This window comes from Dendropsophus ebraccatus, chromosome 4 (assembly GCF_027789765.1).
Source record: "Dendropsophus ebraccatus isolate aDenEbr1 chromosome 4, aDenEbr1.pat, whole genome shotgun sequence".
Taxonomy (NCBI): Eukaryota; Metazoa; Chordata; class Amphibia; order Anura; family Hylidae; genus Dendropsophus; species Dendropsophus ebraccatus.
The window spans coordinates 74,960,708-75,249,065 of NC_091457.1; positions in this window are offsets into that span (position 1 = coordinate 74,960,708).

Below are 288,358 nucleotides of genomic sequence, written 5' to 3' on the forward strand. Positions count from 1 at the left end.
GAAACTTTGTAATTAGGTTTATTAGCCGAAAAATGCATTTCAAGAACCCTGGGGGACACACCATCTGGACCCATTGCCTTATTCAACTTTAGGCTATGTTCACACTACGGATGAGACCGGCCGTTTCGTGACTCCATCATCTCTCCTCCGTGGAGCTCTGATGCGGGCGGGTCAGCGCGCGCCCGCATCAGAGCTTCCCATAGCCCACAGTGAAGCAAGCGGCCGGAGCCGCTCGCTTCACAGTGTCAACTGCCAGGTCCTTCTGCGTACGGAATTCATTGAATTCCGTCCGCAAATAATGGACCTGCCAGTTGTTTGCGGCGCCGCATGGGAACCAGCCGGAGCGTATATGATGTGTGTACGCTCCGGCCAGGATCTCATAGCAAACAATGCTATGTTCCACCCCGCAAATCTACGGCTGTAGTTCTGCGGCGAGAACTAAGGCCGTAGATTTACATAGTGTGAACATAGCCTTAGCATGAAAGAGCAGTTTGAAGCTCTCTGCCCTCTCTTCATGGTTGTCTATGGAGAGGGGAGAGATGAGGCAGCAAAACAGGACAACAAAGAGTTAATTAACAGCTACATCACTGGGCTATTTTCTCTGACATCAGCACTGACCTCTGAATAGGAGGAGGGGAGACAGGAGAGGAGGGAAGACCTGTAAAAAGGCTTTTCAAATGCAGATAATGGCATATTTGCCTAATAAACCCATTTGCAAAGTTTCTTAAAATCGCCAGGACTATTGATTTCTGCAAAAAAAAATTTTAATGACAGTGACACTTTAAAAAGCCATTATATTGCAAAACTCAACCCCTGTTGATATAATAAAAAGAAAGGAAATTCATGACAGTGCCTCCTTAAAACTAAACAGATGAAATAAAAAAAAAAAATGTTATTATAACAGACAAATGATCTAGGGGGCGTTCCTTAAAGCGTAACTCTAATTTAAACAGCCAAAAAATGAAATTGCTCAAATAAAAAGCCCACATGTCACTCTTTAAAAAGAGCCATAAACAGTATTCCTATCTTGTACGCTCGCTGAGATATCACCAGTTGTTTGGCTCAGAGTAATAAATGAATTTTTCTTCTGGCTGAGACAAAGTGGGCGTGGCCTCCCTATCTCTCTCATCTGGCTAGGTCCCTCCATCCTCTGGCTGCTGACCAGCACATTAGCTGATGGTATCACACATACTGGACTGTGGAATTAGATACAGAACCACCTGCAGATGGTATTGCACACAGTGGGATTAGATACAGCACCACCTGCAGGTGGTATCCCACACAGTGGGATTAGATACAACACCCACTGCAGATGGTATTGTACACAGAGAGATTAGATACTGCATCCCCTGCAGGTGGTATCCCACACAGTGGGATTAGATACAGGGCTGTATAGCAGTAAGGTGTGGGGCACTATGAAGGGGAGTGGGGGCTGGGGTACCACAGCACTCTTCCCTCTATGTACTCTGATGCCTGAATAAACTTTAGGCACTGGAGCACATAGAGGGAAGACAGCATTGTGCTCCTGCTTACTACAGGAGTGAGGAGAGCACCAGCACTGAAAGGGTGTCAGACTGACCGGAGGAGGAGGAGGGAGGGGACCGGAGCGCTTCTTTTACTGTGTGCTCCGGTGTACAGATAACAGAGCACATGGAAGCAAAGTGCAGGAATCGGGGGAGGGGGCATAACAACTGAGAGGAGAGGTACCTGAGCTGTGGAGGTGAGAGGAAGCAAGGGAGGGGTGGGAGGGGGACCGGAGCTCTCCTCCTGCTATACTTCTGTGTGTTTCAGTGTTTGGCAGCAGCAGTGATCAGCAGGTCCGGTCCATTGTGAGGGATGGGAAGGAAGGATCCTGCAGCATTTTACCAGCACTAGACCCCCCCTAATTCTAGTCATAGCCAGGGGTCCGGCTTCCAGAAGTGTGGAAACATAACTGTTTATTACAGAATGACTTCCTGCTGTGTGCCCCAGCGTCTGAGCACATAGCAGGCAGAGCGGCCACACACCTCCTCACTGCCTGTCATGTGAATTGCTGACAATCCGTCCCTAACTGCTGCTGAGGCAATGTACGGATTTTGAGGAATGTAGGACAGTTTTGCACAAGTAGCAGAGAGGAAAACACAGCTCTGAGGGGAGGTTCAGCTACAGATATTTAAAAAACGGTTCAATTTTGTTAATTAATCTAAATTGCTAAAATTCTTATAATTGCCTAAGCTAACTAAAACTAAATTGTAAAAATATTTTATAGTTGCGCTTTAATATTTCTTTAACTCCAATAGAGAAGTCTACCTAACCATAGTACATTATTCACAATGTAAATTTTACCGGAGATTTATTAATGCACTGGGATACTTTCCTCTTTGTCTGACACTACTACTAGAGCTTTATTGTTGCAGATTTGCAAATATGAATTTTCTGATCATACATTTGGAATACCCCATGCAGAAATCTTGCAATTGCAGGAAGATTACCCTCCTGTGCCCCATCATTTACCAGCCTCGGCAGGTGGTCCTGACAGCTGTTCCTTGTTTTTCCTTCATGTAAACAGCAGAAAACTGACCTAATATATTCAGAGAACTCCATCTAAACAACGTAAAGCAGCCAATTAGGGTCTGACTCTGATATATCATAAAACGCTGCCAGAATGCTGCCTTTGTACCGATGACACCATTCTGGAAAACTGCATGCACCACATATGGCAGGAGGGACGTCTGAACCTGCTGTAATTGAGCTGCTTTGATTGTTCATCTGCAGTTTATCTAAGGATATGGAGTTTGATCTGTCAGCTCTCCTCTCATACATATTTTAGATTAAAAATTGTATACACTTTTAAATAACAATTCTGCAGAATAAGGAAGCATACAAAATTGCCTTCTTCCCAAGTGCATTATTTTACATTTGGAACCATTCAACTGCAGTTTGTATGACATTGTTATATCCGTTGTTTGGATCGTATATCTAACAAAGCGAAATCCTTTTCCATATTACTGACACCTCCAGGAATATCAACTCTATTGCACAATTTGTATCACCAGCAAACAGACAAACTTTACCTACCAAACCTTCTCCTATGTCACTTATAAGAACAGAGCCTTGTAACACACCACTCATAACCAGTCTCTGCTAAGAAGATGCACTAATAACCACAACCCTCAGATATCTATCCTTCAGCCAACCATAAATCCATTGAACTATCCAGGGATTAAGCAAGGTTCACTAACTTCTCTATCAGCTCTTTATGGGGAAACATATCAAATATTTTGCTAAAGTTCAGCTAGGCAATATCCACAGTACCACCCTAATCCACCAAATTTTGTGACAGTTAAAGAAATCAATGAGATAAGTCTGACATGATCTGCCCTCAGTAAAGCCATGCTGGTTTGTATGCATTAAATTGTTGATACCAAGGTGATTTGTCATCTTCTTTTTTAGAAGAGTTTCCATATTTTTTTTACCACTACAGATGTTACTGGGCTCTTCTCTACTCCCCTTCTTGTGGATGGGTATAACATGGGCTGTTCTCCAATCATCAGGGACATCTGTTAGGAGGGACTGGTTAAACAGCAATCACAGATCCAAATTCTTCAAGGGGGGGACACTGGGGGACACACCATCTGGACCCATTGCCTTATTCAACTATGTTCACATTATGTATGAGACCGGCCGTTCCGTGACCCCGGCCAGAGACGCTCGCTTCGCTGTGTGAACTGACAGGTCTTTCTGCGGCCGGAATTCACTGAATTCCGGCCGCAGAAAACTGACCTGTCAGTTTTTTCCAGCGCTGTATGGTATCCCGGCCGGAGCGTTATACGTTGTGTGAACATAGCCTTAATTGGACAAGTTCCTCTGCAACTTCATCCTCTGAAGAAAAAAAAAAAAACACTGGGGATGAACCCATATAACTGGAGCCAATGCTGTGCCCAACCATCCTGTGATTGTGAAGGCCTCCTTTTGAAAACACTAAGCAGAAGTAGCTATTCAAATGGCCAGCGACTGTCAATGAATGCTTTTGTTTCCCTTACTTATCTTAGTAATGCTGCAGTTTTTCTTCTTTTCTTTGTCACTTATATATATGAAGAAGGTTTTATTCCCAGACTTTTCCATTTCTTCTTTTTTTGAGGTTTTAGTAGCATTTATATTCTTCTTTACCTCCTTCTGTATAATTTTATACACCTCTGTCAGCTACACTTCCAGTCCTTCTTTATGCCTCCTATAGGATGACTTTTTTTCCCTTTACTACAGCCTAAAAGGGGTTGTCCAGGGTAAAATGATATTTAACTATACCAGCCTGTAGAAAATGAAATTGCAGCACTTTCTTCAAGCTTTATTGTAGTTAACTGAACATAAAAGTCACTAGGACGCAGGACAGTTGAGGGAGGGCGATCAAAGGTGCATACAGCGACGGTGGTTTCGGGTGCAGGCGCACTTCATCACGGCTAACACACATCAGACGATCCAAGATCTGGTCTGTTTGGTTCGTTGCCAACAACTGTGATAACAGATGCAACATAATTACATAGATAAAAACAAGCTAAAAACATTAAAGGAAGGCATGAAACTCATTTTTCTCATTTAGTCCAAGAGGGCTGTAGCTTTAAAATGGGAAATGAGGCTTCTCTATTCAAGAGATGTTTATGTCTATCCCCTCCATTCTCATTAGTATTGACCCTTTCCAGCCCACAGAACTTCAAGCTGCTGACATCGCTATTGTGAACTAACCTCATATGCTTGATGAACCTGGGCGCGCCTTTTCCAGTCCTTACTGATGTGACGTGCTCACGGAACCTAATCTGTAACTGTCTGATGGGCTTTTTCTCTCAGCAGGGGTCACTTTCTAATACATACCAGTATTTATGGATAGCATTTTTCAGGGCATCATTCATGGGGGAGTTATCAAACGTAAAAGTAAATCTGTCACTGTTCACATTATGCTTTTTGTGGCTGCGTTTTTTTGCTTCTAAAGTGGCGTGTCTAGAAATAGTGTCGGCTCTGGTAACTGCCTTCTCAAGCACTTCGGAAGGGTACCCACGGTGGAGAAGTGATATTTAACTATGCTGCTGGGGCTGTGGGGGATATGTTAGTGATGTATACTTACCTGTCCCTCTCCACCCCAGCTGCCTGGTTCCAGGCCTCCCATTCTCCACTGCTCTCAGTGTTTCCTGTGGCATACCATTCAATCTGGACAGCATAGAGTCTATGCCGAGCTTCCATTTCCGGATGTCTTGAAAGCGATGAGAGCAGCACAGAGCGGGTAGCAGGGACCCGGCAGCTGTGGCGTAGAGGGACAGGTAAGTTTATATTACTGACATGTCCCGCACAGTCCTGGCAGCATAGTTTAATATTTCATTCTGGACAACCCCTTTAACATGTTTTCTAAACCGTAATGGTTTCTTCTTCCTTTTACTTTTGATAATTTCTTTTACATATAGCCTATATTGCCTTGGAATTTTTAAATACTGTCCATTGAGCGCTCACTCCTCAGTTCTTTTCTCCACACTTTTAAATTGTTCTTTAGACATTCCCCTATTTTTTTTTTTATTCATAGACCACTGCATTATGTTATTCCTCTATTATTCTCCTGGAAATATATGAATAAATTTACAACTTGGTGTTAGTATTCACGTTTGTCAATCTCTTCACCAGCTCAACAGTTTACCTCCTAGCAGCTGCTGTCAGGCATTTCTGGGCAGCATCAGTGCCAACCCAAGTTGATTCTCTTGTGCAGAAAGGATGACCATCTCCATATTTTGCCTAGAACAAAATTGTCTACAAACACAGGAAGATGTGGTTTAGGTGTCCTTATAATTTTGAATAACATTTTATTTTCTTATGGTCATTATACTACTATGAGAGTTATATAATGTGCCATCTAGTGGTTAATCATTTTACTACACTTGGGGAATTCAGAAATTCATCTTCATTCATAATCTATTTTTAAAGGATATTAGAAGTTACTTAACACATCAAAAGTTACCTCAATTTAAATTTGTACTGTATGCAAACTGCTTTGATAGCTCATCATCTCCACAATGTATTGTTATGACTTAAACATTAATTAAATCCATAAAACACACAGACATACGGAAATAACTGGAGTTAAACATTAACAAAGCTATTGAAGAAGGAACTCAGTGAATCCCAGAATACTTCAGCTATTTTCATCTCATCTTATAGACCGTGGATTAAATACTGATTAATTTGTAAGAGGAGCCGGTGAGTAATCAGCTCTGTGCCATCACATATTTTAAATGACGTTCAAATTATAAAGTATAGCCAGGATTATCCCTTCTCCTGCAAATTACCTCTTTAGAAAAGTCAAAGTAAACATGATTTGCACACGAGAGGTATCATTATCTTGGTGTAAAACCACTGTGTGGTTTTTTTGGATTACAGCTTGTCTGCTTGTCATGTGTCACAAAATGCTGGAAAGTTCCAAAAAAACACAACAACATTGTAATATATTATGATCAGCCAAAACATTAAAACAATGCACAGGTTCACTAATTAATATTAATGACCTGAAGACAATAGTAACTGCTAGGGGAGGGGGGGATTTTAACCCCTTAACGACTGCGAGCATATATTTACGCCCTGCGGCCGCCTCAGGGAGTTCATAGCAGGGCTGCGCGGCGACCCTGCTCTGAACATTCGCGTTCCTGGGTGCGGCATGTAGCCCGGGGTCGTGGCTATTAGCGGGCATCATGTCAAAGTTAACAACTGCATCTGATTAATTACTTCCGCCCATCCGTGGTGGTCTAGTGGCGGAGATCGCCCCCCCCCCCCGGGCGACGTTGTCCCGGAGGAGCGATCCCCGTGTCTTCACCCAGTCGGGGTCTGCGACGTAATGGCACTGATCCCGGCTCGGCACTCGAGTGCCTATCTCATAGATCTATGCTGTATATCAATGCAACATAGATCTCAATGAGAGATCAGTGTGCTTATACTAGAAGTCCCCCAGGGGAGCTTCCAGTATAAGTGTAAAAAAAAAAAAAGTGTCATTATTAATAAAAAGCCCCCTCCCCTAATAAAAGTTTTCCCATGTTATAAATAAAAATAAACAAATAAATAAATAAACATGTTTGATATTGCCACATGTGTAATCGCTCAAAATATTAGTTTATCACATTCCTGATCTTGCACGGTAAACAGCGTAAGCGCCAAAAAATCCCAAAGTGCAAAATTGCGCATTTTTGAGTCGCATGAAACCCAGAAAATTTTTAATAAAAAAAAAGTTGCGTATGCGCAATCAAGGTACCGATAGAAAGAACACATCATGACGCAAAAAATGACACCTCACACAGCCCCATAGACCAAAGGAGAAAAGCGCTATAAGCCTGGGAATGGAGCGATTTTAAGGAACCTATTTTTAACAATGGTTTGAATTTTTTACAAGCCATCATATAATATAAAACTTATACATGTTACGACTTGCCGGACATATATAAGTCAGTTTTACCCCAGGGTGAACAGCGTAAAAACAAATACCCCCCAAATAAATAAAATGCTTTTTTGTTTTTCAATTTCACCACACATTTATTTTTTTTTTCTGGTTTTGCAGTGTACTGTATGAAAAAATTCAGTTTGTCATTGCGAAGTACAATTAGTGGCGCAAAAAATAAGGGCTCATGTGGGTTTCTAGGAGAAAAAATGCAAGTGCTATGGCCTTTTAAGCACAAGGGGGAAAAAAATGGAAGTGCAAAAATTGGCCCGGTCTTTAAGGGTTAAGCTGAACATAAAAAATGAGCAAACATAAGATGTGAGACATTTTGACATGGGTCAAATACTTACAATCACTAAGTTTAGTATCACAAAAGCATAGGGAGCTCTATGATGGGGGGAAACACACCCTGTTACACAAAATAAGGCCTTTGATAGGCTAGGAGTTACAGGAGGTACCTACATGAAGTACCCTTTCTCATATAATCTCTGACAAAACCAAAACATAGCAATCACTGAGCTTAGGGAGATCAGTGAAAAAAATCCAATGAAGTACTCACTCAAGAGTCTCCATTAATACATTTCCCCCTATCAATTTAAATATCCAAAAGAGGGTCCGTAGAGCCTCAGTTGCGAGTCTCAAAACACGAAAATAGCCAGATATGCCTCCAGGGTAGGAACATCTGTTGCCAAGTGGTGCCTCACAATGGGGAGATCACCAAAGCACCCTGATACATAGCCCCTTAAGTCCCACTTGGTTGCAAGTAGTAAAATTTTTATTGTCCCTGTTAACCAGAATCCTGCTCCACACTGATGAGGGGCAAATACCCCAAAACAGCTGTCTGTAAATGGATGCCTGGCTTTGTTAAACCCTTGTCATGTCGCAATTTTTGCAACTGAGTTAGGCCACGCTGGTATTTTGCCATTTATGTTCCAATACTCACAACCAAGTGCGACTTAAGGGGCTACATATCAAGGTGGTTTGGTGATCTCTCCACTGGGAGGCACCACTTGGCAATAGGTTTTTCTCCCCTGGCGGGATATCTGGCTATTCCTGTGTTTTGAGACTCGCAACTAAGTCTTCAAGGGGGTTCTAATTGGACAAGGGGTACAGGATAAACCTTGGTAATAGGCTTATAACCTCCTAGCTAGATGGCTCAGGGATTAGTCAAGATGATAAATCAGCAGACAGTGGCATGAGTCATATAATCAGTAGAGCAATCAGTTAACCCTTCAGACAGTTTTGACCCACAGGCGTGTAAACAGTACAGTGAAATCAAGTGGTATCTGGTGATGGGAGCAGCACTCTACAGGTCGATCCGAACCCGAACTTTCGGCATTTTATTAGCGGTGGCTGCTGAATTTGGATAAAGCCCTAAGGCTATGTGGAAATCATGGATATAGTCATTGGCTGTATCCATGTTTTCCAGACAATCTTAGTGCTTTATCCAAGTTCAGCAGCCTCAGCTAATCAAATACCGAACGTTCGGGTTCGGATCGACTCGAACCTGAACTCAAACCCGGTTCGCTCAGCTCTACTTATAACACATAGTATTGACCTATACATGCTGATACAACAGCAGTGGACACCTGCTCTAGAACACTGCACTTGCATCCAGGGGCGTTGCTAGGGTTTTAAAATTTCCAGTACACAGAACCTTTGAGTTGCATCTTGTTCAATAAGATATTTCCACCACATAATAACTAAATTTTATACCTTTATATTCTTACTAATAAAACCTATTACAGCAAGGATAATACCATGACCATGTGTTACCACCACATAATGTCTAATATTATCACATAAAACACTATATGCACACCATTAATACCTCCATACAGTGAGCATATTACAGCACAGTTACAGTACACTCAATGACTCACAAGTGACATCTTCTATGATTGGCATTTTCCTCTTTTGTCATCTTCCCCATTTGGCCCGGCCACCATGAGAACTTCTTCTGATCACAACTTGTCTCCACAAAATCTGCCAGACATTTTAGGATCTTGAATCTGGCACCATCCTTGCCTCTGCACAAAATCCCCAGTGTACTATTTAGGCCCAATATGGGCCCCCAAACTTCTACTTACTACCCCCGCTATGTCCTTACATAGTAGAAAGCCCACCATCTTTTCCCCCTTATAGTAGATAAGCCCCCTTGTTTCTCCATATAATAGTTAGGTGCATTCATATAGAAGCTTTGCCTCACTGTGCAGGTAGGCCCCTCTAGTAGTATTTCCCATGCAGCTAATATGCCTTACCACAGGTCCCCTAATCCTCCTGTAGGTAGTCTCTCTGGTAAACTGGCATTTCCTATAGGTTACTGTCCAGCATGTAGTATTTACCATGTAGATAATCCCCCCCTAGTAGTTATCAAACCCTTCCCCAGCAGGCACCCCCTAGCAAATAGCCCCCTAGTATGTAGCATCCTCCAATGTAGTAGAACACCACTGTAGGTAGTCCCTGTTAGCGACCCACCTCTTCCTCATGTAAAACACAAAAAACACATACTCACATTGCTTGCTGTTTCCTCTGGCGACTTCTTCACTTGTGTTCCGTAAGAACACTGGGGAAGGGAACAACACTCTGTGGCCGGAGTCAGAAAGCTGCCTGAGGTCACAAGAGGGTTTGGCACAAGGTTTGGCAATACCTCCTTTCAATTACAGCACTGTTTTTAGAATGCTGGACACTGTGGAGAATGTGTATATTGAGAGGGGGGGCAATCTGTATGTTGCAGAACTACAAACCCCATCATGGTGTGCTGCCAGTTCATGATTGAGGTTGTAGTTTTGCAACACATGGCTCTTTAGCTGGCAGAACTACAACCCCATCATGTCATTGCAGCCCGCTGGCTCAGCAAGCCAGGGTTGAGGTGTTACGTGTGCAATGGGATAGCTGTAGAAGCCCCTCCAAAGCACTTGTCACAGTATTCAGTAAGAGTGGAATCAGCTTTCTACCCCTGGATGCATTGGCCTAGCTCTGACAAGGGGTACTAGGAGTTATAGTTGCAGATGTAGTGAGTTGTGTAGAGTTGCACACTATAGAAGATACACACTCTGGAATTTAAACTTTTACTGAAGAATGTAATATGAGACAGCAATATGGGGTTATATACAAATATACATGTGCAGGTGCTCAAGTAGAGTGATAATACAGTCACTCTCACAGTATAGGAGTCTTTGGTCAGACAATATACTTTTGTTCTCTTCCTCAGAGACAGTAGACACAGTTAAAATAGCAGGAGATAGAAGTGATCACTTTGACACTTTGCATAGCGTTGTAGCTGGAGATATATTGGGAGTACTGGTACAATCTCTGCAGACAATAAGTTTTACAAAGCTTAGACCTTGGTGTGAATAACTTGATTCACCTTTTGTAGTGTGAATTGAACTGAAGTGACCTGAGAGTTTGTGTAGCTGTACTTGTAGCTTGGAAGTTGTACAGTTGTAGTGAAGTGGTTCAAAAAACTGTGGATTATGAACGGGATTCTATCCAGGCATACTTTGGCACTTAGCTGGGGATCCTGAAAAAAGAGATACCTATACCCATGGGTTTGAAGCTTTCCCGCCTACTGCTGTCTATGGGCACAGAATGACACAGATCCAGTGATGTAGATAATTTTGAGAAATAGGCCATGTTCACACAATGTAAGTTCCGCAGTAATTACGGCCATTGTTGCACGGAACTTGTGTTGTGCTGAAGGCTCAGGGAATCCCGGCCTGGTGCCGCAAGAAACTTGACATGTCAATGCTGAAAATCCTGTCAGTTTACACAATGCCGAGTTCACACAGTGCCGGAGCCGCACTCTCCATACTGTGCAGTGAAGACATCTGATGCGGGCATGCTTGGATGCGCCCGCATCAAAACTCAGCAGTGCTAAAGATGATCTTTTCTGGGAACGGCCAGTCTTATACAAAATGTGAACATAGCCTTATAATGAAAATGACTCTTTGAGGGGAACTTAGTTTTTAATATTGTACTTTTTATCCCCTTCTAAGATATCTTGAATAGGTTTTGGAGCAGGTTTTGAAGGTCTTCTTAAAGGGAACCAATCAGCAAAACTGTGCAAATATTGGTCCCAGCTGCACAGTATAGAAATACTGTGCAGCTCCCCGAGGCTTCTAGGCATGTCTACGGTGGTAGCTTTAGAGCAGGGAAAAAGTAGTCCCATTCTGCGCGCGAGGCTGGGAGGAGGGCAGCAACTACTCATCTGGCTGGGGAGCCGCCAGCGACTAGTCACGGCTCTCTGCCTGTCAGCACACAGTGCGGGGATGATTGACAGGCAGAGAGACCCATAAGTGGTCTCTGATTGGTGCTTAATGGTCCCCTTTAACACTATGAGGGTGCCTTCACCTCATGCATATATTTTAATGTTTGACAGAAAGCACAGGGATTCAAAATCGGCAACACATTGCTTGTAGTGAGGCCAGATCATTACTCCAAACCCATTCATTACATATGCACACACTGTACAGCAATTAGCAGCAGAGTCAATAAGAGAAAGAAAATAAATTGCAAACATCACCGAGAAGAAAAACAGAAAACTTGCAAAGAATCAACAATTAATTAGATGTTTACAGAAGACGTTGAAAAGACAAGTTGGAAATCTATTAAAGCCTCATTTTTCTCAAAATATGGATTTTAGAATAATATTGTAACATACCAATGTGCGATTCCTACAGCTGGGCTTATGATGGCACCTATCCACAAGTGATTTATTCTATGTTTTATAAGGTAACATGTTCTTATGTGATATTATGCTATGTATTCTCTGTACCAGTGTAACTGGCAGGCAGAGAATGGGTTACATGCCTCAACACACACTACACAAACTTTTAGGCAACAGTGACACCTGCAGTCTTTAGTGGGTACTACTTTAGGTAGTGTAGACTTTCCAGCTCTTTCACAGAACCTGCTAGAAGGTAGGTGAGGCACCCTCTCCACAAAACCCTAGCTGTGACAAGAAGTGGGGTTCAGTCTGTTCAGTTCAGTGTTCAGTGCAGCTAGTGGCTGTTCTGTGAGCAGGCCAGTCAAGGCCTAGTCAGTCAGACAAGCCTGTCTGGTGCTTATAAAGGGGAAAGAGATAAAGGGCAAGGAGGAGAAACTGAACCAAAGGAGGAGTAAAGCTATAAGTGAGAGTTTTTCAAGAGTATCTACTACAGAAACAAAAGGTATTTCTCTACTGTTAGGGTCAGTTCACACTACGGAATTTGCGCCTCGCGCGCACTCTGCCATCTGCCCAAATATTTGACGTGTCAAAAGGGGCAGATTTTCTCTTTTTCCATAGCGTACACCAGCTGATGGGCAGGCAGGGCAGCATAGCAAGGTGAGGAGGAAGCATGGCCTCGTCCCATGCCTGATAGTACACCTCTTAGTAAATTTGGCTGGGAAAAAGGGGATGGGGCTTTATCAAGCACAGTCTTGATAAATGTCACCCCTGCTGTGCACTTGCTCAAGGAGAGGTAAGTTGACTATTCTATATATGAGAGACTATACAGCCCACTTAAGCTTTAGGGTTAACCCTGCTTTAGAATTAGAAGGCTTTAGGCTTTAGGGCTACAATTAAAGGGAACCAATCAGCCCGTTTGGGCTGTTATGGTTCCCTTGAACATTTTATAAAGCACCTGGAGCAGGTGCTTTATGACGGAGAAAACGGGCTGATTGGTTCCCTTTAATGTCAGGTTTGACTCAGACTTTCATCACATACATATTCCTAGTAATAACTCATTATAACTTATTTTCTCCACAACAGGAAAACTCTGTTGTATTAAGGTTGTAGTTGTAACTTAGACCTAAATACTATGCATGAATCTAACCCACTGCATCAATTTATCTATATAAATAAGATCACCTCTGACAACTCCTTATCACGCTTCTCATATATTTATGGAAAGGAAGATGTTGACAGATGACTGTATATTTTCTTTGGAATTTATTCATAATTTTCTTCTTTCATTGTAATAAACCACTCACAGGTGCAAATTTACGAGAAACAAAACAAACATTTAATCAGTTGGTGCACGTCGTCTGTCATCGGTCTGCGTTCCTACAGACGATATCTAATATCTTATAATATGTTTCTCTTTTTTCACTAGGAAAATGTAAATTACATTTAAAAATGCTGTCATGGTCTTTAAGTACATTTTACTGAGGGAAACATATTTATGCCAGTAGCATGAAAACATGTTCACAAGCACAAGATGGATGATGGGAAGAGGAAGGCAAGATGTTTGTAATTATATCTGTCTAGTTACAAAGTTCTACATTATGCGTCATGCATTGAAGTATATTGTCATGTTTCTTAGAAAGCATTAATCAAAAATTAGGGAAACCAATAGGGGAAGAGTATTGCGAAGGAAAAGTACCTTTATTCACTAGTATGTATTCGTGTAATCACCTTATGTTACAATGCACTGGAGAAAATGTGTTACTGTGTTACTGTGCCTTTAACAGTAATAATACTGGAATGTTTAAGGCTATGTTCACACTACGTAAGTCTCCGGACGTAGCGTGTTCCGTAAATAAGGGGCCGGAGATTTACGTAGTTTGCGTACAATGGAAAGTATACGATCTACGGCTGCACAGTTCACACTACGTACGAACTTACGCCCGGATCGTACGCGGCGCCGTAAAAAATGAACCAGACCATTGTTTGAGGACGAAAATGCCGTAACTTACGCCCGTAGCGTAACATGCGGTCCCGTACGTAGTGCCGATTTCTTCATTTTTCCACTTTTATTTGCCGATCCAAAAGGTTCTGTGGGGTGTCCGGGGCTAGGCGAAGATTTCCAAGTAAAAGACCGCTGTCAGATCACTACGTAGGGCGCTCGGGAAGCATAAGTAGACTACGGGCGTAAGTTCGCGGTCCGTACGTAGACAGCCGCAACTTGCGTAAAACCCCGGCCGGAGTTTAACTTGTATATGTCCGGGCGCGAAAATATGCGGCCGGACATATACGTATTGTGAACCTAGCCTCAGACTGTATTGTAGTGCTGATGTCATTGTACCCAAAAAGACCAGACACCTCCTGCCAAATAAAGAAAGTAGCTGGAGAACCATTGATTCAGAGGTGTCACCATTTCTGTTTGAGATGAGGGAAGCAGATTTGCTTTGTATGAAGCAAAACTGATCTGGGCTCATATCCCTCAGGCTGCCGGCTACGTGCAGAAGTAGGATACTGCCCGAAGACCAATTGAAAAATGCCTGGAAAACATGGATACAGATATAACCATGTTTTCTAGGCATTTTCTAGGTGGTCCCCGAGCGGTATCCTCCCTCTGTACGGAGCTGGCAGCTGTTTCTGGGACATTTTCCATTTGAGGACTGACAGATGAGCCCTCAAATAATGTAGAGGACTACAGAAGCAGAAGAGGAAGCCTCAGATGTTTGCTGACTTTTCTGGTGTCCACTGCAGTTCATGCTTGGCATTTAGTTGATTAACGGCTGAGAGCCTGGTGGCACCAGAGGTATAGCTAGCCTTTCTTGCACTTGGGGCAAACATTCAGTTTTGCGCTAGTTCCCATTTAACCCTAACACAGCATGAACCCCTGAATAGTGGCACAGCTCCCACCCAGTAGTGGATTATAATAGGGGCATTTTGGGCGGCAGCCCGGGGCCCTGAGCTCCTGGGGGGCCCATGACCACCCAAAAAGACTTATACTTTTAATGGTGTACTGTCTCCTGGCTACACTTCTGCCATGATTTGCAAAAAATCACTGTTTTTTTTTATGGCAACTTTGCACAAATCAGGACATCATGACATTATCTGTCCTGTACTATGAACACCAGGCTAGTGCTGCCATAGTTACAGTGGGGTGGGGGGGGGGGGGGCCAGGCTAGGTGAACAGCCCCGGGCCTATGGTAAAGTTAATCCGCCCCTGCTCCCACCTGCTTCTTAGCCTCCTGGCTCCCTGCTCAGCCAATCAGTGCACTGGCCCCACCCACGGATTGGCTGAGCGAGACGTCAGAGAGTTGGGAGCCGGAGAAGCAGACGGGAGTAGGTAAGTAGGTAAGTAGTGGGCAGGTAAGGTATTAGCCCAGCAAAGAAGGGTTAAATGGGAAGGGGCTTTAAAGGGGACCTGTCACCCCAGCTTCCAGAGTGAAGCCCACCCATCCACCCAGTGAAGCCTCTTATACTTACCCCTTCCTCAAAGTCCCAGACCCCATCCCGCAGCCGAGAAATCTCTATGGGCGTCGGACTCATCTCTGGTGAGCGCGTGCACGGCTTACGACGTGGACTTCTTGGCTGCGGGAAGGGTCCCAGACCGCGACTTTGAGAGGAGGATTAGTATAAGGGGCTCCACCGGGCGGTTTGGCGGGCTTCACCACGGCAGCCGGGGTGACAGGTCCCCTTTAAATACTCACAGTGGAATGCGAAATCCTCTGCGAGTATGTCAAGCTATAGACAGGACACAAGATTGCTGCAGATTTCACTGCAGAACTTGCAGCATAGCAATCTGCTGCGAATCCTGTATATGTAAAACTGGCTTAAAGGGACTTTCTGGGCAGGACAATTTTTTGTATATATATGCCAGGGAATTCATATAAACACACAAACACACGCATACATAGCACACATACGGACAATACACACAGAGCTCATATATATGCATATAGTACATAGTACATACATATGGGCAATACACACAGAGCACATACATAAATGCATACAGTACATAGTACACACACATATGCTCAATACACATAGTTCACATACATACATACATATATACATACAGTGCATAGTACACACAAGCACGAAACACACAGATCACATACATATACTGTATGCATACAGCACACAATACACACAAGGACAAAACACACGGAGCACATACATATCAGGTGCTTAAATCAAGGCTCAGCACTCACCGTGTGTGCTTGCTCACTGTGCTTGCTGACAAGTGGTTGAAAATAAGTGGAGTTTAAAAAAGGAGTTAAAAGAAGGAGTTTCAAGTTCTGGTAAGTGCTGAATCTTTCTTTTTCACTGTTTTTGTTGCACTGAGGATGATGGCTAGCGAGATGGAAGGATTCATTCAGTGCGCAGTCTGCCGCATGTACGCACAACTGGAGCAGGAGTTCCAGGGTGAGTACCGCTGTGACAGATGTGAGCATGTTGCCCATCTAGAAGCTCGAGTTAGAGATCTGGAGAAGCATATTGCAACACTGAGGGAACTTGGCCACCTTGAGAGGGAACTTCGGCTCACTGAGCAGGAAGTTAGTGGGGTAGTGATGGAGGGTGGTGATATAGATCAGGAGGCCCAAGTAAGTAGCTGGGTTAATGTAGTTAGAGGGACTAGTAAGGGATCCAAGAAAAGGAAGGCCACTTCTCCTACTATATGCCCAAGCAAAATTGCCAAGTTAGGTGATGATGCAAGGGCATCCGTGTCAGAAATGGCAGCTCTAGTGGAACCTGTTCTCCCTAACAGCCGGGGGAACAGTCCAACTAGTAGTGGGCGGGATGGTATTGTAGGTAGGCCTAGACAGCTAGTGGTTGTAGGGGATTCTATAATCAGGAAGACGGATAGAATAATTTGTCGCCAAGACCGCCTCAACCGAATGGTTTGCTGTCTCCCTGGTGCCAGGGTTCAGCATGTGGTGGAAAGGGTGGATAAATTACTTAGGGGGGCTGGGGATGACCCAGCTGTCATGGTCCATGTGGGAACCAATGACAGGATACAAGGTAGGTGGAGGTCTATTAAAAATAATTTTAGAGAACTAGGTGCTAAGTTGAAGGGAAGGACCTCCAAGGTGGTATTCTCTGGAATACTGCCTGTGCCATGCGCATCTCAGGAAAGACAGCGGGAGCTTAGGGAGTTAAATGCATGGCTCAAGTCATGGTGTAGAGGAGAAGGGTTTGGGTTTTTAGAGCACTGGGCTGACTTTTCATTGGGGTACAATCTGTTTTCCGCAGATAATTTGCACCTTAATGGAAGGGGGTCCGCTGTGCTGGGGGAGAGAATCCTAGAAGGGGTGGAGGGGTTTTTAAACTAGGGATGTGGAGGGAGGACAATGTAGTATGTAATGTAGTGGCAGATAGGTTAGAGAGGGGACAGAACAATGAGGAGGGAGGAGAAGGGTCCTGTGGGGGGAGGATAAGAGCAGTGCATAGGGAGATCCATATGTTGCGGATGAACAGTGAGGATGATTGTAGCCACAGCACAGTAATAAATCCCATTTCTTATAATGAAGCGGTTAAACTCGATGGTAATATAAACTGTATGGTTACTAATGCCAGAAGTCTAGCCAGCAAGATGGGGGAGCTAGAGGCCTTGGTTCTGGAGGAGTCCATTGATGTGGTTGGTGTGACTGAGACATGGCTGGACTCCTCACATGACTGGGCTGTCAATATTCAGGGATTTACGTTGTTCAGAAGGGACCGGGTGGGCAGAAGGGGAGGAGGAGTATGTCTGTATGTCAGAAATTATATTAAAAGTGAGTGTAAAAGATGCAATAGTGGGAGATGACTGTGATGATGTGGAAGCATTATGGGTAGAACTACAGAAGGAGGTAAAGAGTGAAAAAATTATTCTTGGTGTAATCTATAGACCCCCCAACATTACTGAGGGGATAGATGGTCAGTTGAATAGACAAATAGAGCGGGCTGCCCGGGAGGAAACAGTAGTGATAATGGGGGACCTCAACTACCCAGATATAGATTGGGGTCACGGTTCAGCTAAAACCACAAAGGGGAGGGAATTTCTTAACCTCCTGCAGGATCATTTTCTGGGCCAGTTTGTGGAGGAGCCAACTAGAAGTGATGCCTTGTTGGATCTGGTTATTTCTAACAACGCTGAGCTGGTTGGGGATGTCACTGTCCATGAACACCTGGGTAATAGTGACCACAATATAGTGACTTTTAGCTTAAAGTGTAGAAAAGAAAAACATGTTGGGAGGGCAAAAACTCTTAATTTTAAAAGGGCCAATTTTCCTGGGTTAAGGGCAGAACTTCAGGGCATAGACTGGGAGCGGCTGCTGTCGCATACTGATACAGCTAATAAATGGGAAATCTTCAAATCCACATTAAATAACTGTACTGCCAAATATATTCCTATGGGTAACAAATATAAACGGTTAAAATCCAATCCCACATGGCTTACAACCGAGGTTAGAAGGGCTATAAATGAGAAAAAAGGGGCATTCAAAAAATATAAATCAGAGGGGTCAGCTGTAGCATTTAAACATTACAAAGAAGTCAACAAAACCTGTAAAAATGTAATAAAAGCAGCAAAAATTCACAATGAAAGGCAGGTAGCTATAGATAGCAAAAGAACCCCCCAAAAATTCTTCAAATATATTAATGCAAAAAAAACAAGGTCAGAGCATGTAGGACCCCTAAATAATGGTGAAGGGGAATTAATAACTGGGGATCAGGAGAAAGCTGAGTTACTTAATGTGTTCTTCAGTTCTATATATACAAAAGAGGATGGAGCTGTGGTGGGTGGGGCCAGTACTGAGGTGGGTGGGGCCAGTGCTGCTAACACATGTAATGTACTGAACTAGTTTACTATAGATATGGTCCAAGATAAATTAAACAAACTCAATGTAACCAAAGCTCCAGGGCCTGGTGAATTGCACCCCAGAGTTCTTAGGGAACTCAGTTCTGTAATTTTTCTACCCTTGTATGAAATATTCCGTGATTCTTTGCTTACTGGTATTGTGCCGAGGGACTGGCGTAAGGCAAATGTAATGCCGATCTTCAAAAAGGGCTCTCGAACTTCCCCAGGTAACTATAGACCCCTAAGCTTAACGTCCATTGTGGGGAAACTATTTGAGGGGCTTATAAGGGACTACATCCAGGAATATGTAGTGGCTAATAGTATTATAAGTGATAACCAGCATGGTTTTACTAAGGACAGAAGCTGTCAAACCAACCTGATATGTTTCTATGAAGAGGTAAGTAGAAGCCTGGATGGGGGCGCAGCTGTGGATATCGTGTACCTGGATTTTGCAAAAGCGTTTGACACAGTTCCTCATGGACGTCTGATGGGTAAGTTAAAGTCTATCGGTTTGGAAAATTTAATGTGTAACTGGATTGAAAACTGGCTTAATAATCGTACCCAGAGAGTGGTGGTCAATGATTCCTACTCCGAATGGTCCCCGGTAATAAGTGGTGTACCCCAAGGGTCAGTACTGGGCCCTCTTCTGTTTAACTTGTTTATTAATGATATTGAGAATGGAATTAACAGCAATGTTTCTATCTTTGCAGATGACACCAAGCTTTGTAGTACAGTACAGTCTATGGAGGATGTGCAGATGTTACAGGATGACTTAGACACACTGAGTGTTTGGGCGTCCACTTGGCAAATGAGGTTCAATGTGGATAAATGTAAAGTTATGCACCTGGGTACTAATAACCCACATGCATCATATGTCCTGGGGGGGGGGGGGGGTTACTCTGGGAGAGTCACTGATAGAGAAGGATCTGGGTATACTTGTAGATAATAAACTACAGAACAGCACACAATGTCAGTCAGCGGCTTCTAAGGCCAGCAGGATATTGTCATGCATTAAAACAGGCATGGACTCACGGGACAGGGATATAATATTACCGCTTTATAAAGCTTTGGTGTGGCCTCATCTGGAGTATGCTGTCCAGTTTTGGAACCCGATTCATAAAAAGGATGTTCTAGAGCTGGAGAGGGTACAAAGACGGGCAACTAAACTAATAAGGGGAATGGAGCATCTTAGTTATGAGGAGAGATTAAAAAAAATTACATTTGTTTAGTCTGGAGAAGAGACGTTTAAGGGGAGATATGATTAACTTATTTAAATATATAAATGGCCCCTACAAGAGATATGGGGAAAAGATGTTCCAGGTAAAACCCCCTCAAAGGACAAGAGGGCACTGCCTCCGCCTGCAGAAAAAAAGGTTCAATCTCTGGAGGCGACAAGCCTTCTTTACCATGAGAACTGTGAATCTGTGGAACAGTCTACCCCAGGATCTGGTCACAGCACAAACAGTAGAGGGCTTCAAAACCGGCCTAGACAAGTTCTTAGAGCAAAATAATATAAATGCATATGTATAGAACCTATCACCCCTCCCCCTTCCCTGTATCCATCCCCTCCTTGGTTGAACTTGATAGACATGTGTCTTTTTTCAACCGTATTAACTATGTAACTATGTAACTATATACATACAGTACATAGTACCGACATGCATACATACATACATACATACTGCAATGCAATACATACATACTTTTTGTACACTTATAGACTTACCCTTTCTGAATGGAGGGTCCACATAATTAAATAAATCTTCAGCTCGACCACCAGCTGCAGACATTCTTCCCTCCCTCTGTGTCCCGACACAAGGCAGAAGCATACACTGCAGGAGGTTCAGGCTGTGTGTGAGGACACTTAGGGGTGGAGAAAGCGGCACTTCTTCTCTGCATCTTACTGTCTTCTGCCTGTCTGTATGTTATGTGTGACAGGGACTGCAGTCAGGGGCCATGACTCTATACCAACCCCCTCCCCCAAGGGCCCAGGCCCGGCTCCTGCCTTGCCACCTGTAACACCAGCACTAGCTGATGAAGAAAAGGCACAGCAAAGGAGGCAGGTGTGAGCAAGGACGCTGGTTCCCCCTTTTTCCTTGCGCCCAGGGAAGCTTCTCCCCCCTTGCTATGCTCCTGGGTGGTACAGGGTGCGAACCACAAATGTGTTGTTCTCACCCATTTTTTACAGGAAAAATGCCATGTAACAGAGTTCCTATGAACTGATTTGGGTGCGCTTAATCCCTTGGTGCATTTGCCCCCACTGGCTGAGGTAATGGCCACAACTTCAATCTAACCCCTAAGGTCATCTTCAATCCACTCCACACAGATGAAAGTGTCACCAGTTGGCAGTTGTGTTTCATCATCATCAGACATGTCGAGTGCCAGTCCCCTGCCCATTTGCACTACGCTTACCACGTCCTTATCCTCCGTACGTGGTTGGGCATCAGTGAATTGCAGGTGTATAACTGGGTCAGGTGGATGAACCACTAAATCCATGGGAGCACAATCCTCAACACCATGGCTTTGTGGCTTTTTTCATGTTTTGGTCCAAACAGTTGCCTAACTCTGGCAGTTCACTCACTCTTAATCAGTGCAGTTGTGGTTCAATTTAAAGAAGAACCCGTACTTTGGTTTACAGAGAACCCAACAAGGTTTGTAGGTTTGTCGCCAAAACTGTGGTAAATTTAAGGAAGAACCCTTGTTTTGCTTAACAGAGAACCCAACTAGGTTTGTCGCCTCCGACTCCTAACAATGGCTACAGCTGTGGTTCAATTTATGATGAACCTTTATTTTCCTTAACAGAGAACCCAACTAGGTTTGTGTCCTCTGACTCTTAACCCATACCATGCATAAAAACGAACCAAGAGAAGAATGAGCTAAGATTGGTCCTCTGCCAACTATATGTTACATGAGGAGTTGGGCTCCTAATATAAGTCCATTAAGCCCGATCCTTTCACTGGCACACAGCGGGGAGTGGATTGCACTGCAGCGTAGTCCTCTTCCTGCTCGTTCTCACAATCGGTATGGGTCTGAACACTCAGACCGAGACTGATCAAAACTTTTGACATGTCTCTATGGTGCTAAGAAGCTTTTCTTTCAACAAGCTGTATAGCAAAGCAGCAAACAGATACACAAATGGACACATTGCTGTTAACATATGTGCCATGTGGGTTTGTGCACAAACTCAAACTTGGTGATCCGAGTTTGCTTATCCCTACTCATAAGCCATGTCATCATGTCTTCAGCAGACCACCAACTTCAGAATTGTAGAATATGACTAATGAATTATCATAAAGCATTGTGCATTTTATTGTCTCCAAAATCAATATGTATTGTTTTTTCTCGCCTCAGCACACGCTGCATGCAATTCCCCCTTCAGGCTGCTGGGTAAAACTGAAAAATGTAAAAGCTTTTTGTGTGACCGTATTAATTACCCCTTATGTATCTTTAACTAAATGCATGCATGCAGGGCCCTGTCATTAGGCTGTAGCCTTAGGAAAGCCCCATTAAAGCCAATATAACAATGCTTTCAATTATTCTTCTTGCTTTGGGTTGTAAGGAAAAAACTCAATCGCAGCGTGATATTCAGCAAGCAAGTGTAGTCATATTAAAACAATAAACTATGACAGAGTATATTCCACATAACAAGTATGCAGTCCCCACGCTATAACCAATTAAATGTGACAACTGTAGGTTTTTCATGAGACACCGAATCCTAATGATTGGATCCCATATTGGCTTTTGATGTAAATGACATTGTACAGTAAATGAAAAAAAAACTATTTGGACTTGTACTTATCAACGTTGCTGCTTTATATACCGAGATAGAAGTTTGTGTGTCAAAATGCAAGAATAAGCAGGAAAAGCAGCAAAATCAGTTACATCATGTCTTGAACTGCTATGGTGTCTTGCAAGTTAAAAGGAAAATGCATTTATTTCTGTAAAAGCTGATGATACAGACAAATGACAGCTCTCACAAGGGATATCACAGAGCTTTTCCAGACTTCTCAATGGAAACTATGGCAAATTATGCAGTCATGAATTTTAAGGGGAACTCCAGTTAAAAACACCTAACACTGTTTAATCTCTCTAACTATAATCTGAGCTTGTTTGTAATAGGTTCTATTACATAAATTGGGCCATTTGTCTGCAGCAAATCCTGACTCACACCTTAAAGCTGCTGAAAATCCTCACTTCCTGGTCTACTCTGTCTCTATTCCTCTGTCCTCCCCCTCCCTTCTGAGACAGAGGTTACATGATCTCTTTCTCTTCTGTTGCCAGGCAAACTGTAACACTTCATCTGTAACCCACACCACCACCACTGACATTACACAGTTGTCACCTGGTCAAGGGTGGGAAAACAACAGCCTCTCCTGAGTAGTATCGGGGAAAGGAGACACTGTTGTTTCATCTCTCTCTTTCTCTAATCTATCGATGAGTATGTAGATGAATAGATGAATGAATAAATAAATAGATAGATAGATAGATAGATAGATACTTTGTTTACTGTGCAAAGCAGAAGTAGATCAAGCCAGTGGTGGGCAGATACTACAAGACAGGGGCAGTACCTGGCAGTTGATTATGAGATGTAATGCATGCTGGGAGATGTACTCTCCTGGCAGGGTGCCATGATATAAAACCTGGATCATTTGTAAAAGTTTGAATCTGGGACTACAAGCAGCATAGACAAGTGGGAAATGTGTAAAAAAAAAAAATTGCTGGTGGAACGGTGATATGCTTTTTGTTCCTTTTTTATTTTTTTAATTTAGGAGCAAAATTCTTACATGAATATGACCAAGATCACCACATAACAAGTGTATTCTTGGTATCCTTTTCTTTATTTTCCATGTGCAGCAATATGACCATCACAATGCTAAAGCTAGATCTTGATTGTGATGGTTTCGTCCTGGGGCCATGAGTAAGGTGGCAGACCCCCTCGGATTGCTGGGACATACCATTCAGGATCTGGCTTCAGTGTTGTGATGTTCATATTGCTTCTCGGTACAATGTGATCACCTATGGAAATATTAACCTACAATAGAAAATGCTTATCGAGTGCTCTTACAGAACAAGCAGAGGTGCAGTAAAAAACATGGACAAATAAACACAGCAGCCAGAGCCTATGAGGAATGAAGTGGCTACTTCAGACCTCCATTACACAGTGTAACCTGTGACTAATAGATAAAGACCCAAGCAAACTGTCCATCTATTTTTATCAAGATTTTTTTTAGATAAGTTTTACTGAAAATTTTACTTTGTAATTTCAGATCAGCAACACATACAGAACAAACCAAATAAATAATTACATCGGTCCATATCCTGTTGGGAAAAAACTAAATTCCAAATACACCTTCATTAGTATGGGGGCTTTTTTTAAGAATAGGAGGAAACTCATGCTAACAGGGAAGACGTACAAACACCTTGCAGATATTGTACTTGTAAGGTTAGTAGCATATAGTCTATTGCCATAACAGTTAAGTTCTAACAGGTTTTACTGCAGGAGCTATAAAAACGATACATACTATAGGTCACATCCACATGACCTGTTCATGACTGAAGGAGATGCAAATTATACTGTATTATCACTACTGAAACTGCTTACTCTTTTTTTGACAAGTAAGGATGTTGCCTGGTGCTGTAGACATCTGATCTGGCTCAAGCACATCATTACTTTCCATTCCCAAGGCGACCTGCTTCCATATGGCAATTTTGGGAATTAATAGGCGATAATTGAATTAACATTATGAAGCGTTTGAATATTTAGTATTTTGATTAAGGGTTTTGATAAACACATTCAGCAAATAAGGAAAGTCTATTAGGAAACTTAAAAAGAAAATCAGCAGTTGTTGAACACAAGGGGGAGAAATGTTACTCCGAGTAACGCTAAACCTCTTAATAAAGATCTTATCAAGCAGATACATAAATATTCATATCACCCCCTCTGAGCGGAAAACAACATGTTCAGCAAAGGCGTGCCGGCTCATTTTCAGCTTGGATCCAACTAACACTACTGCAAGAGGCACATGATTATCATTTATAAATATCACTATTCTTTGACTTTATATGCTTGAAAGCCAGATGGGCTGCTCATCACTACACACCACACAGTGAAGGTGTAAATGTACAAAGTTTTAGGATGTGTTGCAATTATTTTATTTTTCTTTGTTAGAAGCTAATATATGTAGAAAATACTGTAATTTTTATTGTATATAGTATGTTATCCTGGGATACTGCATTGTATCATTAGGGTACATTTGGTTCTTAAATGGATTATCCACTTTGGACCATGCCATTTTTCTAGTAGTGATCACAAGGTTTCCTGCTGCTGAGTGCTATAGTGATTTGCAGGAGAAACCAGTAATAACTGCAGTGTCCCTGCAGCAACACCACAGGGGAAAATGAAGTTCATAAAAATGAATGGGCTGTCCATGAAATGTAGGGTTGCTTTGGGTTCTCCAAACTGAAAGACACTCTTAGTAGCTTCTTTCTGGTAGGATCCTTAAAATTAGGGTATGCATGATATGCATTGTCCAAGTAAAAAGGAATGGCACTCCAAGATAAAGTGAAAGAAAAAAATAAAGAAAGTTTTATTCACCCATATGCAAAAGCTATGCTTCTATTTAACAATAATGTCTTACTGCACATACTGTACATAATATAGTGAAGGCGGTAAAAAAGAAAAAAACTAATTTCTACTATTTAGAGTTTATTCACACAATCTTTTTAGGTGAAAAAATTTACCTTGATAATTTGGCACCAAACCCCACACGAGGTTCAGCATCCCCGGACCTGCAGTACACATACGCAAGCTACCTGAAAGATAAAGCAAAGCACTCTGTGGCTGAAGCTGTTAGATTGCTTGGAGCTGCCATCTAGAGACCACAACAACACTATCTATACGGCTGCAAACACACACAGCGTATTGTGGGAAAATTGCCACTGCAGTTTTTGGCCAAAATCAGAAGTGGATTCGAAAGGGATGCACAATATAAAGGGAGGACTTGTACTTCTTTTTTAAATTGGATCCTCTTCTGGCACAACCAAAAACTTTTCCCAAGATAAGCTGTGTGTGTTTGCAGCCCCAATCCCGGTGAGCAGCATATCAGCAACAAACTCACAGCACCGACCGCCAGACAGCTAAAAACCAATGTGGGCTGGCAGATCACTGAAGGTCTGCATCCCCATATCCACTGAGGTCTGATGAGTGGTGTACTTACACTAAATTGTCTTCCAAAGAGATAAGAGATAATTGTGTTTATTGAAGTATCTATACTTGTTTGCTGTCCACACTTTGATACATCCTTATATGTTTTCTAAACTTATCTGCTTGTCAATATTTTTTTTTTAATATACTTACCTGTTCTGAATTCACTACATATCTACTCACCTAGAGGACCTTGACCTACATTTCTCTTCCTCTATATTCACAGAATGTATTAAGGTTAAAAATATAATGTTAATATAAAAATATAAATTATATATATATATTTTTATATAAAAATATTTAAAATATAAATTTTGATAATTACAGATGTAAATAAAGAGCATGATCATGATTTACAGCTGTAGTGATCAAAATACAGCTGTATTTTTGCTTTAAAAAGGTTGTCTGAATCTCTAACCATACCTAATACTTCATTTACATATGCAGTCAAATGTCTAGGACCAAAATATACCAAAGTAAGAAAGAGGACATCTTATGACAATAATGATATGCTACTGGCACTTAGTTGCCAGCTTGTCTGTCTTAACTTCTAACTAAAGAGCCTGCACTGTGTCTTATATCTTTTATTGGCTGAATCCTATTTGGCATGGTTCATCTGTCAGGACAGTTTGGTTAAGTATTGACTGATCATATCTCTTCATCTCATGGGTCATAACTTCATGTAACATCCTTATTATCTGCATTACCCTAAATTATCTATAATAATCACTCAATAACGGTGGTTATAAAACTTCCAGTATGATCAATATTATAGATCAAAATAGCTATGTAACAGGGTTGTCTGAAGGTTAAGCTGAAAACATGCCTGCTCCTTGCCAGAATGGTCAATTGATGGACTGACCCACCTTGTTGGCCAATGGAACATTAGGGCCTATATGTAACAATCCTTTTTATGGCACAAAGTATAGTTCGATAAATTATTGAAGTATGTAGGGCTGTAGAGAAATATGCTAACTAGGCAAGGCAGAAATTGGTGAGGGAGTCCTCACCAACGCCCTAATGGTGGGATCAGACCAGTATGCCATCAAATGTCTGAACAATGACTGTGACATGATAATCCACTGTGGTTGATGTCATGTTAGGCTTCACTGTAAAAAGAAACCAATATAATTTATGTATAAGGCTGCAGAAAGCAAGAATCTTACAGTATAGAAAGTAGGCAACAAAAGTCCTTGTCACTTTAAAGGGAAAATGTTCAAATATTTACATTCATACACTTGACAAGCTGCAGCTGTTCATAGAAAAGTGTTTGACTTGTCATTACCAAACAGCTGCAATGTACAGTATGTGTCACATATAATTACTGTCTAATTGTCATATGTATTTATTGTAATGTTTGTATATCAAAGTCAACCAAATCCAGTCTACCTGTAGTCCTATGGAGTGCCCAATTTTTTATATATATATATATATATATATATATATATATATATATATATATATATATATATATACAGTATATATATATATATATATATATATATATATATATATATATATATATATTTGTATATATAATGTTCTTGCTGTCTCCTCTCAGAATACCTGTTATTGATACAGTTCTATCTGATTTGACTGTTATGTGGCAGGATGTATTACTTACTGTTTACAAAGAGGAAGCTAAATAGTTCATTCAATACCATATAAAACAAAACACTTACAAATACTTGGAGTCATGCAGTGAATTTAAATGTATTTCCCTTCCCTGACGTTGGAGATGCAGGATCAATGATTTTGTACCTTTGTAGAAATTGATCATAAAGTGCTCCTGGGGGCTTTTTTCTTCTTAATTCTTCTACTTAGTTTGACACTAACAAATGCCACCATCATATTACCTTAATTTGTTGTGTAAGACAACTGTAAACCAAATGTCCTTCAGTCTTCAAATAACTTTTGGAAAGATAAATTTTTCCTGCACCACGTATGCAGCTTGATATTTCGCCTGTCATATTTTATCAATGGGATTTCTCGCGTGTCTCCACTCTCCACCCAAAGAATTGACACACAAGTAGGGATGGTTCGAACCGAGTTTGGTTCGGGTTCGTACGAACCCAAACTCTCGGCAATGATTCCCGCTGTCTACCCGCTGTCTGGGAGGACCGCCTGGAAAACTGGGATACAGCCATAGCCATAGGCTGTATTCCAGTTTTCCAGGCGGTCCACCCGCTGTATCCACCCACTGTACGGAGCGGGCAGATAGCGGGAATCTGATGCAGAGCGTTCGGCGAAATTTCAAGTGGCGGGGCGGGCTCAAATTGAAATTCTGCCACTTTTGTTCAGTGTGAACGGGCCGTTATTACTGGTACAGAATGCCTTGAGGAATCCATATGCACATAAAAAAATGCCAAAGTATTTATGCATGTAAATTTTTAGGGTTACTACATTAACAAACAGAGTAATTGGTCCATCTAAACAGTAATTTAACTGTCTATCATGGAATATAGGGGTCAAAGTCATGTGCAATGGCTAATAAACTAAGCTAAGGCTATTGGGTGTGCTGAGTGCTTTAACCTGGTCAAACAGGCAAAAATTAAAGTTCCTTAAGTTTTCTCATTAGATAGAAAGGCCATTAGGTCTCCTTAAGCAATATGGCGTGCCCCACTGAAGTTCCAGGTGTACACAAGGTTGCACATATCTTGTTGGTGCCATTTTGAAGACTGAATGATGCTGTCATCTAGTCCACAGATGAAACCTCTATGAGCCCTGACAACGTGAAAGCCCTACAGAATAAGTCACTGAGTACAATGAAGACACCTATATGCTTTAAGGCTGTTTAATGTAATTTTGCTTTTACTTGCTCAGACTTCTAGCATAGTACAATGGAACCTGTGCTAGTAATGAATATGGATGACTAATCAATGCTCAACCAATGAAAGTTTTTTCTCCATACTTAAAGATTATAAGGCATCTATACACCAGGGCCATAGAAAATCTGGTGTGGGGGGCAGAGGGAGGAGGGTGCAGGTTGTCCCGATTAAAAAACCCTTTGTAGAGGCTCTGTGTGCTGGGAGTCAGTAGTGTAAAAAGCCTCCCTCTCTCTACACCACCGATCAGCACTCCCAGTGTAAAATGGTAACAGTGTGACTACCTATTACACCGCCCACATCCATTCAAAGCGACTCTGTACCCACAATTTGTCCCTCCCAAACCGCTTGTACCTTCGGATAGCTACTTTTAATCCAAGATCTGTCCTGTGGTTCGTTCGGCAGGTGATACAGTTACTGCCCTAAAAAGAAATTTTTAAACTGGAAGCCCTGTGCCAAACAGCCATGGCCTAGATTGTGTATGCATTAGGCTGGCACACCCTCTCTGTCCCTCCTCCCCACCCTCTTCATCATTAGGAATGCCCCTAGAACATTTTCTCCTGTCTGAACATTGCCCCGGTGCCTTAACAAACCAGCCCATGTGGCATGCTGACACAGCTGATGAATAGGAGACAATCTGCCTGGAGCATTCCTAATGATGAGGAGGGCGGGAGGAGGAACAGAGAGGGTGTGCCAGCCTAATGCATACACAGTCTAAGTCGCAACCTTTCGGCACGGGGCTGCCAGTTTAAATTTTTTTTTAGGAAAATAACTGCATCACCTGCCAAACGAACCCCAGGACAAATCTTGAGTAAAAGCAGCTATCTGAAGGTACAAGTCGTTTAGGGGGGACAGATTGTGGGTACAGAGTCGCTTTAAGGAATCAGATCTAACTAGCAGATACCACACACACATCTTCTACCATGTCTCTTGCTGAAATTGTATAGTTTAAAAAACAAAACAGGGAGCACTGTTGCAAGCAGAGCAGTACAGCTGTTTATGTGGGAGAGGGTTTGGTGCCAAACTGAATCTTTGCCCCAGGTGAAGTATAACCTAGCCAAGTCTCTGAATATATAGAACATTAAGGAAGCAGGAAAGGAAGGGCAAAGGTAAAAGGGGGAATTTTTCAAGGATGGCATTTTTTATGCTGCTGTGAAGTCCTGCTAATGAGCTATTAAAAAGGGTTTATCCAGAGATTTAAAAAATAAAATAAAATAAACTGTATATATGTCTGGGGCAAAAATAAAAATGAAGCTATATTAACCCCCCCCCCCCTCCCTTCCTTAGTGTCCCAGTGCAGGGGTTTCTGAGTTTTCATTGTCTGTCAGAATGTAACTCAGGTATCACACCAAGTGCTGTCAGCTGTGATTTCCACTCCAGCCACTAGGTGTCTCACTCTCCCCTGGGCACAGCTGCAGTGTAGAGGTTTAGCTATGCTGTTCAACCAATCACAGGTGCCTTCACTCTAACCTCTCTTATATTTACTTCTTGTTACTTAGTTAGTTAGTGGTGGAGTTGTGAACTAACCAGAGAAAAGAGAGGAGTGTTCCACGTAGGCTAGACTAACAGCTAGTACGCATTGCTAAACACTAGAGTTGGGGTAATCGGAAGTTAGGACCAACCCTTGTCTACAACATGGATTTTCCCTAGTCAGGACAGTCACTCCCTAAGGAGAGGAAGAGGGACTAATCCACAGTAAAGCAAAGATGCACAAAGCTGAAGTACTTTACTGACACTACGCTTGACTAGTTAGGGAAATCTTCACTAGTTAGCTCAACCCAGAGACAGAGGCCTGGGACTCGTACTACCTCACTTGGCGGTCTCCAAACTAGTGTAGGCAGAAGGCAGTCAGATACCTACAGATATATCTAAATGTGAGTACAAGGATTCTCCTTTCAAGTATCCTATTTAGCACACATCCTGGCAGAGTACCGTTACTACTTAAAGAAGGGCTCCTATCTGGCCCCTATACTACCCTCGCACACAAGCTTCTTTTCGTCCTTTTATCAAGTCTACCTCAAGTTTCTATTGTATTATTGACTTTTTGCACTAAGCACCTTTGAGCAGTATTGTCTATACCTTGTATTGCACTGAAGCTTTCAAGTAAAGTTAAACTACTGTTTAAGTTTGGACTCACTTGCACCGCACCTTGCACCTGCACCCCACACCATTTCTACCAAGGTCCATTGCCCGTGAATAACCATTTTAGGGAAGCATTCTCACAATTTACATTTATGCAAAAGAAACTTATTTACAACACTAGCATCTCCTTTAAATGGGCTATTGTAAAGCTGAGAACAAAGACAACGCAATACCAAAGCAGAATCCCAGGGAGGTTAATTTATTTCATCATTGGATACATTCCACAGATACCAGCAAGAATTACTGAGCAATCTTCTTCTAATGTATGATGTAGCCTAGAATAAATGGTTGCTATTAGTGCACACGTTTTCCCAGAATCCTTGGCTGCAGTCAAAATGTGGTATGTTATGTGATTATGGGTAAAGGCAAGTTTATGGCCTTCAATAGATATATGGATGTTCTCCTAAGTACTTTACACAGATCACACACATCCTAATTCTCTCCTGCCATGAGCCAAGGGGATTTTTGGAACTCATTTAAAGAAGAAGTCCAATGTTTAAGACCCTCTTGAGACTTGCTGGAGGATTGACAGTGGCTTAATAAACAAAACAAACTCATTGGAATCCATCCTTATAGTCTGGCTTCCAAACAGCTATGCTATTCTTCTTCTTCTTGGGTGGTGGGATGGGACAGAGGGAAAAGCACACACTCATTTGGAAAGGTTACTTGCAGGTGTCAAAACAATGTCTTCCAGAAAACAGAAGGGAAAAAGACGATCCAGGAACTGTTACTGCAGGTGTGTTCGACCAAATATCTCTGCTCTTTTACTTTATAGTCCTATTAAATGCAAGAGAACGGAGCCAGCTGTAGCATGGAAGGCAACAGAGAACTCATAAACCTTCATAGGAAACTGAAATTTACATTTGTAGGTCAACAAATAGTGTTAAAAATCGTTAATCAACATGAAGCTAAAGGCTTCCTAAGCTGCTAAATTGAATGCAGAAAGCACTCTAGAAACAAGTTGTTTTTTATTATCAGTTCATTACTGGTGTCCAGACATACTCACATAAATTCAGATGCCCCTGAAGAGTTTCCCTTGGCATAGGGCTCCCTGCCAATTGTGCAATTCTTCAATTTATATCACAACAGGCCTATAAAATAAGCCAAAGAATAAGCATTTTTTAAGCTTCGTATTACATCCCATCTGCTCAGATCAGAATCTAATAAAGGTTGCACATCACTGTCTATATTGGTGCCCATTATCTGTGGGAGAGGATATGTTCTATCCAGTGTACCTACAAAGTAGACACATTTTATTGTATACAATAACCAGGAATATTTTCCATTTATGCACACAGTATAATAAAATGTGAACAGGAGTCAAAGTGCCGCAGAGAGACAGATATATTCATAGGTTTAGTAGGTGTCTGCCCACAGGTGACACTGGAAGGAGGGTATCAGCCAAATGAAAAGTTCACATATTAATACATAAAAGATATAGTCATATGTACATTACCAATAACACCACATACTGGCTAATGCCACCACTCTGCTACTGAATAATACATTACCACATAGAGGTGAATTCAGCTGCTAAACTTTATATAAGTTATTACAGTGCAACTACATCCAGTGACTCACAGGGGGCATCTTTTCTGTGTGAATAATAGGGGACATCTTCTCACAGATGTCTTCATTGAGTGAATTACAGGGATGCCTTCTCTATTCAGAGTCGCTCATTTTTCTTTTTTCCTCCTCACTCTTGCACCACATAGAGTTGCTGTGGAGAACGATCTGCTTGAAATAGTAAATGGCGGGTGGCTGCGCAGTCACAATGGCCTGTCATTAACAGTAAGGACTAGGGATGAGCAAACCAAACCGTAACAAAGCAGATTAGTTACAAACTTTGCAAAAAGTTTGACTCGTCACCGAACCAAACATTGAGAAAGTTCGTAACGAATCTGGTTAAAATAATAATAACAAATAAATTCACAGAATAGACCAGGATACAAGGATTATTACTCCTATAATCCCTTGTATCCTAGCTTTCCGTGAATATCAAGATTTGTGACATCACCCCTGTTAGGATGAGACCTTAAGTTAGTCTCCTCAGATATACCTGGGTGCTGCCTAATCAAAAATGTAATGTGACAGCTGTCTGTGAGTATCAACCAAGACACATGAAAGCAACTACAGTATTCAAGCTGATCTGCTTTATTAAAACTTCAAAAAATAAAATAGAACCCATTTAGCCGCAACAAAAAAAAAAGAAAAAAAAAACTGTAAAAAAAAAAAGTCCCATCACTGTCCCAGCCAAAAAAAAAAAGTCCAATCAGCTGTCCCATCACTGCACAGTTGTGTAGAAAAATGTTGGCGACTCATTGGGATTTTTTGTGTCCAAGAACGTGCACCCAAGTGCTGATGTCTGGTCCTTTAATTATGGGCAAGGGCAGTACATGTCTGTTACTGCCCATTGGGTAAACATCCTCCCAGAAGACCATCAGGAAGTTGGTCAATTCTTGCCAGTGTCACCTCTCCGGTGCTTTAGGGGGACAGTTTTGCCTCCACCAGCTTGCAACCATCCGCCACTTTGACTGCAGTCCAACCTGCCCCGATGTCTTACCAATAATGTCAGGCCCGACGCTCTCAGGCTGTCCTCCATTTGGTGTGCCTTGGTGAACGGAACCACAGTGGGCAGGAGCTCCTCCGGACCATCAGGGAGGAGATATATGAATGGCTGACCTCACGTCAACTAACGGTGGGAAGTGTTGTAGCCGACAATGGGAGGAACATTGTCTCTGCAGTGCAGCAGGGAGGGCTGAGTCATACACCTTGTATGTCACATGTGATAAACCTCATAGTGCACAGGTTTCTTCGAACATTTCCTTCCAATTGTTGATCCCTTTTGAGGATGCAACTTTGTTTGTGAGCAGGCATGACTATGGGATCAACAACATCATCCCACTGTGTTCTAGAAAGTGCTCTGAACAACATCATCAGCGAGGATTCCCAGGCCACCACTCCAAGGCTGAACATCCTCCTCCTCCGTCAATTGTCTGTTCTCAACCATACTGGCCTGGGTGCAATCAGGTACTGCCTCCTCCTCCTCCTCAAATAGTCAGTTTTCAACCATTCTAGCCTGGGTGCAATCAAGTGGTGCCGCCTCCTCCAATAGTCTCTTCTCAATCATACTGGCCTGGGTGCAATCAAGTGCTGCTGCCTCCTCCTCCTTCGTCAAATGTCTGTTTTCCACCCTACTGGGTCCAAGGAACTTTGTGTCCTATGTCCCGTGTAATCACTTACACCTTGGGAAATTTTTTTCACTATTTTTGCCCTTTCCACCCAACCCCCCCCCCCCCCACACACACACACACTTTTTTCATTGTAATAGCAACTGCAACTAAACAAAACTATACTCTATCAGACTCAGACTATTGTAGCTGCAATTATTCAGCTGTTATGGCAAGGTTCATTTTAGGTTCGATTTGTACGAATCCGAACTTCACAAAAGTTTGCCGGATCAGCCGAACCAACCTTTTCAAAAGTTTGCTTATCCCTAGTAAGGACCCTGCTGCTGATAGCAGCCTGTTCTCACTATCTATGAGGCAAGATCAGCTCTTGAGCTCATTTCATAGAGCCTCTGGACCTTACAGTGTACCAGTACATCATGGGTCCTTAATTGACAGGCTCCCATGGCGTAACAATATTTCATGGGTCTTTAAGGGGTGAATTGTGAGACCACACACAATGTATTTGGTTATATGCACACAGTGTGATTTGCAATATTTAGGCTGCACTATACTGTATGCAAATTTAAGTAATATTTCGCTGAACATATTGCCGATATAGCTGCAGCATTGCGACTTATGTTTTATAGGTCATTGTCTGTTTTTTCTAGGCATTTTTTGGAATGACATTACAGTGATGTGCCATAGCCGGGGTGCTTAGGTGGTATACAGCATATGGGCTTTGGTGTTTTCATTGGGGCACTTGTCACAGTGACCAGGAGTGGCTTTACCCAGCCCCGGACACACGGGCACTAGGCTAGACACAATGTGTGGGTGAAGGTGCAGCAGAGAAAAATTGAGCAAGCACAGCATCCAGCATCTAGTCTTCTCCATTATGTGCATGAGCCCAGTAGTCATCAATGTTCAAATGAAGCAGAAACCTCCCCATCAGCTGCTGATTGGCAGTTATCTATCCATGTAGTGTATAGACAGTCAACTGTCAATCAGCAGCTGGAGGGCAGGGGGAGAGGTGTGGCAAGAATCCTATTCTCCTACATTTTGGAGGAATGGCTAAACAAAATTATATATGTAATACACAGATCTGTTCAGCATTTCTATCACTTGTTTATGCTGCCCTCATTTAGGGTGGAATAAACCAAGTGACAGATTCCCTTTAAGATCTTCAGTGCAATACTAGTTGATAAGTGTAAGTTGTGCTTGAAGTAGTGACGGGTAGAAGGAAATAGGAGAAGTGTGCTTGAATTGGAAGAAGCTGCTGGGGGCTGTCTTGGGGACCTTGCCTAATTAGTACTGTACTTTGCCGGGATAGTGTGAATAGTGACTTAGTGTTGCAGAAGAAGAAAACTTTGTACTGATGGTTAGGATAAGTAAAGTGAATGACAGTCTTTTGACAAACAAGTCCACTGAGTGTCAGGTTCAGAAGTACAAGTCCGCAGGCTGGAACTACTGGGTGATGCTAACCCCTCAAGATTACCCGAGGAGATACTGTAGGTTCCAGTGGGATACTTCGGCTTAGACTCTTTGAGTGACGTTACACTCAGATGTCTATTACCGTCTGATTGTGTATGTGTATATATACATGTTTGGCTCATTTGTAAACCATGCCATGATTATAGCTCCGAAATGGGTCAGCGTTTTTGGATATCGATGTCCATGTTTTTTAATGTGACTTCAATACTGACTTCTGATTTTATCACTACTGTACCTTTGAGCTAAAGGCTATTTTCTATTTTCACTGCTACCCAAGATTGCCCTTTATATAAAAGTGGCTCCCTCTCCAGCAGATCCTATTTCACAACATCAAACATACTGTATCAATGAATTGCAGCATGAAGTACAAAAATGTCCCTGCAGCAGATGCAATAACCTCTCTCCAGAAATAATGCCGCTGTTAAGGGATCCAAAATGGAATTTAATTTCAATAACCCTATGATGGGATTATCAATAACCAGACCATGGACACATGAATCTCTAATCAACTGATGAGCATGCCCCTCTCCCTCACAATCAATAACCTATTTTATACCTATGCATCAGTATTATATCTGAATCTATATTATGTATAGTTACTCTTTCATTATGCATTGATAACATGTGCCACATTTAATTTATTTACATTTTTGTAATATCTTTACTGCTCTTAAATCAATGTATTTAAAACAAAAAATGATTTTCACCAAGATTGATCTTTCACATCCTGATCAATACTATACAGTCACATATAGATCACCAAACTCTGACAGTGACAAGCTGAGCGGATCCACCAAGATGGTATTAAGTCTATATTTATCAATTTAAATACTATCTACAGTAATAGGCCATTGGATGTTCTGGATTTGTAGACCGTGAAATGTTTATTACATGAGATATACTATACTTTATATGCAGGTCATAAAATCACATAACAGAAGTGTGTATTAAGTAAGGCCACGTTCACACGTCATATGACACCGGCCGTTCTGTGACCCGACCTTGTCACAGAATGGCCAGTGTCAGTTAAGATCATCCCGGCTGGTACTACAGTACCGGCTTGATAATCTTAATTTCTGTTGAATTGGAATGTGGGCGCACCCCAATTCATTGTTGCATACAATGTAGCGTGCGGTCGGAGCCGCACTCTCCATTGTGTGAACTGACATGTCTGTGCGACCGCTATTCAGTGAATAGCGGCCGCACAAAACTGACATGTCAGTTTTTCGTGCGGCCAGTTAAAATCCCAGCCAGAGCATATACTATGTGTATACGCTGCAGCCAGGATTCCATTCATTTACATACAACGCATCTTCTGCATTATGCAAAAGATACGTTGTGTGAACATGGCCTAACTGTGAGAGGCACTGTACTCAGGGTATCCAAAGCTATTTAAAGGGGAAATATCAGCAGGTCAGTTGAATCTAACCTACCTATCTCTCGCTCCCTATTATACACAGGGCGCTGAGGATGTGTCTCTTACCTTCATCCTCTGAGCTGTTCCAGTGCAGTTTTAATGTAATCTTACTGGTAAGGCCATTAAAAGCATTGCCTAATCACCAGAGGGTTGATCCAGCCAGCCATCTGCTGGACCACTCCACTAATAATCATTAGAAGCATCCACCATGGACTACCTCAAGCTCACTCCTGTTTTAAATCCACATTCAAATCTCAAATTTTTTTAAATGAGGCTAGAAATGCTTCCTCACATACATCTTTGAACCCTCCTTCACTACCTTCTCTTCAGTGATTGTCTTCTCTACCTTCAACCACTGATTAGACATTAATTACTGTCACAGTTATTAATACTTGTCTATCCATGTTGGATACAAAAAGCGTAACTATAAAATATTTTGACCATTTAGTTTTAGTTAGCTTAGGTCATGATAAGAATTTTTGCAATATACATTAATAAGCTTAAATTAACAGTTTTTTAAATACATGAAGCTAAATGTGCTCTGAGCCCTGTGTGACACAAACCTCCCTGAAAATCTGTCCTGTGTAGCAGCTTTGTATGGACTCTGACAGCAGCATCAGATAACAGCCCAGACACAGACAGAAACAAAAGCTCCTCCCCCAACTCCTTCACTCTCCCCCCTCCCCTTACAGAGGTCACTTAGCAGAGCTGATGTCCCAGGTGTTGTGTGAGGAGATGCGCAGGGGAGGAGCTGGATGGGTAGGGACAAGTACTTCAACAAGGAAGGACATGCCAGCCATGACTCCAATGTACTGCATGAGGGAGAGTGGGTGAATCACTGAGGGGAGGACTACAAGTCACAGAACAACACAGCTGTAGTCCTTCCATAGTACATATAACACTCACTATCAGATGTCTGCAGAAGGTGCCCCCACCTCCATGGCTAACATTATCCTACAGTGTTATGAGAGCAAATGACTGAATCTAATCTCACTGAGTGTGATACCATCTGCTGGGGCTCTGTATCTAATTTTACTGTGTCATACTGTATGCTGGGGCTTTATATGATCCCACTGTGTGTGATACCATCTGCTGGGGCTCTGTATCTAATCTTACTGTGTGATACAGTATGCTGGAGCTCTATCTGATCCCAGTGTGTGTGATACCATCTGCTAAAGGTGCTGGTCAGTGAATGGGGGGGACCCAGCCAGGGAGATGGGTGATAGGCCATGCCCACTTTCAGTCAGCCAGGAGGAAAATCCATTTACTCTGCTGAGCCAAACAACTGGGGATATCTCAGCGAGCACATACACTATCAACACATTTTTTTTTTTTTTTGGGGGGGGGGGGAGGGGGTGGTTAAAGGGTAACACGTGGACTTTTTATTTGAGGAATTTCATTTTTCGGCTACTTAAATTATAGTTACGCTTTAAGCAAGACCTACACAAATATCACAGAACATCCTAAGCTTAACAGTGAACATTTGAGATAAAGGGAATACAAGGTCTTCTTTCTACACAAATTGCTGATCCCCAATGCCAACATGTCAATATCTGTTGATAGTGTTGATGATCTTGAAAACCGCCTGAGGCATAGTAATTCCAGATCTGTTGGCCTCCCTGAAAAGTCTAAGGGGGCAGATGTTCTGATATTTATTGAAACCTACAGAAAATGTATTTCCCTTCTTTTCCAACACATCCAATTTACAGAAGTCTATAGCAAGCTATTGATTCTGCTTTCTCTACCTTAGAGCTCTCTAAGGACAAGACAGATTTCTGGAGATGAAAGGCCCCTCAGGTTGAGAGTACACATTATGGTGTGTGTTTCTCTTGACAAGTGGGCAACAGGGACCACTGCCCTCATTCAGCGACCTTAGCAGTCCTGTGCCATATTGCTCGCATCATCCTACCACTGAGCAGCGCGTGAATGCTGAGGCCACTGATTCACTGCAGAAGTCTTGTGTTGTCAGTCTGTAAAGAAAGGCCTGGGAGTCTGCACAGCGTATAACTGCAAGATCAGACTGGTGAGTAACCATCTTTTTGTTGCATTTTGGATGCATTTGGATGCATTTAATAAAAATGTAAACACTAGTTTAAAAAATTAACCCTTTCTAGACCGGGCTAATTTTCATTTTTGTTTTTTTCCTCCTAGTGCTTAAAAGGCCATAGAACTTGCATTTTTACACCTACCGACCCACATGAGCCCTTATTTTTTGCTTCATTAATTGTACTTTGCAATGACAGACTGAATTTTTGCATAAAATATGCTGCGAAACTAGAAAAAAAATTATATGCACAGTGAAATTGAAAAAAAAAAAACTGCAATTCTTTTTCTTTGTCCTATGGAAAAACTGACATGTTATATATGTTCCAACAATACGTAACATGTATAACTTTTATATCATTTGATGGCTTGTAAAAAATTCAAACCATTGTTAACAAATATATGTTCCTTAAAATTGCTCTATTCCCATGCTTATAGCGCTTTTATCCTTTGGTCTATGGGGCTGGTTGAGGTGTCATTTTTTTGCGCCATGATGTGTTCTTTCTATTGATACCGTGAATGCACATATGCGACTTTTTGATTGCTTTTTATTACAATTTTTCTGCATTTGATGCAACCAAAAATGCGCAATTTTGCACTTTGAGTTTTTTTGCGCTTATGCCATTTACCATGCGAGATCAGTAATGTGATAAAATAATAGTTCGGGCGATTACGCACGCGGCAATACCAAACATGTTTATTTATTTATTTTTTGTTATTTATAATATGGGAAAAGGGGGGTGATTCAAACTTTTATTAGGGGAGGGGGCTTTATCTTAATAACAACACTTTTTTTTTTTTTTAAATATATATACTAGAAGCCCCCCTGGGGGACTTCTGGTATATGCACACTGATCTCTCATTGAGATCTGTGCTGTATAGCATATACAGCATACATCGATGAGATCAGTGCTCTATTGCTTTTGGCTGCTGCAGCCAAAAGCAATAGAATGCTGAGTCGGGATCAGCACCATGCTACATGCCGCACCCGGGACCGCGGCGGTTCAGAGTTTAATGTTGCATAAGAGACAAAACAAAAACAATAGAAGAATCCGTCACTCACCATTTCTGCTTCGTGAATTTATTTAACCTCGCCGCGGCCGGCTAATTAACTATTAAAATGCTGCTGTCAAAGCTGACAGCTGCATTTGAATAGCAGCTGTGCCCCCTCTCCCTGGTGTCTAGTGGGGGATCTCCCCCCGCGATGCGATCGCGGAGGGGAGATCCGTTCTAATGAGCCGGCCGGGGCTCAGCGTCGGAATGACGCTGATCCCGGCTCAGCAATCTATTCAGATGGTCTGCTGCAGACCATTATAATAGAGCACCGATCTGATGGATCATTGCTCTATTATATACACAGGATTGATCTCAATGGGAGATCAGTACTGTGTATATAGAAGTCCCCCAGAAGGCTTCATATTACTGTAAGGGAAAGTTAAAAAAGTGCTTTTATTAATAAAAAATCCCCTCCCCTAATAAAAGTCTGAATCACCCCCCTTTTCCCATTTTACAAATAAAAATAAATAAATAAATAAATAAACATGTTTTTTTATCACCGCGTGCGTAATCGCCCGAACTATTAATTTATCACATTCCTGATCGCACACGGTAAACGGCGTAAGCGCAAAAAAATCCCAAAGTGCAAAATTGCGCATTTTTGGTCGCATCAAATCCAGAAAAATTGTAATAAAAAGCGATCAAAAAGTCGCATATGCGCAATCAAGGTACCGATAGAAAGATCACATCATGGCGCAAAAAATGACACCTCATGCAGCCCCATAGACCAAAGGATAAAAGCGCTATAAGCCTGGGATTAGAGCGATTTATTTGTTAACAATGGTTTTAATTTTTTACAGGCCATCAGATACAATATAAGTTATACATGTTACACATCGTTTTAATCGTAATGACTTGAGGAACATATATAACAACGGCGTAAAAATGAAGCCCCCCCAAAGAAAAATAATTGCGTTTTTTTTTTTTCAATTTCACTGCGCATATTTTTCTGGTTTCACAGCATATTTTGTGGAAAAATTCAGCCTGTCATTGCGAAGTACAATTAGTGACGCAAAAAATAAGGGCTCATGTGGGTCTGTAGGTGTAAAAATGCAAGTGCTATGGGCTTTTAAGCACATGGAGGAAAAAACTAAAACGCAAAAACTAAAGTTAGCACGGTCCTTAAGGGGTTAATGGAATTGCATATCCATTTACAAATCATGCAGTATTCTGTTCAGTACTAGCTTTTTTCCACTGCCAGTTGAAAAGGACTAGTGCCGAAACATGTCCTGCATGACTTGTAGGCAATATCTGAAAATAAATTCCTGAAGCAGAATTGGTGAGTGCTGGATTCTTCTATTTACTTTATGATAGGAGGGAACTCCCATCACAGACTATTAGCATAGTCAGACTATTGGCATCTTAAATGGATGTGTTCATGTACCAAGTCTGACTGCTAACTCTTCTATATCTTTTTGTTAATTCCTTGGGGGTTGTGCAAAGAACTTACATCAGCCTAATATAATCTCTGCGTCACAGCAAGTTTTCCCTGTACGGTTGAAAAGATGGAGTAAGACCACTAGCTGCCACCGCAGGATCCATCCAGGATGGTTTTTTTCGTGACTGTGGGGTTGCCACCGACTGTGGGTCACAACTTAACCCCATTCACTTGTACTAGTGAGGGAGTCACATGACTCCGCAATGCATAGCTTAAAGTATTACTGTCTTGCTGTTTGACTGTTAAAACAAATGGGGAGGAATGCTAAGTAGAGCACTGTTTCTCCCTGCTGTATCTTTGCAGAAGACAACCCTTCAGAAAGTCCATTAGCCCATTTCCTGCAATGAGGAGGATCTCAGCACCCAGACCCCCATTGATCCAAACTTTTTGTAAATGACAGTAACACTTTAAGCCATGCTTTTTGAAAGAAGCTTATTAAAATAAATACTGAAAAACAGTTGATCTCAGCAGCTGAAGTAGATTTACAATATGTCTTGATTTTCCCACTAAGCCAGATCATTTTAAAAAACTAATAAACTGTAGTAGTAAGTTGTGGTCGTTACATGGTAGACCTTAAAAATGATGCAAATGGATTGATTAAAGGCAATTTAACTATGATAAATGTGGGATGAAAAATAAAAGAGAATGTGAATCTTAATACCGTCTCTGCAGGTGTGAATCGCTGCTCCGTTACATCTCAGTAAACAGAGTGGTTGTCTACCCGAGTGTGACCAACTCCTAATTAGAAACCCATTCTACTGTAGCAAGCATTGGGTCATCTTTCATACACCCTTCTCCTGCAAAACAACAAAAGCCAAGATTAAAAGTGGTTTTGGCAGGAAAAAGAAAGGAACGATCCACAAATTAAATTATCGAAACCATGTCTTGTGAAGGTGAAACGTCTTTCAAGTTTAGAAAGAATTTAACACTTATTTTATTCATCAGGAAACCCTTATTCATGCAAATGGCACACATACTAGTTCCCAAAGGGCAAATATATAGTGTTTTGTGGTGTAACTAAAGTGGCTGCAAATGCGAAAGGAAAGACCCAAAGGGCTTTTCGGCCCCCCAACTGTATCGAAACCCAGGGGCACAGCTAGAGGAGGTTGATAGTGGTGATACTGGGTGCTGTGGAGGTACCAAAGAAGCCACTTTGCCTGGGGGGAACAAACTATGTTTTGCCCCTGGTAAAGGAAAGCTGAACTACATTTAACTCCACTATCTACCTACAGATGATTTGCACATCATGCAATTGTCAAAAACTCCACATAAGAAACAGAGGTTATAATGATTTAATCTTAACATTGTAAATGGATATACATTGTGGTGTCATTGATGGTTATGTTTTGGCCCTGTTATGGCTTCTTTATCAAGGCCAAAAAGACACAACTATGTCTTCAGTGAAAAAGTATTTCAGAATGTACAGTATTTGATACATTTAATAGGCCATCAAAGCACAATTAAAGTTTACCTCTAATGTTGGGGGTCAGTCTTGCGAAAAATTGTGCAGCATTATTGACTCCCAGAGCCCCTTACATTAGGCTCAGTCTTGTATTGGGGTTGGGAGTTATGGAGATGCAGCGAGAAGCTCTTTTTATAAGATAAAGCTGTACAGGGTATGGGGAATAGGTACTCAGAAACTGACTGCAAAGCCTGCACATCATGTCATTTTTTTCCAAAAATGAGTAGATGTACATTTTAATATTTATTGGGAACAGGGACATAGCTGAGTTAGGCACTGATTTGGACTAGAATTTAGATGCAGGCTAGGGCAATACATTGAATATTTATCCTAGGTAAAGGAAAGCCTAGCTAATGTACTGATCTGCAGTCTGGCATCCCATTTGCCTTTGGCAGGCTTCTTAATTTGACTGGTGCCTCATTGTACTAATACATTCCAAATTACACCATACTATGATGAACATGGTGGAGTGGTCTACAACAAGTATGTACCTTCCTCTCAATAGAGAAGTGACCAATTATTTCCCACAGCAGAACACCAAGGCCAAGTTTTCTGTAAAACAATGGGTGACTACACGGTCTCTACAGAAAAAAATAGATAAAACAAATGTTCCTGCTGAATGTGGTTAGTTGCTGGGCAACAAAATCCGTTGTGATAATTCAGCTTTAAGAGATGACACCACATAATGTATGGTGACATCACACAGCTCAGGATCTCAAGGCAATCCTAGTCTCTTAGCTGGAATAGGAAATCTCATTATAGAATGTACAAGTGTTATTCACATACAGAGTTCTCTGCACCTGACAATTGAGGCCGACCTATAAAAACAGTGTTAATTAATAGATAAATATGCAACCGTCTGTTCTTGAGTCTATTTCCTTTCCATTACTGTAGGTCACTGGCAAAATCAATTTGTGGAGGAACGCTGGGAAGAAAGAAATTCCAAACGGAATTGTCAGTTTTCAGAAGATCTGTCCTCAGTGGTAACAAAGGGATAAGTGTTTGCATAAATTGTTATATAATTACATTACTGAAATGTATTATGTGAATAAACAAACATGAGGACAAAGCAAATGATTGAACAACCACTACACTATCTGCAGTCTACTTCACCAACAAACAGTACTCCATATCATATGGACAGTGCCAATCAAAATTACATACCTGAGCAGTCACCTTCTTACAACGTAACTTAATATATAACACAATCTTACAACATAATAATTACACTGTTCGCTATTAGGTAAAGGAGACACACAGCATTTTCATATGTGTTCTGTGCTTCCACTTCATATAAAAATTCTTTCATTTTGTGCTTTGTTCCTGCTTGGTGCTTGACTTCCAACTGACTGTGGTACAAGTGGTATTTGCAAGTGGTATATGTCTTTATGGTGTTTTTAATAATAAAATTATTTTTCCATTTTTCTGTGAGTAGTGGTGTGAGCATCATTCAAGCAGCAATGGCAATGAGAGGAGGACTGAGGAGTTGTTATAGCCTTCAGCACTTCAGGGACTTGGGAATGTCTTTGTGAAACTTTGCACCCGAGAATAAAAAAGATTTCCACATTATACAAGCACAGAGTGATATATGAAAGGTACCATTTGTTTACTTGCAATAACATTATCTATCAGTGTCAGTAGTTTGGAACCTCAACTGCAGTTGAGTCCATTTTAAAGCAGGTTCATATCTTCAAACTTTATTTAAGACCCTTTGGGGGAGATTTATCAAAGGATGTAAAATTTAGACTGGTGCAAACTGGGCCCAGCAACCAATGACAGCTCCTGTTTCCTTTCACCAGAGCTGGAAGCTGAGCTGTGATTTGTTGCTTTGGGCAGGTTGCACCAGTCTAAATTTTACACCCTTTGATAAATCTCCCCATTAATTCCTTAATCATGACAGCCCCCAGTAGTAACTGAAATAATCAAAGGAAATACACTAATAGGTTCAACTTTCCTATTTTCGTCTCCCTTTTACTTAGAAAAGAAAGGGAGACCTTACAAAGATGGACAGTGTTTATATGGGTAATGCATACATTGCTTACCTGTAGGATGTCACCTCTAAGAAAATTAGGGTGTAACAGATAGCGGGAGTGGACCCACTTTGCTACTTAACCAGTTTGGCTTTGGGCCGCTGCAGGGATCAGAGTCTAAGTGTTCTCTAGGGCAGAGCTTCTCAATTCCAGTCCTCAGGCCTCACCAACAGGCCATGATTTGAGAATTTCCCATACAATGGACACCTGTGATAATACCTGATGCGTATAATTATATCACCTGTGAAATACTAAGGAAATCCTCAAAACATGACCTGTTGGTGAGGCCTGAGGACTGGAATTGAGAAGCACTGCTCTAGGTCTTCACCCTTTATCCCATTCCAGGATGCTGAAGCTGGACTTCTGCAGCTAGAGAATACCAGGACACTCCACATGTGTGGTGCCGTGTGAGCAGCAGTTGGTCCCAAGGTCCAGACAGAGTCAACAGGGATAATAAAAGAAAAAGTGTCCGCTCACCCAAACACGCTGTAGTGGTAAACTCAGTAAGCAGTGGTATCCTGAAGCACGTGGAAAGGCATTATAGCGGGCTGCAACCCGTAAGGCATCCAAAAAAGGTGAGTGTCCACAGCTTCTTAAGTATAAATATTTCTTTATTTACGCATCAAAACATAAAAAACAAAACAAAAAGTGAGCAGTGAGCTAAAAAACGCCGACGCGTTGCGAGGTCCTCCCTCTTAATCATGGCAAAGTCAAAACATAAGTAACAGGTTTTATGTTGCCGCATGTGATGCAAATGGAGAAAGGAACGCCCCTCAAAGAGGAGGGGAGATCTCACGTCAGATAAATCACATGATCGACTTACAAAGAGTATATATATACATAAAATAACTGACGAGAGATACAAGATAAATAAGAATAACAATGACATTACATTAATGCGTAAGTAACGCTGATAAATATCAGATCCGAAAATTAATAAATATACAGGAGGTCTGTTTTGTAATTCAGACCTTTTGGAAACCTTGTGTCCAGCAGGAGAGTCCACAGGGCTTCTCGTTTGCGCAGTAGGGAGGTCCAATTACCGCCTCTCCTAGGTTGATTAACCCTTTCAATCGCGCTGATACGGAGACTACTAGTATTGCCAGAATGGCACTCTACAAAATGTTTAGATAAACCTGATAGGGATCTAGTTGATCTGCCAAATGTATGTGACCTAATATCTGTCAGGTGCTCCCCCACTCGGATTTTGAGTTTCCTTGAGCTAGAGCCCACGTATTGTATGTTGCAAGAAACACATCGTGCAACATACACTACATGAGTGGTGTTACAATTGATAAAGGACTTAATAGTGTAGATGCGACCTGTACTACATGAAGTTATGGTGTGGCATTTTTCTGTAAAATGGCAGAGGCCGCACCGCGGTACCGCACACTTAAAAAATCCCTGTACCGTAAGCCAATTTTGTGCGCTCCTGCCCAAATAACTTGAGGAAATATCACTGGGTGCAAGTAAATTACCCAAAGTTATACCCCGTCGTGCCACGCACCTAATACCCACATCAAGGGCCGATTCACATTTTTTTTATCATGATATAGTAAGGGTACATATTTGTTCACTATTTTACAAATGTCCCGAAATTGGGGACTATATCTGGTAGAAAAAACTATGGGGTTTCGTAAAGGCTGATTGGATGAGAGGCTATTCACATTGTGGTTCTGTGTAACGTGTCCACTCAATGGGTCACTATTTCAATTAGAAACTGGTGTGTCATGTCTGTCTTGTAAATGAAACAAGCGATCCTTTTTTTCGGCTATAGCTCTATCAATTACATGATGTCTATATCCTCTGAGTAAGAGGCGGTGAGTAAGTTGTTCTGCCTGATATAGATAGACATCCCTGTCTGAACAGTTTCGTATAAGGCGAATAAACTCTCCTATTGGCAGGTTTCTAGTTACGTGTGATGGGTGACTGCTTGTGGCATGGAGCACCCCATTACCTGCACTCGGTTTTCTGTATATCTCAGAATGTATTTTCCCCTCTACAAACCTCAGGGTGACATCCAGAAAAGAAATAGACACAGGTTCAAACTGAAAAGTAAAACTTAGACCCAGTGTGTTGTTATTGATAAAACGCACAAAATCAACAGCCTCCTCATGTGAACCACGCCAGACTAGGAGGAGATCGTCTATGTAGCGTCCATACCAGGCCACCAGGCCAACAAAGGGGTTATGGACACTACACAGACAGATCTCCTCCCAATAGGCCATGAACAAATTTGCTAATGAAGGGGAAAAAGACGCCCCCATAGGGCAACCGAGGGTTTGCAAAAAGAAATCGTCCTCAAACTGAAAAAAATTATTGGCCAACAAAAATTCAGTAACTTTTAGTATAAATTCACACAGATCATTGCTGTAGTTACTATATTTTCGCAAATGAAAGGCCAAGGCAGTAACAGCGGCATCATGGGGTATGTTCGAGTATAGAGCAACTACGTCACACGAAAGCCATGATGCATTATCAAAAGATGGAAGAGTTTCAATATTAGCCAACAAGCTCTTACTGTCTCGAACATACCCCATGGTCCGGACTGCCAATGGCTGCAGCAAATTGTCCAACCAAACACAAAGCCTTTCCAACAAAGAATTAATGCCAGAAACAATGGGATGTAGCGGTGGGGGAAAAACATTTTTATGAGTTTTGGGTAACGCGTGAAAAATGGGGGTCACAGGAAAGGGGGGAAACAAATAGGTGCGCTGTTTGTCACTCAGAAAACAACGTTTGGCTTTGACAAAACTTAGGAATAATCCCTATTTAGTATTTAGAAAATCAGACAAAGGAGGTTCCGTAGTCATTCTTGATAAAGATCTGTATATTCGGGAGGTCCGCAGGATCTTGGATGACACGGTGACTTATAAAAAGCTACCGTGTGACTCAACTAGAATTATCAGTAAAAAATTGCAAGATTTGCTGGATACAGGAGTGGAGTTTAACATTCTGAGTGACAAACAGCGCACCTATTTGTTTCCCCCCTTTCCTGTGATCCCCATTTTTCACGCGTTACCCAAAACTCATAAAAATGTTTTTCCCCCACCGCTACGTCCCATTGTTTCTGGCATTAATTCTTTGTTGGAAAGGCTTTGTGTTTGGTTGGACAATTTGCTGCAGCCATTGGCAGTCCGGACCATGGGGTATGTTCGAGACAGTAAGAGCTTGTTGGCTAATATTGAAACTCTTCCATCTTTTGATAATGCATCATGGCTTTCGTGTGACGTAGTTGCTCTATACTCGAACATACCCCATGATGCCGCTGTCGCTGTCACCTTTCATTTGCGAAAATATAGTAACTACAGCAATGATCTGTGTGAATTTATACTAAAAGTTACTGAATTTTTGTTGGCCAAAACTCATAAAAATGTTTTTCCCCCACCGCTACGTCCCATTGTTTCTGGCATTAATTCTTTGTTGGAAAGGCTTTGTGTTTGGTTGGACAATTTGCTGCAGCCATTGGCAGTCCGGACCATGGGGTATGTTCGAGACAGTAAGAGCTTGTTGGCTAATATTGAAACTCTTCCATCTTTTGATAATGCATCATGGCTTTCGTGTGACGTAGTTGCTCTATACTCGAACATACCCCATGATGCCGCTGTCGCTGTCACCTTTCATTTGCGAAAATATAGTAACTACAGCAATGATCTGTGTGAATTTATACTAAAAGTTACTGAATTTTTGTTGGCCAATAATTTTTTTCAGTTTGAGGACGATTTCTTTTTGCAAACCCTCGGTTGCCCTATGGGGGCGTCTTTTTCCCCTTCATTAGCAAATTTGTTCATGGCCTATTGGGAGGAGATCTGTCTGTGTAGTGTCTATAACCCCTTTGTTGGCCTGGTGGCCTGGTATGGACGTTACATAGACGATCTCCACCTAGTCTGGCGTGGTTCACATGAGGAGGCTGTTGATTTTGTGCGTTTTATCAATAACAACACACTGGGTCTAAGTTTTACTTTTCAGTTTGAACCTGTGTCTATTTCTTTTCTGGATGTCACCCTGAGGTTTGTAGAGGGGAAAATACATTCTGAGATATACAGAAAACCGAGTGCAGGTAATGGGGTGCTCCATGCCACAAGCAGTCACCCATCACACGTAACTAGAAACCTGCCAATAGGAGAGTTTATTCGCCTTATACGAAACTGTTCAGACAGGGATGTCTATCTATATCAGGCAGAACAACTTACTCACCGCCTCTTACTCAGAGGATATAGACATCATGTAATTGATAGAGCTATAGCCGAAAAAAAGGATCGCTTGTTTCATTTACAAGACAGACATGACACACCAGTTTCTAATGGAAATAGTGACCCATTGAGTGGACACGTTACACAGAACCACAATGTGAATAGCCTCTCATCCAATCAGCCTTTACGAAACCCCATAGTTTTTTCTACCAGATATAGTCCCCAATTTCGGGACATTTGTAAAATAGTGAACAAATATGTACCCTTACTATATCATGATAAAAAAATGTGAATCGGCCCTTGATGTGGGTATTAGGTGCGTGGCACGACGGGGTATAACTTTGGGTAATTTACTTGCACCCAGTGATATTTCCTCAGGTGATTTGGGCAGGAGCGCACAAAATTGGCTTACGGTACAGGGATTTTTTAAGTGTGCGGTACCGCGGTGCGGCCTCTACACTATTAAGTCCTTTATCAATTGTAACACCACTCATGTAGTGTATGTTGCACGATGTGTTTCTTGCAACATACAATACGTGGGCTCTAGCTCAAGGAAACTCAAAATCCGAGTGGGGGAGCACCTGACAGATATTAGGTCACATACATTTGGCAGATCAACTAGATCCCTATCAGGTTTATCTAAACATTTTGTAGAGTGCCATTCTGGCAATACTAGTAGTCTCCGTATCAGCGCGATTGAAAGGGTTAATCAACCTAGGAGAGATGGTAATTGGACCTCCCTACTGCGCAAACGAGAAGCCCTGTGGATTCTCCTGCTGGACACAAGGTTTCCAAAAGGTCTGAATTACAAAACAGACCTCCTGTATATTTATTAATTTTCGGATCTGATATTTATCAGCGTTACTTACGCATTAATGTAATGTCATTGTTATTCTTATTTATCTTGTATCTCTCGTCAGTTATTTTATGTATATATATATATACTCTTTGTAAGTCGATCATGTGATTTATCTGACGTGAGATCTCCTCTCCTCTTTGAGGGGCGTTCCTTTCTCCATTTGCATCACATGTGGCAACATAAAAACCTGTTACTTATGTTTTGACTTTGCCATGATTAAGAGGGAGGACCTCGCAACGCGTCGGCGTTTTTTAGCTCACTGCTCACTTTTTGTTTTGTTTTTTATGTTTTGATGCGTAAATAAAGAAATATTTATACTTAAGAAGCTGTGGACACTCACCTTTTTTGGATCAACAGGGATAAGACAGGTATCGTAGTCATACAGTGAAGGGTAGGCGTCTATAGAGGCATGTCCGAAAATGAAGCAAGAGGCACATGGTACAAACAGAGGTCAGGCAGAAAATTTTATCTGAAGAATAAGCTGAGGTCAGGATATACAAGATATCATTAGAATTGCAGAAACACACCTTTGCTTGTAGTATAAGAATTCAACAATTCCCAGGCAAGGGGGTGTAGGTGACTTTAAATAGGTACAGGTGGAATTTGATAGGTAGAAGGCAGAAGCAGGTGAAGACAAGCTTCCTCTATAAATCCAAAGCAGATGGCCACATGCACACGCTAGTGGCCAGAGTTGTCATTGCAGCAGAAGGAGGAACAAGACCCCAGAAGACACAAGCAGCCTCAGGATAAGCCTAGAGTATAGCAGAGGAGCAGACAGGATGGTGTGCAGGTGTGGGACCTGGACAGCGCTGCTTCTGGTAAGTATAATCCGGTATCATTACAGAGGCCTCCCCAATGGCTATTCAAATATACCTGTTCAGCCTAGAAGAGATGGAGAGGAGGCATTCTCTCTTCTGAAGCACCTTCTCTATAACTCTCAATCGCTTTAGCGTAGAGGGCCATTTGTGCTTTTAATAGAGAGTCAAGTGCAGTCTAGGACCCAGTGGTGGGATAAAAACCCCCAGGGTTTTTCACCACCCTAATAAGGCAAGATAAAGGCTAGATAGATTCCGTCATATTGGACTACTGACTATAAGAATACAGGGAATGTATTTGGTAGGAACAGACACAAATCATTAATACTATATTACAGGCCAACTGCCAAGAACTCTCATCATTGTTATGTTTACTAGGCTTCACTTCAGCCATATTGTTTTACTGAAGCATGCAGACATAATCGGTAACACCTCATCTCATATCCTATTGCTGCACAAAACAGAAATAACGCAACAAATTTCTGCTCAAGCGTTTTTAAACGGCCTTCAGAGGAGCGATGTGCCAGGAAAGGCTATATGAGCGGCATATACGGTAATTAGTTTTATGTAAGGAAAATAAACACGGCTGACAGATGTGGTTTTGTCATTTTATGAATCCTCCACTCGCGTTATCAGCCTGGTAACAACCATGTTATTTTTGTATAATTTAATGACTGTTAAGTGACAGGGATATGAATACGAGACATGGCAGAAGTAGTCAAGGTCTGTCACAGAACCGGAAAACTGAAAATTCATTAACTAAAGCTCAGACATTAGTTTTTTTTACTCTTGAAATGCTGAAGAATCAAATAATGGAGACATCTAGAAGATACACTGAAAATTTACTCTAAGAGGATCAGTTGAGTGGGTATAGGTGTGATGGTAGATGTATTTGCTGGTATGTATATTTTCTGGTAAATGTATATGTAAGAGGGGGCAAAAGCCTGAGTAGTAGCGGCTTTATAGTTAGCCCTCCATGTAATGAGAATATTTGTAATTTGTGTTGGTAATGTGTTACAGGGTCCAGCAGTAATGCCCTCACTAGAGTAATTAAACAGCAATTAAACAAACTGCTGCTATTTTGTTCTGTGGATTGTAAAGGTATTCTTCACTCCCACCACTAGATGTCTCACTATATGGTATGTACTGTATGGCACAGCTAAAGGATATTCTTTACAAAGGGTTAACTGTTTCTTTGATTGACTTTATGTGTTATCCAATCAGATGTCGGGATTTGTAAGCTGAATGAAACCAATCTCCCAACCTATGAGAGGCCTTATTTTGTGTCACAGGATGTGTTGCCTCCAATTAGAGAGCCCTCTTAGTGGTGAGGTAACACCAGTTTATTTGAGTCTAGCCTGAGAAGAAGGAGAAGAGAGTAGGCTAGTAAGGTACCAGTCAGTGAGGTAGTTGGTTTTCTATATGTAAAGAGTTTTAGATCTAGCCATGTCTGGCTAGAAAACACTTTGTGAGGCTACAAAGAGATAGGGGGAAACCTATTCCACACTGAGGGGCTATCAGCTTGTTCCCTATAAAATCCTGTCAGGAATCTGAAGGAGGTACTACAAGAGTCAACACTCAGATATTTGCAGTTATAGCCAAGAACTCTGATGCCAGTGCTAGGTTTCCTAAGGGGTGACCCTGATTGCTAACTTACCCAGTAGTGGGGCCTGCGTTCCTGAGCTCAGGTCACTAGGTTCCTCCAGACAGCAAAAGGCGGAAGGTCATACCCGTGCACACAGCTACTGTTATCATCGCCACACACACAAGGTAATCAGAGCCCCTTCAGCTGAGAACTCAAGGGTCTGGATAGGTCCCTTTTTCTCTCAAGTTGAAGAGCGCAATCTGGATAGATCGCCGGACCAAGGAAGCCCCATAAAAAGGATCAGCGTAGGAGTACTGACTGTTCGACATATATATGCTCCCAAAGATCGTCAGAACATAAAGGTGTAGTATAATGGTAATTCTCTTAATTGCAACACATTTAGGCCCGGTATATCCAATCCAGGCCTTTTTCAAGCGTAAAAACTAAACGATGCACACACTCTTATAAGGATTCACTAATGACAAAATCATAAGGAGCTTCTGGGTCAGTGGCCCTGGGCTCCTGAACGTCCAAATGTAAACAATAAAGCAAGTATACAGTATATATCCAGCAGAGAGACATAAACATCACATGCACAAGTTAAATAAATAAATAAATATACATCCACACTACAAATCTAAAACCTCTTAAGTTGCGCCCAGGTAAATGATAACATATCCGTATGTTGCAATCGACCCATTGTAAGTCACTAGTGGGCTAATAGTAACAATATTTGGTGAACAGCTTGTCTGCAATATATGCCATTGTATGTTACACTCACTGCACAACCGGACTACAGACACATTAGATAATGGCTCCATTAGGTTTTTTGTCCTGTTATGCAGTCAATGTAGCATACAATGGTGTGTGCTGCAGATCCATTATTTGCCAAATAATATGTGTTACTGTTAGACCACTTAAATTAGGTCCTTGAGACCATTGGCATCCCAGAATCCCTGTAAATATATGAAGGTGGCATTAGACAATGTGTGGCCTCACCTGTTATTTACCATTTCATGGTTAAGTAACGTAAGAGTAACTTTTGCCTTTTCTAGCAAGTCGTCTTTCTTTTTTTTCCAGCAGTAAGAAAAGACATATTTTTGCCATTCCTCAGATGTCCGGTGCTCCTGGTACTGTGCCAGATCTAGTCCTTGACTGTTTTAAAATGGATGAACCTAACAAGAAAACACATGTGAGGCCACAAGATGGAGTAGAGTGATGCCACATTATTCCTGCAGGCAAGCATTACATTCTAACAGGCTACCTGTTGGGAAAGATAATATCCAGCTTGCTATGTGACCCATGTCACTTTATATTAACCTTGATCTTTATAAGTACGCTGTCAGCAGAAGCTGCAAGAAAATGGATCTTCCCCAGATTTTACTGTTTAGAAATTGTTGTTCTAATAGCTTGTTTTTCTCTCTCAGCTCTGAAAGCCTCCACAGCAATATCAGCAGACTATAGTCAGTATCAGCTTCAGTTTATAACCCTTCATTTACCCCTTCCCACTATTTTCTGCAGTCTCTAGTAGTTCTGATTGACTAGCAACAACTTGGTTCTTTGTCTTAGTTTAGCCGGATTCAGTCAATTCATGTGGCCACATAGGCTTACAGAGGCTTTTCAGGACTAAAACTCTGATGGACCATCATTAGGTCATCAAGGTTTAATCACTAAGCGTGTAAACCAAATAACAGAGCTGCAATGTGTGGTACAGGCACAAACAGCTGGGGAAGCAGTGATTCTTCTATGCGTAATGTCTCCCTGGATTCAATACAAGACAGGTTATCAATGCCAAGTGCGGTATATATGCCTTAAATGTTGTATTTTGCTCTTATATGCTGCAAAGTGTTTAGCACTGTAAATTGCTAATTGCTCTAATTACAAAACGGTTAAAATTTTAACTTATGTGCACAAAAATCGGAAAAAAATGCAGGAATATGTGTATTTGAAATTGGCACTAGCCTGTAGAAACCCATTCCTACTTTGTATGGCTGATCTAAACTTTCAAAAGTTCACCTGTCCTGTATGTGGTGACAATTACAGCCACTAGAAAAGTCTTGGGCACATGTAAGACAAAGCACAGTCTGACATAATTCCCAGGTGGCATAACCCAACTCAATAGGAGCTGAGCTGCAGTACAGACATGGCCATTACGCAGTGAATGGAGCCAACTGCTTCTGACCCCATTCACAATAGAGATCCAGTTGCAGTAGCCATGTATCAGTGAGATTGCTGATTGTTGACACCCTGTCAATTAGCTATTGATTATTTATCCTGAGGATAGGCCATCAAGTCTATCTGGTAACCCCTTTAAGAACATGATGCCCATTTCCTTGTAGACATGGCCTTTACACAATAGCCAAGAAGCATGTTTATGTCACCACAGCAAGCTCTGTATCTGTATATCATCTCCAGTCACATACATTAATTCTTCCTCATTTTTGTGTTTTGTAAGGTAATCCCTGAAAATCTTTTCATTTATCCACCAGTCATAACAGAACCTGATATTATAATGGAAGGTGTAATTTTTTTTTTTTTTGGCGGTGTTACTCGATAGTTACACTCTTCACCACCATCCGACCCATGTTAACGTCACAATAATGTAAGCATATCTTGTATCAGCCATAATTGCCTCTCCGCTGTTTACCCTATTGCTAACAGCAGCAATAATTAAACGCAAATTGATCAGCACAAGTGCCAACATGTCTTGGTGGGATTTCTACAGATAGGTCACAATTTTATCTATTTTTAATTTTGAGAATGTAATTACTTTGGAAGCAGCGTGCAAGGATCTTTAAATCAATGTAGTTGGCAAAATGAATTATAGAGCAGAACTGCTTTCCTTGGGGAGAGACATAAACTTCACTGTCAGAGAGACATTTTTATCTAATGCCTTGGCTGTCACTCCTAAGGGTATGGGTTTAAAGAAACCGATCAGGGACATGCACTTTCCGGTTTACAGCAATGAGTTGGTGGCAGCAGCCTGACCCTATCTACTTGTACGAGTGAAGAGGTCACGTGACCTGGCAGTGTGACATAGCTTTTCCCGCTTAAGGGACTGTAAATCGCCATTTAGCCCCAGGCTTTCTGCTGGTTAATGGAGCTTGATGATGACCTGGACCCCATCTTTAGTTTAAATGTCTTAGCAGGCAGTGGCGGGCCCAGAAGGCTTCTCACTGCTCTGTGCCTTGTCCCAGATTGCAGGCAGCACAGTGATGACGTAATAGCATTACTTATGTTTTTCATGCATTACTCTCATGGAAGAAATCGACAAGTTAGAAGGTCAAATATGTCAAGTTACAAGAACTAATACTAAGGTAGGGAGCGATAACATGACACGAAAATCTATATTTATTCAATCTCACTTATTTAGGCAGAAAAGGATTCTAACAAAGAGCTTGTTCATTATTTCCCCTTGATCTTATCATCTTCACTGTAGCGTCATCTAATGTCTCTCCCACAGTTCTCTTTTCCTCTCTGTGGTACTGTTATTTTTTGTGTTGTGCACCATTTATGGTAGTATCATACCACGAGGCACTTAAGTGGCACAGTGTGTGGTGCTATTATATTTAGGAGTACAGTGTGAACAATTACTATATTCAGAGAGAAAATAAGGCGAAGATACAATGGGACACATTTATTTTATGTTCTTTGCATCTCATTTCTATATTACTTTGTGATCTGGGTCATAGTACCATGCATAGTATGTAATTAGCTTGGTTCTGGTACTGTTTTTATCCTCTAAGCGTGATTAAGGCGCTGTATATGTTAACCTTGGAGTTATGCAAGAATGAGCAGTGCAAAACTTTAAGTGTGCACGTGAAGAAAGCGAATCACCACCAAATAGTCTCTGCAACTATAATTACAGTATAATAGGGCCGCTGGCACTGTTTGCAAACATATAAGTACTCTCTATCCACATTACACAAACCCCCAAAAATTAATTTTGTAAATTTCCTGCGCTATGTGTAAATTATGCTAACTAGGCATGTGGGTGGTCTTCAGTGGCAAAGTTGTCACCAGTGGATGGAAAAATCCCACTAGGTGTGATTCTAACTGCAGGAGCCAACAGCGTCACAGTGGGTCCGTCCTTGAGCGACAACGCTCCCAGACAGGGAGTTTCCACACACTTGTTCCACTACTTTTTCCACTACTACTGAGCGCTGCTTAGGACTGCCCACATGCCTAGTTTAATTTACATATGTTGCAGGAGATGTACAAAGTTCATTTTCACTTAATTTGTGTACTCGCTATGTTTGCAAAGATTGTGGTGATTGGTTCGCTTTAAGTCTTTATGGAAGTAATGGAGTTTAGTGTAGTGTGTAGTGGTTCTGGCCAGTGATTGGCTGAGAGGCCTGCCAGTTCAGAGACCACTCTGAAACTGCAGCAGTGGCTCTGGGAAGCGAGCAGAGGACAGGAAAACACTGAGCGTGGAGCGGTAATGTATACAGCTTAGGGCAAGGGCTGCACAGACATCGCTAACAATGTCCATGCAGCCTTTGCTAAACAACAATTAAGCTATGTAATAGGCTCAGTAAATGAATGCCAACCTAGCAGATCAACGCTCCTTTAAATTATTCATCGGGCCGTCATTGACCCTTCAAATAGGACCCATAGGGTTGCATCCAACTTCTTCAGTCACTGGTATTCAAATGCCAAACGATCAGACTTGAGCATGCTCGAGTTATGCTCATCTCTAAAGTCCAAGAAAACTGGATTTGTTCATGTTCTTTTCCACATCTGGATTACTTTTAGGAATGGTGGGAAGGCTGAGGTAAGTTCATTACTGAGGCACAGAAAGACTGCAGTAAGGTTGTGTTCACACATGACATTTAGTTTGCTTTAATGGTGCATTTTTGCCACATGTTCGATGCTATTTTGCCACCAATTGTGTAATCACTGCACAATTGTGCGTCCAAAAATGAATCATTAATGCAAAATAAGTGTTTAACCATTTGCAATTTGTACATGTTGAGTTTACGCAAAGCAAACCTTCATATATTTAGATAGAGCCCAGACTTACAGGTAGATATCTTCTGTATTGTTGCAAGTGGTACCTGCATAATTTCGGTGCCATTGTTAATTTTACACTGCAGTAAATAATATTTGGGCTTTTAGTGAAGCTGATAAAGTCATTGCCAACCCTGCCCTACACGTACAGATGCCAACAATATGTTAATGTAATTATATTCACAGTGTGACAAAAGGGATTTCAAATTCAAAGCTGGAGGGGCACAATTTCCTGGAAGTGTAGAGAACATTTATTTAGATAGATGTATATAGTATCAATTCAATATTGTGTAGTGTACAGGTAAATTACTGTTTTGTGTTTGACTGAGGAGGGAACAGTCTATCATAGCTACGGTGAGGCTTCCTTCATCTCTTTTGGGCTAAAAAAAAAGGTGTCGTTTTAATGTAAATTGGTATTGGCATTATTTTCGTCATGCATTTCCATTTGCATTTCTTTAACCCCTTAATGACCCCTTAAAACAAATTAAATTTTTGCACTTTAGTTTTTTCTTCCTATTTAAAAGGCCATACCACTTTCATTTTTTAGTTTTCAGACCCATATGAAGGAAGGGGGGAGCTGGTTGTCTTTACGTCGTTCACCATGTAGCAAAACTGAGATGTTAATTCACCACCAAGAAATTAAAACTTAAAAAAAATGTGTGTACTTAAAATTGCTCTATTCTGACCCTTATAATGAGTGTATTTTTTTTGTCTATGGGGCTATTTGAGGGCTCAAGTCAGTACGATTACAACGATATGTAACTTGTATAACTTTTATTTTATTTGATGGCTTTTAAAAAATTAAAACCTTTCAAAAAAATAAAAGTTCTTTAAGTTGCTCTATTTCCAATGGAAAACCACGGCTCATTTTTGCACCATGTTCTGTAGTTTTTATCAGTACCACACTTGTGCATATGTGCCTTTTTATCACCTTTTTTTTTTCTATTTTTAACCCCTTAGTGACCGCCGATACGGCTTTTTACGGCGGTCACTAAGGGTCCTTATTCTGCTGCCATCAGCTTTTTACGGCGATGGCAGAGAATAAGGCTGCGGGGCCGGGACGGCCCCCACCCCATCCCCCCGGCTACCGGAGGTAGCTGGGGGGTTGGGGCAGTGTGTGAGGTCCGTCCCGCCCCCCCCCCCCAACCGACGATCGCCGCTATTAACGTTATAGCGGCGGCCGTCGGTAAAGGGGATTACCGGTGCTGCCGCCGCCTTTCATCTCCCCCCGCCGTGAATCTACGGCGGGGGGAGATGAAATAAGTGTCCCCCAGACCTCAGATCAGCCCCCCCTAGTAGGGCGATCACTAACCCCCCTCCCCCGGCGGCCATCATTTCCAAGATGGCCGCCGCCATCGCTGTGAACCGACTAATGTCTGTTCACAGCGATGGAAAAGTTAAAATGAATGAAAGCCCCATGCTCTCCGCCACCGGAGGTAGCGGAGAGCATGGGGCAGTCATCGGGGACCCCCCTGTTGGGTCCCGGTACAAGCGATCAGCGGTATATACTATATACCGCTGATCGCTTGTACCATGTGCTCCTGGCACTTTTTATCCCCTGTCACCATGAATGATTGGTGACAGGGGATAAAAAGTGATGTCCCCCCCACCCCCCAAGTCGCCCTCCACCCCCCCTGTCACCCCCGTCCCCCAGTCACCCCCCCCCCCCTTCCCCATATACTCACCTGATCCTGGAGCTCCGTCCTCCTCGACGTCCTGGCTGGTTATGAAGTGCGCATGCGCTTCACAACCAGCCAATTCTGAAAATTTAAAGTGACAGAGACCAATTTGGTCTCTGTCACTGAACTATGATTACTGAGATAGAAAATATTACAGTAATCATAGTAATATAGTGAAAATGAATATGTAAAGTACAAAAAGTGACAAACATACAAAAAAATAAAACACACACTTTTTATTATAGTAATAATTGCAGTTTACTCCCAAATTACCCCTAACCCCTCCCCAGATTACCCGTAACCACCGCACGTTGCCCGTAACCACTGCACGTTGCCCGTAACCACCGCACGTTGCCCGTAACCACCGCACGTTGCCCGTAACTACCGGAAATTGCCAGTGACCCCCTCCCGATTGCCCGTAACCACCCCAAATTACATGTACCCACCCCAGATTACCTATAAGCACTTCAGTTTATCAGTAACAATCCCAGATTGTCTGTAACCCTTCCAGGTTGCACATAACCCCCCCAGGTTCCCCGTAATCATGCCAGATAACATGTAACCCCCCCAGATTGCACGTAACCACCGCGCGTTGCCTCTGACCACGCCACGATGCCTCTGACCACGCCACGATGCCTCTGACCACTCCACGATGCCTCTGACCACCGCACGTTGCCTCTGACCACCGCATGTCGCCTCTGACCACCACACGTCGCCTATGACCACCACACGTCGCCTATGACCACCACACGTCGCCAATGACCCCCTCCAGATTGCGGTGCCCATGTCAGATTACAGGTACCAACCCCAGATTGCCTATAAGAACTTCAGTTTATCCGTAACCACCCCACATTGCCCGTAACCACCCCACGTTGCCCGTAACCACCCCAGATTGTCAGTAAGCACTGCAGGTTGCCCGTAACCACCCCACGTTGCCCGTAACCACCCCAGATTGTCTGTAAGCACTGCAGGTTGCCTGTAACCACCCCACGTTGCCCGTATCCACCCCAGATTGTCTGTAAGCACTGCAGGTTGCCCGTAACCACCCCACGTTTCCCGTAACCATCCCAGATTGTCTGTAAGCACAGCAGGTTGCCCGTAACCAGCCCACGTTGCCTGTAACCAGCCCACGTTGCCTGTAACCACCCCACGTTGCCGTAACCACAGCAGGTTGCCCGTGACCACCACACGTTGCCCATAACCACCCCACGTTGCCCGTAACCACCCCACGTTGCCTGTAACCACCCCAGGTTGCCGTAACCACAGCAGGTTGCCCGTGACCACCCCATGTTGTCCGTAACCACCCCAGATTACCTGTAACCACCTCAGGTTGCCCATAACCACCCCTGGTCGCCCGTAACCACCCCACATTACCTGTAATCTAATTTTTTTTATTTTATTTTAGTAACTGCGCTATTCTAATAACCATTACTAGCTGCGGTTTTGCTCCTGTAAATTGGCGCTCCTTCCCTTCTGACCCCTGCTGTGTGCCCATACAGTGGTTTATGCCCACATATGGGGTACCGTTTTACTCAGGAGAACCTGTGTTACAGATTTTGGGGTACCTTTTCTCTCCTGTTCCTCGTCAAATTGAGAAATTTCAAACTAAACCAACATAGTATTGGAAAAATTCGAGTTTTTCATTTTTACTGGCCAATTTTGAATACTTTCCTCTAATACCTGTGGGGTAAAAATGGTCAGCACACCCCAAGATGAATTCTTTGAGGGGTGCACTTTCCAAAATGGGGTGACTTTTGGGAGGAATCTATTCCGCTGACACTACAGGGGCTCTGCAAACGCACCTGGCGCTCAGAAACTTCTTCAGAAAAATCTGCACTGAAAATGCTAATTGGCGCTCCTTCCCTTCTGAGCCCGGCTGTGTGCCCATGCAGTGGTTTATGCCCACATATAGGGTACCGTTCTACTCAGGAGAACCTGCTTTACATATATTGGGGTGACATTTCTCTCCTGTTCCTCGTGAAATTGAGAAATTTCAAACTAAAGGAACATATTATTGGAAAAAATCGAGTTTTTCCATTTTTACTGTCTACTTTTGAATACTTTCCTCAAATACCTGTAGGGTCAAAATGCTCACCACACCCCAAAATAAATTCTTTGAGGGGTGCACTTTCCAAAATGGGGTGACTTATTGGGAGATTTTACTCTGCGGACACTATAGGGGCTCTGCAAACGCACCTGGCGCTCGGAAACTTCTTCAGCAAAATCTGCATTGAAAAAGCTAATTGGCGCTCCTTTCCTTCTGAGCCCTCCTGTGTGCCCATGCAGTGGTTTATGCCTACATATGAGGTACCTTTTCACTTAGGAGAACCTGCGTTACAAATTTTGGGGTACTTTTTTCCTCTTGTTCCTCATAAAATTGAGAAATTTCAAACTAAAAGAACATAATATTGGAAAAATTTGAGTTTTTCATTTTTACTGTCTACTTTTGAATACTTTCCTCTAATACCTGTGGGGTGAAAATGGTCACCACACACCAAGATGAATACTTTGAGGGGTGCACTTTCCAAAATGGAGTGACTTATGGTGAGATTTTACTCCGCTGGCACTACAGGGGCACTGCAAACGCACCTGTCGCTCGGAAACTTCTGCAGCAAAATCTGCATTGAAAAAGCTAATTGGCGCTCCTTCCCTTCTGAGCCCTCCTGTGTGCCCATACAGTGGTTTACGCCCACATATTGGGTACCTTTTCACTTAGGAGAATCTGCGTTACAAATTTTGGGGTACTTTTTTCCTCTTGTTCCTCGTGAAATTGAGAAATTTCAAACTAAACGAACATATTATTGGAAGAATTCGAGTTTTTCATTTTTACTGTCTTCTTTTGAATACTTTCCTGTAATACCTGTGGGGTCAAAATGGTCACCACACACCAAGATGAATTCTTTGAGGGGTGCACTTTCCAAAATGGGGTGACTTATGGGGTTTTTTCTCTCTGCTGACACTACAGGGGCACTGCAAACGCACCTGGCGCTCAGAAACTTCTTCAGCAAAATTTGCATTGGAAAAGCTAATTGGCGCTCCCTTCCTTCTGAGCCCTGCTGTGTGCCCATACAGTGGTTTACGCCCACATATGGGGTACCGTTGAACCTGCATTACAAATTTTGGGGTGCTTTTTGTCTCATATTCCTTTTGAAAATTAGAAACTTTAATCTAAACGTATATATTATTGGAAAATTAAAATTTTTGATTTTTTTTACTGCCTAATTGTGAATACTTTCCTCCAGCCCCTGTAGGGTTAAAATGCTCGTTATACCCCTAGATTAATTCTTTAAGGTGTGTAGTTTCCAAAATGGGATCACTTATGGGGGTTTTCTGGATACCAGACTTCTAAATCCATTTAAAAAAGAACTGGTCCCTAAAAAAATCAGTTTCACGAAAATGTGATAATTTGCTGATAAATTTCTAAGCCCCATAACACCCTAAAAAAGTAAAATATGTTTACCAAATTATGCCAGAATAAAGAAGACATATTGGTAATGTGACTTAGTAACTAATTTATGTGCTACGACTTTCTTTTTTTAGAAGCAGAGAATTTCAAAGTTCATAAAATGCAAATTTTTTACATTTTTCATGATATTTTGATGTTTTTCACAAAAAACACACAAAGTAGTGACCAAATTTTGCCACTAACATAAAGTGCCATATGTGACGAAAAAACAATCTCAGAATCGCTAGCATGCGTTAAAGCATCACTGAGCTATAAGAGCATAAAGTGAGACAGGTCAGATTTTGAAAAATTAGCCTGGTCATTAAGGCCCAAACTAGCTGCAGCACGAAGGGGTTAATGGGACATGATATGAGCAAACATTTGCAATTTTGCACTTCTGCATGTTTACAATGCTGTTTTTGTTGCACATTTCTTGTTTTAAGGGGTTATCCAGAGCTACAAAAACATGGCCACTTCCCCCCTCTCTTGTCTCCAGTTCAGGTGCGGTTTGCAATTAAGCTCCATTTACTTCAATGGAACTGAGTTTAAAACCCCACCCAATCTGGAAACAAGAGAAGGAGAAAGGTGGCCATGTTTTTGTAGCGCAGGATAACCCCTTTAAGCCCTTCTGTCCTGGGCCAGTTTTCATATTGGCGCTTTCATTTTTGCCTCCTTCTGTTTAAAAGGCCACAGCACTTGCATATTTCAGCTACAGATTCACATGAGCCCTTGCTTTTTGCAACACCAATAACACTTTGCAAAGACAGGCTTAATTTTTCCATAAAATATTCTGCGAGACCAGAAAAAAAATATTTGTGTAGTGAAATTGAAAAAAAAAGGTCCAATTCTTTAGATTTTGGGGGGCTTTTGTGTTTACGCTGTTTTCCTTATGGTAAAACTGACATGTTATCTATGTTCCTCAAGTCAGTACGATTACAACGATATGTAACTTGTATAACTTTTATTTTATTTAATGGCTTTTAAAAAATTTAAACCTTTCAAAAAAATAAAAGTTCTTCAAGTTGCTCTATTTCCAATGGGAAAACATGGCTTGGTTCTCAAACTGCCCTTCTGAACCAATTAAGTTCAAGAACAGAGGTACCGCTGTATATGTATACCAGTCATAATTTCTGTCATATAACTGTGTAATATTTTTTTATTGCAGAAATCAGCAGCATAAGCGATTTTAAGAAACTCTATAATAGGTTTTATTAGGCAAAAAAGCCTCTTTCTGTACTCAAAAAGCAATTTCCTAGCCTCCCCTTTCTCACTTCTTATCTGTTCATTATCAGGCAAATCCGGCTTCATTACAGAGAAGCAAGTGGACACTAATGTGTCCATTATATCCTATGGAGGGGGAAGGGGCCAAGGGCGATGAGTGAGCAAGAAGAAGAGACATGAAGGTCAGCTGTTTGTAGACTGTCTGGGCACCTAAAACTCTGGATTAAGGGGTCAAAAAGGTCAGTGCTTATATAGGAACTTGCTGAGAGAAGATTTCAGGATGTTGTGCTGTGCAGAACTCCTCCGTGCTCACTCACTCCTCTCAGCCCCTCCCCTCTCCAAAGAGCATAATGGACACAAAAAATTTGCTTCTTCTGAAGTGAGGGGGGAGCTAGGAAAACAGCTTTTTCAGTACAGAAGGAAACTCTTTTCCTAAATAAAACCTATTACAGAGTTTCTTAAAATCGCTTGCATTGTTGATATTTATTGTTTTCAGAAAAATGACAATCTCCGGCCCGCAGCCGCATCCAGCCCCTGAGACCTCCTGATGCGGCCCGCGGCTCTCCTGTGACGTGCGCCCCTCTGGTGGGGCTGGAGCCAGCATACACAGCATCTTCCTGTGTCTGTGATGGCTGCCAGACACAGGAGGATGCTGTGAGTGTCGTCCCCTTCCCCACCAGAGTGGCGCATGTCTTCCTTCAATTACGTCATTTTTTTATTTGAGACAGACACTGGGGGTTAACTAGAACCACCAGGGGCATGACTGGGGGGTTTAACTAGAGCCACCAGGGGCATCAATAAGGAGTTAACTATGACTGGGGGGGGTAACTAGAGCTACCAGGGGCACGACTGGGGAGGTTAACTAGAGCTACTAGGGACTTGACTGGGGGGTTAACTAGAGCTACCAGGGGCATCAATAAAGGGTAAACTAGAGCCACCAGGGGCATCAATAAAGGGTTAACTAGAGCTACCAGGGGCATCACTTGGGGTTTAACATCAGCCACCAGTGGCATCACTGGGGGTTAACATCAGCTACCAGGGGTTTCACTGGGGGTTAACATCAGCAACCAGGGGCATCACTGCGGCCCTCGAATGATTTTATTAATGCCCGACTGGCCCTCGACAGGGAAAAGGTTCCCCACCCCTGCTTTAAATAGTAAAAAACAAGAACCAAGAGAACTTTAGTTATATACACTAAAAAAGAACCAAGAGAAAGTTAGTTAGTCAAAGTTAGCCTATTTGTCGGTTCTTTTTTTTTTTTTTTACATTTTTAAAAAACATTTTTTGGGTCCTTTTGATCCCCATCTGATTGCTTATTGAATTCAGTGCATTTTCATTGTCATAGCAATGCATTAAGATCTGCTGGTACAGTCTGCCTCAGACAGACTATATGAGCAGATCAATCATAGCAGCTATGAGGACTTTAGAAATGATGGGGCTGCCAGGTCAATGGATCATCTCCCCACGGTCATGTCACAGGGAGCTGATACTGATACTGAACTACATATGACACACTACTGTACTGTTTAAATGCCTCTGACAATTTTGACAGCATCAGACTGAATAGTTATAATAGTCTGCAACAGACATTTGTGCTGGGTATTAGTGGCAGCAGGCCCGAGCCCACTTCCCACACAGTTCATGTTATCAGGACAAGTATACTTATCTTGTGTAATCAACTAGTTAAGGTCTGTAGACAAATCTTTTTCTTTGCTGATTCCTGCTTAACTTAACTTATTATTCACACAGACGAGTTTCTTTACCCTGAGGAAAAGCTGATGACACAATCAACCCTCTCCATCCCCTTCTTTCTCCATGAAGAAAGAAACTATTTTTATCCATTGAGAAGAAGGCAGCTGATATTGCAAGAGGTCAGATATGAAGAAATGAAGATCATATCAAGGAGCAGAACCCAAGAGATACATCTGGTGATATCCACTAGCACAGCATTATTGAACATCAATGTCTCTAACCAAAGTGAAAATTCAATTAAGGTGGACACGTTCTGTATTACACTGGAGGCAGCAGAGACAACATGGATAATACTAGATAAATAATTAAAAGAACAAGAAAGGAAGCTCGTAGTTTGGATTTGCTCTTTTGGTATTAAAGCTATATAATAAAAAATGCGTACAAAGCAAAAGTTTTATGTTACTGAACACTCATCCATGTCTGCAACTGGGAAAGCTAGGTGATCACCATTTAATAGTCTTTGTAATAGACTGTTAGCTTCTCACTTTATTCCTACTAAATATAAAATATTTTCTAATTTATCCTACTGAGCAAACACTACAAGCAATGCCCGTATCCTGGCAATTTTGGACACCACACCTTAATTTAACCCTTTCTGGACCAGGCTAATTTTCGTTTTTGCGTTTTTGTTTTTTCCTCCTTTTTTGCGTCACTAATTGTACTTTGCAATGACAGGCTGGGTTTTTGCATAAAATATGCTGCAAACCTAGAAAAAAATGACATCCGCGGTGAAATTGAAAAAAAAAACCACAATTCTTTTTCTTTGGGGGGAATTCGTTTTCACGCCGTGTGTCCTATGGAAAAACTGACATGTTATATATGTTCCTCAAGTCAGTATGGTTAAAACGATATGTAACATGTATAACTTTTATTGTATCTGATGGCCTGTAAAAAATTCAAACCATTGTTAACAAATATATGTTTCTTTAAATTGCTCCATTCCCAGGCTTATAACACTTTTATCCTTTGGTCTATGGGGCTGTGTGAGGTGTCATTTTTTGCGTCATGATGTGTTCTTTCAAATGATACCTTGATTGTGCTTATGAGATTGCTTTTTATTACAATTTTTCTGGATTTCATGTGACCAAAAATGTGCAATATTGCACTTAGGGATTTTTTTGCGCTTATGCCGTTTACCGTGCGAGATCAGGAATGTGATTAATCAATAGTTTGGGCGATTACAGATGTGGCAAAACCAAAGATATTTGTTTATTTATTTATTTTTATTTATAACATAAGAAAAGGGGGGTGATTCAAACTTTTATTAGGGGAGGGGGCTTTTTCTTAATAACACTTTTTTTTTTTTTTTTTTTAATACATATACTAGAAGCCCCCCTGGAGGACTTCTAGTATATGCACACTAATCTCTAATAGAGATCTATGCTGTATAGGATATACAGCATAGATCAATGAGATCAGTGTTCTATTGCTTTTGGCTGCTGCAGCCAAAGGCAATAGAATGCCGAGCCGGGATCAGCGCCATTACGGCGCAGACCCCGGCCGGCACCAGACACAGAGATCGCTCCTCCGTGACAACGTCAAGGGGGGGGGGCGATCTCCCCACTAGACCACCAGGAAACAGCTGCAGTAAGTCTTCAGATGCAGCTGTCAACTTTGACAGCTGCATCTGAAGACTTAATTAGCGAGCACGGCAATCGGACCGTGCCCGCTAATAGCCGCAGTCCCGGGCTACATGCAAAAATGTGCCCCACAGGTGCATGCTTTCTTACAGTTAACCAGAGCTCTTTGCTCTAAGGATATATTTATATGTAGCAAATTTATTGTTAAAAAAAAAATCTCTCTTCTGTAAATTTGAATGGGGGTTATGGGACAGTCACAAGCACTAGATGTGATTAATAAATATTTTCATTCATAGATGATTTTTAAAATGCTACATATAAGATATATTAAAAAAAAAAAAAAAAGTAGAAAACCCCTTTATCCTATTGATATATTTTCCTGTAATTCTAAAACTGTTGAGGTTTGACCTCTAAAACCAAACCTATAATCAATCCCACTATTAAAGTCAGCCATTAATCAGCCTGAAAACAGACACAGTCAACTTCTTGAAACCTTTTAGACTTCACCAAAAAACCCTTCTAAACAGACAGGAACATGTTTGGCGTCTTAAGTGTGATAGAGCTCCCACTCCTGCATTAATAAATGTGACTATGGAGAACGCTCAGAAATTCCAGGTAATTTATGCTTGTGCACAACTTTTCAATTGTAAATTTAAATTGACTTGGAAAGTTTCCCTGTAAGTTTAGGAAGAGCTTCCCCAGAGATTGTCTTTTTGATATTCTGCATTCATCGTGAACACTCTTACTGCAGACACAGAGGGATCCTGAAAATTATTGCTAATATTTTTAACATCATGTAACGTAATAACAAGTGTACTCTCTTCCCATAGTAACCAATTATGGCTGGTTGGTTGATATGGGCAATACAGACATTTCTTGGAGTTCAGGATTCACTTCAGTCCAAGCATTGTCTGTTGTTATGTTCCCATATTGAGAATAAAGCCCACAGAAGTTATGTAGTTGTAGGAGGGCAGACAGGAGGGAGAAAACAGTTGGGGTTCCTAAAAGCATTTCTATTACACAGGAAGATACCAGTATCATAAGGGACACATGTTAGATAGGGAGTTGGTAGCTGGTAGTTGGAGCTGTAGGTATATGCGTAGCCATAAAAAAAAAAGTCAAATCCTCTATTTTGAAAAAAATAAAGCCGCAATTAGTAGTTACTAGCCAGACCAGTATTTATGTGGCCTATAAAACAGGTGAAAAATCAGCATATTCTATGTGTTAACAGTTCCTAATAATTGTCCCCGTTTCCCCAGAACCGACATGGTCCCTTTAACTGATGTAGGAGCCAATAGGTTCTATGTAAAAAATAATAGACAATTTAGCGAACTGAGAAACCAGACACATTTCCCTTTAATTATAAATGTCTGACATGTTCTTCAGTACTTGACTTTTTACACAATTTATCCTAACCCCAGGAAAACATTACATTTTCCAATAATGGATCCCATTATATTCCATGCACGAAGGACACAAAATAACAAGTTAGTTATATGACCCCTGTGGGATGCTTATGTCTCTTGTAGAAGCATTGAAGTGTTATTTTTAGTATGTTATCAGCATGAGCAGCCATTGTTTTTCTTTACAATAAAATAAGAGAAATGTGTTGATGTTTTTACCTTGTAGCATCGGCTTAATGTACAGACAACCATTTTGCCTTTTTGCTTTGGTTTTCTTCTTTTCAAAACAACTATTGACAATAAAAGATTTTACAGGATTGTAAGTCATCTCTATGTTCCTGAGCAATGTTTCCCAAAGTGTGAAGCGTGGTTCACTGGCTGGAGAGGAGTTTGTCCCCACAGCAAACAGCTGGAACTCTAAAGCAGAAACAGTGCAGATAATGGAAGCCCTGCAATACTGCTGCCAGGGGCAGAGGGGTAAGAATGGGGAGAATACTGCTGCCAGTGGGGGGAGGGGTGGGAATGGGGAACATACTTCTGCCAATGGGAGAGGGGCAGGAATGGGGCTAATACTGCTGCCAGTGAGAGAGGATTGTGAATGGGGACAATAGTGCTCTCAGTGGGAGAGGGGTGGAAATTGGACATTACTGCTGCCAGTGGATAAGGATTGGAAATAGGGACAATAGTACTGCCAGTGGGGAGAGGGTTGGAAATGGGGACCATACTTCTGCCAGTGGAAGAGGGGCAGGAATGGGGCTAATACTGCTGCCGGTGGGAGAGGATTGGGAATGGGGACAATAGTGCTCTCAGTGGGAGGGGTGGAAATTGGACATTACTGCTGCCAGTGGAAGAGGGGTGGGAATGTGGGCAATACTTCTCTTAGTGGGAATGAGGCAAATACTGCTGCCAGTGGGGGAGAATTAGGAATAAGATGCAAAAATAGAAAAACACTTGGCATTACTCCAAACACACACAATCCGTGTGCAGACAATGAGATTGTTCACTTTGGGTCTTTTAAGCACAATGGCGCGCTGCATGCAATAGCATAAAGTCTGTGTATAGCAGAAACCGTAGAAAAGATTATCATGTGGCACTCACCATATATTTATGAATATTTCTTTTTATTTAGTTCATAGTAAAAAAAACAAAAACAAACAAGTGCTGTACAGGTCTGTTGATGCGCATGTCCACGAAACGGCCGTAGCTCTAGCGGAGCACACCTGCACCTGCCATGTAACCTGTGCAGCACTTGGGGTAATTTTGGTACTATGAACTAAATAAAAGAAATATTCATAAAAATATGGTGTCAGGACAGGGGAGGCAGGGACCAGACACAACAGTGAGCCCTGATGCTGAACCCACCAACTGTCCCTACCTGCTTGCCTCAATCGGCCCTAGGCGGCCGTGGACAACCACAAAGACGTTCCCTATACTGAGTACGTGCAACACAGAACAAGACAGACATACAAACACAATATAGAATAGTCGAACAGGTAAAGTCAAAAACCAAGCAGGCAGCGCAGTACAAAACAAGTAGCAGTCGGATAGTCAAAAGTCAAAGCCAGAGGTCAGGTAACACAGACGAGCAAGCAGAGGGAGTTAGGATGGGGAGCGCAGGAATAGACAAGGGTAGCTGGGATCCGGATGTAACTCAAAATAGCCAGCGCTGGGACTGAGTCCCAGCTTAGATTTTATGCTGACCAAGAGCCCGGTCTGGATCCCTATTGGACCAGCGCTCTGATCTTCCAGGTTACAGACAGGCAGAGAGACCCAGCAATCACAGAGACCAGACAGGTGCAAAATCAAGTCCAGAAGCTTCTCAGCTAAACTCCTGCATTGCTGGAAGCTGAGAAGCAATTGGGTGTGGCACACAAAAGCAAAACAACAGGCCCAGTTCAGACCAGGCTACTGCATATTCCTGACATATGGTGAGTGCCGCATGATCATTTTTTCTACGGTTTCTGGAATGAGTATAAAGTTGCCAGTGCCAGTGGTGTTGCACTGTGGTATTCGACACCTCTTGAGAGTTATTTTGCTCTGCACTCTAATATGTGTTTGTGGCTTATAGAAAAGTATTTTGAAATTTACTGTGATATTTGGTGCAGTTGAAGAGGTATATGCTGCACTGGGATATTTGCTAGTGAAGACAAACATATAAAACATTGCTATATAATGTTTTATATGTTTGTTGCTTCTGATAAGGGTATTTGTGCTGCACTGTGTAACGCCTGGAGTCGTGGATCCACTGAACCGTCACTAGTGATGGCACTAACCTCACCAGGGAGTGGAGTCTAAGGGGCCGCTGGCTTTCACCAGAGCCCGCCGCAAGGCGGGATGGACTTGCTGCGGCAAGCGACCCCCAGGTCGCTACCCCTGGCTTGGTTGCTAGTGACGGCAGGCAAGGCGTGGCAGGAGCAGTAGGCAGGAGATAGTGCAAGCAGAGGTCTGTAGGCGTAATTGCAGGTGGCAGACAGTACTCAGGAACAATAGGAAGGCAGCGGACAGGGACTAGGGACCGGGTAAGCGGACAGGAACAAGGACTGAGGTCAGGAACAACAGGGAGCTGGGCCAAACGCTATGGGAAGCATGTAGAGGCTCCACCTGTGGTGGGGCAGGGCTGGGATTTATAGGAGAGTGTGTGTGTGCATCAACCAATTAGGGGCGGACTGCCCCTTTAACTCTGAGACAGCCGGCGCGCGCGCACCCTAGGAGGTGGGGACGCGCGCGCCGGCCGGCACAGCGACGGACAGGACCGGGGCGAGGCGCCCCCAGGGGCCGAAGTGGCAGCAGCGCCGGGTCCCTGCATGTGGACCCCGGCGGCTGCAGGACAGGGTGAGGGGGTGCGGCGGTGGTCCGGGGCGCGGGGCGCCGCCGCAGCCCTGACACACTGTGATATGTGTTCTTTGCATTTGGGGAGATATTTTGAGCTACATTGTGGTATTTGCTTGGGGTATACATAGTTTACAGGGATATATGAGGTAAATAGTGTCTGTACCTATTTCATTTAGAGAGAAGGAGCGCAGAATTATCTTTACCCATATCATTTACAAGGAGGAGGGCATATAACACATCTATATGTACAGTTTATACAGGGACAAGTTTCCTCATCTCTGTAGACAACACACTGATAGTCAATGTAAAAAGAGGAATTGGAAGGGGATGGGAAAAGTACAAGACTCTACTGTTCTGGGGTAAGTAAGGTGAGGCTAATATCTGGTCTGACATTGCATCATTAAATTCCAAGAGGAAAAGGGAAAATTAACTTTTTTGACAAGGGACCCTCAGTATTGTCAGTTCAAGCCTATAAAAATCTATAGGGCCTGAAAGGGGTATGCTGGAATGCAAAGTTGCATATACTTGTATGATAAATATATGCTGTGACTGACCTATATCTCAAATGAAGAAAGCAATAATGTGTTAAAGATTTAGCTATTTGTGAAAATCAGTGTTATACTTTGCTAATGTTTTATTTTGTGAGCTCAGCCATGTGCTATAGCTGTGCCAGATTCTTAATTTAGGAAATTTTCACTTTCTATATAAGCAGAAATGTAACTAGCTTCTCCTGGACCCGGGGCAAAGACTTATTTTGGCGCCCCCACCAAACCTCCCCCCCTCCCCACCAAAGAAAGAGAAAAAAAAACTCACACAGGACCCCCACACATACACTCCATGCCGTTGACAGCTGTAGCCGCATACTGGACTGAAGGCCACTCTTTAACACCCTCACAGATCTAGTATAAGTGAGATTCTTACACAATATTTTTTTTTTCTTAACATGATTAGAGGACTGCATTGACAGTGTCCCAAACACAGTTTTAGGCTAAGTTCACACTACATGAACACCCGGCCGTTCTGTGACCCCGGCCAGTACTTAAGTACTGGGGGGGTGATCTTTCTGGCCGCGGAGCTCTGATGTGGGCGCATCAGAGCTTCCCATAGCCCACAGTAGCCGGAGCCGCTTGCTTCACTGTGTGAACTGACAGGGCTTTCTGCGTCCGGAATTCACTGAACTGTCAGTTTTTAACCGGCGCCGCATGGGATCCCAGCCGGAGCGTATACGATGTGTGTAGGCTCCGGCCGGGATGCCATTGAAAATAAGGCTATGTTAAACACCACAAAACTACGGCCGTAGTTCTGCGGCAAGAACTGCGGCCGTAGTTTTATGTAGTGTGAACATAACCTTAGGCTGGGTTCACACTGCACATTTCATAATAACGGCCTTATTTGTGCAAATATGGCCGTTGTTATGAAATACAGACGTGTTTTTTACGTAGTGTGAACATAGCCTTAGGCTGTATTCACAAAACGTATTTTTCTGGCCATGTTTTGCCCGTCTTTTTGCTTCACAATAAGGGTTGTCCAAAAAGATGGAAAAAATATGTCCAAGAAAAGTGAATGCGGCCATATAGTGGATTCAGACCCCACTCTTTAGCTATATTCACACATGGTATTATGATCAGTAATTGTAGCCAAAACCAGGAGTGGAACTGACAGGACACAATTATAATAGTAAGATCTGCACAGTTTCGGTGTTTCCTGGTTTTGGTTTAAAAATACAAACCAAAAGACTGATGGCAATACTATGTGTGAACACAGCCTAGTTCTTTTAGGCTGCATTCACACGTTCTTTGTTTGCTACATGAATCACAGATGACACGGATAATGAATGCCTGCCATCGCAGAGGCACTGTAAAAGCAGAACCGTAATTACAGAACCACGCGGCTCTGGGCTCCCAGGCTTGTTTATTGCAGCTGCTGGCATACATTGGGTGCACTGGACTGTACACAGGGGCAATCTGTGTATATACTGTAGATACTGGAGGAGGTATGTTTCAGCAATTAAATTGATTAGGGCTGTTGCCATTGCACATAGGGTGCCTTCCCCACACTCTCCCCTCTCTGGCTGCTCAGGCATGCTATGTCAGTGACATATATTTAGAAAATAAAGTCACTAGATTTAACCCTTACACTGCCCCCTGCAGAGATTACTGCTCCATTAACTGCAGCAGGGCAGTGAAAGGGTTAAATCTTCAGATTTTTTTTGTACAGTAACTAAACACGGGGGAAGCACTTCGAGTTCTCGCTTGCTCCTCTTTCCCCGCTCACTGCAGACGCTATTACACGCATCGGCATCGAGCAGGTGGGGAATGGGGGACACGGGGAGCTGCGGTGGGCTGCCCGGGTAATCGCTTGATCGTCCAGGCAGCCCATAGAGGATAGCGGTGGTCTGCTGCTGCCGCTACTATTCCACGGCACTATGGCAGCAGTTTGCTGCTATATTTGTCATTTGTCTTTCTAAATGTTGAAAGACAAACGACAGCAACAATAAACGATGTCGGCTGATCGTTGCCTTCTATTACACTGGATTATTATCGGCCATATTTACGTGTAATAGGGCCTTAAAGCGTAACTGTCATGTTTTTTTTTTATTGCAGAAATCAGTAGTCTAAGCGATTTTAAGAAATTCTGTAATAGGTTTTATCAGCCAAAAAAGCCTCCTTCTGTACTCAAGAAGCAATCTCCCAGCCTCCCCCCCTGACTTCTTATCTGTGCATTATCAGGCAAACACGTCTTCATTACAGAGAAGCCAGTGAAGACGGGTTCTGCTCTCTCCATTGTAAGCCTATGAAGGGGGGAGGGGCTGAGGGAGATGAGGGAGCAGGAAGAGGTGATATGAAGGTCAGCTGTTTGTAGACTCTCTGGGCACCTAAACCGCAGGATTCTGGGGTCAGAAAGGTCAGTGCTTATCTATGAACTTACTGAGAGAAGATTGCAGGGTGTTGTGCTGTGCAGGACTGCTCCGTGCTCAGTCACTCCTAACAGCCCCTCCCCTCTCCATAGCCACATAATGGAGACAGAAATCCTGCTTCATTTGATGTGAGGGGGGAGGCTGGGAGATTGCTTTTTCAGTACAGAAGGAAACTTTTTTAGTACATAAAACCTATTACACAGTTTCTTAAAATCGCTTGTACTGTTGATATTTAATGTTTTCAGAAAAATTACCCTGAAATGACAGTTACGCTTTAAATGTCCCTGAACAGTAAACCTGGGCAGCCAGGGACCATCTGACTCACCCTCATCCTAGACCCTGCACTGACCACAAATGAAAGTACAAAGACCCCTTCTCCTTCCCTTCATTAACAGTAAGATTACCTTTGCCATTACTCTGCAGGCCGGGTCGGGGGAGGTGGGGGTCCTATAGGGGAGCTCTGAGCATTGAGGAGAGATTTCCTGCTAGTGCAGAGGTCAGAGCTCTTCTCTGCCATGTGGTAAGTCCCCCCTCCCCCTACTTCTGAGGAGAGAGCTTGGGTTATTGGCAGAGCAACCTCTCTCATAGGACATAGAGCTAAACAGTGGTAGGAATCACTGCCATATAACTTCAGGGGCTTGCTGCGCCCCCCCCCCCCCCCCCCCCATCTCTGCACCCTTGGCATTTCCCCCCCCCCCTCCCCCTCTTCCCTATGCCCCTGTGTATAAGGCTGCTAGCAGATAAAATCTCCGCTTTGCAGCCAGTAAGGGTGGGTTCACGCTGAGGAATCCGCACAAAGTTTTTCAATTAATGAAGGCAATTGTTGCAGATTGCAACACCGGCCGTCATTAATTGAATAAATACATTACACTGACTTGTATGGAACCCCAGCCAGACTGTATACACATAGTATACACTCTGACCGGGATTCCTTGCGACCACACAGAAAACAGATATGTCAGTTTTGTGTGGCCGCTATTCATTGAATAGTGGCAGCACAAGACTGACAGAGCAGACAGTGTGAATTGGCTTCGGTCGCACTCTACATTGTCGGCTATGGTTATTTGGAATGGGGGCACTCTGTAATACCGGCCGGGATTAACTTCACTGACACCGATCATTCTGTGACACAACCGTGGCACAGAGCGGCCGGTGTCATACACTGTGTGAACTAAGCCTAAAAATGTACACTGATGTTTTCTCAGAAAGCTAGCAGTTTCCCTTTTGCTCACAAATCTGAAGCTGAAATTATATTTGCCTTGTGCAGTTTACATTACAGAAGAATAAATGATCATAGGGCTGCATAGGGCTGCAACAAAGCAGAACATTGTGTCATCAGTTATAGGGGAGCAGTAATATCAAGCAGCAGTAATATTACACATGTTGTATATTTAAAAGAACTGTATATTTGAAAAAATTTCAAATGCAAATATAACAATCCCCCAAAGTAAACGGTATATGACAAGTAGAGATAAGTGGACCCAAACTGTAAAGCTCAGATCCTTAGCCAAATTTACATGTTCTGGTCCCTGGATCTGAACACAGATTTCAGCACAGAAATCCATGTTAAGGTCCGGCGTTCGGTTTAAAAAAAAAAAAAAAAAAAAGCTTATTGAAAGACCAATCAATAATCTTTGACAACATCAGCAAGACTAACGAAACAAGCAAAGTGTGGCTCTTTTTAATAGTTACATCCAGCTCGGAAGCAACTGTATCTTTAACCTATGCTGAATAGGCGCTGGTGAAAAGCCGAGGGGGACAAGTGGGCAGATAGAGAGCGTATACCGAAATCCCTCACATTCAGGCAGCAAGATTACATCTCCTTTGCCATTCAGCCCTCTAGATATTCAGTTGCAACAGACAAAGCTTCGGTCTTTTAACGGGTATACAGTACTATAACCTATACCTACACAGCGACTGGTGAGTACTCCCAAAAGCCGGGTGACTCCAAAACTTTGAGGTTACTTTAATTGATTGCTACTAAACATTTACTAGTCTGAAAGACCGCAGCAGTGTCATAGATATTGGGCATCCCACAATACCATGTGTTGTGCTGAGCACACTGTGCCCACCCTGGCAAGTAAGAGGTTAAATGGGTTTCACTCCCCCATGGCTATAGATGTATCCAGGACTCCCTTGGGTTGTGTCCATCTTCTCCAGCCACAATGAGTGAAATGCTTAGCGTTCAAGTTTTGTTTTGTTTATATTTTTATTTGACAAATGTAAAAAAGGTGTGATTTAAATGTTTCATACAAGAGGTATTGGTTTTTATATATCCTGGGTCCCATTGAGAGCCACCAGCTGTCATCTGCTGGAAACCGGGTACGTCACGTACCTGGCTCTTCCAGCTGCAACATTAGTGATTTGGCCCGATCAGCCAGTCAGTGACTGGGGTGGTGTCCTGCTCCAGTCTCTGTTTGGCTGAGTGTGCAATCCCTCAGCCAGGTATGTGATATTACAGCTAGGAGAGTCTATGGCTGTCAGCTGGACCCAGGAGCGATGCTACAAGGCATGAGCATAGGTAAGTTTACTTTGTTTTTTCTTTTACCACCCCCACCCCCCCTGCCTATCTGCATTTTTTCTGCTTCATAAGACTTTTTTAACTAAGGATTTGCAGCCACTGTACTGTTTCACCTGCTGTTTAGTGCCCGCCTACAACTATGTAGTTAAACAATGGCCCGATCAGCCCTTGGCTAGAGAAGAAAAAGTCCCCATAACTGCTGTTATTCCGCTGCAACATAGTCTAATGACAATAGCTGCCCCTCAGCCCTTGACCACGGTCAAAAGGAGAATGAGATGCCTGGAGCCATTGTTATCCTTTATCAGCTGTACAATTAGATGCTCAAAGCCTTTTTACTGTCCATTTTTTTGTTTTAGTGTATTTATATGCCTGCCTTGTCCCAGCAGTAAAAGGTTTAGTTGTAGAATCTGGTCTCTGCTTTAGTTTAGTAAGTTACTCATAGCTGCTGTTATGCTCCCTATCATTGTAATTAATTTCTTCACCATTGGTTATATTTATGTCAATGTGAAGCATTGGTGCTTATCTATCAGGTTTCTCATTTATGTTGCTGGTTCTCCTGCCTTCTAGAAGTAGTTGATTCTTGTCTCTGTTTTTAAAGACAGACATTTAAAAGTTATTTTGATAACTTGATCTTGTAGATATGAAAAATTACTCTTCTTCCTGGTGTGGACCTTAGAAGAACAACTTACTTTGACATACTCTGCTACTCCTCTCATTCAATTTGCCTATGGCTTTACATAAGGGTCTGCATAAGGCAAATCATCGCTCAACGTAATAAAAACAATGGTCATCAGCTTATTGTGTCTTTTGGTCCTGACCTAAATCATCGGCCGTCGCCCATGCACCACTATGTATAATAGTGATTTGCAGCCATTGGCTGATGAATCTGTGGATAAAATAATAAAGTACATACATTACCTCTCCATGCTCCTCATTGTTCTCTTAGCGTCTCCACACTCCCCGCAACCACCAGTGCAACTTCAGAGCTGGTCTCTGAAGTGACAGGCTGCTCAGCCAATCACTGCCCAGGACACAAACACCGCGGTCAGTGATTGCCTAAGTGGCCTGTCATTTCAAAGACCAGTGTAGAAGCTTCAGCAGCGGCTGCAGGGAGTGTGGAGAAGCGACGGGAACACCGGGTGCGTGGAGAGGTAACGTATGTACTTTTATTTTACACTTTTAAAGCAAGGGCGGCATGGACATCGCTAACTATATCCGTGCAGCCCTTGCTGCACCATAATTGAGCCATGTAATAGGTTAGTAAACCAGCGTCGGTCTAGCAGAAAAGATTTTTTAGCCTTCCCTATTCTGACTGAATGGGAAGAATCTGGCATTTCTGTGGAGCCTATCTTTGAAAAGCAAATATATTTTTAGACAACCCAACATATCTATATGCTACAAGATTTTTCTATTTATTACAAATGGACATATGTCATTCCCAATTTACACATCATTTTTGGTCCCATATCTGATTCGGCATCTGAGGCATAGGGGTGGAGCTTGTAGAAGAGAGTGACTTTACTACAGATATACATTACAGATGTGAGTATAACTTAGCAGATGTTAAGTGGCAACGACTAAGGCTGCCTTCACACATTCTGTGAAGTTGTCTGTGCACACAGACTCATGCGCACGGACATATTTATAGCCCATTGCTTTATATTGGTCTATTCACATGTTCAGTGTTTTCACGCATCTCCAATCTGTTCCGTTTAAAAAAAGGACATATCATAAATCGGAATGGAAGCATGTGATGTAATCAATGTAATTTCAAATGTTTTAAACAGATCTGTGAAAAACACGGACACAGATGCAAAACGGAAGCAAAATGGATGACAACACGGATCACGGAGGTGGCTTGTAGACCACAATCACAGACCAGGAAAAACACTGAACATGTGAATGCAGCCTTAGGTCACATTTTTACATCCATAGTGCCGTGGACAGCACTACCGATGTGACTCTGTAGCCGTCTGCATTTGCACAGTCCTATTCATAAGACATGTGTAAAATAGTCAATAAAAACCATTGGGTACAATATTTTCTGCAATTACGGATATGATAATACTGATACATAATGCATTGCTACACGTTTAAGTGACACTGAATTACATAACATGACCTCCTCCCACCCTGTGACTAACCTTTGTTTGTAAGTGTAAGTTCTCATTTATTTTGGAATTCTATTCATGCATCAGGAAGACCAGAATGAACAATTATACCATGTTACATCAGTGATTGGAATCAGTCTTTAAATTAGCTGTGGCAAACAGACTTATTAATTTTAGAGTTTGCAATCCTAGCGAATGACAAATTAAATGTAAATGCCTCTGCCTTTTCATAAGGAAAATTGAAGATTTACCCAACAAATGCTCTATATACATACAAATAATGTGCTCACTTTCTAGAAAATAGATTGCGTTTAATTTGTGGTATGCGAAGCCTGAGGGGTGTATGCGCCTCCTCGGTTTATTGTCTGTTGGTAAGACTTTCCTCTTGATTGTCTATAGTCACTAGGCTGAAGATAGAAATGAACTGAAGGCACACATTGTTATTTCTTTGCAGTGAGCAGTAATCTTGGGAAATGAGAACTCCCCGAAATATTTGTGAAGAGTATTGGTTACATCAACACTAGACGCACAGCAGGGGCCCAGGATATTTAAGACCAATCTTGTTTCTTGCAAATTGACCTACAAACAGAAAATTGGTATTTTCTTTCTTGTCAGAGATAACCTTCTGAAGGGAAATAAAAAAGATACACAGACAACATCAGAATTGATTCTCTTTGGTGATTATCATTACTAAAGTTGCTTTTTATTCATCTTCGTAATAAGGAATAGTTAAATATTTATGCTGAAACTGTTGTTAAAAGATTTGGCCCTTTGACTTAGTTTCTAATTTCATACAAAGGCTTTAAAGCGACTCTGTACCCACAATCTGACCCCCCACAATCTGACCCCCCAAAACCACTTGTACTATCAAATAGCTGCTTGTAATCCAAGATCTGTCCTGCGGTCCATTCGGCAAGTGATGCAGTTATTGTCCTAAAAACAACTTTTAAACTTGCAGCTACGTGCCCAACTGGAGTATCTGTCCCCTAACTTTGCACCACCCCTCCGTCCCTCCTTCCCACCCTCTTCATCATTAGGAATGCCACTGAAACATTTTGTCCTGTCTGAACATTGCACAGGTGCCTTAACAATCCAGCCCATGTTCAGTATTCACACAGCTGACGAATAGGAGACAATCTGCCCGGAGCATTCCTAATGATGAGGGTGGGGAGGAGGGATGGAGAGGTTGTGCCAGCCTAATGCATACACAATCTAAGCCCTGGCCGTAGGGCACGGGCTGCCAGTTTAAACGTTGTTTTTTAAAACAATAGCTGCATCACCTGCCGAACGGACCCCAGGACAGATCTTGGATTATAAGACGCTATCGAAGGTACAAGCGGTTTAGGGGGGGTCAGATTGTGGGTACAGAGTCGCTTTAAGAAGCTTGGTTACATTACATATAATCTTTGTCCAGTATTGCAGTAATAATCCATGGGGACATCATAAAGGGGTTCCCTCCTTGGGACATGCTTTGTAGGCTAGAGTAGATTATCAATAGAGGGCTTAAAGTACTTTAACTGTGGTACTTTATGTATTTATTTGAATTAATGCAAAGAAATACAAAATTTTCCTTGTAGTGGCTACTGCAGAAAACACTGCCTGATAAGGCTAGGTTCACAATGCATTTAACCCCTAGATGACCAAGGACATACCAGAACGTCCTGAGCTATGAAGCGCCTCTGTGCGGTCCGATCGGCACTCTGGTCACTGAGCCTGCACAGGCAGGCTCAATGAGCAGATCGCCGATAACACTGATCAATGCTATGCCAATGGCATAGCGATGATCAGTGTAAAAATCAAAGTAATGAATGTACAAGTCCCCCAAAGGGACTTCAAATGTGTAAAAAAAAGTTAAAACACCAATACAGTACCCCAAAGCCCCTCCCCCAATAAAAGTTGAAATTACCCCCCTTTCCCATTATATAAATAAAACATATAAAAATAAATAAACATATAATATACCGTAGCATGCGTAATTGTCCGATCTATTAAAATATAACAAGCGTCATTGCGAACGGATTACCGATTTTATGTTACATTATATATAAAAAAATCAATAAAAAGTGATCAAAATGTTCGATCTTCACAAATATGTTATCAATAAAAACTAGAGATCATGGCGAAAAAAATTACACCCCATACAGCCCCATAGGTGTAAAAATAAAAGCGCTATAAGCCTCACAATAGGCCCATTTTATTAATAATTAATTGCCAAAAAAAAGGATTTCAGTAAAAAATATATATACAACATTAGAGAATCTGTGTAAACCTGCATATGGTTGTCTTCGGACTGACCTGTAGAATAATGGTATTGTGTCACTTTTACAATATAGTGCATTACATAGACACCGGAACCCCCAAAAGTTACCATATTGTATTCTTTTTTAAGATTTCACCAATTTATATCCGGCGGGGGGGGGGGGGGGGGGGGGGGGAGGGGTTGGGTCCAGCATGCAACTCCATTTGTTATTACCATCCTTTTTGCATATTTTTTTTCCATAAAACGGATATGTTAAATGGAGAACAAAAACACATTGTGAACGTAGCCTAAAAATTTTAGAGGCACAATCCCCAAAGCAGGCAGCACTGGCCCGTGAGTAGCAAATAATCATTAGTGTATGTTCACATGTAATTTATACAATTTGAGTTGCGATATTCATTTAAATTGATGATTCAGACAAATCCGCAATGGAATAAGTATGTGTGAATGTGTCCTTAGAGAGAATATATGAGGTCGCTACCAAAAATGGAGTTGTAGATCCTGGCAGACAGGTACTGGGATGATAAAAGTGACTGATAACAGCTTGTAATCTTTGGCCAATGGCTCCTCGCTCTGTCAATCAGTGAACTGCATCATTTAACTGTAAGCAAAGTTTAACTGTACCTCAAAGCTGCCATAGGCTGTATCCATGTTTTCCAGAGCTCCTTAGGGCTGCATCCAACTTCTTCAGCCACCAGTTTTTAAATGGCAAGGGTTTACTCATCTCTGTAACTTATATCCACAGTGTGTATTATCAGAAAAGGACCTGCTGTTTAAAGTTTTTATGTTATATATATTTTTTAATTTTATTTTTTTTTCTAATTGTCCATTTTACTTATAAAGTCCTGAAGTATTGCTGTTTTCATTGTCTTAAACTAAAAGCCCTATTACATGGGCCTATCAGGAGGAGCAAGCGAGCGACGACCTGTCAGATCAGGAGATAACGGCCGTCTGCTATTCCATGGAGTGATGGCCAGCAGACCGTCATTATCATTGAAGTTTATTCAATATGTTGAAAGAAAAGGGTCAACTCACATTGTGCACGTCAGCTGATCGTTGCCTTTTAACATTAAAGGACAAGTGCCATGAAAAATTTTCCCCAGTAATTGAAGCGCATTACAAAGTTATATAACTCTGTAATATGCTTCAATCACCTATCTGCCTCCCTTCCCTGTCTTTTCCCCCCTCCACCCCCCACCAGGAAGTGTCCTAACTCACACAGACCTAATGACTGTCGTCACCTTCACCGAGCTCTTCTCTCAGGTCCTTCTCCTGTTACACTAGCCTCCCCCTCCCCTGCCTTGTCAGGTGACTCAGCTTGCTCAGCTCCCATTGGCTGAACAACTGCAAGCCATCACTTGCCACATGTCACTTGCTTATCTTCACTCCGACTGACAGGCAGCTCTCCCCTCCCCTCTTACTCTCTCCTGCTGCCGTGGACTCAGTGAGTGAATGAGTCATGTCACTAAAGAAGATAAGCAAGTGACAATCGGAGCTGAGCAAGCAGAGTCACCTGACAAGGAGGGGGAGGCTGGTGTAACAGGACCTAGAGCAGCCCTCCTGCTGATGACTCCTCCTCACAAGAAGGAGCTGCCTGGTGACCGTGACGACAGTAATCAGGTCTGTGTGAGTCAGGACACTTCCTGGTGGGGGGTGGAGGGGGGAAAAGACAGGGAAGGGAGGCAGATAGGTGATTGAAGCATATTACAGAGTTATATAACTTTGTAATGTGCTTCAATTACTGGGAAAAAGTTTTTCATGGCACTTGTCCTTTAAGTATTACAGTGGTGATAAGGGAGGCTACTGTTAAGTGATCTGTCGTACATTGTGTGAACTTAGCCTTGTATTGTATAATACTTTTATTACTATAAATCTGAATCAACCTACAGGGCTAAAGTATCTGGCCTAATTAAATTCAGTATATGATCACTAGCAGTAATATAGTGTCTGAGGGCTTGTGGTTCATCAGTGGTCTAGTGTCAATACAGTGTTTAATTATGTGACCCTGTAGTAGTACAGTATCCATGGTTGCTCCTTTTTATCCAGTAGTGATATAGCCTTCATGTCATGTGGCCTAGTTGTGATACAGTGGTCTGATTTAAAAAAAAAAAAGTTAAATAACCTTACTCTGTTTGTTGTAGCAGTTATGTAGTCCTGACTGCTTATAATCTGTTGCTAAAGTTTCCAAATGCTCCAGTGGTTCTTATTTTTATGACTATAAGCCTAGAGACTTATAACTGCTCCTGTCATTAGGCGATAATTAAACTCTGATTAATCATAACAAATAAATCAGTCATTTTGATGCATAAAATAGAAAATGGAGCAACAGCTGTTTTTTAGGTGTGGATATAATGGAAACTGGTGAGGAGGGGATGGAGGGGATAACATTTGCCTAAAAAATCCTCATCCACCTGGGGCCAAAGTGCTCCACCACCTGTTCATTTTGGGAACTTGCCCTATCCGAATAAGCCCTTGCTATAATTGCGGAATATTCAGCAACAAACAAACCCTATCCTCTTGCCGGTAAGCGCTGTGTGGCTCAGCTGCTGGACTGCCAGATTTAAATATAAACAGGGATTTTGTACTCGACGTTTTCATTTAAAGCCACATTTGCATAATGACCGTAATTTTCACCTGGATGTTGAATTGTTGATGCTCGTATGTGGCCAAGAGGAATTTGTGTGTCAATTTCAAATCAAAAGAAAATAAAATGGGGATAATAAAAAGGTGGAAGCACGCTTCTCTATCCGCGGGAAATAGAAGCATTAATATTTCCAGGACAAGGTGATCTGACAGATGCACAATGTAATATACAGAATGATATGCTCTTTTATTCTTAAATATCCAGAGACAACCAATGTATCCATTTACATACCCTCTGAATTGAAAGATAAAAGTTAATCAACAGCGAGGAGGCTTGCAACCTTTAAGCACTTCTCCTTCATTTTACTGCAAAAATCTTATACATTATAGACACAATATATATTTATGGAGAAATGCTTATTTTTAACAAATGTTATATTATAGGGCCCCAATGACCAGGAAAAAAATCTCCAGTGAAAAGCCTAAGAAAGAGCATGTAATAATAGAGTTCTTAATGGAAGACGTTTCAGATCCATGGTCTTCGGCTATGTAAATTTTATTGGGCCAAAATATGTATTTGAAAAAATTCAGGGTGACAATATAGAACCATTGAAGGAGAATATGTCACCACAAGATGCCAGGACCTTAACACGTTTCTATAGACTGCTACCTTAGCAGTAAAAAGAACTAACAAATCTGATACTGGCTGATGAGGATTACGACCATGTTCACACAACGTATATTTTCGTAAAAATACAGCCGTTGTTGCCTATTGCAACAACAGCTGTGATTAATACGAAAATATACGTTTCCTTTCCGTCTATGGAATCCCGGCCAGAGCGTATACACATAGTATACACTCCGTCAGGAATCTCTAGCGGCACCATAGAAAACTGACATGTGTATACTATGGAGGGAGGGCTCCGGCTGCACGCTCCATAGTGTGCAGTGGGGAGTTCTGATGCGCCAAAACTCTGTGTCGCTAAAGATCATCCAGACGGTACTGCAGTGCAGTGCAGAGATGATCTTTTCTGAGATCGGTCATTCTGTGACCCGGCCGGGTCAAGGAATGACCGGTCTCATACTACTTCTGAACATAGCCTAAAGCAGTATATCAAAACCTGCTTCTGCCGTAGCACAATGCCATGTTGCATATGAAACCCCAACTTATAGCTTGATTTTTGACCCAAGCCAAATTTGTAACTTTGTAACTCAGTTCCATTGAAGTGAATGGAGCTCAATTGAAACCACGCCTGAAGTGGAGGCAAGAGTGGTGCTGTCTCTGGTAGAAAGTGGTCATGTTTTTGAAGCATTGGATGAACCCTTTAATAGTGACCCTTTGTGAGTTGTTGATCTGCTTTACACATGAAGAAATAAATAAAAGTTCAAGCTCCAAGCTTGTCAGAAGGGTTGTTCATGTCTGAATTTCACACCTTGTGCATATACTGTATCACAAGAGTCTTAGCATATTAGTAGTAAAAGCATTTCAGGTTGCAGAATTATGTTTAGGCTATGTTCACACTACGTATATGTCCGGCCGCATGTTTTCGCGGCCAGACATATACGTGTTAAACTCCGGCCGGGAATTTCCACAAGTTGCGGCCGGCTACGTACGGACCGCGAACTTACGCCCGTAGTCTACTTACGCTCCCCGAGCGCCCTACGTAGCGATCTGACAGCGGTCTTTTACTTAGAAATCTTCGCCTAGCCCCGGACACCCCATAGAACCTTTTGGATCGGCACAAAAAGCTTGCAAAATGAAGAAATCACCACTACATACGGGACCGCATGTTACGCTACGGGCGTAAGTTACGGCATTTTCTTCCTCAAACAATGGTCTGGTTAATTTTTTACGGCGCCGCGTACGATCCGGGCGTAAGTTTGTACGTAGTGTGAACTGTGCAGCCGTACATCGTATACTTTCCATTGTACGCAAACTACGTAAGTCTCCGGCCGCTTATTCACGGAACGTGCTACGTCCGGAGACTTAATAGTGTGAACATAGCCGGGTCAAAGTGTATATGTCAGTTAGATCAGCGGGGAATTCCTCTCTTAATTCAGAAGTTCAGGCCTTCATGGATATGAAAATGCAATGAGACCATAATGCGCATGATCCCCATTGGATCAGAATTCCGAATTAAGAGAGTAATTAGCCACTGATCCAGCATCAGCCATGCTGACAGGTACATTTTAAGGGGATATTCCCATGTAAACTACTATAGTTATGGGGATCATCATGTTAAATATTTTTGCAAATGCTTTCATATAGCAAACTTGCCTTCTTCTGATATGCTGCTCTTTTCCTTCCCTCCTACTGCAGCTGTAGCTCCACAGTTAAAATCAATAAAGCAGTGCCACAAAAAGTTGCCCAAGCCATCTCTACATAGTAGAGATATATTCTTGACTCAAGGAAATATTTGTAATACTATAATTCTTCATTTTTTCCATTCAATATAAATTATAACCTATTAAATATAATTGAACTTTGATGAGGACATTACTAACCTTCTTATATCACACCAAGTTCTATACTTGGTGTTCTAAAATATGATTAATAAGGGCTTCACTAACGACCTCTTTACCATGCCAAAAATACCACCATCTTGTGCCAAATAATTGCAAATAAATTACCTACAGCAATGGCTGGATGTCCCATGTATTCTCCTATTGTATTTTCATGTCTGTAATGAAATTCCATAATAAATTCTGTTGTTTTAATTACCTTACCTTATAACAGTGAGTAGATAACAATAAACAAGAGGATGCATTTATGATGGTGACATTCCATCTTCGGTCACGGCGAGGACCTTCCCTCTCTTTGTTCCTAGATAAACAGTTATCATCTCATTAAGGCTTTCAGCAATGTCCTTGTGCCTGAAGGAGACAGTGGAAGGAAGGAAAAAATACGGATTTGTCAAGGATGATGTCATACAGATAGTTTCACGCCACCTAAATTATGGTTCTTGTAGAACTGCTGATGGAAGCAGAACAGACAAAGCCATATTTCAGGTCAATTTATACATGGGTTTAATCTTCCAGGATGTGCAGTAAGGTGACTCATGACTAGAGTTTGAACTGGTTCCAAGATGGATACTTGCTATTTGTCTCATTTTCCATTAGAGAAGATTATGTAGAAAGCAACCTAGTAAAGCAGTGGATTGCAGCCTAGAAGACACATCACTACACCAGCATAAAAGAATTCTGTACAGATTTTTTTTCTTATAAGATAAAAATCAGTAAGGTATGTCCCTTAAAATTAGTAGTAGTCAATGTAGCTGAAAGGTACTATATAAAAACCTATAGATTGAAGGAACCCTTATTTGAGAAAACCACCCCTTATGTGGACCTCTCCACAGTATAGGTAATTCCCCCAGGTGGGAGCATCTACCTAATGGTGGTGGGAATTATCTACCAGGCAGGAGCATCTATCCAATAAGGGGAAGGCCCATGCCCATTAGGTTGAAGCTCCAGTCAGTAAATTATCTCCTCCATTAAGTAGGTTAATAATCTCTTCATCGTCAATTAAATATATGTCCCCCCAATTCCCCCCAGTGGGCAGATGCCTCCAGTATATACGTAAACCGCCCCTCCCCCCTCTTATTCTCAGTAGATAAACTGTGGTGCCAATCCAGTTCCACAAACAAAAGGTACTGGAGGTCACAATGAATTCAGAATTCTGGTCAACGTTCAGCCATTTCTTTATTTACAGCCTCTCACAGGGAAGGAGAAGAAAAGGAAAAGTGAATAACTCTGATCACTTAAACATCCCCCGTGAGCGACTGGATGTAACTGCACTATAATCAAATACAGTTTACAGAGTCTGTGTAAAGCTGGTATTTACACAGGGAGATAATATTTATCAAAATGATGTCCCCTGTAGAGAGGAAATCATATAAGTTCTTATCTCACCTGATGGGATGTTGCATTGTAGTCCATATAATAGTGCAGCATAGCATTTTTCTAGGCTTCTCTTTAGTGCAGTTTGTAAAGATTAAAGTTTTATGATGCAGCAGGACACTCAAGAGATAACTAAAGACCTACAGTATGGTGCAAACGTGACTCTCTTATTTGCTTCTGTCGTACTTTCTAAAACTGCTGCATTACTAGTCAGTGCACTGCATATTTAATAGCTTTTGTTAAGGTTTTTTCTTACTTGCCAATAACTTTACATTTCTGACAGGCCTGTGGCACTGCATTACTTTCAATTAAGCTGGATTCACAGGCAGCATACTAGAACAGTACAGCTTTTAAGAACCAATGAGTCTACAGTAACTGAGCTTATGTAATCAATAAGAAGAAATATGCCCTGTAGACACTGTAAACAAGCAAAGAGATCCCAAGCTTGTTAACCACCGAGCATTGTATGGTGTAGAACTTTAAAGAAGCACAGACAATCTTGCAGAGTTTTTAAGGATAGCACCCATTTAGGACTCTGTCGTCTCTTGGTGTTCCTCTCTGACCATTCCTTTGGTGTATCATTTGTCTGCTCCACCTCTTCTCTTCCCCCTCTTCTCTTCCCCCTCTTCTCTTCCCCTTACATTTGGGGTTCCTCAGGGATCAGTCCATGTTCTCCTCCTTTTCTCACACTACACTTCCCCTATTGGACAAACTATCAGCAAATTTGGCTAATTATTTAAGACTGGTATGTGAGATGCAGTTCTTATTAAGTTTCCCTCTAAATATATTAAACGGCTGAATAATGATTAAAGCGCCTCTGTACCCACAATCTGCCCCCGACCCCCCAAAAAAAAAAACAAACACTTGTACTTTTAGATAGTTGCTTTTAATCCAAGATCTGTCCTGGGGTCCATCAGGTGATGCAGTGATTGTCCTAAAAAAAAACTACTTTTAAACTTGCAGCCCTGTGTCAGATTGGCGTGGCCTAGAGTACCCATGCCCCAGGATTTCACAGCTTCTTCGTCTCTCCTCCTCACCCTCTTTATCATTAGGAATGCCCCTAGAACAATTTCTGCTATTCATCACCTGTTGGAACAATGCACATGTGCTGGATTGTTAAGGTACCTGTGCAGTGTTCAGACAAGTAATGAAGTGAAAAATCCTACCAAGGGGCGTTTCTAACGATGAGGAGGGCGGGGAGGAGGGTAGGAGGGGTGGTGCAGGCCTAGGGCACACACACTATAGGCCACGCCAATTTGACACAGGGCTGCAAGTTTAAAGTTATTTTTTAGGACAATAACTGCATCACCTGAATGTACCCCAAAACAGATCTTAGAGTAAAAGCAGCTATCCAACGGTACAAGCAGTTTGGGGGGTGAGATTGTGGGTACAGAGTATCTTTAAGCTAAAATTTCAGTTATGGCATATTTATTGTATTCATTTACTGTATATAGTGCCAAAATAATGCCACAGCACTGTGCTGAGATTGCCCACACCTACATTCAGGGCTTAGGTAAATGGATAGATATATGGACAGCTCTTCTTTACGCTTGTATTGTGCACTTGGGGGCGGGGGGTGCCACCATTATGTCTTTGATTATCTGATTATGCCTGCAAAGGTTATTTTAATCAGTTCCTAAAGGGAGACAGTATATATTGTTTCATAGTGATGGCGAGGATCCAGGAGGTAGAACTGCCAGATGACTTTTATGGGGGATTATAACAAGACAGAGAGGGGGGTAGTTTTCCCGGTAGAACAGTCACTAAAGATAGCTGTGAATTTTTATTGAGCCATCAGCATGATATAATGTGTATCTTCAAGGAGGATTCATGTTGATTTAACAACAACATTACCTGGTTTTCATACATGCTGCTTAATTAAAGCACCCTGATCAACAAATCAAATGGGTGATTTGGATGGCACAACACACTGCGGGCTTAAATGCCAGGAATGGGAAATTAGACATAATTACGCTTAAAGGACTCACTCAAAAAAAAAAAACTTTCTTTCTCCTTCTCACTCTATCTTGCATTTAATTCTCCATGATCTGCAATATATGACACCATACAACATTAAAGGATAGACAGATAGATAGATAGATAGATAGATAGATAGATAGATAGATAGATAGATAGATAGATAGATAGATAGATAGATACATAGACAAACAATGTGGTAGTCACAGGAATAATGAATGAATGAATCAATTGAATTGTACGAATAAGTGAAATTATGTTCTCACGTTCTTGTTCATCTATTTCAGAAAGAATAGGACACGGCTGGATAATCCTCACATTGCAAGACGGACTTGATCAACATATCCTATTTACAGACCCCTGAATACATTGGTACTTGACTCCTGTTCAAACAACGTGGCAAAGGTAATGTTGCGGTAACGCCCGGAGGGGCTAAAGAGCTTGGGTTTGAGGGCTAATTCTGTGCACACTGTAGGTGGTTTCCTCCGTGCGGTTTGAGCGAGCATATCCCCCACCAAAGGACTGACTTCTGAGCTGGAGCCGATCCACTGGTGCCCTACTAGGGACAACGTAACATAGCCACAGGTCCATATACACATGTTGCAATTTGTACCATCAGCGGTTTTTGTCACTACCTTTTGTATAACTGCAAACCTGCTCAGTAAATGAGATCAGTAGGTGGTCCTGTCTTGCATCTAATGAGGAGTCTTCCAAGTCGCGATCCTTCTGAAATGTTATTTCATACTTGTACATGCTTATGAATGGACTTCATCGTTTAAAAGCCCCTTTATTTATGATTGATTCACAGTGGGGGATATGGGTAGACAATTTCATGAATTATTTTGTCTGCTCCTTATTATGGAACGAATGTTACACGATGGAGTTAATGACCACAATCATTTGGACACTTGATGGACACTTTTGTAAACCAATAGGAATGTCTAATTCTTTAATGCACCTGTATTTCAAGCTTGCTCACATGTTCACTTACCGTGCTTAAAAGTGGCGAAGACTGTTCGATGAAACGTTGCTCCGGTATCCTTTGTATGCTGCACCGTGTTATTTGTATGGATTGATACACTTTTTTGACCACATGGAATAAATTCACATTTTTTACTGACATCTTCGAGTGCTGTGGGTTAGCCTTTGCATATCTAACTATCTAAACTTCAAAAATGTTCCACGGCACTAGTAAAATGAAGACTGGGTGCCAGCTCTTAACGCCCGATTTAGGGCGAAAGGAATATAGAGTCCAAAATGTAGTGGCACGTCCAATAAAGTGAATAAAGTGTTGTTTATTTGCTTAAGGAAAAAAATGCAGCAAAGTTTCAACCCATACCATATGGACCTTTTTCAAGCCATAGTGGACATTTTTGGACTATCTATCTATCTATCTATCTATCTATCTATCTATCTATCTATCTATCTATCTATCTATCTATCTATCTATCCAACACAACAAACGATGGGAGATCCTAGTACTGCAAGTCACAAAATATAGAAAGGAGAATGCTTCTATTGTGTGACTGACAATTATTCACTGTATTGCAGGCTTTGTGATGCAGTTCAGCTGACTGGCTTTTCATGTCTGCTCTCTATGAGGAGTTCACAGCGGAAAGGAGTTTAAGATGACTGACAATTCAAAGAGCATTTGTCATGTTTTCAGTCATGCACGACCGGATTTTATTTCATTTTAAATATCTGACTATTCACAATGACAGATCCTAAAATATAAAACATATATTTAGTTATATGCTGTACGAGATTGCCATAATTCATTCTTATGGTGTCCAGGAAGCTAAGATCTTACTATTACCATATATTCCACTACTAGGGTCGCACTCCCTGCATATAATAAAAGCTACATATAGCTGCTAATTATAAGTAGCCGCTTTGCTTCTGTTAGACACAGTCATTCTTCTTATTAAGACGAGCAGACTAAGGCTCAGGTAACATCTTGGGGGGGGGGCAAGCACTAGCAGCAGTTTTACAGGGAAAGGGGATGTCAGGTCCTGGTTCTTTATCACTGAGTTTGGTGTAGTGAAGTAAGTCAACAGATTTAACCTTTACACTACTTCCCTGCTGGTAGTCTAACTGCAGTTTTTTTTTTAACCCCTTAATGACCAGGCCATTTTTTTATTTTTTATTTTATTTTTTATTTTTTTTCCGTTTTTTCCTTCTCACCTTCTAAGATTCACAGCACTTTTATTTTTCCATCTACAGGGCTGGTTGGGCATAATTTTTTGATCCACAATCTCTAGTTTTTATTGGTATCATAATTGTAAATATTTTTTATGATTTTTTTTTCCTGATAGATAATGTGACAAAAATCTACAATGCTAGCGCTTTTCATCTCTTTCCTTTCACCTATTTTCCTCTTTTTATTTACCATATCTTAAGAGATCATACAATTGTGCACACTACAATATATAATATGTTTATTTGTTGTTACATGTTTTATTAAATACTATGTAATTTTAATAAATTGGGAATAGGGGATGATATAATGTTTTATTGGGAGAGGGGCTATGTCATTTTTTAAAAAATATACAGTTTTTAATGACACTTTTTATGTCCCGCTAGGGGACTATTACGTGTAATAATTTGATTGCAAACACTAATCAATGCTATGCCATTGCATACCATTGATCAGTGTTATCAGTGATCTTCTTATAGAGCCTGTGAGAAGATCACCAAGCTGACTGCTCAGAGGTAAGTATGACACCTCACTGAGACACGGAAAATGATTGTGACTGCAATTGGACAGTGACTACAGAGCAGCTAATTGGACAGTGACTACAGAGCAGCTTCTGTCACTGACACTTAAACGCCACAATAATTAACTATGAGGACCCGGATGTTAATAGCTCTTGAGTTCGCTTCATAGAGCCCCTGCGCAATATGGTGTAGCTGTACATTGTGATGTGGGAACTCACTCCTTTTCATGACATGCCAATGGTGATTTTGTATCAGAGGGTTCGTTGGCACTTAGCTCACTGAATATGCCAACAATTCAATTTTACTTAATTTGTCACGCACATTTTTCCCCAACCATGCCATAAAAACGTATATACACCAGACATTTAAAAACGAAGGTTGAGGGGCATAATAGCATTCATATATAATCCATCTGTAAAGTACACACAAGTACACACCACTCCTTTAAAGGTTTACAGAGCATGTTAGAGCATGAGGTGGAGGGGATGTTTTTGTACCAGTTAGGGGCCATTCACAGGTCCACAAAGTATTGTCTGTGCACAGTCAGTATTGTGCGGGTCGGAGTTCGAAACTCTCAGCATCAGCATTCAATATGATGATGGGAGCTCCGAATGTTTAAATATCCACGCTTCTGTACTGACACACTGTACTGTTTAAATACTTGTGCTACTGTACTGACACACACAAAAATTTAAACAGTTAACCATGCCACATAACCAGACCCTGAGCTCCTGTCATCAGCTTTCATTATAATGCCCAGAGCTCTGAGGTCCGGTTATATAGCAGTTTGTGAGACTTGGTGTACTGTTTTTTCCGAGTAATAACTCAGCAATGTTAGATTTAAAACACATGCAGCTTTTGCTCTACCTGTTAGGTTGAACCTTTCCTATTAGGATGGCACTGCTCCTTTAAAGCTAACAGAATCAGCGCATGCGCTCCAGGGGATGGAGGCTCAAGTATCGGCGGTGGAGGAGAGAACAGGAGTGTGGAGCAGGTGAGCTGCCCTGCAGGGCTGAAGAAGTGGCGGTGCTTGGCCCATGCACGTGGGGTCCAGCATCCGCCCGAGGAAAGCAGCGGGGAGAGCGAATGCGGCAGCAGCCTGTGACATCACTTTAAAAGTAAGTATACTTATATAAGCCTATTTACTTTAGAGATGTATTATTTACTAACCCCTTCATGACCCCTTCATGTCATTGATACCCGGATGTCCGGGTCAAATTAATGCAATGTTCCTCCCTGCCTTCTAAGAGCCATAACGCTATATATTTTTCCACCTACAGGGCTAGTTTTCACACGCTACAATATATAATTCGACTTTTTTTTGTTACATATTTTTATTTTTATAATGGGCAAATAGGTATTTTATTGGGGGGAGTTAAACTTAAAGTTACACCTGTATCAGGACTATTTTATTGCAGACATAAAATCATTTGTACACACCAGACACCATACCACAGACATACCCGGATATAGCCTGAGGGACTATACCCTTAAAGGGATACTCTGGTGAAAAAAGAAATTCTTTAAAATCAACTGGTGTCGGAAAGTTACATAAATTTGTACTTCTATTAAACAATATCAAACCTTCCAGTTCTTACCAGCTACCGTATGTCCTGCAGGAAGTGGTGTATCCCTTTCTAGTGTGACACAGTGTTTTCTTCTGCCACCTCTGTCCTTGATTGAAACTAACTGTCCAAAGCAGGAAAGGTTCTCTATGTGGACTTGCTACTGCTCCTGACAGTTTCTGACATGGACAGAGGAGGCAGCAGAGAGCACTGTATCAGACTGGAAAGAGTACATCACAAGAGTACACATACAGCAGCTGATAAATACTGGAGGACTTGAGATTTTTAAATAGAAGTAAATTACAAATCTATATAACTTTCTGACACCAGTTGATTTGAAGAAATAAAAAAAAAAAAAACATTTTCGCCAGAGTACCCCTTTAACTGCCCTTAGCACTCCACCAATCCTTCTAATGGGTACCTTTTTATGGACTTGGTGTCCTTTTTCAACCGTATTAACTATGTAAGAACCGGCTGAGTGCTCATGATTCCTGCACATGTGTAGAGATGCAACTACTCCTGCACATGCACATGTTCTAAGAACACCAACACTGTGATATCTGTTTCCAGAACACAAGAAGTCTGAAACGGGAATATACCTTTAAAGAGAAACGTTCTGCAAAATAGACCATGGCATTGCCGCTCCAGTATAGCATAAAGTAATAGGTATATAAATATCCCCTGAATGGAACTTTTGCTCCTTAAACACTTCAACTTCACATTACAAGGTTTATATCTAATAATTTATGTCGCCAATGCTTTCTCACAGTTAAAGATATGTGTAGGTGATCAATAGTTATGATCTGCTGGGCGCTCATTGGTATGCAGAACAAAATTTCACACATGAACTCGAGATCAAATTCCTTTTCTGCTGTGTTTCAAGGATATTATGACATTAAGAAGAATTTATATTTGCAGAGACCATAGTGCATAATGGTCTAGGTTTTATTATTCAAAGCTCCCAGACCTACAGGGAATGTAATTTCAGCAGTTTTAGAAACCATTTTTTAAAAGAAATACAGTTTTCCTGGTACTAAAACATAGCACTATCGCAGACACTATTAGAGAAAGTGTACATATAATTCTGTTTATCAGATATATGGCCCAATAAACTTACAGATCGTTTGACCTAAAAAAAAAACACTTGGATACGACCGTTTTACATCTCTGGGGGAAATATACATAGCATTAAGTACTAGTGGTGTTTTTATCAATTATTTATATGAAACACCTGAAAAGGAAGAGCTAAAAAGAGAAGTTAGCTATATTCAGCAGGTGCACTGAATGGTGGTATTAACAGAACATTATGGCACTTTTATTTATTAATTGTTGGCAACATATAGCGAGTGTATGATTTTAAAGGGGCATTCCATTGAGCAACAATATAATTAAAATAAATGTATATATATATATATATATATATATATATATATATATATATATATATATATATATAGATCCAACCCACTTGGAAACAGCGGTATCTCCTGGTGGGCGCACAGTCCTTCGCCGGGTTGGCTAATACCCAGCTCTTTATCCAAGCAAAAAAGTTTGAAGACAGCGTCCTTGCAATATCCAAAAGTTTATTTAGCCAAATGCATACACAGAATACACGACGTTTCGGCTCTACGACATACTGAACCTTTCTCAAGTATGGCTCAGTATGTCGTAGAGCTGAAACGTCGTGTATTCTGTGTATGCATTTGGCTAAATAAACTTTTGGATATTGCAAGGACGCTGTCTTCAAACTTTTTTGCTTGTATGTATATATATATATATATATATATATATATATATACATGTGTGTGTGTGTGTGTGTTTGTGTGTGTGTGTATATGTATATACACTACCGTTCAAAAGTTTGGGGTCACCCAAACAATTTTGTGTTTTCCATGAAAAGTCACACTTATTCACCACCATACATTGTGAAATGAATACAAAATAGAGTCAAGACATTGACAAGGTTAGAAATAATGATTTGTATTTGAAATAACATTGTTATCATCAAACTTTGCTTTCGTCAAAGAATCCCCCTTTTGCAGCAATTACAGCATTGCACACCTTTGGCATTCTAGCTATTAATCTGTTGAGGTAAGCTGGAGAAATTGCACCCCACGCTTCTAGAAGCAGCTCCCACAAGTTGGATTGGTTGGATGGGCACTTCTGGCGTACCATACGGTCAAGCTGCTCCCACAACAGCTCAATGGGGTTCAGATCTGGTGACTGCGCTGGCCACTCCATTACCGATAGAATACCAGCTGCCTGCTTCTGCTGTAAATAGTTCTTGCACAATTTGAAGGTGTGTTTATGGTCAATGTCCTGTTGTAGGATGAAATTGGCTCCAATCAAGCGCTGTCCACTGGGTATGGCATGGCGGTGCAAAATTGTGTGATAGCCTTCCTTATTCAGAATCCATTTTACCCTGTACAAATCTCCCACCTTACCAGCACCAAAGCAACCCCAGACCATCACATTACCTCCACCATGCTTAACAGATGGCGTCAGGCATTCTTCCAGCATCTTTTCATTTGTTCTGTGTCTCACAAACGTTCCTCTTTGTGATCCAAACACCTCAAACTTGGATTCATCCGTCCACAACACTTTTTTCCATTCTTCCTCTGTCCAATGTCTGTGTTCTTTTGCCCATCTTACTCTTTTTCTTTTATTGGCCAGTCTCAGATATGGCTTTTTCTTTGCCACTCTGCCCTGAAGCCCAAAATCCTGCAACTGCCTTTTTCACTGTAGATGTTGACACTGGTGTTTTGCGGGTACTATTTAATGAAGATGCCAGTTGGGAACCTGTGAGGCGTCTGTTTCTCAAACTAGAGACTCTAATGTGCTTATCTTCTAGCTTAGTTGTGCAACGCGGCCTCCCACTTCTTTTTCTACTCTGTTTAGAGCCTGTTTGTGCTGTCCTCTGAAGGGAGTAGTACACACCGTTGTAGGAAATCTTCAATTTCTTAGCAATTTCCCACATGGAATAGCCTTCATTTCTAAGAACAAGAATAGACTGTCGAGTTTCAGATGAAAGTTCTCTTTTTCTGGCCATTTTGAGCGTTTAATTGACCCCACAAATGTGATGCTCCAGAAACACAATCTGCTCAAAGGAAGGTCAGTTTTGTAGCTCCTGTAACGAGCTAGACTGTTTTCAGATGTGTGAACATGATTGCACAATAGTTTTCTAATCATCAATTAGCCTTCTGAGCCAATGAGCAAACACATTGTACCATTAGAACACTGGAGTGATAGTTGCTGGAAATATAGTGTGTATTTCTTTAAAGTTAGGACTAGTTTAAAGTTATCTTCATTGAAAAGTACAGTGCTTTTCCTTCAAAAATAAGGACATTTCAATGTGACCCCAGATTTTGAACGGTAGTGTATATATATATATTTTTTTTTTTTTATTACCTGTTTTTACACCTTGAGTGGCAGCAGTGAGGGGCAACACAGACCTCTCTGCTACCACTAACATTTGTGAGAGGAACTGTCACTAGTCACTAGATAGCAATCGCTGCTTGTTGTTTTTCCATTAAATGGACAGCAAAAACACAGTGTGAACCCAGCCTAAAATCTTTGCTCTTTCTATGCTTAGGAGTCCAATAGGCAGTCACTTACTGTATTAGGGTATGTGCACACTATGGAAATCACACAGATAATTTGCCGCAGATTCCCACTTGAATTTTCGTCGGTCCCATAGGCTCCATTCTGTTACCAGGCGGATTCCGCCCTCTGCCCGAAGAACGGGCCTGTTTATTCTTTGGGCAGTTGGCGGGATTTGCCTGACCATAGAATGGAGTCTATAGGACAGGCGGAGAGTGAAGCGGGAGCATGCTGGGACCAGCAGCAGAATCTGCAGCAAGTTATCCGTGTGATTTCCGTAACGTGCACATACCCTAAGGGTCCATTTACACAGAAAGATTATCTGACAGGTTATCTGTCAAAGATTTGAAGCCAAAGCCAGGAATGGACTATAAACAGATATCAGGTCATAAAGGAAAGCCTGAGATTTCTCCTTTTTTCTAATCCATTCCTGGCTTTGGCTTTAAATCTTTGGCAGATAATCTGTCAGATCTTTCCGTGTAAATGGACCCTTAGGCTTGCCAGCTGAACTTCTAAGCCCAGAAAGTCCAGATATTTAAACTGTTAAAATTAAAGTCATTCTGAACATTTACCCACGATTTGGACATAAAACTGCTCTTTAGCTCTATTCAGGGCCGGATTAAAGGGAGGGCACCCAGGGCACGTGCCCCGGGGCCTCCACCACTCTGGGGCCCCCACCAGCCTGAACCCGGAAGCAGGGTTCAGAGTTCAGGCTGGTGGATCCGTAGTGATTTACAGCAACCCCCAGCGGAGCCCAACCGGTGGGGGGTGCGTGGGGGCCATGGGGCTGGTAGGGGTCGAGTGGAACGATTAGTGCCCCGCATCCATGTCCCTGGCGGAGCGTGCAAATCTTCTCCTGCAGGCATCACGCAATGAAGATGTGTGCTGCTCTGCCACCCAGGAAGCCCCGGAGATCAGAGCTCCTTCACCTGCTTCTCCTGGATGTGGCTGAACCCGTCCCTCTCCAGAAGAAACCTGCTCTAATGCTTCTACTTTGTGGGTGCTCTTTACTAGCTACAGCTAATGTATGTGATTGGGAACTGCAGATAGGACCTATATTTCCAAGTCGTGATTCTGCCCGTGATTCATAACTGCATATGCTAGCTGTAGTGGATAAGAGCAGATTCTCACATTGCGTTATTAACACAATAACAATATGAGAACCACCTTGATACTCACCCCTCCCCACTCCTGTCTCTAGGCCTGGCATCTTCCTCAAGTGGCCATCACATGCCCAACAGAGGAGGATGCTGAGCCATACAGCCAGGAGCGAGGAGGGGGTACATGCTAAGTCCCCAACAGTAAGCAACCATCTGTATAGATCACCAATTTTTTTTTTTTTTGGGGGGGGGGGGATGAGGGGCCCCCAACAAGATTGTCGCCCAGGGCCTCCACCAACCTTAATCTGGCCCTGGCTCTATTACATTGTGCTGGCTTATCAAATTGAATGTTCAGTGTGGCAGGTTCCTTTTCTATATTCAAGGCAAAGGTGGGCATATCTGTAAATCCAGCCCTGATCATCATCACACGTTGCAGTGAACTCCCATGGCTTTATCATGCGTTTTCTATAATGAATTATGTGTAATTGGTTGTCATTGACTAAGAGAATCTTTAATTCATTTCTAAAATAGATAATTTGCTTTTATCATACATTTCTATAATCATCTGCTTTCTTTTGATACAACTTGCATTGTTCATTCGCATCAAACTGATTATATTTTAATTAGATCACAAACAGCAATTATGTCCCTGTTACACAGAGAAATTATAAATGAGTTTGGAAATGTAGAAAGCGGACGATAGCCCTGGTATTCATTTTAAATAAAAAAGATACATGGGAGGGAGAATAGAAGGAAGGAAGCAAGGATGGAAGGAGGCAGAGAAGGAGGAAAGGAAATAAATTGGGGGGGGGGGGGGGGGGGGGTTATAGAAGCACAGCAGAGGTACAGCAGTAGCAACTATAAAAAAAATACACCACATAAACTTTAGTACAATACAATACAGTACAATACAAGTACAATTAAGTGGCCGACCTCTTTAAAATCTAGCCTAGTATTAAATCTTTTCTTCATGAAGTTCTCCTAACATGTCATAAATTTCAAATCATATGTGTGGTAACCCAGGGGCTGCAGGTAATATATGCAGGAGCTTCCGGTGTTGCTGGACCTGAGTGGTATGTAGCGCTCCATACGTCCCACTCCCAACACTCACTCTGAAAGGTATTCCTACTACCCCCTCCTTTGGTGGGATAGTGGGAGACTCAAACACAGAGGGGGAGATTTATCAAAGGGTGTAAAATTTAGACTGGTGCAAACTACCCACAGCAACCAATCACAGCTCAGCTTTAGGCAGTGCTGAAAGGAAATCTGAGCTGTGATTGGTTGCTGTGGGCAGTTTGCACCGGTCTAAATTTTACACCCTTTGATAAACCTCCTCCTGAGTGTTCACAGGTAGTTGCAGAACAATGAACTTTACTTAAAAAATACAGGCAAAGTCCTTGTTCACAAGGTGTGGTTAGCTTGAGATTTGGTTTGTTAGTGTTCCTTTTAAGAACAAGTAAATCACTACAATAAATTGTGAACTGGGTTTTGGAATAGACTAATGGTGCCTTTACACAGAGAAATTTATCTGACAGATCTTTGAAGCCAAAACAGACTATAAACAGAAAACAGATCATAAAGGAAAGACTGAGATTTCTCCTCTTTTTAAATCCATTCCAGGCTTGTGCCTTAATTAGTCTCTAAGCTGGGTAGGCGGGGTTAAGGAGTGGTTGCAGGGTAGACTACCTAGAGGTAGGGCCAGGAGCGTAGCTAATGTCTCTTGGGCCCTGGTGCAAGAGGTCAACTTGGGCCCCCCTTTCTCGATGCTATTGGTGCGTGTGTGTGGTTATATATCTCAAGGAATTCCCCACAGCACGTCTTGTAGATCAAACAAAGTGATTTATTCCATTTTCAAAGTTAGCAAAATAACAGTGCAACACAGCAAAAGTGAGTCTAATGCAACGTTTCTGCGGTCTCCACCGCCTTTCCCAAGCATGTTACTGACTAATACCACCACGTACTGACTAAGACCACAGCTGCTACTGAATGAAATCCTCTGTACACAGACCTATATCACCTCATACAGTCATATAGAGGTGGATACACTCTACACAGGCTCTATACACCATATACATTACAGTGCAGTTATACCAAGTGACTCACAGGGGACGTCTTCTCTGATCGGAGTTCATCCCTTTTCATCTTCTTCTTCATCTGTCCTGGGCCATTATGAGAACTTATCCGAGCCACAAATCCACAGAATCTGTCAGACAGACATATTAGGCTCCTCACTCTGGCACCATCCACATCTCTACAAACTGCACATCTGTATTGGCCCCTTTACACCCTTGTTTAGTAGGTAGCCCTGACACTATGTGATCCACCTTATAGTACATGCCCCCCTCTGTGCATGCCCTATTGTATACACCCCCTGTGTAGTCCCTCTTATAGATATCCCCCTTACAGATGCCCCCCATGTTTTCCCCTCCTCCTGCCCCTCCATCATCATACTACTACCCCTTTCATCCTCCTGCCCCTCCATCATCCTACTACAACCACCTCCATCATAATACTAATACCCCTTCATCCTCCTGCCCATCCATCATCATCATACTACTACCTCCTTTCATTGTCCCGCTCCTCAATCTTTATATTACTACCCCCTTCATCCTCCTCCATCATCATCATACTAATACCCCTTAATCATCCTCCTGCCCTTTAATCATCATACCACTACACCCTTCATCATCCTCTTGTTACTTCATCATCACACCACTACACCCTTCATCATCCTCTTATTCCTTCATCATACCACTACACCTTTCATCATCCTCTTACTCTTTCATCATCATACCACTACACCACCCTTCATCATCCTTTTTCCTTCATCATCATACCACTACACCACCCTTCATCATCTTCTTGCTCCTTCATCATCATACCACTACACCACCCTTCATCATCCTCTTGTTCCTTCATCATCATACCACTACACCACCCTTCATCATCCTCTTGTTCCTTCATCATCATACCACTACACTCTTCTTCATTCTCTTATTCCTTCATCATACCACTACATCCTTCATCATCCTCTTGTTATAATCTAATGCGATGTTGGGCCAGGTGTAATTAAAACTCTGAATTAGCTGGCGGGCCAAAAATAATGGCACGGTGGGCCAGATTTGGCCCGCGGGCCAGAGTTTGACATGACTGTTCTAGATAAATGCCCAATAGGAGCATTGATCTAGTGGATTATTCTGAGGGCAAGGCTTCAAAGAGAGATTATGAGATTATCCTGAGCTTACTTCATAGAGAGTGAGGACCATCTGCTATTAATGATGGGCCACCGCATTTGCACGGCCGCCGACCACTAACCATTGCAATGTAATGGCATTTAAATGTCAGTGACAGGAGCTGTGCAGTGTGATTGCAAGGGTTCTGATTATTTTAGAAGACTGCTGGATGTCTCTTACCTTCCCTCGTGCAGTCAACTTTGCGATCACTGCATAGAGTCTGCCACAGGCAGTCTATATGCAGTGGTCAAAGATAACACAGATAGCATTGAACAGTGTATCAGTGATGGACTTACATATTTGTTACTTACACATCCCCTGTTTAAAAAAGGAAATGTGCAGAGAACTAACAATAGTTTTTAGGGCCTCAACAATCCCAGTGATCAACTGATGAACAAGCGTTTGCCTATTTGTCAGTTTATCCCTGGGTCTTTGACAAAGGGTAATATTCAGCGGGTTCATTTCACTTCATGTAAAAGGCCCTTAAATAGTGCCATCTCAGCTTGTTATCCCCTATACTATGGGATCTCTCAGGGTAAGGCAGTTGGGATTCTCATGAAACCCAAGATCGAGGATAGAATTGTGATTGCTGGGGATAGTGGCAGTCAGAGCCCCTGTTATCGCTTTCTTATATAACAAACTGAGATGGGAATACCCCTTTTAAAGTCACAGATGCTTAGTTACAGTATGTATTTCTGAAACTGTAGTCATGAACCAAGAAGCACATGGGATGAAAAGATTGTTATGGTTTCTCACTATATTGCGGTAGAACACAGAAATTTGTAAATCTTAAATGTTCTTTTTTTTCTTCATTGGATTTATATTAATGTCAGCTGTTCCATAATTTTGTATACATAATGTACAAAATGTACATGTACAGATAAGAAATATCTTATTGTATCTTATTACTGAACAATTTTTCCTTCTTCACTTATCAGACCCCTCTCATCACCATCACCACCTTTCCTGTCTCCTGCGCTGAGAATAAACTCTAAATTCAATGATAAAATCTGTCCCCTTTATGGATGGGGGAGATTTTCAGCTTTATGTTACAATTCCAGAGAAATCCCAAGGAAAGTGGAGATGGAGAAAAAAGAAGAGAGATGTAAAAACAGGATCTCCTCTTCTATCTGTGCTCTGTATATGGAGACATCATAGCTGCTAGTCTTCTCCCACTCTGGAGCCAAGTTCAGGGAAAACTAGAAAAGAGAACTTTGAAAAGGGGAAAACTGGTGAACCCTACAATAGTCATAAATACTTTCATGTGAACATATATTACATTGTGTTCTAAAAATGCACTCAGAAGCATAAGTTTTTGGCTTTTTGTGTGTTTTTCTGCATAGCTATATTATCTGGCACTGATAAAAAAAAATCTAAAGCTTTTACACATCCCTCCTTGGTGAGCAGAACTCAGGTTATGATCATGTATTGCAATTTATCCTAGGGGACTCTATAAAGTACGTAGCTGTCTGAAAACACCTGATGTAACATTTCTTAAGCAATAAAATGCTGTAGAAATCAGTCCCAGGAACTTCAAAATCAAGCAAGCTGCAAATTTGAAAATCGTAAAATCACTATGGAAACCACATGTTTAGTCTGGATATATTGGCAAAGCAAAGTACTGTAAACCCAATGGTTTTAGAAACAACACAGCAGGTCTTGTAGTGAATCAGATTGGAGATCACTGGCTGGGACAGCATGCTGGAAGTTGTAGTCTAATTTTTCATGGAAAACTGCAGGGGGCCTATGTTTGTAGTAAACCTTTGAACAATAACATGGGCAATCAGATTCCTTACCAATGAAGACATTTTAAGAAACATCAACCGAATGTTCTACTGAGAATGTCCTGTAAACTATTCACACATCAGGATTATATTTGAGGAAGTGTAGGCTACGGGATATTGTAACAACTACATAAGCTATATACAGTATAAGCTATACATCAATCAATTGAACGTGGAAGGAGAAGTCCATATGGAACAAGGGGCCAACAAAAAAAAATAATATTTTTTATATATATAATACAGAAAAATTGGCTGTCACATGAGTGTATGAAAAAAAATATATACAGGTAAAATGTCTGGTGTAGATCACTGTCTAAATATAATAAAGTGTCAAATGCTGCACTAACTACATGGAATAATATTACCAATAACGTATGCCGAGAAGCATGATAAATAAAGTGCAAAGTTTAATAAAGAAAATAAACAAGCCGCTAAACAATGCAATCCACACACAGCCTAGGGCTTTATCTATGTTTTCCAGGACTACCTAGGGGCTGCATCCAACTTCTTCAGTTAACGGTATTCAAATTCCAAATGATCAGACTCTAGCGTGCTTAAGGTGTGTTCATCTCTAATGGTTAACCCCTTCATAACCAGTTGTGTCCCCTTCCCTTTTTTAAAGAATGTTATGTATAGGTTATCATTTTAACCCTAAAGAAGCACTCCAGATTTTTTTTGCTTATATTATGCCACCTCACCATAACTAGTCCTATAGCGCCATCTGTTTTATTCCAGTGCAGCTGGATCCATTGGTTCACACAGACTGCTAATAAATGTTATCAGCAGTCTGATCCATAGAAAATCACAGTGCTTAAAGGGATTGTCTGAAAGTGAAACTTATTTTCAACTGTCTAATAAATGAACATATAAATAGGGTAAATAGGGTCTTTCATGCTTTCTTCTGCCCTTGATGCAAACTGTCTGTCTGCTCATTTGTCTTCAGCCCAACATCCTGCCTGGTGTTCATACTGTAACAGACTTCCTGCTCCTGTTTAAAGGCTAGTCTAGCCAGGAATTCAGCCAACTCTATATTCCTCTTACTATGTGAGATGGATTATAGTGAAGAAAGTGTAGTTAAAAATAGGTGTTATCTTTTATCATCGGACAACCCCTTTAAAAGGAAATGTTATCATATTAAGTTAAGCCTTCTGTAAATACATGTTTTAAGAATTGTTGCTAATATTTACTATTTACTATTTTTTTTTTTTTTAATAATTTCACAATAGGTTTACATTCTGTCCACTAGGCTAAAAACTAAGCAGAAGCTTTCTGTTCTGTACAAATCATTTCCCAGCAGTGCAGAACTACAGGAGTACACTGACAGGTAACATCAGTATATAGATAATGGAGGTACACACAATAGCTACTGCTCACAACTCTGTACTCCCCTCCTGTAGAATGACCTCTATAAAAGTCACTGAGCACAAATATTTGTCCATCTGAATAGGACAGATCCTTGCGTCTGTTGTCCATGGGGTTTGCTGTAAAGCATATCTCTAAATGCTGCTAAAATAGCTTAGGCAAGATTTCTCTTGACCATAAGCAGTTCCCTCCCCGCCCAACTTCTGCTATTTTTAAGGGATCAGGATATACAGTCATTATACACCTTCTCTCTGGCTTTGTTCACATGTTGTGCTTTTGTTGTATTTTTTTCTTATTTTGCCATGATTCTTCCAAAATGTAAACCGGATACCTTGTGATCAGCTTGGCTATAGGGGCCCTATCTAACTAAAAGGCATTTTCCAAATGGACAACATTTTTAATTAAAATGTAGGTATTTTCAGAATATTCCTTTTTTTTCATTAATCATAAGGACTTGAAGGTCGACATTACCATACTCATCTTATAAGCATTAATGACAGAGTATGGGGACAATCAATTATTGTCATTTTAGGTTCAATCAGCCTCCAGAACTTGATAGGAAATACGTGTACTTTCTATTCTTAATAAATTGATAGACTAAGTGAAAGACAATTGAAAGTGACAAATTTGAATTCCCCTATATAAAAATTCCAGGGAAAGATGAATATAACTCTCATTCAGTTGTCTGCTCATTTAGAATTTCTGGGGAACTTTGACAAATTGCTAGATATTAGTCACCAATGTAATTCGTGAAAACAGGGACTTTTCTTATTGCAGGGCTGCTCCTAATTTGTGCTACTCAATATTCTACTAAGAATGTTTTATCCAAATGTCAATGTAACCAGTATCATTTTCCGAGCAATTGCTGAGACAATTAGAAGCTATTTAGTCTAGCAGAGGGTAAATGAGTGCTTTCCTTAATACACAGCATAATAAATGAACACACGTTTTCTTAGCCATGTCTCGAATTCCACTCTCTTGAGACGCTGCACTGGACTCACAAGGAGCTGCAGCCTAGTGTATGTTTGAATGTGTAGCAGATGAAGCGCAAAATTTGGCTACAGTTTACATACATTAGCATATACTTAATTAATTGATATTAATTGATTAGCATATAATTAATTGTTGCCACGTAGGCAACTTTGGGTATGGGGTTCAAGTTTTTACTATGTACTCTTTCTTGATTCTGCTTCCCAATTCCATTTGCGGGGTCTATAAGGGTTACTACAGTGAGGGAGGGCACCTCCTATTTTGTATATCAATAACATTTTACTTACTGCCTATCTGGCAATGTGCTTAAAATGAACTGCTTCTATGGAATGAAGTTATAGGCTTCTGTAAAGTGCAGCGACCCTGGGGAAACCATCATTATGTAGTGTCCCGGTAGAGGTGGGCCACTAAGCTTCTATTCTACTGTCACTCTGTCAGGTGTCCCACTCTGGGATGATGAGTGCCTTTCTGCACCACTTGGTGTCTTATTTTCCCTTATTTCTGTGCACAGCCGAAGGTATGAAGGGTTAACTTGTGTGTCTTACTGTGTAATGCTGTTTTTCAATCAATGGCTTGGGTGCCTAACACTTTCTTCACCTATCACATATGTATAAAATATAACAGATTAACTAGCGGTTAGAGCTGTATACAGTACAGCGCTCCTGGTTCTCTGCAACTCTGAGAGTCAGGAGAGAACACAGAGATATTTGGCCTGCCTCACCATCCTTTTTTCTGACCTAGAGACTAGTGTTGAGCAGAGAGGAATACTGTGAATACTGTTCGGGTGCAGCAGAAGTTTGATGCAACCCTAGTGAGTCCTAGAGAAGGTTGCTAAATTATGCTGCAATAGGTTTGATTGCAGCCGATGTATGTGACCCATTCTCTGGTGGTGCCTGCTTAAACAAATAGTTACAGTGTGGTGCATGTTACTTTTAAGCTTAAAGGGGTACTCCAGCGAGGGGGGGGCACTTTTTTGCTGGGATCGGGGAGGAGGTGGCCGAGGGAAAAGACGTCCACTCACCTACCCGGTTCCAGTGGCGGGTCCCGCATCGCGGGGCTCCGGTGGCTGGTTCCAGGCCGCTTCTGGGTGTCTGACGTCTCAGGTCTGCTCAGCTACTCAGTGAAGGAGGCGGGATCTGTTTCAAGTCCACTCAGATCCCGCCTCTGTCGCTGAGTGGCTGAGCGGACCCGAGACGTATCGTCTCGGGCCCGCGTCAGACACCTGGAAGCGGCCAGGAGCCGGGCAGCGGAGCGCCGCGATGCGGGACCCGCCGCTGGAACCGAGGAGGTTAGTGTACGTCTTTTCCCTCGGCCACCTCCTCCCCGGTCCCAGCAAAAAAGTGCCCCCCCCCTGCTGGAGTACCCCTTTAATTTTCAGCATTTGTATCAATTAGCTGCTAGTAACATAAGTAACATGACCTCACATGGCCCTGTAGATGGAAAGATAAAAGAGTTATGGCTCTTAGAAGGCGAGGAGGAAAAAACGAAAATGCAAAAATGAAAATTGGCGCGGTCTTTAAGGCCATTTTGGGCTCTGTCCTTACGGGGTTAAAGATATATTCCCCCCAAGAGCTGAAAAAAATTAAACGCTTCCAAACTGATCTTACTCACCAAGTCCTCCTGAGTCCAGGATTTTCTAAAAGCCAGCTGGGAAATCTAATTTCCCAGCATGCATCGCACCTAGGAGCAAACTACCAAGTATCTGCCTCATCTTGTAGTATCTGCCTATTGCGGACTCAATATGCTTCTGCTTTACACTGTAAACAAAATATATATCAATCATCTATCTATGCATCTACATATAATAAATTTGAAAAATTTGAAAAAAAAAAAAAAAAGATAAATGAAACAAACGTGTTTTTTGTTTTTTTGCCTATACTGCTCAGGAGGCTGTAATTGTTTTGTTGTTTCCCCTCTCCCTGGCCAGGTGCTCACTGATTGGTGGGATGTCAGTGGTGGGCGGGGTTACAGATGAGGTGTTACAGCTTGCCTGGCAACAGAAGAAATAGACCATGTGACTTTGGTCTAAGGAGGGAGGGAGATGAGTGGACATCAGGAAGTGGGGATTTTAAGCAGCTTCAGGGTGTAAGTCAGGATGTGCAGCAGACAAACGGCCCAAATAATGTAATAGAAACCTACTACAAATAAGCTTAGATTATGGGTAGGCATAAATTTTATTAAGTGGAGTACCCCTTTAAGTAACAGTACCACCAACGGTCTTCTTAGTGTATTACATAAGCTAGGAGAACCATCTAGAACTTGGGTTGAGCTATGCTAACAAACTCCCTATAAAAAGGCAGTTGTGATAAGTATTCCCTGAGGATTGCTGTGGTAGGGCCAGTTCACACTAAGTAAAATCATCAGAATTCCACAGCAGCCCTCTCTTATGTCAATTCTTTAAGCGGAGGCGCGTGAGCCCTCCCATAGAGATGCCGTTTGACACTGAGGCAGGCGGGATTCTGCGGCGGACAGTCGGCCGCAGAATTCAGCTGAACTGGCCCGTAATGTGACCTGCCCCGTAATGTTAACATCATTAACATAAGGGACCACAAGCCTATGAGGAGATTAACAGGAGTCAGCTCACCAAGGACTACAGTAAGTTAATGCGACAAATGGAAGCTGTATAGCCAAGGAGCCTATTTATTTTTATTGTTGTTTATCTTTAGGCCTTATGCACACGTTCCGTAATTTACGGATCCGTATTTACGGATCCGAGTTTAGTGCACATTGATGTCTATTGGGCTATTCATCAGTAGCAGAAATGAATGAAAATCAATCCTGAAAAAAAAAAAGGACATGTCCTAGTACGGACCCGGTGCGGACCCTGATTTTTTTACGGATCCTCTCATTGAAATCAATTGTTTACGGATTGTAACATGTTGGCATGCGTATTTCCGTAAAAAAATATGGATGAAGTGCATTGTAAAGCAGTGGAGTAGTAAAATATGGATTTACGGAAATACGGATGCAATACGGATGCAATACGGATGTCCAATCCGTAAATTTTAGCGGGTTGTTTCAGGACCAGAAAAATTTACTGAACGTGTGCATATGGCCTTACTTTTTATCATCTTTACTCTTTAAGGTATTGGACACTGAGGGGCTATTCGTTGACATACCCTTAATACCTTTTTTTTTTGGGGGGGGGCGAAACATTGTGGCTTACAACACAGACAACGCTAGATAACCATAAAAAGACTTCTATTGCATTGGTCTGTGGTTCACTACTGATATGTCTTACCTCGACTACCTGTTGTCTGTATTAGGCTACGTCTGTATTAGGCTAGGTCACGGAACGGCCGGTCCCAGAAAAGATCATCCTGGCCTGTACTGCAGTACCGGCCGGATGATCTTTGCGCCACAGAGTTCTGATGCGGGTGCATTCGTGCGCGCCCATATCAGAACTCCCCACTGCCCACTCCATAGTGTGCACTGACAGGGTTTTCTGCGGCTGCTATTCAATGAATAGCGGCCACAGAAAACTGACGTCAGTTTTCTGCGACCTGATGTAATCCCGGCCGGAGCGTATACTATGTGTATACGCTCCGGCTGGGATTCCATAGGCGGCAACGGCACGTATGTTTTCGCATAAATCACGGCCGTGATTTAAGTAGTGTGAACATATCCTTACTCTGCACCTCACCAACATGAAGGGCGTCTTCACCAACACCTCAGACAGCAGTGACATAGAAGCCCCATGGAGAACTACAAGGATCATCACTAGATATGAGCGAATACTATTCGATCAAACAGCTATTCGATCGATTTGTAGATCACACACTGTAGAAGCATGACTTAAGGTATTGCTGAGTTCCTTAATATAGCTGTTATCTCGCCTGTAGAGATTTGCGCAGTGTGCGTCCAAGGAAGGTGCCGACCAGCCCTTTATTTCTATTGTTGTAAAAACAATTCTATATCCGGTATACGGCTGTATACAGTGTGTGAGATATATAGCTGTTATCTCGCCTCTAGAGATTTGCACAGTCTGCGTCCAGGGAAGGCACTGATCAGCCCTTTATTTCTATTGTTGTAAAAACAATTCTATATCCTGTATACGGCTGTATATAAAATAAGTTGTCTGAGTATTTTTTCCATTATACAAAGCGGTTATATTGTGTTTGGAGTCTATAGTTGATAGTCTGTGATAGTGGTGTAATACTGAAAGTGGATATATATATATGCAATATATACATGTGTGCAATTCTCTCACCAGCTGGGCAATATATAACTCTGCAAACAGTTGCACTTCACAAGTGTACTGAATAAACAAGAAACAAACATACGCTAATATTACGCACCACCTAATACGTACGAAAGTACCGCTAGACCAAAAGGTACACTTGTACTTTACATTCATGTACCCAGGCATGCTTCCCCTGCTGTCCCATATGCATTCCAGAGGTGTTGGCATCCTGAGGTTTCATTGTGCACTTGGTGACCTCCTAGTGGTCAAATCTTGATTTCCAAGTCCCAAGGATTCTTCTTCCATCCAATCGAATATTTCACTATTCGCTCATCTCTAATCATCACCATTAACACCTCGGTGCAGTGCCTCTCCTTAACCCCTGTGGCAGTTTTACCTCAGGAAGAGGGAGAGTCACTTCTACTCGGCCTGTGACAAGGATTTTATTTATTTATTCAGCCGTTCCCTCTCATTCCTGATATCCTCGCACTCTAGTCTGCTTTATATGTACAGTATATTAGGCAATATTAGTTTGAATGTTATAGCTGATTTGTGTATACAGTACTGTGCTTATGAAAATCAGCCCTGAGAAACCAGTAAAATGAATCTGAGACTGAGGGGACTATGCGGATTTGTAAATCTCTGTGTAGCATTGTAAATAAGGAGCTTTGGCTGTCTATTCCTTATTATGTCTCCTCTGTATAAAACACAGTAGAAAAGTAAATAAATTGTTGCGACAGACTTGCCGGCCTGAGCCTCCCCTCCTGCTGTTTTACTTTTCTCAGATAAATTAGTTGAAGGAAAAATAAAGTGATGTTGCTCAATTGGCATACACTACCTCTTTGTGATCACAATATAACTTAAAATGACTATGCTTAATAAAAAAGGAAAACACACTGTTTAGATGGGCTGCTCGCTGGAGTCAATCAAGGCACAGCATATCCCAATTTATTATAAATTATATGCTGCTGTTTACAGGTTGGCACACACTAATCCTCTATAAATGAACTGTTCTCTCTAATCGCTATCGGCCCTCTTCCCATACTCATCTGTCTGTTTAAGTCTAAACAGTTATAGCAGTTCTGAGTTATATGCATGGTGGCTTATTGGTTAGCACTGTTGTCTTGCAGCACTGGGGTCCTAGGTTCATCTGCAAGTAGTTTGTATGTTCTCCCTGTACTCTGGTTTTCTTTCACACTCCAAAAATATACTCATAGGTACATTTGAACCTCAGATTGTTGTCACAGCCGCAGCAGCATCTCGTGCTCTTGTCCGTCGCCACATGACTCCCCTTACCCTATACTCAGCAGAAGTCGGAGCCCACGTGCTGTCCTGACCTTCCCTGTTGGATCCCTTGCATGCTTCCCTTAGCATGTGGTCCCAGCTCTTCGCATTCCTGGCTGTTGTTCCTGCCCGTTGTTCTTGCCCGTTTTTCCAGCTGTCTGTGGTTCCAGCCATGAGTCCTGCTGCATTCCTGCTGCCTGCCTGCGTATCTTCAGCTGCATCTCACCTGCCACCATTAGCAAGCCTAGCCTGGGGTAGCGAATTGGGGGGTCGCCTGCCGCAGCAAGTCAGTCCCGGCTTGTGGCGGGCACTGGTGAAGTGTCGGACTGGGGTATCTGGGGTCCACCAGAGGAAATAATCCTAGGGCCCACCAATGAAGAAACAGTGAGAAAAGACATGAGAATCAGTGTTTGTGCATGTTGTAAAACTGGGGGCCCACTGGAGGATCCTCTGGTCCTCTGGTCAGGGCCGCCGATAGGGCAGTACAACCGGTACTGCCGTATGGGGCCCGGACCCTAAGAGACCAGGGGGGGGGGGCCCGGCCGCTAGGGGGGGGCTACGCTAGGGGGGCCCGCACGGCCCCCCCTTGCCACCTGGGGGGGGGTTGTGCTGCTTCGGTCCGGTGAGCTTCCGGCACACGCTGCCTCTATCACTGGCCGGAAGCTCACAGCTGCAGCCCTGCGGTCCTTCTCTCCTGCTCGGCAGCGGCGCACGTGACGTCATCGCGCCGAGCAGGAGAGAAGTTCCTGGACCGCGGGGCTGCAGCTGTGAGCTTCCGGCCAGTGATAGAGGCAGCGTGTGCCGGAAGCTCACCGGACCAAAGCTGCATGGGAAGGGGGGACCTGCCAAGCCTGCCTCACCTGCCTCTGCTCCCCCGGCCGCTCCCTCTTCCCCCAGCCTCTCCTCCTGTACCCCCCCCTCCAGCCTCTCCTCCTGCACCCCCCTTCCAGCCTCTCCTCCTGTACCCCCCCTCCAGCCTCTCCTCCTGTACCCCCCCTCCAGCCTCTCCTCCTGTACCCCCCTCCAGCCTCTCCTCCTGCACCCCCCTTCCAGCCTCTCCTCCTGTACCCCCTTCCAGCCTCTCCTCCTGTACCCCCCTCCAGCCTCTCCTCCTGTACCCCCCCCCCCAGCCTCTCCTCCTGTACCCCTCCTCCTGTACCCCCTCCAGCCTCTCCTCCTGTACCCCACCCTTCAGCCTCTCCTCCTGTACCCCCCCTCCAGCCTCTCCTCTTGTACCCCCCCTCCAGCCTCTCCTCCTGTACCCCCCCTCCAGCCTCTCCTCCTGTACCCCCCTCCAGCCTCTCCTCCTGTACCCCCCCTCCTGTACCCCCTCCAGCCTCTCCTCTTGTACCCCCCTGCCTCTCCTCCTGCACCCCCAGCCTCTCCTCCTGCACCCCACAGCCTCTCCTCCTGCACACCACAGCCTCTCCTCCTGTACCCCTCAGCCTAACCCCCTGCACCCCACAGCCTCTCCCCCAGCCTCTCCTCCTCTACCCCCCCTCCAGCCTCTCCTCCTGCACCCCCCTTCCAGCCTCTCCTCCTGTACCCCCTTCCAGCCTCTCCTCCTGTACCCCCCCTCCTGTACCCCCTCCAGCCTCTCCTCTTGTACCCCCCCCCGCCTCTCCTCCTGCACCCCACAGCCTCTCCTCCTGCACCCCCCAGCCTCTCCTCCTGCACCCCACAGCCTCTCCTCCTGCAACCCCCAGCCTCTCCTCCTGCACCCCCCAGCCTCTCCTCCTACACCCCCCAGCCTCTCCTCCTGCACCCCCAGCCTCTCCTCCTGCACCCCACAGCCTCTCCCCCAGCCTCTTCTCCTGCACCCCTCAGCCTCTCCTCCTGCACCCCTCAGCCTCTCCTCCTGCACCCCCCAGCCTCTCCCCCAGCCTCTTCTCCTGCACCCCCCAGCCTCTCCCCCAGCCTCTTCTCCTGCACCCCCAGCCTCTCCTCCAGCCTCTCCTCCTGCACCCCACAGCCTCTCCTCCTGCACCCCACAGCCTCTCCTCCTGCACCCCACAGCCTCTCCTCATGCACCCCAAAGCATCTCCTCCTGCACCCCACAACCTCTCCCCCTAGCCTACCCTCCTGCAACCCCCAGCCTCTCCTCCTGCACCCCCAGCCTCTCCTCCTGCACCCCCCAGCCTCTCCCCCAGCCTCTTCTCCTGCACCCCTCAGCCTCTCCTCCTGCACCCCACAGCCTCTCCCACAGCCTCTTCTCCTGCACCCCCCAGCCTCTCCCCCAGCCTCTTCTCCTGCACCCCCAGCCTCTCCTCCAGCCTCTCCTCCTGAACCCCACAGCCTCTCCTCCTGCACCCCACAGCCTCTCCTCCTGCACCCCACAGCCTCTCCTCATGCACCCCAAAGCCTCTCCTCCTGCACCCCACAACCTCTCCCCCTAGCCTACCCTCCTGCACCCCCAGCCTCTCCCCCAGCCTTTCCGTCAGCACCCCCCCAGCCTCTCTGTCAGCACCCCCCAGCCTCTCTGTCAGCACCCCCCAGCCTCTCCTCCTGCACCCCCTAGCCTCTCCACCAGCACCCCCAGCTGCTCTCCCTGCCCCCCAGCTGCTCCTCCTGCCCCCCATCTTCTCCCCCTGCCCCATCTGCTCCTCCGCCTGTCCCCCATCTTCTCCCCCTGCCACCCCAGCTGCCCAATCTTCTCCCTGCCCCCCAGCTGCTCCTCCTGCCCCCCATCTTCTCCCCCTGCCCCATCTGCTCCTCCGCCTGTCCCCCATATTCTCCCCCTGCCACCCCAACTGCCCAATCTTCTCCCTGCCACCCTAGCTGCCCCCTATCTGCTCCCCCTGCCTGCAACCCCAGCTGCTCCTCCTGCCCCCTATCTACTCCCCCTGCCACCCCAGCTGCTGCCCCCGAGCTGATCCCTCTGCCCCACATTGCTCCCTCTGCCCCCCCAGCTGCTCCCCCTGCCCCTCTCACTCCAGCTGCTCCCCCTGCCCCCATCTACTACCCCTGCCCCCATCTACTACCCCTGCCCCTCTCACCCCAGCTGCTCCCCCGCCCCCCATCTGCTCCTCCTCCTGCCCCCATCTACTCCCCCTGCCCCCAGCTGCTCCCTCTGCCTCCCCAGATTCTCCCCCTGCCACCCCTAGCTGCTCCCCCTCCCCGTCACCCCAGCTGCTCTCCTTCCCTCTGTCCCCCCAGCTTCTCCCCTTCACCCCAGCGGCTTCCCCTGCCACCCCCAGCTGCCTCCCTTCCCCAGTCACCCCCAGCTGCCTGCTTGCAGACTAGTTGTGGTCGGAGAAGTCTTCTTGATTGCTGCGCCAGATGGAGAAGAAAGCAAGAAGCGACGGCAATCGGAGAAGACGTCACCTGTGAGTCATTAGTAACTGCACTGTAATCACTTCTATAGTGTGCAGAGCCTGTGTACCATTGGGGTCTAAATGGGTCAGTGTATTGTTTGCGGTAGTGTACTGACACAGCCCCGCGGTCACTACAGTACACTAGCGCAAACTTTTAAACTAGGACCCAACTACAACAGCCGCAGGCACTACAACTCCCAGCATATGCTGAGGGCTGCAGACTGTCAGTAAATGCTGGGAGTTGTAGTGCCTGCAGCTGTTGTAGTTGGGTCCTAGGTGCATTATACACTGGATGCTTTGTAGCATATAAGAATACATAGATCTGTGGGGGCTCAGTGCAGGGACGTGACCCCAGAACATCACTAATAGGGGATAGTGGTAGATGTTTTGTTCTATCCCCTATTAGTGATGTTCTGGGGTCACTTCCCTGCACTGAGCCCCCACAGATCTTTGTATTCTTATATGCCACAAAGCATCCAGTGTATAGGACCCAACTACAACAGCTGCAGGCACTACAACTCCCAGCATGTACTGACAGTCTGCAGCCCTCAGAGTATGCTGGGAGTTGTAGTACAGTGTAGACAGATGTATTGCTGGACCTTCAGGGCTGATGGTTGTCACCCACAGATTGCAGCCACCAGGAGCCTCTGCATACAGTGATTTATTACAGGGTTGTCCTCTCAGAGACTACAACTCCCAGCATACCCTGAGAGCTGTATAAATGTAGGGATTTGTCACAAATACAGATGAATTCAGGAAAGGAGCGGGTCAGCATGTCGTGTCTCACTGGTTCTATATTGGTGGGCCCCAGGTCCCCCAGTCCGACACTGGACAGAAGCGGCCCCCAAACTAAGACGTCCCCGGCCTCCTTCCTTCCTCCATCACATTTGTTTGATGAGAACAGCGGGCATCAAGCAGAGCGAAACCCAAGTGCCAGGGTATATACCATGCATGTACAGTAATGGGGGGGGGGGGCGCCTCAGCGTGCAAAGTGCCTAGGGCAGCATAAACTCTAAATACAGGCCTGGCTGCCGGCACTTCATACCAGCAGCCTATGGGAGGCCGGGCCATGACCTCTCCGGCAGGCGTGATCATGTGCCATCATCACGCCTGCCGGAAGTCCCGTCCCTGCGGCTCGCAAGATGGAGCCCGAAGAGGAGGAAGAGCTGCTGCCTGCACAGCGCGGATTAGGTGAGTAGGATGTTTGTTTTTTTAGGGGCACCTCTGGGGGCATTATTAGTGTATGGGGGCACCTCTGGGGGCATTATTAGCATATGGGGGCACCTCTGGGGGCATTATTAATGTATGGGGGCACCTCTGGGGGCATTATTATTGGTGAACATATACAAATCAAACAGCCCCCCAGACCCTCGAAATTCAATAACCCCAAACGGGGCATTGCCTAGTACTCAACAGCATTCTGAATACAGGGGAACCCCTACCCCACTCTTGTATGAGTTTTAGTCTCCATCATAATGAGCCCCGCTGGGCTTTTAGACACGCTATAAATTGTACGTTGCAAGGGTGAATATAATGCACTGCATACAGAGCACAAGAGGCAGCTATACAAGTAAGTGTCTGTATGGTGACATTTAAATTGCACCTTGTTCACATTTAGTTTCTACAATTTTATAACTGTATAACAGAGGTTACATTTTAAGCCACTGGGGAAAATGGGGTATATGAGCCAGTTCTCTAGAATTGATCGGAACCAAATTATACCTCCCAGCAAGGTGTGGGGCGAACACACTATTTTTTTTTTTATTAATGTGAAGGGCCCAGACACTTTGGTTGTATGGGGCCCCGAAATTCCTGATGGCGGCCCTGCCTCTGGTGGGCCAGTCCGACACTGGCTTACAACATCGCTTGCGGTGGTACAGCAGATCCACGACTCCAGTTGTTACAAGTCTGAACCCTCATAGGGCAAATGACCAGTGTGAGTGGTGACAAATCTCTGTACACTGCTGGAGAATACATTGGCACTAAATAAATAAATAAAAATAATCAGGATAAACATTGCTATTAATCCAGCCCAGCTAAAATTTAGGATGTAATGTGATAAGCAATATTACTGTTATAACTGCATTTATTGGGGGGGGGGGGGGTTGCTTGACATGGAGCAATTTAAGATCTAGTAAATGCGTTAGGTATGCCCTATTCTGTGGATACTGTGGATAGGGCATAACTATTTCACATGGGACTACCTCTTTAATGGAGTTCATGAGGTTTTTTTGTTCCTCAGAATGATAAAGAAAATACATTAGTTAGTATTGAATATACCGTCAATAATGATATTTTAACTATCCCTTTACGTCTGCTTGTATGATCTTGTAAATTAATCCAAATCCATGAAATCCTGGCTCAATTGATTCGCTCTGCCCTTTATATACCTGAATAATTCTGACACAAACAAGAGCGCAACAACTAACAGGATTTGCACAAGGCCTTTTAAACATATTGATGGAGAACATCTCTCTATGCCATGTAAGAGGCCGACCTGCCCAAGATGCCTGGCACATGTTTGACATTGCATTCAGTCTTGTCATAATAATTAATTTATGGCTGCAAGAAATAAATTAATAAATGTTAGTTTAACCAGGATCCCTAGAGCTAGCGGGGGAGGGGAACAATTAAAAGTTCAACAGAGCAAAAGCTGGAATTAACGGAAGCAAGATTTACAAAGATGATTAATGCCAAAGAATCTGCTTATGCGAAGAAGGAAAGAATATGAAATATGGAAAACAGGGCATTGACTTAATATAGTTAAATGTACTGTGAAAACAAGTAATAATGTGGTATCTCCTTTTGGGCCCATCGATGTGGTGTAGTGTCAGACAAAGTACTTATAACAAGGCCTTGACTTACAATCTGCCAAGTCGGGGAGATACCCAGAGGGCTGTCCAGACTGTCAGTCAGTGGGCCGCCAAGTAACCAGGCTATATGAAGAGAGACAAGAAGAGGGAATTTTTTTACCAGAACAAGTTCCCAAAGAAGCCATCTGTACAATGGCTTAATAAAGTGTAGCAGAAAAGAAATGCTGCGGTACTTACGAGCTGGATGCATAAGAGGATTTATTCTATCACATGTTAGTTCATCTGTCTTAGGGCCCTATTCCACCGGACGATTATCGGCAGATTATTGTTAAATCGTTTGAATGTAAACGATAATCGTTCAGGTTGAAATGCAGTTAACGATTAACGATCGAATGAGAAATCGGACCTGGACCTATTTTTATCGTTGCTCGTTCGCAAAACGTTCTCAAATCTTTCGCATTGAATAAGACATCGTTCGGTCGTTCTCAATAGATATGAACGCAATAGCTAATAAATAGCGAAGAAAAACAATCGCAATTACGATCATAAGTAACGATTATCGTTCCATGGAATGAATGAACGTTTTCAGGTCTTTCGCAATAGCGGTCGTTTGAGATCGTTAATCGTTAACGATTATGCAAACGATAATCGTCCGGTGGAATAGGGCCCATAGTCACATAGCACAGAGCTGAGAGAAAATGTTCTTCGAGCATACTTCTCCTGCCAGCATTACACATAGTCCAATACACTTGTAGTGGAAACATTTGAAGTGAGGAGGAGCTGGCTCTGAGCCCTACCTCTCCCTCTGCAGAAAAAAATGGAGACTGTGGACAGTAGATGTATATGTGCCATGGCTACTGCTGTGTGGTGAGCCAGGGTTGCTAGGAGGTACTTGCAAGGGCTGATGGTATTGTACGGCTTTGGCACTTGTCATGGGGCTCAGAATGGTAAAAGCCCTGAGTCCAAAAACAAACCCGTTAAAGGAGTAGTCCCTGTGGTGTAGTTTGCAAGATAAGGACTCCAGAGTACTTAATGCACTCTTACATGTGGCTCTCTTAAAGGTGCAGTACAACAATTGCAAAGTCCTTATATGCAAGAAACCCTTTAAGAGCTTAAGTAATTGGCTTATCAGGATCCCTGTTAACACTGAAGTCACTGCTTTCAGCAGGTATGCCAAGAATAAAAATCTAGGTTTAGGCAAAGTCTTTTTACAGGAGGTTACTTTAGCTGTCCAAACATGATGGGAATTGTGGTTTAGAAACAGCTGGAGGACCGCAGTTTGAAGACCCATGGCCTAAAGGGATATTCTGCTATTCTGTCAGGTAATCTTTCCGTGTAAATGGACCCTAAGGAGTAACATTTGTTTCTATTCTTTGTTGACATCTTAAGTATTACTCAAGTATTACCCAGTTCCCCCATTTAGCACTTTTTTATGTGCTAAACTGTTAAAAACTGGTTTCCAAGCACTGTCTTGGGATCTTGGCTGCATTTAAAGAAAATCATTTGAAGACTGTTCTTGAATTTGGGTTATGAGCGTGGATATCTACTTGAAGGGGTTGTCCAGTGAAAATCTTTTTCTTTCAAATTAACTAGTGTCAGAAAGTTACATAGATTTGTAATTTACTTCAATTAAAATCTCAAGTCCTCCCATACTTATTAGCTGCTGTATGTCATGCAGGAAGTGTTGTTTTATTTTTAGTCTGACACAGTGCTCTCTGCTGACATCTCTGGCCAAGACAGGAACTGTCTGGAGCAAGAGGGGTTTCCTATGGGGATTCCCGTAGAAAGACTCTCCTACTCTGGAAAGCGCCTCTCCTGTCATCAGTTTGGGTTTAGTCTTACAGTTCAGTTCCAAAATGAATGGAGCTTAATTATAATATCACACCTGAGGACAGGTGTACTATTTTTGCAAGAAAGTAGCTGTGCTTTTTCTAATCCTGGATAGCCCCTTTAACTTGTTGATATTACCAGTTCATTACCTGTCTATATTCCATTTAAACATGTAACGCTATTGTACTTTTGGATAAAAAGAGTTTATAAAGAAAAGAAAGCAAGGGGCTCCTATATCGTTCTTTCATAGAAGTCCTCTTCTGTTCTTGTTAACCTCTGCTCTGTTGAATCCAAGGAGCCCCAGTCTAACACTGCCTTTGCTCTTCTGCCGATGCCTTTGCCTATGACTTCCCACATAGGGGATTTCTCAGACACCTGTACATTTAAAAAGCCACGAGTTGCTGTACACTGTATTTAGCAATGTCTACAACAACTATATGTTCCAAAAAAAACTTTACGTATTCTGTAAAAAAAAAAAAAGCAAACTGTGTGGTATGGTATTTTACAATGAAACCTTTGTGGTCATGGGTGTCATGCATCGGTCAGAGCCATCTATTACATACAGTGTACAGTTACTGTACACTGTATTTAGCAATGTCGATGAGTATAATGCACCACACTTCCGGGTCTATTGTGGGTGGGGGGGAACACGGAGAAGGGGGACATTCACATACATAACATACATTACAAAGTTGTATAACTTTGTAATGTGTGTTTTTTTGTGAATAATTGTTTAGCGCCGCACTACCCCTTTAAGCATTGTATGGCATGGTTATTAGGACACCATACACCATATGGAGTTGGTGCCAAGAAAAGAAGCACACAAAGCATAATTTAACACAAGACCATTTTTGACTAGACCATGGCGAGGTAATACATATCTTGACAAGCCATCTACAATTAAGAAATGGTAAAAAAAAATATGTTTAACTATTATACTTTAGTAATAAACCAAAACAAATGACATAATCACAGTGCACCAGCGTGGCGGCATCTCTCCCTGGCAGAACATAAACTTGGTTCTTTTACTGCCAGCAACAAATTAGTAAACTGACTGTAGAAGCCTGCACTGTGCACATTATTTTAATGTGTATAAAACATTACACAAATACAGCAAACATTACTGTGGGCACTGGTGTGTGAAATAGATTGTAATACCCTCGCCCACTTTTCCTGGGCATCATGCGCTTGCCTCAATACATTGCAAGTTAAACATATTATGTGTACGCACCAGAGGCTGCAAGTCACTTCATCAGTAAATAAGAAATGTTATTATATTCACAAATCACCTTTTCCATAACATTGTGCTGTGTACCCATTTTCCAAGGTATGAGCAATTCTTCCAAATATCTATGCACTGGCAGATCCTAATATTGAGTAATTCTGTTGTTAGACAGGATTCACGCAACACTACAGCAACTTTCCATCATAATTAAGCCTTATCACACTTGAAGGGCAAAAGGGCATGCACCACCTTGGGCAGATGAACTACAGCTCAAAAAATATAGCATCGTCTGTTTGCTAATGCAAACTCAGAAGGTAAAAATGTGCAAAATATCTACTATATATAGTTTGTTTCTTTATTATAAGGTTTGACTATCAATTTGGAGGTGTCACAGTGGAGAGTTGCACATGTTTTAGAATGCTTTAATATTTTAGGACAAGCTGAATTCAAGTGAAAGTTCAACGGCAACAAATAAAAAATGTTTAGATACCATGGGGAATCTCATACAGTCTCTCAGCAAATTGAGGTTTAATTGAGCACTGGCCTGAATAGTTGATATCTGATTGATAACTACGGTTATAAACACTGCCTATGTATACTCTTTATCCAGTTATAGTGTACTTAAAGGGTTTATCCAGTGAAGTGAAATTTATGTTGAATCATCCCCCCTCCTGGAGACTGTAACAATTATTTCCATACATGTCATTACCTTTTCTGCCTCCTTCCTTCAGGTTTGAGCTGATGCTTTCTGCTGAAGACACAAAAATCCTCTCTGCTCTCAACCCCCTCCTCCCCCCTCCCTTCTGAGAAAGATGATGTAAACAACATCACTGCCTGGCTGTTTATACATTGTGTAAAGCCAGGAGGGTAGTCTGAGGTCAAGTTACTTGTGACTTACTGTGATTGACACTTCCTGCTGTACAGAGAGAATGAACCGAAGGGAAGGAGAAAGAAGGGGTTTAGAGCAGACAGGATGTTTTGTGTCTTTAGCAGAAAGCAGTAGACTCATGACTGAGGGAAAGAGACAGAAAAGGTAATGACGTGTAATGAATGAATTGTTAGGGCCCTATTACACCAACAGATTATCCGACAGAATTTTTAAACCCAAGCAAGGAATGGATTTGAAAAGAGGAGAAATCTCAGTCTTTCCTTCATTACCTGTTCCCTGTTTATAGTACATTCCTAGCTTTGGCTCAAAAAATCTGTCAAATAATCTGTTGGTGTAATAGGGCCCTTAGTCTCCAGGAGGGGCATGATTCAATATCTATTTAACCTAACCCTTTAAATAAACCAAAATGGCACATGTTTGATTTAGGAAGCTGGGTTAACACTGTACCATCCAAGCATAATCACTGAGATATGCTCAAAAGAGAGCAAAAGAGATATAAGTGACTCACTAGACTGACAGCATAGCCTTCACTTAACCAAAAAGACAAAAGGTTTACTGACATATTGCACTGTAGACCCATCAAAATGGGAGTTGCAACCCAGCCACATTTGATGTTCGGACCTTATAGTATGCTGTGTGTTTATTTAGAGTAATATATTTTGAAGATTCAAATGCTCTTTTCCTTCACTTGAAAGAAAGAATATTATCCTGCCTGCTTGATGGGGTCACCATGACCCAACCTCTGGACACCCTGGGACTTTACATCTAAAGTGGAATATTTTTATCTTAACAACTTTGAAGTCTTTACTTTTATATTCTGGCACAGTGCCTGGCAGACTACAGACTAGGGTTTCTAATTATGACTCTTATATGTCACACTGCTCTCCTACATTTCTCAGACTCCATCAAATAGCAACAAACTATGAGTAATGAAGAGCTTAATATATCACTTCAGCATTCTCATCTTGTAAGCAAAAAAACTCCACACAGACCTTTTCACAGTGTGATCTCCAACATCCATTTAGCAATCACGCATACATACTACATTAGAGAATGTCACCTCTATTTAGTACGCAGCTGCCCCAGGACTTAGTGCATCCAGCAGGTCATTGATCCCCTGAATAACGTATAATGGGAGTGGAGCCATAAACAATGAGAGGAATTGGAGGTACACTTTTTATGAACAACAACAACAGGTAAAATCACTAGAGACTTCCCAGTGAGAGTGAGATGGTTTTACTAGTATTCTACAACAGAAAAAAAGCATGCTGGTTGGTAACAAGTTAGGCAAGTTCAAGTACAGTATATAGTATTGAAGAATGGAAATCAAAATAGCTGAGGGCCAGGTAACAATGGTCAAATTAATTAAAATGAAATATATCTCACTGCTTTATCACCTGCTCAGTCAGCATACAAGAACACATGGTCAACTATGGCAAACAGAGGGCTGCTAATAGACAGCACGTAGTGATCCCCCTGACCACTTTTTAACACTTTAAAAAGGTAACAGAACTGAGGGTCTCTGGTAGAATATCACAATTCACATACAGTATTTTATTTTATTTTTTTTAAGTGATATTTCCAAATAATCAATAGGAATCTGCCACTGGAAGGACCAAGGGTTGTCGAATAAAGTTGTCAACAGAACCAGAGTCCAGGAAGGCTTGAACCACAAAACATAATAGAAGGGGAAGATAACCTTGTGATTGGAGAGCATTTTACATGGGTAATCTATCCTACATTGCACAGGCACTGGGGTTTCCTGGTATTACAGTAAATTCTAAAAACATTCCTATGCAGTATGAATAAAGGTTTTTAGTTTGTCTGTAGTGGCCTTCCATATTGGTGATATACCTACATATACCTGTATATACAGGTATATACCTACATATACCTGTATTCTCATCAGTTGAATTCAGAAGCAAACTAAATGGCATACTGACCCTTTAAAAATGGTCAAGAACAGTTATATGTTAGACATCACCAGGTTATTGGGTTTCCACAAAGAAGAAGGCCAAGACAGAACTTTAAAATGGGTGCTATATTGTTTGATAGTGTGGAGATGTAGGCAGATGAAGTCCTGGACTGCTTTAAACATATTTTAGAGGCTTGGGCTATACAGGTGGAAGTGCCAAATTATAGCATAAGGAGCAAGACTTCCAGACATAGGGTGGGTTCACATTGAGGAATTCTCGCGGATAAACTCCGCTAAATTCCACCAGCTGTACGTGCGCCTTTCCGCCGGCTCCATAGACACCATTCTATGGGCCGGCTGATTCCGCATTTCGGCGAAAGAACTGACATGTCAATTCTTTCGGCGGAATGTGGAATTAGCCAGCCCATAGAATAATGTCTATGGAGCCGGCGGAAAGGTGCGCGTCCATGAGCGCGTACAGCCGGCGGAATTCCGCTGAGTTTATCCGCAAGAATTCCTCAATGTGAACCCACCCTAAGTGTGATGTTTTGGTTGGGTTCGAAAATCTCATACTGTACAAGTTCAGTAGTTAACTCATTGACATTTGAAAGGGGGGCATTACAGAGATCTATGACTTGGACAAACTGAAGCATAAAGCCAACTACATAAATTGAAATTGAATTGTCCTCATTTGCCCTTGAAAAGATGTTTTACAAAGATTCTATTAAAAAATAATATCAATAGACATTCACAGTTTGTCCAGAGTCCCAGTTAAATGAGACTGTGATGGTAGCCACTGGCGAGCTCCATCTCATATGGGCTCACTGGCTTCCAATCCTTCATTGAGTCTGGCGTAGAATCCCAGAGAATGACATCACCATTTTACAGCTCTCTAATTCTCTTTTGTACCTTGTCGCAGCACCTGTCCCACCCAATTATTAGATGCATCACTTTCCTTATAAATCTAACAAAGGAAAACAGAAAAGCAGTGGGAGATTTATTAATACTGTCTCATATTCAGACAGCTTAAACCTAGAAAAGTCAGCCAGAGGACTACACTAAATTTATCACAGTGGTGCACACTGTACGATAGATGTGACGCATCTTTTTAGATATGTTAGACACTTTTCTCTTCCACTACGCCACTATTACTGGGGAATGGTTATAATCTCATTGGACTAGATATACTGTATTTTGCAAGGTTTTATATTGTGAAATGCTATAAAGTTGTAGAGTGTTCTTTATTACCAGTTCATGGGCAAGCAATGGCTAGGAAACTTTCCCACATAATAGAAAAGTTTGAACCTTCCAGAAGAGGGTAGGGAGCTAAGCTAGCCTAGGTCTCCTTGGGAGAAAATGAATCAATGTAGAGTGTAGAGTGCAGAGATGAGTAAGGAGAGTGTCTGTCTATGGAGTGTGGAGATGTAGTCAATGACCTCACAACTGTGGACTAAGCCAAAGTCTCCAGTCCTGGCTTAGCACCCTAAGAGCTAAACTGCTGCATTAGTTTAAAGATCTGGACGTTGTAGCTGAGAATTGCAGAGTGTACAGCATGGAGGGGAATCACTTTTTAAAGTGTTATTGTCACTTAAAAAAAAAAAAAACTTTGGTCACACAAACATATCAAAAGTTTTGATAAGTCTGTGTCCCACTATTGAGACCCCCACTGACCTATAGGGATACCCTGCAAAAGTGCATAGCTGGGCATTTTGATTTCCATTTTGCTGCTAAATCTGACTCATTGCAGGAGATAGGCTTCGTAGACAGCATAATGACTAATATCACCATACATAATAATGTATGGAGTTGGCCCTAAATATTTATTTTCTCCTTTTCTTTTGGCCTAGTAATTTGGCCAATAATATACGGAGTGGGCCCTTAATATTTATTTTCCTGTTTACTTCATTGTGCTCCACATGCGCTGATCTGGATCCTGTGAAGGCAGTCACATGTATAGGAGTCCGTTGTTGAGCTCACATGGCTCCCTGTGCCTGGTTTTGTATAAGTATACTGTTTAATTCCTTTCCCTTTGTCTTGTATTTGTCTTGTATTTTTCATGTTAAGTTTGTCTCATATTTTTCTCGTGTCCTGTCCCACCTATATAGTCTATATAGTGTAGGGAATGGCTCCAAGTTGTCTCACGTTGCCTAGGACACATTGAGAAAGGTAGGCAGGGACAGTGTCAGGACTGTACTTGTCTCTGCTTCTTCTGTGTGTATCCTGACCTGTCCTGACATACATAATCTGGCATAATCTAGTAAACCATTCCAACCATAATCCTAAGGGACATAAATGAAATCCACGTAGCCCCCCACCCCCAAAAGGACCGCCCCTCCTCTAGGAGCCCTAAAATGTAATTTTAAAATAATTTCAGAGTTACTTTTTTGACCACCAACTCCAAGGACCTCCACCTGCCAAGTTGCTACGACCCATGAAATACCTTAACACCATAATCAAATATACCCTATAGCCCCCTGGCATAGCCAATCCAGATCCAATACTGAACCACCAAAAAGACTCATGAAAACCTTCACTTTTCTTCCCCTTATTATAACCCTACCCCATATTACTAACTCCACCCCCACCCAAACAACGCTAGCTACCACCACCCCTAGTCCCTCCCTATATCTCGTATCATGTGGGCCTCCGCCTAACCTCCAGCCCACTTAGATAGATAGATAGATAGATAGATAGACTGATTTTGCATTTGTCTGTGGCAAAAATTCTAAGAAAAATACATTTTACAAGATCCTAGGAATATAATAAAAACACAGCTTAATTAGATTTTACCATGAGCTAATTATCCTCAGATTCTGTCATCCATTTACAAGCTGATTCACAAGAAGTACACCATCTTAATTACATTTGGTAAATTTGCATCTTCCTTTTAATCAAAAACATAATTAATTACAATGAAATTCTGTTTGTCCTGAATGTAACATCAGCCACTATAACTGATCATTCATTTACTGTAACGGCAACAGCAATTGTAGATCAAGATGCGTTATGCTGATCAAAGTATGGGATTTCCATATAATATTCAGCTCCAAAGATATTGTGTCCACTGAAGGATCCCCATTTGCATGAAGTGAATTTCTGCAGAGCTATGATCCATCTGTTTACTAAGTATTGGCCTTTGGTAATATTTGGGAAGCCCAGATATAAGAGTTTTGGCCTTAATCCTAGAAACAGCATTGTTTCAGCCCATGGCTGTGTTTGGTAATGCATCTCAGTCTCCTTTAATTATGAGAATATCATATGATCATGTAGCATTTATCTATTTACAGTTATAGTCATACATTCGGGTCCATTTACACAGAAAGATTATCTGACAGATTTTCTGCTAAAGATTTGAAGCCAAAGCCAGGAATGGATTTGAAAAGAGGAAAAATCTCAGGCTTTCCTTTATGACCTGATTTCTGTTTATAGTCTGTTTCTGGCTTTGGCTTAAAGCGACTCTGTACCCACAATCTGACCTCCCCAAACCACTTGTACCTTCGGATAGCTGCTTTTAATCCAAGATCCTCCTCCCCACCCTCCTCCCCACCCTCTTCATCATTAGGAATGACACTGAAACATTTTCTCCATGCTGAACATTGCACAGGTCCTTAACGATCCAGCCCATGTGCCGGGCTGCGACAGGTGGAGAATAGGAAGTAATCTGCCTGGAGCATTCCTAATGATGAACAGGGTGGGGAGGAGGGACAGAGAGGTTGTGCAAAGTTAGGGCACAGGTACTCCAGTTTGGCACGCGGCTGCAAGTTTAAAAGTATTTTTTAGGACAATAACTGCATCACCTGCCGAACGGACCCCAGGGCAGATCTTGGATTAAAAGCAGCTATCCGAAGGTACAAGCGGTTTGGGGTTGGAGGGCAGATTGTGGGTACAGAGTCGCTTTAAAATCTTTTGCAGATAATCTGTCAGATAATCTTTTATACATTAAGGACCAGTTCACACAGAATAAAATTGTTGGAATTCCATGGCGGAGCTCTCCGCCATGGAATCCCGCCTGCCGTCTGTTTCAATGGGTTGGCTCGAGCGCTTCTGCTTCTGTCACTCTCCACTCAGAGACTTGACATGTCAATTCTTTGAGCAGAGAGCCGCGGAAGCAGAGGCGTGCGAGCCAACCCATTGAAACAGACGTCAGGCGGAATTCCGCCAATTTTACTCTGTGTGAACTTGCCCTTAATGCCACTGTAGCACACATTCCCTCTCTTGGGTCAATTGGCATCATGTCTATATTTTATGAATGAGAAATATCTAGCTTTTTTGTCCAAAACAAAACACTCTCAGTGGGGCTCGGTTTACAAACAATATTTAGTAGCATTACCTTTAAATGGTCTGACATGAAACAGACATTTTAGGTACCCTTCTATAAGCTTCCCACAATGCAGTGGTCTGGCTGGTGTATTTGTATAGCCATTTGTATACATATATAGATGCTTTTAGAACACCGAGGTGGTTAAGAACCTAGACAACGAATCAACAAAGTGAGAAAAAGAGCAATCATATCAGGAGGCAAGTTTGCTTACTTAACGTTGCAAAAATATTTTAAGTGTCATTTTAAGTGTCATTTTATTTATTTTTTTCACGTCCTCCTCCTCACTTCTTATCTGTTCATTATCAGGTAAAGCTGTCTTCATTACAGAGGAGCAAAGTGAAGACGGGTCTGCTGAATCCATTATAACCCATGGAGGGGGAAGAGCCAAGGGGGATGAGTGAGCAGGAAGAAGAGAGAAGAGACTGTTTGGGCACATAAAATGACAGATTCCCAGGTCAGAAAGGTCGGTGAAAGGTCTAGTTTTTCTACTACATGCTCACTGCTTCTTTTGAAGTAAGGGGGGGGAGATTGCAAAACAGCTTTTTGAATACAGAAATAAATTCTTTTGCTCAATAAAACCTATTATGGTGCGTTCACACCTACAGGATCTGCAGCTGATTTTCTGCAGCAGATTTCATTCAAATAATTGAACACAGCATCAAATCTGCTGCAGATCTGCTGCAGATCCTGTAGGTGTGAACGCACCCTTACAGAGTTTCTTAAAATCGCTCGTAATATTCATACTTTTTAATTTCTGAAAAGTTCCATTTAAATGAAAGTTACGCTTTAACCCCTTAAGGACTGGGCCTGAAATGGCCTTAACCCCTTAGTGACCGCCGATACGGCTTTTTACGGCGATCACTAAGGGTCCTTATTCTGCTGCCATCAGCTTTTTACGGCGATGGCAGAGAATAAGGCTGTGGGGCCGGGACGGCCCCCACCCCATCCCCCCAGCTACCGGAGGTAGCTGAGGGGTTGGGGCACTGTGTGGGGTCCGTCCCGCCCCCCCTTACCGACGATCGCCGCTATTAACGTTATAGTGGCGGCCGTCGGTAAAGGGGATTACCGGTGCCGCCGCTGCTTTTCATCTCCCCCCGCCGTGAATCCACGGCGGGGGGAGATGAAATTAGTGTCCCCCAGACCTCAGATCAGCCCCCCCTAGTAGGGCGATCACTAACCCCCCTCCCCCGGCGGCCATCATTTCCAAGATGGCCGCCGCCATCCCTGCAAACAAACAACCAATTTGGTCTCTGTCACTGAACTATGATTACTGTGATAGAAAATATCACAGTAATCATAGTAATACAGTGAAAATGAATGTGTAAAGTACAAAAAGTGACAAACATACAAAAAATAAAACACACACTTTTTATTATAGTAATAATTGCAGTTTACTCCCAAATTACCCCTAACCCTACCCCAGATTACCCATAACCACCGCACGTTGCCCATAACCACCGCACGTTGCCCGTAACCACCGCACGTTGCCCGTAACCACCGCACGTTGCCCGTAACCACTGCACGTTGCCCGTAACCACCCCAAATTGTCAGTGACCCCCTCCAGATTGCCCGTAACCACCCCAAATTACATTTACCAACCCCAGATTACCTATAGGCACTTCAGTTTAGCAGTAACAATCCCAGATTGTCTGTAACCCTTCCAGGTTGCACATAACCCCCCCAGGTTTCCCGTAATCACGCCAGAATACATGTAACCCCCCAGATTGCACGTAACCACTGCACGTTGCCTCTGACCACGCCACGATGCCTCTGACCACCGCACGATGCCTCTGACCACCGCACGTTGCCTCTGACCACCGCACGTTGCCTCTGACCACCGCACGTTGCCTCTGACCACGCCACGTTGCCTCTGACCACCGCACATTGCCTCTGACCACGCCACAATGCCTCTGACCACTGCACCTTGCCTCTGACCACGCCACGTTGCCTCTGACCACCCCAAATTGCCAATGACCCCCTTCAGATTGCGGTGCCCATGCCAGATTACAGGTATCCACCCCAGATTGCCTATAAGAACTTCAGTTTATCCGTAACCACCCCACGTTGCCCGTATCCACCCCAGATTGTCTGTAAACACTGGAGGTTGCCCGTAACCACCCCACGTTGCCCGTAACCACCCCAGATTGTCTGTAAGCACAGCAGGTTGCCCGTAACCAGCCCACGTTGCCTGTAACCACCCCACGTTGCCTCTGACCACCTCACGTTGCCTCTGACCACCGCAGGTTGCCTCTGACCACCGCAGGTTTCCTCCGACCACCGCAGGTTGCCTCTGACCACTGCATGTTGCCTCTGACCACCCCAAATTGCCAATGACCCTCTCCAGATTGCGGTAACCATGCCAGATTACAGGTACCCACCCGAGATTATCTATAAACACTTCAGTTTATCCGTAACCATCCCACATTGCCCGTAACCACCCCACATTGCCTGTAACCACCCCACATTGCCCATAACCACCCCACGTTGCCCATAACCACCCCAGATTGTCTGTAAGCACTGCAGGTTGCCCGTAACCACCCCAGGTTGCCGTAACCACAGCAGGTTGCCCGTGACCACCCCATGTTGTCCGTAACCACCCCAGATTACCTGTAACCACCTCAGGTTGCCCATAACCACCCCAGACTGTCCGTAACCACCCCACATTACCTGTAATCTCATTTTTTTTATTTTATTTTAGTAACTGCGCTATTCTAATAACCATTACTAGCTGCGGTTTTGCTCCAGCAAATTGGCGCTCCTTCCCTTCTGAGCCCTGCTGTGTGCCCATACAGTGGTTTATGCCCACATATGGGGTACCGTTTTACTCAGGAGAACCTGAGTTACAGATTTTGGGGTACGTTTTCTATCCTGTTCCTCGTCAAATTGAGAAATTTCAAACTAAACCAACATATTATTGGAAAAATTCGAGTTTTTCATTTTTACTGGCCAATTTTGAATACTTTCCTCTAATATCTGTGGGGTAAAAATGGTCACCACACCCCAAAATGAATTCTCTAAGGGGTGTACTTTCCAAAATGGAGTGACTTATTGGGAGATTTTACTCTGCTGGCACTACAGGGGCACTGCAAACGGAACTGGCGCTCAGAAACTTCTTCAGCAAAATCTGCATTGAAAAAGCTAATTGGCGCTCCTTTCCTTCTGAGCCCTCCTGTGTGCCCATGCAGTGGTTTACGCCCACATATGAGGTACCTTTTCACTCAGGAGAACCTGCGTTACAAATTTTGGGGTACTTTTTTTCTCTTGTTCCTCATAAAATTGAGAAATTTCAAACTAAAAGAACATAATATTGGAAAAAATAGATTTTTTCATTTTTACTGTCTAATTTTTAATACTTTCCTCTAATATCTATGGGGTCAAAATGCTTACCACACCCCAAAATGAATTCTTTGAGGGGTGCACTTTCCAAAATGGAGTGACTTATGGCGAGATTTTACTTTGATGGCACTACAGGGGCACTGCAAACGCACCTGGCGCTCGGAAACTTCTGCAGCAAAATCTGCATTGAAAAAGCTAATTGGCGCTCCTTCCCTTCTGAGCCCTCCTGTGTGCCCATACAGTGGTTTACGCCCACATATGGGGTACCGTTGTACTCAAGAGAACCTGCGTTACAAATTTTGGGGTACTTTTTTTCTCTTGTTCCTCATGAAATTGAGAAATTTCAAACAAAACGAACATATTATTGGAAGAATTCGAGTTTTTCATTTTTACTGTCTAATTTTGAATACTTTCCTGTAATACCTGTGGGGTCAAAATGCTCACCTCACACCAAGATGAATTCTTTGAGGGGTGCACTTTCCAAAATGGGGTGACTTATGGGGGTTTTCTCTCTGCTGACACTACAGGGGCACTGCAAACGCACCTGGCGCTCAGAAACTTCTTCAGCAAAATCTGCATTGGAAAAGCTAATTGGCGCTCCCTTCCTACTGAGCCCTGCTGTGTGCCCATACAGTGGTTTACGCCCACATACGGGGTACCGTTGTACTCAAGAGAACCTGCGTTACAAATTTTGGGGTGCTTTTTCTCTCATTTTCCTTTTGAAAATGAGAAACTTTAATCTAAACGTATATATTATTGGAAAATTTTAATTTTCCATTTTTTTACTGCCTAATTGTGAATACTTTCCTCCAGCCCCTGTAGGGTTAAAATGCTCATTATACCACTATATTAATTCTTTAAGGTGTGTAGTTTCCAAAATGGGGTCACTTATGGGGGTTTTCAGGATACCAGACTTCTAAATCCATTTAAAAAAAGAACTGGTCCCTAAAAAAATCAGTTTTGGAAACTTTCACGAAAATGTGATAATTTGCTGATGAATTTCTAAGCCCCGTAACACCCTAAAAAAGTAAAATATGTTTACCAAATTATGCCAGAATAAAGAAGACATATTGGTAATGTGACTTAGTAACTAATTTATGTGCTACGACTTTCTTTTTTTAGAAGCAGAGAATTTCAAAGTTCATAAAATGCAAATTTTTTTAATTTTCCATGATATTTTGATGTTTTTCACAAAAAACACACAAAGTAGTGACCAAATTTTGCCACTAACATAAAGTGCCATATGTGACGAAAAAACTATCTCAGAATCGCTAGCATACGTTAAAGCATCACTGAGCTATAAGAGCATAAAGTGAGACAGGTCAGATTTTGAAAAATTAGCCTGGTCATTAAGGCCCAAACTAGCTGCAGCACAAAGGGGTTAAAGCGTAACTGTCATTTTTTTTTTTTATTGCAGAAATCAGTAGTATAAGCGATTTTAAGAAACTCTGTAATAGGTTTTATCAGCCAAAAAAGCCTCCTTCTGTACTCAAGAAGCAATCTCCCAGCCTCCCCCCCTTTCTTCTAGGTATATTTAAAATGGCCCTATTGTGACTCTTATAGCGCTTTTATTTTTTCACCTACGGGGTTGTATGGGGCATATATTTTTGCGCCATGATCTCTAGTTTTTATTAGTAACATTTTGTTCTTAATCAGACTTATTGATTGCTTTTTATTAATTTTTTTATACATAAAATGTAATTTTAAAAAAGCAATATCTGTGTTTTTTTAACGCTTTTTGTTCACGCTGTTCACAGTGCGGGAACAATATTTTTTTTATTTTAATAAATTTGATGATTACACACGCTGCGGTATATTATATGGTAATTAGCTTTATTATTTTTTATCTGTTTTATGTATAAAATGGGAAGGGGGGTGCTTTACACTTTTATTGGGGGAGATGCATTTTTTAAAACTTTTATTGATTTTTTTTTTTACACTTTTTAAGTCCCCTTAGGGGACTTTTACATTATTACATTGGATTTCATGCACTGATCACTGCTATGCCATAGCATACCAGGGATCAGTGTTATCTGTGATCTTCTGATAGAGCCTGCCTGTGGCCTGTGGCAGACTTTATCAGAAGATCAGACTGCACAAAGGTAAGGAGTATACCTCCGTCAGTTAGGTCACAGGTCTTTACTGCCACTAAATTCGGATGCAGGCGAATCCGTGCGTGCCCGCATTCAAATTCCTCACTGCACACAATGGAAAGTGCAGCTGGAGCCGCACGCTTCATTCTGTGCACTGACAGGTTTTCTGCGGCCGCTATTCAATGAATAGCAGCCACAGAAAACTGACATGTCAGTTTCTTGCGGCGCCGCTAGGGAATCCTGGCCCAAGTGTATACTATGTGTATACACTACGGCCGGTGTTCCATAAAGGGTAGCACAATGTAAGGTTCATATTAATCACAGACGTTTTAAATCGGCAACAACGGCCGTGATTAATATGAACCTTACGTTATGTCAACATAGCCTATAAGTGTGTCTGGACTTTAAAATTTCACACATAAAATCACAGGTACTCAACCAGACATCTTACACAAGTGTACCCTATGCTGAAAGATTTCCCATCTTGTGCAGACCCCCATAGACCAAAGCTACAAAGTTCCAAAGGATGAGTCTACTCAACAGGGTCAGCCAACCACAAAGCCATCCGTGACATCCTAATAGACTTTGCCTGAGGGGCTACTACTCCTGATTGTTCCATCTCTGCTCCCCTGTGGGTTCCTCAGTTCTACTAAACCTAAACAGACTCAGCTCTGATACATCTGTAACTAGAAAAATGCCTATTAAAAGGTTTAAGTTTCCTTTCAGAAGGAAAAGCTTTGTTAAATTACTTGGTAGAGAACCAAACTTGAGTTCACTGTACAGAAACAGATAACCCATTAATTACTATAGACATTGGACCTCCCATTGTTTATAGATTTCAAAGGCGTTCTTCCAGCTGAGAGACCAGGATTAATTTGCTTTCTCAAACCCTTCCAGATGGCCTCAATTCAAAGTACTTCAGAGACCAAGGCTCATATGTATGACCTCTTTCATGTGTGTTGTTTTTGGGGCAGTCTAATCCTTCAAAAATATTTTCACTTTCATACTTTTCCAAATAAGAAAAAATGAGAAGCAGCCTTGTACAACCTCAGACACGTTAATTAAACCTCTGATGATGGGATTTGATTTCTGGAGCTATATGTGTTATGTATGAGGGGGAGTGTGACAGAGTTACAGTCAGCAAAATGTGCATGTTGTAAGTAATTGATGTGGTGTGAGGGAGAACAGCCTACAGAACTTGCCAGGTTGGGTTCTGGAAAAGATTGTGGAGACTCTGCTCTTAACCCTTTCCCGCGAAATGTAACTTTACAGAAATCTTATAAGTTACTCTGAAACAATACCCAGGCCACAGTGGGAAGCAGCTGTAATATACAGGGAATATCAAGGTCCCAAACCCGTGTAAACATGCCAGGTTTTTATTTCAGATTTATTACTGCCTTCAACGTGACCATAATCTGTGCAATCCTATTGAAAAACAAACTGAAATCATTTAGAGGGTGGAAAAAGATGGTTCGGTGCAGAGGGGGTAGTACTAAAGCCGGCAGAACTTGGATCAGTCCCACTGAAAATAAATATTAAGGTGGTGCTCTATAGTGACGTCAGTCCGGTGCTCATGACTGCAGAGTGAATATTCATGGGGAGGCAGTAGTGCGGGGTGTATCAGTGCATTGAGGGCTTTACTAAAGCCCCCAGTGCACAAACTGTCTAATTTACATAAAACTGAATATTGAAACAAAAAAAATTATCTTCATTCTCAGCGTCCCCAGTGCTATAAGAATATTACAGTAGTTTAGAATCTTCTAACCTGCTGTTAGTTTCCCTAGCGTGCACTGAAATGTCTTTACCGCACCCTGTGGTTACATCTATGAAATTATGATGCTTTGGTCACATGGTGCCTCTCTTAATGAGAACCTAACCAAGTCAAGCTACTTTTAACCTGGTCTGAGCGTGACTTTTGGCCAGAAGATGCCAGTCTGCTAACTCAGTTCCTGCTTCTCAGTCAGCTATTAAAGGGGTGGTATCATGAAGAAAACTAGTTCTATACGGATGCATTATGTTAAATGAAACATATTTGATATTTACAAGCATTTCTTGTATCATTTGAGAGATTATAGTTCAAATGTATTATTTGATAAATAAATTATTACTAATCCCCCATATGCTTCTTTTTTTTCATAATTTGTTGCCCTTGGTAAAGGCCCACCAGTTGGGTCACTCATGCTCAGTTCAGTTGCAGTCACATGATCTGTCCCATTAGTACTGGCAGTTGGTTTTCATTTCACATACAAGCAAGGGGCATTGTTACCATTGTTACTGCAGCTAACCCTTTACCATTAACTAACTAACCACTATTTCTGTGCTGCTAATCTGCTATAGTTGTGTCAGCTATGGGCTGGCCTTTGGGTTAACGGGGCCATGTGCGAAACCTCTTTTTTTTTGCACCCCCCCCCCCCCCATCCTTTAGGTTACAAACCCACTTGGCGGGTCTGCAGCAAGCCTCCATGCTGCGTTTTTGCAGCGAGACTCGCTGCAGATCCCGGCCCTATGCTTTTAATGGCAGACAAACACGCAGCAGGGATGTACATCCCTGCTGCGAGTTTGTCTGCAGCCCACCCCATTAACCCCACGGCCGCCGATGTCTTCAGCAAGACGGAGCGGGGACCAGGTGAAGTATATGTTCCAGCCAGCCGCCCGCAGCCCCGGCCGCCCGATCGCCCCCCGCAGCCCCGGCCGCCCGATCGCACCCCCGCAGCCCCGGCCGCCCCCCCGCAGCCCCGGCCGCCCGATCGCACCCCCGGCCGCCCCCCCCCCCGCAGCCCGATCGCCCCCCCCGCAGCCCCGGCCGCCCGATCGCCCCCCCGCAGCACCGATCGCACGCCCCACCGCAGCAACGATCGCACGCCCTTCCGCAGCACCGATCGCACGCCCCCCCGCAGCACCGATCGCTTACACGCCCCCCTGCAGCCCCGGCCGCTCGATCGGGGGGGCGTGCGATCGGTGCTGGGGGGGGCGATCGGGCAGCCGGGGCTGCGGGGGGGGGCGATCGGGCGGCCGGAGCTGCGGGGGGGCGATCAGGCGGCCGGGGCCGGGATCAGGTGAAGTATCAGCTCCGGCGGCCGGGGGGTTAATGGGTGGGCTGCAGACAAACTCGCAGCAGGGATGTACATCCCTGCTGCGTGTTTGTCTGCCATTAAAAGCATAGGGCCGGGATCTGCAGCGAGTCTCGCTGCAAAAACGCAGCATGGAAACTCGCTGCAGACCCGCCAAGTGGGTTTGTACCCTTAAGGTAACATAAAGCTCCTTCAGCCTCCCACCCCGCCAGACAACACCCATCACCCGACCACCCCCCAAGCCATTTACACAACTACCACTCCGCCATGCACAAAACAACCCCCAGTCATACACAGAACTACCCCTCCAGCCCCTCCATGTAACTGAGACAATGATCAGCCAATGAAACGATCTTTGGCTGATTGTTTCTTTAGGTCCAGACCTAAAATGATCGGGCTTCGGACAAGCTTTGCTACATGTAATAGCGATGCATGGCCGAGGGCTGGTGACTGTGTAAAATAATAAACAAACTCCTACATACCTTTCCATGTTCCCTGACATCCTGCTAGCTTCGTCTCACTCATGGCACTTCGGCCAAAGTTAGCAGGATATGTGAGCATGAAGAGGTATGTAGGAGTTCATTTTTTTACAAGGGCTGCACGGACATCACTAACAATGTATGTGCGGCTCTTGCTTTCCGATTATCGAGCAGTGTATGGGATCAGTAATAGGCTCATAGAGAATGGTGTGTGATGGGTCGCACTCAGTGGCGTAGCTACAATGAAGGCAGGGAAGGCGACTGCTATGGGGCCCCTGCAGAAAGGGGGCCTGAGGAAGCCTGCCCTGCCTTCATGGTAGGTACCCCGCTCCCCCAGGGGTCCAGAGAGGAAGAGGGACCCCCACTGCACTGTTCAGCCCCCTCACTGTAGTGCCGGGTGAGCGGGCTGAACAGAGGAGCAGGACCTGCCAGACGGCACAGGAGAGGGATTAAGGACCTTTGGGTCACATGACCCAAAGGTCCTCAATACCTATGTGAAGATCAGCCCGGACTACAGGAGGAGGAGGGGGGAGCCTGGGAGCTGTAAGTGCTGTGTATGTGTGTCAGTGAGTGTATATATGTATCTGTGGGTATATATGTATATGTCAGTGTGTGTATATATGTATCTGTGTATATATTTATATGTCAGTATGTGTATGTATCTGTGGCTATATATATATGTGTGTGTGTATGTCAGCAATGTCTGTAGCACTGGTGTATATGTGTGTGTTTGTGTATGTCAGTAGTGTCTCAAGTGATTGACATGTTTGCTCCCAAAGATGTTCTGCAGCAGCTTCTATTAATGTTGGGCTCTAATAAAAGAACCCACCACTAATATCTGCTGCATTTTCTTTTATTTCTGGTTGAGTATTTCTTATTACACTAAAATGATAATCCTGGTGTACAGTCTACTCATGGTGTATACATCAGCACTAGTGTAATCACATTACAGCGTATATATGTGTGTATGTCAGTGGCATATCTGTATATATGTTAATGGTGCCTCTGTGTGTTTATATGTGCGTCATTGTCTGTGTTTGGCGGGGGGGGGGGGGGGGGGCGTACAGGATTTATGGGGCCCCATACAGTTTTTTTGCTATGGGGCCCCATGAATCCTAGCTACGCCCCTGGTCGCACTCTTCAGATTAGTAGCTGGGTGGGAATGATCACTCTATAAGTAATTGATGCCACCCAATTGCTATTCAATAGTGAGTAGAATGTCCACAAATTTTGCAGATGCTTAAAGTGTATTTTATTGTGCAAAAAGGAATCCGCAGACCAAAGAATATGACAACGTTTCGGTGTGTCACACACCTTTGTCAAGGAGTCTGTGTATTGGTAGTATGAGCAGTCCTTAAGTGTCTCTGCTGTGTGGTGGAGAAGACTGCTGAGAGTAGACTATGCTGCATGTGGCTGGCAATATCCATCACCAGCCATATCGCCAGCCACGTGCAGCACAGTCTGCTCTCAGCAGTCTTCTCCACCACACAGCAGAGACACTTCAGGACTGCTCATACTACCAAGTAATAGGCTCAATTACAGAAAGTCATTGGGCCATGCAATAGGGCCCTAAGACTGGCAAATAGGAAAATTAGGGGCAGAGGTGATGATCAGCAACAAGATGGATACAATTGCAGTACCCATTAGTACATCAATACAATACTTGAATAATAACCAGAACAATAAGAATTATTCACAGACCATGTATATCACATTGGCCCGTATGACATAAGCCACATGAGGTTAATTGGGTACCTACTGTATGTGGTCCTTGCTCTAAGTCCACTTTCGGGAGACCCTATACATGTCATAAGTGTATCCTGTATTCCCGAAATTCCATAGGTAATAACTGTCCCACACAAGAAGGAATCATCAGGAAATAGACTATGTATAAAATTTGTAAACCCCTTGTCCGCTATTTTTGGCCTTTGGCAACTGCCAAGTAATTTAGCCTATAATACAAATCCACAGTACAATACAACTCTTAATACCAGGCAGAGCTTCTAATTGCCGAACAAAATAGATTCTTAATAAGGGCCCCTGGGAGTCTGAAGAGCTGAAAAGCAAAACATGGAGCTCAAAGTAAATTGAATCAAAGGGTCTGTGTAATATGTCAGCGTCTTGTTATTGGATACAATTACAAATGTTTTAATTTGCATATATTTCCAGAATATAAGTGGAAACATTAAATGTACAGGGATACTAGGGGATAATGAACACAGTAATGGCACAGTACAAAGTGTATATATATATATATATATATATATATATATATATATATATATATATATATATTTTATAGTTATGTTACAAAAAAGGCATGTTAAAGCATGGGGAGAATAAATGCAGTACAGTACAATAAAATGAAACACAGTGATGTCAGGGTACAGTGATACTTAAAGGAAACCTGACACCCCCCCATGCCGGGGTGAAGGCCACTCGACCCCCGCTAGAGCCCCGGATACATACCCCATCTCACCAATTCCCGCTCATGGAGCCGGTCCCGGGACAGAGATATCCTTGTCGGAAGCCCGGCGCGCGCGCTGCATGGTTGGGTCCGATGCCCATAGAGAATTAATGGAGCCCTCATTCTCTATGGGCGTTAGACTGAATGAAACTTGGTTCCAGAAGTTCAGTTTGCTCATCTCTATAACCAACCAATAACCAATTTTGACTGCCATTTTTAAAAAAGTCTTCTAAGAAATTAAAGCGGGTATATGATTTGTTGCTATTAGCAACTGCTCCACTGCTTCCTAGTACAAAGTTTGATAAATCTCCCTCATTGAGGTGATAATACAAGGATAAAAAACCCTGTATGTCATGGGATAATAAACAGTGATGTAAAAGTACTAGGATAATAAACCCAGTGAAGTCACAGTAAGGAAATATCACATATTGGTGTGATGTCAAGCAAAAAAGATAATAATTAGCAGGTTAAGAGATGTCACAGCACAGAGATAATAAACACAGCACCATAATAATGCACACAATACAGTAGCAATGAACACTGGTACTTCCTTATGTGGCAGTGGGACCCAGGCCCTATTGCTACTTCAGCCTTTTCATACCATATAGATAAATGCCAAAACACATACAGAGCAACGAGTTGGGGTGAAAGGGCCTCCCAGCGAGGAGCCATAAGGGGTGTCTCTGCGACCATGACCAGGTGGTTCTTAGGGGGTTATTAGGGTAGGAAATGGGTCCAGCATGGTAAAATAGAGAGACACTGTTGTATGTTTAAGATGGCCGCCAGAGGGCAGACAGAGGGAGGGAATGTAGCTGGGGGCTTTGTGTTGGAAAAAAGGGATTAGCTATGTGGAGGGAATATCTGGGGGAGGTAAAGGGGACCAGAGGGGGTGGGGCTTATAGGTATAAAAGGGGACAGATAAGGCTAGTCAGACACAAAAGGTTTCCAGATCCCACCCATCGTGTTCTTTCGTAAAGTGAGTTTTTTATTGGTAAAATATATATAATGTATGTTCTGTAATGTATGTTTTTGTGATGCATGTACTTATAATGTATATGTTTATAAAGTATGCTCTTGTTGTAATGTTGTTTGAAATGTTTCCAATGTTCATTCTGTAAGGCGAAAATCACAATTGTTCATCCAGGGATACTGCGGTAGGGCTAGGGGCCCCTTGGCAGAATAGGGGTTCTGCTAGGCGGCAGGCCGCTGTCAGGGGGGGGTAGGGGCATGTCTAGACGGACAATCCTCAGAATGGACTTTTTTAATTAGAACTCACTGTCTAGTTTCTGGATGAAGGGTCGTGATTTGTGTCTGGCCTCCTCGGTTGTATCCTTACAGTTAATAAAGGGCAGCTTATGCTGCTATATTTTTCTGCCAAGAATGTTGTCTGTGTTTTATTGGGGTTTGTATTGGAAGTTGGGTCATTTCGGTAGTGGGGCTAGCTGATTCACCCTTAATGTATACAGAAATTGACATAACGGTCTTTAATTAGTCTTTATATTATCTAATAATATAATAATTAGGCTCTTGAAGCAAGATAAGATAAGTGACCACATGTTTCACTTCCTGCAAACTTGGATCTCTGTCCTCGGAACACTGCAGCCAAACAATTCAGGTGTTTCTAAATCCCCCAACTCATCTCCAGCTGCTCTCAATGTCAGGTGGTATTTGCAATGTATATTAATTCCTGATTTGATTTGTGGGAAATGTTTGCTTCTTGATGCTTTTCCTATGGCATGGTTTTTATCTATTTGGTAATAGAGTAGTGTGAAGTGTGAAGAATGGCTGTGAACGCTAATCCATGACAATGGTCATATAAGATGTATTGCATTCATCCCTTTCTAATTAAATTATCAAGGAAAGAATATTCTGAATTATGTATTAAAATGTATGGATTAACCCAGAATTTATTATAAACGCAGTGCAAACCATACCACTATTTTCCCCAATAGTCACACCTGACTTTGCTTCCTTAGATTTGTTTGCAGTTTCTCTTGCTGCAATTTGCGACTTGCTGTCATGTAACCAAATGTTGACATGTAGCCCCCAGCATATTGGGTATTAAATAAAACTGTTTTGGGCTGGGTTCACACTTAGTATATTTCAGTCAGTATTGTGGTCCTCATATTGCAACCAAAACCAGGAGTGGATTAAAAACACAGAAAGGCTCTGTTCACACAATGTTGAAATTGAGTGGATGGCCGCCATATAACAGTAAATAACTGCCATTATTTCAATACAACAGCCGTTGTTTTAAAATAACAGCAAATATTTGCCATTAAATGGCGGCCATCCACTCAATTTCAACATTGTGTGAACAGATCCTTTCTGTGTTTTTAATCCACTCCTGGTTTTGGTTGCAATATGAGGACCACAATATTGACTGAAATATACGTAGTGTAAACCCAGCCTCAAATATCATGTGTACATTCTGTGTTCCACTGGGGGCTTGAGCTCTATAATCTTTATGTCCATTTGGTATTAGTACCATTGTACTTTATGTGTAAGTATAATGGACTGTGTCATATCTTTTAACTTTAGAGCACATGGAGTTGCACTATTGCACTTTACGTAAGGCTGTTGTACGCTCTGCACTCCACTGGTGCCGCCATGTCAATTGTGACAAACATTTTTGGTCATCTAATACATTGCTTAACAAACATTTGCAGAGCTGCGACTCTAGAACTTCAGCCCACCTTCTCCTCAATTGTCAAATCTACAAGCAAGGGAAAAATATTCAGCAGACATTAACCATTTTATCTTAGACATGAGACAGAGATGTACACAATGCACCCTGACAAATATTTTGCTTTTCTTATTCTGGGTCTGGATCTGATATTACTTTTTTATCCAGTATTAGAAAAACATGGCCACTTTTTCCAGAGACAACACACTTCTTGCCTGAAGTTAGTTTGCAATAAAGTTCCTTTCACTGCAATTAAACAGAGTTGCAAAACCTGCACCCAAACTGGAAACAAGAGTCATTCTGTCTCTGAAAGAAAGTGGCTATGTTTGTCTAATGCTGGATAATCCCTTTAAGTTCCCTTAGTCTACTTTAAATTGTCCCCTGAACATTTCTTTTCATTATTTAATGTATTTTCATTGTTGCAGATCATGCTCAGGATATTCCACTGTGCCCCCTGCCCCACTAACATCTTTTAAGTGAAACTTTACAAACACCGGAGTCATGATGCATCAAGTCAAACCCACAAATGACTTTGTGTGGAATAACACAGGTTCCCTGGCCAACACTTAAACTCAATATCAAAGTGTTAGTGCCTAATATAATTATATATAGTGACATAAATCCCACTCCTATGAGATTAAAGTGCTGTTGGGCAACCATAGTGACAGACAACCAAATAGCAATCAATTAGACAACCAATTATCCACTGCTTATCATAGTAAAGTGTAAGGGTCCATTTACACAGAAAGATTTTCTGACAGATTATCTGCCAAAGATTTGAAGCCAAAGCCAGAAGCAGACTATAAACAGAGATCATGTGATAAAGGAAATCCTGAGATTTCTCCTCTTTTCACATCCATTCCTGGCTTTGGCTTCAAATCTTTGGCAGATGATCTGTGAGATAATTTTTCTGTGTAAATGGACGCTAAGTAATTGATCCAAGATAGGTAAGTATATATGAAATAGTGTGCCATAAGAATAAATATGTTAATGCAGTGCAAGAAAATGCACATTACTACAAATAGTGTAGTGTATATTAAGGTAATTTAACAAAACTAAGCGATCGCAAAATGACCGCAAAACGAATTTTCTGTACGATATATCGTACAGTCTAAACGCTGATCGTTATAAAAAAAAAATCGTTACTTCAAAATCGTTAATCGTTTGATCGGGCGAATTATCGCTCCGTGTAAACCCAGCATTAAAGGGAATAAGTAATCAGAAAATGATCTTTTGTTTTAATCATGTTTCTATGTTAAACATATTTGGTGATATTATTTTTGGTGATATTATTTTCCATTTTACTATCTATATTATAAAATAATCCTGAAATCTTGCAGTTTACATTTTACCCACTAGCCTTAAAACTAAGTTGAGACTTCCTCCTCTGTACAGATCATTTCCCAGTACAGGCCTTCTTATCAACCCAGACAGAAGTACAATGACAGGTGACACCAGTATATAGATGACAGAGGTATACACAATAGCTATTGCTCACAACTCAGCACCCCTCCCCTGTGTAATGAACCCACAGAGTTCTGGTCACATCATACAATTCATAGCATTGTCCAATAAAGTCAAGAAAAACATGTTCAACCCATATGTTGTTCTCAGACAATACCCAGATCCTACTTATTACAAGAACCTAATACACAAGAAATGGGGATAGTAGAGAAAACAATCTGGACCGAGCTCTTCAAGACAGAATATAAATGCACAGACATCTAAACTTACTCAACAGGACAAAGTAATTTACAAAGCAAAATGTCCAAGGATAATATGGAGGTAATAAACCTGTCCTCACATATCTTTTCGAGGAACAATGTGAAATTTTATCTAAGGAATTGACTTCTTCGCTTTGTAATTCTTTTGATGTATGTTTTGTATGCTTTCACACAGACTAGTTTTAAAGAAAATACATGACAAATGGAACAAAATTGTCAATGGAGCATCAAAATCTTGGAGAAAATTGAGAAGCCTTACAGCCCTTTAAGGAATTATTGAGAGAACAGATCGTAGTTAGTGAAAGTATATTCCTCTAACAATGTTTCCTCCCTTGTCCATATGTCAACAAGTAGAAATGTTTGTTCAACTGGTTAGTATTGATTGACTTTAAATTATTACCCACAAGAATTACCAATGAAAATGTAACTGTTTCCCAAATGAAAGTCTTATGGGAATTGTAATCATAGAAAAGACCTGAAGTATACAAGCAAAGGTGAAGAAAACAGGGGAGGTGACTTTGTAGTCATGTTAGAAAAATATCATCCTTTCTCCAGTTAAAGAATGAACATATCCACTATGGGAGTCCACTAAAAGCCTTTATGTATGAATGACAGGATATTCCAATAGGACATATGAGCATTATCCCCATGAATTATTGATGGATTGATAGTAGAGTATCCGGAAATCTGGTCATTGAGGCTAATGAGACAGGACATAACTTCCAGTCCTTCTGGATGATGTGGATCTGTTCCTCAGAGGCCAAATATGTATATCTGCCTCAGAAGTTATCAAAAAGATTGCAAGGGAAAAATAATAACATAAAAGTGAGCAAGATTATGGGAGGCAACAAAATATCTATTGCAAACAACAAACTATCAAAGAGAAACATATATGAAAAAGCTACTTGATTTACTTCAACATTAGGATATTTTGAAAACAGACTGACTGTTATCTAATAGTTTGTTGGATGTTCCCTTAATGATTGAAATGACAAAAATGTATAACCCCTTAATGACCACCCGTACATCTATTTGCGGTTTGCCACTCACTGAGAATAGGGCAGCCTCAGCTCCTCATATGCGGGGGCTGGTAGGATCTTGCCTGAAACTGCAAGGATTGCTTAATCTTAACCCAACTAGGATTGGTTAGTCTGAACCCAGTCTAACTCTCTACATGCAACAATCAACAAGAGGGTGATTTAATGGGTGTCACATCTGTCAGGGTTCTTATTCGCACCCCTGAAACACAATTTGCAGGAACCCACTTAATTACTATGGCAGCCTGAGACCTTCTGAAGGACTACCTGTTTTCCATGTAGACTTTACTAATAAAGCCTAAAACAGGTAGTGCAACATATAAACTAAAGGCATTTGGTCCCTATGGATTTCACAAGACCTTTGGTTTATTCAGCTTTACTCTGAGGATCTTATCCTTGCTTCGTAGTGCTCAGAATTTGGGAAAATATTTATCAAGCTGGTCTACAGAAAGATCATCCTTTCACATATTAGCTCTAGTAAAATGAAAACTAAGCAGTGATTGGTTGTTGTGGCCAGCAAAGTACATTCTTTTTATAAGAAGGCCTGATAACTCTCCATCTTGGAGCGTTATAGTGCAAGGTTTAGCTAGATGGTTGTTACAATGGATCTTGTGAATATATCACTTTAATATAATAACTAATATGGTCTACAGCATGCCATGTGGAAATGTTATCTACCACTGTATAGTTACTATAACAATAAAACCAACCAATCTTGTTAATGGAGTGTCCCCACTTATATAGTATATATATGAAATAGTCAAACAAAAAAAATTTTCTCTGCAATACTTAGTTGAAACATAAAGATACCTAACATATTTAGGCTATATTCACACATACTATTTCTGTCAGTCTTTTTTCAACTAAAATCAGGGCAAAAAAAAGGAAAGATTTGTTTTTAACCCCTTCCCTCTGTGACACACCTTCACTAGAATCAATGGAGGCGCATCACAGAGAGAAGGAATATCATCACATTGGGGGGTGCTGGGCCCACCCCCAGTGCATAGAGCAGAGCCAGTACATGAGAAAAAAAAAAATGACGCCAAGCACTGGAATCAGGTGGTGTTTTTTAAAAAAAGGGACCACTCTGCTGTAATTCCCATGCCAGTGCCGATCGGATAATGTAAAAAAGCAAATGGTGATGTAGCTAATGGTACATTCAGTTTTAAAGCATTAAAAAAAAAAACTACAAAAACGGTTACAATTAAGTATACAGCCTTAAGAAAAATTAGAAGTTTTTATAACAAACAGTTTTCTTGTCAAACTACTGTGTTTTCTAAATTAAATCCTAATGACAACCAAAAACATACAAATGACCCTAATCAAAAGTGTACATACCCCAGCTTGAACTCTTTTGTGGTAGTTGTAGATGAGGCTCTTTATTTTCTCAGATGGTAAAGCTGCCCATTCTTCTTGACAAAAAGCCTCCAGTTCCTGTAAATTCCTGGGTCTTGCATAAACTGCACGCTTGATATATCCCCAGAGTGGCTCAAAGATATTAAGGTCAGGGGGCTGAGATGGCCACTCCAGAACCTTTACTTTGTTCTGATGTAGCTAATGACTGGTGGACTTAGCCTTGTGTTTTAGATTGTTGTCATGTTGTCACGTTCCATGGGAGGCTTCCGGATTGATGAGTGCAAATTTGTCTCTAGTATTTGCTCATAATGTGCTGCATTCATGTTTCCTTCAACTTTGACCAAGTTTTCTGTGCCTTTGTAGCTCACAGATTCCCAAAGCTTCAGTGATCCACCTCCATGCTTTACAGTAGGAATGGTGTCATCATAGGCCTTGTTGACCTCTCCAAATGTAACTGCATAGTTGTGGTCAAAAGTTTGATTTTGGTCTCATCACTCCACTTTCTTCAAGTGTCTTCTTATTGTGCATCTTGAAACAGCCGCACCGCTATTTTCCTGTATTTCAGCTGATGTTATTTGCGGGTTTCTCTTTGCATCCCAAACAATTTTTGTCAATTTCTGAGCAAGTTATCAGGCCAAAATCAGCAGGGTATGGGTACTTTTGATTAGTGTCATTTGGATATTTTTGGTTGTCATGATTGACCTGTCACTGGCTACAACAGAACAAAGTAAAGGTTCTGGAGTGGCCATCTCAGCCTCCTGACCTCAATATCATTGAGCCACTCTGGGGAGATCTCAGGTCTGCAGTTCATACAAGACAGCCCAGAAATTTACAGGAACTGGAGGCTTTTGCCAAAAAGAATGAGCAGCTTTACCATTTGAGAAAATATAGAGCCTTATCCATAAACTTTTAAGCACAGCTGTATGTCCCTTGAAAGGACCTGGCATGACTACAAGGTGGCATGGATCCATTTCCAGGAGCACATTACCAGGAACATGTTTGATGGCTTCCAGTAAAAAATCAAAAGCTGCTCCTCAGTATAAAAGATAATGATTTACCTAGATGGTGTAAAAAAATTGGATGGCTGTTACAATAGATCTTGTGTTAGTATGGCATCAGCACTAGCCAACCTTTAACCACCCTTTTATGTTTCCATCTTGGAGAATTCCTAAGACCCATTTGAAGGGCCATAGGATTCTGCCAGGTACAGTTTAAGAAGTGCTTTCATTGGATAAAGAGATATTTAGCAATAGAAAAATATGACATGAGTCAATCTTAGCGCTTACTTTTCTGTACATATACTCCCCTAGGCTGACTTTAGTCTTATTTATACATGTAAGTAGGATCTTCTGTGAAAGGTTAGCTGATCATTTTCAATGCATCTTAAATGCATCCCTGTCAGAAGTGTGCTGTACGGTGCGTGCACCCTGCTGAGACCATTTTAGTCAGGCTTCAGATACAAAATTAAACTGCTGCTGAAAGTTGAAATTCTAATTTGTTATTTAAAATCCACTCCGGCTACACATTAGGTTGAGCCAAAAAAGCCAAGACCTCTGACTACGATCATAGAGGGTTTTTATCTAGCACTCTGACATGAACACAGTTGGACAGAAGTAAGCAGCATATTGCAATTGTAATGCATTGTAGGGTTTACATAGAAATGGAGCCACTTACCTACCTGTTCAATGCAAATATGGCCCCTAATGGTCCATGAGCGTAACTCCCAATACTTACAATGTTTGTGTTATTTTGAAAAGTAAACAGATATTCCCTAAAACTATACAGTGTATTTTGTTATTAAGGGTCTGACAATGGGATCTAGAGACATCATTTGGGAAGTAAAGAAGAATTATCAGTTGTGCAGTGGACTTACCTTAATCAGTATTTTCTTATTGTGGATCTGACCCCCTAACAAGCCTGCTTAACCCCTTAAGGAGAGCGGGCCTACATTTACGCCCCCGTTGCCTGGGCCTTAAGGCAGGAGGGCGTAAATGTACGCCCTTCCGCTGTCCCATGCTATGGAGCAGGCTCACGAGCTGAGTCCGCCGATAAACCTTTATACGTTGCCCTGAGGGTCGTTGAACATAGCGCAGACTCAGGAGCTGAGCCTGTGCTGTATGCAGTAGGTGTGAGCTGTATGTTACAGACACCTACAATTACCAGGAGCGGACATCAGTCCGATCCCGTGAATTTAACCCTGTGCATGCCACAATCAATATGGATTGCAGCATTTACAGAGAGACTGACATGTACCAGACCTGTCAGGGGTGCAATCTGCATCCTCAAAACAAAGAACAGGGGTGCAAAATGGTTACTGCAGGGTAATGCTTACCTTCCATGGCAGCCTTAGTATGGTCACCTGTTAAGTTCTTCCGGGTGACGCCACTTCTGTGGTGGTTGGTCGGTGGAATATAGCTCGACCGGTTATAGTTCTGTCATGACACCAGAGCTAGTTCAGCACACAGGTGGGAGGGTGTACCTGCTTTAGTGTGTGGCTGGCTATATTGGTCCCCAATAGTCTGTGACCTGCCAGGTTGTGACGGGTCCCTTGTGCGCTTATCACGATGGTCCAGAATGGAGATATGACCCACCCGGACTGTCTGTACCGCCACTCACAGAAAGGGGAAATGATAGATTTATTTAGTATATGCAAACTAATGATTACATATTACAATCCCCTAGGGGGGTTTAAAAAGTGTAAAAAGTTTATAAAAGTACAAAATCCTTCCCTGTTAAAAATTCAAATCACCCCCTTCTCCCATATGAAAATAAGCCATTATTGATCCTGCATGGTGATCAACATAAATGAAAGATAATTCCAGACACAAATATTGCTGTTTTTTTGTGACATCATCTATTAGATAAAGTGGAATAAAAAGCAAATAAAATGTCCCATTCACCCAAATCTGGTTTCAATAAAAACTCCAGATCATAATGCAAGTAAGGTTAAAGCTCCTGGGCCCCAGTGCTAAATGCCCAACCTGTAACAGGGCCCCTACTTAATATGTGACATTTATAACATTGGTGTGTACTCAGAAAGCCCTTTAAAAATAGCTGCACTAATCAAAGCAATACGTTTTTAACTGTATCCAGATCCCTATGAAGCACATGAAATTTAAAAAAAAATATGGCTCCACCTGCACAAGAAGAGAACCAAGCAGCTTAAAATAAGATTTTTATAGCCTTTTTTGTCTACCTACCTCCTTTGTGGGACACAAAATTGGTATTATTTTACTGTGGGATGGTGCACTGAGGAGGACATTCTCACATTCTAGGGAAATATGGTTATACAGGTGGAAAAATAGAAGGAAGGTTGCAAGAAACACAAAATATTTAGGCAGAATATTCTGCAAAGTAGAAAAATAAGAGTGGATGAAGTCCCCATAGCGGTCTGGGCTTCATGGAAAAGCCTATATACATCACATGACCTGTGTGATGTATATAACTTTACTGTTATCACTAATATTGTCTGCAGCACGCTGTGTGAAAATGTTACTTACCATTATATAGTCAATGTAATAGTAAAGCCAACCAATTTTGTTAATGGGATGCTGCCTATAATGTCCCCAATTAAACAGAATATATACCATATATTCGTACAACAGAAAAAGGACAAAGAAATGTGCGTACACTTAAGTTAAATAATTACACAACTTTGTTGAAACATAAAGATACCTAACACATTTAGAACCTGTATAAACAGGTACAAAATATGAGAAAAAAGTTACACCTTATAGGGAAACTGTCAGTTGCAATTCATGTTCCAAACTGCTGACACTGTTAGATAACTTTTAGGACAAGGAGACACAAGGTACATTTCATATATCCATCTGTGCTTCCAGGATGTAGAAAAATGCTTTTATTTTATAGAATGAAGAGTCAAGGAGGCTTTTCTGAGCTCCTTAAAGAAGTCCGGCAAAAATTTTTATTTAAGTATTTTACTGGCCCCAAAAAGTTATACAAATCACTAATATACACTTATTGCAGGAAATGCACATAAAGTGCTTTCTTCCCTGCACTTACTACTGTGGTGACTGCCCCGCCAGTGAGCATGGACAGATGGCCAGTCACTTGCTAGATAATTAGTTCTATGGTGGTTGGCTGAGATATAGCCTTGCCCGGAGGTATTGTGTCGTAACACCAGTGCTGGTTGGGCACATAGGTATGGTGGCACACCTTTTATTTTAATGGGCAGGCTATACCTGGTTCCCCTGTGGACAGTGACCTGCCGGGTTGTTGCGTGGTCCCTCAGGTACTTATCACTTTGGTCCGGAGTAGAGTAGTGACCCACCTGGACTATTGGTGCTGCCACCCACAAAAAGGGGAGATGACCCAAGGAAGGTGTGTGTGCTGTGCTTGACAAGGAATCACAGAGTCATCAAGGCTTCCCTTCCTGGACAAAATGGTGATGTCACGACCCGACTCCCAAACTTGTGCGGGCTGTGGCTGCTGGAGAGGATGATGGCAGGGGGACACTGAGGGACACAGGGCACTGGAGGGACACTGAGCATCCCCCTGCCATCATCCTCTCGGGCAGCCACAGTTATAATTTGTATAACTTTTGGGTGGGAAAGCAATACTTCTATTAAAATTTTCGCTGGACTTCTCCTTTAAGTCGACCAGGCAATAATATTTCCTCTACCCTCCCATACCAGACTCAGCTTCATGGTGTCAATCAAGCAGGAAAGGAGAGAGAAGAAGCATTACAGCTTGCTACATATCAGGAGCTCGGGAAAGCCTCTTTGATTCCTTGTACCAGAGAATTAAAGGTACCATGTGTCTCCTTCACCTATCAGCAATCTAACAGTGTCAGCAGTTTGGAAACTGAATAACAGCTGATAGATTTCCTTTAAGAAGAATAAGAAGTTTTTATGACATATGTCCCTGGAATTGGACCTGGTATAATGTGTCATTACTCCAAGGTAGCATGGGTCCATTTCCAGGGGCACGTTACCAGGACACATTTTTATTGTCTTCCAGGGAAAAATCAAAAAGTGCTCCTGAGCATCAGAGATAAAATGTTGAATACATATCATTGACAATCCCGTAGACAGAATCATTTCCATATGGCAAAGAACAGGTTAAATGCGCAATCAAGGAAACATCTGGGGAAGCGAAACGCGTGTGATTTTCCTGCACTGTATTGTCATGTTAATTGCACCTCTTTGCGTGTAAGCTTCAAACTGTCAACCGACATTCTCCTCAAGAGAAAAAAATATATATATAAAGACCTAAAATCCTTTATATTCATACAGTGGTTAATTTTATGCATTTACTATGCAGGTGAATCACAGCAAGTGAGAGAGAAACATTGTAGAACATGAAAAGGCGGCTGTCAGGCTTTAGGACTGGACGCAACTTCATCAGCACTCCAGCATAGTTAAGTGTGTCAGCTTTTCACAAATTCCCAGTTTGAGCAGAAATCCATCCAATGCAAAAACATCATTATTTTAATGCATCGTTCATAAAAAAAGAGAACAGCTAGAATTTAAACTGCATAATCTGACTGGTTTATTCAAAAATACATTATATTAGTAAAAATATATATGGCACAACCACATATGATGGCATGCGCGCCATGTTTAATAAGCCTTTGTGGCGAATGTATAGTGCAGTATAGTATGGGGAGGAGAAAGGAACACCGTCACTGCGGGAAGTGGAGCCTATTTTACAGAAATAACCAGCCAGTTATATTTTTAACAAAGCAGTCGCATTAATGCCTCACAAAGAGGAAAAAACGGCCGACAGTCACACGCTGGTAGCAAGGTTTTCATGTCTGGAAGAAATAACATACCTGAGCTGTCTACTCAGAAGAATAATACAAAGGCCAATCACTAAAATACACCTTATTTAATGTGTAAGGAGAACCAAGACACAAATAGAAAACTTGTGTGCCTACAGACTCGAAAACAATGACTGATGGGTGAAAAGCAGCAAGAATAATGGTTGCAAGAAGTAGGTGTGTGATTATTTGGGCTTATTGGGAAATAGAGAATGACTAGATCCACACTTTTGAGATTTTTTAGCTATGAAATTTTCCATAGATAATCATTGGTAGCAGTATGGATGGTACTAAAGAGCTTGGTGACTTTTAATGTGGCCCCTCAACACAGTTTGTCACAGAACAAAATCTCTGTTCAAAGAGTGTCATTGTCATGCCCATAGAAAAGCTTCCGGATCACCCAGAGGTGGCGACTGGAAGGATAAGTTACTCTCCAGGAAAATTGGATTATTGAAATAAACATGAGAGCTCCAAATAGATTAAAGCAGCCCTATCAGCAGGAAAACAGGGGTGTATATAGGCCCATGGCTAGATAGGGTTAGTCATCATGATTCTGGGCATACATTTTAATCTCCAGTGTCTCCAGCAAGAACCTAAACCTTTTTATTCACCAATTCTGTAGCTGCTCCACCTACTCCATTTAAGTGACAGCCATAGATGAAGAGGATAATGACAGCAGCAGTAGTATACATGCGGGCACTCTGGTCTCTTCAATGCAAACATGGGCTTGGCACTAAGAATCAACAGTTCATCACATCATAGGAGGTGCTCTGCCATAGTCACAAACGATCAATCCAGAAAATAGATGTCAGTAGCGGCACTCACTGACATCTATTTTCTGGGTAGATGAAGAGGACATGGGTTGGACTTAACTTGGCTTTTGTCATGCTCGTAAATACCCCTAAGTATTAAGCAGGGGCGTAGCTAGGGGTTCAGCCTGGGGGGGGGGTCTCAATGGGCCACCAACCGATTATGTTACTGATAGGGATCCTCAGTAGGTGACAATGCTTTCTGAATAATAAAGGGTACTTTCTATTACTTTATTCATAGTGAACAGGGACTAAGAACAGTGGAAAAGACTTTCTACATCTCACATATATAACCATGTAAAAATTAAAGGGGTTATCCATCATTGCATAGCATGCATAACATAGCTGCCTTTTTCCAGAAACAGTGCCACTCTCCTCCACAGCTTAGATGTGGTAGTGCAGCTCAGTTCTACTAAAAGAGAATGGAACCAAGTTGTAATACGACACACAACATAGAGGAAGCTATGACGCTGTTTTTGTTTCCTTATTAGCCATCCATCCATTCTTCTATCTGTTTATCTCATATCTATCTGTCTAATATCTATTGGGCAGCATGAGGACTACACTATAGCTGATGGTCAGTGACCAAATTAGCAACATCCGAAGGGGATACCCAGAGTACCAATAGAGTAAATGGATAGTACAAATGCTGGGTAATAACAATAAATAGTCCCATGCAGTTCAAGGCAACTATACTAAATAACCTACAGTATATACAAAAAAGCCAGACTACTGCAACATAACTAAAAGGAATAATTACTTTACTAATTCATAGAAACAGTAAATGACAATACATTAAAAATGTAGGAGAAATCAGTACTAACAATCATGATGTACAGGGTATATGAGAGCAGACAATTTATGCCTCCATGTAGTATTTAGACCCCGTTTTAACCCTCATATAGTTTGCATGGTCCCTCTATGCTCTCATATAGTAAAAAGGCCACCATCTATACCCTAACATAGTAGATTATCCACCTTGTTCCTCCATATAGAAGATAGACCATCCCTGTGCAGCCCCATATAGTAGTGTGGCCCCTCCGTACCTTTATATTAAAATGTAGCTTCTATGTGCATCCATATAGTAATTAGGCCTTCTGTGCCCCAATATAGTAATTACTTCCCTCTGATTCCATGTAGTAGTAGTAGTTAGGGCCCTCTGTGCCCTCATATAGAAGTTAGACTCCCCTCTGTGCATCTATGTAGTATTTAGACTTCTCTGTAAAGGCAATCCCCCCTCCGCCCCCAAAAAAGGTAGTATCCTCCATGTAGGCATCCCCTCCAGCACCATCTCATGTAGGTAATCCCCCTGGTGTGTGTTCCCCATGCAGCCGCCCCCTTCACCAGCAGTAATCTCCCTGGTAATCCTCCTGGTGGTTAAACACCCCCACCACCACTGTGAGTAGACTGTGCCTCCAAATTAGGTACCCTTAGCCAGCACATCCCATACCCCAACCCCCATAGATAACATCCTTCCCAGGAGTGAGCCCCACCCACCCACATAGGTATCCTCCTCTATAACTAAGGGGAAAAAAGCCATACTTACATGCTGTGCAGTTGCACTACTGTAGTCTTCTGATGTCAACTCTCTCCCTGTTCTGTGAGCACAGGAATTACATCACTCATGTCCCACAGCTCTAAGGGAGGTAATGGCCTCTTGTGGCCACAACAGTGATTGGCAGGGTGAAGAGCCAATGCTTTCCTTGCTTTGTCAATTACCCTGCTGCATTCAACTGTATGTTCTCCTCGCATACATGCGCATACAGCTAAATGGTTAGACACAATATTCGGTAGCCGTGTGGGCCCCCAGGAGCAATGGTTGCTGGCCAGGGGCCACCTACAGCCAATAGACATATGTTAAGTCTGTCTGCTAAAGCAATAGCTTTTGCGAACAGCATTAAAGGGGTTGTCCAGCGAAAATCTTTTTCTTTCGAATCAACTGGTGTCAGAAAGTTATATAGATTTGTAATTTACTTATTTAAAAAAAATCTAAAGTCTTCCCATACTTATTAGCTGCTGTATGTCATGCAGGAAGTGTTGGTTTATTTTCAGTCTGACACAGTGCTCTCTGCTGATATATCTGGCCGAGACAAGAACTGTCCAGAACAGGAGAGGTTTTCTATGGGGATTCATAGAAAACCGAGACAGAGTTCCTATCTCGGCCACAGATGTCAGCAGAGAGCACTGTGTCAGACTAAAAATAAAACAACACTTCCTGCAGGACATATAGTAGCTAGTAAGTATGGGAAGACTTGAGATTTTTTAATAGAAGTAAATTACAAATCTATATAACTTTCTGACACCAGTTGATTTGAAAGTAAAAGATTTTTGCTGGACAACCCCTTTAACTGGCAAAATCTTCAGTAAGCCCCCTGCCTGTGTAGGCACGGGAGCGGCCGCCCCCTCTGTCCCCACCAAATTACGCTGTTATTACACTGTTATTTCTTCTGCTATCGCTACTGTTGTTTGTGCATAGTAATTTGAATTTATTATGATGTCACTAAAACTGGGGTAGAGCTGTCTCACTTGTCCTATCTATATGTTGAGTGCTTTGCTGCAAGTCTGTAACCATGACTAACAATCTCTATGATCCAGAACATGTTAGCTAACGAGGTTTTGTCTTAAGTAGATTACATTTTTTGTTTAAAACCTACAGAGAGATTATGATTACCGTTATGTGGACCCTCCCTCTATCTATGGTATGAACCAAGTGTTCCTAAACAGGAAACTTTCGTGGCCCTGACCCTGACCAATTTCAATTAGATTACAGTCTCCTGGCAGCCAGAAAATCATTGCTACTAACATAAATGACATTAAACTTTAAATTAGAACCCCTTGGACCTCACAGGGGTGGGCAGAAACCTTATGCTGAGTTCTTGAGTAGCCACAGCCTCTGACACAAGCCTTAATAAACTCTTTCCTCTCAGAACAGACAGCTTACAGAAAACAATACTGTCTTTTGTACCTCTGGAACGCTGCTTGATTGACTGCCCAAAGGACTTTCCAAATCATATTAATGTTTAAAATATAAACAGGGACTTCTTCAGTACAATGTCTTGAGTCTTTTATACAGTGCCAGGAGCAAAGAAACCACAACCGTCCCAAGGCAGGCTTCTCTGTTAAAGGATATTGCTTGGTTCCTAAACTGTTTTCTATAGAAGATTTCTTTCTATGCCAAGAACCCTTTTTATCTATGTATCAGGACTGAGAACATGACTTCTGCGGTGAATCAATGGTATGTAAAGAGCTGATAAATATGGAAATCCATCATCGAAACCTGGGTCACGATCTTCAATAGACTCATATTAAATGTATTGCCAGGAAAACTAGAGTCTTTTTATCTCCAAAATGTAGAGTTCATTTTCCCTGGCTCTTCATCATTCCTCACATTATGCTAGGTGAAAGGCCACTTCCTTTAATGTGGAATAGACATACATTGGTAATGTCACCGCCTTTGAAGAGGGAAAACTTGCTTAAATCTTGGTGTCATTTTTATGACCTTGTAAATTAAATTTTATCTTCCCAAACATTTGACTCCAAAAATTTTTGGAAAATGTTTTCTTCAACTAGTAGTCCCACTTGAACTGAGCCAAAAATGAACATTTAAAAAACTGAACTGAAGTTTATTAACCTTGTCATTGCCAGAAGCTGGTGCCATCTCTAGTAACCAGACTACAATTTTTTTTTCTTCTTTGTCAACAAAGACATCTAATGAAGGGGGCGTGGACCCCCGAAACGCGTCACATTTATACAATAAACAAGATTACTAATCTGCAAAGAGCCTGACAGCGTCTTCTTCTGAATTCTGAACCTGGCTTTCAAAAAGGGTTTGGCGCCTACGTGTGATCCACTATTATTCTAAAAACTTGTGATAGACTTTAATGTAGCATATTAGATACAGCCACATTTTATTCCTATTTTACTGTTTTCCTTTTATATTATGGTGCGTGAATATAGCCTCACTGAGATCACTATTAGGTTATGTTCCCACTTCAGGAGTCATGATTATTATTAACCCCCGTGATTTTAACGAGACAGCAGCCTTCCCCTGCAAATGGAGAAACATAGCCTTTGTCAGTAGGTTCCTATTACTGTGTACAAAAAAAATGGCGCTAATTGTAGGAGACCACAATTTGGAACTATTATCTTTGTCCGACAGTTTTTTTTTTTTTTTTTGTTTGTTTTTTTTGGGGGGGGGGGGTGAGGCCATTATTTCTGAAGCACAGTATTTGAGGGAACAGATTTTCAGAAATTTGTGTAAAAAATGGTGCACCTTACTCAATTGCAGTAAAATTAGAGCCATTTTTGATGCAGAAAACACAGGGAAAGATGCATCAGAAATGCCATGTGTGAATGCAGCATTAGGCCACACACCATAAAATAAAGGTATGATATGGCCCTAATTTTAAGGTAAAATACTGTAGTATTTTCAATATAATAAAGCGCTCCATTTTAGTAAATGGGAAATTGAACAGCCGTGCAAACAATATAGAATGTAGTTCTAATGTCCATAATGTTTGTATTATTGTATGACTTGCTTTTGCAAAATGCAGCTTTTTTTTCTGTTTTTTAACATTTGTTGACACTTTTATTTTCACTCAATATTATGCCCGTATTTTTTTTTTTTACTATGTGGAAACCTAACAATAAGTTAAGTCTAATGAGTTCTGCAGTCTTTTTCTATAAAATAAAAGGGGGGGGGGACATAAATTGTGAGGAAATACAATACATTATGCCCTATAACGCCTGACTCTTAGTGTTATTCCTTTGTGTGTGTGTGTGTGTGTGTGTGTGTGTGTGTGTGTGTGTGAGTGTGTTTATCATTAACACCTTGGATCTTGACAGTCAGAGTTTGCTCTTCTTGCCTTTTTGAGGCTTGGTTGAACAGGAGCCTTTCAAAAGCCCTGAGGCAGTCTGAATTCTTTATTATCTTTTATACATTTGCTGCATGTCGACTGGCAGAAGCATCAAAGCTGGTAACGTCTTTCTTCTACAGCCAGGCAGCAAATTGAGGTGCTACATATGAAAAGAACTCGCTGGGAATTATCAGAGGGGAAACAATTCTGTGGCTTTACGATGACATTCCATTTTGCAAACCAGGGGACAGCACCATGGGGTAAAATGTGTCAGTCTCTTCTCAGCTAGTTTAAAAAGCACAATCTTACTTGGTTTGGGCAGCAGTGTGACAAGATGTGACCTGTGTGGAGTCAGTACATCTTTTCATCTCAACAGTGAATAAAAACATGGGGAGGTGATGTCATCTAGAAGACAAGCTTCTCAGCGTCTAAGCCATAGTAACCAAGCTCCTAAATTGAAATAACATAGTGCTCTAAACTTGCCCATTTCCTAGTGACAAGTGATGCTACTGGGGGCTTAGAAAGAGGATGCTCATTCCACGAAGGCTTCCTTCCTATTTTAATTCATTTAATTGGTGGGGAGGGGGGTGACTGAGGACCTGCATTGGAATTTGGTCTCGACTGCTGCTGTAATATTAAAAAATAAGGAAGATTACGAAGTTTACTTACTATTTATTTAGCTTATCTTGTATGGGGGAGAAGCGGGTCACTCCCAGCCTTTAGCTGCAGGAGTATCATAGTGCTGGTGTTTTTAACTTCTGTTGGGGGATCCTACACAGTTGTTTCTTTGTGATTTAGAATATAATATGCTGGTGTCAAGTAGCATCTGTCTTACCAGCTTTTTTTTAGCTCTGCCTTTAAAGGGAACCAGTCAGCACGATTGTACTGATATGGTTCCTTGCTGCACAACATAGCTCTGCTGTGCAGCTCCCTGAAGCTGGATGATTCACAATCAAAGGGACCACTAACTGATCTCTCTGCCTGTCAAACATCCCTGCAGAGATCGCTGATAGGCAGAGAGCTGTGACTAGTCACGGAAGGCTTCCAGTCCAGATGACTAGTTGCTCCCCCCCTCCGATCCTTGCACCTCAGAATAAAACATCTTTTTCCCTGCTCTAAAGCTACCGCAGCAGCCGTGGCTGGTAGCCTCGGGGAACTGTACAGTAGATCTATACTGTGTAGCAGGGAACCATATCAGCACAACCATGCTAATTGGGTCCCTTTAATGCTTGTAAAGAGAGTGAAAATAGGGAGTACTGTAAACAGTGTACTACTATGCTTTCTGGGGTGGTAACAACCAGGGGGATGCTACCTACTTGGCGGATTTACTACCAGGGAGAGTGATTGGTAAATGCACAGAGACCTAACTACAGTATGAATGCACAGAGGGGACCTAACTACAGTATGGGAGCACATAGGGGGCCTAACTACTATTTGGAGCCAATGGGAGTCTTTACTATTTGGTGACCCAGAGGAGCCTTAATACTATATGGAGGGGACCTACTTACTATGGATGTACAAAGGGGGCCTAGCTACTATATGGGAGTACAGAAGGGGACTAATTATTATTTGGCAATCAATGGAGATCCAGCAGCACTAGACGGTCCCTCTAGATAGGCACAATGTGTGGATGCACGCTGGAGCCCACTATCTCAGTAGGTGGGCGTATAAACGGAAATACCAAGAAAGTCCAACAGCATCCAATCTTCTAAAGAGTCTTCAAACTTTTATTGTGCTCACAAGCAATACGACGTTTCGACTCGCGATGAGTCTTTGATGATACTTGACAAAGACTCATCGCGAGTCGAAACGTCGTATTGCTTGTGAGCACAATAAAAGTTTGAAGACTCTTTAGAAGATTGGATGCTGTTGGACTTTCTTGGTAATTATTATTTGGGTCTTAATACTATATTGGGGCACAGATAGGACCAGTTTACTAGATGTGCTATAAATGCTGGAGCAAGGAACTTAAAAAGTTAAAAAAAAAGTTTCTGTAGAAAAGTGTCATGGCCCCTACCAGATAGAACAACATGCGAACAGTTAATATAGTTTAGAGTAATGCTTTAATTTTAAAAGGAACCCTACACAGAGTTGCATCATTATGTATATAGGGGAAGCTGACATTTTAAAAAAGGTGCTAAACCAAGGTGCAGTATTCCAGCACAGATCCTGCTTCTGTAAACATGTTTGTTGTTGTATGATTGCAGTGTTGTTACTGTGTTATACTCCAATTTATTTTACCATATACTAGTCAATTAGTCATATATGCGTATATACTTTTCACCATCCATTTTGCTGATATCTACTGGTATAAAACACGTGACCAAGGACCTTCAATCACAAACCTAGCCACATATACTTTAGGCCATGTTCTCATGGCGTAAGACACCGGCCGTTCTGTAATTGTAGATGGAAATACTCTCTCTGGTCCATTATGTTGTGATACGTTCCTTTCTGAATATTCTAGAACACTGAGGTTTCTCATAATGTAATACAAAGTGAGAAGCATGTCATTTATAAATCACTGCAGGGGCTTTTATTGGCCTCGGTTCAGCAGATGTCAGCAACTAGAATTGGGCCTCATCCTTGTGTCACAACTAAATAATACAGATTTGCTCTGAAGACAATTCCACTTGTAGAGATTTAGTTGCAAGTCTTCAGTGAACTGCTGACACTTCTCCTTGGAGTATGATGAACAGCTATATATCAAATGCGCCTTTCACCCAGCAATTAATAGTGGCAAAAGTAGCCATAGCCTATAGGGGAATTTCCTAAAAATAATAGATTTCCCATACTTGCCAACGTTTGAGAAATGACATCAGGGAGATTCTATTAAGTGCTGTATTAGGAAAGAATAGAAGCACATCAACGAGAATGTTTTGCCCATTTATAAAGGACACGAGTGAAACCTTAAATAAAAAGTAATTTTAAAAAAATGCACAAATGACAACTCACTTAAAATGACATTTCTATGCATTACTACTAGAGATGAGCGAGCCGGGTTCGGGTTTCGAGTCGATCCGAACCCGAACGTTCGGTATTTGATTAGCGGTGGCTGCTGAAGTTGGATAAAGCTCTAAGGTTGTCTGGAAAACATGGATACAGCCAATGACTATATCCATGTTTTCCACATAGCCTTAAGGCTTTATCCAAGTTCAGCAGCCACCGCTAATCAAATGCCGAAAGTTCGGGTTCGGATCGACTCGAGCATGCTCCAGGTTCGCTCATCTCTAATTACTACAGATCAGACAATTCTGCTAATAAATACAAGCCCTTACCAAATATATACAAACCCCCAGACAACCTGAGCGCAGTACAATACCAAACCATAAATACAAACCCAGACCCCCTAAGCACAGAACCAAACAGACTCTTTTAATTGTCCATGCTTCCAGAACATAGAAAAATGCTTTTATTCTCCAGTCAGCAGTGTCAGCATACCTTGGGTTGTACCTACCCTAACATTGGCTAGCTCTCATATGGGCCAACGGCAATGTATGGGCACTGTGTTATGGATCCATAGAACATGCATCTGTAATACTATAGCGTGTTTGAGGCATAAAAGTAATTTTTATGCCGCTTTTTTCTGTATTCCCAGGTATCTTTTAGGAACATAAGAGAGTATGTATTTTTAGTTTGCGCTTTTTTTATTTAATGCTGTGCACCAAAGTTTTCCTTATTTTCACCGCGTTTGTCACATATTTTATCGATAGGAGGGGTCATGGTTTGTAATAAGTCAAAGTCTAGTTTGCGCAGCAGTACAACACTGCTACTTTATTAGAGAAGTTCTATTACGCAAAAAAAAATTAAAATTGTGCAAAAATTATAAATGCGTGCAACATATAAACTTGTGCAAGGAAGGCAAGAATATGCACAGTGTGCAATAATTGACACCTAAGTAGATCATAAATTCCCCCCTATAATCTCCTGAATAATTGGAGCCTGTTGTATTACCAATTGGGAAATCTTGAAGGGTATTTATTCATTTACAAAACTAAACTAAATGGTGTATTTTTCCAATGTCTATATGATAATAGGCATATGCATATAATAGGATCTGGTGTTTTTATTCTTGCAATATATAAACTATGGTGTCCGACCATTTTCTTAGATGTGAATTTTACCCCACAAGTCACTGCTGTTTACTAACTCAAAAGAAATTACAAATACATAAAATTGTGGAGAGAAAGAAACCTTGGTAGCAATAGTATCATGTGGTACTAAGGGGATAATATAGTTCCTTCATGATGATTTCCTTTTTACCGTATATTCATATGAAAATTGTGAAATCCATATTTTTTGCTCAGCACAGATAAAATGCCATACAGAGTCCTGTTATAATAATGGCTGCTAACGCTATTGACTGTGGCTTGTTTATCCCACCGAGCCTCCACTGATAGATTGCATTGTGTTCCCTTGCAGTGTAATTGGATTTTACAAAAGAATAAATCACACACCGTAACCATGGAGCATGCATGAGCTTCTCTAAGGCCAACTTTTTAATGATAATATGAATTAGTCACCTCATAACATCACAAGAGAAATAGATTTTAAAGGTGTCAGGCTATCCCCCTTTTAAATGAGCCATTAGCAACATGTAGCTCTTTGGGTGATGCTCAGAAAACTAAAAGTACCAGCATTTCCTGGAGCCAGACAAGGCAGTCACTTGTTCTATATGGATTCACACTGCGTTTTTGCAATCTGTTCTTTTTTTTAAAGAAGTTTGATGCAAAAAAAAAAAAAAAAAAAACAACTCATGACAAAACTGATGCATTTGTGTGCACCCATTTTGATCCAATTTTCCATTGATTTTCATTATCGTAAAAGGATAAAAAATGCATCCTTTTTTTTAAAGGATCAAAAGAATGCGTTTTGATTAGAGATGAGCGAACCTGGAGCATGCTCGAGTCCATCGGAACCCGAACTTTCGGCATTTGATTAGCGGTGGCTGCTGAAGTTGGATAAAGCCCTAAGGCTATGTGGAAAACATGGATATAGTCATTGGCTGTATCCATGTTTTCCAGACAACCTAAGAGCTTTATCCAACTTCAGCAGCCCCAGCTAATCAAATGCCGATCGTTCGGGTTCGGATGGACTTAAACCCAAACCCGGTTCACTCATCTCTAGTTTTGATCCGTTTTTTTATCCTTTTTTTTATTTAATAATGGAAGTCAATGGAAAGATGCATCAAACTTGATGCACACAAATGCATCCATTTTTTTAAGCCTATTTTTGCATATATTGGATGAAAAAGGGACCAAAAAAACGCAGTGTGAGCCCAACCTAAATAGTCCTGAGTAAGCTGATCTCTAGGCTTCTGCTGTTAAGTTCTTCTTGCTATTAGCACCAGGAATGGTAAGGGCCCTTCACTGTTGTGTCTTCCCATTCTAGCTAATTGAGGTCTTCATGAGAAGAAGACACTCCCACCATTGAAATGGTTGTTTCATCAAGACAACCCCTTTCCAAAAAACTGCCACCCAGTCATCAATAGATCATAAAGAGTCCAGCTTCTGGAACCTCAATATTTGTTTCACCCAGGGGGTAGTATTCTTTACTGGGGAAAAGTATTATTCACATAAGTCAGACAATCCAAAGCCACCTTGAATATAGACAATGGGTACAGCAGATTGGCTATAGCCTTTTATGGCTAATAATGCCATACCTATAGGCCGTACCTATAGGTACCAAGAACCATTGAACTGAATTGAAAAACACAGCATGCAAAAAAAAAAAAGACAAGTGGGCTAGCATGAGAGCTGCTTTTTTAGGGTCTCAAATGTTGGTTCTCCAACTTTGAGGCTTATATGCCATAATAGAGACATGGGGATCACCTCTCCCCCCAAAACGGGTTGCACTCCCAAGGCATGGGGCAGGTGACAGAGCACTGCATTTCTAGGGTAAATGTGATATGGTAAAGGTAAATGGGTAGCTATGAGATCAGGAGAACCACTTATTTTCATTGTAAATGATAATGACTGTACAGGTACAAGTTAAACGAAGGTTCTGAAGAAGGATGCTCATTGGTTCTAGTGCCATTAATAACTATGCTATTGTATGTTTACAGGGGAGGAGGAACACCGCCAGCAGCATAGAGAGCAGAATAAGAGCAGACTTGGCAAAAAAAAAAAAAACCATTTTTGTGATGGCTATATTACAGCATCCCACTAGTTATTACCAGAAAAGTGTGATGGATATGACTCGGGTAATGGGTTCTGGATTACTTTAGATCAATGGCGTGCCCTTTGACCCTGCATCATGGAGAAGCCTTGACATAAATATATTGATTTTAAACCTTTGTTCCTGCCATTCATTCTAGCTTATGAACAGATGAATGTCCTACAGAGAACCGAGTTTGTCATTTATCCCAATATTTTACCATATGTACCATATGTTACCTGGGATAAAACAGAGGTTTGCAAACCTTCTACTTCATTATGACAACTCAGATTGGTTTTAAAGAAAAAAAAAACCCGGTCGCACATCCACATGCTATACACTGATATGCTGCTCCTTAGCACAATCACAACCAACATCAGGAGTTAGTATACACTAACGTTCAAAAGTTTGGAGTCACATTGAAATGTCCTTATTTTTGAAGGAAAAGCACTGTACATTTCAATGAAGATAATTTTAAACTGTGTAGGTGTATAGAGGCCCATTTCCAGCAACTATCACTCCAGTGTTCTAATGGTACAATGTGTTTGCTCATTGGCTCAGAAGGCTAATTGATGATTAGAAAACCCTTGTGTAATCATGTTCACACATCTGAAAACAGTCTAGCTCATTACAGAAGCTACAAAACTGACCTTCCTTTGAGCAGATTGTGTTTCTGGAGCATCACATTTGTGGGGTCAATTAAACTCTCAAAATGGCCAGAAAAAAAAGAACTTTCATCTGAAACTCGACAGTCTATTCTTGTTCTTAGAAATGAAGGCTATTCCATGCGAGAAATTGCTAAGAAATTGAAGATTTCCTACAACGGTGTGTACTACTCCCTTCAGAGGACAGCACAAACAGGCTCTAACCAGAGTAGAAAAAGAAGTGGGAGGCCGTGTTGCACAACTAAGCAAGAAGATAAGAACATTAGAGTCTCTAGTTTGTGAAACAGACGCCTCACAGGTCCCCAACTGGCATCTTCATTAAATAGTACCCGCAAAACACCAGTGTCAACATCTACAGTGAAGAGGCGGCTGCGGGATTTTGGGCTTCAGGGCAGAGTGCCAAAGAAAAAGCCATATCTGAGACTGGCCAATAAAAGAAAAAGATTAAGATGGGCAAAAGAACACAGACATTGGACAGAGGAAGACTAGAAAAAAGTGTTGTGGACGGATAAATCTAAGTTTGAGGTGTTTGGATCACAAAGAAGAACGTTTGTGAGACGCAGAACAAATGAAAAGATGCTGGAAGAATGCCTGACGCCATCTGTTAAGCATGGTGGAGGTAATGTGATGGTCTGGGGTTGCTTTGGTGCTGGTAAGGTGGGAGATTTGTACAGGGTAAAAGGGATTCTGAATAAGGAAGGCTATCACTCAATTTTGCAACGCCATGCCATACCCAGTGGGCGGCGCTCAATTGGAGCCAATTTCATCCTACAACAGGACAATGACCCTAAACACACCTCCAAATTGTGCAAGAACTATTTACAGCAGAAGTATGCAGCTGGTATTCTATCGGTAATGGAGTGGCCAGCGCAGTCACCAGATCTGAACCCCATTGAGCTGTTGTGGGAGCAGCTTGACCGTATGGTACGCCAGAAGTGCCCATCCAACCAATCCAACTTGTGGGAGCTGCTTCTAGAAGCGTGGGGTGGAATTTCTCCAGCTTACCTCAACAGATTAATAGCTAGACCGCCAAAGGTGTGCAATGCTGTAATTGCTGCAAAAGGTGGATTCTTTGACGAAAGCAAAGTTTGATGTAAAAACAGTGTTATTTCAAATACAAATCATTATTTCTAACCTTGTCAATGTCTTGACTCTATTTTCTATTCATTTCACAACGTATGGTGGTGAATAAGTGTGACTTTTCATGAAAAACACAAAATTGTTTGGGTGACCCCAAACCTTTGAACGGTAGTGTATAACACAATAATCTGACCCCTCATTTTAGGTTATGGACCCACACAAACCACTAACTGTGAAGTCGTGTTATACACTTTAAAAAAATGTACACTAACTCCAGACTTGGTTTTGATTGTGAGAAGTAGATCAGGGTATAGTATGTGGGTGAGCGGCCATGTCTGTTTTTCTCTCCATAGAATTACATCAGAGTTATTACGCTGTTCAATCACTTTTGTAATAAAAAAAAATTTTTTAAATAAACCCTGCTCAATTATTCTTATATGGATTTGTGGTGGTGACAGGATCAACTCTAAAGAAAGGAAAGTAGAATCTTTCAAATGTTCCCGATAAAAGGGCTGAAGAAGAGGATTTGCAGGAAGAGCCCTTTAGTTTGACACAGATCTGGCACTATCTGTAGGTAGTGGTGTGACTCAGGGGCGTAGCTAATGTCTCTTGGGCCCTGGTGCAAGAGGTCAACTTGGGCCCCACCCCTTCCTCGACCAAGCGATGCTATTGGTATATCTCAAGACCGATATTACCAATAATACCAGTATATAGGAAATATTATCACCAGACATATTACCGCCATACTTTTACTAAACAAATCCTGTATACAGAGACCAATATTGCCAATAATACCAGTATACAAGGGGCAAATATTACCTCTGAAACACAGCCATCACAACCATATTGTTACTGACCAAATCCAGTATACTAAATCCAATAAAACACAGTACCAGATTACAAGCAACAAATATTACCACCCCATACTGACTAACACCGCCACATACTGACTAACACCACCATATACTGACTAACACCACCACATACTGACTAAGACCGCAACATACTAACACCACCGCTGCTACTGACTAACATCCACTGTACACAGATCACTATCACCTCATCCATTCATATAGAGGCTGACCCAGTTCTACACAGGTTCTGTACACCATATACATTATAAGGTGACTCACAGGGGACATTTTCTCTGATCAGAATTCTTCCCTTTTCATCTTCTTCTCCATCTGCCCTGGGCCATTATGAGAACTTCGCCGAGCCACAAATCCACAGAATCTACCAGACAGACAAATTAGGGCCTCACTCTGGCACCATCCTCATCTCTATACACACTGCACATCTGTATTGGTCCCTTTACACCCTCATTTAGTGGTAGGCTGACTGTATGTGACCCCCTTATAGTACATACCCCCTCTGTGTTGACCATTATAGTACAATATGGAGACAGGGTTGCCCCTGATCTTCACGCTAAGTATCAACTGTATAAACAAAAAAATCCCTATAAACTGTGAAGATCACTTAAAATTTAACTTTTATTAGAAGTTATTAAAATTAGAATGAATTGTGCGACCAGTGATTAAAACTGTAGGGAGACGTCAGCAAATATTGGATAGATATAGGTGTGCCAGTTGATGTGTAGTCAGATAGGAATATTATTATAGTATTGACTTATAAATATGTGGTACTGTATAAATATCAGAGATCGCAAAGGGGTCAGCCGACCATACCTATAATTTCTTTATGCGATAACTGAATGAACAGACCACTCTTGTAATTCAGTCTATTTACGCAAGGTACAATCCTTGAAAGGTTGTAGAACTATACAAAGGTTAGTGATATCAAATAAGAGTGGATCATCAGTTGGTCAGCCGACCAGGTATCACTGAATTGGTCCGTTCTTATCACCAAACCCAGTATAGAACTAACCTATCTGATATACTGAACCGTGGCCAGCCAGTGTACGCTTATCGCTGGCTCATGGTATAAGATACTAAGCGCTCTTATTTAAGTCCTAGCATGATGGCTCCCTCCATTAAAAACACATAAAAACCCCACCACCAACCCCGACGTTTCGCCACTACACTTGTGGCTTTATCAAGAGGATTTGTTATAGTGACCGGCGCCGCTATTGCGGTGATATTTAAACCCATAGTGGGTTCTACGTAGGTACATGTCAGACCTCCCATCATTTGAATAGGCAAATCAAACGATTCTCCCCATTGATAGACAGGTTTCTAAACCTATGAGTCTGTTTCCTTATGGGACTTCCATTACGTATTGAGCTCATTAGGCAAGCTGGTTCATTAATTAGGAAACCAGGGCGGGCTTGACGCATGCGTTCTAACTTAGATCTTTAGAGTAATAATGGTGTGTGGTGCGCATGCGTGGCCACTTAGACTCAACTCAATTAATTTCCAGCGCATGCGTGAACACTTAGTTTTATTTCAACTTGTTCAGATACGCATGCATGGATACTTAGTCATCAGTGTGATAGTATTCCTATGTATTTTTTAGATCTTAGACCACGGAGGTCTGAATAGATACTAATGCGCATGGGCGAAAACTTAGTCGCAAAATTATATGATGTTACTGCGCATGTTTATAAACTTAAACTCCGAGCATCCAAGTAAGTTAAATTATGTATATACTTATGTAATAGATATGTTGTATCGAGATATAGTACTTCATATGTTACATAGAGGTGAACGCAGATAATTGCGCCGTAGCTCTGATTGAGTAGCTGCCGGATTTTCTTGTAGCTCAATATTATGATATATATCGGCTCGGCTTAAATTTTAATCGAGATGGAATCTGGAGAGAAGTTTAACTTGCTCATGTTAATAATTGAAGATTTGAAGGTAGGTCACTATAAACGGTAGTATGTAAATTTTGTCGCTGTATAATGATATTATGTTTCTCGTTAGTTAATTAATTTTCAGACCTAGAAAATTATATGAAGGGGGTAAAGGTAAAACCCTCATTCATACCTGCTGGACTCATTCTTTTAAGCCTATAAATCCATTTTGCCTCCTCTTTTAGGAGGAGATTACTCAAATTTCCCCCTCTTGGACCAAGTGTAATTTTTCTTAGACCAAAAAACGTTATGGCTTTCAGGTCGTTGCTGTGTGCTTCTTTTATGTGTTTGGCCACTGCAGTTTCGGTACCTGTACGGATGTTGCTTAAATGTGAGCCCACTCTATACCTGAATTCTTGTATAGTTTTGCCCACATAAATTTTCGGACAGGTGCACATAGCCACGTAGATGATGCCACTTGTTTTGCAATTGATGCGATCATAGAGGAGTATTGTTTTGCCATTCGACGGATTGACAAATTCCGTTCTCCTGGGAATGAACTTGCAATTTACACATTGACCACATGGTGAAGTCCCCTTGATTGTTAGGGGGGTACTAATTTGTGAAGTTGAGGGGGAGATGGCAAAGTGACTGTGTACTAAGATGTCCTTGATGTTTCTACCCCTTCTGTATGTAATGTTGGGGTAGTCGTTAAGTACTTCTTGTAAATCTTTGTCACTCCTTAGAACAGGCCAATATTTACGAATTATATTCGAGACTTCTGTTGAGCAGTTATCATAGGTGCCAATACAACGTATAATCTTTTTGTTTTTCTTCTCCTTAAAAAGAGAGTCAGTTAAAAGGTTATTTCTCTGTGTGTTCTTGGCCCTCTTGTAGGCCTTACTTAAAATAGGTCTCGGATATCCTCGTGTTCTGAATCTCAGTTGGAGGTCTTTACATTCTTTTTCAAAGTTGTCATCATTGGAGCAGTTCCTCCTCGCTCGCAAGTATTGACCCGTAGGAATACCTGCTTTTAGGGATTTTGGATGACAACTCTGCCAATGGAGTAGACTGTTCATAGATGTCTCTTTCCTGTAAATGTTAGTTTGTATTGAGTTGTCCCAGTCAATGTAAATCTGCAAATCCAAAAAATTAATTTTTCTACCTCCAATCTCACTCGTAAAAAACATGCCTATAGCATTTGTGTTTAGTTCAGTTACAAAATTAATTAGAGATTCTCTGCTGCCTTCCCAAAAAATCAAAATATCATCAATAAAACGACCCCAAAAAGAAATGTGTTGAGTGTATTGTTCATTGTGTTCAGTGAAAACCAATTGATCCTCCCACCACCCAAGAAAGAGGTTTGCGTAAGAGGGTGCACACGTGGTTCCCATCGCTGTGCCTTTTAATTGACGGTAAATTATATCATTGAAGGTGAAATAATTGTGAGTAAGGACAAATGATAATAGTGATGTAATGAAATTATTGTGACTTTGGTATTGTATTCCACGTGTGTTCAAAAAGTGGTTGACCGCTCTTATACCCAGGTGATGTTGTATATTACTATAAAGAGCTTCTACATCTAAACTGACCAGTAATGTGTTGTCAGTGACTGTAATTTCATGTAATTTTGATACAGTGTCCTTTGTGTCCTTCAAATAAGATGGGAGTGTAGTGACAAATGGTCGCAGTATCTGATCAATATATTTGCTCGGGCCTTGGTTCAAATTGTTGTTGCCCGAAACTATCGGGCGTCCCGGAATAGGTTTTGTTTTTTTATGCACCTTAGGCAGTGAGTAGAAAGTAGCCATTGTTGGCTTATCATCGTACATGACTTTAAACTTATCCTCTGTTATCATTTTATTTCTCTTTGCCTCCATAAGTAGAACTTTTAACTCTCGTAAAAAACCTGGTGTTGGGTCTCTCTTCAAAATCTCATACGTGGTACGATCATCTAAAATCCGTAATGTCATTGATAAATAGTCTTCTCTGTTCATGAGTACAATATTTCCACCTTTATCTGAGCTCTTGATTTCAATCTCTTTATTTTGTCTCAGGTGTTCAAGGGCATCCCATTCGGATCTAGTCAGATTTTTAGGAATTCTTTATTTCTTTTTCCGTTTGCTCAGTTCAGCTAAATCAAGGCTGACCATATTCACAAATGTCTCTATATTGTGATATAGGGCTATTGTGGGTGTATATTGACTTTTAGGTTTTAGATCCAAAAAAGGAGCAAATTTCATTGGGGGTCCTGTTATATTTTCCTCTTCAAGGGCTTCAAGTGTCCTGATTGCCTCAGTTTCTCTTTGGTGTATTACTGCTGGATTTCTAGATCTTATTAGATGATATTTGTGCAAGACCATTATAGTACCCGCTGTGCATGCCCTATTGTATACGCCCTCCTCGTGTATTCCCCCTTATAGATGACCCCCCCCCAATGTTATCTGTCTTACAGATGGCCCCCCCTTGTGTTATGTCCCTAATAGATGGCCCCCTTGTGTTATCCCTCTTATAGATGGCCCCCAATGTTTCCCCCTTATAGATTGCCCCTTCTGTGTTGTTCCCCTTATAGATGCCCGTTTTCCCCCTTATAGATGGCCCCCATGTTATCCCCCTTATAGATGCCCCCCATGTTATCCCCCTTATAGATGGCCCTCCTGTTTTCCCCCTTATAGATGCCCCTCCTGTTATCCCCCTTATAGATGCCCCCCATGTATCCCCCTTTTATTGCCCCACATTTTATCCCCCTTATAGATGTCCCCCCATGTTATCCCCCTTGTAAATGGCCCCCATGTATCCCCCTTATAGATGCCCCATGTTATCCCCCTTATAGACACCCCTTCTGTTATCCCCCTTATAGATGGCCCCTAATTTATCCCCCTTATAGATGCCCCTCATATATCCCCCTTATAGATGGCCCCCCATGTTATCCCCTTTATAGATGCCCCCCATGTATCCCGCTTATAGATGGCCCCTATGTATTCCCATTATAGATGGCCCCCCAATGTTATTCCCCTTATAGATGGCCCCCCATGTTATCCCCCTTATAGATGGCCCCCCATATTATCCCCCTTATAGATGGCCCCCCATGTGTCCCCCTTATAGATGGTGCCCTCCCTGTGCAAAGCAAGGTAAAGCTGGATCCTATATGCCCAGAATATGTATGCTTTTTATTAGCCCTTAAGGGGCATAGTTACAGTGTAGCACCCCCCCCCCCTCCAAGGTCACCTTACCATGGTGGGATGATACACACTATTTGATAAAATGCTGAACTTCTATCTTAGCACTTGCAATGTGCTTTTGTACTTTTTGGGGGGGATTTATGAAGACCGGACTACGCCGGTCTTATATTAGGCCCCGCCCATTAGGCACACGCCTCTTAGTAAATCCGGCCGGCCAGGCGCCCGAACCAGGTGTAGATTTGGATCATGATTTACCACCACCACCCTAAGCACACTCTCCACTGGCTATATCTCTGAAATACAATGGGCTCCCGCAGTTTCATTACTCAGGAGTGGCAATAATATTGACCACAACTGAACACAGGCTATGTACTGTTTATCAATGTACTGGAGATTTATAGGTCATTCACATTCTCTAAAAAGCTGGGTGAGGACAATGGAATAGCTGCCAGAATCTGTAAACCATGTAGGCACAAGGATTATTCAGATATGGTGGAATAGAATATTATTTATTTTATATTCATATGAAAAGACTAAAAATATCATTCTTGTGTTGCACAAGTTGCATACTGTAGACAAGACGTGACTTCTAGTGTGCTACCATCATATCACCTTCATGCTGATCAGCTAAATAAGATGGATTCTGCTCTCCTAGATTCCGTACTGTGGAGGGGGAGGGATGCTGTCCTGATGCGTCAGACATTGCTTATCTGGCTAACATTGATGACCTTTCTCAAGGTAAATTACCGTATACAGTAATGGAGATTGTTTCCCTGTTTTCTCCCCAGCATAATCACCAGGCTTTCAGATCTCTCACAGCATCTCACAGCTATGATACACAAATTGTTGAAACAACATGTATGATCAATAGGTCTGAAGGAGCAGATTATGTGGGTTCCAGGCAGCCAGGCGCATTGCATAGTGCCTCAACTTTACATAGAGCACTCCCCAATTTGCATGACATTTACAGGGTGATATCCCTACTGGTATTGTATGGTGACATACAGCTGAGGAGAGGGTAACAATAGCATGACATATTCCATGTGAATAGATAAAATAGAAAGTAAATTCACTAATGAGGGATAATAGACTATACCTGTACATTTAATTCTTGCCTATTACCTAAGTTATGGAATGTTCCATTAATGTACCATCCAAAGATACCTGTACTTTTTAGAATTGGTCGGGCATAAAGGAGCCTTGTCACAGAGGGGGAAGGGGTTTCCTCACACTGGGGGCCGGCTCTCACCGATCCATTCATATAAAAAAAACACCCATAGCAATGTAGTAGTGCATTCGCTTTAATTATATGTTATCTATAAAAGCCACATTTACTTTTTTTGTCATTTTTGGCTTTATTGTCCTTGTAGATTTTCCCTGCTAAACTCAACTGATCCATAAGGTCCATGCAGGATTTCACCCTCCAATATGTCCCTGCACTTAGGATCCTCTACATGAAACTTTAATGTAAGTGTCAGAATAACCACATAAAAGATGTCAAATAGCAACAACAAAAGACATCAAAGTAAGATGGATTCTGTTTGTTCCAATCACGTTACTGGCTTCCAGTACAGACAGCATTGTCAAAACAACCTTTAATCCAGTTCAATCAGGGGGAAGTATGTGACTTGTCTTCCACTGCCGGCTTCATTCTTATTATTGCCATTTCTTTGCATTTCCTCTATTTTTGCCTTTTCTATTCAGCTGGAATACATAAAACCGCAGGAAAATGGTCACGTAACATGGTGCATATTATATGAAGAGCCTTCAGCCTGCTGTAAGATTTGGTTCGGCCTTATATAATTGCTCTGTTTTGATGTGTCCTTAGGTTAGGTCAGTGCTAATACCTAGTTTCATGATGGAATAAAGCTGGTTTGTGCTGCTGACAAGAGGCTTTTTATCTGCCAGAGATACGTGTAGCGAAGCAGGTGGCACAGAGACAGAAATCAGAGCTGTATCCCAGTACTCAGGTGTGATGGATACAAGAACTCACCAGTCACATAAGAGCTATGTTTGTACAAATCAGACACATCCCTGACACACGCCAGGGAGACAAGCCACATATTCTGAAAAGGAAAAGATACAGGTGTAGCAGAGCTGAGCTTGACAGATGCAGCAAAACCATGTTCGTCATTGTGGGAAAGGTTAGCTTCTATCCAGGTTCCTGGTATGTTTACTCTGAATGAATTGCAAGAAGACATTTGATTTAATGGATTCCTGAAATGTGTGAGTCTAGGTTTTGCTATGGTCTCCCACATGATGGCAAGAGCCCAAGTTCATGTCAATCGATCCTTATCTGCCCCATTTCATAGTGGGAACATGACTTAGGCCTAATTTACACATTCTGTGTTTCACGGACGACACTGATGTGAATTCCCCAAACCCCACGCATGCTTCCCCCCCCCCCCACACACACACACACAACAGCATCTCCAACATAATCTATACTTTTTATGAGGAAACTCCAGGTATTCAGCAGCTCCTGAAGGTCTTGCCTCCCTCTTCCTCCTGGTGCAGTCACCAACACCCACAGCAGAGGAGAGCAGGAAACACATCACAGGGAGGGAGCAGGACCCCAGACTGCAGCGTAAGGCAGCCTGCAGGGCTGCTCAGTGCAGTTCTCAGACACCAGCTGCCATTATCACAGCTGATTCAGGAGGATTGCAGAGTGGCAGGAAGTGGGGAGGGAGCCCAGCCGGCCCCTCTTCCATGGCTACAGCTGCAACCCCTATAGCTATGCCACTGGCTTTGAGAACTTCAGAGGTAGACTTGAGCAGATAGTGATAGGAGAAAGAGGGAAGACTTGTCTTGAGAGAGTGAGAGTGGTGTAGGGGCCAGGTAGGAGCCCTTACCTTCTGCTGGGATGTGTGTGCAGAAAGATACTTGAATCTTGTAGAGAACGTCTCGTATTCCTGTTTAGATAAGTCCTGTTTAGATCTAGCCGCCTTCTGCCTCCCAGTATCGGTGACCGCCCTGGAAGGAATCCTAGGTATTTGTCTCTAGATGTAGCTCCCACTTAAGACAAGTCTGTTAGTAAGTTGCCTTGGCTCTCAGCTTCTTTGACTTACTGGCGATCAGTCCTTCTGCCTTTTCCATAGGGGGTGACTGTCCTTGTGGTGAACTCCTGTGAGGCTCGACCAGTCACTTGCTAGGTGGTAACGTGTGACGCCACTACTGTGGTAGTTGGTCGAGATATAGCTCAGTCATATGCTATACTGTGGTAACGCTAGTGCCAGGTGGGCACACAGATATGGAAGCACACCTGCTTTTATTTTAGAGTAGTGAGGTATACCCTTTCCCTTGTGGTCGGTGACCTGCCGGGCTGGAGTGGAGTTGTGACCTACCCGGACTATCAGTACCTCCACCCACAGAAAGGGGAGATGACTCAAGGAAGTGGTATCTACTGTGTTGGTGCCTGGGTAATAATCACTGAGTTCCGTTAGCATAAATAGATCTTCTTTACTGAGGGAATACTTTATACAATAGAGAAGAAAAAGCATATATATAGTCAGCACTCAGACGAATGAACGAACATGTCTCCTGGTTTGATTGCTTATCAGTTTGTGCACGGAGAGACTTCCCCTGGACTCCAGGGTATCATATACAGAAAGAAGAAAGGATCCTCTCCAGCTCAAATAATTTTGAATGCTTTATTGGACATACATATAACACCGACGTGTTTCAGACCCCACTGGGTCCTTAGTCATGGTTTCCTGAAATAAATTCCGCTGTATGCATGACGTCCATAGGAACAACAGATGAAGTAATTACTGTATTAACATCTCGCAAGGAGTGTATATCTGGCGCCAAGGCTGAGCTGGGGGGGTGTTATATGTATGTCCAATAAAGCATTCAAAATTATTTGAGCTGGAGAGGATCCTTTCTTCTTACTTTATACAATAGCTGACAGCAGACTGTAGACTTGACAAGGCAGAAGCTGTAGAGAGGAGTCTGTATTGAGAGTGCAGAATAGTTGAGAGGAGCTTGTGCTTCAAGTTCAGAGAAGTAGAGAACAGGTTTGTTGTGAGTGCTGAGAGTCCCGAGTTGTGAAGAGAGGTTTGTACTGCAGGTTCAGAGTAAAAGAAAGAAGTAGGTCGTGAGAGTCCCAACCCAAGTAGTAATGTGATCTGCCTGAACTTTAGGAGAACAAGAAGTAGTAGAATACTGAAGACTTGAAAATCATAGTTTACTTGTGCCCATGTTCAATGTTTTTCGCCATACCGCCTGTTGCCCACCAGTGTTAGGTGACCCATCCAATGAGGGTGACACAAGTCCCAGACCTCTTTACCTGGGTTGAGCAGAGTGGGCACGGTTTCCTTGTTGCACCCACGCTGCGACATAGAGTACGTAGGCTTCAAGCAACTTTTCTCTATCCGGATGAGTTCCTGTTGTTATCAGGATACTGTCCTGCACTTTTAGACTTGTTCTCAGCATGGGTTGGGATGTTCTCTGACTTCTCCTCTCCTTTGAGTAGCCTAACACTGCATAGTGTGTAGAAGTGCACTACCACCAACTAGACTGAACCACGGACACTGACTAAGTGTGTAGTGTATATGTCTTAACCCCCTGGAATGTTTTGTCGGAGGATCGGCCGGTCACTTGATAGGTGGTGAAGTGTGACGCCACTCCTGTGGTGGTTGGCCAAGATACATGGCCAAGATCCAGGCCTTAAGATGTTATGTTGTGACGCCAGTGTCGGTTGGGCACACAGGTGTGATGGCACACCTCCTTTTAGTTTAGAAAGCTGGTTGTACCTTGTTCCCCTGTGGACAGTGTCCTGCCGGGCTGCTACGGGGTCCCTTGGGTTAGTAAACGGAGGAGAAACTGTTAGCTGAGTCTTATCTTGCTTCCTGTCCATACGGGGACCTGACTAAGACTGAACTGCAGAGAGTAGCAAACCTGACAGAGGGCCAGGGCCCAGAGAGGACCACTGTAGAGAGTAGTCTAGCTTGTGTCCTTCCTCTACAATGTCCAACACGAAAGAACCATGCACCTCTTCTACCCATGTGACTTCCTTCTTCATCGTATCTTGGGTGGGTGAAGAGTGCAATAAAAGAAGTAAAGAGAGAGATGATAGGAAAGAAGAAGAAAAGATTCCCATAGGTTCACAGATCCATGTGATACACAAATAAACAATAACCCTTTATATACTTCAGCCGTGCAGCATCTGAACACACATATCTAATACAGCGATGTCTAGTGGCACAACTTTATCACTACCTTCATCACCACTGACTAACAATAAGTAAAGGCTTTTTACGAACCTATAGCAACACGCGTGGTGGGACACCACATATACTTCCTCTCCTCATGTGACAACTTCAAACAGGAGGTGTAATATCCCCTGTGAGTGGTGGAGAAGAAAGCATAGAAAGAAAGGAGCTTAGAGATAGGTAGAGAAGAAGAGAAGGTCCTCATTGGTGTACAGATTACAACAAACAATAACCCTTTAGTTACTTGCAGCTGTGCAAAATACAAATACAGTTACATACAATAGCAACATCTTGTGGCAAAACTTAGGTACTACTTCATTACCACAGTCACTTGAAGTACAGGCTTTTGCGAGGGGTTTACCATACTAGTAACACCCATGGTGGGACACCACAGTCCTGACTGAAGAATCCTCAACGTAGGCAAGGAGGTCTCTCCTATGGTCCCCACCTCTTGGCTTAGCACTGCATCTTAACTAGTTACTTGCTCCTAGCCAGAAGAAGAGGTGTAGTCCCTGTCAAGGCTCTGGCCTAATAAGTCACTGCAACAGGAACCTGTGGCTTGTCCTACCCACTCTATAGAGAAACTGACTAACAACTGCCTTCAACTGCCTACCTGACAGGAAATCGCCTACCTTTTAAAGGGTGGTGTGACAGGAAGTGTGTGTGAGAGAGAGAAGTGTACAGAAAGTCTGCTCAATAAAACAACATACAAGCACATTGCATAAAATTTTTCCACATGCTGCAGCTGTGCACAAAGGGAGTGAGACACCTAGTGGCTGCAGCAGAGAATTTAGCTAAAAATGACTTGGTGTAACACCTCAACGAACTGGTTTTACCTGGGTGTGTTAAGACAAGAAGAAACACCCGAAGTAGGATACTACACTACTATCTGCACTGCAAGCACCCAAAGTTAAACACTCTGTGATGTCCATCAAGAGAAAGGACATTGTATTGCTATGATTATTTTTGGTACACTTCCCAATAAAAAGTATTAAACTGTATTGCACTGAAGAGTATTCAAGTAAAGCGTTATCCTTGTTTAAGTGCTGGACTCTGTACTCATTACTAACTGTCACAGCTGCACCTGCACACCTGGTTATATCTTAACCCAGCCCAGTGCTTATTTATCCGCGGATGAGCCTCACTGAGGCTACCGTGAAAAGTGCCTAGTTGATATGACCACACCTAGCCCACTGCTAACAACACCTAGAAAGCCCCAGGTTTCGGCACCACACCTACAGGGGGAAAACTGTACCTACTGGAAAACTATACACTTACTAGGGGATGGGGGGGCAGCTATACTTACTGCGGCAGCTTAACTTATTTGTGGGCAACTATGCCTATTGGGGGCATTTTTACCTTAAGGGGGAAAATTCTATACATACTAAGGATAAATATACCTAAAGGGAGACAACTACTTACTGGTTGGTAACTTTACCTACAGGAGGACAACTCTCTGCTTACTGAGAGGCACTTACCTGCCAAGAGTTTTTTTTTTCCAATTCCGGACACCATGGTTGGTGTAGGAAAAGTGTGGAGGCCAACATATTTGACCTACAGATTCTGAAGAGATCAGTGATAGCTAAAAGAAGTCTTCATGTTGTTCTGAACAGGATGTCAGTTTTCACTGCAATTCTATACAGGTCATTTTACAGCAGCCTCGTTTTATTGCCACAGAAAGAACAAGGAGTCTCAAATGTGGTCAAACTGCCTCACAGCTACATATGTGGTGGTCATGTCCAAAATGACATAATTTTTTTTAAAAAAGAATTCCAACTCATATCCGAAATTTCTAAAAGGGTCATTCCACATGACCCTGCACTTGCTGTACATTTTATTCTCAACACTTTTCTCTGTCTTTCTGCACAGTTGTGCACCATATTTCAATACCTGCAAGAATGTCTCTGGAAGTTACCCACTCACCCCTTTCTCTCTCTGAGATTGTAGGTAGAGTGAACTCTATCATTATGAGTTGACTCTCTTATCTCTAACTCTATCAGGTCAAAGACGAATTAAAGCTTGGAACAATGGACTTCCTACATATACTTTAAATTACTTTGTTTTATGGTCTCTAAATCTCATAGAAGCTCTTTAGCAATGCCTTGGTATTGTTTCCTTTTTGTTTTTATTGTTAGGTTGAATTTTTTTGGCTCAGCAGGAGCAATTTTTTTTGTAAAATCTCTGAAATTAGTTTAAAAAAAGAGGGAGAAAAAAAAGAACAGGGAGTCTTGCCTTTGTTTTTGACCTAGTGGTGAGAATGATTTTAGGATTATTTTATAATATACACAGTAAAATCGAGAATTAGAAAAGACATTACCAAAAATTCTCTAAAAATATGTGTGGTGCTCGACTGGTGACGTGTTACTGGTGACGGTACTTCTGTGGTGGTTCTGTTGTACAGCTCAGTCAGTGATGTGTTGTGACGCCAGTGCTAGTCCAGCACCCAGGTGTGATGTTGGTAACTGCTTTGTGTTGTGGCTGGCTGTACTCCCCAAAATGGTCAGTGACCTGCCGGGTTGTGATGGGTCCTTTGGGCACTTTTCACAGTAGTCCTGAGTGGCAATTGACCCACCCAGACTATCGGTACCGCCACAAACAGGGGAGAATTACCCCCAGGGGCGGTCTTGGCATTTCTGGGGCCCCAAGCAAAGTTATGTCTGGGCCCCCCCCCCCTCGACATGCGTTCCAAAACAATAGACCGCTGTGTGTTGCCCCCAGTAGTATATACCCCTTGTGCGCTACCGCCAGTAATATATACTCCTTGTGTTCTGCCCCAATAGTATATACCCCTTGTGTCCTTCCCCCAGTAGTATATACCCCTTGTTTGCTTCCCCCAGTAGTATATAGACCCCCGTGTGTTCCCCCAGTTATATATAGCCCCCCCATGTGCTCCCCCAGAAGTATCTAGACCTCCTGTGTGCTGCCCCAGTTGTATCTAGACCCCCTGTGTGCTGCCCCCAGTTGTATATGCCCCCTGTGTGCTCCCCCACTAGTATATAAGCCCCCTGTGTGCTCCCTCAGGGGTATTTAGCCCCCCTGTGTGCTCCCCCACTTGGATATAGACCTCATGTGTGCTCCCCCACTTGAATATAAACCCCTGTGTGCTCCTCCAGTAGTATATAAACCCCCTGTGTGGTTCCCTCAGTAGTATATAGACCCCCTGTATGCCCCACCAGTATTATATAGACCCCTTGTGTGCTGCCCCAGTAGTATACAGACCTCTGTGTGCTCCCCCAGTTATATATAGACCCCCTGTGTGCCTCACAAGTAGTATATGGACCCCCTGTATGTTCCCCCAGTAGTATATAGACCCCCTGTGTGCCCCACCAGTAGTATATAGACCCCTGTGTGCTCCCCAACTTGGATATAGACCTCCTGTGTGCTCTACAAGTTGTATATAGACCCCATTCTGCTGCCCCAAGTAGTATATAGACCCCCTGTGTGCTGCCCCCAGTAGTATATAGACCCCTCTGTGAAGCCCCAGTAGTCTATAGCCCCCCTGTGTGCTCCCCCTGTTATATAGCCCCCCTGTGTGCTCCCCCCATTTATAAAGACCCCCGATGTGTGCTCCCCTAGTTAAACAGACCCCTGTGTGCTCCCCCTCCCGTATAGTATATAACACAATTAAACAAACACTTATACTCACCTGGGTCCGGGCGTCTCCTCTTCTCTTCACTCTTTTGGCCGCAGGAAGGGTTTTCCCTGCGATCACAAGAGGCTGCACTCCCCTTGTCCTGGCGCCGATGCTCCAGTAATGTCACTGGAGCGCCGGCACCACAAGGACAAATCTGCCACTTGTGACCGCAGGGAAAACCCTTCCTGCGGTCACAAGAGTGACTGACAGGAAGGAAGCCAATGTCTCCCGCCCTGTCAGTGCTGCTGCATGTAACTATGAGCGCTCATTATGAGTGCTCATAGTTACAGTTCAGATGGCAGCAGCGACCGGGCCAGCGGCCCTGTCCAGCGGTCTTGAGCACAAGAGCGGGGTGTGGGGCCCCCCCTGGATGTTGGGGGCCCCAAGCGATCGCTTGGGGTGCTTGGTGCCAAAGACCGCCACTGATTACCCCAAGGTGTGCAGTTAGCATGTATAGGTGCAGGTGCGGAGGAAAGGATGATTAATTCCCAGTGATAAAAAAAATACAACAGCTTTACTGTACAGTCTCTTAATGATACAAACCAAACATTTTTGCAGGAGTGGATAGATCTTTGTACAGACTTTAGTGCTTAAACTCAGTTGTGCTAAGGAGATGCCTGAAAAATGTAGAATAGAGTAGAGGTAGTTTCAGCAGTGCTTAAAAGTTTAGAGTAGAGTGGAGTAGCGTAAAGGAGAGGAGTTTGTCAAAGGAGTCCCAACCTACTGTAGTACTGTGCTCTGCCAGATCTTTGAAAGAATACTTGAGAGTGAGAAGTTTACTTATAGCTGTGTTTAGACTATGGTCTGACCACCTTCTGCCCTACAGTGTCGAGGTACTCTTCCTAATAGGGTGATACAAGCCCCAGCCTTGGTTACCTGGGTGAAGCTAAGTGTCCGAGGTTTCCCGATTTACTTGCGCAGTGAGATAGAATATGGAGACCTTCTGGTAGTTCTGTTCTATCCAGGCTAGTTCCTTTTGTGTTGTAGGATACTGCCCTGCACCTTTTTAGACTGGTTCACGGTGTGGGCTAGAATGATCCCCGACTCTTATCCCTCTGGTAGTGTCTAGCACTGCATAGTAGATCTAGTAGAAATATTGAAAGAACTGAGTGTCTCTGGTTGCATCTGCACTTGTGTGTCTTTACCAACTCACTAACTAGACCACACTATCTAGACTGAACTGACTTCCTCCCACACGGGGCTAGCTAGTTACTTCCCCAGGGGCTGTGTCTGTGTGCGTGTGTCTGTGTCTGTGTGTAGAGCAGGGATAGGCAGAAGAAGAAAGAGCATCTCCCATAGGTCAGCATAAAACACATGGTACAACAATAACAGTAACCCTTTGCTAACTTCAGCTGTGCATGAGATAACAAGGTTTAAAAGTAACACTGACACCAAGTGGTGAAACTAGAGAATATTACCTTCATCACCACTGAACCTGAAGAGAGAACTTTATGACAGGTGCCTAGGGCACTTAACAGTGGGACACCACATATGTCTAACATAAAACTTGATTTAAACAATAGTTCATTCTCTGATGGCACACTGCCTTTAAGTAAAAAAAAAAGAAAAACTGTAAGCATCTACTTTTTTAAAAGACACATCTACATATTGCGCTCACAGTTCATCGATGTCAGTGGGCACCTAGTTATTCTTAGTTTCCACTCTGGTAATGCTATAGGGGAAACAGGCAATGACTGCCTAAGTTTATATTTGATTGCTGAGAGTTCCACCCTGTAAACATATTAATGACAAAGAGAGTAAAACCTTAGCCCCTTCAAGCATCACAGAATGGATGCAGATGCTCCCCCTGCGCCCATTGTAGCTATGCCCTGCTCTGATCCTTGATGGCATATATTTATGCATTGTAATACAAGGTTACCTTATACCAAGCATTTTTACCTCCTCTCTCTCTAGCTGAACCAGGATAAGCAGTGCTCCCAACCCTTTACAGATAAAAAAAAGTGTGCATATACTGTACAATGCATGAATTGTGAAAGGACACAGTAAGAAAATATCAGTATTTTTCTAATCCACCTCATACAACACTAGAGGATAAAATGGAACTGTTGTTATCACTTTCCTCTTTCCCATGCTATAGGTAACTTGATTTGGGATTTTCTCCCCTTAGGACATGCTCGGCAACCTGCAGATATTGGGGTTGCCGTTGACATTCACAGAGTAAGACAAGTGTATTTACCGGAATGAAATCTTTCTTTGCCAGGCTCAGTGAGTCTGACGAACAACATGTACATCTGTCCTCATCTCTATTCCCGGGTGGCAGGCGGCTGTCACATTTGATGGGGGATGCCACAAGGAGATAATGAAATGAAATGCTTGCAGATCCACCACGGGACACTTTAAATGTCAGCTTCTTTTGTGGTTTCCTACATTGTAGTTATTCCAGCTTTGAAAGGGGCCAGTCGTGTATATAACTCTTTCTACAGACACAGAGGCTTGAATGTAAAGTGACAGCATTAGTAATATTAATAGCAGAGATTTCCCCTACATGACAGACAATAGACACACAGAAGTGTGCTGGAGATAAGGATTTCCAGGCAGGGCCTCATCACACAGTAAAGCACAATGTATTGTCTGACGCTGATGTCACATTCTTCTTGTAAGATGCAGACCCATCCTCCACCATGAATTGCAGCTACATACAGTATACGCTACCTAGTTAAGTCAAATAATAAAGAATTTCAGTATGAGTTATTCATCACGGCAGTGGCGTCGCTAGGCAGTTTTATTCGGGGCTCATGCCCCGAATAAAATGCCTGCTGCCCCGGATTTCTTCAGCCCCGGTCTTGCGAGCCAGATGCGGCTCTTTTGATGGCCGCATCTGGCTCGCAGATCGCGGCTGCTGCCCGCCTCGCCAGCTGCTCATCTCATCTACTGCCCACCCGTAGCGCCCGCCGTGCATGCTGCTCCAATCCAATCAGCGGAGACCGGAAGTGCGGGGCCGCTGCGGCGGGCCGTGGCGCACGCGCTGATTGGATGCGTACACCACGGCCCGCCGCAGCGCAGCACATCCGGCGGCCGCTACGAGCGGCCAGTAGGTGAAACTCGGTGGAGGTGAGGTGAGGTGGAGGTGACTGTGGAGGTGAGGAGGCATGGGGGAAGAGAGGTATAAGGGAGAGGACCACGGGGGAGAGAAGTATCTGGGGGAGAGGAGCAAGGGGGGAGAAAAGCATGGTGTAGAGAAGCATATGGGGGAGAAAAGCATATGGGGGAGAGAAGCATGGGGGAAGAAAAGCATGGTGGAGAGAAGCATATGTGGGAGAGAAGCATATGGGGGAGAAAAGCATGGGGGAGAGAAGCATATGGGGGAGAGAAGCATGGGGGGAGAAAAGCATGGGGGGAGAAAAGCATGGGGGAGAGAAGCATGGGGGGAGAAAAATATGGGGGAGAGAAGCATGGGGGGAGAAAAGCACGGGGGAGAGAAGCATGGGGGGAGAAAAGTATGGGGGAGAGAAGCATGGGGGGAGAAAAGCATGGGGGGAGAAAAGCATGGGGGAGAGAAGCATGGGGGGAGAGAAGCATATGGGGAAGAGAAGCAAGGGGGGAGAAAAATATGGGGGAGAGAAGCATGGGGGGAGAGAAGCATATGGGGGAGAGAAGCATGGGGGGAAAGAAGCATATGGGGGAAGAGAAGCAAGGGGGGAGAGAAGCATATGGGGGAGAGAAGCATATGGGGGAGAGAAGCATGGGGGGAGAGAAGCATATGGGGGAGAGAAGCATGGGGGGAGAAAAGCATGGGGGAGAGAAGCATGGGGGGAGAGAAGCAGGGTAGAGAAGCATGGGAGGAAAAGCAGGGGGGAGAGAAGCAGGGAAGAAGTATGGGGGAGAAATATGGGGGGGAGAAGCATGGGAGAGAGAAGTGGGGGGAGAAGTATGGGGGAGAGAAGCAGAGGAGAGAAGCAGGGGGGAGAATTATGGGGGGAAAAGCAGGGGAGAGAAGCACAGGGGAGAAGTATGGGGGATAGAAGCAGGGAAGAGAAGCACGGGGAAGAGATGTATGGGGGAGAGAAGCAGGGGTGAGAAGTATGGGGAGAGAAGCAAGGGGAAGAAGTATGGGGGAGAAAAGCAGGGGGGAGAAGTATTGGGGAGAGAAGCATAGGGGAGAGAAGCGGGGGGGGGAGAAGCATGGGGAAAAGAGGGGGCCGGGTGGGGTAGTGTGTGTGGGTGGAGAAGGTGAGGTGGGGTAGTGTGTGTGGGTGGAAGGGGTCAGGTGGGGTAGTGTGTTTGGGGATGGCAGTCGGGTTAATTGCAGGCAGGATGGGAACTTTATTACTATGGTATGTACAGCAGGCGCATTATTACTATATAGGAGGCACAGCAGAGGGGGTATTACTATATGGAGGGTACAGCAGGAGGCATTATTACTACATAGGAGGCACAGCAGAGGGTGCATTATTACTATATGGAGGATACAGCAGGGGGCATAATAACTATATAGGGCACAGCAGAGGGCATTATTACTATATAAGGGTACACAGCAGGGGGACATTTTACAATGTGGGGTAATACAGCAGGAGGCATTGTTACTATAGGGCACAACACTGGACATTATTACTATTTGGGGGCACAGCAGAGTATCCTACCTACAGGGGGCAACATACTTACCTACCTACTCACTGACACCAGGTAGTGGAATAACTACTGTATGGGAGCCTATAGGAGGGGAAAAGGGAAGGAAATTGAAGGAAAAGTGCAGAGCCTGAGATGTTTGTCTGGCAGGTTCTGAAGAGATGAATTGCAACTGAAAGAAATCATCATGGTGGTTTGGGCCGGATGGAGAGGAAAAGGGAAAGAGAACAACTCAGATCAAAGAAGACGTCACCTGTGAGTCACTGAATGAGGTTTTTGCATTTTGTAGAACGTTATCTGGTAGGAGTTCCCCGAGGTAGAAAAGGTTGGGAAACACTGGCCTAGAGGATAGGAGCTAGGGCAGACCTCCCAGAGGCTGTGTGTACAGGGGGAGCTGTGAAGGAGCTGTCTGTGCCTGCTTAGCCACAGTTATTAAGAGTGGAGGCAATAGAGCAGGACTAATTGAGCAGTCATTGGGGTTACTAGCTTCTGCATCGGGCTCCTTCGCTAAGCGCTTATGACGGCACTCAGAGGGCCCGGGCCCCGGATGTTTTAGGACCCTAGCAACGCCCCTGCACCACGGTATATCCCCATTAAGGAACATTTTCTTCTAACCTCTTCCCACTCCAGGAAGTACCAGTACATCCTGGCAGGAACATCCTTGACTTTTGGATATGGGATGCTTCCTGCCTTGAAAGAACTCCAACCACAATAAACACAAACTATGAAATAAATGCAAAAAAATGGCCACAGCTTTATTTAATTCACAGGCTTAAAACAATCACAGAAGTCAGGGGAACTGCTAGGCTATTGAGATTCATGGATGCTGTGAGATCTAACATACAGTACCTGGCCAGGCAACAATAAAGGTGGTGGCACATTCTGTCTTGCCACTCAACCAACACTTAAAGTGACTCTGTACCCACAATCAAACCCCTTCCCCCCCAACCACTTTTACCTTCGGATAGCTGCTTTTAATCCAAGATCTGTCCTGGGGTCCGTTTGGCAGGTGATGCAGTTATTGTCCTAAAAAACAACTTTTAAACTTGCAGCCCGTGCCAAACGGGAGTATCTGTGCCTTATCACCCCTCCGTCCCTCCTTTCCACCCTCTTCATCATTAGGAATGCCACAGGAACATTTTCTCCATGCTGAACATGTACCTAACGATCCAGCCCATGTGCCGGACTGACACAGCTGATGAATAGCAGACAATCTGCCTGGAGCATTCCTAATGATGAGGGGGGCGGGAGGAGGGACAGAGAGGGTGTGCCAGCCTAATGCATAAGCAATGTAAGCCCCGACCGTTGGGCACGGGGCTGCCAGTTTAAAAGTTGTTTTTTAGGACAATAACTGCATCACCTGCCGAACGGACCCCAGGACAGATCTTAGATTAAAAGCAGCTATCCGAAGGTACAAGTTGTTTGGGGGGGGGGTTAGATTGTGGGTACAGAGTCACTTTAAATGGCACCAATGACCCTACTGGAGATCCTCATTTCTGCATTTAGCACTAAGAAGAGGAAAAAAAATTATATGGGAAAAAAAACTTCTAGGGAACTAAGTTAAGGGGGTGATAAAGGATTTTATATTGCATTTGTTGTCTTTTCTCTTAGGTTTCCATTCACTTACAGGAAACATATGCTGCAGATTCTCTGCAAGTAGTCTGCCTTCCACCTGCTTGAAGAGCCAGTCTGTCTGTCCCTACTTTTGCTCTTTTCTCTGTCAGGGCCCTAGTTTATGTCTCCCAGTGTACGCTGTCCAAGGATGTACTGTGCTTAAAGAGGTTATTCACCTTAAACTAACTTGTCGCCTACTCACAGGATTACAGGGGGTCCAACCTCCGTACCCCCTGACAATCTTCAGATCTACCCCGGCTCCTTTGTTTTGAATAGAGCCACATGTACGTCACATGACCCGAAGCTCTTTTCATTCTCTATGAAGCTGCCGGAAAGAGCTGAGTACAGCAGTATTCATAATCTAAGGGGCTGCTGGAGATCAGCAAGGGGTACAGAGGTCAGACCACCCACTTACTTATTGATCCCTATCCTGTAGATAGGGGACTTGTTAGTTTAAGGTGGACAAATTCTGCGGGAAACTATATGTCCCCCCTGCCAAAGGCATGTCTTAACGCTCCAAGCTTGAAGCTCCTGGTGATTAGATGGGCCTACTACATTACTACAAAAAACACAATCTGTACTGAAAAACAAGGCCTCACACAACTCAAAAATAAAATCTTTATGGCTTTCAAAATATGGTGATTTATTTTTTATTTTGGAAATGTAGTAAAACATAGTAGTAAAGTTATAAGTAAACAGTAATTATACAGTTATAGGTTTTACACTTAACAACACAGTAGTCAGTTGTTAGCACTGATGCCTTGCTTTCCTCGGAGTTGTCTCTGGTGACACAAGCAGGGCATGCCATGGTCCGGGTGTGCTGTGTGGTGTTATACAGCAGGTGGGCTCTGGTGTTTTTCTGGTGCACTCATCATGGTGGCCAGGAGCGGTGATACCCACCTCTGGACACACAATCACTGGCACTTAAAAAGGGTAGCATAATGTGTGGATGCCGGTGCGGCGACAAAAAAACAGTCCAGCACTTAACCAAAGGTGACGTTGACTGGAAGACTTCAGTGCAATACAAAAGAGTAAAGCAGAAAACTTGACAGGTGCAGGTGACTGACCTATGGCAGCCAGGCCCGCTTCTGCCATGAGGCGGAATGAGTATTCCGCCTCAGGCGGCAGATTTTGCGCCCCTGCAGGGGGCGGCAAGATTTTCCCCGCCGCTGTCATTTTAGCTAAGTTTAACTTAGCTAAAATGACAGCCACAGCACAGGCTCACCAGACCTCGCGAGTCGCGCTGCTCACGGTCACCACCGGCGTCTCCTCGTCGTACCGTCGGGCCGGCCATTCCGACGTCACCCGTCACGTGACCCGGCTTCCTCCTTCTGATTGGTTAAGTGCCTGCGCCACGGACGTCCGCCGCGGCGCTACTCAGCTGAGGTCACGAGACGTGTCCAGGAAGAAGAAGTGCAGTTCGGGTCTTCGTCTGCGGAGGAGAGGTTGCCGTGCGACTTGGTAAGTTCCTGGGGTGGGAAGGGGTTTGGATGGGTGGCGGGCGGCTTGCAGAGGTGCGGAGGTGCGGGGGTGGGTTGTGGGGGGATCTGTTAGTTTTTTCCGGGTTGGCAGTCTATTGTCATTATGAGGAGGTCTCTGCATTGAGGTGGTCAGGGCCTCTGCAGAGACCTCCTCATAATGACAATAGACTTAATGCTGCCAGGGCCTTTGTTTGCTGCTTTTTCACTTTTTTTTTTTTTTTTTTTAACAGGTACAGACTGGACTACTTCGAAAGAAGATTTTTACATTTTTTATTTAATAAAAGGGTCAACGAGGTGTCTCTGGGGAGTTTTATTTCAATAAAGAGCTTTTTGAAATTGTTTTATTTATTTTTTTTTACTTATTTTTGGCTTGGTAGTGGAAGCCATCTAATAGATGGCGTCCATTACTAAGCCAGGCTTAGCGTTAGCCAGTAAAAGGGCTAACACTAACTCCCCACGCTTATTACCCCGGTACCCACCACCACCAGGGGTACCGGGAAGAGCCAGATACCGTCAGGCCTGGAGCACCAGAAAATGGCGCTCCTGGACTGGGCGGCAGCAGGCTGGTGTTATTAGGTTGGCAGTGGCCAAAATAAATGGCCCCTGCCACCCTGATAGCGTCCGGCTGCTGTTGCTTTGTTTTGTATCTGGCTGGTTATGGAAAATGAGGGGGACCCCACGCATTTTTTTTTTCAATTTATTTATTTATTTAATAAAATATTCATGGGCCCCCTTATTTTCTATAACCAGTCAGATACAGAACCAAGCAACAGTAGCCTGACACTATCATGGTGACAATGGCCAAAATAAATGGCCCCTGCCACACTGATAGCGTCAGGTTGCTGCTGCTTGATTTTGTATCTGGCTGGTTATGGAAAATGAAGGGGACCCTATGTATTTTTATTTACTTATTTGATAAACTAATGCATGCTTTCGCCCCTTCAGTTTCCATAACCAGTCAGATACAGAACCAGCCAACAGCATCCTGACACTATCAGGGTAGCAGTGTACAAACATAAATGGCCCCTGCCTACCTGATAGTGTCAGGCTGCTGCAGCTTGGTTGGTTATGGAAAATGAGGGGGACCCCACACATTTTATTTATTTAATAAACTAATGGATAGGGTCTCCCCTATTTTCCATAACCAGACAGATACAAAACCAAGCAGCAGCAGCCTGACACTATCAGAGGCAAGCGCCATTTATTTTAGTTATTGCCAGCCTAATAACGCCAGCCTGTTGCTGCCTAGTCCTGGATCATCATTTTCTGGCGTTCCAGGCCAGACAGTATCTGGTTCTTCCAAGTACCCCTGGTGACAGTAGGTACTAAAGGTAATAAGCATGGGGGTTAGTGTCAGCGCTTATAATAGCCAACACAAAGCCCTAGCTTACTAATGGATGCCATCTATTAGGCGGCTTCCACTACTAAGCCAAACATAAGTAAGAAGAAAAACAATTTAGCAAAGCTCTTTATTGAAATAAAATACCCCCAAGAACCCTTGTTGACCCTTTTTCATTAAAAGTAAGAATCTTCTATCTGAAGTAGTGCAGAATGAAAGTATTAAAAAATGTAAACAAAATAAAATGATACTTACCTGCCCTTGGTCCACCTTTATCAGTCCCTAAGGGTCCATTTACACAGAAAGATTATCTGACAGATTATCTGCCAAAGATTTGAAGCCAAAGCCAGGAATGGATTTGAAAAGAGGAAAAAAATCGCAAGCTTTCCTTTATTACCTGTTCCCTGTTTATAGTCTGTTTCTGGCTTTGGCTTCAAATCTTTGTCAGATAATCTTTCTGTGTAAATGGACCCTAAGGGGTCATTTACACAGAAAGACTATCTGCCAAAGATTTGAAGCCAAAGCCAGAAACAGACTATAAATAGAAGTCAGGTCATATAGGAAAACCTGAAATTTCTCCTCTTTTTAAATCCATTCCTGGCTTTGGCTTCAAATCTTTGGCAGATAATCTGTCAGATAATCTTTCTGTGTAAATGGACAAATGTGACGATTTGCAACACCAGTAGATTTTGCCAGACAATCCAGGCTGTGTGTCAAAATCTGGTGCCACCTTTTGCTCTTTGCTTGAGGCATTCAGCAGAAGTACAGCAAACCTCATAGAGCTGTGCCCTGTAGCCAGCGCAACGAATTTGCACTTGGTGAATATAACCATGTACCACATGGTTATATTCACTGCTGTGGTGTGGTTATGCATTTGGTATATTTACTGCTGATATATATATGTACACAGTGGTACCTTGGTTTAAGAGTAACTTGGTTTTAAGAGTGTTTTGGTGTAAGAGCTCCGCTTATTACGTCATATCTACGGTCAACAATGACACAAGAAAGACTTGTTGTTCTTGGGGGGGGGGGGGGGGCGCCATTTAAATTTTCGCCTCAGGCAGCAGAAAAGCTAGAATCGGCCCTGATGGCAGCCTTACCGTAGGAGACACTATTGGACAGGGCACATCAGGATATTAGGAATCACCCCTTGAGAGACACAGGTGGGGAATCTGTTAGGTACCTAGCTCAGGGATTGAATTTTCATTTAAAGCATAACTGTCATGTTTTTTTTTTATTGCAGAAATCAGTAGTATAAGCTATTTTAAGAAACTCTGTAATAGGTTTCATCAGCCAAAAAAGCCACCTTCTGTACTCAAGAAGCAATCTCCCAGCCTCCCCCCCTGACTTCTTATCTGTGCATTATCAGGCAAACACGTCTTCATTACAGAGAAGCCAGTGAAGATGGGTTCTGCTCTCTCCATTGTAAGCCTATGAAGGGGGGAGGGGCTGAGGGAGATGAGGGAGCAGGAAGAGGTGACATAAAGGTCAGCTGTTTGTAGACTCTCTGGGCACCTAAAACGCTAAATTCAGGTGTCAGAAAGGTCAGTGCTTATCTATGAACTTACTGAGAGAAGATTGCAGGGTGTTGTGCTTTGCAGGAATCCTCTGTGCTCAGTCACTCCTAACAGCCCCTCCCCTCTCCATAGCCACATAATGGAGACAGAAATCCTGCTTCATTTGATGTGAGGGGGGAGGCTGGGAGATTGCTTTTTCAGTACAGAAGGAAACTTTTTTAGTACATAAAACCTATTACAGAGTTTGTTAAAATCGCTTGTACTGTTGATATTTAATGTTTTCAGAAAAATGACCCTGAAATGACAGTTACGCTTTAAGGTACCTACTACTTAGTGCTCGTGACAGGATGCCTATTCAAAACTCTCACGGCTCCACACTCCATCCTAAAGTGAGTGTGGTACAGACCTGCCGGAAGCTCCGTAGGCTAATGACAAAGTGCAGAGCCGCTGGTGTTTTGAAGAGGGATCCAACTGCGCAAACAAAGTGGTAGGTAACTTTTAAGGTTTTCAGGTAAACTTAAAAACCTCTTATTTTCTAAAAAGTAAAATATTTACAAAATGTTGATAAAGTACTCAAACTTGTAAATGTGAATTATTAACTCATTTATGCGACATGGATATTTATGACAAGGCAGAGATTCTAAAATTCCAAAACCGCTAATTAATTTTTTTTTTAATTCATAACTAATCAAACCAAAATTTACCACTAACATAAAGCATGTGTCATGACAAAAGATTCAGAATTCACAATGTTAAAGCACCACAAAGATTCTACCACATAAAATAAGACAGGTAAGATTTTGGGGGGAAAATTGTCCTTAAGGCCAAAATTTGTTGCTTAAGGGGTTGAATAATAAAAAAAAAATCTCTTTTTGTTCTATTTATGTGGTGTAGTACTCGGCCAGTGATGTTAGTGTTGTGACGCCAGTGCTAGTCCAGCACACAGGTGTGATGTTGGTACCTGCTTTAGTATGGCCAGTCTGTACTGTTCCTCAAATGGCCGGTAACCTGCCGGGCTTAGGTGGGTCCCTTGGGCTCTTGTCACAGTAGTCCTGAGAGGCAATTGACCCAGACTATCAGTACTGCCACCCACAGAAAGGGGAAAAGGTGTCCGGCTAGTGTGTATAGGTGCTGGTGCGGAGGAAAGGATAACTGAGGCCCAGTTATGTAAAACTATAACAGCTTTACTGTAATCTCTGGATAGTACAAAACACTTTGGCAGCAAATAAATCTTCACATGGACTATAATGCTTGAACTTGTCTGTGCTGAGGAGATGCTTGAAGAAGTGGAGTAGAGTAGAGGTAGTTGTAGCGGTGCTTAAAGAGTTAGAAGTAGAGTAGTGTTAAGGAGTTTATCAAGGGAGTCCTTACCCAATATAGCAGTGTACTCTGCTGGAATTTAAGAGAATACTTGAGAGTGAGGGATACTTGTACCCCTCCCTGTATAGACTTTTGTCTGACCACCTTCTGCCCTACAGTGTTGAGTGACTCATCCTGCTAGGGTGATACAAGCCCCAGCTTTGGTTACCTGGGTGAAGCTAAGCTCCCGAGCCTTCCTGGTTGCCTGCACTGCGAGATAGGATAGGTAGACCTTCTGATAGCTTTGTCCTATCTAGGCTAGTTCTTCTTTTATATCAGGATACTGCCTTGCACCTTTTATACTGGTTCACGGCATGGGCTAAGTTGTTCCCAGACTTTTCTCCCTCTTGTAGAGTCTAGCACTGCATAGCAGATATAGTATGAGTACTGAAAGAGCTAAGTGTCTCTAGTGGCATCTGACCACACTTGTGTCTTAGACTCAACTCAGACTTGTACCGGACGAGGGTCCTGGCAAAGCCAGTCCCTGGCTTGGCTACAGCAGGGAGATCTGCTCTGTGTGTCCTTCTCCCACGCGAATCTGGATCAGAACTGAGGCTACACCTCCTACCACCAAGTAACTTCCTACAGGGGCTAAGTAAGGTACCATGTAAGTGGTGGAAAGGCATGTGTGCAAAAGAAAGAAAAAGAATCATAGGTTAGAAGTAGAGAGCATCTCCTATAGGTTAGCAAAACACATGGGACACATAAAATAGCAACCCTTTCCTAGCTTTAGCTTCTGCAGTACATAAGAGCATAAATATAAAACATTGACATCTTGTGGTAAAACTCTAAAGTGCACTACATCATCACGTACTCTGGAGTTAGAAATGTTTGCGACATGTGTATGAGAGAAAAGAACACCCGTGATGGGACACCACATTTATATCTGTACAAAGTTGTGTTAATGGTGGTGTAAGCTTTGGGAAGCCAATCTTATTTGGAAAGTAACCAACAATAGACTGGTTTAAGGGTCTCCCACTGCTGGAACCTCCGCCAATTATAGAGTGTAGAGAAATCTATAAGTACAATCCTATTTCCTAGATAAAAACCTATGGACTGGCTTTGGTCCTTGAGCATTATCCTCTAGCACTGCCTTCATATTACTGCTTTTGAAAAGAGTAATGAGGGTCCCACCTTCAAACAAATTATATATATATATATATATATATATATATATATATACCTATACCTATAGATAATCTAACTTCCATACTCTAGAGGTAGATGAAAGCATGTCTCAATGATGTATTGGTGCATGTCACATAGAAGCCCTTATCCTTACCTTCTAGTCAAGAATCAAAGGCATCACTCAAGGGATTATGTTGCAATCTGTGGTATATTTATTAGATATAACACACTGCTACTACACAATACAGTCAGGCGCTCCCGCCTCCACAAGCCTTCTTACCACCATACAGCTTGAGGAGTGATTATGTACCTGGAACATTGATCTGTTGTGCATCCCATACATTGGGTTTGTGTAATATTAAAAAAAAAATACCACAAATTGCATCATAGATCCTTAAGTGCTGTCTGTATTTCTCAACTACGCTTATGTGCAATTTAAAGAGAATATATTGTCTAGATTTTTTTTTTAATGATTACAGATACTAAAACATGTTTGTCTCTAATCTGTTTCTATTTTCTAACTGTAATTTTTCAAAAACAAAATGTATATATTGTTATGGGGGATACCATATTGCTTGAGCTGTTTTCAACATCAATTAGTGATATGCTTTTTTTTTTATAAAGTTTTTAATTATTTTTCAATTTTTAAATTTTAAATACCAAAAATAGTAAAAGAGACGATACAAGAATCTTCCAATGCAACTATCTAACAACTATAGCTGACCAAATTATGACCCCTGGTAAATTCTCTGTATAAAACAAAATTGGTTGCTAAATATACAAATATGCACTAGAGAATCTAACAAATACATTTTTCCCTTCACCCACCCATCCCTCCAAACCACCTTGGAGACATGGAAAAGAGAAGAAGAAGAAGAAAAAAAAAACACCCAGACGTCAATCAACGTTTATGAGTTAACCCTTGAATGACCTTTGAAGACGTCATTCCTCTGTCTCATAAGATTCAAGGTTGAATTAACCGGACAGAGCCATGATTAAGGGCAAGTTGCCCGATACATGTCGACCTTTTAAACAAGCATGAAAATAAAGCATTAATGATTTTAAGAGAGCTGGAGAATATTGGTGTTAGAGTTCGTTCCCTGTGTGTGAATTCAGCTGGAAGAACCAGACGACGCACTATCCCTTTGACCTGATTCACACACTTCATACTATGCTGACAGGGAGCCAACACCCGGTTTCATGCTTCTCCTGACTCCTCTCTGGTGCTCGTGGGGTTAAGCCTTCAGGTGTTGTATTCTCCTGAGGCTTGCTCCTGTCTGAGTACAGGGGAGGGCTCCCTGGCTGCTATTGGTGTCTCATGCTGCTGTCAGACTCCTTGCTCCTATCAGAGGCTGGGGCGGGAGCTCTGGTTGCATTTAAGCTGGTGATTTACACCCTGTAGTTGCCAGTGTATGTTTGGTTTCCAGCTACACCAGTCTGTCTCTTGTGTTTCCTGTATTTTGGAATTGGACTCGGACTTAACCTTTGCCTCATCCTTTTGTACTGCGTTACCTCCTGTGCTCGACCTTGGACTGGACACTGTTAACCCATTGCTTGCTGATTTTGACTTTGATGTTACCTCCTGTTGCCGACTGCCTGACCTGTTTGTATATACCTGTCTGTGTGTTCTGTCTACCTCCCCGTATCCCTAGTTAGGCTAGTGACTGTCGCCCAGTTGCTGCCCTAGGGTTTAGCCTAGGGGGCAAGTAGGTAGGGACAGGGTTTGCGTGCCAAGAGAAGGGACTTCCAGCTTCCCGTACCCCAGGACTCCCTGACAATTGGTCCCTTCTTTTGCACAGAAAAAAAAATCAAAAATTCCTTAAAAGATTTTTTTTTAACATAAAAAGGTCTCATGCAGTAATGGATTATAACAGGTCCTTTTCAGGCGGTAGCCCGAGGCCTGAGCTCCTGGGGGGCCCATGGCCACCCAAAAAGACTTGTACTCTCAGTGGAGTATTGTCTCCTGGCTACAGTTCTGCCATGATTTGCAAAAATCACTGCTTTTTATCACAGTTTTGCACAGATCAGGGCATCATGATATTACCTATCCTGTACTATGAGCACCACGCTAGTGCCGCCATAGGTACAGTGGGGTTGTGGGGCCCAAGCTTGGTCAACAGCCTGGGGCCTATGGTGAAGTTAATCGGCCCCTGGTCTCATGCCCCAGGGGAGGAGTTTGAGCATTTTAATAGAGTAGGAGAATGTGATGCTTGGTTCACATTCATGTGTTCAGTAAAGAAAGCAAAGGACTGGGAAAAGGTGCTTGTTAGGAAAGGCCTACTGCCGTGGCAGTAAGATGTCACAGTATTTAGGATGAGACCTGCTGAAAAAACCTGGAGGATTGAGAAAGTCTTGTACGAATTTTGTGGACATAAAGCCCACTGGTGGAAAGTGTGTATAGCAAAGTAATGGCCTGTGTTGCACCTGGGTACGCACAGATGAGCTATACTGTTCTGTCTGAAGTCTCAACTTTTTTAAGCTTGGAGAAGTAGCTGCCTGTATTGCGAGTCTTGCCCCAGAAAATTAGTCAGCTACCTGCAAGACCCCGCTCCCCAACTTTCTTACAATTAGTCAAAGTTGTTTTCAGTCCTGAATGTTAATAGTCCCAGAAAGATAATGAGATCTCTTTTCTCCAGCTCTACAAGGCCCAAATAACCTGCTCTGGTGCAAAGTTTCTTTAAGACATCAGGAGCTTAAGTTCAATGCCAACTTTAACCATGAAGGTCTCATAAAGGGCCCAGCATGATCAACATGTATTAAAATGTAAGTACATCTAGCACAATTGTAATATTGTTCTGAACAACCCTATAACTGATTTGTAATTGCTGTCGGAGAGGTGCACCGCTGTTTGCATATGCTACACTAATTGCAAAATATATTGTTTCTTTCAAATCTTAATGCATTGCCTCAAGTGAGCTCTACTTAAGGATCGACAGCCTTAAGTAAATGGAGTGACAGGCAGTAGTCTGGGAGATAATATTACCACCGTCTCCATGTAGCAAGCAATGTCTCACATGCATTAGTATAATTTTGCGTGTGGCGTGTCCCAGTTGGATGCTGAGCAGGTGTCAGTGCTTTGAAGTAGAACTATATTTTGTAATGCAGTACCACCTTGTTCTTTTTCTGCCATATGCTCCTTCTCTGATGTGAATTACGCAGGATAATCAATGAAAGATATTTTTCTCCCTCCCCGAGATGCCTGTTTATGCTATGTAAGTGACTATGTAACCCTTTTAAATAATGACCATCTGTTTTTATTACGACTTAGAAAACAGAGAAGTGAAGTTTACTAATCTCTTAAAGAGGAGTATTCTGTGAAAATGTATTATTATTTAAATGGCAAAGGAACGCTTTTCATACTATTTTGCAAAACTAGGATCAGATCTAGAACTGTTCATCCTAATCTGCCTAGTGCGCAAGTGGAATTGAAGAACTATTGTAAAGGCAAATAGTAACACAGACCATTGATGGAAAAGGGCTTTAGGACTAGCATTGGCTTTACCCAATAGTTACAGTATAGGATCTAATTATACAATCTAAGGCCAGGTTCACATATAGCATTTTGGTCAGTCAGTATTTTTAGTTAACCCGTTCCCGACCAAGGAAGTAACTGTACACTAATTTTTTCGATGCATTCCTGCTGATAAATGTATAGTTATGTCCGGGGAGAAAATGGGCGCAGAAGCCCATGATAGCTGGTCACCAGCCGCAAATGCGGAGACCCAAGAGGAGTTCGGATTGCGGTAGTTAACCTTATAGATGCTGTGATCAGTGCAATTCCAGCATCCACAGGGCAGATCAAAGGAAGAATTCTCCCTCTGTTCACCATCGGGGCTGTGTGAAGCGATCACTTCATATCCCTGAGCCCTCTAATGTCATAACAATGGTGGCTGGTCAGGCGGAGTCTCCAGCATCCATCTCATGACTGTGTTAATCCACAGGATGATTTGCATTACAGACTCAAAGACTGTATCAACTGCCATAGCAGAAATGTTGTGTATGCGATCATCTGTCCCTGTTCCCTTGTCTATGTTGGAGAATCTACACAGAAACTATGGAATCATATCCAACAATATCTCTCAAACATTCGGAGGGCACCAACTGATTTTACCACCCTGGATCTGACCTCACATTTTAAAAAGCATCATGGGGATAAGTTTGATGGCATAAAAGGTTTGAAAAGGGGTTTCCATGGAATGGGGGTGGAGGGCAATATTGTGAAGAACCGCAGGGACTTAATGAGGAGGATGTATTTAATAATGTGTGATTTGTTAATTTTCTGCTTAATTTACAAAATACTTCACCTGTCCCCGCTCCCAGTCTTCTCCTGCACTCTGTATGCCTCCCGTCAATGCACGCTGTGGCTTCAGAACAGCCTGCCTGAGTTGACAGGCTGTTCAGCCAATCGCTGGCCAAGGCGGTCCCAGCCAGTCAGCTCAGACAAGCCGCTCTGAAGCCACAGAGCGGGAGGCATACAGAGCGCAGGACAAGACCAGGAGTGTGGACAAATGAAGTAATAACTGTTTGGGCAATCGTCAGCCTTCGGATGCGCATCGCTATTACACGTAGTAATGTGCAGTTGGTAGACGATGATTTTAGGTCTTGGCCTAAAGAAACTATTAGCCAATGATCGTTGCATTGGCTGATTGTTGTCTCCATTACACTGAGCAATAATTGGCCAAATTGGGCTGATTTGAACGATTATCGCTCAGTGTAATAGGGCCCTTACTCTTATCCTGTGAGGGACCTCTTGCTGACACTCATTATCTCTGAGTTGAGGTCTCTTATAGGTAAATAGTGCATACATGCTCAAATATTCACCAGACTAGTGTCTTGAAATTTACACCATCAGCCTGATTTGTGACACTGGGACATCTTCATTAGCGCCTATCTGGACTCATCGGGGGAAATGACTGTACGCCATGGCTGCAGTATTATATAAATGTTTGAGTTATGCAAAACAATGACATCACTTTCAGAAGCGTAACTAGAAATGGCTGGGCCCTATAGCAAACTTTTAAAGGTAACACCCCCCACCCTACGCCCACCCCATGTCCAACTCTTTGGAGGACATTTATCAAAATATGCCCCAGGCATACACCTAGGAAGAGGAGAAGATTTGCCCCTTTTTTTGTAGCGTATGCCAGCTGTTTCCCCCACTTGCCTGATGGCCAGGCAGGAAGGACTACAGCAAGGCGGGGGGGAGGCATGGTGTAAATAATGGCAGAAATCTACACCTGTTCCTGAGTGCCAAGCGCATGGGCAGCGGGTCGCCTGCCTTCTAGTAAATCCAGGAAACTGGAGGAGGGCCCTATCTAAGACTGGCGTACTCGTACGCCAGTCTTGATAAATATCCTCTTTTCTGTCCAGACTCTAATGAAGTGAATGAGTGGTATTTCATTGACAGCCAAAAAAAGACGCATGCTGCCACACTCTCTCCCCGTTTGTATCTGGGGATTGTTTCTCAGCAGTGAGATGATCAGTGTCAATCACCACGCACCCTCTGACACATGTTTCAGAATCTGCCTTTGTCAACCCAGATGCCAAAATCCGCATTGGGACAGGAGAACTTGGTGATCCAGGGGTTACCGATATACTGTATATTGTGGTTTGAAATGTCATTTACCTTTCTGTATATTTTTTCACATACTCAGTTGTTTGCATAGTGCACTGGTCACGTTATACACATTTGGGATTTATATTTAAATACATTCTATACAATATTATGCAATTATTTAATTAAAGATTAAAGCCTAACATTATTAGCAACTGCTGCAGAACATCTTTGAAAGCAAAACTGCCAATCACCTAATTGCTGAAAGTGTAACATGAAGGGATAATATTTATGGTCAAAAAGAGAAAGGAGCTGCTGCACCTACCACCTATGGCTGACACTAATGCCTCTTGGCTACATTTAAAAACCAATGCCAGGATGTTCTTATAAATTTGATCAAACCATATTGCCTCATGTAACACGTGCAGGGAAGGGAGGACATAGAATGGCCCTGCAACCCCAATGTCCCAGGACCAAACCCCAACAGCCCCCCCAAACCCAGCAGGCGCCGCCGGTGGAGAAAGTGGCCAATAAGAAACACAAGTGTTAACAAGGTCGTACTACTCACCATTGCTCCTGCAGGTAGAATGGGAAGAATAGAAAGTACTTGCCATGTGTGCAAAGGTGCTTCCTGCTAATAGGGGTCACATGGGTCTTACAAAGGAGGAGTGCTAGCTACTCAGAAAAGGGAGAAAAGTAAAATATGGACAAAAAGAGAAGGCAGCTGCTGCACCTCCCACCTATGGCTGACACTAATGCCTCTTGGCTTCATTTAAAAACCAACGCCAGGATGTTGGTATATAATTTGATCAAACCATATTGCCTCATGTACCACGTGCAGGTCCCCTGGTTCACATAAGTCCCTAAACTAACTCAACACTGTGTCGGTCAGTGACAGCAAATTATATACCAACATCCTGCCCTTGGTTTTTAAATGTAGCTGAGAGGCATTACTGTCAGCCATAGTTGTGAGGTGCAAACTGGAAAAGGTCGGCACTCCGATCTCAGGCGGTGCCCGGGCAAAATATAAAGCATCAAAAGGAAGATCCCGGCACTCGCCAAAATTCTGCAAAGTGATTTATTTATCAGTGCATATACAAACAGGCGGATATGGACGCGTTTCGCCCTAGAGCCTTTCTCAACAAGCCTATCTAAAGCTATACATGTCACAAATTTATACATATGATGGACGCTCCAATGTGACGTCACAACAGCTGAAATCAATGGAGTTGCTCCAACGTCATCAAAGTGAGTCCGGACCGATGAACAGCTGATCAACCACATGACCTACGAGCGTAAACAACGGAACTCCGGAGTCGGCTGATCATCTAGTAGGTGTTACTGTTACGTAAGCTAAAAAGGAGGCGTGGATCAGCGATCGGTCCACACCAAATATGTAAATAAATAGTAGGCTAATATACATCATATAAATAGTGACTAAAACATGTGAGCTATAACCTAAACATATAAAATGAAACAACTAAGCAATCTACAGACATAAATACAAACATAATGAAAACCGAGTGGTAATGCTGTATCACATAAATATCCTACATTAACCTTCTATTGTCTCGTTATTTTCATTATTTTCCAAGAGACCTATCTAAAGAAAAAATACAAGGATTAGCTAAAAGCAGAAGTGATACAAAAATTACAACTACATTACATTACATTACATACATACATAGATGCATAAATATATAAATATAAGTAAATAAATAAATGTAAACAAAAAAATAGTTGTGAGGTGCAGCAGCTCCTTTCTCTCCATGTCCGTATTTTACGTTTCTGTCTTTCCTGAGTGCTATGTGACCCCAATTAGCAGGAAGCACCTGTGAACACATGGCAGGAGCAATGGTGAGTAGTAAGACCATGTGTGGTTGGGACCTTTACAATTAATAATGAATCCAGCTATAATATCAGCTGCTGCAGAACATCTTTAAGAGTAGACTTTATGTGGAATTATGCAGCAGAAGGACAGCAAGGGGGACAGGATAGAGAGAAACAACTTCCAGTACAGAGATCATGTGCCAGATAATCATAACATTAACCCCTTCGGGACCAGGCTAATTTTCGTTTTTGCGTTTTCGTTTTTTCCTCCTTGTGCTTAAAAGGCTATAGCACTTGCATTTTTACACCTACAGACTCACATGAGCCCTTATTTTTTGCGTCACTAATTGTACTTTGCAATGACAGGCTGAACTTTTGCATAAAATATGCTGCAAAACCAGAAAAAAATTATATGCGCAGTGAAATTGAAAAAAAACCACAATTCTTTTTCTTTGGGGGGACTGTGTTTTTACACTGTGTGTCATATGGAAAAACTGACATATTTTAAATGTTTTTCAAGTCGTTACGATTAAAACGATATATAACATGTATAACTTTTCTTTTATCTGATGGCCTGTAAAAAATTCAAACCATTGTTAACAAATATATGTCCCTTAAAATCGCTCTATTCCCAGGCTTATAACGCTTTTATCCTTTGGTCTATGGGGCTGTGTGAGGTGTCATTTTTTTTGCGCCATGATGTTTACTTTCTATCGGTACCTTGATTGCGCCTATGCGACTTTTTGATCGCTTTTTATTACAATTTTTCTGGATTTGATGCGACCAAAAATGCGCAATTTTGCACTTTGGGATATTTTTGCGCTTACGCTGTTTACCGTGCGAGATCAGGAATGTGATTAATTAATAGTTCGGGCGATTACGCATGCGGCGATACCAAAAATGTTTATTTATTTACTTTCATTTATAACCTGGGAAAAGGGGGGTTCATACTTTTAATAGGGGAGGGGGCTTTTTATTGATAACAACACTTTATTTATTTTTTTTCCACATAGATTAGAAGCCCCCCTAGGGGACTTCTAGTATATACCCTTTGATCTCTCATTGAAATCTTTTCTGTATAGTGTGGCATGGTGGGGCTGTAAGAGGCAGTTCTATGCCTCTGGAGTGGGAATTGGAGTTCAGGTGGAGCTCCTGGTCCAGGTACTCCACTCCAGTCCAAGAGCTAATGAGGCTCTGAAACCACCTGGTGGATCTATTAGAGACTCCAGAGCTTCCCAGGTGATGGCTCCCAGGTGAAGACTCCCAGTGTGGGAGAACACAGGCAGCACTAGGCCTGTGGGAGCTGCAGACAAGAAGTCTGGGTGAGACCAGTGGAGCTGGTGATATTGAGCATTAGGCTCATAAGTGACAGCTAGGGAAGCTGTGGTGTTAGTCAGTGGCTAGACGGCCTAGGTTTTATTTTATTGGCAGTGTTGCCTATGTCTTGTGTTTTTTTGAACGGATAAATAAAGCTGACTGAGGTCAGTATAAAGCATACAGCACTGACTGGACTGCAATTTGTGATGTGCCAACCGTCTCAGGCCCAGGAGATGGCGATCCCAGCAAGTGAGTAACCCCCAGATTGTCACATATGGTGGAGGATGCGGGCAAGAAAATGGCACATGAAGTTTGTGGCTGACTTTAAAGGGCCAGAAGCCTTATAAGAGGCTGTGTCTCTGTGGAGCAAGAGAGACATACAGAGACTGTGTTTCTGCTGGTTTTAAAGGGCCGGAAGCCTTATGAGAGATTGTGTCCCTGTGGAGAGAGACATACAGAGACTGTGTTGCTGTGGAGAGAGACCTACAGAGACTGTCTTGTCTGGATAAGGCCAGTATTGCTTATGTTTGAAGCTGGTGTTTCTGCTGCATAAAGCATATAGTTGCCATGGGTCTAGCAGAGGACTATGTCAGACGCATATGGGACATACAGCGCCGTGAAGACATGGCCAAACAAATGGGTTATAACCTTGCGCAGTTTGAAGCAGAGCGGGAGGCTGTTGAGGCCCAACTGCAAAGGACATTGGATAAGCAAGCTCCTGTACAAAATGCATGTACTGCTACACCCCGCACTGCACTGCAGGGGGCTGCTAACCAGAAAGCACAGGGGTCCAAGCCCAGTGGTTGCTGTACCAAGGTCCCAGTTGCATCCTGGTCTGATTCTCCAGATAAAAAGCGTGAGGGTGCCGTCCCTAAAGCCAATCAGCCAGAGCCAGGCTTGAGATGTATGAGAATGGACTGTTGTGTAATTGGATGTGCTTTTGCCCAAAGCCCAAGTGTTAAAAAGTCACTTTTGCAGAGGCGCCATGATGTTGTTGCTAGGAGCAACCAACCACACCAGCAAGTGGCCGTCACTGAGCAGAGGGAGCCATGTTGGAGGTGCATGGGAGAGGGGGTCTGTGCATCTTATTTTCCTCTGGTCAGGAGATCAGAGAGATTTAAACCAAAAACCTGTGAATTGCTGGTGGGTGGAATCCCACTGCTGGTTGACCTGGATTGTCGCCAGGAGGTGTCCAGGGTCCACCCCGATATTATACTGTTTGTGAAAAGTCGACCAGAGCCGTATGGTAAGACTATTCTAATTGACTTTAAAACTTGTTATGGGACAGTAAATCATGTGCTGGAGGTCTGCGCGGAGCTTCAGGTGGAGTTCATACTTGGAAGAGACTTTCCTTATTTCTGGCAGTTGTGGGAGGGAGAGTCCCCAGTAAAGTGTTCTGTACCACTGCCTAAGGGGGAGGAGCCAGGAGAACCATATACAAAAGTCCCAGAGTTACCAGTGGGTGGAGCCTCACTATCTTACTGTGTGAACTGTGACCAAAATAAGTCCAAATGTTCAGCAATGCTACCAAGTGAGGAGAAGAATCCTGTGGCTGACAAGACCATCCTGATGTCTGATGAGATTATTGCACAGTCTGAACATGGACTTGAAAAGTCAGATGAAATTAATGATAATGTATTGCATGCAATGTGTATTGAAAATGTCACCCAGCAGTTATGTGATAGCAGTAAGGTCACCCCGCAGTTATGTGATAGCAGTAAGGTCATGTCAGATTTGCTGCCTAACATGCATTTAACCCATAATTATGTCCCACAACCTAAGCAGGTAAATGATGGGTGTACTACAGCGTTAGTTCCAATGAATGCAGAGTGTGAACTAACCTCTAAAGCAGAAAAAGCAGCATAGGGGATTCGCTCTAGTGTGCCCCTAAAGGTCATGATGTGTAATGACGAGAAGATTGCATGTGATGAATGTGCTGTGCTGCCCCTAGAGGTCATGGTGTATAATGACCAGATGATTGCATGTGATGAAGGTGCAGTGCTGCCCCTAGAGGTCATGGTGTGTAAGGACCAGAGTATTGCATGGGATGCATGTGCTGTGGTTGAAAGCAATACAGAGAGTTTGGTGGCCTTTACTGAGTCAAGTGAGGCCAATGTGGTTGCTAGTGGCAACCAAATATCTGCTGAAGATAACAAGGAGGGTAAGCAGACTCACAAGCCCATGGGTTCATATTATGCCAAGAGAGTGACCTACAAAGTCAAACAGCATGTGAGAAGTGACTGTGGCAGTAAGCGGTATGTATGCTGGGTTTGTGGGGCGCGTTTTTCCCAGCGTGGTGCAGTGAGAATGCATGGGGTGAGGAAACATAGTGAAAATGTGTTGTGTATTCTCACACCTAAACTATGTTCCTACAACAGCTGTGCTGTGCCCAATAGGTATCTCCGAAATAAAAGAAGGGGAAAAAGTGACCAGTGTGAATATGGTTGTAGACTGAAATGTTGCATGGAGATAGCCAGATGTGCTTGGCCTGGTAGGAAGCCGTATGCACGTGGTTTGTCTGAGAGCGCCCCCTGTGTCTATGACAGTAAGCCTGGTGTGGGTGACCGTGTTACAATGCAGAGCCAGATAGACCTGAGTGGTGCATCCAGTAGGGTTAGTGAGGGTCACACAGTAGCAGCATCCAGTGAGGTTAGTGGTGGTCACACAGTAGCACCCAGTGATGTTAGTGAGGGTCACACAGTAGCAGCATCCAGTGATGTTAGTGGTGGTCACACAGTAGTAGAACAGCCACCGCTTATTGTTATAGAATCTCTTCTTTGTCAGGTTCCAGAAGCTGTTCCTGTGACTAATGTGAACATGCCTCAAGTAGCAGGTGATGAGATGGTGGCCAGAGAATGTCCGGCTGAAGAGCTTGTGTTGGCTCACACATTACCTCTTACAGGGAGTCTTGAAGTTACTGAGGCTGATGTGAATAATGAAGAGGTAACTTTGGAGGAATCATGTCCTCAGTACCAAGATGTGCATGAAGGAGCTGGTATGAAGACTTTCACTTTGGAGACTGAAAGTGAATGCAGTCTGTATGTTGCCCTGTCTGAAGTGAGAGGTAGTGAGAACTGTCAGTCAATGTCTGAGCCGAGTGTCACTCATACAGTCCCATCCAATGTAGCTGGAAGTGAGAGGTTTCATGTTGCCGAGGGTAACAGCCTGGATGTTACCAATAAGGGAACCCAAATTACATATGAGAACAAGGACTGTGTGCACGCTGAGAGTGGTTCTCAGTACAGCCGTCCGATGCATGTCTCCACTTATGGACGTGGTCATGAAAGAAATGAACGGCAAAGTGAGAAAGTGGGGTATGATGGTTCTGTGTTATGGAAAATGCGGGGAAAACAAAAACCTCATAAAAAGTGTGATGTGTGTCCCCAGAAAAAGAAAATGAGGCATGAATGGTGTCACATCTTACCCCAATGTAGGACCTTTGACCCAGGAGGGGGTGTCAATAAAGTGACAAGTCCTATGGCCTTTGTCAGGGGGGGAGGATATGTGGCATGGTGGGGCTGTAAGAGGCAGTTCTATGCCTCTGGAGTGGGAATTGGAGTTCAGGTGGAGCTCCTGGTCCAGGTACTCCACTCCAGTCCAAGAGCTAATGAGGCTCTGAAACCACCTGGTGGAGCTCTATTAGAGACTCCAGAGCTTCCCAGGTGATGGCTCCCAGGTGAAGACTCCCAGTGTGGGAGAACACAGGCAGCACTAGGCCTGTGGGAGCTGCAGACAAGAAGTCTGGGTGAGACCAGTGGAGCTGGTGATATTGAGCATTAGGCTCATAAGTGACAACTAGGGAAGCTGTGGTGTTAGTCAGTGGCTAGACGGCCTAGGTTTTATTTTATTGGCAGTGTTGCCTATGTCTTGTGTTTTTTTGAACGGATAAATAAAGCTGACTGAGGTCAGTATAAAGCATACAGCACTGACTGGACTGCAATTTGTGATGTGCCAACCGTCTCAGGCCCAGGAGATGGCGATCCCAGCAAGTGAGTAACCCCCAGATTGTCACAATAGTTATACAGCAAAGATCAATGAGATCGGCACTCGTTTGCTTTCGGCAATGAGTGCAGAGCCGGGGACGGCGCCATCTTGGAGAGGTCCCCGGCCGGCTTCAGTAACGGAGATCGCTCCTCCGGGAGCGATCTCCCCCACTAGACACCAGGGAACGGCTGAATCCGGTAATCTGAGGCAGCTGTCATCTTTGACAGCTGCCTCCGATTATCTAATTAGCGGGCACGCTCTGAACGCCCGCACCCGCACGAGGACGTACAGTTATGTCCTCGTGCGGGAAAGGGTTAAAGTAAAAACCAGCATGAGCAGAACATCTTTGGAAGCAGACCTGCCAAACACTATAGATGATTGAACAGCCCTGATGTTCAGGTTTGTATGAACTTGAACCATCGGAATTTAACTCCGGCAGTCTTCCCTTTCTGTGGGGAAGGTGGAGACAGCCCGAGTCCTGCCTGAAAAATAGGAATACAACCTATGGCCCAAAATGTATTCCAGTTTTCCAGACGGAACTCGGGCTGTCTCCACCTTCCCCACGGAACGGGAAGACTGCAGGAGTCAAATACCGATGGTTTAAATTCGCACGAACCTGAACATCAGCGATGTTCGATCATCTCTAGTAAACACTACTGATGTGCAAAATAGAGCAATATATAGGGGAAACATCTTCCGTGTGTTATGGGGTAGGAGGAATTACAATGAAAATCATGACTGCAGGATGGTCTACTTGGCTTTCTGCTATACTACCATGCCCTTCCTGCAACCAATACAAGGTTCCCCAAGGTTCCAGGCCATCATGGAGTCCCAACATCCAAAAGTCCATACCAACATCATTAAGATACACTCCATCCGAGGCCAAAAATTCCGATGAGGCCTCTTCCAATTCCCTGTGCCGCACCACTATACCCCCATTCCCAGGATGCCCATCTGGCCTGCTCACTGACCGGAGGGGCCATGCCAGGAAGTGCTCCGCTGCGCCTGTCTCCCGCCCCCGGCCACTTCCCTCTGGGGGGAAGCCGATGCCATCTGTGTAGGCTGCCATCCTTTCAGGGCTGCAGGGGGGAGGGCGCACATCTGAGGCTGCGCCCAGCTGTGGAGCACGTATATATTGTGCCGATAGGGATATTGTATGCGCCGTAAGAAATAATCAGATGCTCATAACTCATATTTCTCTCCATAACAGCACAATAGGAATGGTTCCTTGTGTGATCGCACAAACATATTTTGTAGGTGATGTTTTTCTATCTCACTTACTTTATTTTGGGGGTTTTCTCCTTGGGTATCTGTAGCGTTGGTCGCAATATATTCGTATGCTGGATAGCCCTACGCATTACGCATGTGCAGTGCCATGAATTGAGGACATTGTGGGTATGGGCATACCTCATTACTGGTCTGGAAGCAGCAGCATCAGCGTATGCGCATTATAATTTATACACGCTACAGGCGCCATCTTTACCCTTACTGCCAGCCATGGCGAGGAGTTTCACTTATCTCCCTTGATGTGTGGTCTTAAAATAATTGGTAAGCCATAGCTGCTTTATACTTTGTAAACTGTGTTGGACATATAAACAGGTCCTTTTGTGACACTCCCTACCCCTGACAAAGTTCCAGTATGGGAATGTAACAGGTAATATTTTTTTGACTGTATTGACTCCCCACTGTGTGACAGTTTTTAGTGTTTTTATAGGGTTAAGGTCCTGCTTTTTGCACATTTTGTAAATTCATATTAATAAAGATTTTGTTTATTACATTTAATTGGTGTAACTTGCATACACTTTCTTTTTGGATTTAGTGTTAGCATCGCTGGTATGTCAGTCAATAAACACCCAGAATCTGGTTGTGCATGTCCCTTTCTCTTTTGTTAAGCAAATAATTGTCACAAACATTTTGAGGGGGTTGTCCGGGATTTTTCAATAAACTAGCATTACATTGTTGTTGTACGTTGTTGTATATTGTACATACACTTCTATTTTTTATTTACAGCGCTTTTTGTGTTCTAATGCTCAGTCACATGACCACTCTTTCGGTGTTTTCTGTACTTCCTGTGATGTCACATTCCCTTTCTGTTTCCTGATCCTGCCAGTGAGGGAACACTAAACATTTCTTTAGCCCCACCCATGTAGGAGGAGCTAACATCTGACACCAGTAGAAACTGCAGCAGTAAGGGCAGCATGACATGGAGAAGATCAGGAGCTGATAGCTGTGGGGGGCACAGAAGTTAGCCATGTTTTAGGGGGCACAGAGCTTAGCCATGTTGGGGGCACAAAGGTTAGCCATGTTGTGGGGGGCACAGAGGTTAGCCATGTTGTGGGGGGCACAGAGGTTAGTCATGTTGTAGGGGGCACAGAAGTTAGCCATGTTGTAGGGGGCACAGTGGTTAGCAATGTTGTAGGTGGCACAAAGGTTAGCCATGTTGTAGGGGGCACAGAGGTTAGCCATGTTGTAGGGGGCACAGAGGTTAGCCATGTTGCTTTGTAGTTGTGGGGTCCAGGGATTACAGCTGCATGTATGTCACCCAATGTCTGCATGGATTTTATCAGACTATCCAAAACATTGTGAGCTTCATTGGGGACAGTGACCAAGAGACTACAATCTCTGTACAGCGCTGCAGAATAGGTTGGAGGTATATAAATAAAGGGGCTATGGGGGCAATTTATCAAAACTTGTGCAGAGGAACAAGAAAACAGTTGCCCATAGCAACCAGTCAGATTCTAGGTTTCATTTTTAAAAGGCCTTTTTGAAAATGAAAAAAAGCAATCTGATTCTGTTGTATGGTACTGGGTGGTCTTGTTGGTGTCAGCTCAGCCAAATGGTCAAATGATCCAGATTGGATTTGCCTTGAATATTTAACTTCAAATCTGCGCCATCAAATCTGCTGCAGATCCTGTATGTGTGAACGCACCTTAACCTCTTAAGGACCCATGACGTACCAGTACGTCATGGATCCCTGTCACTTAAGGACCCATGATGTACCGGTACGCCGGCCCTTTAACAGGGCGCTGCGGCCGGCCGGGTCCCGATCGGGGGAGATAGCATGCTATAATACATAGCAGGCCATCTCTCCCTGTCGGCACGAGGGGTGGTTAAACCCCCCCCCCTCCCCGTGCCGATGATCACTGCTATTGGCTGATCAGTTCGGATCAGCCAATAACAGTAATCTACAGCTTTAAGCAATGGCGACCGCCATTACTGCTGGCCACGGTGCCACGTCCCGATCGGCGTGATCATGGCGATATTAGTCTATAAAGTGTAAAAAATACCTGCTCTGATCACCTCAGCTATGTAGCTGAGGTGTTCAGAGCAGGTATTAGCCCATACTCACCTGATCCTGACGTCCGGATCGGTGTCTTCCGGGTCCCACGGCGTCTTCTTCCGGGCGGCTGCGTTCGGCTTTTTCCGGCGATTCATCTTCGGGTTTTTCCGGCGCTTCAACTTTGGCTTTTCCGTCTCCCGTCGTTTGTCTTCTTTTTTTGCCTTCTACTGCCCCCTGGTGGCTGATAAGTATATATAATACACTTATCAGTAACTATAGGGTTGAAGACAGTTTTTTTTTTCTTTTTTCATTTTCCGCACCCTACCGCCGCTGAGTGCTGATCAGCATCGCACGAAAGTGCGCCGCTGATCAGCAACTCCTCCTTTTTGGCGCCACTTTCTGCTGATAAGTGCCGCACATAAGTGCGGAATGGCGAAGGATAACCCTTTGTGCATTCCGCAGCTGGCACCCGCCGGCGGACTGATGATAGACTCCGTTCTATGCACGTGCGGATTCCATCCTCTGTCCAATGAATAAACGTGTTCATTCTTTGGACAGAGGGCCGAATTCGCATGTGCATAGGATGGAGTGTGACATGAGCGGAGACTAGCGCCTGCATCAGTCTGCCGGCGGGTGCAAGCTGCGGAATGCACAAAGGGTTTTCCTTCGCCATTCCGCAGTGTGCACGTACCCTTAGAGTGTATGAAGGAAGGGACACCCGAATCCTGCCCGCCCCCCCCATCCTCGGAGTTAGTGGGGAGATCATTTGGGAACTGATCTTCCCACTGCTGGATAACTTTTATACCAGCATCCCCCTCTTCTGGTCCCTCGCTGCCCGAGCTACTGTAACTTGCGGCACGATCTGAATATATCAGAAGCAGTAATAGAGCCCTAATATTTAGCAGCCATGGAGCGGACCCAGCGCTTCCGGATATGAAGGACCCCCGTATCGCACCAGGACAACATTTTCCAGGTGACGTCCCCAACACTGGAAAACAGGAGACCCCAGAAGAAATGCAGAGTGTGGCGTAACAGGGGGATCAGGAAGGACACCATTTTCCAGTGTGCCACCTGCCCTGATCACCCCGGCCTCTGCATACTGGATCGCTTCAAGGCGTACCACACGTCATTGGAGTTCTACATTTTCTAAATTCTGTCCATTATTCCTATTTAAGGGGTCCCATTGATCCAGGGATTATTCTGATTGCCATTATGGAGTCGGGAAGGAATTTTTCCCCTGTGATGAGGCTACTGTCGTCTGCCTCACAAGGGTTTTTTGCCTTCCTCTGGATCAACACAGGTTGAATTTGATGGACACCTGTCATTTTCAACCTTATAAACTAATAATTGGCCTAATACCCCCAAATAAATTAAAATTGTCCCTTTTCCCCAGCTAAATAGGTATGGCTGCCATTCCCATTAGAGACTTGCCATGATGCAATTACAAAGCCTCTGTGAGGCCAGGACAGTAGAAAACCCCCACAAGTGACCCTATTCTGGAAACTACACCCCACAAGGAATCTAACAAGGGGGGCAGCGGGGATATGGTCCCCTGGTGACGGCCACATTTGGGATGTGAAAATGAAAAAAAAATTATTTATTATTTTCACACCACATATTCTACATATGTGCCTGTTACGAGTGGTGTCCATATGCTCACTGCACCCCTTGTTAGATTCCCTATGGGGTGTAATTTCCAGAAGGGGGTCACTTGTTTGGGGTTCCCGCTGTCCTAGCAGCACAGGAGCTTTGTAGTTGCGACATGGTCTCCATCCTCCATTTCAGCCTCTAAATGGTGCTCTGTCCCTTTGGTGGCTTGTCCTGTGCCCATATGGCATATTGTGTCCACAGGTGGGGTATTTTCGTACTCAGGCGAAATTACCCTACACTTTTTGTGTTTATTTTCTTTTTTAACCCCTTGTGGAAATGGAAAAAAAAAATCAAGGCTAGACCAACATTTAGTGTAATTTTTGTTTTTAATTTTTACTTTAAATCATTGATCTTGTCTTGATTTTTTCATTTTCACAAGGGGTTGAAAGATAAAAAAAAAACACAAAATGTGTAGAGAAATTTCCCCTGAGTACGGAAATTCCCCACATGTGGACATAAAGCGCCATGCGGATGCAGGGTAAGCCTCCAAACGGAAGGAGCGCCATTTGGTTTTTTGAGGCTGGATTTGGCTGGAATGGATTTTGAGGGGCCATGTTGCATTTAAAAGGCCCCTGTGTTGCCAAGACAGTTGAAACCCCCCACAAGTGACCCCATTCTGGAAACTACACCCCTCAAGGAATCTAACAAGTGGTGCAATGAGGATATGAACCCCTGGATGACAGGCACATTTGTGCCGTGAAAGTGAAAAAATTAAAATTTTCACTTTCACGTCACATTTTTCCACATTTGTGCCCGTCACCAGTGGGGTCCATATGCTTACTGAACCCCTTGTTAGATTCCTTAAGGGGTGTAGTTTCCAGAATGGGGTCACTTGTGGGGGGTTTCCAGTGTTTTGGCAGCACGAGGGCTTTGTAAATGCGACATGGCTCTTGAAATCCATTCCAGTGAAATCCAGCTTCCAAAAGCCAATTGGCGCTCCTTCCCTTTGAACGCTTGTCCTGCGCCCGCATGTGGGGTATTTCCTTACTCGGGAGAAACTGCGCTACATGTTTTGTGTTTTTTTTTCCTTTTATCCCTTTGTGAAAATGAAAAATTGAAGGCTAGAACAAAGTTTTAGTGTACAAATTACTTTTGTCTTTTTTACACCACATTGTTCTGAAAATCTGTGAAGCACCTGTGGGGTCCAGATGCTCACCGCACCTCTTGTTACATTTCTTGAGGGGTGTAGTTTTCTAAATGGTGTCCCTTTAGGGGTGTTTTTTTAGGTTTTAGCACCCCAGAGCCTCTGCCAACCTGAAGTGGTACGGTCAGAAATGACCAAATATAACGGAGCCATTGAAATTCACTAGGCGCTCCTTTGTATCTGAGGCTTGTGGTTCCGGCAAACAATGCATTAGGGCCACATATGGGGTATTTCTATAAACTGCAGAAATGGGGCAATCAATATTGGGGTGCATTTCTCTGGTAATAGGTTTATAATTATGAAAAATATTGGATTACAATAAAATCTCTGCACAGAAAATTAAAATTTTCACATTTCTTACACACTTAGCTTTTATTTCTGTGACTCCCCTAAAGGGTTAAAACACTTTCTGGATGTGCTTTTGCAGAGTTTGGGGGGTGCAGTTTCTGAAATGGGGCGCTTTGTGGGGCTTTCTAACATACAGTCCCCTCAAATAGACTTTCAACCTGAACAGGTTTCCAAAAATATCTGATCTAAAAAAAATTAAAGATAGTTTAATAAATGCCGCCAACATAAAGTAGACATGTTGCTAATGCTATTTAATATATAATGTATGTGGTATAACCATTTTCTGTATAAGCAGAAAAGTTTTAAAGTTGGAAAAATGCATTTTTTCACAATTTTTCACGGTTTTTAGGTTTTTTTCATAAAGATTCGTTATAAGTATCGACTCCAATTTACAAGAAATGTGAAGTACAATATGTCACAAGAAAACAATCTCAGAATCAGCCGGATAGGTAAAAGCATCCCGAAGTTATTAATGAATAAAGTGACACTGGTCATATTCATAAAATTTGCTCCGGTCCTTAAGGCCATTTCAGGCCCGGTCCTTAAAGGGTTAAAGTGTCACTGTCGTTAAAATTTTTATTGCAGAAATCAATAGTACAGGCAATTTTAGGAAACTTTGTTATTGGGTTTATTAGCTGAAAAATGAATTTTTATCATGAAAAAGCAGTTTGAAGCTCTCCCCCCTGTCTTCATGGTTTTATTATGGAGAGAGAAAGTAAAAGCAGCAAAACAGGACAACAAAGAGTTAATTTACATTCACATCACGGGCTATCTCTTCTGACAGTCACCAGGGACCTCTCTGAACTCTCACCCTTCTTGGCTCTCAGCTGCCCGCTAATCTAGCTCCTTCCCCCTCCCCCTCCCCTCTTCATAGACCAGACAGATCTGACTGATGAAAAAACAGTGGAGATTTCCTGATTTTGAGGAGTGGATGACAGAAAGGAGAGGAGGGGGGACCTGGGGAAAGGCTTTTTACATGCAGATAATGGCATATTTGGCTAATAAACCCAATTACAAAGTTTTTTTAAATCGCCCGGAGAATTGATTTTGACAAAAAAAAATTTAACAACAGTGACACTTTAAAAGAAGGAAACAAAAGTAGAAGGAAAGGGATATGAAAGGACATACTTCACTCGGGGGGGGGGGGGGGGGGAAACACCTAAAAGTTTAAACCCCCCTCTAAGATAGCAGTACTGTATAAATATGACAATCACCAGAAGAACCAATGTATATGCAGGGATTTATTCCATAGCATTAGCAATGTTTTTCAGTGGCATTTGTCAACAACTTTCTCAAGCCATGTTTTGTAAAGTGTGAATTTTATGCTATTGATGGTGTTTAATTGCACTTTCATCTTACACCATGTGCTTGGCAGGTGATATAGAGTTAACCTAAATCCCATCACACACATACATATTAATGCCATTTTCTGCTACCCACGTGTAAACAGCATTCTGTCTTTCCTTCAGTGGCACCTTTTTTTTTTTATTGATTAACTTTTATTCATTTTTGGGAGAAAGCATAAGAAGTATTGGAAAAGGGGACTGTCTAGAATATTGTTTTTGTTACCCCGAAACCCCCTTCAAGATTCCTGTCCACCACTAAGCTCTGTGTATACTGTCCTGATAAGCCTTTCTTTGATTCCTAGTCCTGGTTGTAGGGTCACACTGCCTGTCACGCGACTCACTCATAAAAATGAATGGGTTCACAATTCACATTACAACCTACAAGCAGCTGCAACTACAACCCCAAAATAGCAAAAAATCCTACCTGGGTGTTTTTTTTTTTTTGCGACTGCAAAGTTGCAGTTGCAGACGCTTGTCGATATGTACTATTGTCATCATAGTAAATAAGATTACCACTGTACTGTGCAGAGAACTCCCAAACTCGTACTCCCCTTTGCCCATTTAGTTTTTCTACTGACAGTATTTCTATGGAAGGAACAGTCATCTATTATAGGAACATGGATATGCCTTGTAAAGGACTAGAGCTGTATGCAATGCTAAATTCATACAATGCAGCAGATGGAGGCATGCAATAATTGGAGCAGTGTATTCCACAAGTAAAAGCCTATAGCAAAGATACACATATTTTAAAAAGTCCAAAGTGCACAGCATGAAGAAAGAACATCACATATCGCCTAGAAATGTCATCTTCATCCGGTTGCCACTCTGTCCTCTGTGCCTTGAATAAAGAGAGGGGAAGAGATGTAATTGGTTTGCTGGTGATGACTCACTAGTGGATCATAAGATTTTTAATATCCTGTAGATGCACATGTATTGTATAAAAGAATCTCGAGTACATCTGAAGCCGCAGAATGTCATCTCTAAGTGATGGAAGGGAAGCGACGCAGATAAACGACCTGTGACGAGGCCTGTGTGTTGCCATTGTATAACACTGAGGCTGTCATTGATAACGAGAAAGAATTCTTATTTATGCAATCCAACAGTGTCATTTGTAGGCCATTATTAAATAAGAAGATGACAGGAGAGGATATTTGTTTTCCTCCAGTCCAGACAAGTGCAGCATCGAGGTATTTTCTCATAAAAAATTCCATGTTTGAATTCCTTTAATCCAGGATCTATTAACCCCCTCCCGTCATTGCGCTGTAAATTAACATCCCTGCAGCCTATGTCTGATGCTGCAGCTACATTACTTGTTAATTGAAGAGAACAGGGTGGCACAGACACATAAGCAGTGACATAAAGCCGGGCACCTACTGCAACTGTCAGGAGCACAGCGGTTAACCCTTTAGATGGGAGACTGATGGAGAACTTGCCGTCTCTTCTCAATTGGCGATTGTGAGGTGTTGATGGTAGCCAGGAACAACGAAGGCCTCAGAGAAGCCTCCAATGTCCTGGCTACAGAAGCTGATCAGGCTCTTTCCTGAGGCAGAGTCTGGTCAGCTATACCTGTCAGTTTATAATACCTGACAGGTATAATATAGTGCAGTTCAAATCTGTGATGCAGTGTATTATTTCTATGATTAGCAGTCAAGCCCCTAGCATGACAGAAAACAAAGTTAAATAAGTAAATAATTGTACAAAATACAATAAAAAATTTATAAATACAGTATATATATAAAATTCCCCTCTTCCCATTATAATGGTAAAAAAAATATTTGTTTGGTACGGCAAGATACGACAAAGCGCCAGATATAGCACAAGCAAAGCTTGTTGGCAGGCAGGGGTGGACAAGGCATGAAAAGTCAATTTTAGGTCACTTGACTGTATGCTCTGATCTGGCATAATTTTTAGTAAGAGCATACTGGCATGCCCCTTTATATAAATCCAGCATGCCCACACACTGAAGGGGAATTACTAAGCTTGTGAGACGCCGATCTTAAAGGAGAAGTCCGGCGAAAATTTTCAATAAAGTATGGTATTGTCCCCCAGAAGTAATACAAATCACCAATATACAGTCACAAAGTTACAAATCACACCAATCACAAAGTTACAAATCACCAATATACACTTATTATGGGAAATGCTTATAAAGCGTTTTTTTCCCTGCACTTACTACTGCATCAAGGCTTCACTTCCTGGATGAAATGGTGACCGCTGGAACTTTCAGAGCTGTGTGGGCTGAGGCTGCACGAGAGGATGATGGCAGAGGGATGCTCAGTGTCCTGGCGCCCCTCTCTAGTAGCCAGCTCCAGCTGTCGTGACATCACCATTTTACATCCAGCGGTCGTGACATCACCATTTTATCCAGGAAGTGAAGCAAGCACTTTGTGTATTTCCCTTAATAAGTGTATATTGGTAATTTGAATAACTTTTTGGGGGAAGGGGAATACAATGTTTATTACAATTTTCACCAGACTTCTACTTTAATAAATCCCCTACTTAAAGAGAACCTATCACCTATCTAACTACTGTCCCTAATGTGTCTCTTTAAGTGTCCCTAAATCTAACTATAAAGATACAGACTGCCTTTGCAGTCTGTATCTGGTACTTTACCTGATCCTCTGTTCCATGGCTGTATCGGCAGACGCCGCCATCTTGATGACGTCACTGCATTCCACGGCTGGAACGCACCGCGGGAACGCAGTGACGTCACCAAGATGGCGGCGCCCAACAGAACAGCCAGGGAACAGAGGATCAAGTAAAGTATCAGATACAGACTGCAAAGGCAGTCTGTATCTTTAGATTTAGATATAGGGACACTTATAGAAACACATTAGAGACACAGTAATACACAGCGATCTCGTGCTGGATAGCGCAAGATCACAGTGTATTGACAGAGCGGTGGGCGAAGGATCATGGGATGCTATCCCGCTGCTCTGCATGCCCGGAAGATCCGGGCTCGCGTCAGCTCCTTTCAAAAGAGCAGGCACGAGCCCATACCTAAAATTAGCTGTGGAGCCTAAACGTGGCCCTAAGAAAAGTTAAAGTTATCAAGTAAAATTAAAATTACATCATTACTAAATATATATATTTTTTTGATCGCCATGATTGGTTCTCTTTAACCCTTTGAGGACCAGGCCCAAAATGACCCAGTGGACCGCGCAAATTTTGATCTTTGCGCTTTCGTTTTTCCCTCCTCCCCTCCTAAGAGCTCTAGCACTTTCAGTTTTCTATCTACAAGGCCATGTAATGGCTTTGTTTGTTACAGAAATAGTTGTACTTTGTAATGGCGTCATTCATTTTACCATAACATGTATCATGGAATTCCAAATATATTATTTATGAAGATATAAATAGGTGAAATCGTAAAAAAAGAATGCAATATGGTAACGTTTGGGGGGTTCCTGTGTCTACGTAATGCACTATATGGTAAAAGTGACGTGATACCATTATTCTATAGGTCAGTCCAAACACAACCATATGCAGGTTACACAGATTCTCTAATATATATTTTTTTAATGAAAACCTTTTTTTTGGCAATTAATTATTAATAAAATGGGCCTATTGTGATGCTTGTAACAGTTTTATTTTTTCACCTATGGGGCTGTATGGGGTGTATTTTTTTCCGCCATGATCTTTAGTTTTTGTTAATACCATATTTGTGAAGATCGGACGTTTTGATCACTTTTTATTAATTTTTTTATATATATAATGTAACATAAAATCGGTAATCCACACACTTTTTTCCCTCTTTTCATCTACACCGTTCACCGTTCGCAATGACGCTTGTTATATTTTAATAGGTCGGACAATTACGCACGCTACGGTATATTATATGTTTATTTATTTTTATATGTTTTATTTATATAATGGGAAAGGGGGGTGATTTAAACTTTTATTGGGGGAGGGGCTTTGGGGTAGTGTGTTAGTGATTTTAACTTTTTTTTAATACATTTTAAGTCCCTTTGGGGGACTTGTACATACACTAATTTAATTTTATACACTGATCATTGCTATGCCATAGGCATAGCATTGATCAGTATTATCAGCACTCAGCACTTGATCAGTATTATCATGCTCATTGAGCCTGTCGTTGCAGCCTGTCATTAACGATCGTTGCAGCCTGTCATTAACCGTGAGGTGTCGGCTGCTGATTGCAGCCGGCCCCCACCTGCTATGTATCGGAGCGGAGCACGCTTCATAGCACAGGACGTACCGGTATGTCCAAGGTCGTCTGGGCACAGACTTCCAGGACGTACCGGTAAACCTAGGTCGTCTAGGAGTTAAAGGGGTTATCCGGATAACAAAAACAATATTCTAAACAATCCCCCTTCCCAATACCACCATATGTCCCTAATATAAATGTATAATCTATCTTGCACCCTTTCCCTGTTTTTCTCTCATACTAACCTGCATTCTATGTCTAAATTCAACCTCTCTGTGTCAACTCTGACAACACACTGCTCCCTCTTCCTCCTTCCTTTATAGACACAGGACACAGGGCTGGGTTAGCTGTCTATTGACTTGGTCACCCGACCCCTAGGAGACATTATCTGCATCATCTTCATGCACCTGTGCTGCTTCCAGAGAAAAACATGGCAACTTTTTTTCAGAGATAGCATGACTCTTGTCTCTGGTTTGGACATGTCACTTCTTTGAGCGGAGGAGCGCATGCTCTCCAATAGACAGGCTTTGGCACACTGAGGCAGGAGGAATTCCACCTGATTTACTCAATGCGAACATACCCTAACAGTACCAGATTACCACTATTGCAGACTTATATTGCCCCACACATTAAGTGCCCTCTTAAAAATGCCCATGAAGTATAATTAAAACAATTTGTCACCTAACCGTTTCCAGAATGAACAGAGAAGCTCAGACTACAGGCCTCTGCACTGAATAAAGCAAGTGGTGGTTAATCATTGTGGGGCTGGTCTCATTCCAAGTTTTGGTCTAGGACCCAAAGACTACCTCTTACTTCTGTATCAAGTAACTCCTGGGTCCTAGATCCAAAATAACATGAAGCAAAGGCTTAAAGGGCTACATTATTGGGCCAATGCAATAGACCCCAATCAAACATAACTGCTTTGTTGCACTCCCTAATTGTTTCTCCTATTTTGCTCAGCCTGTATGTCAATATTTACTGCAGCTCTGTCATAATCTTAATTCTGGGGAATGCTTTAGCGTCTACGTAGAAAGACTGCTTTAGTGCAAAGAACTATGGGTAATCACAAAAAATAGTGAAAGTAGATAATAATGTGAATGGATAGGAATATCAGCAATAAGCAATGCTGCATCAGTAACTGCGATCTATGCAATGTAATGTAAAAGTTACATAAATAAATTGTACAGCTACAACAGGACAAATGTGTACAGATATCAGATCTAAGTGGATGACTGATATATTCCCCCTAGAGTTAGGAATATTAGCACATTGCACAGAATTTCCTGCCTTCCAGCATTTACACAAGTCAAGGAGAAAATAATGTCAAAATGTGTTAGTAATTCTCCGGATTCTCTTATCTGCCGCTTTCTGCTTTCTGTGCTCTTTACAACCATAATAAGGTTTTCGTTCTGTTTCATTGTAAACCTATGGAAAAAAAAAATCTAAGACTTTCTGTAGGTAAATGTTATTAACAGACAGGAAGAATTGTATAAATGTCAGTTTATTACAGAGGAAATGTCGGCACATTTTGCGTCCCCCTTAAACTTACCTCATCCCATTATCGGGCTTTTATCCAATATTATGAGAATAATCCAGAATGCAGAATGTTAGTGAGTGCAATAGGCTACTTCATTTATCGTGTAATAACTTTTACGGGAAACCTTCACCGACGCAGCAGATATGAAATGGTATTCCTATTACGAGGTGAGTCTTGAAATCTAGCCAGACAGTTCTGGCAGGAAGACATCAATTATACATGATTTATAAAATATGCTGGGGAACAGCATACAGTGAATGTCCACTCTTGGATATGGTTTCACGGTTCTATGCAATTTAATTTCTTAACATATTTTTGCAGGGGTCAGACTTTTGTTTTTGTTTGTTTTTTATACAGAACTCCAGAATCTTTTGCATACACAAAGACACTTTTGTTTTAATAAATTTTGCATATATCAATAGTACTAGTGAATATAAGAAATTTTGTAATATATCTTAACAGACAAAAATGCTTTCTTCTCCTTTTATCAAGCTAAAGGCTCTATTACACTGGCCAATGGCGAGGAGCAAGCAATCACCGACCTGTCAGATCAGCGCCCACTTGCTCTATAGATTGTCCAGGGAGCCCATATCAGGTAGCAGAGGTCTGCTGCCACCACTCCTTTTGCACAGGTTTACGGCCATCAGACTGTTGTTATTGTTGCACTTTTTTCAACACGTTGAAAGACAAGGATCAGCTGATATTGTGCATTTCGGCTGAGCATTGCCTTCTAACAGGAGCTATAAAACAGTTTCTAAAGGCCCTATTACACCAAGCGATTATAGGTCAATAATCGCTTGGTGTAATAGGGCCTTTAGAAACTGTTTTATAAGCAACAGATCTCACTCCAGGGATTTATAGGCAGCTTAGTCTGCTTACTACAGCTTTATCATGGCTTCCATGCTGCTGCTGTTTTTTAGGCTGTACACAAAAGACGGAAAAGTACAGGATCTCCTCCAATGTGTAGCATCAGACTGGGGTACCCAGGGCCCACCAATGCAACTAATCCTGAACCATTGAGAAACAACATGCTGATAAAGTTCCATCCTGGATACAACTGTATCTGTGTCCACAACTTGATTGTGAATAATGTGCTTTTAGTCTAATCACCGCTCTTAGAATGCCCTACACTTATAAGGCTCTGGGTATGCTGGAAGATGTAGTTTCTGAAAGGACAACCCTTTAGTGGCTGCTAGTGGTTGAAATCTGTGGGTCACTATCATCAGCTCTAAAAGAACAGCAATAAATCGTTTTTTAAAGCTGGTATAGATTTTTGCCATGATTAATGTCTGCTAGCAGGCGTAAATCATGATAAATCGCATGCGGGATGAGGCAGGTGTATGTTGGCAAATTTTTACAGATTTTTACAGATATATGCTAGGCACAAGAATAATAAGTCTCCACCTCAGTTCTGTTGTTGATGGGCCCCATGATCACATGACATTCCTGAGGTTTCTCTGTACTTTGGAGGGCAGTTCCTACAAAGCATCATACGTATCTGATGTTACATTCAAACCCCATTAGGACTTTATTCATACAGTATATATATATTTTATTGCATTACCATTGCACCCACCAACTATGAGGGTATGGAAGGTGCACTTGGAGGAAAGGGGAAGAGGACAACCATGTTACATTTGTTGGGATAATCCTTTTGCAGTGTCCCAGAGCAGGTGTCTCAGCATGTTCAGGTTGGTACTATGTGTTATAGGCTCTGGGGCTAAAGCCTGTAGAACACTGCTCCTACCCCAGGTGTCACTGTGATTTGCACCTTATATTGCACGGCTGAGAGATTCTCCCAGGCCCTGGCATGAAGCCAGGACCCGGTTGTGGGACTTTTTCCTATTCTTTCTGTCAGATGACACCCTAATTATGTCCAACTAAAGCACCTCAAGTAGGGACTGCGGTAAAAACTGGGACTAACCCTGTTCACGCTTGGAAGCTGTATTTTCTCCCGCTGATAGCTATACAAGTACTGTATATTAATGTATCATACAAGCCAGTAGTAAAGCTAAGTGCAAAGATCAAGTTTTAACTGCCAACCCACTAGGTTCCTAAGGGGTATTTCCAACGGCTTGCTCTACCTACTAGGTGGGGCTGTAATTCCTGATCTTGTGTCACTCTGTGTCCTCAGGATAGCTCAGACTGATGTCTTTTCCCATGGAAGCAGGGCTCTTTCCAAACAGCCCCATCTGAGTACCTCATATATGAACAGGTCCCTGGTCTGTAGCTTGCAGACTCCCAACACTACAAATGCTACAAGTCAAGGCTATTCAAAGTTATTCTTGTCACTGTCTATTCTATTACTAGTGTTCATAGTTTCCAGACACTGTAACAACTCTTACTTATATCTATCCTGGCGACTGCACTGTGCCTGAACGTAGCGACTCTTATCTTCTCTTGAATTCCAGCAAAGCCAGCTGTGTATTATTCAATGGACAGAAGTCTATTGTATTCTTGAGATATCTAAACTGTAAAAGAAGTGTTTATTGCCCAACAGGATCTTCTGCAATATATATCACCACACAGTTCTTATTTAGTAAAGACTTTAACTGTTTAAAGCGACACTGTCACCCCCTTTTTGCATTCTGACTTCTCTACACAGGTGTAAAAGGTAAATTTAGCAGTTTTCATACCTTATTTTATATCATTCATCATGGTGCTTGTTCAAGTAAAAAGTGATCTTTTATCAACTGCAGATTGTGATAAGAGGGCTTCACGACAACAGTGCCACTTAGCCCTGCACACAGCTGCACCATTGACCCCGCCCCTCCGTGACATCATCGGCACATCCGTCCCGCCCCCTTGACACCCGTTGGTATGGGCTGACCTAGAGAAGGTGGGGCCTAGACCTTTATGCCAGCCTATTCCAATGATCGACTAGGGGCAGGGCCTATGACCTCATGGAGGGGCAGACCAACTGTGGCGCTGTGGGAGGGGCTAAGTGAGCTGTTGCCGTAAAGCCCCGCACACTTAGCACAATCTGCAGTTGATAAAAGATCACTTTTTGCTTGAACAAGCACCATGACGTATGATATAAAATAGGGCATGAAAATTGCTAAATTTACCTTTTATACCTGTGTAAAGAAGTCAGAATGCAAAAAGGGGGACCGTGTCACTTTAAGTGGCTAGGCTCAGTGCTCATTGGCGTACGACACCTTGCTATACACACTTGGTGTATCCAGGGGTGGGCAAAAATACCACTCCTGGCCAGTGCCTCGTTCGGTACTACAAGACCCAAGCCAGCCACTTAACCCCTGGCCTTCCTGGGTTTCTGCACTTTGTACATCTGTCTGTCCTATGAAAGGAAAGGGTGGAATTTTGGAGAATGTGTATTTAAAAAAAGGCGTTTCTATTGTCTGGGGAGATATCATGGGGGGAGGAGGGATTTGGGTGGTGATAAAAATGTTTTCTGATGTTTGATTCAGATGTGACATTGAAAACTTCCTTCTGTTGCTTCTTAAGACCACATCTGGATCCTAAACTGTGTCTTTTGTAGTATCAATTTGTTGCAATGTTACATTTAATTCTATTGTTCTTGCAGCTTTTCAAGGTGCTTTTGATAATCCTCTTGGCTCTTGCTGCAGAAGGGAACAGCACACAATCTAACAAAACAGCAATGTAATTAGTCTATTATGAATATGACTGTATTAGCAGACGCAGCACTTCCCAATGATCACAAGAAAAAATAAAAATACCCTCAGTGTTATGTTTTGACTCAGAATTACTAAACAGCTTGGCTCTTTAATCAAAGCTCATTGTTACCTTTCCCGCATGATGCTGCAAATGTTTTCTCATTAAGACCAAATGAATTCTATTGCGCATCATTTACAGGACAACAACCACACTTGTTATTTAAGATACATCTGCAGAGGGGATGAATGGGAAATCTGGGCAGAGAGCATTATAGCAAATGAGGCCAATTCTATTGTTCTATCACATAGGATATGTATGAGTCACTTACAGTCTTCCAATATGTGTAGAGTCAAAGGGCTTAAAAGTAGAAAAAGTATCTTTAGGACAGGTTTTGTTTGTGTAGTGAACATAATTCATGGGCATTTGGCGCTTCATTATATTTGAAGTAATAAATGCAAATGTAATGCCAGTAATCTGTGGGGTGAGCCTTCCGCCTCAGGCGGCAGCTCTTGTGTTCCTGCAGGGGGCGGCACAATCTTCTCTGCCACTGTCATTTTAGTGAGGTTTAACTTCACTAAAATGACAGCAGCCTCGGCCCCTAACAGTGCTGAGTGCCTGGCCGCCCGTACCGCCCTCCCAAGGAACTGCCGGGCTTCGTCTCTGTGATGTGTGACGTCACCTGGCAGTCTTCCTGAGGATTGGGTAGGAGCATGAATGGACGGCCACAGCGGCTCCACATGCTGATCCCTCCTCTTCCTGCTGCCTGATTTGCAGTCCAGGGGGCCGCCCGATCTGCATACTTCAATTACTGTATTAATATAAACTAATAGTGCAGCAGCTGCTGAGGAGGGCCCCTGAGAGACACTGAGGGCAGCAGCCGCTCACAGTGGCAGAGCAGTGACTGCACACATGGCTGGACGCTGTCGGCCCAGAGGAGGAGGAGATCATCTTTTGTACAGTACTGGCGTGTGTCTAGTGTGGTGTGTGTGCTGTTGTGTGTGTCCTGTCCAGGGCTGGACAGCTGCCCTCCATGCTGCTTAATTAGCTGCTGCCCTGCGACTCATCCCTCCCGGAGGAAGAGATGTGTATGTGCTGTTGTGGTGCTGTCTCTGCTGTGTACCTGTGTGTGGTGCTGGGTCTGCCTGTCCTTTCTGTCCCTGTGTATGTACAGCTCTGTGTATCTGTCACTGTGTCTATGTGTGCTGCTCTGTCTGTGTGTGGTGGGCAGCCGATTACCTGAGTGAGGATCCCTCCCATCAACTTCCTCCTCCACTGGGCCTGCTGCTGGTGAGTTAACCCCTGCAGCCCCTTATGTTATGTGTTTAGTAACTTTATTAACCCCTGCAGTTTAATAAAGTAACTGTGCCATGTGCACCCCCTCCCCCACTTGAATACATTTGGGAGGGTGCTGCAGTGCAGGGGTCACTGTATTGGGGGTGGGGGTCACATGGCACAGTTATGGTGCGTTTACACAGAGAGATTTATCTGACCAATTTTGGAAGCCAAAGACAGGAATGGATTTGAAAAGAGGAGAAATCTCAATCTTTCCTTCATGGCCTGTTCTCTTTTTATAGTCTGTCCCTGATTTTGGCTTCAAAAATCTGTCAGATAAATCTATCTGTGTAAACGCACCATCAGTTTCTTATACTTTGCACTGCAGCACCCTTATGTATTCCGGGGGGGGGGGGGGGGGGGGGGGGTCACATAGCACAGTTGCTTTATTAACCACTGCTATATCATATATGTACTGTATCTATATCATAAAAATCAAAGTCTGTCTGTCTGTCCTTCTGTCTGTCTGTCTGTCCTCTATAGACTTCCAAACGCCTGAACCGTTTGACCCCAAATTTGGCACACAGATACATTGGGTGCCCGGGAAGGTTTTAGCGAAGGTCCCGTCCCCGCCAGATGTACAGGAGGGGAGGGGGAGGGGAAAGAGAGGCGCCCCATAGAGATGAATGGGAAAATCTCCTCACTGCAAACACAGGTGATATAATTAGCTGCAGCTGACACGGCAGTTGGAGCCTTAGCAACCAATAGGATTACTGCTTTCATTTTCACAGGGAGCAATGGTTGCTAGGGAAGCTGCCTCACAACATCCACAGTAATAACTGGTAGACCCCCTACTCCATCTATACAGTACATGTATATACAGGACCCCCTACTCCATCTATACAGTACATGTATATACAGGACCCCCTACTCCATCTATACAGTACATGTATATACAGGACCCCCTACTCCATCTATACAGTACATGTATATACAGGACCCCCTACTCCATCTATACAGTACATGTATATACAGGACCCCCTACTCCATCCATACAGTACATGTATATACAGGACCCCTACTCCATCTATACTGTACATGTATATACAGGGCCCCCTACTCCATCTATACAGTACATGTATATACAGGACCCCCTACTCCATCCATACAGTACATGTATATACAGGGCACAACAGGTATAACAAACTGTGACTGGATAACACTGCTACACCAGGCCTGACCAATACCGCCATACTGTGCTGGATAACACTGTCATACCAGACCTGACCAATACCGCCATACTGTGCTGGATAACACTGTCATACCAGACCTGACCAATACCGCCATACTGTGACTGGATAACACTGCCAGACCTGACCAATACCGCCATACTGTGACTGGGTAACACCGCCACACCAGACCTGACCAATACCGCCATACTGTGACTGGATAACACTGCCACACCAGACCTGACCAATACCGCCATACTGTGACTGGATAACACTGCCACATCAGACCTGACCAATACCGCTATACTGTGCTGGATAACACTTTCATACCAGACCTGACCAATACCGCCATACTGTGACTGGATAACACTGCCATCCAGACCTCACCAATACCGCCATACTGTGTTGGATAACACTGTCATACCAGACCTGACCAATACCGCCATACTGTGACTGGGTAACACTGCCACACCAGTCCTGACCAATACCACCATACTGTGACTGGATAACACCATCATATCAGACCTGACCAATACTGCCATACTGTGACTGGATAACACCGCTATACCAGACCTGACCAATACCACCATACCGTGACTGGATAACACCCCCATACCAGACATGACCAACACCGACACACTGTGACTGAATAACACTGCCATACGGGTAAATACAACCCTGCAGGTATACAGGACACTACAGGTATACAGGACCCCAAAACTATACACTACAAGTGCACGGGACCTCCACAAAACTATATACTACAGGTATACAGGACCCCAAAACTATATACTACAGGTATACAGGACCTCCACCAACTATATACTTCAGGTATACAGGACCTCCACCAACTATATACTACAGGTATATAGGATCCCAAACTATACACTACAGGTATACAGGACCTCAAAACCATACACTACAGGTATACAGGATCTACACCAACTCTATAATACAGGTATACAGCACCTTCACCAACTCTATACTACAAGTATACAGGACCCCAAATATATTACAGGTATACAGGAACTCCGCCAGCTATATACTACAGGTATATAGGACCCCAAACTATACACTACAGGTATACAGGACCTCCACCAACTCTATACTATAGTTATACAGAACCCTCAAACTATTTACTACAGGTATACAGGACCCCCGAACTATATACTACAGGTATACAAGACCTCCACCAATTATACACTACAGGTATCCAGGACCCTCAAACTATAAACTACAGGTATACAAGACCTCCACCAACTATACATTACAGGTATACAGCACCAACTATATACTACAGGTATACAGGACCCCCAAACTATACAGTACAGGTATACAGGACCTTCACCAACTGTACACTGCAGGTATACAGGACCTCCCTCAACTATACACTATAGGTATACAGCCCCCCCCAACTATGCACTACAGATATGCGAGACCCCTAAAAACTATACATTGTGGGTATACAGAACCCCTCCAACTATGCACTACAGGTATACACTAATTCCACTGATTAACTCAGATGAAACAATACCTTTAGCTTGGCCTCCTGGGCACCTTAGAACAAATCTAATTAACACACTGACACTCTATACCTGGGCAGCGCCGGGTACATTTTCTAGTACTGTATATATAACAGTCCTCCCCAATATAGTGTATACATTGTCTCTTCTGTTTCATATGTGTGCTTTATATAGAACAACCTTCCCCTATATAGTGTATACATTAACTGCTATATCATATATTTACTGTATATGTAATACTCCTCCCCTATACAGTGTATATATAGTCTGCTGTATCATATATGTGCTGTACACTGTATATATAACAGTCCTCCTCTCCTTGTTAACCCCTCCAGCACCCTTAGGTTATGTATTCTGTGGGGTGGGGAGTTTTAGGGATGCACATGGCACAGTGACTTTATTAACCCCTGCAGTTTAATAAAGTCACTGTGCCATGTGCACCCCCCTCCCCCACTTGAATACATTAGGGTGCTGCAGTGCATGCATGTATGTTATGATGTTCTGCAGCAGCTGAGGTGTATGATGATATTCTTCAGCAGCTGAGGTGTAGTGTGATGTTCTGCAGCAGCTGAGGTGTATGATGAGATTCTGCAGAACATCATAATACATAATGAGAAAATAATAAGTTTACTAATAGCTGAGGTATCGACAGGAGAATACGTGAGAATAGTTCCTGCACAATTGATTCTAGTATCGGGGGGGGGGGGGGGCGCCATTTTAATTTTCGCCTCAGGCAGCAGAGAAGCTAGAATCGGCCCTGCCAGTAATTTTTTAATGAAGAGCTCCAAATTCCCTGTATGTATAAATGATAAAATTCAGGCTACCTACAGCCAACACTAGGGGAAACATAAAAGCTAACTGTTCACTGGTTTAGGTTACAAACCCACTTGCCGGATCTGCAGCGAGTCTCCTTGCTGCGTTTTTGCAGCGAGACTCGCTGCAGATCCTGGCCCTATACTTTCAATAGCAGAGAAACTCGCAGCAGGGATGTACATCCCTGCTGCGATTTTGTCTGCAGCCCGCCCCATTAACCCCCCGGCCGCCGGACATTATACATTACCGGGTCCCCGTTCCTGCTTGCTTCGGGGCTCCCGGTGTCTTCACGGCCGCCCGGCCAATCAGTGCGCTGCCCCGCCGCAGCGCACTGATTGGCCGGGCGGAACGTGTCGGGAGCCGCCGAAGCAAGCAGGAGCGGGGACCCGGTAATGTATATCCTGCCCGCCCCCCTGCAGCCCCGATCGCCCCGCAGCCCCCAGCCGCACGATCGCCCCCAGCCCCACGATCGCCCGCAGCCCCCAGCCCCGCAGCGGCGATGCTGGGGGCGATCGTGAGGTCGGGGGCTGCAGGGCTGGGGGCGATGGTGCGGCCGGGGGCTGCGGGCGATGGTGCGGTCGGGGGCTGCGGGGCTGCGGGCGATCGTGCGGTCGGGGGCTGCGGGGCTGGGGGCGATCGTGCGGCCGGGGGCGATATACATTACCGGGTCCCCGTTCCTGCTTGCTTCGGGGCTCCCGGTGTCTTCACGTTCCGCCCGGCCAATCAGTGCGCTGCCCCGCCGCAGCGCACTGATTTGCCGGGCGGGCCGTGAAGACACCGGGAGCCCCGAAGCAAGCAGGAACGGGGACCCGGTAATGTATAATGTCCGGCGGCCGGGGGGTTAATGGGGCGGGCTGCAGACAAAATTGAAAGTATAGGGCCAGGATCTGCAGCGAGTCTCGCTGCAAAAACGCAGCAAGGAGACTCGCTGCAGATCCAGCAAGTGGGTTTGTAACCTTATTGAGTTTAATATAAGTTCTATGCAGTAAGTTCCTAAGATCCTAGTGGTGAAAGAATTTTTTTAGTTAACTCAATGAGAGGCCACCAGAAACTACCCCAGAGACTAGTGGCTCAGGCAGCATGAATATCATGACAGAAGTGGAACTTCAGCCAAAGCTTTCTTTCTGTGCAGCTCTGAGCACCGAAAGTGTTGTATTTCTTGCTGGCTGCGATCCAGCACTGCCATTTTGTGCCATTAAGTCAGCCTGTGTACTGTACTCCTCCAGTAAGTGAGAGTAGAGCCGACAGAGCATAACCATTGGCGCCGACTCCCTTGTGACGTTCACAGTAAGTTGACATGATACTCCTGGATGCATGCTCTGTCTAAGCGTATCCCGCAATATCAAATTACCACACTGTGAATGTCACAAGGGGAGGCGGAGTCAATGGCTTATCGCAAGAGTACAGCACACAAGCGCTGCCTTTGAAGAGGAGGGCTGCACACTTCAAGCTAATGTCTCCGCACAAAATGGCGGCACTGGGACACAGCTGGGCTGTGACACAAGAATTCTTACAAGAAGTACAACCCTTCCAGTGGTCAGAGATGCACAGAGAGTAAGCTTTGGCTGGAGTACCCTTTTCAAGTCTTATTGGCAGTTGCAGCATGCTCGGCAACTTCCCTCTCACTCTATTCTGAATTTAAATACACTTAGGTTAAATTCACACAGGGCAAATTTTTTTATTTGCAGTACTGTCCACGATTGTACCTATACTATAGACTATGCTGGGTTCACACTATGTATATTTGAGGCTGTATTTGGTCCTCATGTCAGGTCCTCATAGCAACCAAAACCAGGAGTGGATTGAAAACACAGAAAGGATCTGTTCACATAATGTTGTAATTGAGTGGATGGCCGCCATATAACAGTAAATAACTGCCATTATTTCAATACAACAGCCGTTGTTTTAAAATAACAGCAAATATTTGCCATTAAATGACGGCCATCCACTCAATTATAACATTATGTGAACAGAGCCTTTCTGTGTTTTCAATCCACTCCTGGTTTTGGTTGCTATACAGCCTCAAAAATACAGCCTCAAATATACGTAGTGTGAACCCATTAATCTAAATAGGGCTTTTAGAAATCCATGTGTTTTCTTCTACAACTGAAACTGATCTTCATGGAGATTTTAATGGAGACAACCCCTGTTCACGAGCACATTGCCATTTTAGCAAACTATCAGTATATTTCCTGACTGGCTTTGTCTTTCCCTGCTGGATTCAGATTTTTACTGTGGGTTCCAGGAGCCGGACTATAATATCTCTGATGAGACAACAAATGTAAAAGAATAAAAGAAAGAATCTTTGGACCAATTGGGGCTATTACAAACACTTCTCAACATAAATACATTCATTGCTCACATTTCTTTAGGTAAATAGGCACATACCCAATAAAGTCTGCTGGAAAACTGTTAACACCTATAAGATTTTTAATGGCGACCCAGCTTTCGCAGAAACAGATAAGCCACAAGGTTATGGTGCAGCTTCCTTGTACTTTTTAGTATTTTTCTTGTTTGTACTTTGTGATCCTGTATTTGTACAGAACACATCTGGCAATGATTCCCTATGACGGGAGTTATGAACAGTACAATAGGGAGACTTTCACCAGACAACTGAACGGACATGAAAATGTAAATTCATGCAAATATGCTAAATGTCTGGTGTTCTATATTTAGGGAAAAAATAAATGAATATATTTGACAACAAAAAGTTGAAGGAACATGATCAGCTGTGTTAGACGGCCGAGCGTAATAACACGCTGGAATTCATTCCAATTTACTGTGCTCAATTCATAGAAAATGGGCACTTAACAAGCAGCAAATTAAAATGTCAAGACCAATCATGGCAGGAAGCTGTTTATACGGGGCTTGTTATTTAGGTTGCAAGCTCCAGGAGGACCCACCTGCCCTTTCTGTGGATAGTGGGCCCCTCTCCCTGTACAGGAATTTACTCTGGTTTGATTCTGCGACTTTATTTTTGACACCTTAATTTAAATTGTAATTTGTCTCCGGCTTGCTAAGTATCGCAAGGCCTTAACTTTCAGTTTTAATAAAATGGCAAAGCCTGGAGCGATACTGTAGGAGTGTAAGGACACAGTCTATAGTGGGAAATGGACTTGAGATGTTCACTCTGTTGATGCTGCAACTCTCTCCCACCTCCCAGAAGGACTCATTCTTTCTGGAAATGTCTAATTAGGAAGCCTTTCTACCAAAATTAAAACCATGTATACCTAATTCATCCATTTGTTTTCTTCTGTTAAGTTATTATCTGGAACTCATTCTGGGAAAGCTGGGTGACAACCAATAAAGGTGACATTACATGGCACTTATCTTTTCCAGGCTCCTCAACAGGATATGGATACATACATCTTAAACATGGCTGAATAAATAAGTAAACTTGAAATGTCAGGCCTAGAAGAAGTGAGAGACAACGTCTTTAGGCAAAGTAATGGCAGTCATACCAGTCCTGGCAGTCAGCTTGTTCACTTTCCCATAACTCAAAATGGTGAATTTGGTAGTTGGTATTTCCAGGGAAGTAGGGGGACTGGGGCAGGGGGGACGGTGTCCCAGGGCACCGGTCACTCTGCACACGCAGTGCCTCTATCACTTAAAAAATCTGCTGACAGAGGCACTATGTGTGCAGGGATTGGGCAGTGTAAGGAGCCTCCAGATCCCCTGCACTGCTGCTCTGTGCTCACTGTGTGGGATGGACGGAGAGAACAGCTCGCACACAGTTCTTTGTGTCTTCAGGAGTAAGTAGCAGCTCAGAACCAGGGGAAGGAGACTGAACAAATAATAAAGTATGGAATTAAATGTTAATATCACCATGGGCAGACATATGAAAAGTTATGTGTGAGCAGAATACCCCTTTAAAGAGAGCAGAACACACAGATCTATCCCTAAAAAAAATCTCCCACCATGATAAGGTGTCCCCATGCCGGGATTGACCTATACTGTATTTTAGTCTCTACAAGGCATACAATAAGCCTATGCTCTGGACATGCAAGATCCTTCTAATACTGGCAAAAATAATAACCACCACCTGGGTGAGATCGGTGGAGTGCATGACCAAGTAGAGGCAGCCAATCCCCCCATCTGGAACACAGGCAGAAAAAAAAATCTGGTCAGCTCTCCTTCAACACCATTCACACTGGGCAGGAGCACGTTGCTAAAAAAAAATTGCCACTGCAACTGACCAATAAATTACCACTCAAGGGAGAAAAAAAACACAAAGAAAAAAGAGGAGTTGAGAAAACTAGGGGTCATTCCCTTGAAGGATTGGAGCAGACTTAAAGGGATATTTTCAACTTGTAAGGTTATCCTGTAAATAGGGGATAACAAGCTGATCTATGGTGATACGACTGCTGGGCCATTACCAAAGAATGGAGGAAACCTGTCCCCTTATGAATACAGTGCGCTGCACATGCAGGACCAACTCCCCATTCGTTCTCTATGGGGCTTCTAAACATGGCCAAGCTCAACTGGAAATATCTTCTGTCCCCTTAATGACCCATTGAACAATTTCGAAGCTACTACCAGGGGGCTTCCCAGGAGGCTATTGTGGGTCTGATATTCCCAATGATATTTATTAAAAACTTTCATATGCCTGTCATGTATTTTTGTATTTTCAGTATTATTTGGTTGGCAAGCCTGACAATTATAAATATGTTATTCTGTACACGATGGAAGATTAGGTTCAGCAGCAGGGCAAGAGAAACAGGAGAATTGCAAAGAAAAAGCTGGACTGCTCCCTTAGTAGCAGCTAGATAAATTTCTTAATTAATTAAGGTGAGATGATCAGCTGGTGCAGTCAGCGGCTAACAGAAAGATTAAGAAAGTGATTGTTTTTTACCCAGAACATCAGGTTGGCAAGTGTGATGTATTTGTAGAGCTGCTCCATCTGCAGCTGACAAAGCAGAATACACAGGGAGAGACTGATGGAATAATTTAATGCACCCAGGGTGCCAGGGACAAAACTGCACCCATGTGTTATCCTTGCATTATCTATCTTTTATTTCTCTGCCAGCCACTTAACTGGCTGTCGAACAATTCTACCACATTAAAGGTTTAAAGAAACAGTCCTGGTAAAGCATTACATTATGTAAGGTTACTGGAGAGACTGAGGGTGCAGGGATTCTCTATCTGTAACTTTTTTAATCATTGTATCCTGGTTCACACCTACAGGATCTGCAGCTGATTTTCTGCAGCAGATTTCATTTAAATAACTGAACACAGCATCAAATCTGCTGCAGATCCTGTAGGTGTGAATGCACCCTAAGGGTCCATTTACACAGAAAGATTATGTGACAGATTATCTGCCAAATATTTGAAACAGACTATAAACAGAGATCAGGTCATAAAGGAAAGCCTGAGATCTCTCCTCTTTTCAAATACATTCCTGGCTTTGCCTTCAAATCTTTGGCAGATAATCTGTCAGGTAATCTTTCTGTGTAAATGTACCCTAATAGGACCCTTACCCTCTCAGGACCTGCCTCTTACCCAATATACGTTTCATATGTGGTAGGGATCAGTGCAGCCCTGGTCACCCCCAACTGGACAATGGTCCCTACACAAGGAGGAGAGAGTTTAGAAAGACTGGATGGAAGTCAGGGCAGGTAGTCAGTCAGTCTTTTAAGCGGTTGTTCTAGTCAAAGAACAAAGTATAAAAATGCAGAACTAAAGGGCACGGGGAGCTGAAGATGAAGGTATGTCTGTAACCAGTGGCGTAGCTACCGAGGTCGTGGCTGCGAGTGGGCCACCACCAAGGCTCCACCTTGTCACCCCACTGCCTCCCTCCCACTCCCTCTTGTGACCACAAGCAGTATTTAGCTTGCAATCACAAGAGGTGGGCTCGGTCTGGCCCCTGGCTGACGCGCGACTCCCTGGCTCTGTCTTGTCCCATCTCCGGCAGCACACGCCCCACAATTCCGGCACAGGGAGCGCGTGTTAGAGACGCTCCCTGTGCCGGAAGTAACTCTGCTGCCGGGGATGGGACGGGACAGAGCCAGGGAGCCACACGTCACCCGGGGGCCAGACCGAGCCTGCAGGAGAAGAGGGCAGTGATAGGGGAGCGAGTTGTCAGGTGAGTTGTGTTTTTCTCTTTTTTATCTGCTTTGCACAGACGGGGGGCAACATAAGAGGGATAATATAGGGGGATCTATAAGGGGGATCACATTGGGGCCATCTATAAGTGGGATAACATGGGGGCATCTTTAAGGGGCCATCTTTAAGGGGGATAATATGGGGATCATCTATAATGGGGATAATAGGGGGGGCATCTATAAGGGGAATAACATGGGGATCATCTAGAAGGGGGATCACATTGGGGCGGCATCTATAAGGGGCATAACATGGAGGGCATCAATAAGGGGATAACATGGGGGGCATCTGTAAGGGGGATAACAGGGGGCATCTATAAGGGGATAACATGGGGGCATCTAGGCATCTATAAGGAGGATAACAGGGGGGCCATCTATAAGGGGGATAACATGGCGGGCATCTATAAGGGGGATAACATGGTAGCCATTATAAGGGGGATTACATGGGGGCTATTATAAGGGGGATTACATGGGGCGATTTATAAAAGAGGGATAACATGGAGGCCATCTATAAGAGGGATAACATGGGGGGCATCTATAAGGGGATAACATGGGGCCATCTATAAGGGGGACAACACAGGGGGCAATCTATATGGGAGAAACATTGGGGTGCCATCTATAAGAGGGACTACACGGGGGAGCGGGCGGCGTATTCAATAGGGCATGCACAGAGGGATGCATGTAGTATAGTGGACTACACAGAGGGGGGCATATACTATAAGGGGGGTCACATAGAATCAGCCTACCCACTAAATGAGGGTGTAAAGGGGCCAACACAGATGTGCAGTTTGTATAGAAATTAGTTTTGGTCCTGTATTAAGTCAGAGCCTTCCACAGGCATACCAGATGGCCTCTGCGGGGTCTCTCTGTGTTTCCTAATTGCTTCATTCCTTGGTTTGACCGTGAATGACTCGGAGCTGGCAGCGGTGTTATTGGAGCAATTGATAGAGTTGTGCCTATCGTTTGCCCAACAAATCCAGGTGAGCGTACACTTGTTCACCTTATCCTCCCTCCCTTTGTTTTACACATATTACTGCACTAGAAGGTGCCTCTTCTCTCGTTTCTCTGCCGGACTGCCGGACCTCTTCGGTCCGGCAGTCGGGGCAGCTGATGGGGAGGTCAGGTCAGGTGATGGGGCGGGCGGGCTGACGGCCGGCGGTGCGTGCTGCTAAGTGCCGTCCCGGCCCGCCCGCCTCTAGAAACGGCCATGGTTGTAGCCAGTTGCACTTTTACCACAGACTATCTCCCTTCATGTTACGTACATATTTGTACATGTAGGTTATGTTTTTGCCATTTTGTGATTTTACTATAATGTTTCTTTTATAAAAGCAAATGTTTATTTATGTTTTCTCATTGTCAATTCACAGTTTCACTATTTCCTGTGCTTCAATAAAGTATGAAGACTTCATTATACAGTCTCAGTCATTGAAGAATAGGTGTTTTATCTGTAAGTCAACCTGCACATACGCCACATGAGCAACGTGAATCCAGGACAGAACAAGCAGTGCAGTGTCTCAGAGAGGGGTCCACTGCAGGTATAGATCAGTAACCTGTATATGTGTATGCACTGCAATAGCTAACTGTAGTAAGCAACTCCTGCCACTTGGTGTCACTGTTCTACAGTACACTACTCAGGTTCAGCTGTAATTGAGTTAGCTGTAATTGATTGTATGGCCTATCACAAGGCTTCACTGTAAGTTATCCAAGATCTAATCCCTGTCAAGGGTACCTCACACAACACCCTCCCCTCATACATCAGAGGCTTCAGATCTAGTCAGGGTGGGTTTTACCCATGGTAGAGTTCCCTGCAGATGTAAGTGAAGAAGTAGTTTCAGTTTCCATTGAGCTCTGTTCTGCCTAGTCTGAGGAGAAGAAGAGTTTACTGCCAGCCAAGAGATCCTCTAGACTTGGGCTTCAATAGGTGTCTAGACCAGGCTTGAAGCCAATATGAACAGTTCCTAGAAGAGACTTAGTGTACTTTAATGAATTCTCCCTGAATAGTGATATGGTTGCTTAGGTGGCTACTCCTTCAGTCTCTTTTGTATACCAACCTCAAGTCTAGGCTCTTAGCTATGGCTTTCCTTTATTATTCCTGTCAGTAAAAGGACTCCTGTTTCTATTTACTAAGTGCACGAGCAGACTTCTCTGACTCCTCATTCATAGCAGCAAACTAGCAACTGACTACTACTCTCCTGTCACAGCCCCGTTTGCTTTTCTGTGGAGACCTCATTACCATAGTCGCTCCCCTTACTAGAACCTTCCACTCAGCTAGAAGCAGTTCCTTTAGGAGACTGCTGGTGGTACTACTGCCTAACAGCTAGGTGTGTGTGTGTGTGTGTGTGTGTGTGTGTGTGTGTGTGTGTCTCACAATTTGTAACTCATCTTTAGCTAGTCAGCTATACTGTTACAAGTAAATACATTTGACACATGATGAACAGCTACCAATCTAAGCCCGGCCACTTCAACTAAACTTCAGTACACTGCACGTATCTAAAGAGAGAACAGAATTTGACAATGTCAATGCACCATGATCCAGGTGTGACTGCTATCTCTAAGTCCCTGATAGCGATGTCCTTGTGTATACACACTGTAACAGACAATGTGGAAAAGTTGTAGATGGAGTATATATTTCCCCATATTTTACCAGAATGTATGCAATAGGTCTGGTGTAAAGCCTGGTAATGGCTGCTGATGTCCAGGCCATAGCTAGACAGTCCGGGTTTTAGAGTTCTGAGGCAGAGTAATCAGGACTCAGGTGTGATGGCCTTATAAAATTCAGCTAGGTGCTCAGATGTCTCTCTCTCCCTGGGGAAAAGAGCTAAGGCCAAGTGTCTGTGAGAGACCTGCACTAAAACTGCATCAGGTTGTATGGACTGTGCTATATTGTGTTTTGTTGGTGCCAGTTAGCCAGGAGCATTTATGGTTAGTTAGAGCCGGACAGGCATAAGCTTTTATTTTGCTGGTTTATTTTGTTTTTGCTACAACCTGAGAAATAAAATTGGCTGCAGTCAGTTAAACCAAACCTTGGTGTGGACTGACTCCTGCATGTGTGCCTACTGCCCAGAGTGCCTGTCTACCCCCGGAGACCCTTTCCTGCTACCTAATCCCTTACAATTAGTGGAGGATGCTTAAGGGCCCTATTCCACCTGACGATTATTGTTCAGATTATCGTTAAATCGTTCGAATCTAAACGATATTCGTTCGGTTGAAATGCAGTTAACAATTAACGACCGAACGAGAATTCGTTGATCGCTTTATAAGACCTGGACCTATTTTTATTGTTGCTCATTCGCAAAACGTTCGCAAATCGTTTGCATTGAATAAGACATTGTTCGGTCATTCGCAATAGATACGAACGCAATAGCGAATAAATAGCAAAGAAGAACGATCGCAAATACGATCATAAGTAACAATTATCGTTCCATGGAAATGAGTGAACGTTTTCAGGTCTTTCGCAATAGCGATCGTTTGAGATCGTTAATTGTTAACGATTATGCAAACGATAATCGTCCGGTGGAATAGGGCCCTTAGGCACAAAAATCTGGTACAAGTGAGCACTGTGTAAAAGTTAAAGGACTATAAAACTGCACATACAAGATGGAGGACATGATCAAGGCTTTGTTACATGCTGTTGCAGCACAACAGGAGGCTACCAAAGTGCAAGCGGAGGCTACTAGAGTGCAAAAGGTGGCTCTAGAGGAGACTAACCGCAGACTGACTGCACAGCTGGAGCTTGCACAGGCGGAGCAAAGGCAAGACCGGGATACTTTAAAACAAGTTGTGCCGCAACTATCCAGTGTTGCTGGAAGGTCCGCAGGTGTAACAGATGCCAGTCCTACCTCCATAAGGGCTAGTCATTTTTTGCACAAGATGACAGCAACTGATGATGTGGAAGCCTACCTAACAACCTTTGAAAGAACTGCAGAGCGAGAAGGTTGGCCAAAGACCAGTGGGCAGGACTGTTGGCACCTTTCCTTTCAGGTGAACCACAAAAGGCATACTTTGACCTTGATAATCAGGATGCCATGAACTATGACAAGTTAAAAAGAGAAATCTTAACAGTTTCTTGGCAGTTTCTGTCCGTGCCCAGCGTGTGCATAACTGGGTGTACCATATGGACAAACCTCCCCGCTCTCAAATGCACAACCTCATCCATCTTACCAAGAAGTGGTTGCAGCCAGAGATCCTGACAGGCCCACAAATGTAATGGACCAATATTTGCGGTCCCTGCCAGTCACCTTGCGGAAGTGGGTAAGCCATGGGGATCCCAAAAGTGCTGATCAGCTGGTGGAGATGGTCGAAAGGTACAATGCAGCTGAGGAACTGATGAGTCTGCCACAGTGCCCCCTAGCCCCACAGCGGAGAACTCCAGGCCTATCTAGGAAGACTGTTCTGAGGGTAAAGGGGGCTGGCAGAGCTGAAAGAATGGTGCCTACACATGGAGAGACTGAAAGCCAGGGACCTGAAGCCTGGCAAGCTGTGTCAGGAAGGTCGGTGACATCTAAGAGACTCAATAAAGACCTTATAAGATGCTTTAGGTGTGATATGCCAGGACATGTTGTTGCTAATTGCCCTATGTCTTATGAACCTATGCAATGTGATGCTGCATCAATAAACTGAAATTGTTTATCACTTTATGCTAGGCTAGCATGTGTTGTATTGCCTGGTGGGGATAGTGATAAACAAATGTGCATGATTACAGTAGAAGGTAAAAGTGTAAATGCATTACTAGTTTCAGGTAGTCTGGTCACTCTAATCAAATCTGAATTAGCAAACCCAAGGAAAAGTCAGGTTGGAACCATTGATGTCATTTGCATACATGGGGATACCCGTAATTACCCTACTGCAATGGTTGATATACATACTCAGTGTAGTCCCAGTAAATTTAAGGTTGGTTTAGTGCCAATATTGATGCATGATGTCATTGTAGGGCGGGATTTCCCACAGTTCTGGGAGCTGTGGGAAAATAAAGTTTCATTCACTATGCCTGTATGCCATGAACCTGATTCTTTGAGTGTAACTTCAGTTAACCCCGGAACATTTCCTTTTTCTGTCATGGTTGGGAATGCAGCGAAAACTAGTTCTAGTGATGGGGCTTCTACAGATGGGGGAGACCTGTCGACAAATGATATGCCTGACTTGGAGGTTAGGAGGGACCAGTTTGGGGCCGAGCAATTAAAAGATCTGAGCTTAACTAGAGCCCGGCAAAATGTGAAGGTGATTGATGGGTCACTGGTTGAGCAAGGAACTAGTTTATCTTTTCCCCATATAACTTTAAAAAATGATTTATTGTATCAAGTGGTGAAAAAGGAAGAAGATCTGGTAGAACAGTTAGTGATCTCTAAAGCATGTAGAAGAATGGTACTAGATCTTGCCCATGGTCACATTATGGGGGGACATTTAGGAGTTGAAAAGACTACTGATAGAATCCTACAAAGATCATTTTAGCCTGGGATACACAGAGATTGCACATTATCGGAGTCCCTTGGTGCCACTACCCATTATTGAAGTGCCATTTGAGCAAATAGGACCTGGTGGGGCCTTTTGTGAAATCTGATAGGGGGCATCAGTACATATTGGTCATATTGGATTATGCTACTCGCTATCCTGAAGCTACGTAATACCTCATCTAAGAATATCGTTAAAGAATTGGTACATGTATTTATTCGATTAGGAATACCTAAAGAGATCCTTACAGACCAAGGTACTCCCTTCATGTCAAGAGTCATAAAGGAATTGTGTAAGATGTTTAAGGTTAAACAGCTGCATACATCTGTCTACCACCCACAAACTGACGGGTTGGTAGAAAGATTTAATAAAACACTAAAAGCCATGCTAAAAAAGGTGGTGAATAAAGATGGAAAAAACTCGGACTTTCTTCTCCCCTACCTTATATTTGCAGTCCGTGAGGTCCCTCAGTCATCCACAGGGTATTCTCCTTTTGAATTGCTGTATGGTCGCCACCCCAGAGGGCTCCTAGATATAGCAAAAGAAACTTGGGAAGGAGAAGCTACCCCCCTATAAAAGTGTTATAGAACACATTTCACAAATGCAAAATCGTATCGCAGCGATAATGCCTATTGTAAAAGAGCATATGGCCCAGGCCCAGGAGGCGCAACAAAAGGTGTACAACCGCAATGCCCGGGTACGCACTTTTACATCAGGTGACAGGGTTCTTGTTCTTATACCAACTGTTGAAAGCAAGTTCCTGGCAAAGTGGCAAGGTTCTTATGAGGTGGTAGAAAAAGTAAGTGACGTAAATTACAAGATTCGCCAGCCAGGGAAAAGGAAGCCTGAACAAGTATCTCCTAAAACCCTGAAAAACAGACATAGTCTTGTTGTAGAGACTGCCTCTCCACCAAAGCAGGAAGGCTTCAATATGTCCTTGTTGCCAGAGGAAACTGTACCGGAATCTCTGGCCAATACACAAAAGTTAGAAGTGCAGGGTTTCCTAAAAGAAAATAAGAACTTTTTCTCTGAACTTCATGGTCGTACCAGCCTTATTAAACACAACCTCATTACTGAACCAGGTAAAGTAGTTAAGCTCCGACCATATAGAATACCAGAGACCAGGAGAGGGGTAGTCTCTGAGGAAGTTAAAAAAATGTTAGACCTTGGTGTTATTGAGGAATCCCATAGTCAATGGTCCAGTCCAATAGTGCTGATTCCAAAGCCAGATGGTAGCTGGAGGTTCTGTAACGATTTCCGTAAGCTCAACAAAATTTCAAATTTTGATGCTTACCCCATGCCAAGGGTTGATGAGCTTATTGACAGATTGGGAGGTGCCTGATATATTACAACCCTAGATTTAACTAAAGGGTACTGGCAGATACCACTTATGCTGGGTTTACACGGAACGATAATTCGCCCAATTGAACGATTAACGATTTTGAAGCAACAATTTGGTTTTTATAACGATCAGCGTTTAGATGGAGAAAAATCGTTAAAAGATTTGTAAGAAAATCGTTATTGCAATCGTTTTTAAGATTGCTTAAGCCCATCTTTTACATAGGGTGAATCTTTGAAAGACTGTTTACACGAAGCGATCTGCAAATTTTTACCGAACGACGATTTGAGAACATGTTGAAAGATCAAAATTAACGATTTTTTTGCTCATCGCTTGATCGTTTGCTGTGTTTACACGGAACGATTATCGCTCAAATGCGATTGTTTTTGCGAAAATTTGAGCGATAATCGTTCCATGTAAATGCAGCATTACTGAGGAAGCCAAGGAAAAAACAGCATTTACCACTCTTGATGGGTTGTTCCACTATGTTGTTTTACCGTTTGGTTTACATGGTGCCCCAGCAACCTTTCAAAGAGTGATGGATCAAGTGTTAAGACACCACCGGCGGTATGCAGCAGCATACTGTACCTTGATGACATAATCATCCAAAGTTCAGACTGGGAAAGCCATTTGCCCTGAGTACAGGCTGTAATTGACTCTCTGACCGAGGCAGGATTTACTGCAAATCCAAAAAAAATGTACAATTGGGTTGGAAGATGCCAAGTACCTGGGGTATACAATCGGTTGGGGTCTGGTAAAACCCCAAATTAATAAAATTGAAGCCATCCAAAGCTGGCCTCGTACAGCAAGAAACAAGTTTGTGCTTTTTTAGGGATCACTGGCTACTATAGGCGGTTTATTCCTAATTTTGCCTCCCTTTCAGCCCCTTTGACAGACTTGACTAAAGGGAAAGACTCAGTCATGATTAAGCGGACACCAGAGGCTGAACAGTCATTTCTAACTCTTAAAAATATTTTGTGCGCTCAGCCTGTGCTGATCACGCCAGACTTTAAAAAATAATTTATATTACAAACAAAAGCATCTGACGTTGGTCTTGGGGAGGTATTTTAACAGGTACGAAATGATAAAGAACATCCCGTACTATACTTAAGTAGGAAACTGAATGACCATGAAAAAAAATATGCAATTGTTGAGAGAGTGCCTTGCTATTAAATGGGCACTAGAGGTGCTCCAATACTATCTTATTGGTCGGCACTTTAAATTGGTCATAAATCATGCTCCGCTTAAGTGGATGTGTGAAAATAAAGAGAAAAATAGGAGGGTAACAAGATGGTTCTTAGCCCTACAGGAATATAGATTTACTGTAAAACACAGACCTAGAGCTAAAATGGGAAATGCAGATGCTCTTTCTCGTGTTCACTGTTTTATGACCAGCCACCAGACTGAAACAGGAGGGGGGAAATGTAACAGACAATGTGAGAAAGATGGAGTATATATTTCCCCATATTTTACCAGAATGTATGCAGTAGGTCTGGTGTAAAGCTCTCTCTCTCTCAAAAAAATGTACTCTAAAGCCAATGTTATTGCTATGTACCCCCCTTATTTTTAAGCCTATTTAACATACTGTATATAACAACAGGCGCTTCCTTTACCAGTCTTCATACAGTGATTTTTACATTTACACTATAGAAAGTTACCGTAATCTAAAGCTTTCATTCTGATTTTGGTAATAAGGCTGCTTGACATAACTCATCTGAAGAAATGTATGTCTTATTGACTGTGGCAGAGAAGAAATTCAATGTGAGATTGCACAGGAGACATTCACTGTAATAGCTATCTGCAAATGATTACAGTCCTCAATGAAGCCTGGCATTACAGAGAGGTCTGGTACAGTACGTGGTATTTAAAAATTGTTCCATTCACACAGACACCTGTACACAGGGGCCTACTTATTTACTACTTCCCATGACACAGTGTTGCTCATATTCCATTTTACAGTGCTCTAAAAAGTATATATTTTTTTCCCATCTTGATTTCTTTTATTTTTGCTACGTTGTACAGTTACAATTATTTATGCCACTTTTTTTTTTAAGTGAAACAAACCATAGTCCCCACAGATGGATTACCCCATGTACCCCATCACATTGTCTGGGAGGGAGCTGTCAACTTAAACAGCAGACTTTGGGCCACACTTTCTCAATGGAAAATTCCCCACACACTTGACTCACCATCAAATTAAAAAAAAGGTGTGGTAAGGAATAATGCAAACATACCAGTACCTTAATCTTGTCGCCTTGCACTTTCTTATGTATAGTCCTATGGTAGAGACAATAATATTCACAGCATTAGCAATGCAAACGTCTTTTATTTCTTCGGTACATAGTATCACAAGCTAAACATTTTCCAAAGTCCAAACCACTTGCAGTTCGGGCAGTTGTTTCGGAGAACAGACATTCCTTCTTTCTCCTTCCTCACTTGCACATGAGGAAGGAGTGTCGGTCCTCGAAAATGTCCGCCCCAACTGCAGGTGGTTTGTCTGCCCCAACTGAAGATGTTCGGTTTGTCGGGGTGTTGTTATACCATGTAAGGAAGAAATAAAAGACATTTGCATTGCTAATTCTGTAAGTATTATTGTCTCTACCCTGGGACTATACATAAGAAAGTGCAAGGCAGTAAGATAAAGGTACTGGTATATTTGCATTATTCCTTACCACAATTTATTGAATTGTACTTGTATTTGTTTGGATTTAAGGAAGCTGTCAACACCAGAGCTGAAGTGTCACTTTAGGGGATTTATCAAGCCGCATCCAGCGTGGGTCTGCAAAAATATGCAGATCTGTGACTTTTTGTGGACATACGCCCTGCTCGCCTAATACAAGCAGATGTAAAATCACTGTAACATTTATACTGGTTCCAGAACTGGTGTAGATCTCTGGGACTGACGCACATTATCCTCAGATTCGCTGGATTTACTTAAAGGCGTGCTCCTAAATAAGGGTTTTATTTCTCTATCTGCTATTCCATTCATCCTCAACTGTTTCTTAGATTATGTTTGCCTGCCGGACCCTACTATACTTTTTACCTCTCCTGTTGGCAACTCGGACTGACTGACCTGCATCTGCTGCCGCCTGTCCTAATCCTGTGTGCGACCTGGTGTCCACTAGCGGCAGACAGGACTTTCGCATCCTGGAGCTGGATAAAGGGCGAAGATAGAGGGCAGTTAGATTCCACACCCTAGTGCTTAAAATCAACCAATTTTGATAGCACCGCAAGTCCACATTACTATACCTGTAGGTGGGCAATGTGACACTATAAGAAGGCAGCAATAGTGGCTAATGGTCCCTTCCAAGCTTTTAGTCTAATGGGTGGAGCTTCCTATTCAGGGGTAATTAGATTCTGAATACTATTATCTGTTATTTCCTGTCTATTTTACAACTGTGTTCACTTCTGGAATATTGGAGGGTAATATCTAACAACCAAGCAATAAAAATCAGTGATTGAGGCTTTAGAGCAGCAGTAATGAAGATATAAATCCTATTGGTGTTGCATTTTAGCAGCTATTTAGCTATTGATGGTTTAGCAAGCAATGGTTTTATTTTTATACTATTTTTTTTTATTTCCAAATATCTGTAGGCCTTACATTAAGAGGTCTCTTTATTAAAGTTGTCATACACTTGTTGGATTATTGTAACTGTATTATAATCCACTAACAAGTCAAAAGTGTAGTGGCTTTAAATTAACAGCTTCTTTTCATTTATGGCATTTGTGAAGCCTCTTAATAAATGTGTCTGGAAAACGTCCTATTAGAGCTAAAAGCTGCTGCAAATGTGTTTTATAATGAGCCAAAGAGCAAAATGGAAGCAGGTTTCAGCACATCAATGGCAAACATGCTTCGGGAAATCACACAGTAACACTTACTACTCTGACATGAGCTAAAATATCACACAACCCATAGACAAGATTGACTTTTTAATGGAGTTCCACCTTTGCCACTGTAATCTTTAGATTATTAAAGGGGTTATGCAGCGCTACAAAAACATGGCCACTTTCTTTCAGAGACAGCACCACAGAGACAGTCTCCAGCTTGGGTGGGGTTTTGCTGCTCAGTTCCATTGAAGTGAATGGAGCTCAATTGCAAACCACACCTGAACTGGAGACAAGAGGCGTGTTGTCTCTGAAAGAAAGTGGCCATGTTTTTGTAGCACTGGATAACCCCTTTAAAGGGGTCTCCTATCAACTGCATTTGAATCTGCCCATACAACAAATTTTGTAAATGTGTTTTCTAGCCCCTTCGTGCTGCAGCTAGTTTGGGCCTTAATGACCAGGCTAATTTTTCAAAATCTGACCTGTCTCACTTGATGCTCTTATAGCTCAGTGATGCTTTAACGTATGCTAGCGATTCTGAGATTGTTTTTTCGTCACATATGGCACTTTATGATAGTGGCAAAATTTGGTCACTACTTTGTGTGTTTTTTGTGAAAAACACAAAAATATCATGAAAAATTAAATAAATTTGCATTTTATGAACTTTGAAATTCTCTGCTTCTAAAAAAAGAAAGTCATATCACATAAATTAGTTAGTAAGTCACATTACCAATATGTCCTCTTTATTCTGGTATAATTTGGTAAACATATTTTACTTTTTTAGGGTGTTATGGGGCTAAGAAATTTATCAGAAAATTATCACATTTTCGTGAAAGTTTCCAAAACTGATTTTTTTTTAGGGACCAGTTCTTTTTATAAATTGATTTAGAAGTCTGGTATCCTGAAAACCCCCATAAGTGACCCCATTTTAGATTAAAGTTTCTCATTTTCAAAAGGATCATGAAAGAAAAAGCACCCCAAAATTTTTAACACAGGTTCTCTTGAGTACTACAGTACCCCATATGTGGGCGTAAACCACTGTATGGGCACACAGCCGGGCTCAGAAGGAAGGGAGCGCCAATTAGCTTTTCCAATGCAGATTTTGCTGAAAAAGGTTTCCGAGCGCCAGGTGCGTTTGCAGTGCCCCTGTAGTGTCGGCAGAGAGAAAAAAAACCATAAGTCACCCCATTTTGGAAAGTGCACCCCTCAAAGAATTCATCTTAGTGTGTGGTGACCATTTTGACCCCACAGGTATTACAGGAAAGTATTCAAAAGAAGACAGTAAAAATGAAAAACTCGAATTTTTCCAATAATATGTTCGTTTAGTTTGAAATTTCTCAATTTCACGAGGAACAAGAGAAAAAAAGTACCCCAAAATTTTAATGCAGGTTCTCCTGAGTGAAAAGGTACCTCATATGTGGGCATAAGCCACTGCATGGGCACACAGCGGGGCTCAGAAGGAAAGGAGCGCCAATTAGCTTTTTCAATGCAGATTTTGCTGAAGAAGTTTCAGAGCGCCAAGTGCGTTTGCAGTGCCCCTGTAGTGCCAGCGGAGTAAAATCTCCCAATAAGACACTCCATTTTGGAAAGTACACCCCTCAAAGAATTCATTTTGGGGTGTGGTAAGCATTTTGACCCCACAGGTATTAGAGGAAAGCATTCAAAAGTAGACAGTAAAAATGAAAAACTCAAATTTTTCCAATAATATGTTCCTTTAGTTTGAAATTTCTCAATTTCACAAGGAACAGGAGAAAAATGTCACCCCAATATATCTAATGCAGGTTCTCCTGAGTAGAACGGTACCCCATATGTGGGTATAAACCACTGCATGGGCACACAGCTAGGCTCAGAAGGGAAGGAGCGCCAATTAGCATTTTCAGTGCAGATTTTTCTGAAGAAGTTTCTGAGCGCTAGGTGCGTTTGCAGTGCCCCTGTAGTGTCAGCAGAATAGATTCCCCCAAAAGTCACCCCATTTTGGAAAGTGCACCCCTCAAAGAATTCATCTTGGGGTGTAGTGACCATTTTTACCCCACAGGTATTAGAGGAAAGTATTCAAAATTGGCCAGTAAAAATGAAAAACTCGAATTTTTCCAATAATATGTTGGTTTAGTTTGAAATTTCTCAATTTGAAGAGGAACAGGAGAAAAAACATATCCTTAAATCTGTAACGCAGGTTCTTCTGAGTAAAACGGTACCTCATATGTGGGCATAAACCACTGTATGGGCACACAGCAGGGCTCAGAAGGGAAGGAGTGCCAATTTACTGGAGCAAAACCGCAGCTAGTAATGGTTATTAGAATAGCGCAGTTACTAAAATAAAATAAAAATAATGAGATTACAGGTAATCTGGGGTGGTTACGGACAACGTGGGGTGGTCACGGGCAACCTGCTGTAGTTAAGGCAACCTGGGGTGGTTACAGGCAACGTGGGGTGGTTACGGGCAACGTGTGGTGGTTATGGGCAACGTGTGGTGGTTACGGGAAACCTGCAGTGCTTACAGACAATCTGGGTTGGTTACGGGCAACATGGGGTGGTTACGGGCAATGTGGGGTGGTTACGGATAAACTGAAGTGCTTATAGGTAATCTCGGGTGGGTACCTGTAATCTGGCATGGTTACCACAATCTTGAGGGGTTCATTGGCAATTTGGGGTGGTCAGAGGCAACGTGCGGTGGTCAGAGGCGACGTGGCGTGGTCAGAGGTGACGTGGCGTGGTCAGAGGCGATGTGGCGTGGTCAGAGGCGACGTGCGGTGGTCACGGGCAACCTGCTGTGGTTACGGCAACCTGGGGTGGTTACAGGCAATGTGGGGTGGTTACGGGCAACGTGGGCTGGTTACGGGCAACCTGCTGTGCTTACAGACTATCTGGGGTGGTTACGGGCATTGTGGGGTGGTTACGGACAACCTGCAGTGCTTACAGACAATCTGGGGCGGATACGGGCAACGTGGGGTGGTTACGGGCAACCTGCAGTGCTTACAGACAATCTGGGGTGGTTACGGGCAACGTGGGGTGGTTACGGGCAACCTGCAGTGCTTACAGACAATCTGGGGTGGATACGGGCAACGTGGGGTGGTTACGGGCAATGTGGGGTGGTTACGGATAAACTAAAGTTCTTATAGGCAATCTGGGGTGGGTACCTGTAATCTGGCATGGGCACCGCAATCTGGAGGGGGTCATTGGCAATTTGGGGTGGTCAGAGGCGCCGTGGCATGGTCAGAGGCGCCGTGGCGTGGTCAGAGGCAACGTGGCGTGGTCAGAGGCGACGTGGTGTGGTCAGAGGCGACGTGTGGTGGTCAGAGGCAAGGTGCGGTGGTCAGAGGCAAGGTGCGGTGGTCAGAGGCATTGTGGCGTGGTCAGAGGTAACGTGCGGTGGTTACGTGCAATCTGGGGGGTTACATGTAATCTGGCATGATTACGGGCAACCTGGGGGGGTTATGTGCAACCTGGAAGAGTTACAGACAACCTGGAATTGTTACGGATAAACTAAAAGTGCTTAAAGGTAATCTGGGGTGGGTACATGTAATTTGGGGTGGTAACAGGCAATCTGGAGGGGGTCACTGGCAATTTGGGGTGGTTCCGGGAAATATGCGTGGTTACGGGCAACGTGCGGTGGTTACGGGTAATCTGGTGGGGGTTAGGGGTAATTTGGGAGTAAACTGCAATTATTACTATAATAAAAAGTGTGTGTTTTATTTTTTTGTATGTTTGTCACTTTTCCTACTTTATACATTCATTTTCACTGTATTACTATGATTACTGTGATATTTTCTATCATAGTTCAGTGACAGAGACCAAATTGGTCTCTGTCACTTTAAATTTTCAAAGTTGGCTGGTTGTGGAGCGCATGCGCACTTCACAACCAGCCAGGACGCCGAGGAGGAAGGAGCTCCAGGATCAGGTAACGTACAGTATATGTGGAAGGGGGGGGGGGTGACTGGGGGACGGGGGGTGACTGGGGGGGTGGGGGGCGACTTGGGGGACAGGACACATCACTTTTTATCCCCTGTCACCAATTATTTATGGTGACAGGGGATAAAAAGTGCCGGGATGCACGTGGCACAAGCGATCAGCGGTATATAGTATATACCGCTGATCGCTTGTACTGGGACCCCATGGGGGGTCCCCGATCACTGCCCCATGCTCCCCGCTACCTCCGGTGGCGGAGAGAATGGGGCTTTCATTCATTCTAACTTTTCCATCGCTGTGAACAGACATTAGTCCGTTCACAGCGATGGCGGCGGCCATCTTGGAAATGATGGCCCCCGGGGGAGGGGGGTTAGTGATCGCCCTACTAGGGTGGGCTGATCTGAGGTCTGGGGGACACTTATTTCATCTCCCCCCGCGGTAGATTCACGGCGGGGGGAGATGAAAGGCGGCCGCGGCGGCACCGGTAATCCCCTTTACCGACGGCCGCTGCTATAACGTTAATAGCGGCGATCGTCGGTAAGGGGGGGCGTCCCAGCCCCGCAGCCTTATTGTCTGCCATCGCCATAAAAAGCTGATGGCAGCAGAATAAGGACCCTTAGTGACCGCCATAAAAAGCCGTATCGGCGGTCACTAAGGGGCTAGTTTGCTACAAAGTTGTTGTTTTTTTGTGTGCCCAGAACACTATGCTCTGTTTAGATTGCCTAAGTACAATAAAAGCAATGTGCCCTTGATAGCCAGGCACCCCGACATGTGTTTCAGCGTTTGTCTTCGTCTATACTTCACAATACATGTAATTGTTCTATATCATTACCTCCTGGATGCCACTTCATCAATACTGATTCTATTTTTATATTTTTATCCTGTCTAATTAATAAAGTATTCAAAATGCATAACAGTATATACATCTACTGTACCTAATATGTAGCATACACACATGCTCAGTTACTCTCCTCTTAGCCAATCCTGTATAACGATTCCCTGTTCACTGTAAGGTAGCCAATTGAATTAGATTTCTCCTCTTCTTGTCCGGGAAAAAGTTAAGCCTTTACAGTAGTGCTGTGTCCCAGTATCCGTATCTGAGCTGCCCTAGTATAAAGTTGTCATGTGGCTGTGGAATATATCTCTTCAAGTATCAGAATCTTTGTCTGTCTGTTGTGAGTATAACATGTATAACTTGTCATTTTGTCTGTCACACTGCCTTTTCAATATATCCTGCACTGTGGTATAAGGATGTGCTCTTTTCTGCCACCACTGGTGGTAGGAGGTTCGGTAGATATTGCCCATCTTGACTTCAGCAAAGCCTATAAGTTCCAAAGTTCCACATAAAGAGCTGATAATGAAGTTAGTGAAAATTAGACTTAAAGGGGTACTCCGGTCTGGGGGGCTTTTTCGCCTAAGCCCGGGAAGAAGGTGGATGAGGGCAACAACATCTTACCTCTCCGGTTCCAGCGCTGGGTCCCGGATCGCACCACTCTGGTCTGTGCTGCCCAGCCGCTTCCTGGTCTCTGAAGCGGGCTTGAGACGTGACGTGACGTGAAGTCCACGTTTCAAGTCAGCCACTTCAGCCCTGTCTGAATTACGCTAACGAAAGCTGTCTTATATTTTGTTTCCATCCTCTGAATGCTTTCCTGACAGACAGATACCTTGCCTGTGATCTTTTGCTTTTGATGAGTGGGATGGGGTCCAGCAATAGATCAAATATATCTGCCACCCAGAGGCATATACAGTTATAACATGTACCCTTTTACCACTACATTCTGGTGCAGGTGCTATGACCTAGTATGACCTACTGGTCTGTTAATGCAGCTAGTTGAAGCCATAAAAGAGTAGTAGAAGAACTTTTGCACCAGGACCCATGAGCCTTTAGCTATATCCCTGGGTGAAACAATCCATATGTCATGACTGATATGTCACATTGTATAATATCACACGATTCATAATATTATACTGCATAGTTTTTATTTTTTTCATCCTAATATGGGCAGAGGAGTTTGCATTTAATTTCTGGCTTAGCAGCTTTGCAGTGTCATAACATTCGGCACGCTGCAGATGTACATTGGCTCAATGAGCTGTAATTACAGAGGAAATATATCTTGAGATTAAAGAATATTTCACTTGTAAAAGGCGTGTTTCTAAGAACCACACACAAACTACTTATTAGGTTAATGTGGGACTAAACACAGTCTGCCATACACGTGCCCTAGTATATTATGCTTTGATCACAAATGTACAGCTGGCTGCTGGTTAAGAGGGTACTGCTGTACATGAATGCTACAAACTATTGATTGTATTCCACTGCAATGTTCTTAGAGCAGTCTGTATTTTATTCTCCCTGGCCCACATTTAAAGAGTCCAGGTGTCCTGGCTCCTGTACGCTTAGCAGTGAGACATACATTGTAGTATGTGTGACTGCCTAATGTATATACATTGTAAGCAGTGATGTCCTATCAGCAAATGTGTCAGGCAATCTAAAGGTAAGCAACAATGCTGAATGCACCACCTTTTACATTTTCAGTTCTCATTGGCATAGGCCCTCCAGGGTCAGACATACAGTGTATACTCTCCACTTCAGTGATCAGTGAGTATACAGAAGCAGGGACTTCTACCTTTGACAGTTATGAATTACTGTTAAAACTGAGTGCATTTGCTGGTCTGGACACTCTGTTTACAGAGTCATGGGGCATAGAAAGTATGGTTTGCACCTTAATGTACAGGAGCAGGGACTCTAGTCTTGTGAAAGGAGTCCCTGCTCCTGTACAAATCCAAATCAGTCATTCTCTGTGACTGGACAGTCATTTGCATAGGGTGTAAGCACAGAAAATAGTTGTTTTTTTAATAGAATTTTGGCATTACCTATGATATATAAAACAGGGTCAGAACGCTATGTACCACATACAAAAAGTACTGGGGGCAGTTTTTGGGGTGTGACAGGTTGATTTTAAATCTGTCCAAGTGTCTTCTATATATTCTGTTCCATATTCTTGTATAAGTACCCTGTCAGTTTCTTGGTTCCTGTTTGTGGTATGCAGATATTCGCATTTGAAAGTGCATCCTGTTTAATGTATTTTTCCTGTAGTTTTCAGTGTTTAACTCAGATTTGGATCTGGGTCTTAACACCATAATTCTTTTCACATAATTTAGAATAGGGCTGTTGCACAGATTTTGCAAGGGAAGGGAGGTTTAGCTTGCTGTGTTAGTTTATGGAAAGATCTAGGGGAAGATTAGAATTGATGCCTCTTTTACACAGACTGATCACTGCCCAATTTAAGTGTCAATGAAGTCAATCAGCAATCATCTGAAGGCCTTTACACTGCCTAATTGTTGTGAATAAATAGCAAAACCCTGTTTACCTACTTTACTTACTATATTGCAGTATATCGCTTGTTTATAGGATAGCAGAAGGATATCTTGGCAGTAGTGTAGAGGGTGCCAGTGGGAATGGTCTTGCCTGTGTTTGTTTTGTCATCTTCTTTTTCATTCCTGCCATCTTTCTCATTTATTTGTATCATTTCCAGCTCTGGTCATTAAATAGTATGTTGTCATCTTGTTATCTTCTGATATTGATGCTGTATGTGCTTGTAGATTTTAAACTTGGGACAAATTGCTGGTCCTTCTATTCTGCTCTTCTGTAAGTCCAAGGGGTATGTGAGTGCTAGACACCACCGGAAAGGCAACTGCTAAAAGCTAAAGGTGAAGCCCAGTGGTGCAATCAGCCAACATCGCTTCAATTTATTTTAGAAAAAAAAGATCTTACGCTTCACGCTGTCATTTTTACATCACTCAGACCTTAAAGCATATATATATATATATATATATATATATATATATATATATGCTTTAAGAGAGAACACTATTTTTAGGTGCTAAATATCATTGGAATAAACATGTGTATGTGTATATATTCATGCATGTACATACTGTAACAGACAATGTGGAGAAGTTGTAGATGGAGTATATATTTCCCCATATTTTACCAGAATGTATGCAATAGGTCTGGTGTAAAGCCTGGTAATGGCTGCTGATGTCCAGGCCACAGCTAGACAGTCCGGGTTTTAGAGTTCTGAGGCAGAGTAATCAGGACTCAGGTGTGATGGCCTTATAAAAGCCTGCTAGGTGCTCAGATGTCTCTCGCTCTCTCCCTGGGGAAAAGAGCTAAGGCCAAGTGTCTGTGAGAGCCCTGCTCTAAAACTGCATCAGGTTGTATGGAGTGCGCTATTTTGTGTTTTGTTAGTGCCAGGTACTAGGCCTGCACTGAGTTAGCCAGGAGCATTTATGGTTAGTTAGAGCCGGACAGGCATAAGCTTTTTTATTTTGCTGGTTTATTTTGTTTTGCTCCAACCTGAGAAATAAAACTGGCTGCGGTCAGTTAAACCAAACCTTGGTGTGGACTGACTCCTGCATGTGTGCCTACTGCCCAGAGTGCCTGTCTACCCCAGGAGACCCTTTCCTGCTACCTAATCCCTTACAATACATATATTCATGGCCAAGTTAAGTTATGCCAGTCTTATCCCTAGTGCACCAGTTACATGCTAATATAACACGGATGTAAACAATTTTAAAGCAGCTGATAAATAGATTAGCATATTCTTTGCAATACAGACTTATTTAGCATTTACGCTTTTAAGAAAATCACACAGAACTAGATTTGCATTTCCAGGGAAATACATATTGCTTGAAAAGAGAGAATTTTTAACCCTGGGTGCCATACCTTTAAGAGCGACTTGGGTCCCATACCTTTAAGAGCAACTTGGGTCCCTTTAAAAGCGTCATAGGTCCCGTCCCTTTAAGAGCGGCTTGGGTCTAAACCCTTTAACCCCTTAGTGACCGCCGCACATGTTTTAATGGGGGCCACTAATGGGCTTTATTCCGATGCGTGCTCCTTTTAACGGCGGACGCATCGGAATAAATTACCGTCCGGTGGCGGCAGCGGGGGATCAGCGGTCAGTGTGACAGCTGACCCCCCCCCCCCCCTTCCCCCTGAAACTGCCCGGAGCGGAGGATTCTCCGCTTCGGGCAGTTTAACCCGTTAAATGCCGCTGTCAAAGCATGACAACGGCATCTAACGGGTCCCGGTGGGTACCGGTCGGCGCCGCGGTCATACTCACGTGATCGCGACACCCCGCGATGCCATCTGGTCCCCCTATGTCTCCATAGTAACTCCGGGGGCCTAATGAAGGCCCCCGGGTTTACCATGGATATGCCATCCTGCTGACAGGGGTGGCTGTGTCTATTGCCTGTCAGCAGGATGGTCACAAAATACAATACATTGTACTGCAGAAGCAGTACAGTGTATTGTATAATGTGATCTAAGTGTTACACTAGTGTAAAAGTAAAAAAAAAGTGCATCAATCACAATCCCCCCAGCCCCCCCTCCCCTTAATAAAAATGCATTACATTCCCCATACACTATAAAACGTTACATAAAACTGATCAAAAACACAAATCCTATACATATTTGGTATTGTTACATCCGCAACGACCCAATCTATAAAACGATATCAATAATTATACCGTCATAAAAGAGATCAAAAAGTCATATACATATAAAACTTGGTATCAATAGAAACTACAGATCTTCCCGCATAAAATAAGCCCAAATCCAGCTCTGTCGCACAAAAGATAAGAACGCTATGGATCTAGCAATGTGGCGACAGTTTTTGTGGGTTTTGGCTAGGAAGATAGTTTCTATTGCGCCAAAGTAGTAATAGTTAAAAAAAAGTACACATTTGGTATTGCCATAACCGTAGTGAGCCAGAGAATACATGTATTATGCTATTAGTGACCGCCGATACGGATTTTTAGGGTGGTCACTAACGGGCTCTATTCTGCTGCCTTCAGCTCTTTATGGCGATGGCACAGAAAAGTGGAGCAGCGCCGGTAATGCCCGCAGCCCCCTCCTGTCAGCTATCAGAGGTAGCTGAGGGGTTGGGGCAGAGTGTGGGGTCAGTCCCGGCCAGTCCCTGCACCAGCGATTAATTCCTTAGGGTACAAACACACTTGCCGTATCCGCAGCGAGTTTCTCGCTGCGTATTCACAGCGAGTTTGCCCGCAGCCCGCCCCGTTAGCCCCCCCGGCCTCCAGAGACTATACGTCACCTGATCCCAACTCGGGCTTCCTTCGCTGATTCCCGACACGTCCCGCTTGGCCAATCAGTGTGCTGCCCCACCGCATTGCACTGATTGGCTGAGTGGACCGTGAAAACGTTGGGAGCCCCGAAGCAAGCCGGAGGAAGCTGGGATCAGGTGACGCATAGTCTCCGGTGGCCGGGGGGTTAACAGGGCGGGCAGCAGACAAACTTGTGAAATTGAGAAATTTCAAACTAAAACATACTATTGGAAAAATTCTAGTTTTTCATTTTTACTGCCTAATATTGAATACTCTAATACCTGTGGGATTAAAATGCTCACCATACCCCAAGATGTATTCTTTGAGGGGTGCACTTTCCAAAATGGGGTGACTTATAGGGGGGTTCACTCTGATGACACTACAGGGGCACTGCAAACGCACCTGGCGCTCAGAAACTTCTACAGCAAAATCTGCGCTGAAAATGCTAATTGGCACTCCTTCCCTTCTTTCTGAGCCATGCTGTGTGCCCATACAGTGGTTTATGCCCACATATGGGGTACCGTTGTACTCAGGAGAACCTGCGTTACAGATTTTGGGGTGCCTTTTCTCTTTTGTTTCTTGTGAAATTGATAAATTTCAAACTAAACAAACATATTATTGGAAAAATTCTAGTTTTTTATTTTTACTGTCTAATTTTGAATATTTTCCACTAATACCTATGGGGTCAAAATCCTCACTGCACACCAAGATGTATTCTTTGAGGGGTGTACTTTCCAAAATGGGGTGACTTTTGGGGGGGGGGGTAACTTCGCTGACACTACAGGGGCACTGCAAACGCACCTGGCGCCTGAAAACTTGTACAGCAAAATCTGCACTGAAAATGCTAATAGGCGCTCCCTTTCTTCTGAGCCCCGCTGTGTGCCCATACAGTGGTTTACGCCCACATATGGGGTACCATTGTACTCAGGAGAACCTGCGTTACAGATTTTGGGGTGCTTTTTCTCTCCTGTTGCTTGTGAAAATGAGATACTTTAATCTTAATGAACATATTATTTGAAAATTTCTATTTTCCATTTTTTCTGGCCTAATTGTTAATACTTTCCTCCATCCCCTGTGGGGTTAAAAAGTTTCCAAAATGGGGTCACTTATGGGGGTTTCCAGTATACAAGCCTCCTAAATCATCTTAAAAAAAAGAACTGGTCCCTAAAAAAATCAGTTTTGGAAATTTCATGAAAACTTGATAATTTGCTGATACTTTTTTAACCCCCTTAACATCCAAGAAAAGTCAAAAATGTTTACGAAAAGAAGCCAGAATAAAGAGGACATATTGGTAATGTGACCTAGTAACTCAGTATCTCAGAATCGCTAGCATATGTTAAAGCATCACTGAGCTATAAGCGCATGGTCATTAGGACCCAAATAGGCTCGGTCCCTAAGGGGTTAAGACCGACTTGGGTCCCGTCCCTTTAAGAGCGACATGGGTCCCTTTAAGAGTGACATGGGTCCCTTTAAGAGCGACTTGGGTCCCTTTTAAGAGCGACTTGGGTCCCTTTAAGAACGACATGAGTTCCTTTTAACAGCGACTTGGGTCCCTTTAAGAACGACATGAGTTCCTTTTAACAGCGACTTTGGTCCCTTTAAGACCGACTTTGGTCCCTTTAAGACCGACTTTGGTCCCTTTAAGAGCGACCTGGGTCCCTTTAAGAGCGACCTGGGTCACTTTAAGAGCAACTTGGGTCCCTTTAAGAGCGACCTGGGTCCCTTTAGGTGTTAAACGCTTTTAAAGGGACCCAGGTCGCTCTTAAAAGGACCCAGATCACTCTTAAAGGGACCCAGCTGCTCTTAAGAACGATTTGGGTCACTTTAAGAGCGACTTGGGTCCCGTCCCATTAAGAGCAACTCGGGTCCCCTTAAGAGCGAAATGGGTACTTATAATGGTAAAGATCATTGCTCGGTTACCATGACAATCTTACTCATGTCAGTGAGCCAAAATCGGTTAGGACCTTCCATCTTCTACATCATCTATTGGCCAATAGTGGACATGTGACTATGTGAATGTTGAGATACATTGCCTGACAAGACCTTAGAGTTCCTATTGGCTGCTATATTGCAGCTATTTGCATATGTGCCAATATGTGATTGGCCGTTAGCGTTTAGAGTGTGGCCATTATTTCCAATGGGCCATTATTTTCTATGGGAAATTAGGGGTCTTTAAAAGTAAGTTTCTTAAAAACTTCAAATCCGATCGAAACAAAAAATAGATAGCACACCTCACACCGCCAAGGGCTTCGAAACGCAGTTTGAACGGAGTCTGCACAAAGCGGTTCGGGCTGTATTAATCGCAGAAAAATGGCTGGAAGAAAAGGAAAAAACTGAAACTGAAGGAGAAGAATACAGATTACAATATAGTGCTTTCAAGCACTATAACTATGAAGACATCCACTATTATAGTTTAGCTTTTTAGTACCTGACAAAATTTTTCCCACACCAGAAATTTTTCTGCCAAGTTGATATTTCCGGTTAGGTACCATGGCATTGGTAAAGGGAAATGATGGCATTGTGTGCCCTCATGCTGCTAGGAGGTAGCAGGAGCTAGCTTAGGAGCCCCATTAGAAGCTGACTGATGCATGTGTGGGCATGTGGCCATTTATAGGCGAGTCCCTATTCTCACATAAAACAGGTAAGGGTCCCATCTGAAAGGGTTGTTGTAATTGTGTGTAATGCTAGTGTTAAGAGAAGTGGGCTGTACTATAGTAAAGGAAGGAATCCTAAAGAGAAGCATGGCCTGAGAGAATGGTTGCTAGAACAGTGGGATGTACACTCACCGGCCACTTTATTAGGTACACCATGCTAGTAACGGGTGGTCTTCTGCTGCTGTAGCCCATCTGCCTCAAAGTTGGACGTACTGTGCGTTCAGAGATGCTCTTCTGCCTACCTTGGTTGTAACGGTTGGCTATTTGAATCACTGTTGCCTTTCTATCAGCTCAAACTAGTCTGCCCATTCTCCTCTGACCTCTGGCATCAACAAGGCATTTCAGCCCACAGAACTGCCGCTCACTGGATGTTTTTTCTTTTTCTCTGTAAACCCTAGAGATGGTTGTGCGTGAAAATCCCAGTAGATCAGAAGTTTCTGAAATACTCAGACCAGCCCTTCTGGCACCAACGACCATGCCACGTTCAAAGGCACTAAAATCACCTTTCTTCCCCATACTGATGCTCGGTTTGAACTGCAGGATATTGTCTTGACCATGTCTACATGCCTAAATACACTGAGTTGCCGCCATGTGATTGGCTGATTAGAAATTAAGTGGTAACGTGCAGTTGGACAGGTGTACCTAATAAAGTGGCCGGTGAGTGTATGTTGCTCAGACACCTAGTTAGAGGGCATATGGACCAGAGGCAGGTGTGTGACAGCAGTGCAAATTTGGGTAGAGGACTGTGCCTACTCCGAAGTAAAAATTAGATTGTGGAGGCACATGGCAGGAACAAATTTTGACTTTGCGTGTAGGGGGGTTTGTCATCCACTCATACTGAATATACTGCAATTTACAAGTAAATTGTAGTGGAAATCTGCGCCAGCTTCTAGCTCCTCAGAAGCACTTGGATTTATCAAGAGGCATGTAGAGGATCTTTCACGGTGCCTGCTTTAGTGTTCTGTATAACAGTAGATAACAAGGGCCAATGAAGAATGAGTCACGTGCCCAGCAAAAAAATGTGCTAATGAAGCAATTTTGATAATGTGAGTAGATTGCCCACACAAATGCATGATATTGTAGACTTATTTGAAAGAGGACAACGCCTTAAAACTGCACAAGAACCACCTGATTACTCTATAAGAGCGAGCAACGTGGAACAGATTTTAAACTTTATATTTGTGTGAATCACAGCTGATCACTAAGGTTTTTTGACAACAGTCTGACAAATATCAGTTGATTGCCAGTTGACATCATTTACAAAATCAGTTGTCATCTTGGGAAGCCCCTTAAAGAATTGATGACCCTGACCCCACATTGCGAAGTCAAACCCCAGACTGTCTCTCCCTGTTAGTCTCCCTGCACTACCTTATATAGAGGGTGAGGAGGAGGTGCTGACATCACCCACAATCAGCCAATCGATCCTATCCTCTCTGATCCTATATCACTCTGTTAGTCTCTCCATGCTCTGCCCTAACGGCTTGCTATGATCCTGCTCTCTCCTCCACACACAGCCGACTGTATGCCTCCATTACTGTACTGCCTTATATAGAGGGTGAAGAGGAGGTGCTGACATCATCCACAATCAGCCCTCCAATCCTATTCTCTCTGACCCCATATCACTCTGTTAGTCTCTCCATGCTCTGCTCTAACTGCATGCTGCCATCCTGCTCTCTCCTCCACACACAAACGACTGGCCACCTCCATTACCAAACTGCCTTTTATAGAGGGGGAGGTGCTGACATCACAGAGGGGCCTGCAGCTGATTGGACGGGTGCTGGTGATTATTGGTAATCCCTTTTTCCCTCCCAGTAATGCTTCAGACAGCAAGTGTGTCCAACATTTTTTTTTTTTTTGTGAACTTCCTTAACAAATCGGTGGGAATTCGCTTTGCAATTTAACAGCACAATTCACAGCAAATCTTAATTCACCAGATTCGCTTTGCTCATCTCTAGTAGTGGCATATGGAAGTCAATGTACATACAGTATATAATGGAAATGCTGTCCCATGGAGGTTGCATAGGATAGGCGCTATGTAACATGGTTGATTACATTTTATATTTACAGCAATATAGCACATTTTCATTACCATAGCCTTAATAGCTGTACATTTCCTACGCAAGGCTTGTTTAGGGAAATCACATTATGATAACAGTTTTCCCACTACAGTTCTCTCATAAGATGGTAAATTAAACACTCTGAGAGGACCCCATGCTCAAGATCTTGTGTTGCCTAAGAGATCATCACACATACTGGGCAGTGGGAATTATCAGTAATTGAATTGTCCTCAGCACATCTGTTCTAAAATAATCAGACAAAGAAATATTCAATTAGCTTTATAAGGCAGACGTTTCCTGCTCTTCACTGAATCTTCTGCCATGAAACATTTACACTCAATGAGGCAAGATTCACAAAACCATTGTGGGGTCTTCCAAGAATCTGAACAATGAAAATGGCATTGATTGCCAACAGCGATATAGAATTAATAGCACATACAATTACATTGGCCATAGAAATGGAAATTACGAATGAACTAATTCTAGATTTTTCTTAATCCTTTTAAGGAGATTAACAAGATTACAATAAGCAAAATGAGGGCCTGCCATCTTGGTACTTTGCCATAAGATCCATTGCTGTAGCCAGTGGCATAGCTTAACAGTACATTCACACAGGATGGAAATGATGCAGAATTTCTGTATAGATTTGCATATACTGTAGAAACCTTCAGAGGAAAACAGAATCAAAAAACTGAATCAGTTTAAGAAATGTCATTTGAGGCTGAATTTTTCCACACAGAAATTAACATTTTTAAATATTCAGCATGAAGGTGTAGTGTGGAAGGGGCTGGGGCATTGGTTTCCCCGGGTTTACATTCTTAGGATTGAAAAATTTTGTGCCCTTAAGTGCCTTTAAAGTGAATAGTGAAGCATACATGTATGTATTTTATAGGAGCAGGAAAACCGTCAGTAAACTAGTGACTCTGCTCCTGTACAGTACTGTACTTACACTAACCAGCACCTTTATTAGGTACACCATGCTTCTGCTGCTGTAGCCCATCTGCTTCAAAGTTGGACGTACTGTGCGTTCAGAGATGCTCTTCTGCCTACCTTGGTTGTAACGGTTGGCTATTTGAGTCACTGTTGCCTTTCTATCAGCTCGAACCAGTCTGCCCATTCTCCTCTGACCTCTGGCATCAACAAGGCATTTCAGCCCACAGAACTGCCGCTCACTGGATGTTTTTTCTTTTTCGGACCATTCTCTGTAAACCCTAGAGATAGTTGTGCGTGAAAATCCCAGTAGATCAGAAGTTTCTGAAATACTCAGACCAGCCCTTCTGGCACCAACAACCATGCCACGTTCAAAGGCACTCAAATTACCTTTCTTCCCCATACTGATGTTCGGTTTGAACTGCAGGAGATTGTCTTGACCATGTCTACATGCCTAAATGCACTGAGTTGCCGCCATGTGATTGGCTGATTAGAAATTAAGTGGTAACGTGCAGTTGGACAGGTGTACATAATAAAGTGGCCGGTGAGTGTATATAGCATGGCACCCTATGCCCATAGTGTACATCTATGTCCACAAAGAACCAAGGATTCTAGTGCTGTCCAGATTCGATAACATAATTTTGTTGCAAGTCATCTGCAAGACAAACCCTGTGCAGCTTCAGGTGACCAGACATAGAGTTGAGGAAAAGTAGGACCTGGCTCTGGTGCTTAAAGTGACTGTCACCCCCTTTTAGCATTATGACTTCTCTACACAGGTATAAAGGGTAAATTTTGCAGTTTTCATACTTTATTTTATATCATAGGTCATGGTGCTTTTTCCAGTAAAAAAGTTATCTTTTATCATCTGCAGATTGTGCTTCCTGGGCGGGACCTCATGGCCACAGCGCCACTTAGCCCCGCCCACATATCCACTGTAGGCCCCACCTCTCTGTGATATCATTGGTGCGATTGGCTTTTGGTCAGCCCATTCCAATGGCCGTTAAGGGGGCAGGGTCTACGGTGCCATTGTGGGCGGGACTAAGTGGTGGTTCGGTCGAAAAGCCCCGTCCAGGTGGAACAAGCGCCGTGACGTATGCAGGGACGTTTCTGGGATCTCTGCCGCCTGAGGCATACCTCAGACAGTTGTCCCATCACTAGCACCGCCAACTCCACCCACCTATCTAATGGGAATGACTACCTAAAGGGAGAAGGATTATCTACATTAAGGGGGCTTCTACCTAATGGAGACCGGAACAAGCATTACAGATACAGCCCATGGGCCAGAGTGGCACTGTTTTGGGATCAGACCATTTGTGCTAATCTTAAACAACCCCTTCAGAAATGCCATAATTCACAGTATTCAGCAGCAGTCACTTGTGTAGCCAGTCCTAACCACACATGATTTCTAATGGGTAATGGGTTAAGCGGCTGATGTATGTGATCAGCTTCCATAATCATATTAGAAACAGCAGCCAGAGCCCATGTCAGCTCTTCTCACTGCTCTCCACATCTGACTGAATCAGGATGGCAGAGGCGTGACGCTATCACATCTGCTGCTAATGTGAATGTGGAGCTCATCACTCCATATCTCTCAGTATGACAACTGAAATGACCCAGAGCCAAGACCACCTGTAAATGTGCCAGTCTGTGTTACATAGAGCTGCTAAGAGTCACTGATGCCATTCAAACATATGCTGTATTCTGGAATCCAGTTGGAAGAGTATAGCCTTAGAAGAGTATGGCAAATATGCACAACTAATTTAGAAACCAATTACTACTAAGCATATATACATATACATTTGTGTGTGTGTGTGTGTGTGTGTATACCAGTCAGAAGTAACATTACATTGACACTCCCGCCATAGATTTTGTTTCATAAGGGGTATTGGCAGGGCAAGGCTAAACAGTCACATGTTACTGCATAGCTCCTTTCACCCTATAATCAGCCAGTTCCAAGGTACTGCATTGTGTCCAGCTGTTTAACACATGGGTTTGTGTGTGAAGCAGAAGTCACTTTTTTGTATAACTCTACAAGTGTCTTATAGACTTACATAGTCAAGGGGACTTCAGTCTCACACACTGGTAGGGATGCACGATGCACCGAAATATCGATACTACTATCGATATTTCGGTCAAAAATACGGTTCGGTACCAGGATTTCCCGGTATCGATATTTTTTATTAAGCTGCATAATAACACAGCTTGATATAAAGTATAGAGCAGAGAACACAGCCGGCGGCTAGGTGAGCGCCGGCCGTGTTCTCTCTGTGCCGCCCCCTGCCCCCCTGCGGTCACCTCCTGAGCTCACCCACTCTTCGCTCCTGGCGGCGGCAAATTCAAATAGCCGGCACATAGCGATCGCTAGTGCCGGCTATGTAACTGTGTACATGCCGCTGTCACAACTGACAGCGGCATTAACCCCTTCCCAAGTCGCTCCATATACAGCAGGGGTCTCTGCTGCATATGGAGCAGCCCCGCTGAGGAGGCGATGCGGCCGCTATATATGCAGCGCGGCAGTGAGGTGGGGGAGGCCGGGGCTGTTAGGATGCAGCCAGTGTGGACTGTGTAATGTGCGGGGGATGTAACCTGAGAGTCCCTTCTCACACGGGTGCGGGTTGTGCATTTTATTAACTACACTTCGTCACACTGACCGGGAAGCATGGTGCATGAAGATAACGCTGCAGCCGCCCGACGGCCCGGACGGGTCGTCAGGGCATAAATCACTGGTCTGTATGTGAGGCAGCTGTGCGGCGGTCTCCATAGCACAGGCTGTGCTCCCCAGGCAGTGTGGTGACCTCTGCCCGGCCCGTGTGTCTCCCCCCTCCTCCACAGCCTCCCCGTGCAGTGTCCAGGACCCTCTCCCTGTGCTGTAAGCCGGAGGAGTCTTATCTCCACTCTTTCTATCTCCTTTCTCTCTCTGTTTAATTACATCACTAGTTTCCTCTGGCTTCTTACCTTGTGTCCATCAGTCAGTGTAAGTGCCCTGCTGTTTTATCTATCTATCTATCTATCTATCTCATATCTATCTATCTATCTATCTATCTATCTATCTACTCTTTATCTCTCTCTTCTCTCTCTCTCTCTGCCCCCTCTATCTGTCGCTTCTTTCTCTCTGCCCACTCTATCTGTCGCTTCTTTCTTTCTGCCCCCTCTATCTGTCTCTTCTCTCTCTCTCTCTGCCCTCTCTATCTGTTGCTTCTTTCTCTCTGCCCCCTCTATCTGTCTCTTCTCTCTCTCTCTCTCTCTCTGCCCCCTCTATCTGTCTCTTCTCTCTCTCTCTCTGCCCTCTCTATCTGTCTCTTCTCTCTCTCTCTCTGCCCTCTCTATCCGTTGCTTCTTTCTCTCTGCCCCCTCTATCTGTCTCTTCTCTCTCTCTCTGCCCCCTCTATCTGTCTCTTCTCTCTCTCTCTGCCCCCTCTATCTGTCGCTTCTTTCTCTCTGCCCACTCTATCTATGGCATTGCAGTGTCTGAATATTCTATGGCAGCCTCCCCCATTGACATTGTCCCTGGTGCTGTGCATAGACCCGCTGCAGTGCCACAATAAATACAAACATTAAGGGTAGCTTCACACCTAGTGACTCACAGCGTAAATTACGCTGCGAGTCGTCTAGGTCCTGGCAGATCACTTTCACTACATACACACAGCGATCTGAACGACCGCTGCGTTTATGTAATTCTGCCGGACCCTTAACCCCTTCAGCTCCCGCCCGGCTCCCACTCCCACTCCGCTGTATACATTACCTGTCCTCGCTGCACAGGGTCCCGGCGTACTGCCCTCCCGCCCGGCCAATCAGTGTGTTGCCCTCCCGCAGCCACTGATTGGCCGGGCGGGAGAGCAGTACGCCGGGACCCTGTGCAGCGCGGACAGGTAATGTATACAGAGGAGTGGGAGCCGGGCGGGAGCTGAAGGGGTTAAGGGTCCGGCAGAATTACATAAACGCAGCGGTCGTTCAGATCGCTGTTTGTATGTAGTGAAAGTGATCTGCCAGAACCTACCTGACTCGGAGCGTTATTTATGTGTTCACATGCTGCTGTATGGTCATTTGTTGCAGGTTTTTACATATTTAAATACTTTTTGGGCAATAACTGCATTGCAACCACCACAGACTCAAAGGGGTCTCCCAAAATATAGAATACCAAATAACTAGCTGATTGTAGTGCACAAAGAGATGTGTTGGGAGTTGCAGTTGTACAACAGCAGCCACCTTGTGCACAACAACTCCCAGCATACCTCCTTGTGCACATATCTGCAGTCTGGGGGGGGGGGGCATTATATTTGTATTTTTACATGTTTTTTTTTTTTCAAACTTTAGTATTGAAATGGTATCGAGTATTGAAATAAAACAGCTGGTATCGGTATCGAACTCAAAATTCTGGTATCATGACATCACTACACACTGGTCCCAATATAGTAGTGTGGGATCTGACTGGTGAATCGAGCCATGTATAATCATGGGAACAAAGCCATGTGGATGGTGGGAGAACAAGGCAACTGTTTAGCCTCGCAGTATGTCTAGAGTGTCAATTTTTAACATGTCTGTCTACTAGTGTGTTAGATACCCTTATGCTGCTCTAAACCTGTGGATTCCACATGTGTACTGTGGTGTACCGGTGTGTACTGTGGCATCTGCCATATATTAGCAACATATTCTTTAAGTTCTGTAAGGTTATGAGTTGGGTTCTTCATGGATCGGGCTTGTTTTTCCAGCATCCCACAGATGTTTGATCGGATTGAGATTAATTGAGACCGGATGGTGTGGGCGATGGGGAATGAATAAGTCAGACTGCGAGCATTGTTTGTATCAGGAATGAATTTTCAAGCTGTACAAAAAAAGCATTGTGAGTATGCATCTTATATCCATGGAGAGACATCACAACTAGCAGTACAAGTCTCAAGGTACCGTCGCATGTTTGTGAGTTTACCACTATCTGGCGACAAACTTTTGTTCTAAAAGTCCCTTGTTTTAGGTTAGAAAAAAAAGACACCGGGGCGCCTTCTGGTGTAGTATTATTATAAGAATGGCACAGGGACAACACTATCATGCGCATGTAATGGGAAGGTCACCGCTGCAGCTCGGGGGACACCACACGCAAACAAATGAAAAGAAGATCTCAAGCCAAGATCAATGGACCAAACCCCTCTTGAGAATCAGCACAGGTGACAGATAAATATCCGGATTAAAGAGAGCTTGTTCCCATAGTAGTTGAAATCAAGCTTTGCCGAAGTAATGTAACAACAATAGTGTTTAATAAAAGCCATTACAATGTAATGGGGGCCTTTCTCAAGGCATTGTTGCTTGAGAAAGGCCCCCATTGCATTATAATGAATATTAAAAAAAAGCCCGCCCCCCCATTGCATTGTAAGGGCCAAAACGCGTTGCTTCTAATATACACTATTGTTGTTACATTACTTCAGCAAGATTGTTCTTTTCATTTGTTTTAAGTTACATACAGTACACCCAAAGAGTATCAGTGTGTTAGCAGCTAGTTCCCTCCCTGTATCTATTTTAGAGTAAGCCCTGTAATATGATGATTAAAATATATAAATGGAAGATCCATTAAAGTGAATTTCGCGGCCTATTTGTATGGAGGAGAGAAGACTTCTATCCATAGTAATATATCCACAGAATAACTTACAATTTATTGCTACATCTATCTTGATATTTTCTAGCTTCAACATTTCCTCATATTAATGAATGTTGAAAAATGACCTTTACTCTGTATATATTGTCAGTGCTCTAGTGCTTCGCTCTGCAGTGACTTCATGGTAAAATCCTTATTTACACAAGCATTGGCAGGTGCCATTTCAGAACTCTAGCTGCTGCTTGAACTTGTCTTCTCTTTTATTTCATTCATTCATAGAGTAGTCTGTGATTTGTTTCTGATTTGTTTATAACACGGTTACATTTTTAGCACATTGCAATGGTGAGAATACAAGCTTCATAGAATTGCATCAGCTAGCATTTACAGTACTCTGCAAGAGAAAGAAGGGAAGTAATGTTGGAAGCCACAGGAAAAGCAAAAGAAATATTATGGACAGGGCGGTCCTGACTGTAGTATTACATAACCTTCAATGTATAAAACTAAGTAAAAAGTCCCATACACTTGTGCACAAACCGGGTAAAGGGGCTGCAGTTTCAAAAGCCAAAGTGCAATATAAGAAGTCCAATGTCTAGCAGCTAGGGGCTGGGCTGAAATTCTTTTTTTATTCTTTACTCAAAAATCCATAAAAACAGAGCATCCAAGCAGTGTACAATAAAGACTAAGCATTTTTGGGGTTTACAAACTCTTAAAGGGGTTATCTGGGTAACAAAAACATTATTCTAAACGATCCCCCTTCCCAATACCACTCTATGTCTAATATACATGTATAACCTATCTTGCACCCTTCCCCTTTTTTTCTCATTTTTCTCAGCTTTAGACATGTAAAATCCTCTACTTTAGGTCCGCTCAGACCACGCTCAGCTCCCTCTTCCCCCCTCTCTTTGTAGTCACAGGTCATGTGATCTCCTCTCTGGGGGCTGGGTTAGCTTTCTATTGACCCCCAGGAGACATAACCTACATCATCTCCATGCACCTGTGCTGCTCCCATAGACTTACATGTGTCCCTGAGCTTAGGTTTCTGTTATATGAAAAGTTATTGTTCTATCTCTGCTTGCTGTCAGTGAATGCAGGCATATGTACCTGTCTTTGTGTCACAGCTCTGCATATTGTAAGTGTCATGGATGTTCTTAGAGTCTGGATGGAACTAGAATGTTTTCATTCACAGTCAGCAAGCAGATATCTAAACCTACACTACAGCCCCCGGTAAACAGATGTGTGTTATGCAGCACATAGCTACACCATGCATGCATCAGCTCTGCTACATCATCAGCTAGTATGGAATACATACTGGGATGATGTGATGCAAAATCAGTGAAAAAAAAACTGTCCTGTGTTTACTGTGCAATAGTAATGACAGCAGTAGGCAGGACAGAAAGCTAAAGGGGCGAGTATGCAAATGGACTAATCAGGGAGATGCATGATGGGAAATGTAGTTCCTTATCTGGTTATAGATCGGCTTTTAGAAAAACATTTAACTTAGGAATGGCAGCAGCTAGAAAGACAGAAGACTGCTCAAAATACTCAGGGGCACTTGGTGAATAAAACCAGCTAGCACTTTATTTATTTTTTTGCTCTTAGGTGGATAAGCCCTTTAATCACGTGCTATGAGGGTTTGCAAACCTGAAATGTGTCAAATACTTAGAGTTTGTTTACTGCTTAAGGGCCCTTTCACACTGAGCAAACACAGCGCAATTCCGGGAATCCCGACGTGCTCAGTGTCCTGCTGTTAAGTGAATGGAGAGCAGAGATTTTTTGAGCGGAGAGGGAGCGGACATTCGCTCAAAGCAGGTTACTGAGCACGGCGGGATTCCGCCGCGGAATTGCGCCGCGTTTGCTCAGTGTGAACCGGCCCTAATATTGACAAATTTTGGTCTTGAGTTTTTTTAGGTTTGTTTTGCCTATGTTGTTTTGGTTTGTTTATCTATGCTACTGTATATGGTATTTTGACTAAAATGAGTCAGTTGTAGCTTCTGCATACCTAATGTGGGTACCTACCTATTGACTATGGCTGCCCCAATCATAACGGTAAATAAAATTATCGCTATGTCCAGTATCATTGGAACATATTGTACAGCTCTCATTGGTGTTGTATGGGCCACAATGAACTGCTCCCGTTCTTGCAATCTACAGATGGAGTTGTGATAAAGCCTGGAAATATAAACACATAATTCCAGGTTAAATATGCTATGAAATTTACCCTATGGCGTCCACTGGATTATATCTAGAGCTCCTCTGGGAGGCAGACAATGATGTGAATGATTATATTGTCTGTATAGCAGCGCAGTACATGTCAGAGATATATATAAAATATAATAAGGGATGTTCCGCTCTTCCCGCACTGCCCTGTTTCTGTACTTCTCTTTATTAAAAATTCATATTTACTAGTCATTCTGTTGGTCCTGGCAGATAAGGAAAGTTCTATAACTGCTCAGTTATGCATTTGTGCCCTTTCTATATGAACATTTGCATCGCTGCATCTCAGCCTGAGTAATTCATATATTTTACATTATTGCTTGGAAGTCCCTTGACAATTTCATAGCATCAAGACAGTAGCTATTTTAAATCAACAAAAGTAACCCAAATTGAGGCTTAGAGGGAAAAGAAGTGGCAGCCTGGAAGCGTACAGAACACTTATTTTTATGTTCTGTCATGTAGTCTTTTATCTTGTGTGTTTATTTTAGCAAGGCTGCCAGCAGAATCTATCCTAGGTTCTTGTCCTGCATACATCTAATTACACCATGTGGCAAATCTGACTTCTCTTTCAAGCAGAATTACTTGTCTCCCTCCCCCCTAAGTTTATACAGAGGTTGCTAAAAGTTTTTTTGTGAATGTTTATCAGAAGCCCAAAGCCTCATAGCTCACAAGCGGGATGGATGGAGCCTTCGGGCCTTAATTGCCTGGACCTTTGACCAAGCACCATAGTTATTATTTTGGGACTCAATCAGCGGCAGATGAAGGGTACAATAGGCACTGGGCTGTATAGAAAAAATATTATATCAGATTATGATTTAGTGAGGATTTACATGCAGATATGCTTCACCGTGAAATCACACTTATAGCAAGCTACAGTATAGTGTTATAATACATTTTTTAGGGTTTCCATCATCTAGCCATATACACTATTGCTTATAAAATGGTATACATGTTTTTACACACCTAAACAGTGAATCTGTCATCAGGCATAAGCAATTCAAACAGCTGGCCTGGCAATATACCATAGCTTTAATGGCACTATTCTCCTTTATACCTTTATTTAGTTGCATTAATTTAGTATGCAGTAAAATTACGAAAGCTAGGTTTATTCATTTAGGGTATGTCCACACTACGGAATCCCAGCGGATCAGCCACTGTGGATTCCGCAGCTCAACCACACTTGGCCCTGCTGGTAGCCACACACATCCCTGCTGGTCCCATAGGCTTCATTCTATGGTTTGTCAGATTCCGCTGTCCTCCCAAAGAATGAACCCACTAATTCTTTGGACAAACGGTGGGATAGTATGACGCCTATGGGACCAGCGAAGATGTGCGCGGCCACCAGTGGGGGCAAACTGCGGCATTCGCAGTGGGTCATCCACCGAGATTCCATAGTGTGGACCTACCCTTAATGTGAAGATTTGGAGGTGCCTTTCCAATCCAGTCCCAATCTCCTGTGTCCTGTAAAGATGTTTGTATGCTGTTCCCTTACTGTGTTCTGCCCCCAGCTTGTGGTCTATAACAGCATTTATTGGCCCGCAAACCTAGTTGCCCTTAGGAGTCCCCCAAAACCAAACTAGTTAGGTGGCACAGTGGCTCCACACCGGCTGGTCATAAGAACTTTTTTAAAATTGGTAGCTAAACTGAAAATATAGTAGTGATTGTTATAAGGAATACCTAAATATATTTCCAGATCATTATACACAACCTAAAAGACCCCGGCAGCACTACGCATCTATTTGCCCATTAATTTATCTTTGCCTTCTTCACTCCAATGTCACCCTCAATTAATTACTGTCACATAGAAAACTTTTAATTAATTTTGAAATTACTAATGTAACTAATGTTAAGAAATTCTCCTAAGTCTACAGTGTGTGTGTGTGAGCCAACCATCAGTGCACACTGTAAATATTACATTAAGACCGCCTGGTAGCCCATAGAGCAGAGCAGTAGTGATTGCATTGATTCCTGATAACAATGTATTATCTATAAAGGTTTAATTAATTAAGTTCCCTCAGAACATATTTGCAAAAAGGATGATATGATCTCATTTTACAAGATAATATAACAAAGTTAATCAACAAACAAGAAGGCTTTTTGTCTTTCCTGCTTACATATCAGGGATGTCTACTAATGGACGTAGAATAGCTATTGTCTACAATCAGTTACAAAAAATACCTTTTGTTTCGATACGCACTTGTATACCACGCATACCAATCTCCATATACCAATTGTACACCTTACTTGCTGTCAGTGAATGAGATTCACAGAGCAACCCTAGGTGTGTACAACCTGCATAGTCACACAGTGCACATCAATTTTGAATGTTCATGTACATCATGAACCATATGCAGTTGGTTAGTGAGTGCAATGCATCACAGAGTGCCCAAGTCCTGAGATTTGGTCGTTCTGGTATGACTAAGCCATAGAGGGATCCACTTTGGTTTTGCAAAGGATCTGTCAGAGTCTGTCAGGACTAGATAGACAGAAGATAGTACAAGACAGTGGGCCCGGAAGCTAGTCCCCCCCCCCCCACTGTCCCTACCTACTTGCCTCGATTGGCCCTAGGCAGCCACGGACAACCACAATGGTGGTCCCTACTCTGGGTAAATGAGACACAGAACTAGATAAACAAACAAACAGAACAAAGAATAGTCGACAAGCCGGGTCAGAAACAAACGAGTGGCCCAGTACAAAGTCGGAGGCAAAAGGATGGTCAGAGGACGAAGAAAGAGTTCAGGTAACAGGTACACAATAGCAGGGAATAAGGATAGGAATCGCAGGAACAGACCGGGGAAGCTGGGACCAGGATATGAACCCTAATAGCAAGCAGAGAAGTGAGCAGTTAGCTGCTATTTAACCAGGATAAGAGACTAGGTCCAGCAGCTGGTTGGACCAGCCCTGATCCCAGCACCAAGTTCAGCTGAACAGACCTAGCAGTGCAGTAACCCCTGCACCGCCAGAAGTCTGACAGGCAAGGCAAGTGTGGCTGGTAAGGTCAAACACAATATAGACAGTGCAAAAAAACAGACAGAATTCAGCGCTTCCTCGGCCGCCCGGCACGGAACGAGAAGTGCAAAGTCATATTCCTAACAGGATCCCTTATTCAGAATGCCTGCAAATTGTAGCAATAGTCACCTTACATGCCACTGATAGTATATTGATGGTTTGTAATTGATGGAAAAGTCTGTTGGAAATCTGGCCTTCAGAACCATCTCATCCAAGCTTCTGTGCTCTGAGCTTCTTTGACTTATGCAGTTTCTTGAATATAATATTGAATTTCATAATGCAGGACTATACTGCTTCCAAAGAACAAGCCCTGGAGAACATCCATCCAATATTTTCCTCTTACTCGACCTTAGAGAAACCTGTGCACAAATCTTTTTCTAAAAAGAAGTTTGTACACATCCATATATATGCAGATTTTATTTATGCCCTAAACATGTGGGCTTCTCCAGATAAATTACCAATCACCACTAAGTATATTTATTATAAAAAATAAAAAAAGGACAAAAAATGAATTTCCAAATGACTATGAGCCTATCCTTGTGAAATATCCAGAGGGCTGGCAATATCATGGATGTAGTTCAGCAGAGGGCTAAAGCATGCAAAGCGCAAAGATAAGCTGAAAGCTTATCAAACTTCTTAAATAAAAAATGGCATGGGAGAATAATGAGTGCAGGAGACACACACGTCCTGTAGCATCCAGATTAGCTTACAGAATACATTTAAATCTAGCTGGTAGCCTTTGAAATACCGAGACACCTCATTTACCCTGGGACTGGGGGAAAATAAAACTTGGTATTGTTAAACTTTGTCCTTTAGTCATTATGTGGACTTATACAAATATGCAATATATGTAATATGGTGCAGAGTATAAATCAGCTGCGAAGGTGTCATGCAGGTCCAATTAAAAATGATTAAAAGATTTTCAAGTTTTGCTAGATGTTGACAGCGTATACCTCCTTGGTTAGATATTTTGTAAGGTCATTGCGATAGGTAAGCTTTGGTGGGAGTCTATGAACTGGGACCCGTGTAGGACTTGGGTGTCAAGGGCCCACCTTGCTATAAAATGTATTGTGGCATGCCTCAATAAAAAAGATTCAGGTAAGAAGTGCACATCTGGCATCAAGCTCAGGAGGAGAGCCCAGTGAGGGAGAAGATAGGTCTGCCACTGACAAAGGACAAGAGTGGCAAAATGACACCACTGAGACACAGTCACACAGCCAGTCCACCACTGAGACACACTCCAGCTCAGGGCCCCAATGGGACTAGAACAATTCGAAAACTCGCTTAAAGGGGTACTCCAGCGGGGGGGCACTTTTTTGCTGGGACCGGGGAGGAGGTGGCCGAGGGAAAAGATGTAAACTCACCTCCCAGGTTCCAGCGGCGGGTCCCGCATCGCGGCGCTCCGGTGCTCGGTTCCCGTCCGCTTCCGGGTGTCTGACGCGGGCCCGAGACGATACATCTCAGGTCCGCTCAGCCACTCAGTGACAGAGGCAAGATCTGAGCGGACTTGAAACGGATCCCGCCTCCTTCACTGAGTGGCTGAGCGGACCTGAGACATCACTTCTCGGGCCCGCGTCAGACACCCGGAAGCGGCAGGGAACCGGGCACGCGATGCAGGACCCACCGCTGTAACCGGGGAGGTGAGTGGACGTCTTTTCCTTCTGCCACCTCCTCCAGGGTCCAAGCAAAAAAGTGCCCCCCCCCGCTGGAGTTCCCCTTTAAGCTTGTTATTTTTATTTCAACCTTAAAACTGGAATTAACTGGATAATTTCCTACATGAGTGGAGCAGTGTCCCCATTTACTGACTGTCTGAGAGTCCAGTCCATCAGCCAGGTCGTGACATCTGCAGCTGCGAAGATCTCGGAGCGGCATTCAAGCCCTAAAGAGGCATGGGGAGAGGTGAGTTAATACCCTTTGTTATTTTCCCACATGCCCCTGCCTTCTTTTAAAAGCCCCCGGGGGCTGGACTTCTCCTTTAATCCAAACTACAGTATGTTAGCACTACACAAAATGTTCCTATTATTACCTATGTCATGTAGAGAACGGTATGGCAATGAAATATTCTTTATTTATGCAGGGTCGCTTCCCCCTCAAACACATCTTTCTTAGACTATCTGATTTGTCATTTTTAGAGCCTACTGCCACATTGTTTTTAATTATTTCCAAAGAAGCTTGTTCCAACCTTATAGAATTGCTTCTGATTTAAATAGGAATGTTACAGACTGCATGTAAAATTCTCCACAGCCTGATATGTTTTATTCATGTCACTTATCTTTACAAGATGACATGTAGGAATATGAGTGATGACATGAATGGGGGAGGAGGGGTTAATCTCTGCTGCTGGTAATATAGCAAAGATTTCAGTGTAAATATCAACTAGTCAGTGAGTGCAGCTTCTCTTCCCACAAGAGAACAGTATTTAACAATCATTTTAGTCAAATAATATTTCACTGAAGATCTATGGAGTCTTTGAATGCATCAGATTGGTGGCACTGTTGTAATAAGGCCAACAAGAGGTGGACCCCTGGGGATGCTAACAGATTCATCTTAGGGCTAAACCAGAAATCTTTAAGAGAAATCTTTCTGTGTAAATGCACCATTAGTGAAAACTGGACTTAGTCCCTGGATAGTTCAGTGGATTTGGCTGAAGGATAGATATCAGAGGGTTGTTGTTAATGGTGTATCTTCTGAGCAGAGACAGAAGTGGTGTGCCACAAGGGTCTGTTCTGGGTCCTTTTCTTTTTATTATATTTGTATGTGTCACAGAAAAAGTTTGGGAGGTAATGTTTGTGTGCAATATTGTGTCCAGTTCTGGAGACCTCACCTATAAAAATATATTAATTAAAAAGAACGGATTCATAGACATGTTACAAAAACAGTGAGCGGTCTAAAACATTAAACCTTCCGAAATACAAAAGGATTAAAATCTGTATAGTCTGGCCCTCACCTGCTATTGAAGCGCGCTCTGCTCCTGAGCGCGCTTCACAGCACATCATCAACTCAGAGTGTACGGGTAAGTCCTGGGTCGTCTGGTGACAGGCAGCCGGGGCATACCTGTACTCCCTATGTCGTCTAGGGCTTAATGAAGTGAAAGCTCTCTTTTTTTATTTAGGTTACATTCAAACTACGGAATAAGCGAGGAATTTCAAGCAGAATCCATGCTTGAAATTCTGCCTGTCCCATTGATTCAATTGGATTTTTCAAGGGCAATTCGTAATCTGCCCAAAGAATTGACATGGGAATTCTTTAATATCCCTGTTGGGATTCCACTTGAAATTCCTCACCTATTCCGTAGTGTGAACGTACTCATAGGGGTTAAAGTCATACTTTTCCTCACTATCCCTTCCCTTCCATCTCAAAAGCTGTATTTCCGAGACGGAATTGGGGCAGAAGTAAAGCTCTGGGAGCAAGGAAAAATCTTACGTTTACTCCTCCTGAATAACCACTTTTAGGTTATTTTGTGCAACTGTTGTTATATATGCAAACAAAAGATAAAAAAAATGATTAAAATCCATATATCTCATATGCATATTTCATAGAAAAAAAACTAAAGGTAAAGTATTCCCTTTTAACAATAATGGAACACACACATAAAAATAAAAAATTAAAGCCCCTCTGTTGCTAGAGAGATATGTGCCCTTTAATGAGATTACGAGTTTACATTTCAGATTATTGATGCTCAGATAAAGTCTTTAAAAATTAAAGGATCCCGCGTGGAGCGTTATTTATCTGTGGAGACAAGGGGGCATCTCCTCTTCTGCAGAAGCCATCTGTTCTAAATGACCTCTTAAAATAAACCAGGCTGTGAGTGCAACATTCAAAGCAACTGCAAGTGCCCTGTTGGGATTTCTTATCCAATTTTCTAAGGGCTTCTATTGTTATGAAAACCTATTATCAGGCAATTAAATGATTCTAAGCACATAACAAACTGCAAACGTTTCTGTGTATCATTATCAGGGGTGCGGATGGTAATGAACACCTATGACACCCAGGTCAGCAATTTCAAAGCAATGCTGTGTTGAAATTTGTTTTCTATACTATGCCATAGCGTTTTGGGATGTAGAGAGCAAACAGATAAGAGGACCCATAGGTGACACACAACTGCACACAACATACTAGAAGAACCAACACTTTAACCATGTCCACAATGGACATAAACATAATAAAAAGTAATTTAGAAATGGGTATCTGCAAGATGAAATGGAGCCATAATCTTACTGGTTGGCACTGCCATTACTAATTACCTGCAAATTCAGTGCTTAACACTGTAGCCTTGCAGCACTGGGGTCACGGGTTCAAATCCCACCAAGGGCAACATCTGCAAAGAGTTTGTCTGTTCTCTCAGGGTGGGTTTCCTCCCGGTATTCTGGTTTCCTCCCACACCCAAAACATAGAAACATAGAAACATAGAAGATTGTCGGCAGAAAAAGACCACTGGGTCTATCTAGTCTGCCCTTTTAGTATTTTCTTTCTTATTATCTTAGGATAGATATATGTCTATCCCAGGCGTGTTTAAATTCTGTTATTGTAGATTTACCAACCACCTCTGCTGGAAGTTTGTTCCAGGTATCTACTACTCTTTCAGTAAAATAATATTTTCTCACATTGCTTCTGATCTTTCACCCAACTAACCTCTCACTGTGTCCTCTTGTTCTTGAGCTCAGTTTTTTATTAAAAACACTTCCCTCCTGAACCTTATTTAGTCCTTTAACATACTTAAAAGGTTTCAATCATGTCTCCCCTTTCCTCCAGACTATACAGATTCAAATCTTTAAGTCTTTCCTGATATGGTTTATGCCTCACACCCTCCACCATTTTTGTAGCCCGTCTTTGGACCCATTCAATTTTATCAATGTCCTTTTTTAGATGAGGCCTCCAGAACTGGACACAGTATTCCAGATGTGGCCTCACCAGAGCTCTATAAAGCGGGATCACAATCTCTCTCTTCCTACTGGTTATACCTCTAGCTATACACCCCAGCATACGATTAGCTTTCCCCACCGCCTGGTTGCACTGGTGACTCATTTTAAGGCTGTCAGATATCACTACCCCTAAATCCTTCTCTTCTGAAGTCTTTTCCAACACAGTACTGCCGATGTGATACTCGGATAGAGGATTCCTCCTCCCCAAGTGCATTATTTTACATTTGGAAACGTTGAACTTCAATTTCCACTGTTTGGACCACTTATCTAGCAAAGCTAAATCGTTTTCCATATTACTGACACCTCCAAGAATATCAACCCTATTGCACACTTTTGTGTCGTCAGCAAACAGACAAACTTTACCTACCAAACCTTCTCCTATGTCACTTACAAACATATTAAAAAGAATAGGACCCAGAACAGACCCTTGTGGCACACCACTTGTAACCAGCCTCTGCTCGGAATATACACCATTAACAACAACCCTCTGATATATATCCTTCATCCAACCACAAATCCACTGAACTATCCAGGGATTAAGTCCAATTTTCTCCAACTTCTCTATCAGCTCTTTATGGGGAACTGTATCAAAAGCTTTGCTGAAGTCCAGATAGGCGATATCCACAGCACCACCTTCATCCAGCACTTTTGTGGCATAATCAAAGAAATCAATGAGATTAGTCTGACATGATCGGCCCTCAGTAAAGCCATGCTGGTTTGGATCCATGAAATTGTTGATTCTTAGGTGATCCATTATCTTCGTTTTAAGAAGAGTTTCCATCATTTTCACTACTACAGATGTCAGGCTCACTGGCCTGTAGTTACTGGGCTCTTCTCTATTCCCCTTCTTGTGGATTGGTATACCATTGGCTGTTCTCCAATCATCGGGGACATCTCCTGTTAGCAGGGATTGGTTATACAGATCTGTCAGGGGGGCAGCAATCACAGATCTGAGTTCTTTAAAAACCCTGGGATGGATCCCATCTGGACCCATCGCCTTATTCAGCTTTAAACAGGCAAGTTCCTCTGCAACTTCAGCCTCTGAAAATACTGGAGCTGAACCCATATAGCTGGAGGCAATGCGGTGTCCAACCATCCTGTGATTGTGAAGGCCGCCTTCTGAAAACACTGAGCAGAAGTAACTATTCAAATAGTCAGCGACCGCCTTATCTCCATCAATAGACGTATTCTCCCCATTACTTATTTTAGTAATGCTGCAGCCATTCTTCCTATACAGATAGGTGTATTTTGATTGCCCTAATGGGGAAAGGAAGCAATAATTGGCAAAAACCTGTGTAAAGTGCTGCGGAATCTGTGTGCGCTTTACAATTAAAAGCATTATAGTTATTCGCTCTGCTTTGACCAAGATACATACAGTAGATACAGAACTAGGGCAGAAAACTCAAGCTCAGATCTGGCAAACTTTGTGACATCTGACAAACGTAAAAATGTGAACATGGTCATATAGTGCTAAAGTTTTATAAATCTGTTATCTGCTTTCTCCAGGTTCCCTTCACTGTACCTGTAAATCACTGCCACAATACAGTTCCTTGATGATAGGTAAAGTTTTAGACATTACAATATATTTTTTTACATTACTATGTATATAATGGTATTGATGATATGAATAAAAAATATTTGCCTATTTTATACACATTTTATGACCACTCAGCAATGGTCTCTTTTCCACACCATTCTCCATCTCCAATGGCACCCAACAGAGCTCTCCCCCTTCCCCTCCCACCTTATTTCCAACCCTTGAGCCCTTTCTACACCATGTCTGCAAATCTGGATATTTCTGGTGTCTCTATAAGAGGTCACGACCATAAGGGAGCTGAGTATGCGGACAACCTCCTCTTCTTTCTCACCAACCCAACCAGCTCCCTCAGAAATTTAGTTTCTGAACTTGCTAAGCACCAATTCCTAGCCAACTGTCCCATCCCTTGCTATCTCCTTACCTTTCAGATGGATGCAGACCTCTCTAGCTTATCTTGGTGTCCAGCTTTTCACTAACACAGCTCCCCCGCATGCCTAAAACCATTGCGGAAGACTTGCAGAGAGGCAAAGGCATACGTTTACCTGGATCGTCCGCTGCTACATCTTTAAGATGAATATGTTTCCTCGAATTCTTTACATAATTTAAGCCCTGCCGATCAGTATAACCCTATCCTACTTCAGTCAACTCTCCTTGTTTGGCAAAAAACATACGTTACCATGTCAAGATTAATAGCGGTGTGCCTACCTAGTCAAATTACCAATTACCCTTTACCCCTTCCTACTGCACATCTCCAATATCCCACTCAAGACTTATCATCACGCTGTGCTCCGTCACTTGGTCAATGCCCCCAGAACTTGCCCTGCCCTTTGGCAGTGTCCAGACCCTCCCCTCATTTCTACAACATTGTTGCACAGGGTTGAAGACATTAGGCGTATGGAAGATGTCATGGCCCTATGACCACTCCTCACTCTTCTTTCATATGTGGTACTACTAGGACCAGTTCACAGACACTGCGGAATATAAAAGTCTCCTGGCTTAGTGAGAGGGCTCACTTCCCTACACCACCCCTCTATCCCTTGACTCCACCACCACCTTTTTTTTTGTCCCTTCATTCCCTTTTTTTTACCTCTTGTTCTCCCACTATTTTACAGATTCTCTCCGGTTTGGGCTTCAGCCCCGGTTGCCTTGTATTTCATTTTTATTTTAAACTTCAATTTTATGTATCCTTGTTACATCATATGATGTAACATAATTTGTATCATTGTTCACACCATTGTAGATTGTTATTCCTTCCTTTATATAAGAATTTAATAAATTTAGAATTAAAAAAATAAAAAATAAAATAAATGTACACAGATTAGCCATAGCAATACAACAACCGACAGATGAAGTGAATGACATTGCTTTGAACCACTTTTAGCTGGTACCTTCCACTACATACTGGTAACACCTCATAAAACCTGCCATTTTGGAGACTGAGTTGTTGAGTGAACACAATTTGGCCTTTGTCAAAGTCACACAGATCCTTACACTTGCCCAAATATACCTGCTGTCAACCTAAGTATTGCCTATCACTTGCTGTCTGATATATCCTATACTGTGACAATAAATGATATTCACTTTACCTGCCAGTGGTTATGACTTTAATAACTTTTTTTTTGTTTTTCTTTTTTTGAGCTTACCCCCTTCTTTTACTACATATTAAGTACAGCAAAATCTACTGAAACATCTGTCTATAATGCCTGAGGCAATGAAAGATAATATGATTCAATAAAGGTCAACAGAAAATCCAGGTCTTGCCCTTCTACTAGCTTCTACACCACTTTTATGTAGAGCTTCTTAAATCAATACCCTTGAGTACAGCTCTGGCCTGGAGCTCTTCTCCATCTGCTCAGAATGATGCTATTCCATGTCTTAGCAGTGATAGGGAAGTACTTTGCATCTTTAAGCAAAGACTTCAAAAAATGTAAGATTGGCAAATTTGCTGTAAAATAATTCTTATACTTTAGTTGTTTTTTTTTTAAACTTACACGCCACAAGGGGCTTAGCTACATCTACCATATGATCCATGGCATAGTTACAGCTGCTATGGGGCCCGTGCAGCAGGGTGTGGCCTGCCTCCATGGTACAGCCAACTCCATTCCTCCCCACCCCCGGGACGATGCTCAGTGTCATATGTCACATGCCTGAGATAAATAAGTCCCCTTACATGAAGGGTGGAAGTACAAGCGGACCGCACACCTAACCCTGGGCATGGATGCTTACCTATGGCAATTGCTTACCTATGTTGAGGACAATAAGAAGGGCCATATTAAAAAGGAACATTAAGGAACAACAGTAGATACATAACATTACATAAAGTGACTGAATATTGGCTCCTTTGTTATATATGCAAATTAAATTAGTTGCTATGGGTGACCCTGCTATTTGTTTTCATAATATGTAAATGACCAGATCTTGATTGAAGAATTAATTTACATGAGATATCAGACTGTGCTGGACAAGGGCATTCACCAGGTGACACATAAGCCCTGCATAGCTGTCACCTGTGATATTCTATCAGTCATACATAATGTAATGAGACATGTATTTGAAGACACAGTGGGGGGAGCTGACATCTTTTGGACAGTAATATTTTGGCACAAACTGTGCTAATGGAGGAGTGTAAGGAAATATGTTTAACATCAGGATTTGGCGCCAGACATGATTAGTGCTCACGAATTGAGCAAAGTGACAAATTCTTTCTGACAGCTTCCTTATCTTGATGTACTTGTCTGCTAGAAATAATGGGGAGATAAAAAATGGAGATTTCTGGAAAACATGTGTATTCTCCAGGAGATATTGAAATACAACGAAACCTGACAACTTCACACAACGCTCAGGATATATCACTGTATTACAAGCACAAATTAGAAATCAGGGGAGTTGGTGCCAGGATTAGGTAGCCCAGATGATGCCACGTTTCAATGTATTCTGAAGCAGCTGTTCCAGAAGCACAGTGTTTTCTCATCTGTAGAAGTCAATTTACAAGTTACTACAGGTGTGAGAAGTGTGATTATTCCCAAAATGTATGGACAACACAGAAGGAAAGTGGAGCGGATACACAGTAGCCAAACAGTCTATATATGTTCTGTAAAGTGGCTGGGAAACTAAGCAGCAATGTGACAATGATTGTTGTTGTTGTTATTATTGTTATTATTATTATCATCAATATTATTATTATTATTATTATTATTATTATTATTATTATTATTATTATTTGTACTCCCATGTTCATTGACCTTTAAAGGCCAAAATACTGCAACACATACTTTTCTATGTGTTGCATAGAAACATATCAGACTCATTTTAAACCATTGTAATAAGACTGCAATCTATATCTGTGTACTCTACCATGTCCTTCTGAAAGCCATTATGCCAGAGTGAACAGTGGACAAAATAATGTTCCTAAAGTGATACTGTGTATTGAAGTAGCTTCAGAAAGTTATAAAGATTTGTAAATTACTACTTTTTAAAAGATTCAGGTCTTACAGTACCTATCAGCTGCTGTATGTCCTGCAGGAAGTTGTGTATTCTTTCCAGTCTGACACAGTGCTCTCTGCTGCCACCTCTGTCAGTGGCAGGAACTCTCCAGAGCAGAATCAAACCACTAAAGCAAACCTCCCCTGCTCTGGGCAGTTCCTGGCACAAACAGGCAGCAGCAAAGAGCATTCTGTTCTATTGCAAAGAATTGTACAACTTCTTTTTGGCCATAAAGCAGCAGATAACTACAACAAAGCTTCAGTGGTCTAGTGCCTAGGGCAGCACCAGGGAGCAGAGCGAGGAAAAAAAACTTTTTTTGTTTTTGTTTTTGTAGTCTCCCACCTCCCTTTCCAACTTGCCAGTAAATCTGGTGTCTCCTTTTTAAGGGGGGGGGGGGGGGAGTGGGCACAGGCATGATTACAGAACAGAGGGAGGCAAACTGGCATGATGGTGTTATCCAATCACAGTATCGTGGTATTGGTAAGGTCTGGAATGGCTGTGTTAAAGGGGTTATCAAGCGCTACAAAAACTTGGACACTTTTTCTTCCAGAGACAGTCCCACTCGTCTCCAGCTTGGGTGGGGTTTTGCTGCTCAGTTCCATTGACGTGAATGGAGCGTAATTGCAAACCTCACCTGAACTGGAGACAAGAGTCGTGTTGTCTCTGAAAGAAAGTGGCCATGTTTTTGTAGTACTGGATAACCCCTTTAAGTGTGACGCCTGGAGCTATTACCTACCAATCTACCAATCCTGTAGTGGGGTGTCTTCAAGTTTAGGCAGCAGCAGCTGTTAATACTAGGGCAGCAGCAGCTCTTAATACTGCCTTGCCTAAAACTTTCTGGTACCAGATTATTTGAAAGTATATGTTCAAGATGCTTTATAGTGCTTTCTCCTACACATGCTTTACACTGTAGCTCTGCTTGTTCTGATTGAGTACTTTGTATAAGCATAAAGGCCCTATTACATTAGGTGATTATCGGCCATATTTGGATGATTGTCCTCCATCATGGTCGATAATTGCTTGGTATAATAGCTCCTTTAAAAAGGCAACGATCAGCCTACAGTACATGCACAATGTCGGCTAATCCTTGTCTTTCAACATGTTGAAAAAAATAGAACGATAGTGACAGTCTGCTATGCTCTTACCAGCTCGCTGTCGTCACGCATAATAGCGCCGGCAGCAAGTGGGGAATGAGGAACAAGCGAGCGCTGACCTGACAAATAGAACAAAATGATTATCAACTACAAGCAGCTAACAGTAGTAAGAAAAATATATAGATACAGAGAGAGACTGTCAGGGGGCCCCCAACTGCAGTAATTCTGACACTTCATAAACATGAACATCGTTAAACTGGGAAACTTTGTGGGTTGCCCTAAATTTTTCTTTGATATAGTCAGAGAACCAGGACACAGCATACCATACAGCATTTTTATCAAATATTCTGCACGTATATTGTGTTTTTAATTAAAAATGTTTTAGAGCTTTAATATTAATATTAGCATTTGCTCACTGAATAATTCCTGGCGATTGCTAGTACAAGTATTATATTAAAGCATAAAGTTTACTTTATTTCTTCTGTAAAGCACAGCAGGTGACGGCAGAGCTTAAGATATAGATGAGATAATAGCACAAAGTACTAATGTAATAATATATTGGTAATTGTAACTATGAAATGAACACCAAACAACCAAACCAAAAACTACCTGCCTAACATTGTGTGGGTCCCCCTCCTGTTGTCATAATAGCTGTGACCTGTCAAGACATGGACTTCACAAGACCTCTGAAGGTGACATGTAGTACCTGGCACCAAGGTATAAGCTGTAGATCCCAAAAGTTGTAAGGTAAGGTTTTAAAAATTGGATCTGTTTTTCCCTACACATCCCACATGTGCTTTATTGTATTAAAGGGATTGTCCAAGAAAAATTCATACTTAACCATGCTGCCAGGGCTTTGCCACTGTCAGCATTTTAAAAACATCCAATGGTGTGCTGTTCCCACTGCAAATGGCTACTAAGCATAGAATCTATGCTGGTCCGCCATTTCCTATTGGAGTGCGATGTCATTGAATGGTATTAAAATCAATGACAGCGGCACAGAGCAGGCAGCCCCGGAACCAACAGAGGTGGGGGTAGCAGGACAGGTAAGTATACATTACTGACATGTCCCCCGCAGCCCCAGCAGCATGGCTAAGTAGGAATCTCTCCCAGACAGCTTTCTGTCCCTTCTCAGTTAGCGATTGACTGAGCAGTCTTTTACGGCCAAAATGAGATTCCAAAGTAGAGGCGAGATCATTCAGCTGGGACTCTGGGAGAGCACAGAAAAGTAAGCATAGCCTGTTTGTCATGTTCTTTGCCAGGGCAGCAACATATTAAAAGTTAAAATTTTAAGTTTAAAATACCCCTTTAACTATTTTGGCAATTTGTGCTACATCAGTTCAGATCAGCTAGCTTTTATCACACACACACACGCACATAAGTAAGCCTTGGCATTCATGATACCGCCTCTGACTTACTCATTGTCCTTCCTTGGACACCATTTTGGAGATACAAGTCGCTACAAAGTAGGAATGTGTCACAAGATGTGCTTTTTTGGAGATGCTCCCTGGTTGTCATTTAGATCATCTCTTTTTTTCCTGTTTCCAATACATCAACCTAAAGAACTGAACCTTTACCCAATGCCTAATATATCATACCACTCCATGAGTGGCATTTTCACAATATATATAAATGTACAAAAATTAGAACCATTGCTTTAAGAATGGGGCTAAATATAAAACCCCAAATACAGTAGCAATAGTATAGCTCTAGCACCCACATTCATTAAAAAGCTTTGAGAAGCCATTGCCCTGTCTCCAGGTAGGTATCAATTAGAGATGAGCGAACCAGCCAGATTTCTGGTTCGTATGAATCAGAAATCTCGGCGGCTGACTCCCGCTGCCTGCTCCCTCCGTGCATCGGGTGGATACATCGAAACTTACGATGTATCCACCCGCTGCACGAAGGGAGCAGGCAGCGGGAGTCAGCCGACGAGATTTCTGATTCATACGAAACAGAAATCCGGCTGGTTCGCTCATCTCTAGTATCAATGACTGTATACCACCACAACCCACCCACCCAAAAAAAGGACTTAACAATTTGGAGATGCTCTGACCCACTCCTCTAGCCACAAATAAGCACTTGTCACTCAAATCCTTACAATTGACAATTTTTGTTTGCTTCCAAAACCTCAACTAATTTTACCTGGCATACTTTCTTTGCCAATACTCACTATCAATGAGTCTCTTTCCACACTCTCTCCATGGCTTTTGCCATGCTGTTTGCTTCTCTAAGGCAGTTCCCGTTCTGGCCTATAGAGGTCATAAGCAGCTTAGACCCCTACTAATTGCAAGAAAGAGGCGGGGGGAATGCATGGCTTAGTGTGTCAGTAGAGTTACTAGCCCATCTCTTGCAGTGAGTTGGATAAAGCTGCTACCTGATAAAGGAAGTTTTTTGGTTTTTTTTTCATACTGAACTGTTCAGTAAAATGTACAGTACAGTGTTTCCTTATCCATTTCCTACAATGTTCAGTATAATATGAAAACTCAGAGCTATGAATGGGTTAAACATAAGATGCATTGATTTAGAGAACTTAGCTGACACCACCCACAGGTATCATCACCAGAATACAGGTGGCTTTTTGGCCGCTTGTATTCCTAAACTGGCCAAGCCATTGCTATTGACTGTCTAGGTTTCAGGACCATGGACAGCACCTAAAGAAACACTAAATTAACAGTTCATTTTATCTCCATTTGTTGGGGAGAGGCGACCTGTAGTGTTCTTCACTACCAGTCCGGAAATATTTTTCATTTTCACTAAAATGAGGAGGAAAAGCACACCAAGATTTGTTCCAGGTTTTACTAAGTACAGTAACACCCCATGTGTGATTAGAAACTACTTTTTGGAAACACGACAGAAGTGCAGTAGACACGCGCCCCCCATCCCCACCCCGTCCCCATAAGTGACTTTCTTTAAAACTACACCCCTCCGGGTACTCACTTATGGATGTAGCAAGCCCACAGGTTTTGCTAGTAATTAGTATGCAGTGGCCCTAAAGTTTTGCCTCGACATACATTAGAGCTCAGGAGTGAAAGAGCTTTCTTCACATTTTAAAATGTAATGTAGTGATTTAAACAGTACTAAACTCTAATTGCAGATGTCTGGTGAATGGTGAATGTGCAGCGGATAAAGTAAAGAAAAAACTTAGTTTTTTACTTTGATACAGTATGCCATGTTAGTGGCCAATATAACAGATCTAAAGTAGGAATGAAGTGAATCGCTTTGTTCCTATTTGCATTCTACTAATCAGGCTTTGAAATCTGTTCTTCTCAGTGCTGATCCTTCCCAGGTGCTGAGAAAAGATGGATCCAGTCACTTGGTTCCTACTGTAGATTTTCTTATCTCTACCCAATATGTTGTGCTCAGCATGTGATACCAGGAACATACACATCATAAATTGTTTAGTGGGTTTTAATGGGTACAACATTGCCCTATATATTGATGTAGATGTAGTCACACAGTAGCCCCTTTTTTGCGCATCATGCCCCTTTCAGAGCCCTTGAGGTACCAGTGCATTGGAAACCCCAGAAAAATTACCCCACTTTGGAAAATACAACCCTTGGGGAGCTTAACTAAAATTATTGAGGCCATACTGTATGTGGGGATTATCTCAAGGTTGATTTATTCAAAAATCAAAAACTTGTCAAACCTATGATTTATGTTTTTGTGTGATTAAAGAGCAGCCCACAATGTAATTTGTTTCAGTCATTATGACCTTTGTCAGGTGGTGTCCCTGAGTGCCATAACTCTCTATAAAGGTTACTTTATCACTATTTACCACAATGTCATGACCAGTACATGCACATGCAGTAAATCCAATTGTACAAAACATCTGCATCCCACTATTGCCTCATTGTTAGCAACACAAGGTCTAAAAGCATCACCAGCCCCCCTGCATATATTGGGGTCCATCAGTGGGGTAACCTTCGTAAATTTCAGATTTGTCAGAAGTTTTGATCAGTGAAGTCTTGGTGCTGACAATCATTTAAATGAAACAGGCAGAAGTGTTTATCTGAGCACTGTTTTGTCTGCTTGGCTTTACTTGGTAGGCAGTGTGAGGGATATATTGATTTATAGATAGTCTATAAGACATCCATACCATCTTCAGAAAAAAACCAATGCAGACATTGGTTGACGCTTTATAAATAAAAATGATTATTTTCACTGACTAAGCTGTTTGATGGATCACTTTTTACAGGATGAGTTGATGTTTTTTTGTGGTACCATTTTGAGGTACATGCTGCATTTTAAATACTTTTTATATAATTTTTATGGAGGTGGGATTAACAAAAAGCAGTCATTTTGAGTTTTTTATTTATTTTTTATAGGTAATTATGGATTGTATTTTAGTTTTTTGTGTCTTTTTCACATAGTTTTACTGTAACACTAGGGACTACACTGGGATATCCTAATTGCAGGTACAGTGTATTTTAGTACCTGTATCTGTATTGTATTATGTATTATGAAAGTCAGTGTCGGTACCTTAGGGCAGAACCTGATAAGCTTCTATAGCCAGCACTGGAGGCTGCTCTAGAAGTTAATTTTATAAGAGTTGATTTTGTGATTGCGAAGTAGTGAGTTTTTCATTCGGTGCAAAGTGTTATTTGTTGATTTGCATAGAATGATAAAAAAAATCACATAATATCAAGCTTGCTATCCACAGGCTTAACAAGTCTAAAGTATTTAGGTCACAAGATGTGTCACTTCCTACTGCCATCTATAAAATCATATCACACCCACCCACAGCTGTACGCACCTGACAACAGCTTAGGAGAAGATATTTAGAGGGTTTGTCCACTGTTCATAGTCAGTAATTTTTGAGTAGACCAGGTAGAAATCCCCTGCAGCACCATCCCAGGAGAAATAAAGAGTCACATGGTGCCCACTGAAACCAGTGTTAGAATTGGGTTTAGGGTTTGGTTACCTCCTCCACACCCTTCCCAGGAATGTTTGGCCAAATCCTTCACTCCCTTGCGCTAACAATGCAATTTTTCCAGAGAAGCAAATCTTATTCATTTTGTCACTGCCAAAAAGCAAAGTAGAGAGGGCCAACGAGGATAGGACCCCTCTCTTCAAGGGCCCAATAATTCAGGACTAGAAAAACATTCTTCCAAAAAACAATGCTACACTTGTCCTCAGGTTCTGGGTGGTATTGCAATTCTGCTTCATTCATTTCAATGGTAATAATCTGCAATACTGCCCATACACTGAGGACGAGAGTGTTGTTCATGGAAAAAAGCTGCCTTTTTTTATCCTGAATAACCCCTTTAATAGCCTAAAACCCTTGACTAAAGCTTCACTGCTCTGAATGTTTTATGCTGCTTCTATGTAGAATATTGGTTATAACTCTATCTCCTATGTTGCCTAGCAACACACTTCGCTGTCATTTATGACACAGTGAGCATCTTGGGAAATGTAGTTCAGTGACAGTAGCGAAGGTTGTGAATCCCGGTGTTAAAACAGCATCTAATAAGACGGATGACTGTTATTTTATCCCTAACATCAGTGAAAAGAGGATGTATGAGGGCAGAGGGACATTTTTCACTCTGTTCTTCTTTTGGCTTTTATGAAGTTCCTTTACTGTCATCTTCGATTAAGATTGTGCTTTGTCCCCATCTGACCTTTTTTTTAAACACCTGGGCACATTATGTGCCAAGCTTGCAGCCTGGATAATACTGCATGCATCACAGACACACATGCTAAATCTCTCTAATATATGGGAGAAGTGTGAAAGATTTGTGGACATCTGCGGCTGCTTTTATGCCCACCGAAGGTTACTTTACGGGAAACATATCATTGCATTTTACAACGGGGGATAAATCCAAAAATAGCGCTATGGCTTTATGCTTTGTTTTTCATGCAGAGGGCAGACGGGAAATCAGAGGAAAAGACTGAACTGACAATTTATTCTTTTGCTACTTAACTAGGCTTAATGATGTAGCTTGGAGAAACAACCAGATCACTGCTTCGGGAATGGAGCAGCAGACACTTTAGTTAATAACAATCTTAATTCTTTCCCTAGTGTTGCACAAAGAATTCAAGAGACTAGCATAGTCCGTGCAGTGATAATGGCACGTGCTACCAGCATGGTAGAGGAACTCAGAGCTGCAGATGATTGGCACTG